Source organism: Oncorhynchus nerka, linkage group LG3, assembly GCF_034236695.1.
Source record: "Oncorhynchus nerka isolate Pitt River linkage group LG3, Oner_Uvic_2.0, whole genome shotgun sequence".
NCBI classification, from domain to species: domain Eukaryota; kingdom Metazoa; phylum Chordata; class Actinopteri; order Salmoniformes; family Salmonidae; genus Oncorhynchus; species Oncorhynchus nerka.
Window position 1 is genome coordinate 23,988,550 of NC_088398.1, and position 288,358 is coordinate 24,276,907.

At 43.9% G+C, this 288,358-nt stretch overlaps 2 protein-coding genes across 3 annotated transcripts in view; both read left to right on the forward strand.

Annotated features, from left to right (window-relative positions):
- Positions 1 to 9,468: 9,468 nt before the first annotated feature.
- Positions 9,469 to 213,939, forward strand: LOC115105343 (mannosyl-oligosaccharide 1,2-alpha-mannosidase IA-like). 2 transcript variants are annotated; one of them, XM_065010099.1, is made up of 12 exons: positions 9,469 to 11,115; positions 105,641 to 105,737; positions 134,597 to 134,712; positions 151,900 to 151,980; positions 190,479 to 190,572; positions 196,928 to 197,055; positions 197,590 to 197,683; positions 199,065 to 199,180; positions 200,429 to 200,648; positions 207,963 to 208,135; positions 210,430 to 210,545; positions 212,196 to 213,939. In XM_065010099.1, the coding sequence occupies exons 1-12, from the start codon at positions 10,546 to 10,548 to the stop codon at positions 212,338 to 212,340; spliced, it is 1,950 nt and encodes a 649-aa protein (XP_064866171.1). In that variant the 5' UTR covers positions 9,469 to 10,545; the 3' UTR covers positions 212,341 to 213,939. The 2 variants fall into 2 exon arrangements, with proteins under 2 accessions (XP_064866171.1, XP_029483149.2); XM_029627289.2 differs by having other exon boundaries at positions 9,472 to 11,115; positions 190,479 to 190,573; positions 196,932 to 197,055.
- A 71,454-nt stretch (positions 213,940 to 285,393) lies between these two features.
- Positions 285,394 to 288,358, forward strand: part of LOC115105360 (uncharacterized) — a 10,106-nt gene continuing 7,141 nt past the window's right edge. Inside the window, exon 1 of the mRNA XM_029627311.2 lies at positions 285,394 to 285,786. Coding sequence (XP_029483171.2) covers positions 285,738 to 285,786 — 49 coding nt within the window. The 5' untranslated portion in view covers positions 285,394 to 285,737. The remainder of the gene's footprint in view (positions 285,787 to 288,358) is intronic.

Below are 288,358 nucleotides of genomic sequence, written 5' to 3' on the forward strand. Positions count from 1 at the left end.
GAGAAGGCTGAGAGAAACCTGTGGGGGGCTGTTAGCCCCTGGTCGATAACCATCACTCAGCCAAAATGATCGCCTTGGTCAGTTGTGCATCCGAAATGAAGACCAGAAGCAAAGGAACAGGGCACTAAACTGACACCCTGCAACAAAGCAGTTAGCCATCTAATTTGCCTGAATATTCTGAAATAATAACTTTTTGTTTTCAGAATCATAAGCTTGAAATGGGAATGGTCTAATTTATTCAAATACATATGTTTTAGCTTTTTAAATGAACCAGAAAATCAACTGTTATTCCTGGTTGTTTATCAAAGTTAGCTGACTAACTAATTGATCCTGCTTTAATGCCCTTCTGGTTCCAACAATGACCGTAATTAAATTGGACTGGGGGTAGACGCCAATGTCAGGGATGGATTATTGATTGGCTGTGGATTACATTTACAAGCATGCAATTGTCACACATAAGCCACACATCTAAACAATGGGATTCAGAATCCCCCAACTGCCCCTGCTAAATAGATTTTGTGCCCGGAAGGTTCACCATCCCTTTGGAAAACTCAACGTTCTTAATTGAAATGGATTCCATTGAAAAAGAAGAGTTGGATAATCTGTTTATGGGAGAATGGACTGAGACTCATGTCAGTCGGTCGTTGTTCTGGGGTAGTTTTTCATATCCGTCTCGAAGGACCATGACAAAGAGAAGGGGGCAATAGACGCATGCTTTACCAGTTCTGGTCCGTAAGAAGTTAGTGATGTTCATTAGAAACCATGAGAGTTCAAGGATCACAGGAGGTAACGCCCCTTCAGTCATCACCAACGCACAGAAGACAGACTGCACCATTCGAGGGCAGCCACAACAGTCCCAGCACGCCACCCCCGAGGCAACCTTTGGGTGGAAATAGATGTGGGTGGAAATAGATGGGGGGGTGAACTATCTTTAAAAAACAGGACAGGGTAAATAAGATCTAAATAAACAGGATGGGGTAAATAAGATCTAAATAAACAGGACGGGGTAAATAAGATCTAAATAAACAGGACGGGGTAAATAAGATCTAAAACAGGACGGGGTAAATAAGATCTAAATAAACAGGACGGGGTAAATAAGATCTAAATAAACAGGACGGGGTAAATAAGATCTAAAACAGGACAGGGTAAATAAGATCTAAAACAGGACGGGGTAAATAAGATCTAAATAAACAGGACGGGGTAAATAAGATCTAAATAAACAGGATGGGGTAAATAAGATCTAAAACAGGATGGGGTAAATAAGATCTAAAACAGGACGGGGTAAATAAGATCTAAAACAGGACGGGGTAAATAAGATCTAAATAAACAGGACGGGGTAAATAAGATCTAAAACAGGACGGGGTAAATAAGATCTAAATAAACAGGATGGGGTAAATAAGATCTAAATAAACAGGACGGGGTAAATAAGATCTAAATAAACAGGACGGGGTAAATAAGATCTAAATAAACAGGACGGGGTAAATAAGATCTAAATAAACAGGGCGGGGTAAATAAGATCTAAATTAACAGGATGGGGTAAATAAGATCTAAATAAACAGGACGGGGTAAATAAGATCTAAATAAACAAGATGGGGTAAATAAGATCTAAATAAACAGGATGGGGTAAATAGAGTATAATTAAACAGGATGGGGTAAATAAGATCTAAATAAACAGGATGGGGTAAATAGAGTATAATTAAACAGGATGGGGTAAATAAGATCTAAATAAACAGGACGGGGTAAATAAGATCTAAATAAACAAGATGGGGTAAATAAGATCTAAATAAACAGGATGGGGTAAATAGAGTATAATTAAACAGGATGGGGTAAATAAGATCTAAATAAACAGGATGGGGTAAATAGAGTATAATTAAACAGGATGCCTTTGGATGTTCTTTGTATCTAATTGGCTGTTCGTGGAGAAAAAATTGGTCAATAGCATAGTTATTACCAGCGGTTAAAACAAATCAGGGATCGATCATGTTGCAATTTGGAAATTCCATCCCCCGATGTCAGAAGTCAATGCTACTAATCTGGCTCTCGAGGATCAAGGCACGGCAACTGCCAGGATGAAAAACAAACAACAATTGACAGTGAGCATTTTAGTGACTATTTACAAGTTATAGCAACATAGGAGTCTATTGAAATCTCCAGGGAAAAACACCCTTCCTTTTGATCTTACCAAATACAACATGATGAGCAAAGAAAATCGTTCCAGACATTTTTGTTTTCCTTCCGTTAATGAGACCTCGCAACCGTCGGCTCTTCTGTCGAAAGGCTCTGGGAGACATTAGCTACTCCACATCAAACTAGCTGAAGATAACTCTTCCTGACGCGTCAAATACAGCAACCTATAACATCGACACATCAACCCCTGGGTCACAACAAGCTACTCCGCTGTAAAGGGTTAAAAGAGCAGAATATTGACCAGCAGGAAATACAACGAGCCCCTAGTGTGTAAACCACTACCCCTGGACCAGATGAAAATAAAGGGCAGCCATTAATAAACTGGCTGCTGGTCCACTTCACCCTATCAGCCAGACATGCCTGCAATACAGACAGGCCTGCTACTACACAGCTCAGGACAGACGGCAGCACAACATGCTGGGAGGAACTATCTGGGCCTACCTATCATGATAGAGAACGTTCAACCCTATGGCGTTGCCTGCACTTGCTTCACAAAGGAGGGACAATACCTTTGTAAAAGGATTGTGTTTCTGGGATGCAATGTCAATGAGTGTATTTCTTACGGAATTACACAATGGAGATTGTGGCTATAACCCAAGTTGTGTTGTTTTTAACCCTGCATATTTGAGAGTGTAGAGGGAGCAGTAAAAAAGAGAAGGGGTCAATGTGATGTGATAGTCCAGTCACTCATAGTGACTTTTGTGAACTTTTTGAGTTTAGGAAACATTTGAAAAGTTCAATCAAGTTCCTACTTTTGGAACAAACTGAGGATGCTTGACTTAGTCTAATTTGATGTACCCTATATTTGTTTTTGACACTCCGAATTAAACCCAGATTGTGTTGACTGCCTTGCTAAAATTGAACTGGCATCCTGGCATAGAACTGCCAATTCACATTTGGAGTGTGAGATGGGTCATTCCACCGATTCTGTGCTTTTTTTGAGAAGTGTAACTTGAAGTGTAACTTTAAATTCACATGATAATAAAGAGCTCATGTTCAACTTCATAATTTTTTTTCCCATCAAGAGGTTAAATAAAAAAGGACTATAGTAAGTGCCGAATAAAATCCACTTAGAATTTTTGTTAAACAGAAAACCCAAACATATGGCAGCAGATCCACAAGGTCTGCCATGAGAGGTGACTGTATAGTTCCCTTAAGGAAAAGCACCTTTAGTAAATCCGCTTTCTCTGTGAGAGCTTCCCATGTCTGGAATACACTGCCATCAGACACACATAACTGCAACACATATCACACTTTCACAAAATGCATGAAGACCTGGCTAAAGGTCAATCAGATTTGTGAACATGGTCCCTAGCTGTGTGTTGCCGCTTTCCATGTTGTCTGTAGCTTGTGAGGTGTGGAAACACTTTGTTGCTTTTATTAATTTTGTCTTGCTGCTTTTTGTTCTATGTTGCTCTGTCTATATGCTATGTCTTGCTTGTCCTATGTTGCTCTGTCTAAATTCAAAAATAAATAAACTCTAATCTTAAATCAGCCCAAAATTCCCTTATGACAGGGAATCAAAATCAAATCAAATTGTATTGGTCACATACACATATTTAGCAGATGTTATTGCGGGTATTGAGAAATGCTTGAGTTTCTAGCTCCAACTGCAGTAATATCTAACAAGTAATACCTAACAATTTCACAACAATACACTCAATACACACACACACACACACATCTAAGTAAAGGAATGGAATTAAGAATATATAAATATTTGGACGAGGAATGTCAGCGTGGCACAGAATAAGAATAGAATACAGTATATACATATGAGATGGCTAATGCATATGAGATGGCTGATGGCTAATGCAAAATATGTAAACATTAAAGTGACTAGTGTTATATTATTAAAGTGGCCAGTGATTTCAAGTCCATGTATATTGTCACGACTTCCGCCGAAGTCTGTCCCTCTCCTTGTTGGGCGGCGGTCGACGTCACCAGCCTTCTAGCCATCGCCGATCCACTTTTCATTTTCCATTTGTTTCATCTTTGTTTTACGCACCTGGTTTCAAATCCCAAATTACATGTTCATTATTTAACCCTCTGTTTTCCCCATGGTTTTTGTGCGTTTGTTTTATGTATTTCGGTTCTATTGTGTGGGCTTGGTATTACTACATGTATTTGGTCATTTTGAGTAAAGTTACTTTTATTACACATCTCTGCTGACCTGTGCCTGACCCCTCAGCACCAGCTACACCCAGGCCTTTACATATATAGGGCAGCAACTTCTGTGTTAGTGGTGGCTTTTTAACAGTCTGATGGCCTTGAGATAGAAGCTGTTTTTCAGTCTCGGTCCCAGCTTTGATGCACCTGTACTGACCTCGCCTTCTGGATGATAGTGGGGTGAACAGGCAGTGGCTCAGGTGGTTGTTGTCCTTGATGATCTTTTTGGCCTTTTTTATTTGATTTTTTTACTTTTAGTTTATTTAGTAAATATTTTCTCAATTCTATTTATTGAACTGCATTGTTGGTTAAGGGCTTGTAAGTAAGCATTTGACGATAAGGGATACACCTGTTGTATTCCGCGCATGTGACAAATAAAACGTGATTTGATGTGTTGTGTGCAACAGGGAGGGGCAATTGAATGCAAGCCGAAAAGTTTAAACTCTTAAAACATTTCTTGCATGTCTATGGGTGACAGGGTTGACGTGTGATGCTCCTCCCACTCAGTTTTCCACCAGAAAATGGCCAAAAAGAATAGAACCAGCTCACCTGCTCTTACACTATGATCTGACTATTAGATGTTCAATGTTTCTTTTAAAAGGAATAGTTTCACCATTATTAAAACGGGAGTTCAGTTCACGTAACAGGGTTGACTTTAAAATGAGGGACAGACGTAAAGGAATCACGAATCACAAAGGAATAGACATGACTTTGTGAAAAGCAACGAAATAACCAGGGCTCTACAATTATGGTGAAAACTTGGAGACATTTTGGGAGTAAGTCGGTTAAAATATTCCTAGAATTCACAGAGGGTGCATGGCGGGACATTTAAAAAACAAACTTTAGAAAGTATTTTATTCATATTGAAAATCAGATGTATTGAATTATCCTTGTGGTCTATTTTTAAACATATAGACCATATAACAGGCTTTTAAAAATTAAATATTGGTGCACAATTTCTACTTAAAATATCGAAGGGACACAAAAGGCACTCATTTCGTGGAATGACCAAAATATGCATAAGGGGCCTAGACCCGAAGGCAGCGACTCATTTAGGCTCCATCAATCTGTTCATTCATAATGCCGCAGTTAAATCGCCGTGACTCATTTGCTTGTCAAACGGCTTGCCGTGAGGATCCACAATGCTCTCTAATATAGTGGGACAAGATAAATGTGCACCATTTGCATGAATACTTCTGTTTATTTCCTCTTGATCACCTTTTAATGTTGAGAGTAGGTGTCCTTCATGTGGAATAATACCGTAGGCTGTTGAAGTCATTTTTATTTCCCATCATTTCCAAACATAGCCGACGGGATGGAGTGAAAATAATTTTCAGAGTTTTATTTGTCATTCCTGCAATACCCCTCTGGGTGCTACTTTGGAACCAGTTAAGTTTTATTGTACTTTTGGACATAAAAACAAATAAACTTTTTGTAGGGCAGTCGGGGGCAGAGCAAGCACATTCTCTGAATGATACACATTGATGTGCAGTGAGGTTGCAAGGTCAGTGAGTCTAGAGGAAGCCAGGTCAACAAAGGGATGTCCAATGAGATGGCATTCATCAAGACAGGAAGAGGCAGGAAGAGACCACATTTCCAAAAGACATAGGCAAGAGCAGCCAGAAGATGGTGCTGTGCCCTATCCTAGTATCACAGAGCAGACCTTTTTAAAAATGAGATTCCCACTGGTTTGTTTGATTGAGAACTGACTGGCTAGCACATAAGGATATATAACCACTGCAGTTAAGAAGTAATACGGTTCATTCCATTTGCTTAATGGTCTGTTGGCAATAGCATTAGTGGTTTGCAATTGCATTTAGACATTTTTTCATTTCCATGGTCCATATACCTGCTGTAATGTATGGCTGGCTAATGGTTGTTTAGGTACTAAAAACAGTAAGCCATTCTCCTCAAAATAATGTTTTGAAATTCATTTGAGCACGCTAAACACACGCTGGACTTCAGCAGAGTTCCTAGCTTCTCAGTTATCTAATAGTCCAGCGTGTAGTAACCTGAATGAATAGGCCTGTAGACTAACATCTATTTGCTATTCGTTGTCCACTTAGGAAAATCCTGACTAACCGACCATTTTGTTTCAGCGTGTTGGGATTTGCACATGGTCATGAATTATCAACATATACAGTAGGCCTACAAACCCCTGACTTAAGACCTGTCCTTGGAACATCTGGACACACAACGGTTAGATGTCTGCGCAGCCACAGTCATGTTATGAATCGCACAATGTTGGAGAGATGAAGGACTTTCCGACTCTCTCACAACATCTGCATTAGGAGGTCAGTTTGTCCTACACCAACCATCTCCTTTAGTTCACCCTCTGTAGTTGTCCTGACGTGCAGCCCTGGCTGGCTCCTCTCACTCGTTAAGACTGTGCCGTCAGCACTACTATCTCTGTCTGTCCCCTGTGCAACAAGTCAAAATGGCCCTCTTTTACTCCCCACGGGATTGATTGGCGTCGTTGAGCTGCAAACATCAGACGTGCTCTATATCCATTAGTTCCAGTGTCAGGGTTCATTTTGCCCGGGTGCTTAAAAAAAGAAATCGCAGCGGCTGTGATATTATTAATCCAGAGAACGCTGGCACAGGCCAATACGTCTCCACGACAACACTGTTTGATGCATTAGAATGAACACAACACCGAGATGGACTTTTTCATTTGTGCCCCGCTTGAACAATGACTAAAACCTTGCATCACTGGTAAAGGAATGATGAACGTTTGAATACGAGATCAAGGCGTACGTCTTCTAGTCAAACAGAAGAATAGCCCGACTCTGGAGGATAGACATATTGATGGATCATTAAATAAGCCTCAATTGTAAAGTGATGTCCGCATGCCAAATCATAGATCTAAATGTAGAGGAACAGGAAGGTTAACAAGCAGAAGACTCTATTCTTTCTATATCATAAAGAGGTTTCTTTCCTGATGACGTTTATTTAATTGTAAAGACGTGGAAACGACGTTGATTCAACCACTGTGTGCCCAGTGGGTAATGATTATAGAGGACAATATAACTCCCCTCTAAAGTGAGGAATGTATGTCCAGTATGCATTTTCTGCGCACTAGTGATCCAATGTGGTCCTTATTGAGCCAATAACACTGGTTTCCATATGTGTCAAGGCTGTTTTCTGGATCACCAACATTCACTATGTTTGACGTGATATCCATGCAGCGAACCCATCCACTCAGAACTGTACTGTTTCAACGATGAGAGAGAAAGCAAAGCACAAAGAAATGTACTTCCAAGGACACACTGAATGATACATCTGCTTGCAATGAGAGAGCTGGGAGTGTGTTATGTATCTCGTTTATCCTCATGATAAACTAGCCTGCCGCTGACCTACAGATCTCCATGCCAAGTCAGCTGCAACTCGTACCATTAAGACACATTGGTAACATTTTACTTGACTCCCAGTGTCATAACATTTTAATAACCATGTCATATTGTCATAACAGCTGTCATAACTTGTCATAACCTGTCATAATATGGTCATAACACTGTCATGACCATTATATTTACACCTGTTGTGACATATTGTGTTAATTTACGGCTGGTTATGACACCTTATGAATGTCTGGCAACCCAAAGGTTGTGTGTTCGAATCTCATCACGGACAACTTTAGCATTTTGGTTCATTAGCAACTTTGCAACTACTTACTACTGTTTTTAATCTACTTTGCAACTACTTTGTGTGTTAGCTAACCCTTCCCCTAACCCTAACAACCCTTTAACTTAACTCCTTACCTTAACACTTAGAGCTAGCTCTCATTAGCGTTAGCCGCCTAGCTAACATGAGCAACAACAAATTGGAATTTGTAACATATCGTACGTTAGCAAATGTTGTACCATATTGTACCACAACCCACTTCGTAACATGTACGAATTGCAATTTGTAAAATATCATACAAATTGAAATGTGTAACATATCATACAAATTGAAATTTGTAACATATCATACGGAATGGATGAGGAGATTCACAAATTAATATATACCATACAAAATATAATATATCATACTAAATGGAGTGTCTCGGATTTACCTACAGAATAATACGAAATGCTCTGAGACCACGTTGCAAAGAAATACATGGGGTGATTTAACAGTTCATTCTCCTCTTTTGCTTTCCTCGCTGTATATTACAAGCAGCTAGTCTGATTGAATTACACCTACATTGGGATGTGTTGACAGTCAGACTCTGGGGTCAAATAGAGTGTGAGAATTACATAAACAACTGCTTAACACACAATTTAACCTTATCCAGAGCCCAATGCCACTTAACCAGATGCACCCAAGATTCTCCAAACCAAGCATTATTAGGCCCAGAGAGAGAGAGACTATAATATGTGTTTTTGTTCACCATGCATTATAGTTGTCCTGTAAACTCTCTGATGGTGCTCCCCACACCCTCCCCATCTTCCAGTTGGTTTGATAGTGCTGTGCATAGCTCTTTAGTTAAAGCTACCACCATGTTAATTGGGACCATTTATCTTATTTTGTCTCTGGACACCAGCATGTCTGCAATTTATCATCTGCTCTCCCCTCTCTTCTATGCAGAGGTACAACTTTCCAAACGTTTAGCATGTGATTTAGCATACTGTTTCTATGCAACAGAAGCAGTACAATTCTTCATTACACATCCCATGTTGAATCTGGTCAATGTTATTACCTTTCATATTAGATGTTGGCTTATAATGTCTATAGACGTAAACATCATTTTGGCAGTCTATTCATTATAAAGACTTTTGGCTACTTTGAGTTATTAATGCGTGGAGTGGTGACGGTGCAATGAATTATTATGTCCCTAAATAAAAAACAACTAAATGGCCAAAAAAATTTGTTAATATCTACAATCGTATTGATATATATGCCCCACTCAATTGGTAGGCTAAAATTAGATTATCCAATACTGCATTTTTGGGAATAGGACCCACAGCCCCTTTGGTTCATAATTGACTGCCCATAGAGCCCGATAAACCCCCTGCTGCTGGTCCTCCCTTCGACTGTGGATTCGTATGCCTTTGCGGTGTCTCCAGCAAGAGAGCCGACCAACCCACTCGGTTTAGCAACAGTATTCGTTTCACTCTAGCCTATATTTGATGTATTCTTTCTCCTCCTCTGCGCTGATGGCGAGCAAGCGGGCGAACACTGTACAACAAGGGTGCGCACGAGAAGACAAGCCATAGACGGCGGGTGGAAGACACGATGTGTTGATGGGATTGAACTGCAAGCGGCACTATTTCTCTTGGATGGTTGTCTTTTAGTCTCCATTCGACGGATTTTTGGAAGCTAAAACAAATTCGTGCGCGTATGCGACACCGTATTCGTTCACCTTCGCTGTGTGGGTTGTGTGCTGCGTATTCAGATATGATGAGAGACTGAAGAACGTGCCTATTTCTAACGGACGGTGGCGGCATGAATAAATATACACGTTCATACAGCAGCAGCATCCGCCTACCTTACAGGATACAAGACCAGATGCTTGGGTTTCTTCGGTTTTACACATCATTCTGTGACCTGCAACGGGGACCGCTATGAACGAACCTGCCGATAAAGACGCTCCACGCATGCTTTTACCATCCGGTGATGTTTTTGTTCAATGATGGGCACGCCTTGGAATAATGAAGATACGATCAACTTTACTTTGGCTTTGTGATGGGTGCATTTTAGGATCAATAGGCTACGTAAAGTAACGAAACGTCTGTCATTTTAGCGTAGATTCCGCCTATTCCGTTATTTTACATCCATAGATTTGAGTGCGGATTACGGAAACACAAGTGGCATTTATTAGAAACCTGTCGTTTTCTTTGTGAATGTGAGATATTGAACAATAGAAAACTTAAAATGCCTACGCTATGACTGTCATAACCTATACCCGCTAATGTAAGCCACACGTTATTGATCTCATTGCCAAACGTGATCGCAAAATTTGAAAGGTAAACTTGACCTATGCAGGTCCAATCGATTGCACGATAAGGAGAGTCGTGGCGATCAGTTTGTCACGGGGGGGAGGGGGGTGTTTCTCAGCCCCTCATATCAACTTTTACACATGAAACAAGACACACAGGGAAACTAACCAGCAGAGATAATGTTAGAGTGGAGTGTTGCACAACCATTGTAGCCTATAGACTACTGCTGAATAAGTTAAGGCAATCATAAAGAAAAACAATTTCAATGGTTTTCCGAAAGTTGCCCGGTGTGTCAGCATCGGGTATGGGTCTTCGCCTATCCCAGAAATTCGTCTTTCTACTTTTTCTCTCGGGCTTGGTAACTCTGTGTTTCGGGGCCTTATTCTTCTTACCTGACTCTGTCCGTTTGAAACGTATTTTTCTCTCAAAGACGGAGAGCCAACCAGTAACGGTAGGGTCTGAGAATGATGCGAGGGAGCATCTTAAGAAGGGAGCAAAGGACCCAGAACATCTCCGGGGCATCACCTCGGCCAAAGGGGAGACCAGCACAAAACTCAAAGCCTTGAGCCGCAAGCCCTCTGTCACCAATGAGGCTAAAACGGATAAGAAAGTCGCTGGCGGGGAAGCGTTGGAGGACATGACGCTGTCGAGGTCTAAAACGGACTCGGCTTCTAAGGATGAGAAAGTGACCTCGTCTTCTAACCAGGGTGCCAACACGGATACTTCTTTCGATTACAACAAGTTTAAAAAATGTCTGCTGAAGCCGCCCTTGGGGATCGAACATGGCAAGCCGAGCGACCCTCAGACCCTTCAGCGTCGGGAGAAAGTCAAGGAGGTAAGATGAAAAGCAGTCACAGTGTAATACAGTTATCTACACAACAGATGGGGGATCCCTGTCCTAAGCTGTCAAATCATTGCAGATCAATTGTCACAATGCGAAATGCCACTGCAATGTAATACAAGTAATCAACATGTGCAGTAATTATGCATCAAGCTGCCTAAGGGTTTTTTAATGTGGCCACTGGCCAGAAAGAGGGTTCACTTCCCAATAACATGGAAAAGATGTTCTGTACATGCTCTCTGTGGTCTTTGATGAGGTTTTAGGCTAGACATCTTAGTCACACCGATTGTTAGTGACTATGCAAAATGGAATGCGTCATTGTTAGTGCATAACAATGGTTATAGATATGAGGCATTGAGGGTAATGAATGTGATTTTATGGGCTATCTCACACACAAACACACAAACACACACACACACACACAGACAGCACTGTCTACACACCAACTGCTATTATGTTTGCCTAACCAACTTGCTCAGGACTACCTCCAGGGGTATGGCATCAGCCTGCTGTTCAGCTCAGTGAAGTTCAGTAATGCCTGAGAGTGAGAGCATATGTCTGTACTGTATCACACATCCTCACCGACTCAGGGCAGAGGAGACAGGGGAGAGGGCAGAGGAGACAGGGGAGAGAGCAGAGGAGACGGGGGAGAGAGCAGAGGAGACGGGGGAGAGAGCAGAGGAGACTGGAGAGAGCAGTGGAGACGGGGAGAGAGCAGAGGAGATGGGGGGGAGAGAGCAGATGAGACTGGGGAGAGAGCAGAGGAGACGGGGAGAGAGCAGAGGAGACGGGGAGAGAGCAGAGGAGACGGGGAGAGAGCAGAGGAGACGGGGGAGAGAGCAGAGGGGAGACTGGGGAGAGAGCAGAGGAGACGGGGGAGAGAGCAGAGGAGACTGGGGAGAGAGCAGAGGAGACTGGGGGGAGAGAGCAGAGGAGACGGGGAGAGAGCAGAGGAGACTGGGGAGAGAGCAGACGGGGGGAGACAGAGGAGACTGGGGAGAGAGCAGGGAGACTGGGGAGAGAGCAGGGAGACTGGGGGGAGAGAGCAGGGGAGACGGGGGGGAGAGAGCAGGGGAGACGGGGAGAGAGCAGGGGAGACTGGGGAGAGAGCAGGGGAGACTGGGGAGAGAGCAGGGGGGGAGACTGGGGAGAGAGCAGAGGAGACTGGGGAGAGAGCAGAGGAGACTGGGGAGAGAGCAGAGGAGACTGGGGAGAGAGCAGAGGAGACGGGGAGAGAGCAGAGGAGACGGGGAGAGAGCAGAGGAGACTGGGGAGAGAGCAGAGGAGACGGGGAGAGAGCAGAGGAGACGGGGAGAGAGCAGAGGAGACTGGGGAGAGAGCAGAGAAGACGGGGGGGAGAGCAGAGGAGACGGGGGGGAGAGAGCAGAGGGAGACTGGGGAGAGAGCAGAGGAGACGGGGGGAGAGAGCAGAGGAGACGGGGGAGAGAGCAGAGGAGACGGGGAGAGAGCAGAGGAGACGGGGGGGGCAGAGGAGCTGGGGAGAGCAGAGGAGACGGGGAGAGAGCAGAGGAGACGGGGGAGAGAGCAGAGGAGACGGGGGAGAGAGCAGGGAGACGGGGAGAGAGCAGGGGAGACGGGGGAGAGAGCAGGGAGACGGGGGAGAGAGCAGGGAGACGGGGAGAGAGCAGGGAGACTGGGGAGAGAGCAGAGGAGACGGGGAGAGAGCAGAGGAGACTGGGGAGAGAGCAGAGGAGACTGGGGAGAGAGCAGAGGAGACTGGGGGAGAGAGCAGAGGAGACGGGGGAGAGAGCAGGGAGACGGGGGAGAGAGCAGGGGAGACGGGGAGAGAGCAGGGGAGACGGGGAGAGAGCAGGGGAGACGGGGAGAGAGCAGGGGAGACGGGGAGAGAGCAGAGGAGACGGGGAGAGAGCAGAGGAGACTGGGGAGAGAGCAGAGGAGACTGGGGAGAGAGCAGAAGAGACAGGGGGAGAGAGCAGAGGAGACGGGGGAGAGCAGAGGAGACTGGGGGGGCAGAGAGACTGGGGAGAGCAGGAGACGGGGAGAGAGCAGGGAGACGGGGAGAGAGCAGAGGAGACTGGGGAGAGAGGGAGACGGGGAGAGAGCAGAGGAGACGGGGGGGAGAGGGGAGCAGAGGGGAGACTGGGGAGAGAGCAGGGGAGACTGGGGGAGGAGAGGAGCGGGGGAGAGAGGAGACTGGGGAGAGAGCAGAGGAGACTGGGGAGAGAGCAGAGGGGAGACTGGGGAGAGAGCAGAGGAGACTGGGGGAGAGAGGAGCAGAGGAGACTGGGGAGAGAGCAGAGGCAGGGGAGACGGGGGAGAGAGCAGAGGGGAGACGGGGAGAGAGCAGAGGAGACGGGGAGAGAGCAGAGGAGACGGGGGGAGAGAGCAGGGGGAGACGGGGGAGAGAGCAGGGGGAGACAGAGGAGACGGGGGGAGAGAGCAGAGGAGACTGGGGAGAGAGCAGAGGAGACTGGGGAGAGAGCAGAGGAGACTGGGGAGAGAGCAGAGGAGACTGGGGAGAGAGCAGGGGAGACGGGGGAGAGAGCTGGGGAGAGAGCAGAGGAGACGGGGGAGAGAGCAGAGGAGACTGGGGAGAGAGCAGAGGAGACTGGGAGAGAGCAGAGAGGAGACTGGGGGGAGAGAGCAGAGGAGACTGGGGAGAGAGCAGATGAGACAGGGGGGAGAGAGCAGAGGAGACGGGGGGAGAGGGGAGCAGAGCAGGGGAGACGGGGAGAGAGCACGGGGGGGAGACTGGGGAGAGAGCAGGGGAGACGGGGGGAGAGAGGGGAGCAGAGGGGAGACGGGGAGAGAGCAGAGGAGACTGGGGAGAGAGCAGAGGAGACTGGGGAGAGAGCAGGGGAGACTGGGGAGAGAGCAGAGGAGACTGGGGAGAGAGCAGAGGAGACTGGGGGGGAGAGAGCAGAGGAGACGGGGAGAGAGCAGAGGAGACGGGGGGGAGAGAGCAGGGGAGACTGGGGAGAGAGCAGACGGGGAGACAGGGAGGGGAGAGAGCAGGGGAGACTGGGGAGAGAGCAGAGGAGACTGGGGAGAGAGCAGAGGAGACTGGGAGAGAGCAGAGGAGACTGGGGGAGAGAGCAGAGGAGACTGGGGGGAGCAGAGACAGAGGAGACTGGGGAGAGAGCAGAGGAGACGGGGGGGAGACAGAGGAGGGGGAGAGAGCAGAGGAGACGGGGGGGAGAGAGCAGCAGGGAGACGGGGAGAGAGCAGGGGAGACGGGGAGAGAGCAGGGAGACGGGGAGAGAGCAGGGAGACTGGGGGGAGAGAGCAGAGGAGACTGGGGAGAGAGCAGAGGAGACAGGGGGGAGAGAGCAGAGGAGACTGGGGAGAGAGCAGAGGAGACGGGGGGGAGAGAGCAGAGGAGACTGGGGAGCAGAGCAGAGGAGGAGACGGGGAGAGAGCAGAGGAGACTGGGGGGAGAGAGCAGAGGAGACTGGGGGGAGAGAGCAGAGGAGACGGGGAGAGAGCAGAGGAGACTGGGGGGGAGAGAGCAGGGGAGACGGGGAGAGAGCAGGGGAGACGGGGGGGGAGAGAGCAGGGGAGACGGGGGAGAGAGCAGAGGAGACGGGGGAGAGAGCAGAGGAGACGGGGGAGAGAGCAGAGGAGACTGGGGAGAGAGCAGAGGAGACTGGGGAGAGAGCAGAGGAGACGGGGGAGAGAGCAGAGGAGAAGGGGGATAGTGTTGGGACAAACAGGCAGTGTCCAGTATGCATGGATGGCTTTGGGACATTGCATGTGACAGGGATGTGGCATGCTGTCATTTCCACTTACTCTGTTGTCACCCTCTCAATGTCCTCACATGCCTCTCTTCTATCTGGTGGTCGTGTTGTTAAGTGATCACCAACAGTCCCACACCATCATCACTAACGTTTTGTCCTAGTATTTAATCAGCGGGAAAGTCCACTCTAGTCTAGTGTGTGTTTCCGTTGCACTAACCTTGAAACAAGCACTGAATGAATCCCCCCCCCTCCCCCCAAAAAAAGAAATTTGTGTTTTAGAAAAGAATAAAAGTTAACAACTATCTGGCTGGTTCTAGTGGTTGGCTATCTACAGTATAGCATAGTGCAGGGATCCCCAATTATATTCAGCCATGGGCCAATTTTTCCTTGAGCTGGTGGTCGCTGGGCCGGAACACAGTTATAAATCATTTGTACACTGCAAATTGACCACAAGAATCCCAAACAGATATAGTATCTGACAAAACCTTGATTCCATTGGGATACGATCACATATGCCTCTCTATTTCTGCATGGGAATACTTGGGAACATATGTCCTAAATTAAAATCACTTTGAGCTTCTGGTGATTTTACGGTCTTTTATGTCTGACAGCGGGCCGCCTATTGGGGAACCCTGGAGTGGGATCTGTTCTTGCTGTTTCCAAGTGTTTACATGAGATTCCACAGTTTCAGCCCATTTGGCAGAGTTCCAGAACCATCGTCTCTATTCCTGGTGCTTCACATTCCCAATGCCAATCCCATGGGTGTATCCCAAAATGGCACCCTATTCCCTACACAGTGCACTACTTTTGACCAGAAACCTAATGGGCCCCGGTCAAAAGTAGTGTGCTGTGTAGGGAATAGGATGCCATTCCAGATGCAGACCATGCCTGTGGTTTGTCTGACTTCATAGTCATGGAGATTTAAGAATAAACACAAAAAACAACATCCATACCCTTCTTATTCCTGTATGATGAAGAATGAGCTGTAGCAAATGATCCCCACGAGCTATATTGTGTTGCTGTCTGACTGTGCTGTGGCGGACATTGCAACAGCAGGGCTATAAACACAAGATATTCCAGGGAAAATAACTTGCGAAGGCAGCGAGAAGATTGCCTTGCGATCTTATGATCAGCCCAAAGCAATGGCCCCGATGTTCCCGCTGAGCTCATGTCGTACCAAATGTGAATGGGCTTCAGTTTCTCAACAAATTGCCGAGGCGATAAGTGGCACCCCCCTGTGTGTGCCAACCGCCAAGACAAGGTGGCACAGGATGGCACAGGAGACAATGGCAGGTAAATGTTCGAGGGCTCTTTCCTGGCCAAAACGGACATGATGCCTCTAAACAAAGCCAATTGTTCAGGTGTTGTGTGTTTGCGTGCATGTTTCTGTTTGGACAGACAGCCCAGCAAGTCTCCCCTCCTTTGCTAGTCCTCATCAGGTGGAAATGGCCTCCATTTGGAAATTCCTCCCTCTGTATTCTTCTAACTATCTGATATTCTGCCTCATTGGGTTCCTGTATGGTTTTGGTGCTGCCTCATTGGGTTCCTGCATGGTTTGCTGCTGCCTCATTGGCTCTTGAAGAGCTGATATCAGGGTGGGGGCCATTGGCAGATTACCCCAAGTCTGTTCTAGTCATTGCTGAATCAACGGGAAGTTGACCTCTCTTCTCTTTTTAAATTGTTAATATCTTTCTTACTTTACCTTCAGACAAGGTTATTAGTCGGTGTAGAAAAGCCCAGTGTAGTGATGGTGCAGGGGGCTGGTGCAGGGGGCTGGTGCAGCGGTACATCAGAACAAACACAATCGCCAGAGCAAACAGAACATGTGACATGAATCGAGGAACACACGTCTTTTTCTCCCATTCGCGGGGCACACACACACACACACACACACACACACACACACACACACACACACACACACACACACACACACACACACACACACACACACACACACACACACACACACACACACACACACACACACACACACACACACACACACACACACACACAGAAGCCTCTTTTATATGTCTTATCGTAATGTCTGCACAACACACACACCAAACATCAAGCAGCTCCTTTAAAAATGTCTCCCTCCCAAAGATTTGCTCCTTGCTCTCTGTGTATTTTTCTAGAGCTGGATGTGTCGGCACAGGCAAATACAGGCAGGGGATGTGCGTATGCTGAACGTACGACTGCAATGTGAGGACACAGTGTATGTGTGTGTGTGGTTTGCCTCGGTAAGAGATATTTGTATGGGGACACTGTAACACAGTGAAGGGGATCAGCTTCACTGTTTGCTGTTCAGAGTACTGCAGCAATGGGACAGACACATTGCAGGCTTTCTGTGGCAGAGAGAGCCTCCCAATGTTGCGATAAGGCTACAGTTCCCCCAGGGCTCTCTCTCTGTGTGTGCGTGCGTATCTCTGCTTGCATGTGTTTTGACCATGTTGGTTGTCATTTGAATAAGATGTTCGGTAATTGCGTTCTGAAGGGTTGCCACAACTGTCATAACAAACTGAAAATCCAAACACCCGTCCAGCATTTAAGCTTCATCTGCTTTGTCAGACTTTTCGGAGACGACAAATCAGTTCTCCTTTTCAGAACGAAAACTCTTGAAAGTACTTTTGAGGGCATTCCTGAAATATTCCCACAACAGTTCGTTCTCTACCAGAGAAACCAGTGGAACATCATGGTGAACCACAGGAGAATTGTACACCACAAAACATATTGTTTTGTTGTCACTCACTTCCAACACTTATCAGTCACCCATCCCCTCAATTCCCCCCAAAGAAACACCGCCAGCCAACTTCTGAAAGTATGTTCACTGTCTTTCTTATGAAAACCCCCACGAGTTGTGAAAAGGAAATGGGCGACCGGCTGAATTAGAAGCTCCCGTTAAAAATAGACACTGTGTTCTGCTGCTGTCCTCTAACCAGCTGGGTGCGATGACCTCCCTCAACCTCCTGTTCCTGTCTCCAGCTAAGGGCCAGGTGCACGAGGGGACTTCACCCTGGGCTGGGAAATTACCGCATACAGAGCGGGGCCATGCCCCTGTTGGAATACTTTACAAATCCATCCTTTGTTGTTACCTTCCTTGTTTCCTTCTTGGTTTCCTTTCTTCTTTCCTTGAGGTAAGCACAGGTCTATAATGGATTGGATAGTTATAGCCTAAGCAATGTTACCATCCTATATTGCTTTCACCAATCCAACCAATTAGATTTGTGATGACTTCAAGGAAGGTTGGAAGGAAGGATGCTTTTTTTTCTTCTCCCTCCCTGCGGGTCTCTGTGGGGGGTGGAGGAGCGGGAAACGTTTGTGTTTCGTCGCTGGCTCGGTGGAAGAAGTGCAAATGTCAGACGCTGGTGTTTGTTATGTGAGCCCCATTGTTTTCTCCGGCCAGCGCATGTGGAGGAGTTTGCAGCTGAGCCCTTTGGGTATTGGGATGTTGCGCAAGTCGATAGCAGCTGAGTGTGATATTACAGACATGTCAATGCAATAACAACTCTGTTTGTGTAGGCCGATGCACAGACAAAGCGACCTTCCTGAGCCTGAAGCAGAGTACACTCATGGTGGTTGGATGAGGTGTAAGTCAGGTGATGCCCATCCCCACAGGAAAGGGCCCAGAGAAAACGAGTGAAGCGAGAGAACAGGAGGGGGGAAAGGAAGGATGGCATTGGAGAGGAGCTGTTAGCTTGCATCCTTCTTGCAATCAAGGCAGTCCCCCCTGTACAGAGGGCACTAGCTCCAGGGAAAGTCTCTGTAGAGGCGTGCTTTTCAAGAGGTATCTGAGTGTGTTTCCCTCTTAAATCAGAAGGCCTAAATTACCTTGCCTTTGTGTGTGTGTGTGTGTGTGTGTGTGTGTGTGTGTGTGTGTGTGTGTGTGTGTGTGTGTGTGTGTGTGTGTGTGTGTGTGTGTGTGTGTGTGTGTGTGTGATGGGAGCCAGGAGGGAAGCTTCCTCTCTGGAAGTAAAATATCATGTTACAGCACATCTTGTAGGCCTTAGTCTGGTAAAGCCGACCGTAGGCAACACAGGTCTGGTTTCAACGACGGACTCTGTTGGCATAGAGGAACTACGTCACTGCCTAGGTCACTGCTTTATCGGCTTGAATAAATACTACAGAGTAGCTAGCAAGATGGAGATCCCAGAGGTTCTTTTTAATGAGTGCATTTCACAAGTGGCTAAGTTTGCCTCAACTATCTTCACGGAACAATTTTTTCCCCCGTATCGAAGTTGCCAAAAGTGTCTGCAATTGAAACCAGACCCTAGTCACAGGTTTCTGCTTGGCCTCTCTTCCAGGGAAGGCACTTTGAGGCTGTCATCGGTGCCTCACTGTTTAAGGGAGAGAGGAGCCCACTACTTCATAAACACCAGTGAAGGAGGACCTATTTATTTCGCAACTTATTTTCTCTCAATTCAGGGAGAGGTTTGTGAGCTTTGAGTGTGTGTGTTGTGGTGTGCGTGTGTGTGTGTGTGTGTGCTTATGTGTAAGAGAGAGTCATTTAACTCGCATTGGAATTAAAAGGCCTGAGAGTCCAAAAGTCACATGTTGTGGTAGAAAAAAATGGGATTTGTTGACGTGGCTGACTTTCCACAGATGTGTTGCCAAATTACACAGAAACAGTTTTGTTTGTTGTACTTTTCACATGCACCCCTACGTGTTTACCGTTGCCTGTGTGTTGTGTCACTTTCCAGTGAAAGCAACCTGGTCTTACAGTTCACTCAGAGTGTTGGCCTTGTTTTTGGGGCCACAGGAGCACAGAGGGGTACACGGATTTTGGATTTTAAATGGCGTTGAATATTATATTTGAGCTTTTTTAGTCCTTTAGACTTCTATTTGAATTATTAGACTATTCCTTATTCCCATAGAATAACATTGTAATCGCTCTCTCTCTCCCTCTCTGATATCTGTCTCTCCCAGGCCTATGGCTCAGCTCTCGTCTCTCTTCAGGCAGAGACTCATCCATGTTGCACACTAAAGCAGAAAGGACTAAAGAGCACATCTCCCTCCCCTCTGTGTTATTAGCTGCACCCTGTTGCTGCTATCGCTGACATTATTACCATAGACGAGAGAAAGAGGGAGAGAGGGAGAGAGATGGGGAGGAAGTGAGACAAAGCAATGAGACAGAGAAAAGGGGAGAGAGAGAGAATTGACGTTTCCCTCTGTGTTGTCAAGGACAGGTTACTGTGTGAGAGGAAAGAGGGAGACAGACGGAGTCTTACAATACATGTGATTCTGCCTCTGTGTGCTCGTACAGTTCAGCTGTCATGCCACACTGCAACATGCTTTCTGACCGGTCAGTTCTCACACAGGTGCCAACGTGTATGTATGAGTGTGTGTGAACAATACCCAGGCCCCGTTTGACATCTCTACTAGGTGCCAAAGGAGACTGCTTTCTTTTTGTCTTCATCTTCTCCTCCCATTCCCTGTAAATGCCAGAAAGAGAAACGAAGAGAGAGAGAAAGTTGTCCAGTTTTAACCTGCGGCCCCATCCCCAGCTTTTATTCCTGTCTGATTGGTCAGAAACAGGATGTGTGTAAATCTGGCACATCTCTGAACAGCGCAGGTCAAAGAGGAGACACTAGAGAGGGCCAGGGTCGCCGGTCCCCATAACTCTCTCTCACTTCCTGCTTGTCCTCTTACCATGTCTCTCTCTTTGGGTCTTTAGCTCTGTGCTGCCCCAGATATATTTACAGGGACATACCTTGCCAGCTCTCTACAGTTTTTATATTGAACCTTTATTTTAGAGGTCGACTGATTATGATATTTCAACACCGATACCGATTATTGGAGGACCAAAAAAAAAAGGCCATACCGATTAGTCGGCCATTTTTTTAAAATGTATTTGTAATAATGACAATTACAACAATACTGAATGAACACTTATTTTAACTTAATATAATACATCAATAAAACCAATTTAGCCTCAAATAAATAATTAAACATGTTCAATTTGGTTTAAATAATGCAAAAACAAAGTGTTGGAGAAGAAAGAAAAAGTGCAATATGTACCATGTAAGAAAGCTAACATTTCAGTTCCTTGAACATGAGAACATATGAAAGCTGGTGGTTCCTTTTAACATGTGTTTTCAATATTCCCAGTTAAGAAGTTTTAGGTTGTAGTTATTACAGGAATTATAGGACTATTTCTCTCTATACCATTTGTATTTCATATAACTTTGACTATTGGATGTTCTTATAGGCACTTTAGTATTGCCAGTGTAACAGTATAGCTTCCGTCCCTACCTGGGCTCGAACCAGGAACACATCGACCAACAGCCACCCTTGAAGCATCGTTACCCATCGCTCCACAAAAGCCACGGCCCTTGCAGAGCAAGGGGAAGTATTTGGTCAATAACAAAAGTTTATCTCAATACTTTGTGAAATACCCTTTGTTGGCAATGACAGAGTACGGAGATAAGTATTTGGTCAATAACAAAAGTTTATTTTCCACCATAATTTGCAAATAAATTCATAAAAAATTCTACAATGTGATTTTCTGGATTTTTTTTCTTCTCATATTGTCTGTCATAGTTGAAGTGTACCTATGATGAAAATTACAGGCCTCTCATCTTTTTTAAGTGGGAGAACTTGCACAATTGGTGGCTGACTAAATACTTTTTTGCCTCACTGTATATGCAACGCAGGACACGCTAGATAAACTAGTAATATCATCAACCATTTGTAGTTAACTAGTGATTATGTTAAGATTGATTGTTTTTTATAAGATAAGTTTAATGCTAGCTAGCAACTTACCTTGGCTTCTTGCTGCCCTCGTGTAACAGGTAGTCAGCCTGCCACGCAGGCTCCTAGTGGAGTGCAATGTAAGGCAGGTGGTTAGAGCGTTGAACTAGTAACCGGAAGGTTGCAAAAACGAATCCCCGAGCTGACAAGGTAAAAATCTGCCGTTCTGCCCCTGAACAAGGCAGTTAACCCACCGTTCCTAGGCCGTCATTGAAAATAAGAATGTGTTCTTAACTGACTTGCCTAGTTAAATAAAGGTGTTAAAAAAAATGTTTAAACTGCCACAATCTGTGTCCAAAAATACAGATTACCAATTGTTATGAAAACTTGAAATCGGCCCTAATTAATCGGTCGACCTCTACTTTATTTAACTAGGCAAGTCAGTTAACAACAAATTCGTATTTACAATGACAGCTTACACCAGCCAAACCCGGATGACACTGGGCCAATTTTGCACCGCCCTATGGGACTCCCAATCACGGCCAGATGTGATACAGCCTGGATTTGAACCAGGGACTGTGGTGGCGCCTCTTGCAGTGCCTTAGACCGCTGTGCCACTCGGGAGCCCAGGGGTGCAGCGACAGTTCTGCAACTACAATGGACAAGGCTAAACTTCTGTACTCTGATATTTTCAATGGGTCTGCCATCTGTACTGTACGTTGTTACCGTAGTAACTCATATTCAAAAAATAATTCATCCATGCAGCTCAAGCATCTTTCCCAAGGACACACACAGATGCTTTCACGTCAGAATGGAAGCTGTATTGCTATTGAATACACCTATTCTCTGAGAAACAGGGTCTGTGAGGGAATCAGGTTATAGGGCCTCTATGGGGAAATACAGTATGCAGTGCCGTGGGGACAATACTAGCTTCTTAAAGCTACACTGCCTTCTGTCTCGATCTCCAATTCTACATTGTGTGACACAGTTCCATTAAAGAGGAACAAGGAAATGGATAACGCCAGTCCACCCGAGCGTTTCCGGTGCGATTTTCACCTCTGTCAACATTTGTTGGGAATTAGCCCTTTAACTTACTGGCCACTTAGAAGGCCGTTGTGGCCAGATGAGGTTATATTTGTTAATTATAATCACAATTAAGCTCTTAATCAAACAGAGGTAATGTTACTCTACTCATTAGGGACCGTGGCACAGATTCCCCTTTCTTCCATTGAGTTTGCATGATTGGCTCTGGAAAGGCAATTTCCAATTCTCTGCCTGCTGTGTCCGTCTAAAAAGAAAACAAACAAGAAATAAACACCCTCGATAAGTGACTAACAATTGTTTATGCTTGTGTGTGTGTGTGTGTGTTCGAGCCAGATTGCGGATCGTTAATTACACTCTTAAGTGTATGTGACAAGGGACTGAGCCTCGGTTCTCTAACTTCAATGGAAGGGAAGACTAACATTTTATTAGCTGGGGTTATTCACAGTGAGGTTTGCATCTTTCCAGGTTTGTGCTCCCGAGTGGCGCAGCGGTCTAAGGCACTCCGTCTCAGTGCTAGAGGCGTCACTACAGACACCCTGGTTCAAATCCAGGCTGTATCACAACTGGCCGTGATTGGAAGTTCCATGGCACAGCGCACAATTGGCCCATAGTCATCCGGGTTTGGCTGGTGTAGGCCGTCCTTGTAAATAAGAATTTGTTTTTAACTGACTTGCCTCGTTAAATAAAGGTTCAAAATGATACTCCTACAACTACAACGCCCCTCGGCAATGGCGGTGTCCTCTGGCTTGTTTATCTTGACTGGAGAGCGAAAATAAGAAGGTTCTGCCGTGAACAAACTGAGTGAGAAATGCAGCAGTGAATCACTTTTAATGAAAAAACAGTCTTTTCTTGCCTTGGAGGCTCAGTGGAGTCAGCGAAGCAGAGCAGTGGGGGTGATGTCTGGGAGTAACGGAGAACGACTACAGGGGCGGAGTAGGGCTCTGTGTGTAGCTTGTATGTTCAGTGCTGGAGTCTGGTTAACGGTTTTCGGAAAGAACCCCAAACCACAAGGCCTCAAGTGTTCATGCAGTTTCGGCAGAAGAGGCAAAGTACGTGGTTGGAAGACCGCTTGTTGTGAAGTGATGAGGAGATTATGAAACTGCTCAGAATTGCAGGGAAATTATTAAGCCATAGTGGCCAGTTTAGCAAAGGACCACTCTCGACAAAACAATTCCCCACACTCTCTGTCGTACCTCTCCAATCCGGGTTGCTCAATCCCCTTCCGTACTTCAGCATGACACATCACGATGCAAATGATTATGCAAGGTTTCATGGTGACTGTTGTGTCCTTGTGGTTTCATCACCTGTTGCCTGTTTCTGCTGCTGTGTTAAAGGAAGAAGCCTTGCTGAAAGGCCTTTGCATTGTAGTGTACGTCACTGACAAGACTGTACTAGAGAAATGTGACGTTTTAAATGAAATACGTTTGCTAATATGGGTGATTGTTAATAGGACAATTGATGTCTACAAACATCCAACTATTAGCAGTCGTTTAAAGGATAATTCATGCAGATTAATGTCATAAACAATTTGTACTGTTTATAATTTTTCGCATCAATTCAGGAAATGTATCGCGCTATGGATTTTTGTCCATGTCACCCAGCTCTAGTACATACTGTATGGGACTGTGGTTTGATCACATGTTCTAGGGTGAAACTCCTGGAGGTGAAGGAACAATCTTGAAGGGTATGTATGTACAGATTGTGGTTGTGTGTGAAACAGTTACAGCTCATGCCCCTACCCCTTTCTCTCTTGAAAAACCGCATCCCAACTTTTGAGCTCTCATATTCAGAACAAGACGGCAGGGTAGCCTAGTGTTTAGAACGTTGGACTCGTAACCAGAAGGTTGCAAGTTCAAATCCCCGAGCTGACAAGGTACAAATCTGTCGTTCTGCCCCTGAACAGGCAGTTAACCCACTGTTCCTAGGCCGTCATTGAAAATAAGAATTTGTTCTTAACTGACTTGCCTAGTAAAATAAAAAGACATTGAGCGTGCAAATGGTCTAGTTAGAGTTGCTTCTCTCCCCATCATGGAAAACTGCATCTATCTTCTAGAGCTCTTTTGGCCCGCTGTTTGAGTGGAACTCTGCTGACCTACAGCAAATCTCTCCCTGAAGATCTGACTCCAGACCAGACTGCAGGATGGCTCATCCATAGAAATAGAATGACTAGAATAGGAATCCCCATTTGAGTTCAACGTATGTTGTGGGTGAACAGGCAGACATATTGAGTGTACCAATATGCAGGAAGTACAGTAGGTAGTCGTCATAACTGGTTTTGTACTGACTCGGGCCCCGGGCCCACACTGCTGATTCACTGCTAGTCTAATGATGACGGTGCAGATTTAACATTCAATGATCTATAACGGACTTCACAGTCAAAAGCTTTTCTCCATCTGTAACTACAACCCGGATCCACGTTCACCACCTGTCATTTGCGATGCCAATTGACTGAGTATTGATACGGTGTCATGTCAGTATGGATCTCACGGCCTGCATACTATTATGGCTGACATTGTTTTCCAAATAGTTGGTCGTGACACGTTGGTGGTTCGATGGTTTGCCAGGTTTGTCTTGCGTCACGTCTAAAGACTGGGTTGTGGCAGTAGACGTAGCTTGGTTTATTTTGTTAGAGCTCAGGAACATCTGAAAGGCTTCAAGTGGGTCGCGGTGCCAAAAAGTTTCGCAAACTGCTGGTCTGAGATTTTAGGCTTGATGCCAAGCCATAGTTTACAAGCCTGCAGAGCCTCGAGGGTATGCCGGCTCAGAGAATATGCTAAGTAGGGAAACCAGTCGCCTGTGGACTGTCTTACATTCAAGTCTTATATGGTCCTTGGGCCCATCTAGCTTTGGCAGATGGAACAATTTGAAGTGTAGGCTACAGGCAAGTGAGAAGCACAATCGTACTGTAATACTATAGAGTCTGCTTGTTTTTGGCAGAAAATAAAGAGAAAAAGAGAGGGGGGGGGTGGAGTGATACTGTGGCAGGAACTTTGACCTTGTTTTCCCCCTCAGTTAAACGAGATGGATGGTCGCAATTAATTCGGTGGTGACCATTAGCCAACGAGCCGAGCACAGCACAATCAAGCTTAAAGTGCCAGAGAGAGAGAAAGAGGTGAGAGAGAATGATAAAGAGAAGGAGAGAGAGTAGAGAGCTGGCACTTGAGAGAGGGGGAAAGAGGAAGAACAGGGAGTGAGTAAAGAGAGAGACGAGGGAGAGAAAGAGGGAGAGAATTTTCACTTGCACACTCTCCCTCTCTCTCCGGATTGAGTCAGGGAGTCTTGGAGGCTGGGAATATACCAGAAGGCATTGGCTTCAATCACAGTGATTCTGTCTGTCTCAGTTGGGGTCAGAAGTGGCCCGGTCTGGAGCCGTTAAAGGCTGTTTCCCCTGGGGGAGTCTGAGGAATGCTTCCTTCACAGGGGGTCGGCTGAGGCTCTGCTGGCTGTTGAAGCAATGAGATTGCAGGTACTAGATCCAAAGCATTGCTATTTTCTCCAATGTCACGCCAGGTCACTTAGTGGTGATTCTGACATCCACACTGCCCTCGACCTTTCTGACTGTAAATGGTTGAGGTAGATTGCAGTGGGTGTGTGTGTGTGTGTGTGTGTGTGTGTGTGTGTGTGTGTGTGTGTGTGTGTGTGTGTGTGTGTGTGTGTGTGTGTGTGTGTGTGTGTGTATAGGAAAGTCTGGCATGACTGAGCTAGACTTATGGACAATATTGAAACAGCTGCTTTCCAGATACATAAAGAGCATTGCACGTGTGTGCAGTACATCTTCATAGTCTTAATACTCTCTGATACAGTTGAAATGGCATGCTGCTATCACATAAGACACAAGCTGTAATTAATGTCATTCCTATTCCATTAGACCCCAGAATCTCACTGTCAGACTCTCCCTCTTGCAGATGTAATTACATCAGACGAGGAGATCTTTTCAAAGGAACGGAAGACAGAGAAAAGGACAAAGGAGAATGATGCTAAAATAATCCGTGTTCGATTAGAAGTTCGATGAGGAAATGGACATTCTGGTCACTCTGAACATATGAAGGTGTTAGAAAGGAACAGTATCGTGACAAGTGGAGATTGATTGTGTGTGGCAGGAACGTTCTTTGTGTCAGTAGAATGGGAACTACAGCGTGTATTTCTTCTAAACCTATGGCCTCTCCATACCCCAACTAACGCACCCTTCCAACATACTGTCAGCCCTAAGTTTCTCGCTCCGAAGAGACTGTGTGTGTGTGTGTGTGTGTGTGTGTGTGTGTGTGTGTGTGTGTGTATGTGTGTGTGTGTGTGTGTGGCCAGCTCCCAATGGGTACACACAGAGCTGCCTGCTGCCTATAACTTTCCCTCCACTTTTTTGATTTGCTTTTGGTGTTTCTGTTTCTGTGCTCTACTCTGTGTTCCCAATGGGGTCTCAGGGCAGTTCATATGATGCTGTAGGTAAATCTGTGGCACTCCATTTAGTATGATATGCTACGTTACGTTAGGTTACATTCTAAAATGGGATAGTGGTCGAACATTAGAATAAATATTAGGCTGACATAACTTATCATGCTTCTTGGAGAAATGATAGTATTGCACGTCTTTATCTGAGACCAGGTTGCTTGTTGCACCGTACGAATAAATAAGAATTATGGGGAGAATTTACGTTGGCAGTTAGGGGAACTAACAACAAAAGTTAGGAGAACTAAAACGATGAAGGTTTGTTGAATTTACTTAGCAGGTTAGGTGAATTGGGTTAAGTTTAGAACAAGGTTTAGCTAAAATGCTACAGTTGTTCCCGACGGGACTCAAACATACAACCTTTGGATTGCTAGACTGTCTTGGATTACGCCCACCAATCCTCTCTGACCAACCTCTGTACTATAGTTCCTGTCTCAAGGAACTATACCATAATTAGGTATCATACGTCTTGGAGGTGCTCAGAGATACGTCAAGTATATTGCGTATGGCTCTGAAGCCAGGGTGGTGTTCTAAACTAAACTGAGAGTATTATTTAAAAGTTCCAAAGACACACCAGAGACTGAGTAAGATCAATGGTCATTTTAATGAGGTTTATCTCCCTCTTTCTCTTCTTCCCTCCTCTCTCAGTGTGTGGGCTCCTGTTTGTGCTTGAGTCTCTGTGTGGGAGCATTTGTCTATTAGCATCTGAAATATTTGAGTAAAAAAAGTATGGATTGGTACAGAAAGTTTGGCAATGGGGGATTTGTTGTGGAAGGGTGATACTGAGAGAAAATATGAGTCCATTTCATTTGAAAGCTTTCTATTTTCTTCGCTGTCGAGATTAGTACTATTTATTGTCCCGGCTAGCGGCGTATTGCATGGCTAGGTTTCAATAATTATGGTTAACAGTGTTATCATGTCACATTCTTGGCCGCAGCCGTGCATTTACTGTAATGCATTGTCTCGTTGCGCTGGTCCATTTCCAAAAAGAGTTCCGTCTTAAAAAGGGAGCCTGGGATGGGGAAACATATTTGCGCAACGCTTTGGTATTTACAGAGGCCTGCAGGTGTGTGGGGGGGGGGGGGGGGGGGGGGGGGTGTTTGTGTGTGGTGCTGCATTATTTTGCAACTCTGTCTCTCTAATAACCTGAGCACCGTTGGGTTTCCGAGTAAACGTCTAAACCTGAAATAGCACGGCCATCACACACTGCAGGGGTTATTTTTTGGAGGGAAAAATGCAAACACTAACGGACCATAAAACCCTCAACCAAGACAAACAAATTGCCATCGTTAAGCCTTGGGTGCCACGAAGATGTCACGATGACAAGATTATCAGTGTAGTTGTTGCCATGGTGAAGGATGGCTATGTCATGTCTGTGTGAAATGGTGTCTTTTAAGGAGTGTCATTATCCCCTAGGTTATCTCATCAGCTTGCTCAATCCCATCAGCTTCTCTGCTTCTACCTGACAGAATGTGCACAGTTTGTAATTGGCCAATTTTACAGAGCTGTCCAACTAAGTGACCCTCTTCTCAGAAACTTCTGAAGGGGAATAACTTGCAGCAACTTTGAAAAACGTCATCCAGCAATGTTTTGGTAGCTTGTACTTGGCTATAGCATCTATTTCCATAGAATAAGAGGATGTACAGTGGGGCAAAAAAGTATTTAGTCAGCCACCAATTGTGCACGTTCTTCCACTTAAAAAGATGAGAGAGGCCTGTCATTTTCATCATAGGTACACTTCAACTATGACAGACAAAATGAGGGGGAAAAATCCAGAAAATCACATTGTAGGATTATTAATGAATTTATTTGCAAATTATGGTGGAAAATAAGTATTTGGTCACCTACAAACAAGCAAGATTTCTGGCTCTCACAGACCTGTAACTTCTTCTTTAAGAGGCTCCTCTGTCCTCCACTCGTTACCTGTATTAATGGCACCTGTTTGAACTTGTTATCAGTATAAAAGACACCTGTCCACAACCTCAAACAGTCACACTCCAAACTCCACTATGGCCAAGACCAAAGAGCTGTCAAAGGACACCAGAAACAAAATTGTAGACCTGCACCAGTCTGGGAAGACTGAATCTGCAATAGGTAAGCAGCTTGGTTTGAAGAAATCAACTATTATAACTAAAGTATTAGGAAATGGAAGACATACAAGACCACTGATAATCTCCCTCGATCTGGGACTCCACGCAAGATCTCACCCCGTGGGGTCAAAATGATCACAAGAACGGTGAGCAAAAATCCCAGAACCACACGGGGGGACCTAGTGAATGACCTGCAGAGAGCTGGGACCAAAGTAACAAAGCCTACCATCAGTAACACACTACCCCGCCAGGGACTCAAATCCTGCAGTGCCAGACGTGTCCCCCTGCTTAAGCCAGTACATGTCCAGGCCCGTCTGAAGTTTGCTAGAGAGCATTTGGATGATCCAGAAGAAGATTGGGAGAATGTCATATGGTCAGATGAAACCAAAATATAACTTTTCGGTAAAAACTCAACACGTCGTGTTTGGAGGACAAAGAATGCTGAGTTGCATCCAAAGAACACCATACCTACTGTGAAGCATGGGGGTGGAAACATCATGCTTTGGGGCTGTTTTTCTGCAAAGGGACCAGGACGACTGATCCGTGTAAAGGAAAGAATGAATGGGGCCATGTATCGTGAGATTTTGAGTGAAAACCTCCTTCCATCAGCAAGGGCATTGAAGATGAAACGTGGCTGAATCTTTCAGCATGACAATGATCCCAAACACACCACCCAGGCAACGAAGGAGGGGCTTCGTAAGAAGCATTTCAAGGTCCTGGAGTGGCCTAGCCAGTCTCCAGATCTCAACCCCATAGAAAATCTTTGGAGGGAAATGAAAGTCTGTGTTGCCCAGCAACAGCCCCAAAATATCACTGCTCTAGAGGAGATCTGCATGGAGGAATGGGCCAAAGTACCAGCAACAGTGTGGGAAAACCTTGTGAAGACTTACAGAAAATATCTCAAAATAAAGTATCGAGATAAACTTTTGTTGTTGACCAAATACTTATTTTCCACCATAATTTGCAAATAAATTCATTAAAAATCCTACAATGTGATTTTCAAGATTTTTTTTCTCATTTTGTCTGTCATAGTTGAAGTGTACCTATGATGAAAATTACAGGCCTCTCTCATCTTTTTAAGTGGGAGAACTTGCACAATTGGTGGCTGACTAAATACCCCCCCCCCACTGTATACGGAGAATGCACACTTCAGACGGTGCTTGCATGTGTGTGTGTGTGTGTGTGTGTGTCCGTGCGTGTGTGCGTCAAATGTCTACACAGTATGTTCACCCAGAATGTACAGTACTGTGTGTACAGTCAGACGGGGTCTCATTCTCTCTGGAGGTTAAGAGATTCATCTTCCCTTCCCTGTGCCAGCGGCTCCTCTGACTTCATTTGCTCTGTGAACTCATGAATAATACATAGTGAGTGTGAGTAAAGCGGAGAGAGGTCTGGCTTTAGGCCATGTCTTCCTCACTTCCTCCATCCCTCCATCCTTGTGCATCTCCCCCATCCTTGTACATCTCTTCCTTTGTCCCTTTACTGCTAAATAGTTATTCCCCTCCCTCCTAGACTCCCTCCCTCCTAGACTCCCTCCCTCTGCTGGGAAGTGGTGGAAAAAGTACCCAACTATCATACTTGAGTAAAAGTAAATATACCTTAATTAATAGAAAATGACTCTAGTAAAAGTCACCCAGTAAAATAATACTTGAGTAAAAGTATACAAGTATTTTGGTTTAAAACCTAATCATTAAAAGTGCAAATACTTTCAAATTCCTTATATTAAGCAAACCAGATGGCACCATTTTTTAATATACCTTTTTATTTACGGAAAGCCACGGGCACACTCCGTCATTTCAGACATAATTTACAAACGAAGCAGGTGTGTTTAGTGAGTCCGCCAGATCAGAGGCAGTAGGGAGGAACAGGGATGTTCTCTTGATAAGTGCGTGAATTGGACTGTTTTCCTGTCCTGCTAAGCACTCCAAATGTAACGAGTACTTTTGGGTGTCCGGGAAGACGTATGGAGTAAAAAGTACAACATTCTCATGTAGTGAAGTAAAAGTAGTCAAAAATATAAATAGTAAAAGAAAGTATGGATACCCCAAAAAACGACATAAGTCGTACTTTAAAGTATTTTTACATAAGTACTTCACACCAGTGCCGCTGGGACAGCTTGCTGTTCAGACTACCTGAGTGGAGTGGATGTACCAGCTTCCCCAGAGCACTGACGGGACACTACTTTGCCTTTGAAGGAATGAGAGAGGGACGAGATTCTCTCTTCTTGCACTTCTGCCTTCTCACAGCACTACCTGATGAAACGCACGCACGCACACACCTAGAGGGACTCAATATAATCGTTGTGATAATCAATGCAGTGCACTCTCTCTCATAACCTCGTCTTTCTACCAAGTCCTGATGATGATGATGATGATGATGACACGGGCGATGATTATTCTCATGGCATAATGATGGCGGTTTCAGGCTGATGTTTCCCATGTAGAGGAGATGACCGGATAGCCTAGCTTAGTGTACGCCTCAGGGCCTAACCTCTGTATTTAGCATCAACTGTTTGTTTCACTCACTTTTTGTCTCTGGAAGGTCTTGTAAAGTTCAATGCGAGCATGTTCAGTGCATTTGAGGCCCTGATATTTTTTTTAAGGGACTTTGCGCTTGAGGGATGTGCCCTGTCCTGACACAATAGTAGTCTGTGGACTTGATGAATGGTTATTGAAACAGTAGCGGTTGTTCCCTACGGAGATGGTTTGAATTGGAGAGAACGTCTTCATCAGTAGAGAGGCAGGAGGGTCCAGTCGGAGGACCGGCTGTCGTAGAGCCCTGTTACTTTGGAAGGGGTCGAGCACGTCCTGTAAGGGTCACGCACCAGCGCCCAGCAGCCAATGGCACGGCGGTAAATCCGAAGGTTTCGGACAAGAGTACATCGGACGCATATTTCTCTTGGCTATGCCAACGTGTGCTGTCTCTAAGTTCCAGCTGATACCATTACGTCTATGAACATGACTGTGTTACGATGAAACCGTTACCCCGTTTCCCACCGTTAATGAGTTCCCGGTGTCCCTAGAGTGTCTTAAACCCTTGCTGTGTCAGTCTGTCCCCTGACTTTCAACCCCCTCTCTCCCTCTCCCCTTCTCTCTCACACTTCCCTCCCTCTCCCATTCTCTCTCACACTTCCCTCCCTCTCCCCTTCTCTCTCACACTTCCCTCCCTCTCCCCTTCTCTCTCACACTTCCCTCCCTCTCCCCTTCTCTCTCACACTTCCCTCCCTCTCCCCTTCTCTCTCACACTTCCCTCCCTCTCCCCTTCTCTCTCACACTTCCCTCCCTCACACCCTTCCCCTGACTCCCCCTCCGGGTTAGAGGATGCAGCAGAATCAGCCCTTTTTAGTCCACTTAACATTTGAACACGGTCCTTAATGCGCCATCCCCTCAGGGTACCTGCAGTCTACTGACTGCGTTAGCATAAACGGGGGGGGGGGAGGGGAGTAAACGCTCTAAACAGCAAGAACAGGCAGCCTTTTGAATCATCCTTAATGGGGTGAGGGGTGCTCAACTCTCATGTGGTTACAGGGTGATTTATTGTGCACCACACTCAGTTTATATACATATACTGCCTGGTGCATACATATAAAAGTACTCATAGGCAAGCAAGCACACACATGCACATTTTATATAGGCCTACTACACACACACACACACACACACACACACACACACACAAACGCACACTCTCCCCCACCACTCCACACACCTCATACCAAAGCTTTTGGAATACATTAAGCAGTGCATGGCTCCTGATTAAGGGGGAACAGTTTTCCCAGTCTTTCTCTCCCTTCGCCTCACCTCCAGGCACTGCTGTGGAATATGTGTAATTAGTAGTGTGGCGAGAGCGGATTTACATCCCGCTGTGTCCTCTCTCAGATCTCATCTCCTACTGTAATTTTCAATAGGTGTCGCTAGCTAATTTCCATAAGCTATAGAGACATCAATGAGCTTGGCTAGGCTATGAAGACTCAAACTAGCCCTGTGTGACAGATAAGAGTCTTAGCTACTCTTCAGCAAATTGCTGAAAGGAGGGTTTTTCAAAAGACCCAAAAAGAGCCAAACCTTGTTTTTCAGGGTTGTCTGTTTTGATGAGGTGTCACTCTCTATTTCCTGTGCTTCAAACAGGAAACAGGAAGCTGGCTCAGCTGTGTTTCTATAGAGCAGAGAGGTTATCATTATCAGGACTCAGCCCTGTGGCCTGTGGTTTCTCACTGTCATCCATCTGCAGGCCCCGGCTCAGGCGCATCAGGGTGAAAGTTCATATGGCGCCCAGCCACGCAAACATATAAGCGGAGCCACAGGAACCAGCACCACAACATCCTGGCAATCTGTGGCCTGACCCGACTGCCTTGTTATTGATGCCTCCTGTGGAGGGCTCCCTTTTGGCCCCTCTTGGCCCTTGGAAAATGTGCTCTCAGCTCCTCTCTTGATCCCACCCCTTCGACCGAGGCAACCAGGCTCTTTTATTGGGATGCCTCTGGAAGCTGGGAAGGAAAACAATAGAGATGTATGACTCCTGGCCCTGCTCAGCTCGCATTCTTGTTTCCTTTGCCTCCAGTATGAAGCCCCTTTCCCCTCTCCTCCTCGTCTCCTTTCTTCCAACCTCCTCTATGATGCTGTTGTTACAATCAACACTCTTGCTCTGTACTCTCGGAGAGCTGCGAAACACTCAAAACTCCAGGTCCATTATCCCCGACATTCCAATGAGCACCTTTGTTCACTAGCTGCCGCGAGTTGAAAGGCATGAAATGTACACCGTTCTGACTTCCCCCGAAACATTTAGAGCTAAAAGGGGAACGTTTGGGGGTTTATTGAAAGGGTGCATTTCAGAGCAGCCAACCTTTTTTCCTTCCCTCTTACAGCACAGCTGACCAAGAGTCTTGGTATTCTGAATGCCAGAAGTGAAGCATTTTTAAGTTGAAGCGCATGGGGCGGGGGGAAAGAGGGGGGCAAACAAATGCATCCAGCGGGAGGTGTGTGTCTGTCTGATGCCGCCCCCTTCAGAGGTGGTAGGAGTCATACTCTGGGGCTGAGCATGCTGGGAGGCTGACGGGCCTTATTCTCTCTGCCGCGCTCTGCCTCTTGTGTCTGAAACACAGTCTCCCCCCAGGGGCCCCCTTCAGATTATAGATAAATACAGCACACACACTGTGTGTGTGTGTGTGTGTGTGTGTTCATGTGTGTGTGTGTGTGTGTGTGTGTATATTTGTTTTAGTCTTTGTCCAATAGAGGAATTTGTACTCTCCTTACCTTCTTTGTCCTGTAGCCTTAATTTCCCCCAAAATGTACACCACTTCAGCAGAATATTGCAGGGAAAAAGCTGTTTCCTGAACGTCCCCACCAAATGATAAAGCAGGTCCGTCTGACGTCTAACCTTTCCATCCCCAATGTTTTTAAACTCTTCATCACTCTAGCACACCTCCCATCTGTTTTTCCCCATGTTTACTCTCCTTTATATTGGACCTCGGGAGTGTTCAAATGTGTACCTCTAGCAAGACCTGAGGAGGAACAAACAACGAGCAGGAAAAGCGCCCTGGGATCAATAAGGCAATTTAGGTTCGGGTCAGCTGCTGACACTCCGGTTATTTACTTGGAGGTGGTGGGGGTGGTGGGGTAGACATATTACCCTGGTTACCTAACTCCATCAGTACCTTTTGATCATGACGAACAGCCCCTGTGGTGTCCAACCACAGGCAGACATGCCCCCAGCCCAGTCCCCTGCCTCGGACCTGCACTGGGCCGCCAAATAGCATTTTATTTGCCTGCAGGCTGGAGGGAATGTTTGTGTGTAGCGTGCGGTGGGGAATGTTAGTATTTGGTGTTGTTGTAACATGTAGGTCTACTTATGTGCGCAAGGTCGTGGATGTGCCGAAGCAACAAAACAGAATAGCCTACAATAGAGGAACATCTTGAGATTTTGGGTTACCTATTGGTAGCATTTTACACCTTATACTCCTACTACATCGCTGTAAACATTAGACCCTCTGAGTGTCATTCTAGCTGACTGTGCCACCAATGCTGTTGCAGAAGTAAAACCCTCAGAAAGATAATGTTACTCATGTCATGATTCCCCAGAGGCAGGCATGGGAGCAGATATGGCCTGCAGGCAGGCGGCGGGGGGGTCACGCACGGCAAGGATTCACCCAGGGAAGCGGGACGTGGGTGGGACAGCTGTCCCGGGGCTGAGCTAATCCCTCTGATCCCTGCGTTGAGCTCAGCTTCCCACTGGAACTAAGGAGGGATGCTAACAGGGCTAGCCTAGCTTTAGAGAGCAGGACTCAAGACTAGCCTATAGGCTGAGGGAAGGGGATAGCTACAGTAGGGAAGCCTATAGCTTTGCTCGTTTGAGAATGAGGCTCTGAAAAAGAGTTAACAGGGCTAGCCTAGCTTTGGAGAACATAACTATATGTGTAAGCCTGAGGGAAGGAGATACATTCAGCTAGACTAAATGAAATAATGCGCCGAGTACAACAGGTGTTAGACTTTACCGTGAAATGCTTACTTACGAACCCTTAACCAACAATGCAGAGTTAAAAAGTAAGAAAAATGTACAAAATTTAAAAAAATTGAACTGGTAACACAATAAAATAACAACAGCGAGGCTATAAAACAGCGACAGGTACCGAGTCAATGTGCAGGGGTACGAGGTAGTTTAGGTACAGTAATTGAGGTAATAATATGTAACTATGTACATGCAGGTAGGGGTAAAAGTGACGAGGCAATTAAGATGGATAATTAACAGAGTAGCAGTAGTGTATGTGAAGACTGTGAAAGTGTGTGAGTGTGTGTGTGGTGTCAATGAGCATGTGTGTGTGAGCTTAAGTAGTATGTGTGTGTTGGAGTGTCAGTGTAGTATATGTGAGTGTGTAGAATCCAGTGAGTGTGCATGGAGCCAGTGCAAGAGACTCAGTGTAAAAACACATTTTAAAAAGCGTGTCAATGCAGATATTCCAGTAGCCATTTGATGAACTGTTTAGCAGTCTTCTGGCTTGGGGAGTAGAAGCTGTTCGCTTGCCGTGAGGTAACAGAGATACCAGTCTATGTCTTGGGTGGCTGGAGTCTTTGAGAGTTTTTAGGTCTTTACTTTGACACCACCTGCTATAGAGGTCCTGGATGGCAGGGAGCTCGGCCCCAGTGATGTACTGGACCATATGCACTAGAGGTCGACCGACTATGATTTTTCAACGCCGATATAAAAAAATCAAGGGAACACTTAAACACAATGTAACTCCACGTCAATCACACTTCTGTGAAATCAAACTGTCCACTTAGGATGCAACACTGATTGACAATACATTTCACATGCTGTTGTGCAAATGGAATAGACAACAGGTGGAGATTATAGACAATTAGCAAGACACACCCAGTAAAGGAGTGGTTCTGCAGGTGGTGACCACAGACCACTTCTCAGTTCCTATGCTTCCTGGCTGATGTTTTGGTCACTTTTGAATGCTGGCGGTGCTTTCACTCTAGTGGTAGCATGAGACGGAGTCTACAACCCACACAAGTGGCTCAGGTAGTGCAGCTCATCCAGGATGGCACATCAATGCGAGCTGTGGCAAGAAGGTTTTCTGTGTCTGTCAGCGTAGTGTCCAGAGCATGGAGGCGCTACCAGGAGACAGGCCAGTACATCAGGAGACGTGGAGGAGGCCGTAGGAGGGCAACAACCCAGCAGCAAGACCGCTACCTCCGCCTTTGTGCAAGGAGGAGCAGGAGGAGCACTGCCAGAGCCCTGCAAAATGACCTCCAGCAGGCCACAAATGTGCATGTGTCTGGTCAAACGGTCAGAAACAGACTCCATGAGGGTGGTATGAGGGCCCGACATCCACAGGTGGGGGTTGTGCTTACAGCCCAACACAGTGCAGGACGTTTGGCATTTGCCAGAGAACACCAAGATTGGCAAATTCGCCACTAGCGCCCTGTGCTCTTCACAGATGAAAGCAGGTTCACACTGAGCACATGTGACAGAGTCTGGAGACGCCATGGAGAACGTTCTGCTGCCTGCAACATCCTCCAGCATGAACCGTTTGGCGGTGGGTCAGTCATGGTGTGGGGTGGCATTTCTTTGGGGGGCCGCACAGCCCTCCATGTGCTCGCCAGAGGTAGCCTGACTGCCATTAGGTACCCGAGATGAGATCCTCAGACCCCTTGTGAGACCATATGCTGGTGCGGTTGGCCCTGGGTTCCTCCTAATGCAAGACAATGCTAGACCTCATGTGGCTGGAGTGTGTCAGCAGTTCCTGCAAGAGGAAGGCATTGATGCTATGGACTGGCCCGCCCGTTCCCCAGACCTGAATCCAATTGAGCACATCTGGGACATCATGTCTCGCTCCATCCACCAACGCCACGTTGCACCACAGACTGTCCAGGAGTTGGCAGATACTTTAGTCCAGGTCTGGGAGGAGATCCCTCAGGAGACCATTCACCACCTCATCAGGAGCATGCCCAGGCGTTGTAGGGAGGTCATACAGGCACATGGAGGCCACACATACTAATGACCCTCATTTTGACTTGTTATAAGGACATTACATCAAAGTTGGATCAGCCTGTAGTGTGGTTTTCCACTTTAATTTTGAGTGTGACTCCAAATCCAGACCTCCATGGGTTGATACATTTGATTTCCATTGATAATTTTTGTGTGATTTTGTTGTCAGCACATTCAACTATGTAAAGAAAAAAGTATTTAATAAGAATATTTCATTCATTCAGATCTATGATGTGTTATTTTAGTGTTCCCTTTATTTTTTTGAGCAGTGTATTTGTAATAATGACAATTACAACAATACTGAATGAACACATATTTTAACTTAATATAATACATCAATGAAATCAATTTAGTCTCAAATAAATAATGAAACGTGTTCAATTTGGTTTGAATAATGGAAAAACAAAATGTTGGAGAATAAAGTAAAAGTGCAATATGTGCCATGTAAAAAAGCTAACGTTTAAGTTCCTTGCTCAGAACATATGAAAGCTGGTGGTTCCTTTTAACATGAGTCTTCAATATTCCCAGGTAAGAAGTTTTAGGTTGTAGTTATTATAGGACTATTTCTCTCTATACCATTTGTATTTCATATACCTTTGACTATTGGATGTTCTAATAGGTACTTTAGTATTGCCAGCCTAATCTTGAGTTGATAGGCTTAAAGTCATAAACAACGCAATGCTTGAAGCACAGCGAAGAGCTGCTGGAAAATGCAGGAAAGTGCTTTTTGAATGAATGCTTACGAGCCAGCTGCTGCCTACCCCACTCAGTCAGACTGCTCTATCAAATCATAGACTTAATTATAATATAATAACACACAGAAATACGAGCCTTAGGTCATTAATATGGTCAAATCCGGAAACTCTCATTTCGGAAACAAAACGTTTATTCTTTCAGTGAAATACGGAACCGTTCCGTATTTATCTAACGGGTGGCATCCCTTGCAGGCTGATACAGTCTTTGTTAGGAAGAAATGGTCTTCACACAGTTCGCAACGAGCCAGGCGGCCCAAACTGCTGCATATACCCTGACTCTGCTTGCACAGAACGCAAGAGAAGTGACACAACTTCCCTAGTTAAAATAAATTCATGTTAGCAGGCAATATTAACTAATCGATTATATGCAACGCAGAACAAGCTAGATAAACTAGTAATATCATCAACCATGTGTAGTTAACTAGTGATTATGTTAAGATTGACGCAGTCTCCTCGTGGAGTGCAATGGCCATAATCGGTGTCCAAAAAGGCAGATTACAGATTGTTATGAAAACTTGAAATCGGCCATAATTAATTGGCCATTCCGATTAATCGGTCGACCTCTAGTATGCACTACCCTCTGTAGCACCTTACAGTCGGTTGCCAATCATTTGCCATACCAAGCATACCAGTCAAGATGCTCTCAATGGTTCAGCTGTAGACATTTTTGAGGATCTGAGGGCCAAATCTTTCCAGCCTCCTGAGGACTTCATGACTGTGTTCGTTTGTGTTTGGACCATGACAGCTCCCATCCAGAACAACCCATGGGAGAAATCAGGGTCAAGTATCCCGCTCAAGGGTGCATCGACAGATCTCCCACCCAGTCGACTCAGTGACCCAAACAAGCGACCTCTCGGCCACTGTCCCAATGCTCCCAACTGCCAGGCTACCTGCCGCCCCCAACCATCCAAGACCCCCTACAGTCCGCCCTGAAAACCTCCCCCTCCATCCCCTTCCCTTCACCACCCCCATTTCCATCCCCCCCAAGCCACCAACCCCGTCCAATCCAACCAAACAACTATGAAAAACAGACAAGAACAAAGGAAAACGACAACAAAACAACAATGTAAAACAAAAGACATCAAGGACAATAAGAAAACAGCAAGGCCAGCTGTATGTGTGGCACTATTTACGTGTGCTTGTGAGCACTTGTGTGGCATCAGCCTCAGCCAAACCATAATTTTACCCCACACTCAGCAACTTCACTCCCACTCATCTCCAGTTCCATATTCCAACCCTCAGTTTCCCTCATCCCATCCCACCGATCTCTGCTGGCCACCATCTTCAGATATCTATGGTGTTGAATGCTGAGCTGTAGTCAATGAACAGCATTCTCATGTAGGTGTTCCTTTTGTCCAAGTGAGAAAGGGCAGAGTGGAGTAGAATAGAGATTTGCATCATTTGTGGATCTATTGAGACGGTATGCGAATTGGTGTGGGTCGAGGGTTTCTGGGATGATGGTGTTGATGTAAGTCATGACCAGCCTTTCAAAGCATTTCATGGCTACAGATGGGAGTTTAGACAGGGACTATGGTAGTCTGCTTGAAACATGTAGGTATTACAGACTGGGTCAGAGAGAGTTTGAACATGTCAGTGAAGACACTTGCCAGCTGGTCAGGGCATGCTCTTGAGTACACATCCTGGTAATCCTTCTGAATGTTAACCTCTTTAAAGGTCTTACTCACGTCGGCTATGGAGAGCGTGATCACACAGTCGTCCGGGACAGCTGGTGCTCTCATGCATATTTCAGTGTTTCTGGTAGGCTCATGTTACTGGGGAGCCCGCGGCTGGGTTTCCCTTTGTAATCCGTGATAGTTTGCGAGCCCTGCCACATCTGACGAGCGTCAGAGACGGTGTATTATGATTAGAACTTGATCCTGTATTGACGCTTTGTCTGTTTGATGGTTCGTCGGAAGGTTTAGCGGGATTTCTTATAAGCATCCAGATTAGTGTCCTGCTCCTTGAAAGCATCAGCTCTAGTTTTTAGTTCAATGTGAATGTTGCCTGTAATCCATGGCTTCTGGTTGGGATGACATCATCAATGCACTTATTAATGATGCCGGTGACTGATGTGGTAAACTCCTCAATGCTATCGGATTGAATCACGGAATATATTCCAGTCTGTGCTAGCAAAACAGTCCTGTAGTTTATCATCTGCTTCATCAGACCACTTCCATATTGAGCGTGTCACTTGTACTTCCTGTTTGAGTTTTTGCTCATAAGCAGGAGTCAGGAGGATAGAGTTATCCTAAAGCTTTGTACACATCTCTGTGTGTGGAGTAAAGGTTTCAACTGTATTCTGAGTTAGCTTACCACCCTGAAGCTAGGCTAACAGGCTATTCTAGTTTTAGAGGGGGGATAGGACTAGCCTATAGTCTTAGGGAAGGTGGTACAGCTAGATTAGGACTGTAGTGAGGATGAAGCGCAAACTCAGTTAGCTTAGCTTCAGGGCGGGATGCTAACAGGGCTAGCAGGCACATCTATTACATTCAGGGCTGTCCCCGACCCCCCAAAAATCTTCGTCCGCCGAGAGTCGTCTGTTCTTTCAACCAATCGATTGGTCAAAATGTTAAAACGTATATTTGTCCATGTATAGACACATCCTATGTTTTTTTTTTTATCAATTCAACTATAGGCACTGAGCTTGTCTGATGCTTTAAGAGCACTGTTTTATTAAATAGTTAAGACACATAAATGACTAGAGGGAATCCCACTGCAATTGATTTGATTGTGCCGGGCCGGGCTCAGACTGGCATACGTGTAAAACAAATGACAGCGAGCGACTGTGTGACTAGCACCCGTTGTCTCTATCTCTCCTTCCTGCTGCAGCGACCACCACAGAATATCAACAGTGTTTATAGCGCTGGCCATGTTGCTGGAACATAATTACAGCCATTTCTGACTGAAAAGTTTTGTTACCGAAATCCCTCATTTGTTTCAGAAAAACATTCCCTATTCCCTTAACCCTTGCTCTCTTTACGTGACACATGTATGCATCGCCTGCACGTGACTAATTGGACCTGACATATAGCATATCATAATCACATTCATAAATTAGTAATAACAAACCCGGAACACCGGAACACATGTGACAGCAAGATGGATGTAGAGGTTGTGACAACAAAAATTAAACTGGTTGCTCAGGAGGTAAAGGGAAAATCAGATGTGTGGAATAAATTTGACTGGAGATCAAGAAAAAGAAAGGAGCAAGCTTTGCATACATATTATGTGTGCCAAACAGGTGCTGTTTGATGACAATATCATTTTAATAACCATTTGGAACAATGTAAACAACTCTAAATAAATTATAGGCGTACTAGAGAGTCTGTTGTAATTTTTTTTTTTTTTTTTTTGTAAAGACTTTATTACAGCAATGACTAAAAGCAGTTTCATTCATTCGTGAATGCAATTTCCGAAATGGAACGGTTTATTTTTGTTTAAGCTTATTATTCAGGGGCCTCTTTGTTATTTTTTAAAACTCAAATGCTTGATTGCATTTCAAATCATGAATGACTTGTATGCTGTGTGATGACATAAACTAATGAATGATAGATTGATACAGAAGCCTATGTATTGAAACACAGGCCTAAGTAAGTTCCGGTATTTATTTTATTTATTTAACTACGCAAGTCAGTTAAGAACAAATTCTTATTTTACAATGACGGCCAAACCCTCCCCTAACCCGGATGGCGCTGGGCCAATTGTGCGCCGCCCTGTGGGACTCCCGATCGCGGCCGGTTGTGATACAGCCCAGTATTGAACCAGGGTCTGTAGTGGCACCTCTAGCACTAATATTCAGTGCCTTAGACTGCTGTGCCACTCGGTATTAAGACTAAACAGGACGCGCTCTTAGGCCTACAGCTCGATGGTAGTTATACCAGGCTGCTATACTAAGTCTACTAGTGATAATTACATTATTACTTATTATTATAATGATGATCATAATAATACTAATAGTAATAATAACAATAAGGATATCAAGAAAAATTAGCGTTATTATTATGAATAGTTGATAGAGGAATTCTAAATTCCTTTATGCTTTAATTGCCAAAATCAATTAGCACTCATTTCTAATTCATTAATGAATTGTAAGTTCATTAATTATGCATGAAGTAGATCGAGACCAGTCTTAAAAGCCAGGTAAAGAGCGTTTATTACGAGAGAGTACTGAATGCTTACACACATTTCCACAGGTTATAAACTGAAAATGACGTCAGCGTTTTCCAAACGTTCCGTTTCACAAACAGAGGGCCCCTCTAACTCTCAAGCCTCCGCGTTATCAGCACGAAGTCAAGGCCAGTCAGCATAAATCAACATTCCCGACCATTTGGAGATGGCCCGTTCCCACCACCTGGAGATTTGTACAAATGAATGAACTAAGGAACAGACCTATATTGTTACTAACTCCTGACTACATTATATACAATTGGGAAAGGGAGCAAGAGGGAAAACTCACATGTACCGTACATTATAGCATTTGGACTAGTCAGTTTCTGATTGGAATGTATACATAATTAGTCATTTCAACCATATTTTCCTCTATCAATAGTGTAAACTACAGTAAATCAATTATTAGTAATACCAGAGAGGCTGTTGTGTAAAGCCTTTATTACAGCACTACAAAGGGTAGCCTAGTGGTTAGAGCGTTGGGCCAGTAACCGGAAGGTTGCAAGTTCAAATCCCTGAGCTGACAATGTACAAATCTGTCGTTCTGCCCCTGAACAGGCAGTTAACCCACTGTTCCTAGGCTGTCATTGAAAATAAGAATTTGTTCTTAACTGACTTCCCTAGTTAAATTGGTAAAATAAAAATAAATTTAAAAAATGCAGAATTTGTGAAATTGTTTATCCAACATGTTGTGATTTGCTGAGGCTTGGCACTCACAGAATCAGTAGGCTATTAAACAAACACTCAAACAGGCAACAGAAGCAGGATCTGTCTTATTTCTTTAGATATATTTGGATGATTTATAAAGCCAGGCACGTTCAACAGTTAGGCTATTGATTATAGACCTAATTAAGTTGGGGTTTTCTCTCTCACTTTTCTTAGGCAATTAAGGCAAGGGCTGTTTTCTCATCTCCTAACTCCTCTGCTGCCTCCGCCACACTGTTCTTAACACCAATTTGCTGGTTAACTTTGCTATTATGCAATTAGCAACATGGTCTAGGAAAAGGCGCCAATTCAACAGCACACTGATGTTTCAGAACCGCGGACAGCGACCACTATCAAACACGCATTTGTTATACAATCATATTATTTGTGTTAGTGTTGCTCCATTATCCTTAACCGTATACAATTTCAGTAGTACAGTAGTACGTCTTAGAGTGATGGACTGTGCCATCCCCACGGCCTCCACAATGGATTAGTCCAGTCAAACAGGCGCGAATCAGACAGGTGTCTTGTGCGCCATGAAACATTTTTTTTTTTTTGCTACTGCTCGACTAAAGAAATCTCGGTCGACCAACAGCATATCGACCAGTTAACTAAATGGGGTCATCCCTAATTCAATGGGATTGTCTAGTCTTGGTTCATTCTTTTCACTAGAGTAGTACGCTGTGGCTGACTGGTCGCGGGCTGGAAATGCCACAGAGGGCAACAATGACAAATTCCTAATGGATTAATCAAGCCATGCAGGAGTGAGAGTGGTGGTGAGCACTGGGCGTTTTTGGTTTGTGTTCTACCAAGGGATGACATTGCTGGGATGACATTTGGCTGTTGGCGGGGGGGGGGGGGGGGCTAAGTTTCTCATTCTCTGGATTTATTTTAATGAGGTAGCGCCCCACGATGTTTCTGTGGGGATATTGGAATCCTCCGAGGACACTTGAGTTCAGCAGGAGATTTATGTGCAGCTCATGAATTACTACAGCTGTGAATTAGTTCTTAGATAGTAACAGTTGTGAGAAATATTAGGTGTCTATAATTTCCCACCCCATCACATAGCTCGTTGTAACTCCTGAAGATCCAAGTTTGCCGAGTGCATCTACAATGCAAATTACGAACATCGGTGCAGGTTTTGAATGACCTTTCAGACCACAAAACTATGATGATATATTTTTAATTGAACTAATGCTTGCAACGCCCTGGACTATCCATAGAGGGCTACAGTAGTTTTGCTACTAATTCTACCCATGTACTCCGACTGGGGATGGGATTGTTCAGCAATCGCATCACGTCATAACACTCACGTTAAGTGGTCTGGCTGCCAGATGTCAGTTATTTCCACCAGATACCCAGAAAGCTTGACTGGTACCCGTAGGGGGATACGGAGTCTTTAATGTGGCTCAGATATGTAAGCTCATCCCTTAAGCTATAGTGAAGAGAAACACCAGGCATGCTAGTGGAAAGTAGACATGAGTGACGAGTCTAACGACTGTCTATGCATCTACAATGGAGACATAGGACTATATGGAGACTCCATCTGATTACATTGTGGCGCCACCCGGGCCGGGTGTGCTCCCCAAAATCTGACCCATCTCTTTCCCCAATTACCACAGTAGGCTGGTGGCCTATTTGCTTGTTGAGGCGCACGGGGATATCACGCTCCGCTAGACGAGGACGCCGGCGAGGCGAAGAAGCCTTGTGTAGGAAGAGCAGGGAACGAATGCTGATTCGCTTTGTGGCCGGATAGGTCTTAGTCTTAGCCAGGCTAGGTACTCAGTAATGCTACATTTCCACGGGTGTGTCCCAAATGGCACCCTATTCTCTACATAGCTTGCTACGGTTGACCAGGGCCCATAGGGTTCTAGTTGAAACTAGTACACCATGTAGGGAATAGGGTGCCATTTGGGACGCACTTCAAGTGTAATTAGGGTGTCTGATGATTAGCTCTGATTTATCGTTTCATCTTTCATAATGCAGGCTGTCCGTCTTTTGTTTTTCTTTTTTCCCGGGGCCTTGTTTTTCTTAGAGGATCATATCTCATTGCAAATGTGATTGCGTCTGTCTGTCAAATGGGATCACTTGAGTCATTTTTTAGTGTCTTTGTGTGAGCGCATAAGAGTGTACGTGTGTACATCCTTTGGTTAAGGTGTGTCAGTGGGCGCAGTGCACCCGGTGTATGTTAGGACTTTGTACCTGTACACAAATATATCTCGTTAGTATGATGTATGGGTTTGTGTGTGTGTGTGTATGCGGCGTGCATGCATGTGTGTGTGTGTATGAGCTCTCTGTCATTCCCCTTTCCACCCGTAGCGCAAATTATGCGTTAACAACATGTGTAAATGCATAATAAAGTTGACAGTCTATATCTATCTCAGAAAGAGGCATCCACATAGCAGAGAGAGAGAGAGAGAGATGCTGTAGTATGGGAATCGTTGCAATGGTATAAGACAGTGTCTCCCACCTAGAGAGATAAATAGAGAGAGGGAGAGGAGGGGATGATGGAGGTGGGGGCGGTTGAAGTCATATTTGGGAGAAAAGAGTAAACATGAGAGACTAGTGATCTGTGCTCTGAGAGAAGAGAAGGTAATAGCACCATGAGCCTTAGTCTGTCATCTGTAAAGCACTATCGCATTCTTTGTGCTTCGCTATAAAGACATTACTGGGTGGTATGGGGTATGAATGAATAAGTCTGCCATTTGTTTTGTCCAAGTCTGAGACAGAATCCTAACCCCCCCCCCCCCCCCTGCCCAGCGCCCCATAGATGAAGAACCCCAAAGAAAAACAAAGAGAGCCATTGTTTTTGGGCAGCTTGGGGGAACGATAGCGTACCCCTCAAAAAAAGCAATACAGCAATAGGGGAGGCCTCAAAGTCTCAAAGCAGAGCTGACACCCAATAGGGTGAATGACAACCTAGTTATTAGAGCAAAGGATTCTGGGATGGAGAAGGGAGGGGGTTACACACTTATGGACAGAGTCTTTTCATTGGAGAGAACAGTGTCACTCTTTGTTATTGTTGGGGGTCACAGATGCACACTGTGGATGAGGACCATTGTATTGGGCAGAGGGGGCAGGGGGATGGAGGGCACCATCACCACCACGGAGGGGCTGGGGACAGACTAGTGACAGGCAGGGAGGGCTTAGAGCTCTCCCCATGGTCTCACTGTGACAGACATGCCTGGGTGACATTACTGCTTCCTTGTTCCCTACCCTGCTGAGTGCCAGTTAAACAGGCCCTCCCTCTACCAGTCTCCTGGGTAGTATTCATTAGGCACCAAACGGACTGAAACAGGGAGGGACTACCTGGACTCGTCCAATACCAAAGGCTTACTTCTGTTGTCATTTGCAAAACCTTTTGCTATGGTGTGCTATATCTGTGTCTCATAGAAAGGCATCAGAGTATAGTCTGTTGATGGTCAGATGACGTGGATGCTACACTACAGGACTGTTTTGCTAGCACAGACTGGAATACAGTATGTTCTGGGATTCATCCAATGGCATTAAGGAATACACCACATCAGTCATCGGCTTCATCAATAAGTGCATCGATGACGTCGTCCCCACAGTGACCGTTAGTACATATCCCAACCAGAAGCCATGGATTACAGGCAACATCCGCATCGAGCTAGAGCTGCCGCTTTCAAGGAGCGGGAGACTAATATGGACGCTTATAAGAAATCCCGCTATGCTCTCAGACAAACCATCAAACAAGCAAAGTGTCAATACAGGATTAAGATAGAATTCTACTTCACCGGCTCTGACGCTCGTCGGATGTGGCAGGGCTTGAAAACTATTACGGAATACAAAGGGAAACCCAGACCCGAGCTGCCCAGCGACGCGAGCCTACCAGAAGAGCTAAATGCCTTTTATGCTCGCTTCGAGGGAAGTAACACTGACTCATGCACAAGTGCACCAGCTGTTCTGGATGACTGTGTGACAACGCTCTCGGTACCCGATGTGAACAAAACCTTTAAACAGGTCAACATTCACAAAGAGGCTGGTCCAGACGGATTACCAGGACGTATACTCAAAGCATGCGCGGACCAACTGTCAAGTGTCTTCACTGACATTTTCAACCTCTCCCTGACTGAGTCTGTAATACCTGCATGTTTCAAGCAGACCACCTAAAGCAGACTGCCTAAATGATTACCACCCTGTGGCACACACGTCGGTAGCCATGAAGTGCTTTGAAAGGCATGTCATGGCTCACATCAACAGCATTCTCCTGGACACCCTAGACCCACTCCATTTTGCATACTGCCCCAACAGATCCACAGTTGACGCAATCTCAATCGCACTCCACACCGCCCTTTCTCACCTGGACAAAAGGAACACCTACAGTTGAAGTTGGAAGTTTACATACACCTTAGCCAAATACACATACACCTTAGCCACATACACCTTAGCCAAATACACATACACCTTAGCCACATACACCTTAGCCAAATACTTTTAAACTCAGCTTTTTCATTTTCCCATGATGTCAAGCAGAGAGGCACTGAGATTGAAGGTAGGTCTTGAAATACATCCACAGGTACACCTACAATTGACACAAATTATGTCAAGTAGCCTATCAGAATCTTCTAAAGCCATTACATACTTTTCTGGTATTTTCCAAGCGGTTTAAAGGCACAGTCAAGTTAGTGTATGTAAACTTCTGACCCACTGGAATTGTGATACAGTGAATTATAAGTGAAATAATCTGTCTGTAAACAATTGTTGGAAAAATGACTTGTGTCATGCAGATAGTAGTTGTCCTAATCGACTTGCCAAAACAATAGTTTGTTAACAAGACATTTGTGGAGTGTTTGAAAAACGAGTTTTAATGACTCCAACCTAAGTATATGTAAACTTCCGACTTCAACTGTATGTGAAAATGCTGTTCATCGACTACAGCTCAGCATTTCACAAAATAGTGCCCACGAAGCTTATCACTAAGCTAAGGACTGGGACTAAACACCTCCCTCTGCATCTGGATCCTGGACTTCCTGACGGGCCGCCCCCAGGTGGTAAGAGTAGGCAACAATACGTCTGACATGCTGATCCTTAACACTGGGGCTCCTCAGGGGTGTGTACTTTGTCCCCTCCTATATTCCCTGTTTTCCCACAACTGCGTGGCCAAACACAACTCCAACACCATCATTAAGTTTGCTGACGACACAATAGTGGTAGGCCTGATCACCTACAACGATGAGACGGCCTATAGGGAGGTCTCCCTCAATGTAAGCAAGACAAAGGAGCTGATCGTGAACTACAAGAAAAGGCAGGCTGAACAGGCCCCCATTAACATCGACGGGGCTGTAGTGGAGCGGGTCGAGTTCTTTGGTGTCCACATCACCAATGATGGTCCAAACATACCAAGACAGTCGTGAAGAGGGCACAACAAAACCTTTTCCCCCTCAGGAGACTGAAAAGATTTGGCATGGGTCCCCAGACCCTCAAAAGGTTCTACAGCTGCACCATCGAGAGCATCCTGACCGGTTGCATCACCGCCTGGTATGGCAACTGCTCGGCATCTGACCGTAAGGCACTACAGAAGGTAGTGCGAACGGCCCAATACATCACTGGGGCCAAGCTTCCTGCCACCCAGGACCTATATAATAGGCGGTGTCAGAGGAAAACCCATAAAATTGTCCGAGACTCCAGTCACCCAAGTTATAGACTGTTTTCTCTGCTACCACACAGCAAGCGGTACCAGAGTGCCAAGTCTAGGACCAAAAGGCTCCTCAACAGCTTCTACCCCCAAGACATTAGACTGCTGAACTATTCAGAAAATTGCCACTGGACAATATACATTGACCCCCCCCCCCCCCCCTTGTACACTGCTGCTACTCGCTGTTTGTTTGTTACCTTGTTTGTCACTTCGCCCCCACCTACATGTACAGATTACCTCAACTAGCCTGCACCCCACGCACACTGACTCGGTACAGGTGCTCCCTGTATATAGCCTCGTTATTTTTTATTCTTATTGTGTTACTTTTTATTATTACTTTTATTTTAGCCTACTTGGAAAATCTTTTCTTCCTGAACGGCACTGTTGGTTAAGGGTTTGTAAGTAAGCATTTCACGGTAAAGTCTACACTGTTGGTTAAGGGTTTGTAAGTAAGCATTTCACGGTAAAGTCTACACTGTTGGTTAAGGGTTTGTAAGTAAGCATTTCACGGTAAAGTCTACACTGTAAGGGTTTGTAAGTAAGCATTTCACGGTAAAGTCTACACTTGTTTTATTCGGCGCAGGTGGCAAATAAAGTTTGATTTAATTTGGATTTGATTTGTTGACATGGGGCCCACTCTAGATGCAGCCTATTGAAAAACAGGATGTTGTGTGGCCGAGGATAAGGCATGCTGTTTGCCATTATGTACACCCACCAATTATCTCTCCATGCCACTGGCTGTCATGTATCACAGTTTCCCACGTCCTGTCTGTCTGAATCATCCGCTCATCGTGACTTCCAGTCACATCTCCCTTTGTCTAATCTAGGGATTGATGGAGTTTGTCTTAAAATGACACTTAACGACTGCCGCTCTTGGCTGGGTTATGAAGAACCCTTGTGTGTGAGTACACTTCTGAAAGAGGTCCACTGCATGCCGTGGATTCATCACAGTACCTGAGTATCTGAGTTCGCTCTCACACGCCACTGTCAGGCCATCTCGTTCCCAACCCCGATGAGATTGAACGGCCTCTCTGATTGGCGGGCGGTGATGATGTCGCTTGTCGTTCGTCTCCAATTCCAAGGAGACCTTCATCTGTAGCGTCCGTTTCCTCTAACCTCGATTCATTACCACAGAAAGCACTTCCCTGAATCTTCAACAAAGAGAAGGCCATTTTCTCTGATTGCCTCTCCCTCTCTCTCTGTGTCCTTGGTAACTGGAGCCTCAATAGAGCCTCAATGTCCTTGTGGGGACATTCAGTTCTTCAGCTTGGCACCAATGTAACATTGACTTCGAGTTTACAGTAAACCCAATGGTAATACTTTTCAGAGTTAAATAAAGTTGCAATGTGATTTTTGACCCGCTGACTGAGACATCAGGTCATGAGGATGTCCAGTAAGCTGGTACCAGACCGGTCTCTTTGAGAGTAGATGACGTTGGCCATGGTCAAAAGCAATCCTCTTGCCTGTAGGGGTTATCTCTGGGAATGTCAAGAGGGACGTTGGCAATAAAGTCGACAGCAACTAAGAAACATATTTTCGAACGATCAAAGGGGCGTTGGGTGCCGTACGGAATCAATTGTTGGACCGCAAATGGACACTGGCACGTTTGACACCCGTGGCCTAAACATTGGTGTTACAAGGGTGTTAGGATACACTTGCGGCTCCCTCCCTATTCTTTGCTTTAGGCTAATAGAAATATCTAATTTTGGTGGGTTTTCTGAAGCTTCAGGCATTTTTTGAAGTAATAGTTTAGATGTCTGTTTCATCTCCTCTTAGCAAAGCAGAACGTTTTTTTCCTAGCGCTCAGTCAAACTGCAGCTTCCCCTGTCTTGTTAACTCCTGATATCACATTGGACTATCCAGCAGCGGAGTAGGAGGAAGTAACCATAGTGTTGTGCTGTTTTTGGAGTTATCGGAGCCAATCAGAAAATACCATATCAACTTTTGCTTCTGTTACCAAGGATGAGAAGCAATCTAATACATTCACGCCTATTTCTGTTCCTATGAGATGTTTTCCAACTAATAACGACCAAAGCTACTATACTCTGTGGGGATCACTAACTCACACTCGTCACTAGACCTTGACACCTGCATCTCTCCAAACTCTTCCTTGGCTAAACTTCTTGACCTCACGTACCCTTTGTTACACCAGTGCTTAGCTTGACATTACAACGTGGTGTCGTGCCGAATGAAGGAGGGCCTTGTCATTGTCAGAGATGGTCACCAGGAAGTGTCTGTTAGTTCCCTTAGTTTAGGAGGTGGATGGTTGACTGACATCTTATTATGGGAACATATTTCATTCTGACAGGCCTCGTATTCAACAAAGAGAATGATAAGAGGAAATAGCTGCCTAGCCCAAAACACTCTGTATGTGACCCAAGTAACACTCCTTCATACTCCTTATCTTAAATGGGTTCGAGATAGAAGTTGCCTATAGTGGGCCTAGATCTAGGACCAGTTTTTCTAACCCTCCATTCTCATTTCAGAGAGGAAAAAGCTAAACATCACCCGCGATCAGTACTCAGGGAAAGACTGGATCTTAGATATATTATCGATCTCCTCTTTAAATAACATAAAGATACAGAGGATATACATGGAACATGAGCCGTCAAAGACTCACCAAGCCCATCCTTCTTTAAACCCCCCCATTTCAATCTGTATCACTCTGTACGTCTCACCCACTCCGACTCCGGGTCCAAATGATGAAACAGATGTTTTCCTTGCGGGTGTGCATGTGTATGTCTGTGTGAGAGTATTTGAGGTGCATTGCTGTCTTTATTTTACGAATAGAGCGATCTCTGGACTACTAGTATTTGAGGTGCATCGCTGTCTTTATTTTATGACTAGAGCGATCTCTGGACTACTAGTATTTGAGGTGCATTGCTGTCTTTATTTTACGAATAGAGCGATCTCTGGACTACTAGTATTTGAGGTGCATTGCTGTCTTTATTTTACGAATAGAGCGATCTCTGGACTACTAGTATTTGAGGTGCATTGCTGTCTTTATTTTACGAATAGAGCGATCTCTGGACTACTAGTATTTGAGGTGCATCGCTGTCTTTATTTTACGAATAGAGCGATCTCTGGACTACTAGTATTTGAGGTGCATCGCTGTCTTTATTTTACGAATAGAGCGATCTCTGGACTACTAGTATTTGAGGTGCATCGCTGTCTTTATTTTACGAATAGAGCGATCTCTGGACTACTAGTATTTGAGGTGCATAGCTGTCTTTATTTTACGAATAGAGCGATCTCTGGACTACTAGTATTTGAGGTGCATTTCTGTCTTTATTTTACGAATAGAGCGATCTCTGGACTACTAGTATTTGAGGTGCATCGCTGTCTTTATTTTACGAATAGAGCGATCTCTGGACTACTAGTATTTGAGGTGCATCGCTGTCTTTATTTTACGAATAGAGCGATCTCTGGACTACTAGTATTTGAGGTGCATTGCTGTCTTTATTTTACGAATAGAGCGATCTCTGGACTACTAGTATTTGAGGTGCATCGCTGTCTTTATTTTACGACTAGAGCGATCTCTGGACTACTAGTATTTGAGGTGCATAGCTGTCTTTATTTTACGAATAGCGCGATCTCTGGACTACTAGTATTTGAGGTGCATAGCTGTCTTTATTTTACGAATAGAGCGATCTCTGGACTACTAGTATTTGAGGTGCATAGCTGTCTTTATTTTACGAATAGAGCGATCTCTGGACTACTAGTATTTGAGGTGCATAGCTGTCTTTATTTTACGAATAGAGCGATCTCTGGACTACTAGTATTTGAGGTGCATAGCTGTCTTTATTTTACGAATAGAGCGATCTCTGGACTACTAAACCAGATGTGTAATCCAGATGCGGAACTTTTTGGCACAGGCACTGCTTTTTGTATCACACTGGAATTATAAAACTCATACAAAAACTAAATTACAGATTGTCGGGGCATCCGGTCCCTAGAGGAAATTCCACCCCTGGTTTAATCTCTGCATGTCTGTGTTTCAATATGTGTGAAATACATCCAGTCATGCAATTCAGTCACCGAGGCCTAATTTCACACACAGAACCAGTTCTATACATACCTAAATACAGTACATTCTAAACATGGAATGTTGAGAAATAAACAAAAGTAAGCACCATGTTTAGGTAAGAATCTTCTATCTGATTCTTACCATTGATGATGATATTTGATAGACTTGCAAGAAAATACGAATGTCCCTGTGCCATCAATGGTCCGGACTGGTGAAATCGCTGGGTATTATAATACTCTAAATTCTACTAAAGTTGCTATTTTCAATTGTGATATCATAATATTCAAATGTTAGTTTATTGTTATCAATAGAATGACTCATCACCTATATTTTCTGTTCTTTGAATGTTATAAAACCTCACAGGAAAGTTTTCAGGGAATCATAGTAAAAGGTTGTCAGAACCTCCCTGCAACCTAAATATAAATGATTAATGTTCCCAGAACAGGCAACATTTTCTCTTCTGCTCTCCGAACGTTTAAAAAAACGTTCATTTTTACTTGCCAGGAAAGTTATGGCTTCGTTCCCAGAACCGAAAGTAAACCAAAAACGTAAGTTCGCACAACATCCAAGGAACCAAATGTCCTAGCTGGGAATAAACCAGCTCTCCCCTAAAATTGACAATCTTATTTGGTTAACTTTCGTGGCAGTGTACACACACACATGAACACGAACAGGCACATATACACACACACACAAAAGACACAACACAATTTTGATATTTAAAATACGACTTATTTTGATTGCTGAAAAATAGACAATAACCTTACTATACCTACCATCCTTATCTCATTCTATCATATCTTACTATGCCAACATAGTAAATCAGAGATTCACAGGAACCACATCTCTGCAGCCAAGTCCAACACCTCTGGAATTACTTCCAGTTTCTCCCTCTCTTCGTTAGAAAAGAGCCACTGGTCGCCTGAGCTCACACGCTGCTCGTAGAACTCCTTCCTCACTGTCCTGTTAAACTCCACCTTGCACCTCATCTCTGTGTGTTTAGTCTGATTTTCTCATGCTCAGGCAGGTGCTGGTTGAGGTAGCGGAGTCCAGTGCTACTCACAAAGCAAGATCTCTGAGAAACTTGGGAGGATCTGACCTAAATTCACACATAGAACCAGTTCTATACGTACCTAAATACAGTACATTCTAAACATGGAATGTTGAGAAATAAACAAAAGTAAGCACCATGTTTAGGTAAGAATCTTCTATATGATTCTTAGCATTGATGATGATATTTGATAGACTTGCAAGGAAATACGTATGTCCCTGTGCCATCAATGGTCCGGACTGGTGAAATCGCTGGGTATTGAAGCTCCTTTTTCAAAAATGTATAATCTTGGATAGCAGAAGCAAGTCTAGTCTAGTCTAGCCTTGGGGTTTTTGCCATCAAAACAGAATTACAAATCAACATTGGTGCCAAACATCCAAATGTTATAACACTCTAAATTCTACTGAAGTTGTTCTTTTAGATTGTGATGTCATCATATTCAAATGGTATTTTATTCTTATCAATAGAATCACCATCACCATCACAATGAAACCTTCACATTCTAAATTCTAACATTACATCAACTTTACTTTGGTTGATGTTGTGCTTTAATGTTTTAGAATTGCCATGACAATGAAAACTAGTGAAATGAATGGATGTGATCTGCATATCACAACATATTGTATTTTTACTTAATTGTAGAAATATGAACAACTATACCAGTAACCCCCCTACACACACACACTCTCTCCCTTTCACTGTGGACCCAGGAGCTCCTCTAGCATTGTATCTTCAGACAGTGAGATCGCTCTATCGGTTTTGCATGGACGCCCCCCACCACAAAGCATGACAAATGAGGGCGGCCTCTCTCTCATTACCTGTACGGTAATCACTGTGCAGCTGACAAGAGAACAGCAGCTCTGGACTGTTATTGACATCATTTATGTCACGCCAGCCACTCTACATGCAAGTCCTTCCATCCTGTGCAGAGGAATGTCCTGCAGAAATGAATATCTTCCGTCTTACGGGCTCCTGACCAATGCTGCTATTTTGTGTGTTTATTTTTTACACTGATCTCAACTTTCTTTGGACATAATATTTACGCCATCATTTCCTATGTCCGAAAACAGTTTCTGGACAGCTTCGGTTTGAATGAAAATGTCTACTTTAACGAGTCGGCAGCTGTGGATGTACTGCTCACCTCGGACAAGGTCCTAATGCCCGGGCCTCGGAAGAGCAAGAGAGGCCAACAAGCGGACTCCCTGATGAGACTACGTCGATGACTAAATGGACCGCTTCTACCCTCCGTTCTATTGGCGGACAAGCTCCGTTCGAGACTATCAATGGGACCTGAAGAACTGTAATGTCCTATGTTTCTCTGTGTCTTGGCTGAACAAGGACACGGATAATATACTGTACATCTAAAGCTGGTTTTTCGAATCAACGTCAAGACCGAACGGCAGCTTCGAGTAATGTTAAGGCTGGTGTGGGAAATATCATTATACTTGGGTAAAGTATTTATTTTTAGAGAAATATCGGTACAAATGTTCAGAACCCTCGTAAGACATCATAGTAAAATGGAAGGATCTATTGCAAAAGTAAATAGCACAATGCCATTATACTGAGAAAGATGGATTCATCTGTGGACATCGGAGGCTTGGAGATCAGAGTGAATGGTGGATTGGCCGCTGTGGGTGAAAATCCGGCACTTGAAGAAAGAGGAAATGAGGAATATATGTATAATTATTTAACTACAGGTACCGTAGGTGTGAGTGAAATAGCTGTTAGTAGCAGCAGAAGTATGGTTGTCCATGAGTTTACTCCACTTAGGGTAGGGATGGTAGGGTAGGGGATAAATGTACATAAGGAGTATTAGAAAATGATGCAAACAATTGAACTGATATAACCTACAATCTATCTGCAATATTAAAGATGATCTACTCATGATAAACTGCAGACCATACTATTTACCAAGACAGTTTTCATCACATTTTTTTCATAGCTGTCTATTTACCACCACAAACCGTTACTGGCACTAACACCTCACTCATGGAGCTGTATAGGACCATAAGCAAAAAAGAAAATGCACATCAAGAGGCAGCGCTCTTAGTGGCCGATGATTTTAATGCAGCGAAACGGTTGTACTTCATTTGTACCAGCATGTCACCTGTGCAACTAGAGGCGAAAAAAAACTCTAGATCACCTTTTATTCCACACACAGAAATGCATACAAATCTCTCCCTTGTTGTTCATTTGGCCAATCTGACCATAACTCTATCCTCCTGATTCCTGCTTACAGGCGTAAACTCAAACAGGAAGTACCAGTGATGCTCTCAATACGGAAGTGGTCTGATGAAGTGGATGTTAAGCTACAGGACTGTTTCGCTAGCACAGACTGGAATATGTCCCGTGATTCAACCAATAAAATAGACGAGTTTACCAGTCACCGGATTCATTAATAAGTGCATTGACGATTTCGTCCCCACAGTATCGTACATATCCCAACCGGATTCCATGGATTACAGGTGGCATTCCCACCAAGCTAAAGGCTAGAGCTGCCACTTTAAAGGAGCGGGACACTAATTCGATTATGTGCATATTTATATCCAAAAATCTCAGTTTACATTGGCCCGTTACGTGCAGTAATGTTTTGATTCCAAAACATCGCAGAAATACTCATAATAAACAACGATAAAAGATACTAGTGTTATTCACATAATTAAAGATAGACTTCTCCACGCACGCAAACACACACACACACACACACACACACACACACACACACACTCTCTCTCTCTCTCGTGGATGCAGTCATACATCAAGATTGCCCGACACCAGGGTTGTTGTGAAGGTTGCCGTGTTGGCTGGGCCAGAAATACTCATGCATCATGGGGTTTGTGCTCAGCCCCAGCTCTCAAGGGGAGCCCCATGATAAAGTGAGATAAGAGCCCCACTGAGGAGCACTGTTCTGGGCTTGGCTACCGCTGCTGCTGCCTTGTCCTCCATGCTCCCCCCGCAGGCCTGTTTGTGTAGCTTCAATGACAGAGCTAACTTTGGCATGACTGAGCATGTCAGAAATGGAGCAGCCCCATTACAGAGCACTGAGTCAACACCATGGTGAATGGAGCAACTCTGGAGTGAACTGGGGGGCATTTAGCTTATACCATCAGTCTTATGCAGGACATTTTGACAAACTCTTATGGCACAATAGCCTGGTTAATGGACTGTTGCTTTGCCCCATTCAGGCTTTTCACAAACGGACAGTGTCAGAAATCTCTGAGCGTCACAGACAAACCATCAACAATAGTATTTGTTCAAACCTGTCTCTTTAAGCTATGGAACTGCGGAGGTTTCCACAGAGGTTTTGTGTGTGTGTTTGCGCGTGTCTGTGTGTGTGTAGATCGTCAGTCGTTGTCCTGAGGGGAGAGTGTGACTGAGTGTGTGTGTGTGTTTTTTGAGGGGACGGTGGCGGGTTTGGGGATTTCGGTGCCTCCTGGTGTTCAGACGTCTCGGTTGGAGGCTTGGCTTGTCACACTGATTAGTTATACAGGCAGATGAGGTTGGTTGGTGGGTTGCATAATTTGTCCCAGATGTAAAGCAGGCATGTGCGCGTGGGTGCGGTGGGTGTGTGGTTGTGTGTGTGCAGGGCTGAGCACTGATCTGGAAGCTTTTACTCTCTAAAATCCCCAGTGCTTCATTTTTTCCTGCTTTGTTCCCATCAGCTCTGCTGCTTTAAAAAAAAATGAATTTCCAATCTCAGATGGGAGGGTTGTCTGACAGTTAGGAGAGCTGGAATAATTCCTGGAGTTTCCTAAGTTGTTGAGACACTTCTTGGAGTCAGTTGTAGACGTTTCGTAGACATTGTTTTCTTCCCTAGGGTCACAACCCTAGAAATGTTTTCTAACTGTTGACTCTGCAGTGGCTTATCAGAGTCCTCTCTCCCTCTCTCTCTCTCTCTCTCTCTCTCTCTCTCTCTCCCTCCAGATGAAGATGCATTATCACTGTGAAAAATGAAAAGATGGCTTCAATTTTCAAGTCGCCGTGACTGCAAAAATCTGACTCTTTCATGTCCTCCTCTCGCTCTCTCCCTCTTTATGGCTTTTTTATCCTTCACTCTCCCTGATCTGGAGTTGATTGTGAATGCCAGGAGTGAAAGCCAGAGCAGGGGGAATGTCAATAGTCCATTAAATGCTGTTTGCTAGAGAGGAGACACAAATCACCGGTTTGTGTGTGTGTTTGCGGTAATATACAGACTTGGTCAAATCTTGGTGTTGGCCTACATTGAGTCTTTGTGTTGGCCTACATTGAGTCTTTGTGTTGGTCTACATTGAGTCTTTGTGTTGGCCTACATTGAGTCTTTGTGTTGGCCTACATTGAGTCTTTGTGTTGGCCTACATTGAGTCTTTATGTTGACCTACATTGAGTCTTTGTGTTGGTTACATTGAGTCTTTGTGTTGGCCTACATTGAGTCTTTGTTTTGGCCTACATTGAGTCTTTGTGTTGGCCTACATTGAGTCTTTGTGTTGGCCTACATTGAGTCTTTGTTGGTTACATTGAGTCTTTGTGTTGGCCTACATTGAGTCTTTGTGTTGGCCTACATTGAGTCTTTGTGTTGGCCTACATTGAGTCTTTGTGTTGGCCTACATTGAGTCTTTGTGTTGGCCTACATTGAGTCTTTGTGTTGGCCTACATTGAGTCTTTATGTTGGCCTACATTGAGTCTTTGTGTTGGCCTACATTGAGTCTTTGTGTTGGCCTACATTGTCTTTGTGTTGGCCTACATTGAGTCTTTGTGTTGGCCTACATTGAGTCTTTGTGTTGGCCTACATTGAGTCTTTGTGTTGGCCTACATTGAGTCTTTGTGTTGGCCTACATTGAGTCTTTGTGTTGGCCTACATTGAGTCTTTGTGTTGGCCTACATTGAGTCTTTATGTTGGCCTACATTGAGTCTTTGTGTTGGTTACATTGAGTCTTTGTGTTGGCCTACATTGAGTCTTTGTGTTGGCCTACATTGAGTCTTTGTGTTGGCCTACATTGAGTCTTTGTGTTGGCCTACATTGAGTCTTTGTTTTGGCCTACATTGAGTCTTTGTGTTGGCTTACATTGAGTCTTTGTGTTGGCCTACATTGAGTCTTTGTTGGTTACATTGAGTCTTTGTGTTGGCCTACATTGAGTCTTTGTGTTGGCCTACATTGAGTCTTTGTGTTGGCCTACATTGAGTCTTTGTGTTGGCCTACATTGAGTCTTTGTGTTGGCCTACATTGAGTCTTTGTGTTGGCCTACATTGAGTCTTTGTGTTGGCCTACATTGAGTCTTTGTGTTGGCCTACATTGAGTCTTTGTGTTGGCCTACATTGTCTTTGTGTTGGCCTACATTGAGTCTTTGTGTTGGCCTACATTGAGTCTTTGTGTTGGCCTACATTGAGTCTTTGTGTTGTCCTACATTGAGTCTTTGTGTTGGCCTACATTGAGTCTTTGTGTTGGCCTACATTGAGTCTTTGTTGGTTACATTGAGTCTTTGTGTTGGCCTACATTGAGTCTTTGTGTTGGCCTACATTGAGTCTTTGTGTTGGTTACATTGAGTCTTTGTGTTGGCCTACATTGAGTCTTTGTGTTGGCCTACATTGAGTCTTTGTGTTGGCCTACATTGTCTTTGTGTTGGCCTACATTGAGTCTTTGTGTTGGCCTACATTGAGTCTTTGTGTTGGCCTACATTGAGTCTTTGTGTTGGCCTACATTGAGTCTTTGTGTTGGCCTACATTGAGTCTTTATGTTGGCCTACATTGAGTCTTTGTGTTGGCCTACATTGAGTCTTTGTGTTGGCCTACATTGTCTTTGTGTTGGCCTACATTGAGTCTTTGTGTTGGCCTACATTGAGTCTTTGTGTTGGCCTACATTGAGTCTTTGTGTTGTCCTACATTGAGTCTTTGTGTTGGCCTACATTGAGTCTTTGTGTTGGCCTACATTGAGTCTTTGTTGGTTACATTGAGTCTTTGTGTTGGCCTACATTGAGTCTTTGTGTTGGCCTACATTGAGTCTTTGTGTTGGTTACATTGAGTCTTTGTGTTGGCCTACATTGAGTCTTTGTGTTGGCCTACATTGAGTCTTTGTGTTGGCCTACATTGAGTCTTTGTGTTGGCCTACATTGAGTCTTTGTGTTGGCCTACATTGAGTCTTTGTGTTGGCCTACATTGAGTCTTTATGTTGGCCTACATTGAGTCTTTGTGTTGGCCTACATTGAGTCTTTGTGTTGGCCTACATTGAGTCTTTGTGTTGGCCTACATTGAGTCTTTGTGTTGGCCTACATTGAGTCTTTGTGTTGGCCTACATTGAGTCTTTATGTTGGCCTACATTGAGTCTTTGTGTTGGTTACATTGAGTCTTTGTGTTGGCCTACATTGAGTCTTTGTTTTGGCCTACATTGAGTCTTTGTGTTGGCCTACATTGAGTCTTTGTGTTGGCCTACATTGAGTCTTTGTTGGTTACATTGAGTCTTTGTGTTGGCCTACATTGAGTCTTTGTGTTGGCCTACATTGAGTCTTTGTGTTGGCCTACATTGAGTCTTTGTGTTGGCCTACATTGAGTCTTTGTGTTGGCCTACATTGAGTCTTTGTGTTGGCCTACATTGAGTCTTTATGTTGGCCTACATTGAGTCTTTGTGTTGGCCTACATTGAGTCTTTGTGTTGGCCTACATTGTCTTTGTGTTGGCCTACATTGAGTCTTTGTGTTGGCCTACATTGAGTCTTTGTGTTGGCCTACATTGAGTCTTTGTGTTGGCCTACATTGAGTCTTTGTGTTGGCCTACATTGAGTCTTTGTGTTGGCCTACATTGAGTCTTTGTTGGTTACATTGAGTCTTTGTGTTGGCCTACATTGAGTCTTTGTGTTGGCCTACATTGAGTCTTTGTGTTGGTTACATTGAGTCTTTGTGTTGGCCTACATTGAGCCTTTGTGTTGGCCTACATTGAGTCTTTGTGTTGGCCTACATTGAGTCTTTGTGTTGGCCTACATTGAGTCTTTGTGTTGGCCTACATTGAGTCTTTGTGTTGGCCTACATTGAGTCTTTATGTTGGCCTACATTGAGTCTTTGTGTTGGCCTACATTGAGTCTTTGTGTTGGCCTACATTGAGTCTTTGTGTTGGCCTACATTGAGTCTTTGTGTTGGCCTACATTGAGTCTTTATGTTGGCCTACATTGAGTCTTTGTGTTGGCCTACATTGAGTCTTTGTGTTGGCCTACATTGAGTCTTTGTGTTGGCCTACATTGAGTCTTTGTGTTGGCCTACATTGAGTCTTTGTGTTGGCCTACATTGAGTCTTTGTGTTGGCCTACATTGAGTCGTGCGTGACCGAAACATGGTGATGGGCAGGAACACCCGCAGCCAAAACTAACTCGCACCCATACCGTAATTCTGTTCTCTAATTAATGATTCTTTCATTCATTAGTTCGTTTCATTGGATGGAACCTTAACCTTGCCTATCTGTTCCAAAATCCCAGATGTGATTCTATTCTGTAAAATTGAACGAGGGCCTTCGCATGAAAAGCCTACATTTATTTTTGAACGATGTTTCTGTTCATTTCTTGAATATTTCCTTTGCCCTCGAGGAAGTCCCATTTGCGTTGATATGGAAAAGTCCTTGCAAATATGTCTTTTATTTGACTCAATTTATCGCTGGAATATGTTTCCCAGCTACTAGCTCATCTGTGTTATCAGCTGTTTAGCACTTGGCTAACGTCCTTCCAGGTAGATGGATATGGGCACCAAGCAGGCCGCTCAACCTCCCTGTTCCCTGGCCTGAATCATCTCAACGGACTGTTTGTTGGTATGGCTGTCACTCAGATGTCTGAGGCAGAGCATGACAAAGTGGAGCCTACAGAAGATAAACTTCCCACCATCACGCTAAAACAAACAAACAGGAACTCTGGGAGTGGTGTCGAGGAAACAGACTGCATTGACTACGCTGGGCCGACCAAACAGTGTTAATCAGCATTTTGCACCCGCCTCATGTCTACAATCACACAGAACGGCAGGTCGTCAATTAAGACTGGCTGCAGCTGACAAACATTAGCCACCTACCGTCCCTCCTCCCCCTCTCCCTCTCTCTCCCCCTCTTATCCAACTAGTTTCGAAGATGACCTAGTGGTCCAATGGGTTGAGTGGGTTGAAGCAAACCTCCCACCGGCTTTGGTAAAGAGTGTTCCTCAAAGTCGCTCTGTAGAAGCAAACACGCAAATGCTAACTGTGCAGTAGATGATGCTACGAGTAAATGGTCTGTGTCCTCCTCTCACGGGTTCAAATTACAATTACTCTGCAGCCTTTTGGCTTCAGATGGGGGAATCTAGAATAGCGCTAACACTCATACCGTTCCCTTTTCTTGAAGTAATCAATGTTTTTAGTGTCAGGCAGTTGCTAGACAACTCTCATCGTTTCTCCTTCCTGTGTGCTGTGTCATTGTGGGTCCTGCCTCTGTCCTTGCCTCTGTCCACTTTTACAGATCCATTAATCATCACACCGAAAGGCATCATTAGCCTGTTAGTCCTGCTAGCCTCTTAACCCAGGGCCATAACTTAGGTCAAAGGTCAGTTACAACTGAAAAGGGCTGTCGTAACTCCCCATTACATTACCACACCACCACACCACATTTCAACTGTTTGCAGTGAAATACAGTACACTGCATGGATGAGAGAAACACTTCATAACGAGGATACATGGTTCTTCTTCCATTCCTTCTTCCATTCCAGCACGTTTGTCTTTGTGGATGAGGGTCACCAGTAAGTGAGGGCTCCGGTAGCCTGGGGGCCAGACACTGAACAAATGGTGAATGGGAAGAGAAATGGCTCTGTCAGTAGTGGTAACCACACCCCAGTTAATGCTCTCCCTCCAGGGATACAGGAGAGCTTTGTACCCATAACCTACGACATCTTGCCCTCTCTGTCCAACCACGGTGCGTTGAATGACAAACAGCAGGATGAGAGAGCGCAGGCAACAGACCACAGAGACTGTGTGTGTGTGTGTGTGTGTGTGTGTGTGTGTGTGTGTGTGTGTGTGTGTGTGTGTGTGTGTGTGTGTGTGTGTGTGTGTGTGTGTGCCTGTGTATGTGTGTGCATGCATTTACAGTAAATATGTGCTTTTATTTGTTTGTGTGTGTGTTTTATATGCGTATGTGTGGGCCTTTGGTCCCCCCCCACCCTCCACTAACTCCCCAGGGATAGAAGTCAGGACTTCTTGAATCATCCCGTTTGCTGTGGAATCGGAGACCAGCGAGCCGAGGCTGGTAATGTGATTCCCATGCGTGAGTCAGATAGTTTCTGACTGCCTGAGTCAAGTCCTGGGGCTGTACCGCGCTGTGTGTGTGTGCGTGTGTGTGCGTGTGTGCGTACGGTACTATACTCATCATCCACTAGCTCAGGGACAGGAAGGAACAGAGATCTCATTCAGCCCATAATTGGGTTGCGTGCGGGGTCACCTGACGTCTGCAGGGCCTGATGGCGGGGCTTGTGGGTAATGGAGTCTGCCTACTGGAAGAGGACTAGACGTCGCAGCATGGATGGAGTCTGCTGCGCAGCTGATTAGAGACAACATTACATTACAGTCTCAATGATATCTTCTCTTCTTGTTTTTTCTATTGGACATTACATTACAATACTGTTAGTTTGTACTGTCTGGTCTGTAGTATTGCTGGGAGTGTTATTGGATCCATTTGAAGGCTTTTGAGTGTGTGTGTGTGTGTGTGTCTGTCTGTCTGTGTAGTGCAGGTGTCTGTTTGTTATTGCTGATTGACACGTCATCAGTCACAGCAAACCTCTTTGGCAGGACATGTGTATCACCCCTAACCCTCTTCATGCTCCTATGATGTTCACTAGGAGATCCTGTTTTTCACACTGCCAGTGCTTCTGTCACAGAGCTGACATCTTCTCCTCAGAGCTCTCATGACTTTCTTAGCAGCCAGAGGAGCTGTGTTTGTGTGTTTGTGTGTGTGGGTGTGTGTGTGCGCGTGTGCGTGCTGGTGGGTGTTGAACATATTGACTGTGATATGGAGTGCAGACTGAGGTGTGAGCTAATCCCACATGACTCTCACAGGCTGAGTTAGTGATAGTCTCCTGACTGTCACATTAAAGCTTCCATCTGGGATTCGTCTCGCAGCAAATCGGTAGCCCCGCCATTTGTTTTGATATACAGCTGATGGATGGTAAAGTAAGTAAAGTATACAGCTGATGGATAGTAAAGTAAGTAAAGTATGCAGCTGATGGATAGTAAAGTATGTAGCTGATGGATAGTAAAGTAAGTAAAGTATACGGCTGATGGATAGTAAAGTAAGTAGCTGATGGATAGTAAAGTATACAGCTGATGTATAGTAAAGTAAGTAAAGTATACAGCTGATGGATAGAAAAGTAAGTAAAGTATGCAGCTGATGGATAGTAAAGTACGTAGCTGATGGATAGTAAAGTATACAGCTGATGTATAGTAAAGTAAATAAAGTATACAGCTGATGGATAGAAAAGTAAATAAAGTATGCAGCTGATGGATAGTAAAGTACGTAGCTGATGGATAGTAAAGTATACAGCTGATGTATAGTAAAGTAAATAAAGTATGCAGCTGATGGATAGTCAAGTAAGTAGCTGATGGATAGTAAAGTATACAGCTGATGTATAGTAAAGTAAGTAAAGTATACAGCAGATGGATAGAAAAGTAAGTAAAGTATGCAGCTGATGGATAGTAAAGTACGTAGCTGATGGATAGTAAAGTAACTAAAGCATACAGCTGATGGATAGTAAAGTAAGTAAAGTATGCATCTGATGGATAGTAAAGTAAGTAAAGTATACAGCTGATGGATAGTAAAGTAAGTAAAGTATACAGCTGATGGATAGTAAAGTAAGTAACGTATGCAGCTGGTGGATAGTAAAGTAAATAAAGTATGCAGCTGATGGATAGTAAAGTAAGTAAAGTATGCAGCTGATGGATAGTAAAGTAAGTAGCTGATGGATAGTAAAGTAAGTAAAGTATGCAGCTGATAGATAGTAAAGTAAGTAAAGTATGCAGCTGATGGATAGTAGTAAAGTAAGTAAAGTATGCAGCTGATGGATAGTAAAGTAAGTAAAGTATGCAGCTGATGAATAGTAAAGTACGTAGCTGATGGATAGTAAAGTAAGTAAAGTTTGCATCTGATGAAGAGTAAAGTAAGTAAAGTATGCAGCTGATAGATAGTAAAGTAAGTAAAGTATGCAGCTGATGGATAGTAGTAAAGTAAGTAAAGTATGCAGCTGATGGATAGTAAAGTAAGTAAAGTATGCAGCTGATGAATAGTCAAGTACGTAGCTGATGGATAGTAAAGTAAGTAAAGTTTGCAGCTGATGAAGAGTAAAGTAAGTAAAGTATGCAGATGATGGATAGTAAAGTAAGTATGCAGCTGATGTGTGGGGCTGTGAAAATGTAATGTCCAAGATCCCAGATTGTACTTTTTTAAGAGATAGTATTATCTGAAGGAGCTTCGTTCATTGTAGTTCCCCCCCCCATATCATGGCGCTGACTGCATGAAGCACACTTCATTTATTGCTAGATTTTAACTGAATATACCAGGCAGGTCAGCCATGCTACAAGTCAGTATGCGACGTCCATCCCTGTCTAAGTAGGTCTAGTTTTTGCTAGGACATTGTGGACGGGGATGGCAGACGAGCGTAAGCATCTGCCTCTGGTTCCCATCCCAAACCTTAACCCTTACCTTAACTATTCAGAGTGAATGCCTAACCTTAAGGTGCGTCAACTGAACCCTACCCTTAAAAATGTGGAGTTAATGGCTAAAGTTCATCTTAAACACTTTGAATTTGATATTTGGAACAACTTTTGAAATGTGACATTTGAGAAACATGGATGAACATCTAATTCTGACATGAGACTGTGAGAGCTAGTTGGAATATACAGGTCTATGACAGTGTCCCTCAGTGTCCCTCTATCACCAGAAAGCCTTCACCCTATCACCCATTGGTGTGCCTCTCTCTGTGTTTAGAACTTTGATGTTCCTCCCTTCACTATCATCCCCCCCCCTCCAAAGTAAGCCTGGTCTCTGAGACACATTATCATAGGCATCCGAATAATACACAGCTGCTTGGGAATTCTCATTGATTTATATCAGAGATCTTCAATCCACAGATTGACCACCCTCGTTCCTCCATCCTATAGAAATATAATATTTTGAGTGTGCCCATGAGTGTACGGTACTGACAAATGGCTGTAGTCTGAGGTTGCTTTGTCTATTCTAGTCATTCTATTTCTATGACCCACCTCACCATCTTCCTCAATAAACCATCGTGACCCTGGTAGTAGCTGGTTGTCCTTTTGGCTGATGGAGACCGTATTGGCTTAATGGCTCTGATGACGGGGCCTGGCATGGAATGGCTGGGCTGTGGATGTAGATGGACTGTATCGATAACTTTCTCTCCCATTCCTGCCTTGACTGTCCCTCTGCCCATGGTTTATTCCTCCCGAGAGGGTTGGGATGGAGGATAGAGGGGGCAAAGGTCACACCCCCACCCCCTCTCGCTTATACAGATGGTGACACACATATCATGCCGGTACATTCTATTAGGCAATGCCCTGGCTTTTTAGCTCAGTGGCAACAATGTACAAATCCTTAATGGTGTCGGATTTGGACTGTTTCAGCTTGTCGTGGTGCTAGGCCCAACAAACACGCTCATATGAAATGAAATGAGGATGACGACATTGTTTTTAACAACGTGTTGTAAAGTCTCAGTCGACTGGCTGAAAAACAGATTTGTTTCCAGCGCTGACAGAGAGAGACTTCATCTGAGTGGTATTGTTCTTAGACGGACATCCCTTCAAGAAATAGACCGTTTCCTTCTGACCACAATGTTCGATTGCCTTAAATTGTCTGTCTGTCTGACTGTCTGGGCTAAAAATAGTTTGTTTTGTTTTTGTCAACTTGTCGTTTTAGTTGCACAAAGCCCTTTCCTATGTGGTTCTTTAAACTGCTTCAGTGCTGGTTGAAGTCTGTTGTAATAGGCTCCTGTAATAGCCTGGGCCTGTATTCACAACCAGTCTTAGAATAGGATCAGGCCCCCCGCTGTCCATTCATTATAATCTAAAATGCAAAACCGATCCTAGATCAGGACTCCTACTGAGAAGCATAGCCCCTAACTATGCATTTATCTGAATCCCATGGTGTCCCTTGACTCTCTTCAGCCAGGTTATTGATGAAGGCAGGGTAAGTAGCTCAGTCCCTGGTGCGTTGGGCTTTAGGCCTTTGTTTTCCCATTTCATCTAAATCCTTAATGGGTTTATTGGATCAGGTAGGCCTTCGTTAAAAGTGGTCAGTAACTGATGATTTAGCCTAGATTTAACACAGCCTTATTTATATAGGCAGAGAGGGGCAGGGGTAGTGTAGCCTGATCCCAGATCAGTTTGTGCTATAGGGAAAATTACCTTAGGAGTTGGCTATACAGCACAAACAGATCTGGGACCAGGCTAGTGCTACAGCACTTATAGCAGATGTAGGAGTACAGTACTGCTTGCGTCAAGCTACTGTATAGAATGCAATTGAGTATCCTGTAATGACAATAATAGTTGACTGTACAGCGCAAACTGATCTGGGACCAGGCCTCATGCTACAGCGCTTTTGTATAGCAGACATAGGATGACAGTGCAGGAGTTCTTGAGTTATGCTACTCTATAGAGTACAGTACAGTTTGTCTTCTACATGTAGTCTTGTGTGATGAGATTGCGGCTCTGGCTGGGAGTGCACAGTGGGCTCTGTGAGGACGAGGCTGCAAGCCTGGAGGGCAGGTCCTGTGGCAGTGTCACTGGCGAACATGAAAGGCCTGTGGATGAGCGTGACGTCTCTCCCGCTTCTAAACCTAATAAAGCATTCTGCTCCCTGTAGTCCACAGCTGAGAGACAGCACACACACACACACACACACACACACACACACACACACACAATCTTGTAGGGGAAACAGAGCGTGAAGCAGTCTCCTCTGTGCCCTCCCAGACTGTATTGGGTTTGTTGGGACCATCTTCGTCTCCTATTTGCTGAAAGTCCTATTTGCTGAAAGTGCAAAGGTTGTGTCACCTTGGTTTCTGAGCGGGGAGGCGCGGGGGAAATGATGCGGGACAGGCTTTTCTTATTGGCTGACTGGTTTTAAAGTAACCATCCAATCTCCGAGAACAGAGGCCTATTACATGTTATTGCAAAGCATGATGTCACCTTGTGGCAGGGCTGGCTGGAGGAACGTGCTCTGACTGCTGGGAAGAGGTGTTTCAGCAGAAAGAAAGACAGAGGGAATTGTTCACCTCTGTCCTCTCGATACATGGTGGACTGTTAGTGTGACTGACCGGGCGCTCCAGAATGTGAAGTTTATAGAGTCATTTACCGTCGTCCACCACCACGTTCAGTCCAAGTAGTGTCTGTGTTTGATACAGGGTTATCAAAACACAAATCCACTCCAACCAGTGTTATTCAAACACTGTAGCGAAAGTAAACACGGGAAGAAATAGCTATTATTTCAGATAGAACGTTAGTAGCCTTGAGGCAGGGAACATTTGAAATGTAATTCACCAGAGCTTGACTGGCAGCACCCTTATCTGTCTTTCCCTCTACTAGTTCCCACTCTTCAAAAGAGAAACACTTTGTCGTCGTATTTGGACAGGCTTTCACCACCACCTTCACGCGCCCGTCTTGACAACCGCAAAACCCGCCCCTGGCGTAAATCACGTCCTCATTTCTGTTACAATTGCCTTTCATCACAAGCCTCCATCAAGAAGCCATAGTCAGACATCATCAAATGGATTAGCGCTACCGTAACATGAGAAGACTCAACACTCGACATGGAAATAGATCTTTTTCTCTCGAGTATGGAGTCTTTATTAGGCGACAACGTTTTTCATCATCAATGTATTAGCTAATGTTGGTCTGGCGTCAATAGCTCTTTGTAGCTGAGGTATGGAGGGCTCTAGTGGTGCAGCGGTCCTGTATGTAGTCCCTAGATGTCATTTAGGTAAATCATCTACTGTTGTGCTTTGTGTTTGGGCTGGTTTTAGTGCTTTGGTGTGTGTGTGCGTTCAAAGATGTGTGTTTGTGTACACTCTACCACAAAAGTGAGCCAAATGAGATTAAGCCAATTCTAGGGGAGAGCTGTCTTATTGTACCCACTCCCTCTCTCTCGTCATCTTAAATCATTTGCATTTAAGAGTCCCCTCTGAATAGCAAATAGGGCTTTCCGATTTAAATACGTTTTCACAGGGAAGTGGGTTGGAGAATTGTGATGGTCCACAGTGGGTTCAGTGGGTTCCTTTTCCTTTTGATGCATTAAGGAGCCTGCCAGAGAAATGGTATAGATTCTACTAATGAGTACAAGCCCAGGCATGTCCTTAATCTGTGTTCAGTTGTTCCGTTGCTTTTAAACATTCTGATCAGTGCCTCTTGGTCCTATTATGTCCGTTGAATTTCAATCTGAGTGGTGGGAGTATCTCTATGACATAACTAGCTGGTATGATCTACCAAACCGCAGAGGGTAGCTAGGCCCACAGTACCTAGTGGTCTCAGTCAGACACTTCTATCTTTGCTAGATCTTTCTCCATGTGTGTCTGTCTGTCTGTCTGTCTGTCTGTGGGTCTCTTTGACTCTTTCTCTCTCTCTCTCTCACGTGTGATGCGGCACTAGTAGAATGGAGGAGTGGAAACAAACATTAACAGCCAGGTCAAAGGAGAGGCTATGGCAGAGAGTTTAGCCTGCATATGTTGTGTGTGTGTGTGTGTGTGTGTGTGTGTGTGTGTGTGTGTGTGTGTGTGTGTGTGTGTGTGTGTGTTCTAGTGCAGGCACGTACAGAGAACCCATGTATGAAACTGAATAAGCTCAGGCTTTGGTATTGACAATATGTTGTGCAGGTCAGTGTTGACACTACAACACTGTGGGTTGTCTCTCCCGTATTTGCCTGGTGTCCTATTAAGGCTCTAGACATTACCATAAACACAAACCCTGGTATCAAATGGAACCAGACCTGGGTTCGATTTTCTATTTGCATTTGCTTTAGCCTGTCAGAGGGTGTGGTTTGCAGTTTTGCCACTATTCTATTGGTTCCATTGCATCAGGTAAGCTCAATCAAGCCACACTAAAGTATTTGAAAGAATTTCAAATAGTGTTTGAACCCAGGTCTGCCGGGAACCAGTGCACTAAGCAAGGCACAGGATCGTACTTTAAACAAACATGAGCGCGTAAGAGTTTTATTTCCAATCGCCTGACCTAATCAAGCTTGTGCTTTCTGATTAATCCACGTCGATATGATTCCACACCATGAGTGTTAGGTAATGACAAGGCCCTGACTCTGGTGCTGACTAATCAATGTTGTGTTTAATGAAAGATACATCAACACATTAACCATCCACATCAGTGTGTTTTATCAGTATGTTTCAGTGCGACAGATTAACCATCCACATCAGTGTGTTTTATCAGTATGTTTCAGTGCGACACATTAACCATCCACATCAGTGTGTTTCAGTGCAGTTCATGGGTTCTGATAAGGCTGTTGCCTCCAGGATTTGGGGAGAATTGGTTCAAACCATTTCACCAAACTCTGCGCCACAACAAGGCCCCATACAAAAAAAACACACAAAGAAAAAACAGAGCAGTCATGTGTACTATGAAAGGATTGCGGCCTCTCAGTGAGAGTAGTAGACAGGTGTACACGTCATTAGATCTGGCCATTCATTCACTCATTCATTCTCTCAATCCTGCCAATACCCAACACAAAGACACCTCTTTGGAATATCAGCTGTACAGTAGGAAGCAACAGCTGAACAACTCAACCCATACAGATAATTCTTTCTTCGTAATCCCAGGGGGTTACAGGGAGCTACACTATGCTTACTGCCTCCCTCAGTTTTTGCAGGCACAAATCCAGACTGCATGTTGTGCCGGAGTAAAACCTTGACACTTGACACACGGCGGCTGTAAACCCAAGCGGGGAATTATGGGGGCATTATCGAGGCATTGTTTTTTTTGAGTCACCGGCCTAAAAAAAAGCTTTTCTCCAGCTTTCACATGCTCATTTTAGCTTGAAGAGCTGCTCTGGTGGACTCTGCTAGTCTGTGTGAGGCTCAGACAAGATGGAGAAGTGTCGCCTTAATCCCTCAAAGCCCATCTGGTGTGTGTACTGTATGTATGTGTGTGAGAGTGTACACGATGTGTGTGTGTGTGTGTGTGTGTAGAGGGGGAGGGTGTGTGGGATATGAGTAGATGTCACACTGCCCTCATTCACAACTGCTGATGTTTAAATCCCCTAGTCATCACTCACTCACTCACTCACTCACTCACTCACTCACTCACTCACTCACTCACTCACTCACTCACTCACTCACTCACTCACCAACAGCACTGTTAGTGTTGTTATTGTTTTATTCTTCCCCACCTCCTCTGCATTAATAATCCAGCCCTACCATGTATTCCTGGGGCCTGGCGCTATTGTAATAAGCTCTGCCTTTATACATGTCCTCTTGACACCATTCTCTCTTTGTCCTCCCATCCTCTTCTCCTCTCTCCTGACACTCCACTTCTATTTGTTCCATGTTTTAACGGCACTCCTCTTCAGCCCCCACAGCCTCACTAAATTCGGATGTGTTGGTGCCTTCCAAAACTTTACCCGACTTGTGTGGTTGGCGCTGTCGCTCGGTGTTGTCATGACGGAGCCAAGGATGAGGGAGGAGTGATGAAGAGAGTTACGAGGGTGTCAGAAGGGAGTCACATTCAGGGTGGGTGGCTACTGATGTGCCCCACGCAGCTGCCAAACTCTCTCTGGTGCTCGGTGGAGAATGGCATCCCTGAGCTGGTGACCGTGATGGTGCACAAACAGTGTTCGTTGTGTACAGAGGCTATTTTTCTCACTGCGAAAAAAGGGAAGTCAATTGTTACGTTTCAATATTCAGTGTAGACTATCCTGTCCAGTCATGTTCCACGCATTTCCGGTTGTGTTTTGTGTTGCCTTTTTCTCTCTCCCTCTCATCCCCACCTCTTACTTTTTATTTCTCTCAGGCCTGTGTTTTTGTTGTTATTGCACACAGCTGTAGCCTGCTAACGCATTCAACATGACAACACAACTTACCCTAACTGACTGTCATTGGATAAGTGTTCTGTGTGTGTGTCGGTGTGTGTGTGTGTGTGTGTGTGTGTACCACTGATGCTGTTTTAGGCTACGTGTGTTTCTGCATGTCACTCTTTCTGCCTTTTGAAGCTAAATGAACGAACGAGGACCTCATCTTGGGAAAGAGCCCATCTCCACGACTGTCTTAGCAGTATTTATTCTCCTATCTATCGTGATGGCGTGAAAGATTACGGACCGCTGATTCATTTGAGTCAATCAGGGAACGAGGGAAGATTCCGGGTTAAATGGCAGTGAGCTAAGCATCTGGGATTATCCCTATTTATCCCTATGGGGTAATAAAGCAGTCTGGCGAGTGGCAATCCTCTTCCCATCCGTACCAGATTTCCGTCACGTTGTTTAGGGGCACTGTCCTCCATTGAGGGCTTTGGTAAACTGCAACTTGCCGGATAGGATCAGCTTTCCTTGTCTCAATCCTAACCTTAACCGTTAATGGGCAACATGCAAAAAACTGACCCCAGTTCAGCATCTAGGGGCAACTTCACCCTACTCCCATCTTGGCTGGTTCATCCCTGTGACCTAAAGACCTGGATTTTCAATGATGACGTACATCTGTCAGTAAATCCACAGCATCCAGTAACGTTATGGACTTCAGTGTTATTCCGAACAGTGTGCTGAGCAGTGAACGCTGGTGTCACTTTGAGCCTGTCCCCCAGCCTCCACTTTCTTCTCAGGTAATGTACCATCTCCACACACCTGAGGTGAAGTCCTGAGAAATCTTCTGAAGACTTGTGTCTGATGTGGTTGAGTTTTACCTTTAAGGGCTGGTGACAGGCTTTGGGTAGACGAATGGACTCTGCAGATGACTGGGTGTTGAGAGACTGACTTTTTCTATTTCTTTAATGAAACATTCTCATTTCATTTAAACCCCCCCCCCCCCCCCTTAAAATAAAACACCAAAATATATCTGGAAACATTGGTGGCTGCTCAAACACCCCCCCTTACTGGACCTCCTCCAGGAATCTCTCCAGCAGCCTAAGAGACGTTATTCCTGTTTGTTGTGCCAGGACTTCCGGGGTTTTCCACCCCTCCTCTCCCAGGAGTCGCAGGTCACCCAGCCTTAGTAAGCCCGCTGCCATCAATCGCCTCTGCAGGGTGGCCGACTGAACCGATCTCAAAGGGATGGCTGGGTTGTGGGAAAATAGGCTTCTCCCACACCCACAGCCCAGGCTCCACACCCCCTTCTCGTGTGGGCCTTAGCAGCTGCCAGGCCCTCAGCACTGCAGAGTAAAAATCAGAGAGACCTGCTGTACTCAGCCTCTCCAGCTTCATGAGGAACAGCTGCCGGTCCAACCCTAATCCGCCAGCTCTCCTCATCAGCACGCATGCTGGTTCCCTCCAGCCAACATCAGTATGGTACAGCAGTCTCTGCGCCACCTTTAGTCGGAACGCAGCCACCCTGCTACTCTCCAGTTCCACCAGGCCCTGTCCGCCTTGGTGGACGGTCATGTACAACACTGCCGCCCTCAGCCAGTGATGGCCCGACCAGAAAAAGTCCACCTGGTCCACCTGGTCCACATCCACCTTGAGACAGGAGCCACCTCCACTTGGCCAGTCTTGACACCACTGCCTGTGACAGCCTCTCCCAGTTCTTCCTGACCCAGCTCTCCGAGCCCAGGTACACCCCCAACATTTTAAGCCCTTCACAACCCCACTGCAAACCCCCTGGAAGCAGAGGAGGGGCCCTATATCCCTCCATGCCCCACATAACAGAGCTTTGCTCTTGCCCCAGTTTACTTTAGCTGATCGAAGCTCCCTCATCCACCTTCAGACTGGTCTCTAGTGCCTGCATATCCTGCCCATCCCTGACCATCACAGAATCTCTGGCGCAATTTATATTGAGCGAGCCTACCCGACGAGTTTCCATAAGAAGTGGGAGAAAAGCCAGCAAAGAAAGAGAAAAGACTCTGGCACTGGGGCTTTTTGAGCCAGAAAGAAACAATACATCTAAACAGTGTCTGAAGGTCGACCCTTACGCAATGTTGTGACCCACTTCCTCAACCTAAACCTGGATGAGAGGACACCATGCCCTTCCTTTTTCATAGCATGTTGCACTGATCTTACAAACTTTCTCAGATCAGAAAAAATGCCTCAAGATGAACTTTTTACCCCTTGGTCTCATTCAGGAAACTTGTCAGTTCCCTCAACGTAAACTTTGACCCCTCTGCTTGGCTGTCAGCTCCGGACCCATTGAAGAGGAGTCTGAAAAAAAAACTCATCATACTCTTCCTCAGACTCACTTTCCTCCTCATCTCCATCTCCTATCCTGACCACCTGCCTGTCTTCTCTGGTCAGCCCCCCCCCCCAAGCACCAGGAAAAGGTTCCATGGTGGCTTTGACCACACCAGCCTCTCCTCCCACCTCCTTTCTTCTCCCCCTTTTTCCTTTTCCGCTTGACACCATTCCTCCTCCCCCCTAGTCTCTTACACTTCCCCACTATACTCTCCTCATCCACTAGCATAACCTGACTAGACCCAGCCTCATCCTCACCACCCTCCATAGCATGACTAGGCCCAGCCTCATCTACACCACCATCCATATGTAACAGTATAACTTTAGACCGCCCCCTCGCCCATACCCGGGCGGGAACCAGGGGCCGCACACATCAACAACAGTCACCCACGAAGCATCGTTACCTATCGCTCCACAAAAGCCGCGGGGAACCACTACTTCAAGGTCTCAGAGCAAGTGACGTCACCGATTGAAACGCTATTTAGCGCGCACCACTGCTAACTAGCTAGCTATTTCACATCCGTTACACATAGCAAGGCCCAGCCTCATCTACACCACCATCCATAGCATGACAAGGCCCAGCCTCATCTACACTACCTTCTCTGGCATAACTAGACCCAGCCTCATCAACACCACCATCCATAGCATGACATGGCCCAGCCTCATCTACACCACCATCTCTGGCATAACTAGGCCCAGCCTCATCTACACCACCATCCCTGGCATGACTAGGCCAAGCCTCTGCTGTCTGCATCTCATTGCCCCCTGCACATTGACCTTGATTTCCCCCACCGGCGCTTGTGCCCTCACCTTGTCTACGGCCTTTATGTGGGCACACAAAGCTCTTAAATCCACACACTCAAAACACCGTAGAATATCTGTGCTGGTAAACCCTGCGTAGAGCTCCCCATGCCTCACTTTAAAATGAACACTTAGAGGAAACTCATTGGGATTCAGAAACATAAACACTTGGCTCCGGAATGATACAACGTGCTTAACGGCATCTGCCTGACAACCTGCTGACAGTACACGAAAACCGCTAGCAAACTTACCAAAACGACTCCGCTCTTTCCTGACCTTGTCGAAGGGGTAGAAAAAGGTGAAATTGACACCAACACACCCCGTACAAATATTCCACTAAGCAATGAGCCTCTACCAACCAAATGTGCTCTTTTCATGAACACAACCAGAGCTTTGTTCATTCTGGAAGCGGAATGTATAAATTCAGCTCCTACCTTGTTCACCGACCGCGAGCAGAACCTCCTCCACTTTAACTCCCTTCTCAGGAACAAATCTGAATCCATATGCCGTATTGACAGCGTCTCCTCCGCGCTAGGCTGAGAAACCATCGCGCACACCGCACCTTCCAAACCCCAGGAAATGAACTCTGTCCTCTTTCACCCTTTCTTTGAAAAACCTGTGGATACTGCTAAAACGAATAGTGCATTAACCCTCCACCATAGAAAATAATTGAAAGAAAAGACCAAGAACAAAAACTCCCAGCATGCACTGAGAGAGAGAGAGAGATAGGGAGAGAGGATTTTCTGGCATAGTAGTGTCAGACAGGCTGCTGGCTGTTCTCACTATTATTTGTCAGTGTGTGTGTCTTTAGATGTATTTAGTCAGAAAGTCATGCAATGCATGTAGACATCTTTAATGGAATCTGTTCTAACCCAAATCACCCAATTATATCAGCAAACTGTCACGCTTCTGGGGATGGAAAGCTACAGTGTGTGTGTGTGTGTGTGTGTGTGAGCGTTCCTGTGTGTGTGTGTGCACGTGCGTGCGTGCATGTGAGAGTGGATTGTTTGGGTCTGCAGTATTACCCAGTTGTGAAGCTGTCAGCACCATCTGGTGTGGGACATGCTGAGAACAGTTTCCTCATCGTTACCTAGTTATACCTGTTCTGTCAAAGAAACTAATCAATAGAACAAGAGCTAAATATGCCCTATTTCACACTTCACACCTTTTATTCCTGTGTTTCATCACATTGGCTTCTGTTAGACTCAAACATGTAGGAAAATATTTTTTCAGTTAGGTAATAGTGCTGAAAAGACTCAAATTTATTGATAATAGTGATTATTCAAATTGATTACTCCAAATTCTGGCTCCCGAATGCACTGGTTTTCCATCAGGGAAATATACTTTCCTACCCACAGACACGTACATGCACAGATACACCAAGTACCCACAATGCACACACACACACACACACACTCATAATTCCCACCTCTTTAAAATACCCTTTTTAATTGCTCTCATTATCTTCCTACCAATGTGGAATAATTTCAAAGAATCTCGTTAATGAGTCCCAATATCATCTGCAACAACAATGGGACTATTTTAACAGGATCATCTCTTTCTCTCTGCCTTCTCTCCTCTTCTCCTCCTCCTCCCTCTCTCTTCCTCAGATAAGACCTTATCGTTCTCTTTCTCCAATGGGCCTTAGCTATTGGCATCTGCGGCTCTGATCCGCGCGCCTCTACCTTTTGATCCTCTCCCCTCCTCCCCAAACGCTTTTCATCTTCCATGGGAGTTTGTACTGTACCTGGGGGTGTGGAACTTTGCACCTGCTCTTGTCGACTGTGTGCTGTTCGGAGAGTGGGGAGAAGATGGGGGTGAACAGCATTTACTGAACCAGCGGTGTAATCGGTCTCTCCCAGCCAGCCTCGGTTATCAGGGAGGGCGTAGACTACAATACCCCAGAGGAGTGCACATGGGAATGATAAGGGAGGGAGGGAGGGAGGTATATACCACAAAACACGAGAGAGAGAGAGAGAGAGAGAGAGAGAGGTGTTCTGTATCTCTCTGCTTGAGGAGAGCAGGAAATGGCTTGTTGTCCTTGGTGTTCCTCCTTCCCTGTTGCTTTACGGTTGACTGACAGAGGGGGAAATCATGCTGAAGACTGAGGTGTCTGGAGGTCGCAGGGGTTAAGAACCAAGGAGTGGCACTCGGTAATGGGAGAGATCTGTGTGTGCATTAATGGTGTTTTTGTGTGACTGTATGTTCATGAGTGTGTGTGTGTGTGTGGTGGGTGCATGTATGAAGGTGTGTATGTGTGGGTGTGTGTGTCTGCTCCTATGTGTGTCATGGGAGATGATCGAAAAGAGGGGAATGACGAGTTTGTATGGGCCGGGGGGGAAGAATCGATGCGATGATTGAATGACTGGTCTGTCATCTGTCAGCGCTGTTCCTGAGCCCAGTAATTACCTGGGTGGAATAGGCCATCCTTCCAGATCATATATCCCAGTCCCCTAAGGGAGTGACAGGGCCAGGGCCAGCAGAGTGTGTCTGCTGGGGCAGGAATGTGTGGTGGCTGACTGGCTGAGGCACACATCTGCCACTGTAGAGGCAGTAGCGTTTTTCCTGTCTCTCTCTCTTCCCCCATACACCATCCCTGCCCTAATCATCAACAGATAACCTCACATGAACATATGAGTCATTATTGAGAAGCCTTCTACTGAAGGTAGCTAGGAGAAACAAGCAGCTTTGGTCTGGTCGACAGTGTGGGTCTTTGAGAGCACAACATTTGTGTGAGTCTGTGTTGTTTATTTACATGTGTTTTTTTTAATTGAACCTTTATTTAACTAGACAAGTCAGTTAAGAACATATTCTTACTTACAATGATGGCCTCCCGGGGAACACTGGGTTAACTGCCTTGTTCAGGGCAGAACGACAGATTTTTACCTTGTCAGCTCGGGTGATTTGATCCTAGCAACCTTTCAGTTACTGGCCCAACGCTCTAACCACTAGGCTACCTGCCTCCCCTTTTTATGCAATGTATGTATGTATGTCCGTCCGTCCCCCAATTGTTGCATGTATGTAAAAAAAAAAAATGTAAAACTGAAAAGTGATGCATATGTATTCACCCCCTTTGCTATGAAGCCCTTAAATAAGATCTGGTGCAACTAAATACCTTTAGAAGTCACATGATTAATCAAATAAAGTCCACTTGTGTGCAATCTAAGTGTCACATGATCTGTCACATGATCTCAGTACATATACACCTGTTCTGAAAGGCCCCAGAGTCTGCAACACCACTAAGCAAGGGGCACCACCAAGCAAGCAGCGCCATGAAGACCAATGAGCTCTCCAACCAGGTCAGGGACAAAGTTGTGGAGAAGTACAGATCAGGGTTGGGTTATAAATAGATATCTGAAACTTTGAATATCCCACAGAGCACCATGAAATCCATTATTAAAAAATGGAAAGAATATGGCACCACAACAAACCTGCCAAGAGAGGGCCGCCCACCAAAACTCATGGACCAGGCAAGGAGGGCATTAATCAGAGAGGCAGAAAAGAGACCAAAGATAATCCTGAAGGAGCTGCAAAGTTCCACAGCGGAGATTGGAGTATCTGTCCATAGGACCACTTTAAGCTGTACACTCCAAAGAGCTGGGCTTTACGGAAGAGTGGCCAGAAAAAAGCCATTGCAAACACGTTTGGTGTTCGCCAAAAGGCTTGTGGGAGACTCCTCAAACATATGGAAGAAGGTACTCTGGTCAGATGAGACTAAAATTGAGCTTATTGGCCATCAAGGAAAACGCTATGTCTGGCACAAACACCCCTCATCACCCCGAGAACACCACCCATCCCCACAGTGAAGCATGGTGGTGGCAGCATCATGCTTTGGGGATGTTTTTCGTCGGCAGGGACTGGGAAACTGGTCAGAATTGAAGGAATGATGGATACCGCTAAATACAGGGAAATTCTCGAGGGAAACCTGTTTCAGTCTTTCAGAGATTTAAGACTGGGACGGAGGTTCACCTTCCAGCAGGACAATGACCCATACAGTAACCGTATATGTGCGTATAAATGAGTTGCCAGCGGTGAGATTGGCTGCTCGGATTTTCCAGCCTGACTACTGCAGGTCTCTGTTCCGTGTGAACAGTGTTCTGTTGCTGCTGCGAGGGTTTGGGAGGGATGTCACACAGGTTGCCAGAGCTTAGCATGAAGAAAGGAACAGCGTCAACAGCTCATTTCCCCTGTGTCTTCAACCCTCCTATACGTCCATGTATGTTAATATCTTGGTCAGGGAGGGAGGTGTGTGTGTGTGTGGGGGGGGCTGCGGAGGGTGTGGTGGTGTGTGAGATCGAAAGAGAAAGTGAGAGAGAGAGAGAGGGGGGAGAGAGAAAGAGAGAGAGATCATGTGCTTGTGTATGACACTGTGTTCATAATATTATCATACTTTTGTGTGTGTGTGCATGTGCACCTCTGTATGCATGATGTGTCACCCAGCCTCCTCTATTCTGTCTCTCTGATAGCTCTATGATCTCCATATTCACTGTGTGCAGTACAGTCAGCACAGGAAGAGATCAATGACCCTCACAATCACTTTGATCTTGATTGTGATCATCATAGGAGGAAAAAGCCTATCAAACACAGATTTGGAATCAGTATTGCACCACTCAACGGATTAGGGTGAAGTTGTACCTAGCAACAGGGCCTAGACACTGATCTTGGGTCAGTTTTTTATTTCCCCCACTAATGGGTATTGTTAGGATTGGGGCAGGGGATGCTGTTCCTAGATCTTTACTAGGGGGAACTTTACCCCAGAGCACTGTGAAGATGAAAAGATCTTAAATAAAGGATGAATACAAAAAATAAATCACAAAGGAAAAGCGATGTTCCTCATTTCATAACAGCCAGAAACACACACACACACACAACACACACACACACACACACACACACACACACACACACACACACACACACACACACACACACACACACACACACACGTTATGTTCTTCTATCCTCATGGGGACCTAAAATGTATTTCCATTCAGAATCCTATTTCCCCTTACCCTTACCATAACTCTAACCTTAACCTGTAACCCTAACCCAAACCCTAAACCCAACGCATAACCCTAAACCTAACCACTAACCCCTAACCCTAATTGTAACCCTAAACCTAACCACTAAGCCCTAAGCCCCCCCACACACACACAGAGATACCCACTGACATTGGATTACATGAAGCCACTCTGGCTTGAGAGAGACCAGATTGTGTCTGTGACGTAGGCTGCGATATACACTGCGCCACGGTCGCTAAACCCACAGAAAGTCAATTCACATTTACATCCATTACTGCCTGTTTATTCATAGGGCACTGTCACATAGGGCCTGAGTCACATGATAGATGGAGCTGGTGTACATTACAAAGACATGGACGCTGCAAAAGCAATAGGATCTATTAGCATTGGCTGGATCCCAAATGGCACCCTATTTAGTGTACTACGGTTGACCAGCGCCCTGTCAAAAGTAGTGCACTATATGGAATAGTTTGCCATTTGGTACGCATACTTTTTACAAAGCATGTGGCCTGGATAGGAGCCTACAATGCTAGCAGGAACTAGTCAAGTCAAGAATCTCAAGACGTTTTTGAATGGTCTGAGTGGTCTATAATTTTCACAATAGCCTCTATTTTCCCTCTGGCCTCTATGGTGTGATAGATATGAGTGACAGCTAGTGACCAGAAGAAACAGAGGAGGAGTCTGTGTCTGCGTGCTAGTTGTGTGTTAGATCCGTATCCTGCAGATTGTGTGTCTGCCTGCACGTGTATGTGTGTGTGTATGAACCTAATACCTTGGCATGTTAGATCTGTGTCGCTCATCGGGGGCATGTGTCCTTCACAAAGTGCTAGGCGTGTTACGGGCAGAATCAGGCATGCGTGGGCACATTGCCTAGATGACCATAGTGCTTATTGATTTGGCCTCCTTTGGCTGCGCCGACCCAGGCCGAGGAGGTTGGACGCTGGGCTGGGTTTCTAGGGAAGCCGGTGGTGGGCACTTGGTCCTGAAGCTCCTGTATTATTCATAGGGAGTAAACGAGGCGTTGGAGACAGAGGAGAGTTGGAGGAGAGGTAGAGGTGGAACAGAAGGGGAGGAGGAGAAGGCAGGGTTACCATCATGGGTGAGAGCAGTCAGTCGTTATATGGACTGTGGTGACTCGCACTGTTATCAGAGGGAGGTGTGTATGCACGCTCACATGAACATAAACAGTCATACATGTCTGGGGTCTGTACAGACACAGTATAGACCCCCTCCACCCCACATGCATGCACACAGCCCCCCAACACAACAAACACCCTTCCACCTGATCAAGCACAACTCACCCTCCCTTCCATTTATTGTTGTTTTTTTACGATCAGCGTTCCCCTTGCTTGTCACTTCACCCCCCCTCTGGCTATGCAAAGTGCCTTGCTGGCCCTCCTGTGATAGGGATCTGTTTAATGGCTGATGGCCTGTGTCTCAAATGGAAGCCTATTCCCATTATAGTGCACTACTTTTGACAGGGCCTGATAGGGTTCTGGTCAAAAGTAGGCCACTGATGTATATAGGGAATAGGGTGCCATTTGGAATGCTGCAATGATGTCTACACTCCTTCTGTCTTCCTCCTCCCCAGACAGTCGTTTAAAGCACTGTAAGTCATACTGGAGGCCAAGGAGGACCAGAGGTTAGGGGGCAGGCAGTCTAGAGCCCAGGGCCCCTGACCACCTCTAACTCGGTAAAGATTCATTGTGGTGACTGACTGGGCATCTGCTTTAACTCATATATCGGTCTGCAGAGACTGGAAATACGGTTTGTTTTCAAGCGCAGGGCTCTGTGTGTGTTTGTGTGGCCCCTTGTGTGCATTCTGAACCACCTCTTGCCTTGGCTATAGAAGTCATAGCAAATACCCATGACGAAGGTGTTTGTGTGTAAGGTGCATATGTGTGTTCGCCCTGCAGTCATTCTGTGTGGTGCTAGCCATCTATTTTTGCCTTGTATTTTTGTATTCCTTTATGCTGTGTATCCCACCTCCCAGCAATATGGGGTCTACAGATCCACTGCCCTACAGATCCACTACCCTATAGACCCACAGCCCTATAAATCCCACAGCCCTACAGATCCAGAGCCCTACAGATCCACAGCCCTATAAATCCACAGCCCTACAGAGCCACAGCCCTATATATCCACATTCCTACAGATCCACAGCCCTACAGAGCCACAGCCCTAGAGACTCGCAGCCCAATAGACCCGCAGCCCTACAGAGCCACAGCCCTATAGACCCACAGCCCTACAGATCCACAGCCCTATAGACCCACAGCCCTATAGACCCACAACCCTACATAGCCACAGCCCTACAGAGCCACAGCCCTATAGACCCACAGCCCTATAGACCCACAGCCCTACAGATCCACAGCCCTATAGACCCACAGCCCTATAGACCCACAACCCTACATAGCCACAGCCCTACAGAGCCACAGCCCTATAGACCCACAGCCCAATAGACCCGCAGCCCTACAGAGCCACAGCCCTATAGACCCACAGCCCTATAGACCCACAGCCCTACAGATCCACAGCCCTATAGACCCACAGCCCTATAGACCCACAACCCTACATAGCCACAGCCCTACAGAGCCACAGCCCTATAGAGCCACAGCCCTATAGACCCACAGCCCTACAGACCCACAGCCCTACAGATCCACAGCCCTATAGACCCACAGCTCTATAGACCCACAGCCCTACAGAGCCACATCCCTACAGATCCACAGCCCTACAGATCCACAGCCCTACAGATCCACAGCCCTACAGAGCCACAGCCCTACAGAGCCACAGCCCTACAGATCCACAGCCCTACAGAGCCACAGCCCTACAGATCCACAGCCCTACTCTATGGTTAGTGAAGGGACTTGCCTCTATACAATATTTCTCTCATTGGCTTTTGCGACAGTTCTCTGTGACTTAAAGTGCCTTAGGCAGAGTCAGTGTCACAGCATCACCCAGCCGCTCCTAAATTACCCATAGTGCCTCAGCATGTGACAGTTAGCCTTGCACCTTCCCTCCCGCCACACCCCCTTGCCTAAAAAGCAGTCCCAACGTCCCGCCATATAATTCCTCTGACATCTTTATCTCCCTCCCATTAAAGAGGTGTTAAATCATATGCCGCCATCTTGGGAGCCATCTTTTTATTATTTACGGACCCTGTTATACCCATCTGCTCAGGCAGGCCATCTTTTATTTGGAATTGATCGATTCCTCTATGGGAATGCTTACCAGAAAACTTTACCGGGGACGATACTTCTCTCCTATCCTGTTCTCTTTTCCCCCTGTACAGTCTCTCCTCTCCCCTTCTCTCCTATCCTGTTCTCTTTTCCCCCTGTACAGTCTCTCCTCTCCCCTTCTCTCCTATCCTGTTCTCTTTTCCCCCTGTACAGTCTCTCCTCTCCCCTTCTCTCCTATCCTGTTCTCTTTTCCCCCTGTACAGTCTCTCCTCTCCCCTTCTCTCCTATCCTGTTCTCTTTTCCCCCTGTACAGTCTCTCCTCTCCCCTTCTCTCCTATCCTGTTCTCTTTTCCCCCTGTACACAGTCTCTCCTCTCCCCTTCTCTCCTATCCTGTTCTCTTTTCCCCCTGTACAGTCTCTCCTCTCCCCTTCTCTCCTATCCTGTTCTCTTTTCCCCCTGTACAGTCTCTCCTCTCCCCTTCTCTCCTATCCTGTTCTCTTTTCCCCCTGTACAGTCTCTCCTCTCCCTTCTTTCCTATCCTGTTCTCTTTTCCCCCTGTACAGTCTCTCCCTCTCTCTATCCCTCTCCCCTTCTCTCCCTATCCTCCTATCCTCTCTTTTCCCCCTGTACAGTCTCTCCTCTCCCCTTCTCTCCTATCCTGTTCTCTTTTCCCCCTGTACAGTCTCTCCTCTCCCCTTCTCTCCTATCCTGTTCTCTTTTCCCCTGTACAGTCTCTCCTCTCCCCTTCTCTCCTATCCTGTTCTCTTTTCCCCCTGTACAGTCTCTCCCCTTCTCTCCTATCCTGTTCTCTCCTAGTCTCTCCTCTCCCCTTCTCTCCTATCCTGTTCTCTTTTCCCCCTGTACAGTCTCTCCTCTCCCCTTCTCTCCTATCCTGTTCTCTTTTCCCCCTGTACAGTCTCATCTCCCCTTCTCTCCTATCCTGTTCTCTTTTCCCCCTGTACAGTCTCTCCTCTCCCCTTCTCTCCTATCCTGTTCTCTTTTCCCCCTGTACAGTCTCTCCTCTCCCCTTCTCTCCTATCCTGTTCTCTTTTCCCCCTGTACAGTCTCTCCTCTCCTCTCCCCTTCTCTCCTATCCTGTTCTCTTTTCCCCCTGTACAGTCTCTCCTATCCCTCTTTTCCCCCCCTTCTCTCCTATCCTGTTCTCTTTTCCCCTGTACAGTCTCTCCTCTCCCCTTCTCTCCTATCCTGTTCTCTTTTCCCCCTGTACAGTCTCTCCTCTCTCCCCTTCTCTCCTATCCTGTTCTCTTTTCCCCCTGTACAGTCTCTCCTCTCCCCTTCTTTCCTATCCTGTTCTCTTCTTCCCTCCTGACTATCCAGCATTAAATGTGGCTGTAACTCAATTGTATTTGAGTCCCACTGGTGCTGAGGCGACCGTCATATCCACAACTGTAGGGAAATTAGCGCTGTAATCGTTAAATGGCGCAGGGCATTCATGGGGTGATGTGATTTAAGTTGGTGTCTGTGTGCATCTGTGTGTGTGTCTGCTAGTGTGGCTGTGTCTGTGTGGGTGTTGGTGTCTGATTTAAGTGTGTGTGTGTGTGTTTCTCTCTCTCTGTATGTGCCGCTATAACTCAGCATGTGTGAGACACGGGTTGTTCAAGAAGATTCCCGGCGCGCCGGCTGGTTCAATCAACGAATATCTATTAGATTGAGATGTTTCATCCTGACTTCCTCTAACTCGTACTGTAACAACCCATTTCTTACAGTACATCTATTTATCTAGCCATCTGTATTCTCTTCTCTCTCATTCTTTATGCCTTTCACTTTCATGAGCTCTACTCATCTTACCCTCCTCCCATCCATTCTTTTCTGTGAAGGATCTATATATTTGTTTCTCTCCTGTGACTTTCTCTCTTTCCTGCCGCACTTGGAGCATTTTTTGAAGCACTTTCTTCACACGTGTCTTGAGGTGAAATGAAAAGGCTGATGACGCCTGGCTAGTCTTTGTTCCTCATTTCCATTGCCTGCCTCCTGAAGAGGGCCTTGGCGTCGAGGCCTACTCTGACGTGCCTGATAGAAATGATTTGTTTGGGTCCTCCCGCCAGCGTCCTTCAGTTTGCTCTTTCCAATTGTCACAAGCGCGCGTACACACACACACACACACACACACACACACACACACACACACACACACACACACATTTTCTCTTTATCCTTCCCAGGAATCAAAGAAAATCGTTTTAGTGTCAGAGTCAGAAGGATGATGAACCGTGTGGACCGTGATTAACATTGGGAGGTCTGGGTTCATGTCAGATTCAAATGAAAAGCTGGCGGACACTAGAGAGAGATCTCTCTCCCTATGTTCCTCTCTCTTTCTCTCTCTCCTCGCTCGAAAACGCTTTTGTGCACAGAACAGGGGTGAGGCTAATGGGAAAAATGTATTATGAATCTAACTCATTTTTCCTCTTCAGTTTGCCAGCAGAGAGAGGGATAAAGGGGATGTCTTTGGCTGAAGGCGTGAGGGCGAGGCGACTGAAGAGGACCGTGTTCGCTGTCTTTTCTACGCTTGTCAATGTGTGTTTCACCGGGTCAAATCAACGCAAACTCAATCCACGAGCCCAGCCAATCAGGGCCTGATGTGAATACTGATGCGCCTTGATGCAATATTGCCCTGCAACTTAGATGAACAGAAAGAGACAGAAACAGAGAGAGAGATAATGAAAGAAAGAGGGAAAAGAAAGAAATTAGAGAGAAAAATCCCATATGAATCCCATAGTGGCTTTCAGGCCACAAAGCAGAGCTTCTGTCTTCTGTTGTTTCACTTCCAATCAACGTCCTGTCAGTCAGTCCTGTCTCTCAGGATCAATCTGATTGATGTTATTGGCTACAGCCATAATTCTCATAGATCAACATTGGGCGATTTGACAGGAGGAGGTAACATACTGTAATGGGAGAGATGACCTGGAGTAATGAAAATGGGTGAATGGTTTAGGAGGCACGTAAGCTTCCTTACTGTCATCACCTTTGAACTCTGGTACCACACCAACATCCATATCTTTTTACCACCACTGAGATCCTGGAATCTACTGCTGTCAGATATCCGTTTGTCGTCGCTGCCATCACTGTGCGTAATGATAGGTAGTCTGGCGCCCTCGAGCGCCAGAGAGGGAGAGCGGGAGCAGGCGCGGTCCCGCTGACCGTCGGGCTTTCATTACATGAAAAAAAAAGCAAATTGTTGTTAATTCACTGGGCAGTTGATGGTTACATGCCTGCTCACTTTTGTTCTGAGATTACCTTAGCTACGGCATAGACTTTTGTTCTGAGATTACCTTAGCTACGGCATAGACTTTTGTTCTGAGATTACCTTAGCTACGGCGTAGATGTTACTGCTATTTCAGATACAAACTCAGTAAAACAAGTCTTTAATATAAGGAAAATGCTACACATTTCAGCTGTTTAAAAGTATTGCTCTGCTATTACGATTTTTACTGTTGGCGCGTTGGCCTCAACGAGACAATTCTGTTTACACGGCCCTGCTTGGAGGAGGGCAACTGTCGGGGAAGTGCGTGCGAAACAGTTGCTCCCCTCCAAGCAGGGCCGTGTAAACAGAATTGTCTCGTTACAGTTAAAGAACTATTCTCATTGTTTACATTTGTATACCTCTCGCGAATCTCCTTCAACTCTCGTCACTGTAAAAACTCTCTTAATAAGAGTAGAAGTAGCTTATCTAAGACCAGGTCCTTCCTGTCTGTATAATCTTAGTCATTATGATCAACAAGGCAAAACTGATCCTAGATCAGCACTCCTACTCTGAGACTCTTTGTGAATACAGGCCCTGGTCTGAGCTTGGTTCACCCTGTGCCAGAACCATTGGCCACCTGTAGAGCCCATAGACAACAGATGGAGAGTTATGGGCTGGCCATGGCCTTAATACCTCTCTTTGGCTAAATGCACCTTAACCGGTCTGTAACAGTCTGTCTGCCAAAAAAAGACATCAAGTTGAGAGGACAGGAGGGAAGAGGATAGCAGAGAGGTAAGGACAGGGTTGAAGAGGAGCAAAGAGGGGAGGAGAGAGAACAGTCTATTGAAGTTGAGAGACGGGCATGAGGGACTAAAATAATGTGATGTTACAAAACTGCCATGGTGGATCGTGCATGTTATTCCCCATTTTTATTTCATTTTCTGTGTCTCTCCAGATCGGCCGTAATGGACATACTCTGAGAGGCATTATACAAACTGTGACTCTGCCGCTCTCTCCAACTCCCCCATCACATCACAATTTAGGAGTCCAGGAGTGGACAGATCCAAAAACAGCCCAGGCTTCCCAAGGAACTATTTATCGTCAGATAACTACTTTCTCGCCGCATTTAGTGTGTGGCGGTTCAGCCTGGCGGCCCGGACTACTCTGTTATGTTCGGTGGCTCTGAGCTTCACTGCTTCCCTGTTGCCTTCCAGTGTGTGGGAGTCAGAGACTGTCGCTATACAGGTGGAATTAAATGTGTTGGAAGGATAGAGCCGACACTTTTCCTTTTCACATTGACAAAGATTATTCACACACCTGCTGAGTTTTTTTATTTGACTGTTTATCCAAGGTTGTAATAGTGTTTGTCCAACCTCCAATCTAATGCCATGACAACAACCGCAGAGTGAGTGGGAGGTGGCATTCTTCCCGCGCGGAGGAGGAGCCGCCTTCAGGCCATAGAAATATTAAACAGGTCATTAGAGTGGCGTCTGTCTCAGCCATCTTCTCCATAACCAATTGCCCTAGTTGGCTTACAGTAACACCAACCAATGGTGCGACGAAACCCCAGCGGGATTGGCCCAACCGATGACAACTATCTGGTCAGGGTCAAAACGTTGATGAACAGATCTATATTTCTACAGATCGACTGTATGTATCGGCCACGAAAGACACATTTTGTGTGTGTGTGTGTGTGTAGTTTCTAAAGCTGCAAATCCCCACTGTGGTTATGATGTAGCAGCCAGGTCACCTTGGTTAATTGTTGTTGACTATTTTTTAATAAAGAGTATATGATTGAACTGCTCTCCAGAAATGACCTGCAGCCACCGCGCAGAGTGACGCTATCAGCACAGGACACACACACACACACATTCATAAATGTAGCAGCAGAGCTAAATGAGCTAGCGCTCCTTTAACCGAGAAACAAAAACAAAATCCCTAGAACTGGAGCAATATGCCAGCATATGGTCAGTTTCAACAGCCAATCACATGTCTTTCAGCTTGGTGTTTAAGAGTCCCTGGAATATTGAACCCCATAGATTTCCTCCATTTAGGTCTGCGGAATGGAGAGTGAACAGTATCCATCCGTCTCTTGATTTTAAGAAATGCCAGAACAGGCCGAGAAAGCTATTTTCCTCTCTTCGTGTTTCGAACTCCTGTAGAGTTCAACAATCAATATCTCCACAGCGACCATTCAAAATCATTTTTTTCGGGTCGTACATTGAAAACCACGCTATGGGTCATGAGTCCATTTTATTTGAGCCATTTTGCTATTTGTAGATGTCATAGGAATACGTGCAGAATGGGATTGTATATTGTAGTGACTGTTGTAGTGTGTGGCTACAAAGTCATATAAAGATATTTTTTTAGCACAGATGATTAATATGACTTACCTGGCTCTGCGTTTCCTTGATAAGAGACCTTGACTGAACAAAGACATCATCTATTATTAAAGCTCCTCCTGGAATGAGGCTTCGATTAGCAACCCAGGCCTTCTGAAGTGGCACAGTGGTCTAAGGTACTCTGCATCACACTGCTAGCTGTGCCACTAGAGATTCTGGGTCCGAGTCCAGGCTCTGTCGCAGCCGGCCGCGACCGGGAGACACACGTGGCGGCGCACAATTGGCCCAGCGTCGTCTGAGTTAGGGGAGGGTATGGCCGACAGGGATGTCCTTGTCCCATTGCGCACTAGCGACTCCTGTGGCGGGCTGGGTGCAGTGCGCGCTGAGAAAAAAAATGATGTATGTATACAGTAGACTGAATATATTCCCTCCTTTCTTTATAATTATATATTTTCTGATATGCAAATGTAATGTTTTCAAGAAAAATTTGACCAGGGAAATCAGGAAAAGAAATTGTGTTTTTTTCTGAGCTAGCTTTTCTTACATGAGATGAAGCTAGGACACTGTTTCCTTTGGAAATGCCATCAAGGGCCATCAGTAATAATGAGGTAAAACTGAGAGATGATGGCAGTGTTCACGACTTTCTGTCATTTCCCAGGATAAGTCACGCACCCACACGCACCCACACGCACCCACACGCACCCACGTGCTCTCTGTTGACTGTTGACTTTGCAGTGGCTTATCAGAGTCCTCTCTCTCTCTCTCTCTCTCTCTCTCTCTCTCTCTCTCTCTCTCTCTCTCTCTCTCTCTCTCTCTCTCTCGGGGGATAAAAGCAGTGGTTGGGCTGGTGACACCACAGAGTTCAAAGGGGCTGTCTTCGGGTTTGATGTACTGTGTGAGGGAGGGAGGTGTTTTGAAGCTAGCAGCCCCAGAGGGCTCTATACCCGACTGGTAGAATATGAGAGCCTGTTCAGAGGATGGCACTGTTAAAGTAATAAACCATTAGTCAAATATGCCTTTCAGAGCACATTGATTATAGTCTAAATGTCTGGGGAAAGCACACCAAGGCCTGGTACCAAGGCTGTCCTAATTCATATTGATTTAGGGATGTCAGCAATGGTGGACACATACCGTGTTGGTTGAGGAGCTAGACTGGCACAGCACAGGGTATAAACAGCCCACTGACTGATGCCAACTGTGTCTGGTAGAAGTCCTGATGGGCACACTTTCACCTCACCATGGGCTGGTCTGGTGATTGACAGATTGCTGAACCAATTCAGATCTGTCAACCGATTTGACTGGATTTTGATAGAAGGACCTATGTGGATTGCTCTAAAATGGAAAAGCGGTGTTTTGTCATACCCTTGACTTTCTCAGTCACTTGACTTTCTGTCAGACTGTGACGGCTGGTCAACATGATGAAACGATTAAATTCTGTCATTTGGTAAGTGGAATGGATGGTGTGGAATTGTTGAGGCAGTTTGGGGTAGTGATGTGCTATGTGATATTCAGACAGGTAAGGGAGGGTAGAAAGCTAGTTGCTCAGGCAAACCAACTGAGAGAAGGAGAGACAGAATGACAGACAGGCAAGGAGTTCCATTTTGATGACTTACTCATTTTAGAACCAGTTCACCTTGCATTACCTTGATTTGGGAAGGCAATTAACAGCATCCCGTTTCCTCACCCTCCACCCTCCCAGACATAAAACTGCTCTCCTTGCACTCTCTCTCTCTCTCTCTCTCTCTCTCTCTCTCTCTCTCTCTCCCTTAAAACAAGACCTCTGCATTCCACCTTTCTCTACAAAAAAATGTTTACCGTAAGTGGATAGAAACACCTGTGGATCCTCATGAAAAACACTCCTTTTGAAGTTCTGGGTTGTTGGTGGATTGAGCTCTAATAAGCGTGGCCTCTCACTGTCATTATCCACAGAACACGATGCCATGGGAACGTAAAGAGGAACCATATCCCCAGGCAACACACTCAAATTGGCAATTTCTTGCTCACAAATGACTTTCCGCTCCTCCGTGCGTGTCCTTCTATCACCACTTTTTTCCATCCCCTCCTCCTCTTCCCTCGCTCAAATAATACAAGTTTGGTATTGGTTTGTATTTATTTTCACGAGCACAACATTCTGGACCTCGTCCCCTTGATGTATGCTTTATTATTACGTTGCCGTAAGGGAGGGAGGTCTCAGAGCTGCAGTCAGGGCGATGAGGAGGGGAGGGGAGGGGAGACGAGAGGGTGGCGGCGGCCTTTTTGTGAACAGTGCTTTTTTCCCCCCCGAGAACTTCAGAGAGCTAGCACTTGACTTCCACCGGCATCCACCGCTTCAAAGTTCATCAACTTCTCTTACGCCACTTATCGATTGGGCCAGCTCGGTGATCCGGAGAAAAGGAAAAGAGAAGCGAAAGTCGGACTAGTTCACTTTAGCTTTGTGCATTTGTCAACCTTTGTGCATTTGTCAACTTGAACCATGATATACTGTATTCTGAAGTGTCTTACCTTACTCACTACTACCGCACTGTCTTTCTCCCTCGGCTTAGACAGAATCCAAAGGAAAGATGTTGTGTTGATGCCTCTGCATATTAAATCCAATAAATCAGCATGTGGATTTTGGGATTCCAATAGCATTTGTTTACGCAAATACAGTCATTTCAGGGAATTTACAGAAATTCTACCCTCACATATAGAATTTAGCCTCACTGGTCAACGGCCCCTTCCCTAGGGGTCCCCACTCACCAGTACACATACTGCTGATCCCTGATCTCCATGTCCCTTATCACTGTCCATGACCACCAAGTCCCCTTGCAGCTTTGTTGTGCCTTCAGGGCTCTGGAACTCCCTCCCTAGCCTTGCCCCCTTCTCTCCATCCCCATGCCCATTAGTGGTTGATGGTCTGCCCACTCTGTCCAGCAGCCTGGTGCCCATTGTGCAAGTTGACCCAGGGAACCAGGGCCCCTGTCCTGCCATCTCCCCAGCCTCCCCTGTGCCTGCTCTTTGCCCACTCTGACTGGCACTGCGAGGCAGCCAGTGCCGCCTCCATGCTCCTGCGGGCAGAACGTGGCGGGCTCGGCCCATACAGAACTCCACAGAGATAACTAAAGCATGCCAGAGGGCAAATATACCCCAATCACATCAAAGGGAAGATATAACAAACGCCTCAATTACCAGTTGGACTAAATATCATTACACCTAGTCATTGCCTTTAATACAAGGACTTATTACTGAATGATTATTGCTCTTAAAATAAGCATGGCTGTTGTATATATCAGACAGAGCTCCATTGTGCCTTTCTCTTTCTCTCCTCATTGCTCCCCTATGAGGTCTAATGGGGGCATTTAAGCAGACCGAAACCCGGGTCAGCACCATAACTAGGGCCCAGGACCCCAAACCAGCCATTTAAATAGGCTGTTTGTGGCTATTTTACTCTCCCGGCATGAATCTTTCATGGAGATTTAACGCCTGTAGACTCTGGAGGCCTCTTGGCACAGGCCTTGCACACTCTCCTAATGATCTGATTGGAAGCAAAGTGGGTAAAGTTCTCTGCTGGAGAGAGGTAGAGACGAGCAGACAGGCAGGCAAACACATGCACGCACACAGAGGCTGGCAAGCACTCACAGCACACATGCACACACACACACACACACAGGTACACTCACACAGGTACACAGAGGAGAGTCCCCTCATAGTCGATCTTGAATCCTCAAATTGCTCATTGGCCTGTTTTATCCTTTTTACATGGACAGGAACACAAGATGCAGTAATTTGATATAATCGAATAGATTCTCTACGACAGGTAGTGTTTATGTGTGTGTGTGTGTGTGTGTGTGTGTGTGTGTGTGTGTGTGTGTGTGTGTGTTAGAGAGAGAATACTCAGTGGAAGGACTGATTTAATGGTGTTTTAAAGTGATTTCATTTTTTTTTTAAATGTGCAGAAATGTTCCACCCTGTTTTTGATTAATAAGGCGAATGATAATATTTCAAAGTAAGTACTCTAGGAATTGGACGGCGAAAACCAAGGACCATGTACTTTTAATTAGTTGTGCTTGTAAGAGATGGCAAAATGTTTCCATGGCAAGAAAAATCTATTATGTTCCAAGTATGCAATTACTGTAAACATAGCATTACGGCCAAAGGAGAAAGGTTTTCAACATTCTGTATTGAATGTTCTCTATTGACACCATTTGACAAGGTAAATTATTTCCAAGCACGCTGTTCATTTCCCAGCATCCCTTTTGTCAGATGCAGAGCCATCTCAACCATTAGAATTTCAATACATTTACCCAAACAAACATTGCGTCACACTCTTTTTATTCCATTGAATATATAGCCGTATGACTCAAACAAATCGCTCCCTCTAATTGCCATTAGGGCTGTGTTCAGTTGTTCAGTAGTCAAGCCAAGTGGAACTAGCAGGCAGCCGTTATTTCTATTTGAACTAGCTACTTTATAGCTCTCTGTATATCCTGCTGTCCCTTGTCGTGGTGCCTCCTTTATTTTCGGCTTGTGATAACCGCCCGCAGGATTGTGCTGAGTTGGGCGGCTGAGTTAGACCCCTCCGGTGGCCTTCAGGGTCCTGCTACAGTAGGCGAGCCGAGGAAATGGCTCCTCACTGATGTAGGAGCCAGTAGTAGTTGGTGAGGGGAGTGGGGAGAAGGAGGGGAAAGTTAGGGTGTGAAGAGCTGTGGAGCTGACGCGGTGCATTCTCTGCCAAGAGGTCCCCATCGGCTCCCCCTTTTCCGCCCCCTCCAGGTGATGACACAGCACCTCGTTAAGGCCTCATGTCTGGAGCTGCCACGCCAGGGTGGAGGGGTTATTTATTACCTATGATCCTCCCTGCCCTTCTCAGATTAAAGAGACACTTACCCGCTCGTGGCACAAACATAACAATTGCATTACACAACGTGTCTGGAGGGAAGGCGGACAGCAGCGAGCTCTTGGAGGCGTGCTATATGAATATTTATGGGGTCCCCTTCTTACTGTATGTGGTGTGAAATTATCCTTTTTTTCTGAGGTTTTGTGGTCAACATTGAACGGTATAATACTACTTGGTTGGGGACTGTTTAAAGTATTTTTGCAGGCTCTGGATGGCCTGCAAAAAAAACTTTGCACAAATGCACATTGGTTGCGTTCACACAGGCATCCCAATTCTGATCTTTTTTCCACTAATTGGTCTTTTGACCAATCACATCAGATCATTTTCAGAGCTGATCTGATTAGTCAAAAGACCAATTAGCCTGTGTAAACGCAGCCATAGAGACACACGCACAGACACATGGGAGGGAAGGGATTTGCATAAACACCGACGTACACACACCTACTGTATTTAGGCTAGTATTATAACTGCATACATAGTACTGTATTTGAACAAAAGGTTATTCAGAGTTATTCTGCTTCAGTGTTTATTGAGATGAAATGTGGTGTGTGTGTGTGTGTGTGTGTGTGTGTGTGTGTGTGTGTGTGTGTGTGTGTGTGTGTATGCTGTATGTGTGTGCTTGCATGTGTCAGTAATAGCGTGCTACATATGTTTCAATGCGTTTCTTGGAGAAACAGACACATAAACAATACACACACACATTGCTAGCGGCAAGAGACCGCAGTAGTACCGTGTCCCTTCTGATCTCGCTATATGTAGCTGTCAGTAGGTGACAGACAAACAAGAGTTTCTATGGACAAACTTTGGTCTTTTTTATCCCTGTATCGTTTGCTTCTGTTCAAGAAACATTTTTCAACAGAATCGGCGGAATTAATACACCCCTGATCACACGTAAACACAATTCACTTTCATAGCAGCCACGTTGTATTCCTTCTCTCCTCTATGCACTCTCCCCCTCTCACCTTTTCCCTTCGTTTGTGGATTTCAATGCACAACACATAAGCTGTATGTGACCAGGCCAAAAAACCTTTCTAATCCAAGCCATGTCATAACCGCTAAACACAGCCTACGTCTTTGTCCCCATATGAGCTAAAGTAACGTCCTAGTCAACATAGCTAATAGAGCTAATATGTTAGTAAACCCGCTACAATCATGCAGTAACGTTACAGTGTACAGTCAGTAAGCAGTTACACCGGCGGGCCCCGGTGGCAATAAATTAATAAAACCAAAAGCTTACCTTGACTTGGAAGAGATCCAGTGTTGTGTTGGATAATCATAGCCAGCTAGCTAACATTGCATCCCTCTGTTTGAGCAGGGTGTTTTAGTAGGGTAAACTAGCTAACTGCATTTGCTAGCTAAGTAAGTGAAACTGAAAGTGAAAAGATTTGCTTCATTTTTGAAGAAATTAATTTGTTGAAAACTGTTCAACTATTGTCTTTCTCTCTCTTTGAGTCAACTACTCACCACATTTGTTGCACTGCAGTGCTAGCTAAGCTGTAGCTTATGCTTTCAGTACTATATTAATTATCTGATCCTTTGATTGGGTGGACAACATGTCAGTTCATGCTGCAAGAGCTCTGATAGGTTGGAGGACGTCCTCAGGAAGGTGTCATAATAACTGTGTAAGTCTATATAAGTTTTAATACATTTTTGGTGGCGTATAGTTCTCTCTCTGTCTCTCTGTCTCTGTGTTTCTGTGTCTCTGTGTCTCTGTCTGTCTGTCTAATCCACTGGAGGGCGTATTGCCCTGTGTGTGTTCAGTATGTGTGTGTGTGCTCAGTCTTCTACACTGTAGGGCCAGCTCTATAATTCTTAATGGTACTCTTTAGACCCAGTGGGACAGTTAGGCTCCCGAGAGCCCCGTGGAGATAGAGGTTAACACGCCATCTGTGCTGGGACCCAGAGGAGGCCCTTGGCTTACACCTCATTCAGTTTAAATACAATCCATCTCTTAGTAGAAGTGTAATGTTTCTATACATCATCTTGAATGCAGTTTCCTTGTCACTCACAATGTGTGGTAGGGGTTTGGAGGAAGGGATTTTCCAGCTCTTAGTCCGTCAAAGTAAGTTATTGGTGAGAGAGAACCAGAGAGAGAGAGGGACAAATAGTGTATGAGAGATCGAGACAAAGAGAGAGAGATAAAACCATGGTAGAACCAGTATCAACCAGATAGTAAGATACACAGACAGACAGAGAGAGACGGATACTGCTCAAGTCAGGGTAGCTTGGCATTGGAGTCTTCAGAGATGAGTCCCTCTCATTGTGCACGGCCTTGTCAGGATTTGAATACTGTCTGTTCAGCACTTGAGTGTGATTAAAGCAAGTGACTTCTAAATGGCTGCCTTGCACACGGAGCTGTGATGGGTTGCTGTGTGTGTGTGTGTGTGTGTGTGAAGAAACACAATGAATCTCCATATTTCACACTCTTTTGTTTAACTATTTCAAGCTTCCAATAATGCACATGCACTGTCCCCCCCCCCATTCTCGCATTTCCCTCCAAATGAGGATATATGGCTAGAAGCCCGACGTAGAAGATGGAAACATGTCAGAGTGGCGATTGATACGTCTGGGAATTTTTCTCATCTCTTTTTTGGGGGGGGGGGGGGAATAATGCAGCATTCCCCCTGGGAGCAGTGCGGGTCCAAATGAGATGGGATGGGATGGGAACTGTACCATTCTTACCAGGAGGGAGAGCGGATGATGGTTTGATCGACAGCTTTGTAGGAGATGGAGGATTAAGACGTTGGATAGATGATTGCCTGACTGATGCCGTCTTGTGTGCACCAGTGTAGAATAGGCTAGCACTTATTTTTTATTTATTTGACCTTTATTTAACCAGGCAAGTCAGTTAAGAACAAATTCTTATTTTCAATGACGGCCTGGGAACAGTGGGTTAACTGCCTGTTCAGGGACAGAACGACAGATTTGTACCTTGTCAGCTCGGGGGTTTGAACTTGCAACCTTCCGGTTACTAGTCCAACGTTCTAACCACTAGGCTACCCTGCCGCCCCAATTATTCCTTCCTTTATTCATCCCCTAAGAACCCACTTGTTATTTCTCGTGTTCATCTCATGTACATGTATCTAAAAATGACTTAGTTATCACATAGCAAGTGTTATTACGACATGTGTGAGGTGGAAATGTGTAACGGACAACCTTGATGCCTCCTCCAGCAACATGCTCCAACCGACTGAGCATTCTGGACTGTATGTACTTGTACATGGACTGCACAGGCTCAAGCGCTCAGACCGTGGCCATTCACAGACCATTGCTTTTCATATCAAACAAGTCTACCCTGTTGCTGGGCAGAATGGTTTGAGGAAGGTATGGGGTAGACAGGAGAGCAGTGCAGGTTGGCATTACACTATAATTTTCACCTCAGATATTGGGCTTGATGGTGAAGGCAAACCCCTCTTGAAGCATTAGACAATTGTAACTGCATGGAGGTGAGGTGGGAGCTATTTTAGCCCCCACAGTATGTATCCTTATTCTCTTCCATATGAAAAATGTCTTGTTCACTCTCTATTCTCTGTTATCAGGGATGTAAAAAATGGCGTCACTGTGCGTGTCCTTATTCGGCAATCAGCATGCTTATACCTTGGATTTCCCAGGAACATGATTTTTAAGGAATGCAGTGCCATTAAAGGGTTGATAACCTTCAAAAGTGTGATCTGGAAAGCTTTCTGTCAGTTTCCTATGCTATATTAATAATATTCCTGATTCCTGTCTTTCTGTCAGTTTCCTATGCTATATTAATAATATTCCTGATTCCTGTCTTTCTGTCAGTTTCCTATGCTATATTAATAATATTCCTGATTCCTATCTTTCTGTCAGTTTCCTATGCTATATTAATAATATTCCTGATTCCTGTCTTTCTGTCAGTTTCCTATGCTATATTAATAATATTCCTGATTCCTGTCTTTCTGTCAGTTTCCTATGCTATATTATAAATATTCCTGATTCCTGTCTCTCTGTCAGTTTCCTATGCTATATTAATAATATTCCTGATTCCTGTCTTTCTGTCAGTTTCCTATGCTATATTAATAATATTCCTGATTCCTGTCTCTCTGTCAGTTTCCTATGCTATATTAATAATATTCCTGATTCCTGTCTTTCTGTCAGTTTCCTATGCTATATTAATAATATTCCTGATTCCTGTCTTTCTGTCAGTTTCCTATGCTATATTAATAATATTCCTGATTCCTGTCTTTCTGTCAGTTTGCTATATTAATAATATTCCTGATTCCTATGCTATATTAATAATATTCCTGATTCCTGTCTTTCTGTCAGTTTCCTATGCTATATTAATAATATTCCTGATTCCTGTCTTTCTGTCAGTTTCCTATGCTATATTAATAATATTCCTGATTCCTGTCTTTCTGTCAGTTTCCTATGCTATATTAATAATATTCCTGATTCCTGTCTTTCTGTCAGTTTCCTATGCTATATTAATAATATTCCTGATTCCTGTCTTTCTGTCAGTTTCCTATGCTATATTAATAATATTCCTGATTCCTGTCTTTCTGTCAGTTTCCTATGCTATATTAATATTCCTATTCCTGATTCCAGTTTCCTATGCTATATTAATAATATTCTGATTCTGTCTTTCTGTCAGTTTCCTATGCTATATTAATAATATTCCTGATTCCTGTCTTTCTGTCAGTTTCCTATGCTATATTAATAATATTCCTGATTCCTGTCTCTCTGTCAGTTTCCTATGCTATATTAATAATATTCCTGATTCCTGTCTCTCTGTCAGTTTCCTATGCTATATTAATAATATTCCTGATTCCTGTCTTTCTGTCAGTTTCCTATGCTATATTAATAATATTCCTGATTCCTGTCTCTCTGTCAGTTTCCTATGCTATATTAATAATATTCCTGATTCCTGTCTTTCTGTCAGCAATAGCAGGTGTTTACACGAGTGTCAGTACCTTCTGCTCCCTAAAAAAGCTCCTCTTCCCTCACTGACTCCTGGATGGCTGTTAGTTCAGTTTTTCCCTCTTTAATCAGTCTATGCGTCTTCCCTCACTCCCGCCTTCCATCTTCTCTCTCTCACCTTACCGCTTTCACGCCGACGAATACTGCCGGATGTACCATACTGTACGTTTTCCTTCCTTTCCTACACTCTTACCCTCTGCCAAAGAAGTAGTTTTACTTAGCCATCCTGCTAATTGATTTAGCCCTCTCTCCATCGTTCCATACAGGCTAACTCTCTGTAGTTGGGTACTGAATGCCTGTCAAATGTTTTCCCTCTTTCAGTCTTTGCGATGCGGAGGGATTTATAATTCAAGAGTAGGCACTTTGAAGGGTCTCACATAACCATGGAGGTATCGATTAAATATCATTGTGACGAAGACCCTCACTGTGCTGGCTAAGCGGGAGATCTGCCATAGTTAGGCATCCGGAAAAGGCGACAAAGCGTTGCGGCTTGCCAGTCGAAGCCCGGGCTTTCTCTCTCTACCTCTTTTGGGTGGCAGACTGTACACATGTTGGTCCCTGCACAGCTTGCGATGCCATGTGTTTGATAACGTGTTTGTTATGCACCAGCTCAGTGATCCAATCCACGCTGGAAGCACCATTTGGGTTTCTAAGAATTACATTCAACGCAGTCGATACATTTCCAACGTGATGCACTGCTTCTCCAATCAAATATAAAAGCTCTCTTTAGTCCAAATATGCTTGATACAGTTTTCCTAATCTCTTTGTGTGTAATGGGATGTAAACTCAGCAAAAAAAGAAACGTCACTTTTTCAGGACCCTGTCTTTAAAAGAACATTTGTAAAAATCCAAATAACTTCACAGATCTTCATTGTAAAGGATTTAAACACTGTTTCCCATGCTTGTTCAATGAGCCATAAACAATTAATGAACATGCACCTGTGGAACGGTCGTTAAGACACTAACAGCTTACCAGAGGGCAGGCAATTAAGGTCACAGTTGTGAAAACTTAGGACACTAAAGAGGTCTTTCTACTGACTCTGAAAAACACCAAAAGAAAGATGCCCAGGGTCCCTGCTCATCTGTGTGAACGTGCCTTAGGCATGCTGCAAGGAGGCATGAGGACTGCAGATGTGGCCAGGGCAATAAATTGCAATGTCCGTACTGTGAAATGCCTAAGACAGAGCTACAGGGAGACAGGACGGACAGCTTATCGTCCTTGCAGCGGCAGACGACGTGTAACAACACCTGCAAAGGATCGATACATCCGAACATCACACCTGTGGGACAGGTACAGGATGGCAACAACAACTGCCCGAGTTACCCCAGGAACGCACAATCCCTCCATCAGTGCTCAAACTGTCCGCAATAGGCTGAGAGAGGCTGGACTGAGGGCTTGTAGGCCTGTTGTAAGGCAGGTCCTCACCAGACATCACCGGCAACAACGTCGCCTATGGGCACAAACCCACCATCGCTGGACCAGACAGAACTGGCAAAGTGCTCTTCACTGACGAGTCGCGGTTTTCTCTCACCAGGGATGATGGTCAGATTCCGCGTTTATCGTCGAAGGAATGAGCGTTACACCGAGGCCTGTACTCTGGAGCAGGATCGATTTGGAGGTATCAGGTCCGTCATGGTCTAGGGCGGTGTGTCACGGCATCATCGTACTGAGCTTGTTGTCATTGCAGGCAATCTCAACTCTGTGTGTTACAGGGAGGACATCCTCCTCCCTCATGTGGTACCCTTTGTGCTCATCCTGACATGACCCTCCAGCATGACAATGCCATTCTGCTCGTTCTGTGCGTGATTTCCTGCAAGACAGGAATGTCAGTGTTCTGCCATGGCGAGCGAATAGCCCGGATCTCAATCCCAATGAGCACGTCCGGTAGCTGTTGGATCGGAGGGCGAGGGCTAGGGCCATTACCCCCAGAAATGTCCGGGAACTTGCAGGTGCCTTGGTGGAAGAGTGGGTTAACATCTCACAGCAAGAACTGGCAAATATGGTGCAGTCCATGAGGAGGAGATGCACTGCAGTACTCAATGCAGCTGGTGGCCACACCAGACACTGACTGTTACTTTTGATTTTGACCATCCCCTTTGTTCCATTTCTGTTAGTCACATGTCTGTGGAACTTGTTCAGTTTATGTCTCAGTTGTTGAATCTTGTTATGTCCATACAAATATTTACACATGTTAAGTTTATCTAAAAATGAACGCAGTTGACAGTGAGAGGCCGTTTTTGTTTGTTTGTTGCTGAGTTGATGTGAGTGTTTTGAGTGAAGCATTAGGAATGAATACATTTGGATACATTATCCAAAATCGGATAATATATGGATGACTTTATATAGCAACATTCTACATTGGATCATCCAGTAAAAAAAAGTTTGCTGCTAAGCTGTGTGTTAAAACCCTGCTACAGGGGTACACAGGCTATGTTCAGAGCTGCTGTTGCGTGTCCGTTCTAACACAACAGACCTGGTCTATATTAATGACCACCAAGCTCCCAATCCACTCCATATAGTGCATGACATTTACAGCCTCTCTCAATACAAACGTTCAAGCTTGTTTTTCCGATAGCATTATTTTGTTCCGTGATGATGAATAATTCATAATAGGGATAAGGTGCACAAACACATATGCTCCACTTTTACCAATAATGTGTGGGTGCCCGTACCTTCACAGTTTTTGTTTGTCAAATAGGTGATTAATTAAGAAGGTGGCAAATCGAGAGCATGGGACTATACGTTTCTATCTACAACTGAGTTACTGACTTAACCTTGCTCTGTTCAATGTTCTCTACCTATAAATAGCTCTCTAAATACCCCCCAATTCATGTTGTTAAGTCTAAAAGAATACACCATTCAAACTAATGAGGGTTCGGAAATTTAAAGCCAATTATCTCAGAATCTTCCGTTTGCAGATGGCACCTTGTAGTCACAAGCTCTCGAAATGTTGTCTCTGCAGCCGCAACAGCACAGCAGACTGTTGATTGGCGCGTACTGGAACAAATTGAAGAGAAGGTGTATATAGTCTTTGGGACTGAGGCTGTCCTAATATGGACAATCATATCATTTTGCTTTAAGGACATTTTTCAGTGCCAGCCTTAGTTCAGGAACAACCATAGGGTTAAAGGTCCCGTTGTCACCTTCTCTTCATGTGCCCTGCTCCATTACAGAAGCCCGTTTTCCTCCCAGCATGCCAGTGCTGTCTGACAAGTGCTGAGTAAAGACAGGCCAGTGTGTCCCCTGCTGAGAAACCGTGCTGAGCTGATAGGCTGACGAGAACCAGCAGCCAGTTATTAATGGCTGCCCTTTATTTTCATCTGGTCCAGGGGTGGTGGTTTACACACTAGGGGCTCGTTGTATTTCCTGCTGGTCAATATTCTGCTCTTTTAACCCTTTACAGAGGAGAGGGTAGTTGTGACCTAGAGTATGGTATCCATTTTAGGCCACCCTCAGCCTCCAACCTCAACCCCTTTTTGTGTCAATCGTCAACCCTCCTTGAGGCTGAGGGTGTCCTAAAATGGACCCCATACCAGGCTTGGCATGTCCACGGTGTGTTTGTAGCTGCTTATATACCGCTGATTTTGATTAGAAAACCTAAAGTCTTTCAGCGCCTTTCGTCAAATGATCAGACAGTGAGTTTTCTCATTAATGTAAGGAAAACAAATGTCTCTGTAATGATTTTCTTTGCTCATCATGTTGTTGTATTTGCTACGATTAAAACCGGTGATACTGCATCTTTCCCAGGGGATTGTGATGAATCTGTTTGGTGGTAGCATATTCACTGAAGCGCTCTAAGCCATCTTGTTTTTCATGTCGAGTGTTGTCGTGCGAAAATCCTCGAGAGTCATGTTGGAAAGTGTTGACTTCCGACCTCAGGGAATGGAATTGGCAAATTGCATCCTGATAAATGTGTGATTCATTTTTATCACTGGCTGCTATTGAACTGCTTTGCCCAACAACCAGCCAATTAATGAGCCAAAGAGCAGTTACGACAGGCGCCGTATGTCTAGCGTATTTACCCCTGGCAACAGTCTGCCCCCATCCATTTGCTCTCCTAGAAAGGTTGCCTGGGTGGAAGCGTGCTAGGGCTGTAGTGGGTGCTATCGATTGTGTGTGTGTGTGTGTGTGTGTGTGTGGCTGCTGCTGCTGATGATCATGGCATGTGATCCTGGCGGTCTCTGACCCTGGTCATCTCACACCGCCCTACTGATCACAACATTGTCAGGGGAAATAATCATACAGGCCGGTGTCCTCCTCCTCCCCGCTGGTGTGGAACCATCAGTAATTATCTCCGTGTTGTATCTACAGTCTGTGTGGAGCATCACATCCAGCTGGCTGCTAGAGCCACTGGGGAACAGTGCGGAGTAAGACTCACGGAGGGGGCTTTGAGTGATGCCTGTACGTTCCAGTAAACAAGTGGAACGCTCTCTAATCTTGCTGCGTTAACTCAAAATATATTTGATACGAGGATTCAGCGCCCAACTACTTTTGAGGAATTATCTGAGTGAACACGTTATCTACTATTCTGTACATTTGACAATCTCTGTGTAGATTACTCTGCCACTGAACCTGAATATTACAATTGAAATGATATCAGAAAACACAGCATCTGGCAAGTTTGCATTATTCTGGGATATTTCCTGCTGCCGTTTCTCATTCTGTACAGATTGCATTCTGCAATCTCTACACACTCAGTTATTCTGTGCTTTAACTTCAGAGCTTCCCCAGTCCAGATAAGGCTAACACAGAGTCCAAACGTTTACAAAACCCCAGCATTTATGTCAAACTTTCTATCCCTGGGGAGTAGAGCCAGACTAGCATTTAGAAAAAGTCTATTTCAACTGAAACCCGAATCCTTTGCTCTGAGAGAAGTATTTTGGCTCGTCTTTCTGGCCCTGCCTGAAGAGTTATTGCCTTGCAAACAAATTTGCACCATCAATATCCTTGATTCTAATCTCCAAATCATGTCTCTAGCTAGTTCCTTACTTTCACTGGATGTGGTCCTGCATAAATTATTGGCGTTAATATTGGCATATCTCTAGGCGAGAAAGCTTCTTTTGAAACGATGCCCACTCAAATTGGCTGGCACGACTATTCCGCAAAGGCTCAACAATGACACTGAGTGTGCACCTGTGGTGACTGTCGCATCCCTGTGTGTGTATGTGGATGAGCAAGCGTTTGTGTACGTGTGTGTGTGAACCTGCATTAGGCCACCAAGCAGGATGTTGTTGTTTCTACCATTCACTCTGCTCTCATGGTCACTGAAAGCCCGACCTTCACTGATGCAAGCCGCGCTGACTCCATTACTGCTGTAACTCACCAGCCCAGTTGGCTCCAGCTCGGCTCTCAGCCTTTCTTCAACCTTGACCCCTTTTGTCACCAGTTGCTAGTGCTTTTCGATCTGAAGAATGTCTTCCCTCCCTGTTACGGAGGCTTTGGCTGTTATATGTGAGAACACTCTCTCATAGACTCATTTGTGCACCATATTTGAGAGAAATAAGCTTTTTGTGCACATGAAACATTTCTGAGATCTTTTATTTCAGCTCATGAAACATTTCTGAGATCTTTTATTTCAGCTCATGAAACATGGCACCGACGCTTTACATGTTGCGGTTTATATTTTGGGTCAGTATATGTTGCATGTGTGTCTTGGGCTTAGATGGATGACTGCTAGCCTGTTCTCAATTAACCTCTGGTGACTACCACAGACTCATTCAGTATTCACGGTGTAAATCACATCATATTACCACTCCGCCTCTGGAAAAAAAGACTGTTCCTGGTGTGTCAGTCAACCAAATCAAATTCTGACATGCTGGGGTGGTGTGGTGGTTAGCTCATTTCCTCAGTGGGAGATTTACAGGAAGTAGGATTTAAGCTTTTGTTTCAATATTTACATTTATAGCAGTGGGCTTAAGTGTCCCTTTTTGTGTTTTTAGGATCGATTCATATTCAGAAGATCATATGCTACTAATATTCTTATCCTCGTTGATAGTACACTATATTTCACTGCAGAACAAAAAAAGCTATGACACACGTCCAGGTGATTGTACTGGAGGTCTGCAACATAGTTTCCAGAAAGGCCAGTAAAAGCTCAGCCACAGCCACACAGGAGCACGAACTTGCATAGCCTTCACTCAACATCAAAACAAAATGTACGTATTAACAAATATACTCTCGAAGTCTATCGCCTCCGAGAGAAGAGAAAACAAACGCGAACATTGCCTGAAACATTGCCTCGCCTGCTGTCAGTATCTGCCTAGTCATGAATTTGTACATTAATTTGATGCATTGGCTCTTCCAGCCATCGTCATTCAATTGGGCTCCTGAGTGGCACAGCGGCCTAAGTCACTGCATCCTCAGTGCGAGAGGCATCACTTTAGTCCCTGGTTCGAATCCAGGCTGAATCACATCCGGCCGTGATTGGGAGTGCCATAGGGTGGCGCACAATTGGCCCAGCTTCGTCCAGGTTTGGCCTGGGTAGGCCGTCATTGTAAATAAGAATTTGTTCTTAACTGGCTTGCCTAGTTAAATAAATAAACAAATCCACATTTTTTTGTTCTGTAGATACCAATCTACCCTAAACCCCTTAATTTTACACTGCCTAAAATGCAGAAAACTTGGTTACTTTTGTTGTTGGCATAACACAATTAAATCACTTTGACCATATCGGTCAGTGGGAAAAAACATGAATATTTTTAATTTAGGAGATCTTGGAAGGTTTTTGGAAGGAGAATGGCGATCCACCTTGTTTTCAATTTGATTTAACAGGGTTAGTTGGGGGTATTGTCAATGGCATTGTTTACCTGTGTGTTTTATGTGTGATAATTGCATGCCTGTCTTAAATCCACAGCAAAACAATAATCCATCATTGACATTGCTGCAGGCCACCATTCCAGTTGAATTAAGGCTGTTGTTGTGAATCAGGTGGTTTGCCATCAGTTTAGTGACTGACCTGTGTTCTTAACCCTGTTTTTGTGTTTCAGATGATGAAGTTTGCCTGGGACAACTACAAGAGCTTCGCCTGGGGCAGGAACGAGCTACGGCCTCTGACCAGGAATGGCCACATTGGGAACATGTTTGGTGAGTGGTGTTTTGTGGCCCCAGGCTAAAAGGCCCCATAGGCCCCCACAGGTTACTAGGGAGCTGCTCGCGAAGGTCTTAGTCTTTGTCAAAAACAGTCATGTTACACACAAATGGTCTGCGGTCATGGACACACAATTGTCTGTGGGCCTTAGTCGACCTCTAGGTCAAAGAGTTTTCATTAATGCCAATCGCTCATAGATAAAGATGCTCTCAATGTGGAAGGTATTTTTTCGCTCGTCAACATTTTAGAGGCATGCAGGTTGCGGATCCCCTGGCTACCATTATTTCAGAATCTTTGTTGTGTTGCATATGGTTGTACTGTAGATGGAAAAGGCTATAGGCTTCCTGACTAGCAGTGCATGTTATGTGCATTTCCCACCTGTCGGTGTATATGAACCCCCCTGTCAGAATGGTTCTTTACCATCGGACTGTGACCTGCCCCAGCAGCCTTTACACCACGTTGTCATTGTGTGGGCATTAATCGGACATGGTACCAGAACATTCCTCAGGTATCTAATGACACGCATACACACAAACACACACACACATCTGAGCCACAGGATATCCGGTGATAAAGCCCTTAATAAAAGTGGGATCATCTTTTAATGAGGATTGGGTTGGTGGGCCTTTGTCTGACACGCCTGACTTCCTCCACATCCTGTTTACTGGGATTGTGGAGTATTGAGGCCATTATGGGAAACAATGCTCACCTTTCTCTCAGCGGTTCGATGGCATCTCTTCTCTGTCTCTCATCATGTAGTAGTAATACGATAATGTGTTTTCCCGAATAGAAAATACATGTAAATGTGAATTGTACTGTAGTATTCATGTAAATGCCATACATTATGCAAATAGGGTGATTACTCAGCCTTCTCTCTTCCCCATGTGTTGGAATGAAGAACTACAGAAGAGACCTTATCCAACCTCTGCATGATGTCTGGTTGCATTTCATAGCCCTGCAAATGTCAGATTTTAATTTGATCGGTCTGGAGAACTTTCCTGCAACACAGGACATTTAAAACGTGTAGTGTACTGGAGGTTTTGTTAGGCTTCTAAAGTTTGTCATTTCTGCTCGGAAAGTTTAGACTTGATTTTCCCTTACAACCCCTGCCAAAATGTTCATTAATCATAATCCACATAATCATTCACATTTCTTTTTGCTGCCCGATTATTTTCCACCAGGAGCAAACTGGCTCAACTTAAGATCTTACGTCTGTAAGTAACGTATGGGTTACCATTATGATCATTCTGGTAAGGAACCCGTATGGCAGCTGCCTGAAAGATCCTTTAAAGAAATATCTGTACATTCCAGCAGCTGTGTAGACCCTCTGTAACGTATGGGAAAATCTTACATCTTCTAAATAGTATTGACATTTCTGCTCTACCTAAGTACACAGTACCACTAAAGTACCATTACGTGGGGAAATGTAGAAATAACACAGACAGCTGCTCTTAGAGGTTAGAGGTCACCAAACTCCTACTGGTGTTTATCTTTTAATTGCTTCCTTTATCCGAGTAACGTAATTAGCCGCTGTGAAATAAGTATCCCCCTATACTGATCAGCTAGATATTTGCAGGGAAGATAGCTGTGGAAATCGGTAATCAGTACATTCGTCTCTCAAAATTGTCTCTATTCTTTCAAATCTCTGGGAAAAGAGATCGGCTTACTACTTCAACCCGATATCGCTAATCCCACAGCAAATGAACTTCCATTCCGTTGGAAATCTGACATGGTTTTCTCTCTCCACGCTCCGTTTGCTAATACCGAGGAGCATGTGGGGAGGGAAGAGAGGCGAGAGGTTGTGCTGTGGGTGACTGTCACACTGTGCTGGAGGAGTGCTACGTTGAAGGAAGCCAGGTGTGAAATTGGATGCTGTGTTCTTTTAATTTAATCCCATGAGTAAACAGAGACTGGGTGAGATTGGCTCCTCGGTTAGCCTACTTGTCACAAGCATGTTATAAATATGCTGAAAGTCACTGAAACATCCCTCCTGCTCTCTCTCTCACTCCAGACTCAGTCAAAGCCCCTGAACGAGAGGTAGAACCCATCTGCTGCTGCCTCTCTTCTCTCTCCTCATCCTCTTTCTCTGCAACCTCCTATTTTATTCTCTCTTTTCCTTCTCTCTTTGTGAGTTGTGGTTTAAGACGTCACGCTTTCCCCTCTTTGCCCACGAAAAGGTTGTAGTGCTGCTGGACAACGACACAGAGAGAATGCTGAAGCGTTCACATTATTTTCACGAGTAATGGCACAGTAGAACCCTAAAGTGCTGAAGGCTCTTGTGTTTATGTGTGGGAGTGAACTTCACGTGGGAGTTGACAGAACATTGAGTTGTTCTGACCAACTACACCTCATTTGCAACTTTTTAAAAGCATTTCATCATTATAATTCCACATTAACATTTTATTTGCAAGACCCACACATATTTGCTATGGCAGGAACCAGGTGAGAACAATTCATACCACTCACATTATTTGATTATGATTATTATACACTTGTAAGTACAATTTTATGTTGTTCCAATGCTCATTTTGAAAAATATAGGGAAGGATAAGTGGCAGCATAATCTCTAACTCCTAGTTGTATCATAGGTTGCTCTGATGTAAAAAACATATTTAAAAAAAAAAAAAAAAAAAGTAAAGTTGAATCATGAATGTGATATATCACATTGTTGAATGCTGAAACAATTGTCGTAGGTGGACAAGCTTAAAGCAGTGTTTACTTGGACCTTCTGATTAATCCTTAAGAGTCTATTGATTCTTCTGGGAAGGCTTGCCACTAGATGTTGGAACATTCCTGCGGGGACTTGCTTCCTTTCAGCCACAAGAGCATTAGTGATGTAGGGCACTGGTGTTGGGTGAATAGACCTGGCTCGCAGTTGGCATTCAAATTCATCCCAAAGGTGTTCAATGGGGTTGAGGTCAGGGCTCTGTGCAGGCCAGTCAAGTTCTTCCACACCTATCTCAACAAACTATTTCTGTATAGACCTACATTTGTGCACGGGGGCGTTGTCATGCTGAAACAGGAAAGGGCCTTCCCAAAAGCACAGAATCGTCTAGAATGTCATTGTATGCTGTAGCTTTAAGATTTCCCTTCACTGGAACTAAGGGGCCTAGCCCGAACCATGAAAAACAGCCCCAGACCATTATTCCTCCTCCACCAACCTTTACAGTTGGCACTATGAGGCAGGTAGCTTTCTCCAAGGCACCTGCCAAACTCAGATTTGTCTGTTGGGCTGCCAGATGGTGAAGCAGGATTCATCAGTCCAGAGAAAGCGTTTCCACTGCTCCAAAGTCCAATGGCGTCCTCCAGCCGACGCTTGGCATTGTGCATGGTGATCTTAGGCTTGTGTGCGGCCATGGAAACCCATTTCGTGAAGCTCCCGACAAAAGATTTTATACTCCTGAGAGCAATGGGTGTGGCTGAAATGGACAAATCCACACCTTTGAAGGGCTGCCCAGAGTCTTTTGTATGTATAGTGTATCTGTTGTTTTGCATGGGCTGCAACTCCATCCACCACATCTCTGCCTATATTGTCCTTCCGTGTCTGCGGTGGAAAGTGGAAGAGCTACAGCTCTATTTGTTAGACCAGGTCTCCTCACGAAAACGTCTGTAGCGGCCGGACGGTTTGGCCTACAAAACTAATATAACCCCTCTATGGAAAGGTAAGACCCTCACAAACACGATGGTGTTATCCATGGTATGGCCATCTAAACCCCCCGCCCCCCGTCCCCCAATGGCTTAGACATTTAGAGGTTAAACGACAGATTTCGCTTAGCATAGACAACAAAAAATGCAAGCAGATCTTATTCTAGATTGACAGCTGGCCATTTTAATTGGCTATCACTTTCAAGTCACGTTTCATTTGGTCTCTGAGCCTCAGATGGTTCTTTGTTAGTATTGTTCTATTTGACAGACATCTATTTACTCAGCTTTCTATTTACACAGACAAGGCTAATTGGACAACAAGTCTTCTAAATGTGTCATGGCCGGATGCTTAGAGAAATGAAATGAGTGCTGTTGATATGCCGAGTACAATCGAGGACGGATGTTAACATACTCAAACATGACACATTGAAACTGGATGTGTTATGTAATTGAAATCCCTGTGACAGCATGGAAGGTTGGTTTAATCTTTAATGTGGCATGAGAAATGTTGTTATTCATGTAATGCCTTTGACTGGTAAAGAAGAGACATAATGTGTCACACTGGCAGATTAGCTTGTGTGTGTTTTTTTGTGGTTTTACTGTCCTTGTGGGGACCAGAAGTCCTCACAAAGATCGTAAAGCAAGGAACATTCAGACAAGTGCGGGCATTTTGCTGGTCCCCACAAGGACAAAGGCTATTTTAGGTTTAGGGGTTAGGGTTACAATTAGGGTTAGGGTAGCCCTTTCCTGCAGTCGAATGACCAAAGTGCACTCTGTGGAATGTTATTCATATTTTTCATAATTTCATAATGAATCATTTTTCAAAAATGTACGCAGAAAATCCGGTGTTTCTATGTCAAACTGTTTTGTTATATTTTAGTCCTCTGTGATGTATATGATGTCAAAATGTAATAGATTTTAACAGGTGTCTTTTTTAAGCCCATAGCCATGTGTGTGAGGTGTATACTTTTGTTTCAAAGTAGATTTGTTTAAGACCACCGAGAAACACTCTGTGTGACCCTGATTTAGCCCAATGGCAGTAATATGTTGTTAGGGGATTGGGAAAGTAAGATTGTGAATGGGAATCAATTGTTTGTCCCCATAAGGATAATAAAATAAACTTGTGCGTGTGTGTTTAATGTATTCATTACAGCCACAATCACCCACCTATGTCGTTTGACATTTCTTAGGAGAAGTTACATTGTAATAATATATTACCAGCATGTGAAATTGTGCTTTTGCTCTAGTGGCTTGGAAAGACAGACTCAATATATTGAAGGCTTCCAAGGGTCACTTGGAAGTTCAGAACAGAGTATTGGTTCTTGTTGTGTATCATCTTGCACATGGACACTCCAGGGCCTCACCCACTCTCATACTGTCACTTTCTGTTCATATCTTCCACTCAGTTCTCTGCTTGATGTATTTTTTAAAATCTCACATACATCTTTCTCGCTCTCTTTCTTTCTCCTCTCTCTTTCTCTCTCTCTTTCTCCTCTCTCTCCCTCTCTCTCTCTCTAGCTCTGTTTCTTTCTCCTCTCCCTTTCTCTCTCTCTTTCTCCTCTCTCTCTCTCTCTCTAGCTCTCTTTCTTTCTCCTCTCTCTCTCTTTCTCTCAATTTCAATTCAATTATCTATCTCTCTCTCTTGCTCTCTCTTTCTTGCTCTCTCTTGCTCTCTCTTGCTCTCTTTCTTTCTCTCTCTCTCTCTCTCTCTCTCTCTCTCTCAATTTCAATTCAATTATCTCACTCTCTCTCTTGCTTTTTCTCTCTCTTGCTCTCCCTCTCTCTTGCTCTCTCTCTCTCTTGCTGTCTCTCTCGCTCTCTCGCTCTCTCTCTTGCTCTCTCTCTTGCTATCTTGCTCTCTCGCTCTCTTTTACTCTCTATTTCTCACTCGCTCACTCACTCTCTCAATTCAATTCGCTTTATTGTCATGACGTAACAATGTACATATTGCCAAAGCTTATTTTGGATATTTACAATATCAAAATAAATAAAATTGAGAATCTAAATTGTCAACGTGACAACAGTAACAACAATAACCAAGGGTCAAAATAACCATACATTCAACAATAACAATAAGCATACAGTAGAGGACATGTGCAGGTTGATTGGTCTGTCAGACACTGTCCCTCAACTTACGGCAGTCAGCAATGTAGTGCGCTGCCAACCCACAGCTCTCTGCGTCCTTCCCCAACAGGACGGGTAGCCTACTCTCATCAGAGAGGTCTTTGAAACCTTGAATAAGGGTTTCAAATTTGGGAAATGACACTCTATTTGTTTTAGATTTTTTACATTTTGTCAGGAAATGCAGCTCCGTCTCAGGTTCTGCTGTGGTGCAGTGGTTGCACAGCCTTTCCTCTACAGGGAGCCAGGTTTTCCTGTGTCTACCCTTCTCAATGGCAAGGCTGTACTCACACACACACACACACACACACACACACACACACACACACACACACACACACACACACACACACACACACACACACACACATACACATACACACATACACACACACACACACACACACACACACACACACACACACACACACACACACACACACACAGTGCGGTGATTATCTTAGGTCAGCTTGAAGTGCTCATTTAACTGGACAGGTAGTTAAGACTTCCCTGGCTGGCAGACAGAAGATTTCTGTAGTCCGAATCGGTGCTTGAGAGTTGTGCCTCAGCCAACACGCATCATTACAGGGGGATAACTGATGGACAGGAGAGGCGGCAAGGACATGTGCAGCAACTGTCACTGCCTTCTAAGAGAAGAAGTAGATCTCCTGGAGTATGGGATGATTGGAAGGCTTCGGGTGTATCATAGCATCCCAGGCTTGCGGCTAGGAAAAGACTTGTATATGTATAGATATGGAGAGAAACTTTCTGAGTCGGGAGGGTAACATAAAGTCATGCGGGGACACTTGTTAATATTTAGAGAATTGCCAGAGAAAACACTTAAGCATATTGAATCATTTTGAGAGTTTGGCTCGGGAGCTCTCGCTGGTGCCCTAGTTCTATGATAGAGAGTGTTTAGACTAAAAATAACCTTGTGACATTGTTCTTCGAGCATGCATATTATCTGTGAGGCTGATTCGAAAGCAAAGCATCAAACAGCAGGTGTTCCCTGTCTTTGATCAGAGCTAGATCTTGAGCTAGAGGAGGATGTAAAGAGGAGAACAGGAGGTGAAAGTACTGGATCAACTCTCAATCCCACACACACACACTGTACGTCTAATGGTATAGCAAAGCAAAGATTACCACCGCAAGAAACATAGCAAAGAACAGTGCAAACAAACACTAGCAAAAGGGGACCCTGAGTTTGGGAGACCCTGGTTCAGGCAGTACTATTATTTTCCTTCTAGTTTATTGAATACTGTTAAAAAGAAGAAAACTAGATCCATATTTTTTGGGGGAAGCACCAAGATTCCCGAGGTGCTGGAGTTTTTCTTCTTTTTTAATAGTATACTTTTAGCTCCATGTACCTAGTATCACATTAAGGTGTACGAGTTCACTCTTTCAAGTTGAGTGAACAAAGCCTTTAGCGTTCACTTGAATTCGCCCAGGCAGTGATTCCCTAAGACAGAAGGCGTTTGGATTTTTAAAGACGGAAGTCGTTTATAGCCTAATCTTGTTGTTGTCGTTACTGTTCTCCCTCTAGCTCCCCAAGACTCCTAATACCTTATCATTCAGCGTCCAAATCACTCAATCCAAATTTCAGAGGACAAGCTGATTGTTCATGTTGTTCAACCTCTACGGCTGCGGCAAACAAACAAGGCTACAAACCCTCCAATTTCAAAAGAAAGGTAACAATTCAGTACCACTCCATTGTGAACAACAATCAAGGCCTGGGCTCTTCGTTTCCTCGCTTTCGTCCTTGGCTGGGAAGCAGCAGCTAAAGAGGAGAGAATATTTTTCATGTCAACCCCGTCTGCCCATGATGTGTCCTTGGAAACTTTGGCCGTCACCCCCCCCCCCCCAAAGAGAGAATAATAAATGGAAGAAAGAAAACATGGGCCGACTTTTAAACACCCTTCGAGATCTCCGGCTGCTGTGAGGAATAGGATTAGGCGGCGAGCTCTAGGAACGGTCGGCTGATAGCTCTCTGTAAACTGCTCATAAACAGACCGTTGCTTCAGGCCAACACTGCCACATAAACCCACGAGTAAATCCTTCCTTTGTGTCTCTGCATACTGAGAAAAAAAAACGGTGATGGAAATGCTAACCAAGATTGTGTCCCAGTTTTCTAGATCGTCACATGTAGCCCTAATGTGTACAATAACTTGACGATGTCTTTCATACCAATAGGTGTCCACTCGACGAGTTTTGATGATGTACTTTTGTGTTTTCTGCACCATGACTCTTTCTTTTCTTTTTTTTTAAAAGGTACAGCTTCTTTTCTAGCCTCTGCCTATTCTGTCCCCTTACAACCCCAAGCTTTATTGTTGTGGATCGATCAGAAAATTATGCAAGTCATTCCTGTCTTTAAAACAAATAGTGACAGTATCACACTCTCTAATGCGAGGCGAACCACCCCCCCCAAGCTTTAATAGGGGCTTAAAGGGATGTTCATCCACGGTGAGCGATGTCATTACCACAGCTTTAGAATATGTGGGTCACTAACTTAATCTGGGTAGGCGGGACGCTTGCGTCTCACATGGCCAATAGCCAGGGAAATGCAGAGCGCCAAATTCAAATAGATTTCTATAAAAATCTAACTTTCATTAAATTACACATGCAAGATAGCAAATTAAAGCTACACTCGTTGTGAATCCAGCCAACATGTCAGATTTCAAAAAGTATTTTCGGCAAAAGCACAAGATGTTATTATCTGATGATAGCACAACAGTAAACAAAGAGAGTAGCATATTTCAACTCTGCAGGCGCGACACAAAACCCAGAAATAAAATATAAATCATGCCTTACCTTTGACGAGCTTCTTTTGTTGGAACTCCTATATGTCCTATAAACATCACAAATGGTCATTTTGTTCGATTAATTCCGTCGATATATATCCAAAATGTCAATTTATTTGGCGCGTTTGATCCAGAAAAACACTGCTTCCAACTTGCACAACGTTGCTACAAAATATCTCAAAAGTTACCTGTAAACTTTGCCAAAACATTTCAAACTACTTTTGTAATACAACTTTAGGTATTTCTAAACGCATATAATCAATCAAATTGAAGACGGGATGATCTGTGTTCAATACAGGAGCAAAACAAACTGACACTACTTTTCTGGTTATGCGCCTCTATCAAAAGGTACACATGAAGTGACGTTCGTTCTGAGATATGGTACTTCTTCATTACACAAAGGAAAAACCTCAACCAATTTCTACAAACTGGTGACATCCAGTGGAAGTGGTAGGAACTGCAGGAAAGTCGATTCGAATTCTGGATTCCCCATGAAAACATATTGAAAAGACAGTGACTTAAAAAAAGAAAAATCTGAATGGTTTGTCCTCTGGGTTTCGCCTGCTAAATAAGTTCTGTTATACTCACAGACATGATTCAAACAGTTTTAGAAACTTCAGTGTTTTCTATCCAATACTAATAATAATATGCATATATTAGGATCTGGGACAGAGTAGGAGGCAGTTCAGTTTGGGCACGCTATTTATCCAAAAGTGAAAATGCTGCCCCCTACCCCAAACAGGTTAAGCACACACTGTATCATACAGAACAAACCCAACGCAGCCAGATGCTGAGGAGGACATAGTGGTCATGACAGTAGGAGAAAAGAACATCACATTCACAGCATATATTTTCCCTGCGGAACACAATATTGTCCTCCAATAGTTGTTCTATGCTTAAACAATGGATGTCTTATGGCTAGTAATGGGATTGTCCACAGGCAGTGTTTTGGAGATTCTCTCTCCCCAACACAAAGAAACGGAACGCCCCACTCTCTCCTCGCTCCCTTCTGCAGGATGCTTTGCAATTTCCTCTTGCCCTTTATCTTATCGCTGTTGTGTCCTTTCTCAAAATATCCCCCCCCCCTCATTTCATCCCCCCTCGGTAGTCTCTACACCTCTGCCTCCTCTTTTCTTATTTTCTCTCCCCTCATGAGATGTAATTAAAGAGCACCAGCCTTCACAGAATGAGACACGGGCCTACCCCTCGGCCCCTACGTGTACCCCGGGAAGAGTAGCTGATGCTTTTGCAGTGGCTAATGGGGATCCTAATAAATACCAAATACCCCTTGACCTTTTGCGCACAGCACACCCAGGTACCATTTAAACCAGAGGCGTTTATTGAAAAAACCCACAAGACACTTCAATCGTGGTAAAAGCAGCATGGAGCACAGAGAAGGCCACGCGAAAGCACGATGGAAGCCGATCGATCCCTTCCATCTGATGGATAAGAATTTAGCTAGTCATGGTGAATTATTATGATGTGAGTAGGAGAAGAAAAAAAAACTATGAGACATAGAGTGGCCTAAGATTCTGAAGGCATCTTTAGAGAGTGCCAGTCTGTATAGATACTGTCACAGTGAATAAAACCATAGAGGAGTACAGACACACACTGGCGCCAAGTCGACCTTGAAGCCCCTTCAGTCGCGGTCCTCCCTTTTCTGTTATCCGGAGGACATTTTTATTAAAGGCGTTGAACTGGGATTCACCCTAACATTATTGCCATTCTATCCACCGCCCTCCCACGTGTACAGAGAGCACACAGTTCTTTCCCACTCTGCAATTATGTCCCAGAGTGCATCTGGTCTCAGGGGGAGTGTGCATTCGGTGAAGGTGCCAGTAGGGAGTGGTAAATGGTGGGAGGACCTTTTTCGTCAAGGTTAAATGAAGGGCTAGGCAAATGACGCCTCTACTCTGACAGTCAAATAATACATACAAATAATACATACAAGCAGAGTGAAGGGTCAACCCCACCCGTTCATCCCCGCTTACTTACCCTCATCCCTCAGGCACTGTTATGGGTGACAAACAGTGTGGAAGATATAATCTACTGTATATGTCCATAGCGACAAAGTCCCAGGTGACAAGTAACTTTACCAACCCCCTTCCCCTGTCACTACTCTCACCCTGGAGACCCAGTCCCAACCCTCCTTTCAATCACACGGATCTGATGTTTAACCAATAACGTTTCCATCGTTCTCTCCAGCAAGACACAAATCATCATAATTATAGGCTGTGAAGCATCTTTTTCATGCACTGTATTGTGTGTGCTGGGGGATGGGCATACACATACAGAATCATTCAAATGAAACGTGATGCATTTCCCACCGTTAAAACCTGTTAAGGATCGGACCCTTTTTTTCCATTTTCACCTAAAATGACAAAATGACCCAAATCTAACTCCTGTAGCTCAGGACCTGAAGCAAGGATATGCATATTCTTGATACCATTTGAAAGGAAACACTTTGAAGTTTGTGGAAATGTGAAATGAATGTAGGAGAATATAACACATTAGATCTGGTAAAAGATCATATAAAGAAATGCAAGAGAAGGGCCAATATATGACTTGGGAATCCAGGCGCAATTTAGATTGTGGCCAATAGATGGCAGCAGTGTATGGGCAACGTTTTAGACTGATCCAATGAACCATTGCATTTCTGTTAAAACATCAAGACTGCCCAAATGTGCCTAATTGGTTTATTAATACATTTTCAAGTTCATAATTGTGCACTCTCCTCAAACAATAGCAAGGTATTATTTCACTGTAATAGCTACTGTAAATTGGACAGTGCAGAATTGAAGCTTTCTGCCCTGGGAAATGTTCTTGTTACTTACAACCTCATGCTAATTACATTAGCCTATGTTAGATCAACCATCTCGTGGGCGACACACCGATCCTGTAGAGGTTATTAAACAAACACCAGTTATGAGATGCAGTAGATATATATAGCTCTCATTATTCTACCTACTGCATTTTCTAAAGGAACGTACAGTAGTTGTCTTCTTAGAGGCAGACATTCTACACAATGTTTTGAATGTTTTCTTTGCTAGGTCTCAGGGAATAGGAATACTTAGCTTGAGATTTCTATTCTAGCATATATGGAGAAGATTTTCCCCAAGAGACACATGTAAGAAGGGTTGTGTTATGATGAGCTTCTATTGGCTGTCATGGACAAAGTGTTCTTATTATATATGGTGCATTTGGAAAGTATTCAGACCCCAGTGAGCCAGCCTAGAGCTAGCAGAAAGAGCCAGCCAGTGAGGCAGCCTAGAGCTAGCAGAAAGAGGCAGCCAGTGAGGCAGCCTAGAGCTAGCAGAAAGAGCCAGCTAGTGAGGCAGCCTAGAGCTAGCAGAAGGAGCCAACCAGTGAGCCAGTCTAGAGCTAGCAGAAAGAGCCAGCCAGTGAGGCAGCCTAGAGCTAGTAGAACGAGCCAACCAGTGAGCCAGTCTAGAGCTAGCAGAAAGAGGCAGCCTAGAGCTAGCAGAAAGAGACAGCCAGTGAGGCAGCCTAGAGCTAGCAGAAAGAGCCATCCAGTGAGCCAGCCTAGAGCTAGCAGAAAGAGCCAGCCAGTGAGGCATCCTAGAGCTAGCAGAAAGAGCCAGCCAGTGAGGCAGCTTAGAGCTAGCAGAAAGAGCCAGCCAGTGAGGCAGCCTATAGCTAGCAGAAAGAGCCAACCAGTGAGGTAGCCTAGAGCTAGCAGAAAGAGCCAGCCAGTGAGGCAGCTTAGAGCTAGCAGAAAGAGACAGCCAGTGAGGCAGCCTAGAGCTAGCAGAAAGAGCCAGCCAGTGAGGCAGCTTAGAGCTAGCAGAAAGAGCCAGCCAGTGAGGCAGCCTAGAGCTAGCAGAAAGAGCCAGCCAGTGAGGCAGCCTAGAGCTAGCAGAAATAGGAATAGCGAATGAACCAAGTAAAAAAATATTTAAAAAACAACATGAACTGCTTCACAGTAGATGTGTAAATCAGCCAAGTGTGTTAGCAGATTGCGCTAGCTCAGGTATTCCCAAACTGGGGTACGTGCAATGCCATCAAGGGTACGCCAAATAAAAATGTGATTCGCATTTAAAAATACATATATAATAATTATTTATAAAAAATACAAATAAAAATGTCTTTGCATTTTCAAACAGTCCATTTATCTTTTCCAATGGGGCTATACATTTGGGTGAGTTTTTTTTTCCGTTTCACTGCCAAAAATTTTACTAAACCATCTAGTGTTCAGCGAAATAACAACACAATGTTAAATACAGGTAGCCTAGTCAAATAATTAACATCCAATCACATTAACCGTTACTCTCGCGGGAATTCCACTAACGGTCCGTATGTAGCCAAACGTAGCTGCTGATCATTCCGTTTGCTCGAAAATTGATAAATGGTTCGAAAAAGTAAGGCCATATAGAGACATACCAGCTTCACTGGTAGTACTGCTGCTACCAGCAGTACTACACCTGCACCTGTCGACAACACAAGTTGTTCTGCTACCAGGAGCACATCCAATGTTAGCATCAGTTATTCTACACTGACAGTTGTGAATCTGATGCAGCGGACGAACTACTGGCCCCTTACCCAGGAAAGCACCGAACAACAGACTGTGACGTTGGACCTTCAAAGAAGCGCAAATATGATGAGAACTACCTTGATTTGGGGTTCACTTATATTGGGAGTAGTGCCTTTCCTCAACCACAGTGTGTTATATTTACAAAAGTATTCACAACTCGATGAAACCTTCACTCTTGCACAGACATTTAAAAATAAAACATGCCAATTTGAAAAATAAGCCACAGGAGTTTTTTGAGCGAGAAATTAAAATGACTTTCGAGTAGTAAGACATGTATAAAAGCAACAGATACCATTAATAAGAAGGGGCTAGAAGCGTCGTATATGGTGAGCTACTGAGTGACTAGGACAGGCAAGACCCATACTATTGTGGAGGACTTAATTATTCCTGCTGTTGCGGACATGGCTGAGACAATTCTGGGGGAAAAGGCAAAAAAACTATACAGACAATTCTTTCATCAAACAACAACGACCCATCAGTGACATGGCAGGAGATGTTTTGAAACAATTACTGCTTCGCATACAAGCCAATTAATTTTATGCGTTACAGCTGGATGAGTCAACAGATGTGGCGGGCCTGGCACAGCTCCTGGTATATGTCCGGTTCGTTTATGGGGGGTCAAATAAGGAAGACATCCTCTTCTGGAAACCAGGACAACAGGAGAGGATATTTTTAAAGTACTGGACAGCTTCGTGACATCAAATGGACTTTGGTGGTCAAGATGTGTTGGTGTCTGTACTGATGGCGCAAATGTCATGACAGGGAGACGTAGTGGAGTGGTAATGCTCATGCAAGCAGTTGCTCCTGACGCCACTTGGGTACATCGCAGCATCCAACAAGAGGCTCTTGCTGCCAAGGGAATGCCTGACAGCTTGAAAGATGTTTTCGACACTACAGTGAAAATGGTTAACTTTGTTAAAGCAAGGCCCCTGAACTCTCGTGTATTTTCTGCACTATTCAATGATATGGGCATCAACCATGATATGTGCATCAACCATGCTTTTACAACATACAAAAGTGCGCTGGTTATCAAGGGGCAAAGTATTGACACATTTTTTAAAGTTCTCTTTACTGACCATCATTTTCACATGTTGAGGCTATGATTGAGAAGTTGGAGCTCTTCTCTGTCTGCATTAACAAGGACAACACACAGGTCTTTCCATCATTGTATGATTTTTTGTGTGCAAATGAACTCAAGCTTACGGACAATGTCAAATGTGACATAGAGAAGCACCTGAGTGAGTTGGGTGCGCAATTACGCAGGTACAGTACTTTCCCGAAACGCATGACGCAAACAACTGGATTCGTTATCCCTTTCATTCCACTTACTGATATCTGAACAAGAGAGCCTCATCGAAATTGCAACAAGCTGTTCTGTGAAAATTGAATTTATGCCAGATTTCTGGATTGGGCTTTGCTCGGAGTATCCTGCCTTGGCAAATCGAGCTGTTAAGACACTGATGCCCTTTGCAACCACGTACCTACTGTATGTGAGAGTTGATTCTCGTTCCTCACTAGCTGAAAACTACTGAAAACTAAGTACAGGCACAGACTGTGTGTGGAAAAAGACTGAGACTCCAATACAACCCAACATTGAGTTATGTGCATCATTCAAGCACACCCTTCTCATTGACATGTGGTTATTCACCATTTTTGATGAACAAATAAGGTTTTACAAATAAGATGGTTAAATAAAGAGCAAAATTATTGATTATTATTGTATTATTTTTGTGCCCTGGTCCTATAAGAGCTCTTTGTCACTTCCCACAAGCCGGGTTGTGACAAAAATTCACACTCATTCTTATGTTTAATAAATGTATCGTATAGTGTGTGTGTGGCAGGCTTACAATGATGGCAAAAAACAACATTTGAGAGTGCGCTGACCCTGGTGCTGGAGGGGGTACGCAGCTGGAGGTTGGATGTTTGAAGGGGCACAGGACTATAAAACGTTTGGGAACCACTGCGCTAGCTGATTGAGATTGCAGGGAGTATGTTGCGGCACTTCAAGGATTGACAGCGATCCAGTGGAAGCTCGTCTTCAGCTGACGATGCTCGCCATGGTCTCGCTATGTTGCCAGTCTCTACTGTGACAACTACACTGTTCTGGGGCATGCAAATATATCTTCTAGCTCCACTGTGAGGACATACAGTAGTTGATAGGACGGGGGGGGGGGGGGGGTTCATTTCTATTAAACCTCATCAGCACAGACTACCCCACACCCCATCCTTTGATTAAAACAAACAAATAAAACCCCACTGTACTGAACATGAGAGCATCACCAAGCCCCTCGCCATAGGGATTACACAGTCAAGATAATGGAAAACTGGTAGCAAAATGTACGACGAAGCAGGGGGATTAAAAGGGATTGTACTGTACTCTATCGTAAGAGAGAAATAATCAGGGTCAAAGGGGTTGACTTACCCGGGCCTACAACTTTCTATATTATTCTTATGTCTGTTATTCCCTTCCACGACTCATCCCGTCTACTGGCTCCGGACCCAGAGTTTATGTAAACCGGTCAGTCTTGTCCGAGTCGTCCGTGTCGTGCTGTACGGGTCGCGTCGAAGACACAGTGACCCAGATGATGACGTCCTCATGGCTATTTGAGTCGATGACATGCTCCGTGACATGGGCCGTGGGGTGTAGGTAATCGGCTTGGCGCTTTAATCACCAGCCGTCACTCCCTCAAGCCTCTAAGCTCACGGTCGCATTAAGGAACAGCTTTTTTGTTTCTTTCTCTTTTTGTTCTATTTATATCCCATCCTTGGCTTACTCGAGGCCACTGCGTGTCCCCGCAGCCATGCAGAGTGCAATGGAATACTCACAGAGTGTTTGTGTTTTCCCCATCATGCATCCACAAATCAGTCTGTTCTTGCCTCTACTTAGTCTACTATATAATCCATTTATATTCACAACCATGGCATACTGTATATAGTATCTCTCCTTATTCTCGGTGTAGACCTACTTTCTATGTGGAGGTTTGACTGGAACACTTTGTATGTATGTCTCCTTACTTGGTTTATGCTCTGTTCAATCCCCTGATGTACGATATAGGTTTTTGCCCATTGAAACAATACAATACAATGCAGCTTACAGTTCCTGTTCACAGCTAGCATTCACAGCATTTTCGAGCCTTCCCTACCCATTAACAGAGCAGAAGTGTTTTTTTGTTACTGTGGTGACCACCACACAGTTTTAACAGATAAGGGCCCTCACTGACTAGCAGGCCTAGCACACATTCTCTCTCCTTGAACCAATTATAATCCTTCTTCTTCACACTCCACCACCAGTGTGCCTGTGCATACAGGTTATTTATTGGTCGACCTGCTCAGGTATCCAAGGGATCCATTGGTAATTGGGCGGTAAAGGTGTGACTCGGGGGCCCCAGACGGAGCATGATTAGAGAGTGGATACTGCATCGTGGTTTTGTCTCTCCGTCCCCTGTGTGGAGAGGAAAGGGGGAATGAATAAATAAAAGGTGTAAAAGGAATGCTTTGTGTTGGTGTATCCTGCTGGAGGGGTCAGAGAAACTTTTCCAACCACTGTTACAGTCTGGGCCACACTTCAGAGAGAGGGGGGAAACTGGATAGCTGTGCCAGGAGCCCGTGGCATCCCTGAAACTACAAACAGAGAGAAGAGAGAACAGAGAGAGAGAGAGAGCAATGTTGGAGTTTAAGAAATTAATTGAGTTCTCAGAGTGAGTAAAGGAGAGTTTGGAAAGGTGGAGGGACAAAGTTTTGTTCTGGTGTTTAAAGGTTGTTGGATGAGTTAAGGATTTGAAGTTCAACAAATGTTAGAAAGCGATGACAGCTTTTTGACCTTTGCAATTTGCTGTGAATTTACAGGTGACTGCATGAAATGAAAGGTGAGTGCACCTGCTGAGTTTTTAAATTAACCAATTATTGGTGGATTGTTAATTCATTGCTATGTACAACGTGTGTAAATACTTTTCTCTCTTTACAAAATGTTTGGTTGGTTGGAAAATGCTCTATAACTGAATATTCTACAGATGTAAAGGGTTTCCCACTGTAATATCTCATATCACAACATACAGTACCAATTTAAAAAAGCTCTCTATAATCACACTAGATGATTATTTAATGGAATTTCCAAATCCACAGCCAGTCTATACTTTGGGGCAGTTTGTTTATAAAGTAAGATGGATCAACACACACACACACACACACACACACACACACACACACACACACACACACACACACACACACACACACACACACACACACACACACACACACACCACCCCCTCTGGGTAACCTCCTCGCCTACACTTGTGTGCACTAACGATGCTGAACGACTCTGCTTTCATTTCTCCAGAGGACGGGTCCTCTCCATCAGCAGGTTGGCCAGGTTATTCTAACCCATTTTAATTGGCCCAGGCAAACATTACTCAGGTGGCTGTGTGTGTGTCTGTCTCCACGCTTGTGTGTCGATGTGCATCAGTGTTCGGCGTGCCTGCGCGTGTTTGTCTCTCTGTGTGTGTATGTGTGTGTGTGTGTATGTGTGTGTGTGTGTGTGTGTGTGTGTGTGTGTGTGTGTGTGTGTGTGTGTGTGTGTGTGTGTGTGTGTGTGTGTGTGTGTGGCACAGCTGACAGGCCAGGCTGCTCTGTTTAATCTCCAGGGGAGATGGGGAGACCGGGGGAGATCTCTACTTCGGCTACACCTGCTTACTGCTGGAGCCGCAGCCTGCGGGCCTTAGAACCAATGCTAACTTCACTCTGCCCTCCGTATCTCCGTCTGGAAACAGGAAGACCTGTCAATTAGTTTACCGAGCTGCAGACTCTGAGTGCCTCCAATTTGTGGTGTAGGCTCTTTCTGCTACAGCTATTTACTATTGGTATCAATGTCGTTGAATTGTTGGCACCATAGGCCCATCCTGGTCTGAAATAACTGACCAATCATGGCACATTTGTCACCTCCAATCAGATGTTGTGGGTTGACAGTTATTATAGCATCAGATATATTCTTCTACCACACAGTGGCTGTGTGTCAATCCATCGTGGTGAGAGTGGGAGGGGGTGGATGGATGGACAGAGGGGTTCGATAGCACAGTATGCCGTCTGTAATCTCGTTGGAGATATTGTAACATCTGACAGGATGGGGGGGTGCGCTGTGCTTGTCTCACGGTCCCATAGTGGCAAATGAAATGATGTCAGTTTGACTGACTCATCTTGTATGTGCATGCTACACCATGATTGTAGCCTTTCTAATCATGTTTGGTTATTCTGTGTATCTGAATGTGTGTGTGTGTGGTGGGGGGGGGGGGGGGTTCTATGTGTGTGCCTGCGTGTGTGCATCTGTCTTCTGTTTGTGTGTGTGTTTTCAGGTGTGCAAAATAAAAATATAAATTGGAGGAGGATGTAAGTGAGAAAGCTGGCAGTCAGGAAACAGAGTTCTCTCTCTCTCTCTCTCCTGTTAAGCTCATTGGCTGGGTCTTGTATTTTGGCTACGGTGTCTGAAAAACATAGCAACAAATAGACGAGGCCAATCCTTTACAGGGTTTAGTCTACTTTATGTCATTAGGGTTTGTCTAGTTGTTCGTTCCCCCCAGGAACATTATGAAGACTAAATGAAGAGAGAGGGAATCACATGATTGGTTCTCTGTGTTGTGGTCTGGGTTCTGCTTCCTTGGTGGCTACTCTGGTGCTCAGATGATGATGAATAGGTACCCACTGTAACAACAGCCACCCAGGCAGACACTATGTTTGTTTAGGTGTGATATAGTGTAATGGATCTTGTCAGACCAGAGGTTTACTCTGTATTATGAGAGGTAATTCACTTCTGTAGATTGTCAACAGGTATTATTGCCTTGAAGCTTTCCGAAGTGCATTCCCACTTATGACATTTTTCTATGCTGATAAATGGTTTGAATCAGCATCCTGCTGGACGTTAGAGCAGGTCACCAGCCATTGTGTGTCTTCTCTGTGTGGCCCTACACCGACAGGCAGACACACACTGTCTCCCACTCTCTCCCTGCCTCGTCCTCTCCCAGCCCTCTGCTACAACCGGTTGGGACTCGACTGGACATCGGTGCTACATCACTGTCACACACACACACACACACACACACACACACACACACACACACACACACACACACACACACACACACACACACACACACACAGAGAGAGACACACATAGACACAAACACAGCTCCCCTCGGGCTGAGGATTAGATGATGTGCATCAGTAAACAGCTCCTATCACAGCAGCTTTGTCTCCATGGCAATCATGCAATCATGTTGTTATGTTTGATTCAAACAGAGGCTCTATAGCTGTTGCCTATATACTGCTGATCATCTCACAGTTTACTTACAGTGACCAGAGACTGTATGATGTTTACCATTAGGGAGGTTTGAGAGTTCATTGGATTCAGTGTGTCTAAGTGATCTAGGTTTGTGTGGGTTGAATGCTCTCTTGGGGAGGTTCCGTGAGATTGAAGTGGGTAGGAAACTATTTTGAAAGTACCAATATCCATTTCAAGTAATAGTGTGTTTTGTCAAAAGTAGCACTTTTTTTTACATTGTCACCAATCTCTCTGACTTATTCCTAGTAGACTGAAACGAAGTGTGGTGAGCCAGACATTTCCCTTACAGCCTGTGGTTGTTTTGGCCACATTAGGTGGTTTCAGCAGTAGTTGGAATATGTTTCTCCTGAGAGGGCCAAACTCACTGGGCTCCAGACAGCTACTCTGACTGGGAACTGTAGACAAAAAATAATTATTGTATTATTACATGAGCTGGTAAACCACCAAGAACACAAAGGTCTGACGATCCAGAAGAATGTCACGCTTGCGACAGACAGCACATGACATGAAAGGAAAGAAAACATTTTTGACAGAAATTCTTGAAAGACCAACTAAGGCTATAACATTGCAACAATTACCCCGTGACTTCAATCCTGAGAGGAAAAAGTATATTCGTGGTTTAACTACCGTCAGCTCGAATATGTCAAATTAATTTTGGCCACTCGTCCCTATTTGATTTGAATTGACTCGACTGTCAGGTGTTTGTCTGAGGCTAAACTGTGACGTTGACGTTCCATAGCGATAGTTAAATATCGGTTGAATAAAAATTTAATAAAATACTGCTGAAAACTCCACTCTGATCGATAGCCTTGGTATTTCTTACATCCCTCCTCCTCACCTTTCTCTTTGCTGTTAAGATCCCCCCCACCTCTCTCTCTTTCCTGGAACACATTCATAACACATTTTTACCTTCCCTGTCTTTTCTCCAATATGCTCTTATCCTTCTCTTCTCAACTTCACCAACCCCCTTACCCTCAGTGCCGTTCCATGCTACACAGACACCTCTTAAGTACAATCAAACAAATTCGATTCCTGAACACTGACATGTCACGGCTAAATCTGAACCCCAGATGCCACTCACTGGGACCTGATCGGTAAGCTACGAGGACACCTGCGTTGACGTCAACGAGGCTAGCGTTACCCTGGTGACAGCCACACTCGGTAATAAAAGAGTGGTGTAATTAATGTGATATTACCAGAGTCTCTATCTGTTAAAGTCACCTTGATATGTTACCGGGCTATTTCTCTCACGGTTTGTGGTGTACTTTTGAGAGCTCAATTGAACGAGACTGCAGAACAAATTAGCAGTGTCGATAATTTTTTTGGGGGTCTCTGGTTCTTCTTCTGTCGTCAATGGTAACTACTGATGGTCCTCGCTGAATGGTGGCCAATGTTCCATACAGTATTTATAGTACTTATGGGTTCTCCAACAATGCCTTCAACGATGTCCCTGAGAGGGCTAATGAAGTTATAGCCTATTGAATGCAATTTCATCGTTGGCAATTCAGAGAAGTGATCAAATCATCCATTTTGTTTCTGTAACTTGACCGAACAGAACAGTCTATTTATTGATTGGCCCTATAGGGTAAGAGGTTGCTCAGAGGGAATGTTGTTCTCGCATGCTGTTGGTCTCAATGGTTAACGCGATTTCAGGCTGATAGAATCTGTTGCCGTGTGTGTCCGTGTGGGGTTGTGTGTGTGTCTGTGGACGTGAGTGAGTGAGTTGATTGATTGATCATGTGTGTAGAGGCTCTCTAGTATAACCAACCTGACCCTGTTGCCTTGCCAGTGACAGCTTTGATAATTGAACATATGCACTTACTGTGCACTCTGTACACACAATACACAGTAACACACATACAATCTCTCCCGCTCATTTCCAACCTAGAATACATGCCGATGGACACACACGCACATGCTTGTACACACACACATACACACATTATGGAAAACACGCATACACACACAAATACACACACTTTCTCGCTCGCTCGCTCGCTCTCACTCACTCTCACTCACTCACTCACTCACTCACTCACTCACTCACTCACTCACTCACTCACTCACACACAAAATAAATGATATGAATGACTACTGTGATGAGCTCCTGTACAGGAGCTCCTGAGTTGCTAGGGGGAAGGAATTGGATCCAAATCATATTTGCTTAAATGAATGTTCAAGTAATTACAGTTGCATAGCAATTGCAATGTTTACTCTTTTGTTTTCGTATCAATTTGTAATATGGGAGCACATCAAACCAGTTTATTACAGGATCAGTTTATTTCAGCATTTCAAATGGTTATCTTCTAATTAATTGGTATGAATTTAAACACATTATATGTGATTACGTTTCAGTTTGGCGAACAACTGTTATTACAAAATCATTTCTACTGTCTCGTTTGTGTCTCCAGGCACTCACGTGTGGCAAACACAACACCGAGAATCAATAGATGGATGGATGGATGGCGTTGTTTTTGTGCTTGACTGTCACAAGGTTAGATTATAGGTACCTCGCTTTAAGCTTTGATGGTTAATGGTCGGTACTACCTGAATGTGATGAACAAAGCCACTCCCGTTTGTAAAATGGATTGATAAATACCCCTGTAACCCTACCTGCACCAAGTGCTCATACCCCCACCAAGGCACCTTGGGGTAGGACCCTTCCAGATGAAGTCCCTCTGATATAATTAAGGTCTATGTTTGGGCCACGCCATGGAACCCTGGGAGTAATGTGTGATGGATTGATCTGTTTCCGCTCTCATCTGAGTCCATCAATCATCTGTGCTTTGTTGCTGCTGTTTTCAATAGGAATTTTCCACACTCCACTGCTCCCTGACGTTCGCCGTCGCCGGGATTGGCAATGAGGGGTATTAGCTATCACTTTTTTTCTCTCTGTGTGCTCTGAAACATGATTTGTCATCAAATTGCAACAGTACAGTCAAGTGCTCACTAAGCATGGTGAGAGTCCTTCACAAACGGAAATGGAGAATATGCTTTTGAGAGTCTTCGTTTGCTGGCAATGGACTTAGCAACGAGATCTGCTTGAGACAGGAAAAAGTTAACTTTGTTTCACAGAGCTTTCACAGTGTCTGCAAGATGTCAGTGACATACATTACCTTCATAGCGTATGTGCAACTACTGAACAAAAATATAAGAGTTACAGTATATAAGGAAATCAGTCAATTTAAATAAATTCATTAAGCCCTAATCTATGGATTTCCCATGACTGGGCAGTGTCTCTAGCTGGAGGGTAGCAATACCCAAGTTATGCATGCTCATCTCAACTCTGAATCAATCTAGCTATAGCTGGACAGTAGCAGTGCCCTCTCAGTGTCAATGTAAGGTGAATCCCTGTCAGGGTCAACCCCGCTGAGGTGGGCTGAGATGTGTGTTAGATGGGAGGAGGACCAGCTGCGTGGTTGGTGGGTAGGGGTGTGTGGTAGATGGGAGGAGGACCAGCTGCGTGGTTGGTGGGTAGGTGTGTGTGGTAGATGGGAGGAGGACCAGCTGCGTGGTTGGTGGGTAGGGGTGTGTGGTAGATGGGAGCTGACTAGCTGTGTGGTTGGTGGGTAGGGGTGTGTGGTAGATGGGAGGTGACTAGCTGCGTGGCTGGTGGGTAAGGGTGTGTGGTAGATGGGAGGAGGACCAGCTGCGTGGTTGGTGGGTAGGGGTGTGTGGTAGATGGGAGCTGACTAGCTGTGTGGTTGGTGGGTAGGGGTGTGTGGTAGATGGGAGGTGACTAGCTGCGTGGCTGGTGGGTAAGGGTGTGTGGTAGATGGGAGGTGACTAGCTGCGTGGTTGGTGGTTAAGGGTGTGTGGTAGATGGGAGGTGACTAGCTGCGTGGTTGGTGGGTAGGGGTGTGTGGCTGATAGGAGTTGACTAGTTGCGTGGTTGGTGGGTAGGGGTGTGTGGCTGATAGGAGGTGACTAGTTGCGTGGTTGGTGGTTAAGGGTGTGTGGCTGATAGGAGGTGACTAGTTGCGTGGTTGGTGGGTAGGGGTGTGTGGCTGATAGGAGTTGACTAGTTGCGTGGTTGGTGGGTAGGGGTGTGTGGCTGATAGGAGGTGACTAGTTGCGTGGTTGGTGGTTAAGGGTGTGTGGCTGATAGGAGGTGACTAGCTGCGTGGTTGGTGGGTAGGGGTGTGTGGTAGATGGGAGGTGACTAGCTGCGTGGTTGCTGGGTAGGGATGTGTGGTAGATGGGAGGTGACTAGCTGCATGGTTGGTGGGTAGGGGTGTGTGGTAGATGGGAGGTGACTAGCTGCATGGTTGCTGGGTAGGGGTGTGTGGTAGATGGGAGGTGACTAGCTGCGTGGTTGCTGGGTAGGGATGCATGTATTAGATAGGAGGCAACTGGCCGTGGCAGGGGAGGGACAACACACTGAGAGCCCTGTCACTGAGCCCTGCAACCACTCATCAGACTTAAAGGAGCAAAGTGACTGTGTGAAGAATTATGACTGAGAAAAGCACTGCAGTCCTCCAAGGGATAAAATTGAGTAAATAGCCTGGTAACACTATCTATCTACTAACCGTGACCCTAGCTCTGACCCTAAACTTAACCCTAGCCATAACCTTAACCGTAACCTTAGAAAGCAATTGCATAGCAATGTATAGTTTGTTGATAGTACGACCATCTGAAGACCATCTAGAGATGGAACATCTGGACTATCCATATAAAGTGGGACCAACAGCCCTAATACGGTTGAAGTCAGAAGTTTACATACACCTTAGCCAAATACATTTAAACTCAGTTTTTCACAATTCCTGACATTTAATCCTAGTAAAAATTCCCTGTCTTAGGTCAGTTAGGATCACCACTTTATTTTAAGAATGTGAAATGTCAGAATAATAGTAGAGAGAATGATTTATTTCAGCTTTTCTTTCTTTCATCACATTCTAAGTGAGTCGGAAGTTTACATACAATCAATTAGTATTTGCCTTTAAATTGTTTAACTTGGGTCAAATGTTTCAGGTAGCCTTCCACAAGCTTCCCACAGTAAGTTGGGTGAATTATGGCCCATTCCTCCTGACAGAGCTGGCGTAACGGAGTCAGGTTTGTTAGCCTCCTTGCTCGCACACGCTTTTTCAGTTCTGCCCACAAATGTTCTATATGATTGAGGTCAGGGCTTTGTGATGGTCACTCCAATACCTTGACTTTGTTGTCCCTGCATTTTGCCACAACTTTGGAAGTATGCTTGGGGTCATTGTCCATTTGGAAGAAACATTTGCGACCAAGCTTTAACTTCCTGACTGATGTCTTGACATGTAGCTTCAATATATCCACAAAATTTTCCTCCCTCATGATGACATCTATTTTGTGAAGTGCACCAGTCCCTCCTGCAGCAAAGCACACCCACAACATGAAGCTGCCACCCCTGTGCTTCACGGTTGGGATGGTGTTCTTCGGCTTGGTGTTCTTCGGCCTCCTGTAACGCGAGTCGTCTTCCTCTGACAAGGAGTATGAAAGATCGGACCAATGTGCAGCATGGTAAGTGTTCGTCATTTTTAATGAAAAGTCACTGAACACGAAAATACAAAATAGCAAAGTGAAAGACAGAAACGAAAAACGAAACAGTTCTGTATGGAGGAAACACAGACACAGAAAACAATCACCCACAACTCAAGTGGGAAAAACAGGCTGCCTAAGTATGGTTCTCAATCAGAGACAACGATTGACAGCTGCCTCTGATTGAGAACCATACCAGGCCAAACACATAGAAAACCAAAACTAGAACAACACATAGAATGCCCACCACAACTCACGCCCCGACCAACATAAAATAGAAATAAAAACAAGGAACTAAGGTCAGGACGTGACACCTCCCCCCTTTTCCTCTAAACATAATGATGGTCATTATGGCCAAACAGTTCCATTTGGCCAAACAGGACATTTCTCCAAAAAGTATGATCTTTGTCCTCATGTACAGTTGCAAACCGTAGTCTGGCTTTTTTATGGCAGTTTTGGAGCAGTGGCTTCTTCTTTGCTGAGCGTTCCAAATGATGAACCAGACTTGAGGTCTATAATTTTTTTTCTGAGGTCTTGGCTGATTTCTTTTGATTTTTCCATGATGTCAGGCAAAGAGACACTGAGTTTGAAGGTAGGCCTTGAAATACATCCACAGATACACCTCCAATTGACTCAAATTATGTCAATTAGCCTATCATAATCTTCTAAAGCCATGACATCATTTTCTCAAGCTGTTTAAAAGGCACAGTCAACTTAGTGTATGCAAACTTCTGACCTACTGGAATTGTGATACAGAAAATTATAAGTGAAATCTGTCTGTAAACAATTGTTGGATAAATGACTTGTGTCATGCACGAGGTAGATGTCCTAACTGACTTGCCAAAACTATAGTTTGTTGACAAGAAATTTGTGAAGTGGTTGAAAAACTAGTTTTAATGACTCCAATCTAAGTGTGTGTAAACTTCCGACTTCAACTGTATATGACATAGGGCTGATAGTGTGTAACTTGACTGTACTGTATCAGCCGGCGAGGCCATGGGCATATGACGCCAATCACTCAGCCATGTCACCTACGAACCTTCATCCCTGCACCCTCCGCCCTCTCCACTGACCTTATCAGCTGACCTCAGTTGGCAATGTGGTAGAGTGAAAGGTCAACAATGTGAGAGGCTTTCTGGGTAATCTGAAAAGCACATACTGTAGGCTAATATTACATGCTATGATTATTTAGATTAGAAATACATCTGAGGCAGATATACAGTGCCTTGCAAAAGTATTTATCCCCCTTGGCATTTTTCCTATTTTGTTGCATTACAAACTGTAATTTAAATAGATTTTTATTTGGATTTCATGTAAATAGTCCAAATTGGTGAAGTGAAATGGAAAAAAATGATATGAAGTCCCTAAATAAGATCTGGTGCAACCAATTACCTTCAGAAGTCACATAATTAGTTAAATAAAGTCCACCTGTGTGCAATCTAAGTGTCACATGATCTGTCACATGATCTCAGTATATATACACCTGTTCTGAAAGGCCCCAGAGTCTACAACACCACTAAGCAAGGGGCACCACAAAGCAAGCACCGCCATGAAGACCAAGGAGCTCTCCAAACAGGTCAGGGACAAAGTTGTGGAGAAGTACAGATCAGGGTTGGGTTATAATTTTTTTTATCTGAAACTTTGAACATCCCACGGAGCACCATTAAATCCATGATTAAAAAATGGAAAGAATATGGCACCACAACAAACCTGCCAAGAGAGGGCCGCCCACCAGAACTCACTGACCAGGCAAGGAGGGCATTAATCAGAGAGGCAACAAAGAGACCAAAGATAATCCTGAAGGAGCTGCAAAGTTCCACAGCGGAGATTGGAGTATCTGTCCATAGGACCACTTTAAGCCGTACACTCCACAGAGCTGGGCTTTACGGAAGAGTGGCCAGAAAAAAGCTATTGGTTAAAGAAAAAAAAAAAGATTTTTTTTTTGGTGTTCGCCAAAAGACATTTGGGAGACTCCTCAAACATATGGAAGAAGGTACTCTGGTTAGATGAGACTAAAATTTAGCTTTTTGGCCATCAAGGAAAACACTATGTCTGGCGCAAACCCAACACCTCTCATCACCCCTAGAATACCATCCCCACAGTGAAGCATGGTGGTGGCAGCATCATGCTATGGGGATGTTTTTCACCGGCAGGGACTGGGAAACTGGTCAGAATTGAAGGAATGAAGGATGGAGCTCAATACAGGGAAATTCTTAAGGGAAACCTGTTTCAGTCTTCCAGAGATTTGAGACTGGGACGGAGGTTAATCTTCCACCAGGAAATGACCCTAAGCATACTGCTAAAGCAACACTGGAGTGGTTTAAGGGGAAACATTTAAATGTCTTGGAATGGCCTAGTCAAAGCCCAGACCTCAATCCAATTGAGAATCTGTGGTATGACTTAAAGATTGCTGTACATCTGCGGAACCCATCCAACTTGATGGTGCTGGATAAGTTTTGCCTTGAAGAATGGGCAAAAATCCTAGTGGCTAGATGTGCAAGCTTATAGAGACATACCCCAAGAGACTTGCAGCTGTAATTGCTGCAAAAGATGGCTGTACAAAGTATTAACTTTGGGGGGTGAATAGTTATGCACGCTCAAGCTGTCTGTTTTTTTGTTGTTTTATTTCTTGTTTGTATTTTGCATCTACAAAGTGGTTGGCATGTTGTGTAAATCAAATGATACAAACCTCCCAAAAATACATTTTAATTCCAGGTTGTAGAAAAGATTCCAAGGGGGGTGAATACTTTAGCAAGCCATTGTAATCGAGGGCAGAGGAAAGCTGAGTTGGAGTTTGCAGGGAGGAGGCTAGCGTGACGATAAGAGAGTTTGACGTCTGTCTCCGCCACCCAAACCACATCAGACAAGCCAAACCCTTGCCGTCTTAGCCGCCCACTGCGTTGCACAGTCTGGCCAAATTCAAATGACTCCGGTTAGAGAAACTATCAGCTAGAATCGCTCCCCTTTTTGCCTCCAGTGTTCTGTTGCCTCTGCTTCATGAATATGTTGTCGCCTCGGGATACAATTTTTTCATTTGCATATCTGACGAGCGACACAATAACTGCTTATAGGAATCGCGCCACTTTCATGTGCCAGGTTGCTGTGTTGCTGCGTTGTTGCGTCAGATAGACACAGTCTCTGTGTTGAGCTCTGTTTAGGGGTGAACATGAAGTTGCACATCATATTTTTAGCAGAATCGGTTACTGTACCTATAGTTCTGTTTTCAAGCCCTCCAGTGCATGTAATGGCTAGTCCTGCGCTATATGTTAGTTTCTACTGTTGTTATCACTCCATTCTCAGGCTTTCAGTTGGTGTGTCTCTCCTGCAACTATTTTGCTCAATAACACAATAAGGACACATATTCCTCTGTTCACAGCTCTTTCCATTACAGCCAGCCACGAACCGCATATTTCTTCATATGAGAAGAAAAAGACCCTCCAATCATGCTCTTAGGGGCTGTGGGATTGAATAAAAGCCTCTGAACATTGCTTATTAAGGTTGTGAGGGGAATTTAATAACCTCAAATGAAGTGCATCTAAAACCAGCCATTGGAGCATAGGGATCACAGTTCCTGTACTGAATACAATTAGGAATGCAGCAGGCTAGACTGTTACTGTTCATCTTGGAGGTAAATGCTTTTCATCCAGCCTACACAATGTCATACCAGAATTCCAGATTCAAAATGCAGACGTGATAGCTGTAGTTGGTGCCACTGTGGTTTGGTATTTCAGGGCATTTCTTAACTTTACTTTGCAGTCTTGGTACTTCTGTCTGCTTTATGTCTCTGAGCCTCAACTCTAGTCATTCTAATTTCTCCCAGAACAAGAATGCTGTATGATGTCTGGCACTGCAAGTCCCTATACCCCATGGTTCTGACTGTTCTGTGTCCTGTGTGTTTTGCAGGTGGTTTGAGGGGAGCCTCCATCGTGGATTCTCTGGACACGCTGTATATAATGGGATTAATGGACGAATACAATGACGCAAAGGAGTGGGTGGAGACCAGCCTGGACCTGAACTCGGTAAGATCAAACTCACTCATTGGATATTATCTCTGCCATTCAAGTTGGAGGACCAGTCGTCTACCACAAACACTCTCAGTAGGGGTCTTAGTGCTTCGAATGATTTTAGGCCATATATTTTCCCCTGATTGACCAAGTTTTCAATCCCTCGATTTTATTGGATAGTTACTCTGCCATTTATGTTGGAGTACCAATCAACTACCCCAACACTAGAAGTAGGCTGTCTGACTTGGCCCGTGTTAGGTTGACATACACTTAATAAAGTTCTCACCAGTGGTCTTACTGTGCCAGGTTGATTTTAAGTCGATTGTCCCCCGACGGACCCAAAGTCCTGTCCAGGGAGTGGGACAGTTTGCCAGAGTTATAAAGGATATTCCAGATGGAATAAAGGATGTCTTGTGTGGCCAACCCTGAACAACTGATCCATTCTAACCACGCTTTCTTACTGTGCCATGGGATTATTTTAACTCTCCCAGAACTCTGTGTGCTGTGGGATTGGATGAATAAAAGAGGGACAGACTAAGAGAGAATGTATGTGGAAGCATAGAGAGAGAGAGGAGCAAGAGAGAGGTCATGGCCTCCCCATTGTGTAATTCCATGATAATAGACTTCTTCTCGGGGTCGGGAACAGAGAGGTCTGCCAGTTTGGACATTATGTGGAAAGTGAGTGAGTGAGAGGGATGGTGCCAGCCAGCAAGGTAAGCGCCGCCAGGCTTTGTGTGCCCTGTTGCTAACGGACTAGTTTATAGGCCCTCCGTTCCACTCTGTTTCCACACTTTGTGTAAGTCCCCTATTGGGATAGTTAATTTTGTCCAAAGGCTATTTGGTTTAGTCACTAATCAAATATCGCCTCTCTGACATCTACTGGCTAAGAGATGTCTTTAATGTGTTACGGTGATACATTGTCTGAGGTCAGCATTTTCTATTGTTTTCTATTATTTTCTATTATTCATTGATCTGTCTATTCCCTATAGCACTTCGGCTTTGTCCCTCTTTGGGAATTATACTGAAATCTATTCGAACCTCCTGAGTGACGTGTTTGATGTGCTCTTAATAGTTGCTGTGAATTTAGATGAGCTAGGCTTAGATGAGCTAGGCTTAGATGAGCTAGGCTTAGATAGATGTTGACATGCAAAAGATGGTACACATGCATTATCATGTGTACAATTTTTGTACAGAACATTGACACAATTTTAGACACACAAAGCAAGCCATATCTCGCTCCTTTCTCACTCTCCCTTTATTCCTCTGTTGTTCTTTCACTCACACACGTGCTCACACATCCAGCTTTTCAGTCTCTCCCTCGCAGTTGGGCAGTATGAAGATGAGTAGCTCCTGGTCTTGGCAGAGAAAGCCAGGGCAAGAGACACTCAGTAATGGCAGCCCATGACAAACAGCAACCTTGTCAGCATCATGAAGACACCCAGGGAGGATTTACACTCCCGGCCACACTTTGTCACTGGGCTAGCGAGGTCAATCTGTCACCATTCACTTCTCCAACTCCTCTGATCAGTTGTCCCTGAGGGTCTCCTCGTCTGAGTGGACGGATATCTGTCCTGTGATGGACGCCAGGCCACTTTAGGTCAAAGTCACCATACTTTGGGAACTGGGTCAGGGATCTAATTGACATATAGGGATTGAGGTTTTGGCTGGAGACCCAAATTTGGCAATGACAATTGAGTAATGTTGTATTGCAGCTGGCTTCTTGGGCAGGCTTCACTTGCAAAATAGGCTCTGTCTCAGTTGTGGTAGTAAAGAAAGTCATTACAGCCATATTGACTGATAAAACATGTACCAATTGAAGAGAATAAGCCATTTTAATTAGGCGACCAGTTCAGGAGTGGGGTGTAATAAATTATCACTCAGAACATGACATCATAACCAGTCTAATAATGTTAAATGTACAGTAACATATACCAGTGTTTACAATAGAAAAAACAAATCATTAGGAATTATTAATCAGCAATTACCATGTGAATAGCTTCACAACCTTAAAGTTTTTTAAGGTGTACAGTTCAATAAAATGTCAAATGAATTTCAGAATTAATTAACAACAATAATTAACATATTGAAAAATAACTCATTAACCTGTTTATTTATTTTGTGTGTGTGTGTGTGTGTGTGTGTGTGGCCTATGAGTGGGAAAGGGGGGGTTGTTTCTTTAGTTTGATACGTTTATTGAAGTCTGGGGTGCTGGTTGACAGGGCAACTCGGAGGTCATGCTGGCTGTCCAGTTTGTTTCTGCTTTGAGTTTGTTTTCAGCACTGCCATCGCAGAGAAGCCACTTTCACACAGATAGGTAGTGCTGAACGGCAGCATGATTCTGGTTGCATGACAGGCGAGAGCTGGATATTCTCCCACTACGCTGCACCAGAACTGTGGCAGTGTCATTTCCGGGAAGCGCATGCTCAGTCCGTGATCAAATGACAGCTCCACCAGCTGATCCTCTTCGTTGCTTGGCAACGCCTTCCATCTCCACTTAAAAGGGGTCCGGTATCCAGTCGTCATGTCTCCTGTTCTCCTCCGGGAAGTAGTCACAAAACTTTCCCTGCAGCTTGACAAGATGCTGTCTAATGTTTTTTTTTCAGTGTGTCGCCGTGCGCTTTGTTGATCAGATTATGAATCTCTAAATCAGCATTAGGAAACATGTCAATACTCACGTTAGAAACATGATTTGCCCAAATGGTAAGCTTCATTTTGAAGGCATCCATTTCGACCCTCTGTACAAATCGATTGTGCCCCCTCCATTACATTGCCACATTGAGAGAATTCAGATGATCAAAAATATCCACCAGGTAGGCAACCTGTGCGAGCCATTCCTCACAATCGAAACATTTGGCCAGAGTTGACTTCTTTTCCGAAGGAAACGCAGCAATCTCCGCTCGGAGCTCATAAAAGCGACCCAACACTTTACCCCTGGAAAGCCAGCGGACATCTGCATTATAAAGCACCTGCTGGTACTCGCTCCTCATATCCCTACAGAAGACCTGGAAACACCTGCTGGTACTCGCTCCTCATATCCCTACAGAAGGCCTGGAAACACCTGCCGGTACTCGCTCCTCATATCCCTACAGAAGGCCTGGAAACACCTGCCGGTACTCGCTCCTCATATCCCTACAGAAGGCCTGGAAACACCTGCCGGTACTCGCTCCTCATATCCCTACAGAAGGCCTGGAAACACCTGCCGGTACTCACTCCTCATATCCCTACAGAAGGCCTGGAAACACCTGCTGGTACTCGCTCCTCATATCACTACAGAAGGCCTGGAAACACCTGCTGGTACTCACTCCTCATATCCCTACAGAAGGCCTAGAAACACCTGCTGGTACTCGCTCCTCATATCCCCACAGAAGGCCTGGAAACACCTGCTGGTACTCACTCCTCATATCCCTACAGAAGGCCTGGAAACACCTGCTGGTACTCGCTCCTCATATCCCTACAGAAGGCCTGGAAACACCTGCTGGTACTCGCTCCTCATATCCCTACAGAAGGCCTGGAAACACCTGCTGGTACTCGCTCCTCATATCCCCACAGAAGGCCTGGAAACACCTGCTGGTACTCGCTCCTCATATCCCCACAGAAGGCCTGGAAACACCTGCTTTTCGTGGAACTCTTTTTGATATAGTTGACACACTTGATTACATCCTGAAGAGTGGCGTGGAGCTCAGGCACCATGTCCTTCGCTGCCAATGCCTCCCTGTGTAGGAAGCAGTGGTTCCACGTCGCACTTTGTGCTCTCTCCAGGATCCGCTTTACTGCCCTGGAGTGCTTTCCCATCATGGCAGCTGCCCCATCAGCAGCAGTGGTCACACCGACACACCCATCCCAGGCCAGTCCCACGGAGCCCATATGCATGTCCATTGTGTTAAAGATAGCCCCTGCAGTGGAGGTGGTGGGCAAATCAGCACTTCCTCGAAGTTATTATCCCACACGTGTCTGACATAGACCATTAGAATCGCATGGTGAGCTACATCTGTAGATTCATCAAGCTGCTGTGCGTAATGGCCATTTGCACTGATGTGCTCTGATGTCTGGCACGTTATGTCCTCAGACATGTCCTGGATTCTCCTCATGGTGTCATTGAATAGGGGTGTGGTTTTAAGTTTGTTGGCGGCTGACTTTCCCAAGATTTCAGTTCACATATCCATCGCAGCAGGGAGTATGAGATCATCTGCGCTGGTGTGGGATTTTTGCACTTAGCAATGCGCTGAGCCACAAGGTATGACGCGAAGTGCCTTTTCTTCAATGAATCTTGTGAGGCCTCCAGATATTGACATTTTACTTTATTTTTTAAAGTCAGCTTAAAGTCAGCTGCACATTTTAAAAACTTGTCCATGATTTTACTCTGACAGCTAGCCTACGTGAGTTAAATGACAGCTAACTATCCACATGTGCAACGCCTGCAAAACTCAACTGCGTAGTTAGTCAATCAAGCTAGCTGTCAGAAGATGATCTGTATTATCTGATTGGACGTCTCATATTTAAAATAGTGTTGCAGAATAAAACATGTTATTGGATCAGTGTGTGTGTGTGTGTGTGTGTGTGTCAAGAAATCTGTCATTTCATTGGATCAGTGGGGGTAAAGTCAGTTGTGTAAAGTCAGCAACAATAAGCGATGCGACGGTATCCATTCAAAATAAAAAGTTTCAGTGTGGCGCTTACCTTTCAATATAATGTTTTAATTATTATTATTTGTATTATTGAATATATCTTTTTCAAGTCCCACTTATATCCAGCAACTTCGCACACAGCCGTAGAAGAGGAGTGGAACAACATTCCACAGGTCACGATCAACAGCCTGATCAACTCTATTATGTTGTGCTGCATGAGGCAAATTGGTGGTCACTCCAGATACTGACTGGTTTTCTGATCCAAGCCCCTACCTTTTTTTTAAAGGTATCTGTGACCAACATGATGCATATCTGTATTCCCAGTCATGTGAAATCCATAGATTAGAGCCTACTGAATTTATTTCAATTGACAGATTTCTTCATAAGAACTGTAACTCTGTAAAATCTTTTAAATTGCTGCATGTCGCTTTTGTATTTTTGTTCAGTGTATATGTTTTCAGATTGATCCACTAAAGAGCTTTGTGAGTGATCAGAAGCCATGTTGATTCTCTCCACAAAGTCGAGTGGAGAATAGAAGGCTACACTTAATGCTGTGGGAAATAGAGATGTATGAGAGCAGACTCAAAGTCAAGTGTATTTATCTTTGTGCTGCTGAGTGGATTAATTAAGTCAGTAGAATGTCTCTCTCCTCTGCTGCCGAAACTAAAACAAACTCCCCAAAATCCTGCTGCAAATCCTGACGAGTTCCCATGGAGACGGAATACTCTGATCATACACTTTCCTCCAGTGACTCATCCAATTAGAAAGACGAGAGCAACTTCAGAATGCCTCCATCTAATGTTAACTTTGCAAAATTCCACAGGCTGTTTATCCGTTTCAAGCCCGATGTAATAGTTGGAGATGTCAGTGTTGATTAGTGTTTTGGGGTTTGGTGGTCTCTGGCTGCCCGAGATAGGGATTTCGATCCTTCTCTTGTAACCCCATATTAGTTTTCAAGGGGTCGTTTTCTTCAGGTTTCGAGTCCCTTGGTTAGTCTAGCGAATGCTGTGGGTAAAAAGAGGGGATAAATGGTTTTTTCCTCTTGCAGGTCTCCAGTCTCAGTCTCTCATCAGGGTGGCTAATAGAAAGTGATTAATGAACTCTTACCGGTTGGCTTTTATCCCCTATTGACAGATCTATCCCCAATTACCCCTCCTTCGAGGCTCTCGCCTTCAATTGTCCCCTATTGCCTTTCTCAGCTCGCCGTTCCTCCATCGTAGTCATTCTAACATCTCTCGGATTCCGTCTCTCAGAGGAAAAGTCTCAGTGAGGTTTGTGATTGTGTTTCAAAGAGAACAGGCCACTGTGATCTATCCAGACAGAGCAGCTGTCTCTTGTGGCTTCAGCGCATCGTTTTTTTCTTCAGCGCATCGTTCTCTCTTAGATATTCTGAGGGCAAACTGGGTAACTGTGCAAGTGATCACAGACAAGCTATATCCTTATCCTCTTTGTGACATTTCAGTATGCGCATTCCTTCGTACGTCAATGGAATAGGCCTATAATCTACACTAATATTTCTAGGCCAATGACAGGTGAGTCTCTCCCTCAAGGTCTACCTAAAATAGGAAAGATTCCCTACCACCTACAACCTAACCATTATTAGCACGGTAATTAAAGTCGCACTAGAAAACACCAGTGCTCTTAACAAAGACCATCAAGTGACTGGATAATTAGCACATCCAGGCCCTGCAATTCCAGCAAGATGTCTGAATTGAGACTTCAGTGTTAAAGAGTCTCTCATGGGTGTCGTTTTGGAGAGGGCTGAGGGGAAGGAGCTTTGTTTATCTCTTGTGTAGCGTGTCGCTTTTCCCTGCCTGGAGGGAGCGCAGATGCTTGCATATCAAAGCAAAGTGTATGTAAACAGGCCAGAAGCACAGGGGCAAAACTGAGAGGCAAGAGAGGGGAGCCTTGCAATGTTCCCGCAGGCTGTTGTTACACTGAAAGGTCAAGAGAGTGATGTGTGATGTGAGAGAACACTTAATGTGCTCCCTGATTTGGCCAAGAGATTCATGTGTAACGGGACCAGGCAAAGCACTTCAGGGACCCATCCTGCTTGGTTGTTTGCACCAAACACACCAGGTTAGATGTGTTACTGTGTTTTTGCTCATGGTTCTTCTACAGTACCAGTGACATTTTGGACACACCTACTCATTCAAGGGTTCTTCTTTATTTTTACTATTTTCTACATTGTAGAATAATAGTGAAAACATCAACACTATAAAATAACACATATGGAATCATGTAGTAATCAAAAAAGTGTCAAAATAGCCACCCTTTGCATTGATGACAGCTTTGCATACTCTTGGCATTCTCTCAACCAGCTTCACCTGTAATGCGTTTCCAACAGTCTTGAAGGAGTTCCCACATATGCTGAGCACTTGTTGGCTGCTATTCCTTCACTTTGTGGTCCAACTCATCTCAAACCATCTCAATTTGGTTGAGATTGGGTGACTGTGGAGGCCAGGTCATCTGATGCAGTACTCCATCACTCTCCTTCTTGGTCAAATAGCCCTTACACAGCCTGGAGGTGTGTTGGGTCATTGTCCTGTTGAAAAACAAATGATAGTCCCACTATGCGCAATCCAGATGGGATGTCGTATCACTGCAGAATGCTGTGATAGCAATGCTGGTTAAGTGTGCCTTGAATTCTAAATAGATCACTGACAGTGTCACCAGCAAAGCACCACCAAGCCGTCACACCTCCTCCTCCATGCTTCACAGTGGAAACTACAGTACACATGTGGAGATCATCCATTCACATATTCTGTTGGAACCAAAAATCTCATATTTGGACTCATCAGAACAAAGGACAGATTTCCACCAGTCTAATGTCCATTGCTCGTGTTTCTTGGCCAAAGAAAGTATTTTCTTGTTATTGGTGCTTCAGTATGAGATGACTCAGTTTACCAGTGCACAATGGTTTCTTTGCAGCAATTTGACCATGAAGGCCTGATTCACGGAGTCTTCTCTGAACAGTTGATGTTGAGATGTGTCTGTTTCTTGAACTCTGTGAAGAATTTATTTGGGCTGCAATTTCTGAGGCTGGTAACTCTAATGAACTTATCCTCTGCAGCAGAGGTAACTCTGGGTATTCCATTCCTGTGGCAGTCCTCATGAGAGCCAGTTTCATCATAACGCTTGGTAGTTTTTGCGACTGTACTTCAAGAAACCTTTAAAGTTCTTGAAATTTTCCGTATTGACTGACCTTCATGTCTTAAAGTAATGATGCACTGTCGTTTCTCTTTGCTTATTTGAGCTGTTCTTGCCATAATATGGACTTGGTCTTTTACCAAATAGGGCTATCTTCTGTATCCAACCCTACCTTGTCACAACACAACTGATTGGCTCAAAGGCATTAATTAAGAAGGAAAGAAATTCCACAAATTAACTTTTAACACGGCACACCTGTTATTCGAAGTGCATTCCAGGTAACTACCTCATGAAGCTGGTTGAGAGAATGCCAATAGTGTGCAAAGCTGTCATCAAGGCAACGGTTGGCTACTTTGAAGAATCTCAAATATATTTTGATTTGTTTAACACTTTGTTGGTTACTACATGATTCCATGTGTGTTATTTCATAGTTTTGATGTCTTCACTATTATTCTACAATGTAGAAAATAGTTGAAAAATAAAGAAACCATTGAATGAGTAGGTGTGTCCAAACGTTTGACTGGTACAGTACATGTGTCTCTATTAAGACGGAAAGAGGATATCTATTATGAATTGAAACCCACAGTGCACCCTTCTTACTTGCGCTACTGTATATCCTACGGTAGATCCGTAATGTCCTCAGAGGTCAGCTTGCGGTCAAGAGAGGGTTAATCAAATCCAGTCACGCAGAAAAGATGGAAAGAACACGTTGTTATCTGACCAGAAAAGCAGACATTCATGTCTTCAAATGTAGTTGACAAATAGTTTGACTTTTGTTAGCAAATGCAGATGATGGAAGAAGAGTATATCTGTTCTATTCGCCCTCAGAGGAATATTGGTACCTCAGGCCAAAACTGTGCTGTAAAGTTGTATAATTGGCCTGAAACTTTAATCTGACAGTAGAGTGACCGTCAGCTGAGAGACCAGCGATTCACCTTCTCAGTCCCCCAGAGATGGGCCTGATTGATCACATACTGGCCTGAAACTTTAATCTGACAGTAGAGTGACCGTCAGCTGAGAGAGCAGCGATTCACCTTCTCAGTCCCCCAGAGATGGGCCTGATTGATCACATACTGGCCTGAAACTTTAATCTGACAGTAGAGTGACCGTCAGCTGAGAGAGCAGCGATTCACTTTCTCAGTCCCCCAGAGATTGACCTGATTGATCACATACCGATTGATATATTGTCGTGGCCTTATTGAACCCCTATTCACAAAAAAAACAAAACAATGCCTTAATTGTGAGAAATGACACGTTACTTCAATTAGAATTGCTTCGGTATGAGATGACTCAGTTTACCAGTGCACATTTGCATAATGCCTTTCTGGCAATCAGTAAGTGCCTAGATATGATAAACAGCTCATATGCAGATTCAATAATGTGTTGCTTATAAAGAAAGATGTGATCATGGTATGCTTTGGTAAACATTTTTTGCTTTTTATTCTAAACAATGCTGGGTTATAAATCAAAATGTTTCGCATACTGTACCCTACACTTACTCTGCCAGAACATGAATTGTTGCTCCAAAGACAAGTAGGTTGTATTCGTTCATCTGCGACTACCGGCTGTTCTAAACTGGAAGACCACCCTTGGGTACAAACCTGTTTTTCCTTCCTTGTTTATCAGTTGGTTTAAGTAGGTTGGCGTTTACTATCTGATTTCTGGAAGCTCACTGTGCAAACTTAGTAGACCTTGCAGCTGTCTAGGCTCAAGGAGCAGATCTGGATCAGGCTCTTGTTGTTTACCTCAGTAGGCCTGTTGGCTGACCTGATCTGGCCTCATGTCCACAGTAAACGTGGCTCCACAGGGCTCCAGTCATTAGGGCTGCTGAAACCAGAGGGCATGTATCATATGAGGGGCTGCTTGACTGAAGATGCCATGCCCCAGCCATGAGGTCAAGACATCCTGCTGACATCCTATCTCTGCTGGAGGAGAACAATGTGTGGGTGGTTTATTACAGATACTATATACTGTTATTTACTGTAACACCAGTGACGTTTGAATTCCGTCTCTAGCCTTAGCTCTTGACGTGGGTCGGCAGAGATTGGCACTGGCTCAATGCCATTAGGTTGATGATCAGAGATGAATTGTGATGGATGGCAAACAATGTTTTCCTTGTATGCTCTGCACAGATGTGTTTATAGGATTTGCAGATGAACATCAGATTAGAGAATGATAAGACAGAATGGTATTTTGGCCTTTCAGCCAGTATAGTGACAGTGCTCGGGAATCCATTTAGAGATTTGGATGAAAACATTGATCTGATGTGCCATTGGCACACACAGGAACAAGGACGTGTGTCATGCCTTGTGAGTAGGTGGCATGGAAGTCAGGTGCAGGGGAATCAAACTTGGTAGAAATGGTGTAGTTTAATAACGTAAAACAAAAACTCCAAAACCAAAGTACATAATAAAATAAATGTGGGTAGAAGAACCCGTCGCACACCAATCCATAAATCATGAGCATAACAATAAGCAATCTCTGACAAGGACATGAGGGGAAACAGAGGGTTAAATACACAACATGGAATGAATGGGATTGGAACCAGGTGAGTAGGAAGACAAGACAAAAAACTATGGAAAATGGATCAATGATGGCTAGAAGACCGGTGACGCCGACCGCCGAGCACCGCCCGAACAAGGAGAGGTATCGACTTCAGCAGAAGTCGTGACAACGTGGAGGAAAAATGGACTGAACAAGGAGGGAGAGATGGAATGAGAGAGAGAGGAGGAGGGTCCCATGAGTTAAATAAAGGTTAAATAAAAATAAATAAATGAGAGACCTGAATTATGAGAGCATTCTCCTTGCCTGTGAACTCCTGGAGACACATGTCTGCTGTCGTGTTCTTGTTTGTGTGTGTATTTGTGTCTGAGTGCCTTTGTGTGTACACTCAAAGAGAACAGCTTTGAGGTGCATTCACCAAACCTTTTTTTCTCAATAACTCCCCCCTCTTCAATGCCTTCTACTCCCCAGACAATGGGAGAGATGGGGGGATTGTGAGTGATAGTGTCACACCCTGACCATAGTTTGCTTTGTATGTTTCTATGTTTTGTTTGGTCAGGGTGTGATCTGAGTGGGCATTCTATGTTGTGTGTCTAGTTTGTCTGTTTCTGTGTTTGGCCTGATATGGTTCTCAATCAGAGGCAGGTGTTAGTCATTGTCTCTGATTGGGAACCATATTTAGGTAGCCTGTTTGGTGTTGGGGGTGATTGTTCCTGTCTCTGTGTTTGCACCAGATAGGGCTGTTTTGGTTTTTCACATTTCTTGGTTTTGTTAGTCTATTCATGTATAGTTTCTTTATTAAAGAACCATGAATAATAACCATGCTGCGTTTTGGTCCGCCTCTCCTTCGACACAAGAAAACCGTTACAGATAGAGGAGGACGAGGGGCTGTAATTCGAAGTTATCACCCTAGTGACATTCATTTATTATTAGTCAGTCTCTTATTTTGCCATAATGTATTCAGGGAAGATGTGGTACAAGACCGTGTCATGGGTGTGTATGTGTTAGGGAGAGAGAGATGGATGGATGCATTTTGGATAAGATATGGAATAGCCTATCACTATGGGATAGATTGTTTTCTGTACATTCCCTGATGAGTTCAGAAATCTGAACTTTCATAAAGTATGCAGCCAACCATTTCGCCTGTGTATTTCGAGAATATATTGGCCTATAAGACTTTAATGATTTGTGGTGACGCCTTCTATATTGCCCCCTCTTAAAAATGCATCATGGAGAGAATGGAACTCTTGTAGCAGAATGATTGTGTTGCATTGAAATCAAAGTACCTGATCTATCACATCTACTCCACCGCTAACAGTAAAAATGGCTGGCAGTATTTACATAAAAGATAAAACGCATCTAGACGAAACAGGAAGGTCGTGAACTCTTGACCTGTGTTGTTTTGATGACCAAAGAAAAGTTCAAAGTGTCCTCCCACCCGTAACAACCCAAGACCTTTTGGGTATGTTGTGTTTTTGTTGTGTCTCAGCTCCAGTTCAAAAAGCTGCCCTCCACTGATGCCTATGAGAATAATGCACTACTAGGAACATGGCCTACTAATAATAATGGACCACGTACTCTGTTTTGATCTCTGTTAACTCCGTTGGAGAAGCCTCTCTCAGCACTGTTTGTGATAATACAGTAAATGCGCAGATGTGCTTAAATGAAATGACGTTACCTCATGCTTTGATCAGACTCTGTCTTTAAACCAAAATCTATCTCAATGTCAACTAACAAATCAGCTGATCAGTAATGTAGCCTGCTAATCAAATCAACTGTATTTATCAAGCCCTTCTTACATCAGCTGATGTCACAAAGTGCCGTACAGAAACCCAGCCTAAAACCCCAAACGGCAAGCAATGCAGGTGTAGAAGCACGCTGGCTAGGAAAAACTGCATTATGAGAGCGCCGATCTTTGAATGTATGATGATGTCCCCACTGTCACAACATGTAAAGGCCCAACATTACTTGCTGTAAGTGTCCCTTTTAGTAGTGAGAAATTAGCGCGAGCGCTCCTTCCCCAGGTCGTGCTGTTTAGCATGCTCCAGAGGTTAGCAGTCATTAAAGCTCCGGTGTCTAGGACAGCCTAATTATGGACGTGATGCTAATCAAGCCCATAATTACTGTACATTTTCAAAAACAGCCCTGGATTTACATCCTGTTGGTGACAGGAAAGGAAGGAGTTCTGAGGAACTTCTGTTCACAGCAACGGTATTAGCAGAGTTACAGCTTCCAGGTTGTGGACGAAAGAGTACCTGAGTGACACCACCTAATTGGTCCCTTTCATAATCAATCCGTGCTAATTAGTGAAGTTGAGTTAAATCACAGCTCTGTTGGTTTAACACCAACTTTGATTTAGGCGTGATCTACTCCTCTATTTAAATGCTGGTTTATCTGTTCAGCTTCCCACGAAACTCAATCTATTTCCTTGGTTTCCGAGTGCAGATTTTGCCACAGGTTTGAATCCTAGAGTCTGGATGTGCAGTTTGTTGTGTACCCAATGGCTCTGATAGCCCCGGATTAGGATTAAATCATACCATTAATGTTATATTTGTGCCTGAGCAGTCCATTGCAGGCCTCAATAACAGTCTCATTTGCCCCTCTTGCACACTGAAAGCACAGCGGGATGTGCCAATCAGGCTTATGTCCCAGTCTAATCTTGGCAGAGAGAGTGATCAAAACCAGTGCCATGCTTTGTTGAATGCTCACCAACCGAAAAGCAAGCATCAAACAAAGACAACATTGTACACTGTACACTGAAGCAGAACATTAACAAGGCACAACAGCAATGTACCCCCCCCCCCCCCCCCCATAGATAATTTGATTCACTAGACTAACTTTTTTCATAACCTCCTTTCAGGCACGTTGGAACAGCTGTGCGATATATATATATATAGCACCATTTTTGGATGCCAATCTGGTAGCATTTACAACACACACACAGCCCCTAAATCCACATTGGATTACATGTTCTGTTGTGTAGCTTCATTATTGGTCAGCTGCTTTATGAAATAATCAAATTGCCCTCCGGAATGTGCAGTGAGGGGTAAAAGAGTCAGACCTGTACTTGCCCATATAAGACCATTTCCAAGACTAGGGCTGTTGCAGTGAGCGTTTTACACCGGCAGTCATGACCACAGTAAAATCCTATGTGACCGCTAAAGCATGGTAATCTCCTGTTATGCACACTGGGCATGCGTTGGTAGTACCCAAATCGCTAACGACCATTCGGGTCCTAATGGCCTGGTATTCGGGGCTCTATTGTCCCTCTAACCACTTTGACGTAAATGCAATCGAAAATCACATCATCAAAACAGTAACGTGCTCTTAAAACTCACCTCACTGTGATTGATCAATTTGAAGAAAGAAGTCCAACAACCGGTTGAAACTGAGTGGAAAACATGGTCGTTGTGGATGTTGTTTCAAAGCCTAACACAACAAAACGGACAGTGCTTTCTAAGGTGATGATTCATTCAAAACACAAGTATGCATATTATAGATTATACATACACATAGGCCTATTATGAGCCCAAACCCAAACGGAATGGAATTATGGAATTAAATGGAATTAAAATAATGATTTTTCCGTTATACAATATATAGCCTAACCATATTACGCTTGGAAGATAAACGTTTTAAAAAAACGATATCTTTAGTATATAATTGGTCTACCCTAAATTAAGCAAATCCAGAGTTAGCCTACAAATGTGTATTTGATTTTGAATAGCCAAGTAATAGGGCATTTTTTATATTAATAGGCTGACACATTACCTTTAGCTACAGGATATCTCACCACTGTGCGTTTCCATCTCCTCTCTCCTTCATTCCTTTCTCCAGGTGCAGAGAGGGTGGTTGTCAACAGTTTCATGAAATTTGTTTCGCGGTGGAGCATGTTACTATCAAATGTTCCCGAACAGATTTCACTTGGTTTCCCAGATTAAGCACTGGGTAGCTGCAGCAACAGGGTTGGAGAGCTCATGGCATACAGAGTTTGTGCTGATTATCACCTGTCACACCGAGAAATAACCAGAGTAGCCTACCCAACGTGAGTGAAACGAACCGCAGGAAAGTGGCCTCCATTCGCTATTCGAGTGAATACGGGCGACATGTATTTAAAAAAAAATCTTGCCCCTGTTCCTGCCTATTTGATAATGGGCCATTCTACATCTAAACTAATTCGACATATTAGTAAAGACAATGTTAAATTGAGAATAGTCCGATGGGTGAAAATATGATCACTTCATGGGAAAACAGCCTGAGACGATGTCAAATCGTTGGTAGCCTATAGTCGCATCATGCGTCCCGTATATCTTTTGACTTCTAAGGCATTTTAAGGTTTGTATCATTCACAAGAAAAGTTGCCAAATAACTCTAAATCTAGGTCCTGTTTCAAATAATCACTGTTACGCTCAACATAGCCACTTCAAATGCGTACTCACTTTGGAATGGGGAAAAATATCCGTTCTGTTTTATTCAACTAAGTTCAATTCTATTCTTCTTGGTATTAAATCATACAAAAGAATGGCACTGGACTTCTAAGCATATCTTGTCTACTAAATGAACAAGCCTACAGTCTATGGCATGGCACATAGCCAGCTAACATACAGTAAGCCAACTCATATTCTGTTCTTCTGAAATACATTTTCTTCATATCATAATGTTTCTTTAGACCTGCCTAAAATAAATCATGGATTTACTGTGAGGGTGTATCTTCAATTGACTTATTAGACTTTTTAAAATGTAGATATTATAAAGGTGTTTATGTTCATTAACGATCAATTACGGTGAAACCGGTAGGCTTTTGCATGACAATAACCGGCTGACAAAATGCAATGACACAGCCCTATCCCAGACTAATCGTTTATTTGAATAGTGCAACTCCTTCTATACAGTATGAATAGTACTGGAGGTGGTGGTGCTCTTACAATAGAGAGAGGATCATATGCAGAAAGGTTTTCTTCTGGGTGGCAGTAACAGAGGCAGTTAGAGCTGGCGTGTTAACTCTGACAGCCCTGTGTTGTCTTCTAATTAGACGCACTGCTGAGCAGAGTTTGGCGAGAGAGGCAGGGAATGAAAAACAACAGGCTCGCCTTTATTCCTTCCTTCCTTCACCTGATTTTATTTTCCACTCTGCACAGCACTGGAAAAGTGGAGCAATTAAATGTGCACACATTGCTTTTTATTTATTCGCGTGAAAAAGCCTTCTGGGGAGACTTTGGATTTATTAGTTGTTTATTGTTTCACCCATGATAATACTGTATGGGGTGTGATGCTGAGATTTAATCACATTGTTTTTCAGGTGAAGTGGTTACAGTGGATTTCGCGTTGAGCTTTCCCAAGGCGATCTGCTTTGTTTGCAGCGGAGCCTCAACGTGTGTGGTCTTGGACGTAGATGCAAGACCTAATAATTCCCTGTGATGCAAATGAACAATGTTATATTGGGAAATAAATGACTGGAAAACATCTGGCAGAACAAATAGCAAATTAAGCACAACAATGTATTTTAATTAAATGTTTTTGAAACGCTTATATAATATAAATTCGTTATCAATATGGACCCAATCAGCATCGAAGCCTCTGGAATAAACCACTCATACTAAATGAACTGTTATGAGACGTTTGAAGAGTGATTTACAAGGCTTGTGTTTGGTAGCATGAGTCAGATCAGTTGAACCGTAGTCACCATTACGGTCCCCTCATTGTACTTTATGGCTGTCCTTGCCAAAGTGCCAACATCACTGGTGACAAATTAAAAGTCTGTCCCTAATCACCACCATTTTAGGTCCATTATAGAACGGCCACTCATCTACGGGTTGGCAAGACGACTCCTCTGGGTCACCATGGCAGAGGATTGGCAGTTTGTCTTACAGAATGTCAGTGGTTAAACTGTCTTGAAAGAGACGTGGCCAACTTCTCAGTCGCACATTAGCCCAGCAGTCATTACCTAATAATGACATCGTGCAAGGCTGGAATTTAACAGCTGTGAAGAATGTCAAACTGTAGCACTCATCTCCTGAAACCTTTTTTTTTTTTTTAGTACATGACTTTTCTTTGTGAGTTTCTCATACAGTGTGTACAAATGTATGGTCGGAAAACGATAGAGTAAATCGCTCCAGGAGCTATAATAATAGATTTGACAGAGCACTAATTGCACTCTGAGATGGTATATTCTGACAGCTTAATCTTAACCCAGTTGCACCATCCTGATAGTTGTGTCGAAGCAGACATAACGGGAGATGGAAAAGTAAAGCCTAGCACCGTTTCGCCACTTTCAAATCCTGGAACTCACAACAAAGGGAATTGGAAAGGCCGCAAACGTGATGAGAAAACGCGAAAAAGAGTTAGGAGTGGAAAGTCATCAGTGAACTAGACGGTGTATATTTTCTAAGGCTGCCAGAGGAGAATCGATAGTCTGCCGCGGTTCTAAACATTAGACATGAGAGTGAGTCAAATGCAGCGAACATTATCGCACGCCTTTGACTCTCCCCTGGCTTTATTGAAATGTTCCCTTCTAGAGACTTTATTTAACGTATATAAATGGTTTCTTATAGGGCTGTTGGTGGGAAACAATACTAGTTCTAAGATGGGACAAGCCTACTCTCTAGCTAACTGCTACTGTATAACATTATGCATAACTCCACTGTTTCAATGGGCAACACGTTGGCCATTCACGTGTATCACTTTTATCACTGTGAAGAGATCTTCACATATGGATTTCGGACGTACTTCTATGGCTCAAGAGTGCAAACATCAAATTCTCGTTCATTATTATTGATCAATTAAAAAAATGTAGGTTTATTCATGATTCATTATTGATGATGTTTTTAACCGAAATATGAGTTATTTTGACTAATCATTTATGAGATTGGCCTGTGTCCTGAATGGAGCATTCCACCTCTGATGCAGCGTGATCTCTCTCTTACAGAACGGCGAGGCTTCTCTCTTCGAGGTGAATATCCGTTACGTCGGTGGGCTGCTCTCTGCGTACTACCTGACAGGAGAGGAGGTAAGATTCATTCATGTCTATTATACCCCTCGATTTCAGGAAGAACCGGTCTCTTCCTTTATTGAGATTTGGCCCTGCATTTTGAACGATGAAGGAGTTGTGTGGAAAAGTGTTGCAAAGTCATAAAACACTCACACACACACACAAACAGAAACAGGAAATCTCATCACATAGTCAGTGTGTAAAACATTTCTCAGCTCACATAACTCCCACATGCCCTTTTCCCGGAATGACCACATTACTGTCACCGACATACAGCGCAAGCACACATCTGCACTGACCCACATGTGACCCTCTGCATTACCAATCTATGACCAATGTACTATGAACAGAGTGGAGGTCAAGCGTGCTATATAAAATAACATCTGCCCAAGCATGGTACATGACATGATGCTCTAGGCTGTTCAGATGAAGTGGGGACAATCCATGCTGACGCCAAATTAAGGGTAAACATGTCCAATGACATAGGAGCGCTTGAGTCGGCTTAATGGACATTGATTTGGAGGCTGAGTGAGTCAGGGAGAGAAAGCACAACATTTCTCTACTGCAGAATATTTGTGAAATATGAATATACACTACAGGTCAAAAGTTTTAGAACACCTACTCATTCAAGGGTTTTTCTTATTTTTAAAAAACTATTTTCTAATTGTAGAATAATAGTGAAGTCATCAACACTATGAAATAACAGATATGGAATCATGTAGTAAGCAAAAAAGTGTTAAACAAATCAAAGTGTATTTTATATTTGAGATACTTCAAATAGCCACTCTTTGCCTTGATGACAGCTTTGCACACTCTTGGCATTCTCTCAACCAGCTTCTTGAGGTAATTACCTGGAATGCATTTCAATAAACCGGTGTACCCTGTTAAAAGTTTGTTTGTGGAATTTCTTTCTTTTTTAATGCGTTTGAGCCAATCATTTGTGTTGTGACAAGGTAGGGGGGTATACAGAAGATAGCCCTATTTGGTAAAAGACCAAGTCCATATTATGGCAAGACAGCTCAAATAAGCAAAGAGAAACGACAGTGCATCATTACTTTAAGATATGAAGGTCAGTCAATATGGAACATTTCAAGAACTTTGAAGATTTCTTCAAGTGCAGTCGCAAAAAACATCAAGGGCTATGATGAAACTGGCTCTCACGAGGACCGCCACAGGAATGGAAGACCCAGAGTTACCTCTGCTGCAGAGGATACGTTCATAAGAGTTAACGGCACCTCAGAAATTGCAGCCCAAATAAATGCTTCACAGAGTTCAAGTAACAGACACTTGTCAACATCAACTGTTCAGAGAAGACTGTGTGAATCAGGCCTTCATGGTCGAATTGCTGCAAAGAAACCACTACAAAAGGAATCCAATAAGAAAAAGAGACTTGCTTGGGCCAAGAAACACAGGCAATTGACATTAGACCGGTGGAAATTTGTCCTTTGGTCTGGAGTCCAAATTGGAGATTGTTGGTTCCAACTACCGTGTCTTTGTGAGATACGGTGTATTTCCCAATGTAAAGCATGGAGGAGGAGGTGTTATGGTGTGGGGGTGCTTTGCTGGTGACAATGTATGTGATTTATTTAGAATTCATGGAGCACTTAACCAGCATATCTACCACATCATTCTGCAGCGAGACACCATCCCATTTGGTTTGGGCTTAGTGGGACTATCATTTGTTTTTCAACTGGACAATGACCCAACACACCTCCAGGCTGTGTAAGGGCTATTTGACCAAGAAGTAGAGTGATGGAGTACTGCATCAGATGACCTGGCCTCCACAATCCCCTCAACCAAAATAAGATAGTTTGGGATGAGTCGGACCGCAGAGTAAAGGAAAAGCAGCCAACAAGTGCTCAGCACATGTGGAAACTCCTTCAAGACTGTTGGAAAAACATTTCAGGTGATGCTGGTTGAGAGAATGCCGAGTGTGCGAAGCTGTCATCAAGGCAAAACGTGGCTTTTGAAGAATCTCAAATACATTTGGATTTGTTTAACACTTTTTTGATTACTACATGATTCCATATGTGCTATTTCATAGTTTTGATGTCTTCACTATTATTCTACAATGTAGAAAATAGTACAAATGAAAAGAAACCCTTGAATGAGTAGGTGTTCTAAAACGTTTGACCAGTAGTGTATGTGGAAAAGAACAGTGTGTAAAATCAATATTGTCACATTATATCACCATACAGCCCACATAGCACTAAACTCAGTTTAGATTTGTGATGTGGATGCCTGTTGCTTGAGCTTCAATTCATTCACACACAACTGTCATCATTGTTTATACCCATTGCAATTATTAATGGTTATACTTCTTATAGTAAATTGCTCTTTCAAAGAGCATACAGTGGAAATGTTCATATTAATCAGAAGTTGGTAAACAAATTGTTTGCCTAGGAAGCTTTCCTCATAACTTCCCTCATTTCTCTCTCATGTTTGGAGTAGAGGAGGATAGAATCTGATTAGACATTGTGAAATGCACTTTAAATTCTTCTTGCGAAATGCAAATGCAATCAGATGAGTAAAATTGCTATAGGCAGCCCTTACATCCCTTTTCATAGTCTGTCACTCCTAAAGCTGCAATGGGGTTCACACTGGCATTTGTGTTTGTTTTCCGTGACATTTCTCAGTGCTGTAAGTACCAATTAGGACATACTGTACAGGGTAACTGCCAATCAGTGGAGGCTCCTCAGAGGAGGAAGGGGAGGACCATCCTCAGTGATTTTCAGATTTTTTTTTTTACAATTAAAAAGTTATCCTTTTTAGATAACTATACTAAATATAATCACATCACCAAATAATTGATTAAAACATACTATTTTGTAATGAAGGTCTACAGTAGCATATGATAGCACAATGGTGTAGCCAGAGGATGCTAGTGTCCATCCTCCTCTGGGTACAATAACTTCAATACAAAACCTAGGAGGTTCATGGTTCTCACCCCCTTCCATAGACTTACACAGTAATTATGATAACTTCCAGAGGACGTCCTTCAACCTATCAGAGCTCTTGCAGCAGGAATTGTCATGTTGTCCACCCAATCAATCAGAGAATGAATCTAGTACTGAAAGCATATGATACAGCCAGCTAGCACTGCAGTGCATAAAATGTGGTGAGTAGTTGACTCAAAAAGAGAGAAAGACAATAGTTGAACAGTTTTTAACAAATTCATTTCTTCCAAAATGAAGGAGAATATTTTCAGTTTCACTTACTTAGCTAGCAAATGCACCTAGCGAGTTTAGCCTACTCAAACACCCTGCTCAAACAGAAGGATGATATGTTAGCTAGCTGGCTATGACTATCCAACACAACACTGGATCTCTTCCAAGTCAAGGTAAGCTTTTGGTTTTATTAATTTATTGCCACCGGGGCCCGCCGGTGTAACTGCTTACTGACTGTACACTGTAACGTCACTGCATGATTGTAGCGTGTTTACTAACATATTAGCTCTATTAGCTATGTTGACTAGGACGTTACTTTAGCTAATATGGTGACAACGATGTAGGCTGCGTGTAGCTGTTATGATATGGTTTGGTTTGGAAAGGTTTTTTCGCCTGGTCACATATAGCTGATGTGTTTTGAATTGACGTCCACAAGTGACAAAGGGAAAAGTTGAGAGTTGGAGAGCCCATAGATGCGAAAAGGAATACAACCTGGCTTTTATGAAAGTGAACTGTGTTTACGTGTGATCAGGGGTGTATTCATTCCGCCGATTATGTTGAAAAAATTATCTTAAACGGAACAAAATGGGGATAAACATATCTGCATTTTCCCAATAGAAACTCTTGTTTGCAATTGTTGGACTAATGATTACACCCTATATCAGCTAGATGCAGGCAAGAGGGAGCAAGGCGGTATTGAATGTGTCACTGTCTGTCCATTTGTCACTGTCTGTCACTTCAAAGTTTTCTCTCTGCCTTTTGTGTGCGTACGTTGTAAACTTTTGTTCATAGGCCAGGTTGTAGCAACGTCATGATGGGTATATGTCACGTTCTGACCATAGTTCTGTTATTTTATTCTTTGTTGTAGTATGGTCAGGGAGTCAGTGAGTTGGGGTGGGCAGTCTATGTTTGTTTTTCTATGTTGGTTTTTGTGTTCGGCCTAGTATGGTTCTCAATCAGAGGCAGGTGTCGTTAGTTGTCTCTGATTGAGAATCATACTTAGGTTGCCTGGGTTTCACTTTTGGTTTGTGGGTGTTTGTTTCCGTGTGAGTGTTTTGGCCACACGGTACTGTTTCGGTTTTTGTAAATTCACGTTGTTATTTTCTGTTTAGTGTTCTGAGTTTGAATTAAACATCATCATGAACACTTACCACGCTGCGCTTTGGTCCGATCCTTACTCCTCCTCGGACGAAGAGGAGGAAATCCCTTACAGTATAAGGAACATTTGAGTATCATGTAATATCCTAAACCTATCGCTGTTACATTGAACTGGGTGAATGGAATATGAATGACAGTCATCTAATATGCTGTCATCTTTTTTATTTTATTTGAATTTTACCTAGAGAGGCATGTCAGTTAAGAACCAATTCTTATATTCAATGACAGCCTAGGAACAGTGGGTTAACTTCCTTGTTCAGGGGCAGATCGACAGATTTTTACTTTGTCAAATCGGTGGATTTCCATCTTGCAACCTTTCGGTTACTAGTCCAACGCTCTAACCACCACGTTACCTGCCCTAATATAAATAAGGACATGCTCATAAAAATGTTTTTGTCCTCACTCATCATAAACTGCACTGACCAGGAAACACCAACATATAGGGTTTTGGGCCACCATGAGCCAGAACAGCTTCTCAGTGCACCTTGGCATAGATTCTACAAGTACCCGGAACTTTATTGGAGGGATGTGACACCGTTCTTCCACAAGAAATGCTATACTTTGGTGTTTTGTTGATGGTGGTGCAAAGCACTGTCTCTCAGGCGCCACTCCAATCTCTCATAAGTATTCAATTGTGTTGAGACCTGGTGACTGAGACGTCCATGGCATATGGTTTACATCGTTTTCATGCTCATCAAACCATTCAGTGGCCACTCGTGCCCTGTGGATGGGGACATTGTCATCAATAGCCATGGTATCCAAAATAATGGGCAAAAATAAGGGCCTGCAAGGAATTTTTATACATGATGACACGTATTAACTCAGGAAACACACCTGTGTGTACGTACCTGCGTTCAATTGACTTTGTATCCCTCATTAACTCAAATGTTTCCTTTATTTTGGCAGTTACCACATCATACAGTTGAGTGAAGTACAGAAGTGTGTTTTCCCTCTCATTCCTCGCATGAGGTGGTGTAGTGCTACTGGGTTACGGTGTGCCATCCCATTCCACACTGCCCGGCCCACGACAACGGGTCTGCTGGAGCGAGATTTATCGTCTCCGTCTCCTACCGCCACCCCTCTTCTCCTGTTTTACCCTCCACACATGATGAGAGAGGCAAATTGAGAAGCCACCTTTTCCTGGAACCATTCTTGAGTTAGCAGGGAACGTAAATCACTTTAGACAGTTAACAGGGTGTGTGTGTGTGTGTGTGTGTGTGTGTGTGTGTGTGTGTGTGTGTGTGTGTGTGTGTGTGTGTGTGTGTGTGTGTGTGTGTGTGTGTGTGTGTGTGTGTGTGTGTGTGTGTGTGCGCGTCAGGTTTTCCGTTAGCTGGTAATAGCCTAAATGAAAAGCCGATAAGTAAAATTGGCGCTGGCATATTTAGCATATTCATTGATTGAAATAAGTCGATGTACTGTAGCACGAGAGATGCTGATGCAGCTCAAACAGCTGTTTGTTGCTACTGGAGTTAAAGACGTGCTTTAATAAACATAATCATTGCACAACAATTCTAAAGGCGATTGCGTGTAAAAAATAAAATTAAAATAAATAAAAACAATGGCCACGATTAAAGAGCTACTATTTTTATTTATCAACTGGTAAGTGAAGTGCGCTTCCCATTCACCATTTAAGTGCATAGGCAGCTAGGCAGGGTTCAGCACGTCACACACCACTTTGTAATGAGCTGGAGGCAGTATGCATTTTGAAAACATATACTTCATTGTTTGAAAAGGGAACATTTGACTATATATTATGAGGCATATCTTATCTTGCTTCCAAATAGCCTTGCCAAAATCCAACTAACCTAAACTAACTCACTTATTTTATAAAGACTTCCATATACTATTGAAACCAGTAGTCGTCGTCTCTCGTGTTTTATTGGTTTTCAAATCAACTTTCTTTTCATTGTCCAGCAGCCAAATGCACAATCCTAATCATATTAGCAACCCATGTTAGTTGTTGAATGTTTAGATCCTTCCCTCTTTTTCCTAACGGATATTTTCATCTCTGTCACATGAAACCGCTCACTATGGTGTTTTCCTGCTAATTGCATTATGGAAGGAACATTTGCGCATAGCGGCATTGCTCCACTTATAATTTGAAGAAAAATGTTTATCAACATTTTATGCTTAATTAACATTCTGATCTGTTGCATGTGCCTTATTGCCTTTTAATAATATAACTCAATCGCTGTTCTCAAAAAAATACTATTCAAGGCAGCGCGTAGTGGCTTAGAGTAGGCCGAGGCTATGTCAGATTGACTATATTTCTTCTCCTTTCTTTGCACAGGAAAATGTTGGCCTTTTGTAAACACATTTCATGCAATTCTCCTCCACTTTCTATGACTGGAGACATTTGTAGAATCTTTTGAATACGACACAAATGACAGGGTAGCCAACTCTCCTCACACTGACAAAAAGATCAATAAGAATATCCATAAGTTAGGCCTACGAACAGCGGAGACACAAATACAATATGACGTCCATCTAACCTGGAGGAGAAAATGGCCCCCCCCCCAAAAACAAAACATTGTCACTGCCCTAATGATAAAGACAGTCAATATGCACGCTCACCGGGGATATGGCCAATGTTCTCCGCCAGTGGGCTTAAACTAAAACTTTTTCCACAATTGTATTTTTTAAATATTGAGATATGCCTGGCGGTGTCTCTCTGCCTTTAACTGACAGTCTCAACTCAACAATCGTGGTATTTGCCGCGCACTCTTCCCAAATTCCAGGCCCTTTACAACTGTAGGCTATGCCATTTAAAAACAATCCACAGAGGCTAATGATCCTCTGTGGCCGAATCCTGCTTTCTGGTGTACTAGCCTATGTTGAATGATTTGATTGATTTCTGTATAGATAGGAGTAAGTGAATTAGGCTATATCATTTTGGTGTTCCGCCTATGTGTTCTAACATCCTCAAATTGCTCGTGGGAATTCGGTAAGAATGACGCGCGCCGTTCCATCCCAGTTGCATGTTCTGTTGAGATGAATTACCACATTTCCGTCGTTCTGAGAACCGCGGGTGGACATCCTAATCAGGTTATTCAACCAATGCATATGGGTCCAGTACATTTCTTATATGTCCAGTACATTTCTCATATGTCCAGTACATTTCTCATATGTCCAGTACATTTCTTATATGTCCAGTACATTTCTTATATGTCCAGTACATTTCTTATATGTCCAGTACATTAAAATGCTGCCGGTCAAGTCTCCGCTGCCACATTTTCCTAACGGAAACCCTGGTGTGTACATATTATGGGACAGCAGAACCAGTTTCACTGGAGGACATTCGGCAGCACCCGATGGTAAATGATGACTCCGTGTGGGATTGAGATGAGAAGAACACCTGCCCATTCATAATGCTGGTGGTATGATTGGGTCTGTTGCTGGCGCAGATAGAGACCCATGGGGGTCCTTGGCTTACAGTTTGACCACTGCCCCCAGGTTAAGTACCTTGCATAAAGGGATCTCTCTGGTCAGTGCTCTAACCGCAATGCTGAATCGTTGTTTTATGGTTTATGCTGTATTCTTCAAGCTCTTGTTTCACTCAGGTTGTTCTGTTAGTATACTGCTGTTAGTATACACTCTTAGGGGGAAAAAAAAGGCGCTATCTACAACCTTAACAGATCCTTCGGCTGTCGCCATAGGAGAAACCTTCGAATTACCCTTTTTTTGTTCCAGGTAGAACCCTTTTGGTTCGAGGTAGAACCCTTTTGTTCCAGGTAGAACCCTTTTGGTTCGAGGTAGAACCATTTTGGGTTCAGTCAACCTTGTGTGAAAATTGCAGTGGGCAGAGTGGAGGACAGACAGACAGGCAGGCAGAAGGAGAGGCAGTGTGGAGGACAGACAGACAGGCAGGCAGAAGGAGAGGCAGAGTGGAGGACAGACAGACAGGCAGGCAGAAGGAGAGGCAGTGTGGAGGACAGACAAACAGGCAGGCAGAAGGAGAGGCAGTGTGGAGGACAGACAGACAGGCAGGCAGGCAGAAGGAGAGGCAGTGGCAGCCATGAGAGGCAGTGTGGAGGGAAGTACATTCATTTGTTCAGGAGAGGGTGTGTGGGAGAGAGAGATGTTATACAGAGAGAAAGAGATGGAAAGAGAGAGCGAGAGGGAGACCGAGAGAGAGAGATGGAAAGGGAGAGAGTGAGAGGACAGAGGGGAAAGAGCATTCAAATACCCCTGAAGTAGACAGGTGCTGCTTAAGAGTCTTCTCCACCTCTCCTGGTTCACTGCCTTAGTGTCAGTTTCTTCCCGTGCCAGTCGGGGCTCCACGTCAGTGGTGTCACAGGAGAATAGGTCCCCCAGCCTCCAGTCCTGTGAGTGTCAATGAATTACCACAATTTCAGAAAGTGTGGGGGACGAAATTCGTCAGTAGCTAAAGCCTTATTTAGAATGTGTGTTATTTGGGTGACCTACTTTTGCTTCCACGCTGAACACACCATGCTGCACCACGCCGAAGACGCACACCATCACCACAGAGCTGAGAATTCCTCCGTGTTGAATTCGGTTTCTCGCCTCACAGACTGCCGTTTCGCTCTCCCTCTCGCTCTCAGCCATGCTCTCTCTCGTTTTCCCTCCCTCCGGTTTTACCCTCTCCACGGTATCTGTCTTACTCCCACTGCTATTCGTCTTCACTCTGCCCATCCAACCATCCACTCCATAGAACATATATCACCTTCCTGGAGCTGACCTGTGTGAGTGTGTGTGTGTGTGTGTGAGTGTGAGAGATATAGATATCCTCCAGGGGATTTTTCTTCAGGGAAAATTGGTGGAGGGAATTTAATTCATATCAACCACTGTGGTACAAGGAGTCCTCCTTCTATCCATCAGAATGTGGATACAAGGATCTGTCTACTCAGACCTGGGGTGAGAGCGAAGGATACACACTCATGTGAGCTGAGGATAGAGTGAGAGTTTTGACCTCAATCATACCTAGGGCTGGAAAGGGTCATAAACTCATAACCTCATAAACTCAACAGCTCATGGTCCTCCTCGAATCAGAAGGTTTTTTGACCCAACGGAGGAACGTAGTCAGAGAAATGCTGATGAATGTTTTGCCCGAGCAGTGTATGCAACTGGTTCACCTCTGATGCTCACAGGCAATGTGTATTGGAAGAGATATCTGAATGTTCTTTGCCCAGCATACACCCCTCCAACCAGACATGTTTTATCTACTCATTTGCTGGATGCAGAGTTCAACAGAGTTCAAGTGAAGGTCAAGCAAATCATAGCGAAAGCAGACTGTATTGCAATCATCTCTGATGGGTGATCGAATGTTTGTGGCCAAGGAACAATGAGCTACATCATCACCACCCCTCAACTAGTATTCTACAAGAGCACAGACACAAGGGACAACAGACACACTGGTCTCTACATTGCAGATGAGCTGAAGGCAGTCATTAATGACCTTGGACCACAGAAGGTATTTGCGCTGGTGAAAGACAATGCTGCGAACATGAAGGCTGCTTGGTCTAAAGTGGAAGAGTCCTACCCTCACATCACACCCATTGGCTGTGCTGCTCCTGCATTGAATCTGCTCTTCAAGGACATCATGGCACTGAAAACAATGGATACACTCTACAAGAGAGCCAAGGAAATGGTTAGTTATGTGAAGGGTCATCAAGTTATAGCAGCAATCTACCTCACCAAGCAAAGTGAGAAGAATAAGAGCACCACATTGAAGCTGCCCACCAACACCTGATGGGGTGGTGTTGTCATCATGTTTGACAGTCTCCTGGAGGGGAAGGAGTCTCTCCTAGAAATGGCCATATTACAGTCTGCCGATATGGACAGCCCCATCAACAGGATCCTCCTGGATGATGTATTTTGGGAGAGAGTGGTAAGCAGCCTGAAACTCCTGAAACCTATAGCAGTAGCCGTTGCACGGATTGAGGGAGACAATGCCATCCTGTCTGATGTTCAAACTCTGCTTGCAGATGTAGGAGAAGAAATGGAAGCCTGGAGAAGACATGAGAGGAAGACAACCAAAGATTTTGTTTCTAGACTCATTTTACAGATGTATGTTGATAACATTTTTGGGTGATGCGATGGATCATTGGGGATCATTCAATATTCCCTTTCTTTTGTTGTTCAGAGAAATCATCCCATGTTAAGAGTCAACTCATTTAATTAAAGTTAAATTCGCAACAATTATTATTATTTTTTCTGTTGGAAGGATTTAATCATTTGCAATTGTGTCTAGTTATGAGGTAAAAGGTTTATGTTTCTGTCTCCATATGATATGGTAAATATATCCAATGCAAAAAACATTAGTAGTATTATTAATTTGCATATATTTCCATTAATTCCCATATACGCCCGTTAATTCCAATATATTCCCGTTAATTCCCACGGAAAGTTTCCACCTCTGAATATTCCCCAAAATGTACAATTCTAATCATACAGCTTTATGTTATGTTTATGTTAGCTTGAAAGATATATCATTATGCAGTGACATGACTGTTTGGATAATGTAGTGTGTTGGGAGGGTCGAATACTGTATGATAATGTTTCTGTCATACAGTCTAGTACAATCATGGCTATCTTTTTTAAAACATTTATTTGTACTTTTTATTTAACCTTTTTTTTTTAAACTAGGCAAGTCAGTTAAGAACAAATTATTATTTACAATGAAGGCCTAGGAACAGTGGGTTAACTGCCTTGTTCAGGGGCAGAACGACAGATTTTTTACCTTGTCAGCTCAGGGATTCGATTTAGCAACCTTTTGGTTACTGGCCCAACACTCTAACCCACTAGGCTACCCTGCCGCCCCCTAGTACAGAGATATCGTCACCAGCCATGACTTGTGGGTGATTGTAGCAAGTAGTGTCCATGGCAACTTAACAACTGCTAGACTACAATTTATGTGTCAGATGGCTGGAGAGGTCAGACATAAATCATCATTTCATCTCGGCTGTTGTGTATTTGATGAGCACTGACCTGATTCCATCCGCACGTTCACACAGTATCTATAAACGTTTGTGTTTTTCCTCTGAATTTAAACTGGCATGTTAAATGTCCTTGACTCTGTCCCTGCCTCAACATCCCCAACCTGTTGTATTCAGAGAGTTAGCGGATCCGATGGGGGAATAAAACTCTACTGTGTCAACCCATATTTACTACGGTATTGACCCCCCCAAAAAAGAGAGCGAGATCTCCGACTCTTGCCAATGTAATCAATGAATCCTGCCGCTCTGCTCTGCCTCTCGCAACATGTCTTTGTAAATCCCAATCCATTTAGACAAAGCCCTCTAATTCACAATTCTCGGGTTACAAAGACTCTAACAGTGGAGGATGGCGTGTGTGTGTGTGTGCGTGTGTGTGTGCGTGTGTGTGTGCGTTTGTGCCTGTGTTTGTGTGTGTGTGTGCGTGTGTGTGTGTGTGTGTGCGTTTGTGCCTGTGTGTGTGTGTGTGTGTGTGTGTGTGTGTGTGTGTGTGTGTGTGTGTGTGTGTGTGTGTGTGTGTGTGTGTACATGTACAAATTCTTCTTTTTTTCGCTCAGCACCTTAAAAGTCTAAAAAGACATTTAATCTCCTGCAGATCAAGGTGGATCATCATAGTGACACTGTAACCTGCTGTGCTCTGTATCTGGGCTGTGGGCTTAGTAGTAGGAGAAAACTCTCGATTCCACTGCTCCAGACCTTCCTTCTACTGTGTGTATATTTATAAACATGTAATCCTATTTGTGGGACTTCTTACGAGCTACATCATTATATAGGAAGAAAGCATTGGACCAAGACGCGTACTGTGTAGTAGCATCACTACTTAATGCATTATGTATTTTATGTTCCCATATATTATTACAGCATGCATTTTATGTATGCTAAATCTTGTGTAGATTAATAGCTCAGATTTATACTATAAACCTCTTTCTGTTCCACTTCTACATTCCAGAATAATTCTGTCAATCATCAATACTGACGCATTGTTAGTGAAGAGCATAAAAGAAGTTGAGCTGCCATTGATGCTGAGAATGTAATTGGTCAATTTGATGTGAGAAGAAAGAGAATTCTAACAAAGAAGAACCTTGGGCCTTTTCTCTTTCTCATTTCCCTTTTTATATTTAACAGCCCCTATCATTTATTTGCCTCTATTCTCTTTATTTTTGGGACAACCTTTTTTCTCTCTTTCAATTAGTATTTTTTGCAGTTCTTAGTGGTCTCAAAAGCTTTTGCACTGCTCGGGGTTTAAGGACAGTGGGATTTAGCAGGGGCGGGGGTGTATTCATTAGGCACCAAATGGAGGAAGACGGATTGGATCAGGGAGGGACTTCCTGACATTGCCCAATAAAAAACACATTTTAGTTTTCCGTTGCAAAATGTTATGCCGCTTCTTGCTACAGTGTATCCTACTGAATACAACCCAGGCTTTGACCCATGCCCAAATTAACCCCAACCCAACCCCTATTGAGGAGAGAGTCTGATGAATCCCGGTTCCTTGTTTTTACAAGTCACAACATTGATGCCAGCAAACAAAATGGAATCTTTCAGATCATTAGGCCGCCTTTAATGATGCGGGGCTTTGAGGAATCCAGGCCTCTAGTTTCTTTTCTTCTGACTCTGCCTAGCCCACATAACAGCCTGGCATCCCATTTTCAAAGCATCATTAGTTTAATAGTCCCAACACACACACACGCACGCACGCACGCACGCACGCACGCACACACACACACACACACACACACACACACACACACACACACACACACACGAGCACACAGTGGCCATGTCCGAATACCCTTACTAGCATACTACATACTTAAACTGCATACTATGTTCACATCGCCGCAGTATACCACGGCCGCAACATGGTAGCATCGCATTTGCATTGCATTATTAATCAGCCTGACAATAACTCGTTTCCAATTTGATTCATTTCTCTATACTCTGAAAAGATTAGGAATGGAGTTATGCCTACTCAGGCTGGTTATAGGCATCACATTCCACCTATACCGTAGCCATATAGCATCTTTCCTATTAAGTAAAAAAAGGACCAAAGACAGAAACAGATGATTTGGTTCCTTTTGAACATATTTATTCGTGAAACCAAAGTGCTTGTAGCATGTGTCATGTCGATCAAATAGCCTACTACACACACCAGAGCTTTTGAAATGTTCAAATCAAAAAGCTATTGCACAGAGGAACGTGGACATTCGGGTGAATCGCAGATTCATAACCGCTAGTCAGCAACATGGTAAACTAAAACACTGATCATCGGGAACGAGATCAGAATGTCTGCCAACGCTTGATCCTAAAATAAGCCATAGGCTATGTTCAAATCAGAAGGCCTGATTAGCATGTAAATCAAAAATGCAGATACATCCTGAGTCCCCGGTGTAGACACATTCAGAAATGAATATATGGTTTCGTATTGAGTTTAAAAGCTCTGACGAAGGCCAAGAGAACAAAAAAAAAAACTTTTCAACGAGAAAACAGAAATAGAAAATACATTTTTTTTATCGCACAATCAAACGGCCTACTATTTAGGACGCAAGTATGGGTATTTGGACACGGCCACGATCTCTATCACTTTTTGAGCTGAGCGCACACAGGCCATCAAGCTGAAGTGAGCTACTGGCTAGTAGTGAGTCCACACCTGGATTGACCAGTCACGTCCCCTTTTTCCAGAGGAGCAGTAGTTTTTGGGCCAACTACAAATCATCCACTCTTTTTGTCAGTTAGCCTAGCCTCTGTCCTCCAGGCTGCTCATGTATTCCCTCCAATTAAAATACATTCAAGTGTTTAATGAAGAGAGGGGAACAAATCTCAAGAGGAAGAATTGTTCAGAGAAGTCCGTTTTAAACTTTACAGCAAATGATGGCGAGCTGGAATAGAAAGTGAATCTATTTTTCATGTTCAGTGCAACTTTAACAAGTGTTTGAGTGAGAGTAGAAAGAAGAAAACTCACGCAATGGAAAATATAGCATCTATAGCCTGTAGGCTACCCGGTACATTCTGAAGGCTACCCTGTACATTCTGAAGGCTACCCTGTACATTCTGAAGGCTACCCTGTACATTCTGTAGGCTACCCTGTAAATTCTGTAGGCTACCCTGTAAATTCTGTAGGCTACCCTGTAAATTCTGAAGGCTACCCTGTAAATGCTGTAGGCTACCCTGTAAATTCTGTAGGCTACCCTGTAAATTCTGAAGGCTACCCTGTAAATGCTGTAGGCTACCCTGTAAATTCTGTAGGCTACCCTGTATATTCTGTAGGCTCCCCTGTAAATTCTGTAGGCTACCCTGTAAATTCTGTACGCTACCCTGTATATTCTGTAGGCTACCCTGTATATTCTGTAGGCTACCCTGTATATTCTGTAGGCTACAGTGTATATTCTGTAGGCTACCTTGTAGGCTACCTTGTATATTCTGTATATTCTGTAGGCTACCACTGTATATTCTGTAGACTACCCTGTATATTCTGTAGGCTACCCTGTATATTCTGTAGGCTACCCTGTATATTCTGTAGGCTACCTTGTATATTCTGTAGACTACCTTGTATATTCTGTAGACTACCATGTATATTCTGTAGACTACCATGTATACTCTGTAGGCTACCCTGTATATTCTGTAGGCTACAATGTATATTCTGTAGACTACCTTGTATATTCTGTAGACTACCACGAATATTCTGTAGACTACCATGTGTACTCTGTAGGCTACCCTGTATATTCTGTAGGCTACCCTGTATATTCTGAATAGAAACAAATTTACAGCACTGTACAGTTTTACTACAACAATAAACCCTGTTCAAAGTACGGCCCCTTAGTTTTCATAATTAAGAAAAGGGATTGTAAAGTGTATTTTTATAGGCCACAGTATATAACAGTCTTTGCCGGTCAAAGGCCACAGCTTTAAACAGTGTATGGTATTGATCCTGGTCGCTTTGGCTGGTGATATATGTCTTCCAGGGAAAAGGTTTTCTCCGAAGTGGGGAGTGTGTGCTTGATTTGTGACTGAGGAGATTAAGATGCTAGGTCTCTCTCTCTCTCTCTCTCTCTCTCTCTCTCTCTCACAGACAGACACACCGTGGAACCCAGCTGAATGAATGAATTAAAGTCAGTCACTCTTTCTCCCACGTAGAGCTTCAGCCGCTCGATATGTCTGCTTCGTTTTCAGTCTGGGTGGGAAACTGCCTTGTCATAACTGGGCTGTGTGTCGTGGCGCACCTTCCCCATCATTCATCATTCCCAGAGCACTCATAACCCCTTGTCGTTGATCCCTTACATATACTGTACGTGCAGACTTTGAGAAACGTTAGAAGAGTAGAACGATGTAGAGCTGCCAGGGGTCTGGCCCTTTTTTTCGCAGTCGAAGACAGATAGAGGCAAAGGGGAAGTAAGTTTGATTGCGTCTTGTTTTCATCCTCACGACAGACATCACAATTCGTGCTGTCAAGAAGGCATTGTGAATTCAGACAAGGTTGGTCACATTGTCCTTAATTCCAAATAAGGTGTTATGGAATTGATTATGGTGGCTGTGTGTGTGTGTGTGTGTGTGTGTGTGTGTGTGTGTGTGTGTGTGTGTGTGTGTGTGTGTGTGTGTGTGTGTGTGTGTGTGTGTGTGTGTGTGCGTGTGTGTTTAGTCAAGGGGGGTATTTCTTTCTTATCTGATCTCCCTGTCCGTGAATAATCTTGTGGCTGGTTACCATAGTGAAATGCTGTGGAAGCCATTCTCTGACATTCATTTAGGATGTAATGAAGATGCAGCATAATTAAGCGCCATAAAAGCAACACATGAATTGCAAGACAGGTAGAATACCTGAGTGCAGTAATGAATTACCAGATGAATAATGAACAATGTTGCATGAAGCTTTCCAGCTCGGGGAATAGCAATCACTTATTATCTCACTCCTAACTCGCGGGAGATCTCGCATCGGTCCAATCGCTCAGGTATGTTATTGGATTACCCACTAGGGCTTCCACACCTGCATTTCTGTGTGTCACACCAACCTACCCTCAACACACACAGACAAACTCAGACACACACACACACACACACACACACACACACACACACACACACACACACACACACACACACACACACACACACACACACACAGGCGATGAAGCAGAGGCCAACTCTAATTGATCTGTTTTTTCTTATTTAGTGTAACGCAATTAGCTAATGGGCTGGCCTTTTAGCAGGCAGCAGGCAAGCAGTACGAGGAGAGATTTGAAAGCGGTCCCCCCGGACTTGATGATTCGGAAGGATGAACGACCACGAAGCAGAGGCGGGAAGCTTGGAAATAGAAAATAGCCCCGGCCAGACTTTAATGTATCATTACAATGCTGGCATGTCCCCTGTTTAGCTGTGTTTGTGTGTGTGTGTGTGTGTGTGTGTGTGTGTGTGTGTGTGCGCGCAGGTCTGCGTGCAGGCTTGCTTGTGTCTGCTTAACGACAGAGCCGTGGGGTAATGGAGCCTTGTCCTTCACTCAGCACTCCACAGTACAGAGTTTGAGATGTGCTGATGGTGATTATTAAATACTCTGACAGGAGCATCTGGACTTAAGCAGCCTGTGACCATGACCCACTTTCTCTCTCCCTTTTTCTTTTCCACAAATTGCCATTTCAGTTTTTTTCCTCCTCAGCTTTTTATCTCCCTCTCTCTCTCTCTCTCTCTCTCTCTCTCTCTCTCTCTCTCTCTCTCTCTCTCTCTCTCTGTCTGTTTGGTTTTGTTACTCTGCTCTTGTCCTCCCTAGCTAAATGCATGGGTTCCCTTGCTCTCCCGTCACTCCCTGGCCTCCCAGCTGGTTCTGCTATAAGCTTGACCAAGCTTATCCCACCAAGATGTCTGTGAGATAAAGGAGTCCGTTCACAGACGCTCTTCCTAGGGCAGCAAGGCTTCATGGTGTTAGGGGAGAGAGCACATTTAGGACCTGTGGACGCTCTCCGATCTATGTTTCCTACGGGCAAGGAGCTCCTACTAAACTATACACATTCTCTCCATCTCTCTCTCCCTCTCTTTCTCTCTCACTCTGGAAGCATTGAAAGATCATAGATAGCGTTGGAGAGGATGCAGTCTAATGAAAGTCCGGGTTCAGGTTGAAGTCTTCTAATCCCCAAGTTAAAGCCTTCTCCTTCTTTCCCCTCTCATCTCTTACACACTCTTCAGTTTCCCTCTCCACACGTGATACCTGGGGCAGGAGTAGGGACAATGTGGCAGAAGGAATTAACCAATGAAAACGTCTCTGAAGCTGTCGAATAAAGGCTCTAATTCGACTCTTTGGTGCTCCCATTATCCTGATTCCCACTCACAAACGTAGATGAGTTGTTTTAACTCTTCATGAATATGGATGCACATTTTTACTTCTCTCTGATCATCCATACTTGCAGAGTGGTCTAAATGACAAAATAAAGATTTTCTAACGTGATTTCTGTTGATTGACGGCTCACAACCTGTCAGTGGGTTTTGTAGATGCGCTGTGGGGAATTCGTCTGCTTGATGACGTTACCATCTCTAGGAGGGCTGCTAAATTATATTGTATGTAGCTCCCAGCCCGTGTGATTGACGCGCTTAAATCCCAGTCCATTATTGATTGTTTTTTCCTCATTTCTCTGTGAGTTTGTGGCAGCCAACACATTAACACCACGGGGGGTAGCCAAGCACAGCTGGAGGCCTGAGGTGTTGGAACCAAATGACTCTCTTGGAATAAATACATGCATTTCCAAGGTGATTTTCACCACAGTAAGTGAAGCCCTAATGGATACTAGCTTATTGTAAGGCTTTTCGCATGCTTTTTTTCCTCAAACACTGTAGAGTGCATGTCCCCTGAGGCTGATATTGATTTGTTTCATTGTCTGCGTAGCGTTCAGTATTGTACGTACTGTACGGGTTTATTCACGGGGCGTTTCTCCTTCTCCCTCAGTCCACAGAAAATCACTTGGAGCCGTGTCCCAAATGCCAACCTTATCCCTTGTATACTGTAGGTCTAAAGTAGTGCACTACGGGGAAAGTCTGCCGTTTGGGATGCATCCTTGGTCAAGGACGGGTAATATTTTCCTTCGATTCCCCTGGAGGCCCGGACAGGGAATGTATCATTGTAGTTTTGTTCGAAATAGGATTATTGCACAATGGTAGCCCCAAAAAGTGGATATTTTGTTTAATATGCTTGGAGACTTCGGCTAAAGCACGTAATTCCGGGCTGGTTCCAGGGTGGAGACGTGTGTGCAGTTCAGTAATACTCTGCAGAAAGCTAGCATGGATGGAGTTGGTCTTCTAGAAACTGGGCCAGCTGCCACCCTAACAGTAAGTTGTTTTATCATAGAATGACAGAAGCCAAGTGGTAGATGTCATATTTAGTGTGTACAAATGTGGTACAAATGAATGGCACTCCAAGGTGTGAGGGTGTGAGCGTGCGCTCTCTCTCTCTCTCTCTCTCTCTCTCTCTCTCTCTCTCTCTCTCTCGCTCTCTCTCTTAAGCTCAAAAGCACCCACATTCCCCACACGCAGAGTTCTAGGAATGTAAGAAATCAATCATTTGTGTCCCTATCTCTTTGTCACTGCCAGCCAACTCCTCTCTTACCCTCCTCCCTCACCCCGCTCTGGTTCCTCTTCCCTCAGACAGTGGCCCGGCGGACAGGGTGGGCATGATGCCCGTGATTTTGGGCTCCAGCTGGAGCGGGGCTGTTTAACATGGGGCAGACGGGCCGATCTATCACTCCATTAGAGACCGAGGGCTCTGCTGATTGGGCCTGCTCAGCCTTGATGCGCTGCCATCACGACCCCTCATCCCTCCCTCCCCCTCACCAAGGTGATGGATGACTTGCAGAGGTACTGACTAGCGGACACACACAGCCGTGTAGGCAACACACATGCGCACACATAGCACAGATGCACACATACACACATGGACAGATGGAAGCACAGACGCACACCCTCACACCCCTCACACACATAGACAGGCACACAATCACACTCACCCACAGACAATCACACAATTGCATACGAAAACACAAAGTGCCTTACACGCTCATCACAAAGTGCCTCACAGGCTTGGTCTGGCGTGTGCGAGCTAGGGATTTGGCAGATGTCAATCAAATAGTGTTTAAATGGCAAGGCTTTATTACCTGCGAGGTGGGTACATTTGTGAAGATTGTGAATAGGTTCATGGTCATTCTTGCAGTGACATTTACTTTAGCAAATAGCCTGAAGAACTCCCCATCACTGAGATGGTGGAGATGGGAAAATAATCCTTGATTCACACGATGGGATGCGAGCGATTTGAATGGCTTTTACGGATTCTTTCCACGACAGGCGTATTCGTTTTCTGGTTTCTGTGTTCAAGGTAATTACATTTACATTACATTTAAGTCATTTAGCAGACGCTCTTATCCAGAGCGACTTACAAATTGTGGGAATAGTCATTGTGATGGTACTCCACATTCCACATGATTATTACAGAAAACGCATATCTTTACTGCCAATTATCATAATGGCCTGTGTTATTCCCCATTGTATTTTTTACGTCCTAGAAATGGATGATTCAGTTCATGCTAATGGAAGGGTTAACATTTTAAGCCGAGGTGATCCCAGGGGTCAAAGCTCTCTGTTCTGAAGCACACTGTCTGACTACCTGTGTCCATGGCAACTTGGAAAGAGGGAGACAGAGAGAGGGAGGGAGAGAGAGAGGGAGAGAGATAGAGAGGGATTGGAGATGAAGGAAGAGAACTGTGGCATATTTTGTTTTTTATTTTTCCCACAATGCTTTGAACAAGACAACATCTGTCTAGCGCGTCTACCCACGATGCACTGGGACACGTCTCTGCCTTTGGCCACCTTTCCTCTCTCCTGTCGGTGACATTTAAAAGAAAATAGAAACTAACCAAAGTGGAAGTATGATTATTCTACCCCCAGCTCTTTCAGTTTGTGTTAGGTCTTGTTGGTTTGATATCCTTGAAATAATCTGTATTCTACACATTTGAAAGCGAGTTATTTAGACAGGGTTCTCCTGGGAATTCTTGAGCAATTACCAAGTGCTGGTATATTAACTCATCTGATATTCAGCAAGCTAGCAGGCTATATGATTTCCAATGGAGCTTCTCACAGGGCTAGCGCAGGTCGCTAACGCAAACATACGAAGGACTTGCCAACCAACCCAATAACCCAGTCTTCCTCTAAAGTGACCTTAGTGGTAGAGGTGTTCAGAGAGGAGGCAGGAGACAGAACTTACCATTAACCTCTGAAGTGGGTTTATTTACACGTGCCAAAGAACTTTGTACAAAACAAAGACAATGATGAACAGGCCATCTACACCTTTTTTCATTTAGCAGACGGCCTTACTGGGAGCGACTTACATACATTTTGATTATTTTTTGGTCCCCTGTGGGAATCAAACCCACAACCCTGCCGTTGCAAGCACCATACTCTACCAACTGAGCCACACGGGACACGTGGGACTATGCATGGATTTCAATCATGGTGTTCATGGCCTGCCACCTACCGCCAACAAGGACTGGTAGTTTTACACTGCGGCTCATTCTGCCCTTTCCGGACTAAACCAACCAGGTAGGGGTTTGTCAATGATCATCAAAGTAACATTTTATCACATTTCATCAACAAACAGTCTAAATAAATAAGTTACTATTGCAACATAGTTCCAATTAATCACTCAGCATATTCAGAAATAGTGATTTAAACACACTTCCTCTAGTCTCGGAACAGACCCCCCCCCCCCCCCCCTAACACAACAATAGAAGATGCTCCTGGAACGGTTAAATGATTCGACCCCCCCCCCGGAGAATGTGTTGTGTAGTATAGTATGTGTGTAGTGCAAATGTCTGATTATACGGCAAGCACAAATACAAGACACGGACAGACACCAGCTCGGTGCCAGGCTGTCATGGTAAAAGAGGTAGGGGAGGTTTGGGGGGCATCCGCGGGCACCATGCTTTGTTACCCTGTAATTACATTGGAGGCCTCTGGTGGAGAATGAGCGTTGTTTCCTCCCCAGGCCACTTACACGCTCATCAGCTCCACTAAGAGAATCCAATGCACCTCAGTTCTCTACGGCCAATTTCCCCATCAACCGCCATGCTCATTCTCCTCACTCTCCTCCGATCCCTCTCCCATCAACCTAACAGCTTTGGGAGGTAGAGAGGCCAATTGTGTATCAGAATGAACCCCATCACGACCTAAAATAAGGGACATGCTGCCCCTTTCCTTCAGTTTCGATACATCCTTCTGTCAGGTCACCCTTTCTCCTCCTTTCTCGCCCCAAATTGATTTTGTTTTCCTGGCAGCATAAGTACTCTTGACTGGAAAAATCACTCCACCCCTAATGATATCAATCAGAGCCAATCAGAGCCTTGTGTTTTGAAGGCATATGCTATAAGGAAGCCTTAATGAAACCCTTTTAGGGTAATCGTGTCTTCTCACTGTTCTGAGCGCGATGGCACTGATCGAGTTAACCTGTCTCCGTGTGTTAGCTCAGTGGGGGACTGGAGGACAGAGACTGCTGCATCAAAGCCGAGTGTTAGCTGAGACTCCATGGTGGCGGCGACTAAGCGTGATTGGGCACCATGCCACCACCGTCCACGGGGCTTCCTTTCCCTCTCAGCCAGGCTTGGCTCCTCGCCGGAGCCTCGCGGTCTGGTCCGTCTTCTGTGCTCTGGCGCTGGAGTGTGTGACGGACGCCCCGGGGGAAAAGCTCTTTCACGTCGGCCCAAGTCTCCCCCCTGCAGGCGTGTCGCTGCACAGCGGCCTGATTTTGACCCCGTAGTTTGCCCTTTCTTCCTGGGTAATTAAAGGTTAAAAGCACACGGGTAATTCCCAAGGTTTATCCCTTAGTTTTCAGTATGAGATGTACAGAAGTAAAGACGTCATTCTCGAGCACACCCACACACTGAGGGATGGCAGTTGCTTATTGAGTGTGAGTGCGTGTGTGCGCGGGCGTGCGTTCGTGCGCCCGAGCGTGTGTGTTCGTACGAGCCAGAGATAAAGTGGCTGGTGGAGTATTAAAGTTGTAAATGGAAAGTTATGTACCCAGGTACAGTGCTTGTCTGGTTGCAACACAACAAGGCCACTCTAATTGCTGCTCAACGTTGTTCTTGTGAAAGCAACATATTTTTTATTCCACTCCATTTACCTCAAGCGGCTAATCATTCTCTCTCTTTTTAATTTTTTAGTTTGAGGCACCAGCTAAGTCGATTTCTATCTGTGTGCTAATTGGAATCCTTGGATCAATGGTAGATTTGCCTTAGTACTAAGAGAACTGTGCTGAAATAGAGAGGAGAAAGGGAGTAGATAATATGAGAGGAGAGTAAGGGAGGACATGAGAGGGGACAGTAAGGAAGGACAGGAGAAGGGAGAGCAAGGAAGGACAGGAGAGTGGACAGTAAGGAAGGACAGGAGAAGGGAGAGAAGGAAGGACAGGAGAAGGGAGAGCAAGGAAGGACAGGAGAAGGGAGAGCAAGGAAGGACAGGAGAAGGGAGAGCAAGGAAGGACAGGAGAAGGGAGAGCAAGGAAGGACAGGAGAAGGGAGAGCAAGGAAGGACAGGAGAAGGGAGAGTAAGGAAGGACAGGAGAAGGGAGAGCAAGGAAGGACAGGAGAAGGGAGAGTAAGGAAGGACAGGAGAAGGGAGAGCAAGGAAGGACAGGAGAGGGGACAGTAATGAAGGACAGGAGAAGGGAGAGCAAGGAAGGACAAGAGAGGGGAGAGTAAGGAAGGACAAGAGAGGGGAGAGTAAGGAAGGACAGGAGAAGGGAGAGTAAGAAAGGACAGGAGAAGGGAGAGCAAGGAAGGACAAGAGAGGGGAGAGTAAGGAAGGACAAGAGAGGGGAGAGTAAGGAAGGACAGGAGAAGGGAGAGTAAGGAAGGACAAGAGAGGGGAGAGTAAGGAAGGACAAGAGAGGGGAGAGTAAGGAAGGACAAGAGAGGGGAGAGTAAGGAAGGACAGGAGAAGGGAGAGTAAGGAAGGACAGGAGAAGGGAGAATAAGGAAGGACAGGAGAAGGGAGAGTAAGGAAGGACAGGAGAAGGGAGAGTAAGGAAGGACACGAGAGGGGAGAGTAAGGAAGTACAAGAGAGGGGAGAGTAAGGATGGACAGGAGATATAGGAGAGTGCAAACTATAGTAAAGTGACATTCAGCTGCTGGGCAGGTAGACTCATTGTGGCACGTCTGTCACCACAGGCTGGGTACACAAGGGAGCTGCCAAACTATAGCCACACGCAACACAAATGCACACACAAGCAGATGGACTCCCCTCACAGATGCTTTCAGACACTTTGGCCCCTGCAGGACTTATTTATTGACAAATATTGGGTAAACATTGCTTTGGCTGGATTGATCGAATGCCAGTGTGGGAGGCATCTTGGCTCTGCGGTTGTCACCGTGGGCATGCTGTCCCAGCAGCGGGATGCAACTAATGCAAGGTGACCACAGCCTGTACCACGTGCAGGACAGGGGACAGCAGCCTTATTCAGGAAGGCAGAGGCAACAGTTCCAGGAATTGTCCTGACAAAGCTTGACTTCTTTCTGTGAATGACAGAACAACTGCTAATGCCACTCTGCCAGCCTGGTCATTCCCTCATGTTTGTTGTTAATGGAGGAAAAGTAGGGGACTTTCAAAGGGCAGTGTGATCATGAAGGCAAATGTGTTCTAGCCTTGTTTTGTGTGCGAGTATGTTACTATATGCGTGATCGTTAATCAAGTTATACTTTTCTGTCCTTGATTTTGATTTTGTCCTTGATAATGATTTTGTTTGAACAGGCCTACAACATACCCAGTTTGGTACATTCTGTACGGACGTTTAGCAAGATCACAATCTCATAATGCGTGGTGTGCTCTTGACACTTCAAACTACAACCCTAATACGTTCGTACACACCCCTCCCCTGTTACACCCTGAGGTTGTTTCAGTGTGTTCCTCTGCTGGAGAGTAGCCCATGTTTTCGTCTGACCTGTCAATGTGGGGCATATCGGTTGGAGAGCCTCCGATGCGACAGACAGCTGTCAGTCCAGTCCTACTGTGCCTCTTCTGAAGCGTCAGCTGTCAGGGTCAGAGAAGGCCTCAGAGAACGAACTGCCCCCCCGCTGCCCTAAACCCAGACACGACATAGAACACCTCTTTAGAACACATCACTAAGACCCTCCTTTTTATTAGCCTGCGCAGGCCTAGAACGTTAGCTTTGATGTTGCGAGCAATCATCTGCCCACCTGACTTTGGTTAGCTACTTCGTAGCTTCAGGCTAATGCCAGAGGGAGGCCAACTGATTAAGCAATCACACCAGCGGAGAAACACGCTGTTATGGTGTATATTTCATCTGCCAACGCTGACAAATGTGTTCTGTTTGAAAAGGAGATTGGTCTCACACATAGGAGTGGACGAGAGAGCTCAGAGAGACCGCCCTCTCCCTAAATGACGTGGGTGCCTTTGCTCTCTTGCACTCCCCTCTTCTCCCCTCCTGTGCGCCTCTTCATCTAAACGTTAGGCTAATAGTAACATTTAGTTAGCATCAAAAGGCCAGGCTCGGTGCAATACCCACGAGCAGTGACATTTGCATGGAGAGATGGGGATCCCTCAGTTGACCCAGGGCTTCACAGTGGGGTTCTGGCAGTATCAGGCGGCATTGCTCACCAGCATGTTAGTCACGCTGACGCTGCTTAGCGTCACACTATATTAGCTTCCATGTGCCAGTCCAATAGCGTGTTAGCTAGCTGGCATATGCTAACACCACTCTTCCACATGCCATGTTAGCTACCTTACGCTAACGTTAAAGCGAACACTACTCAACCCCACAATCCCACAGCCACTCCACAGAGATCTCAGAGGGGAAAAACACACACAGGCAGGAGAATAGTAGAAGCGAATGAATAAGTAAACCCTCTCTTTTCCATTCCCCTCCAGCCCTTCCCCTTTATATGACATATCTCCAAGTGTCACAGTGTGAATGAGCTGGAATTGTATTTGTCTACTTTGGCCAAGTTGTGTGCATTAATGTGAAACGATAGGGTTGTGGAGTTGCTCGGGCCTCCAGTCCAGTGGTAACCTTGGCGATATACCGTGTACTGAGGGGAGGAAGGGGGTCAGATATTTATTAAATAGTGTAGTGCAACTTCAAATTAATGCCAGGCATTGGCCAAGGGCTACTGACCACAGGTTGGCCAGCTCAAACCCCAGGTGTCAAAGTTACAATTCTGTGCTCTCAAGCAAGACACTGGTGGAGCATCGCCTCAGTAGTCACCCTGCAGTACTGTATAAATTGTAGAGCACATGAGCCTTATCCAAGTTGTTCAGTGTGTGTGTATACTTTACTTTGTTATTCATGTAACAACCGATGCTTACTACACCTAGCTATTATCCTTCAGGCAACAAATTCATTGTATTTTTTGGGGTAATTTTTTGTTCTCTACGCTGCATATTGACAGAAGGTATTCACCTATGGAAACGGTATGTATTGTTGATTTATCGTCTCCAGAGAGCTGGGAGTTATGTTGGTCTGTGTCGGCCTGGGTGACCGAGTGGCAGGATGGATGGTCTCCCCGTTGAGGAAGAAAACGGAGTGGAATCGCTGCGTTTTACCCAGCCGACATCGAAGACAGACGGCGTTAGCGCGGCCTGAGCAGAAACCATAGCAACAGTGTGTGCTCTGCAACCAGGAAACTAGTAAAGCCAATCGGAGGAGGGATGCATGTTTCTCACCTATGGCACTTTGTCTCTGAGGAACACTCACAGGAAATAATGGAGTGAGGAGGATCCCAGCCGGGAGGAGCATTCACTCCCTTAGATCATCGTGTGGAATATGTTCATTTGCGTCTGGAGGGTGAGGACTTCATACAGTGTGAAAGAACCGAGAGCTGTGGTAGTTCTAGGTCCTTGGCAACGTGACACTTCCTTGGCAACAACCATTAGTTAAATGGAGTTTGACTGACAAGAAAGGTTGAGGTTATCACTGATTGCTTCAAGGAAATGCTTCGAGATGTGTTTGTGCGTCCATCTGAAACTGAGACCGTTGTTTGATCGTTTTGAATTGTGAAGCGTTTGCAAGGGATGTGGATTTGATCGCCGTCGGCCCAGTCGTGTCTGTTATCTCGCATTACGTTCATGCGAAGAAGAGAGATCATTTGAGCTGTGAATGTGCTACGAATGTCACCATGACTCTAAATGAGATGTCACCCAAATGCTCTCCGGGTGTCTCTATTAGTAAAGTAGAATGTGGAGATAAAACACGAATAACCTCTGCAGACGGCAGACTGCTATTGGAGGAGAAAGGTCATTGTCTTTTCATCAGGCTCGACAAAACCAGTAGTGGTTTGCATAGCATAGTCATCGGATTCAGATATGGTGCACACGCCTTTAATGTAACCCTCGAAGCAGCAAGGTCACGGGGTCGGTCAAATGCAACGTGCTGATGCAGCACTGATAGGAAAAGGGAGCCGATTGCAGCGCGCCCGTGTCTCCAACCTGCAGCGAACCCGTTGTGTTTATATTTATGAGGCATTGAGTGCCTGTAACGTTTCACACCAGGTCTGGTATCTTTCGACTTCAGTTCCACACCGTGGGTAATAGAGTCATATATGACCCGTGTCTTCCCTTTCTTGTCTTTTTGTGGAATCACGTCTCCCATTAGCTGTCCACAGGTCTGGGCGCAGATGTTCTCCTGCCGCGTCTACGGCAGTTTACAGGAGCAGAACTCTCCGTCACCTCTTGTTCTTATTCTCTCCTCCCCATCTGTGCCTGTCCACACAATTCTCATGGCTGGGGGAGGACAACGGTTAATGGCTTGCTGCACCACGCGAGCAAACAGGTGCGCCGTTGTCTGAATTCCCTCCCACTCAGACCAAGGCATTGCAGCTCTTTATGTCTATGAAATCAAATCAGAGTTTATTTGTCGCGTTCACCGATCAGCAGATGTTACACCAGGTGCAGCTACATGCTTTTGTTGCAATAGCAAAATGCAGCTCTTGTCGTCTATGACGGTGTAATATGACAATACAACTGTAGCTTATGTTTTGTGTATGTCTTTATGGATCCGTTTCAGCTTTTAAAAAGTTATAGCGTAAACCACCAGCCTGTCACGTTCTGACCTTAATTTCCTTTGTTTTGTATTTATTTAGTATGGTCAGGGCGTGAGTTGGGTGGGTTGTCTATGTTTGTTTTTCTAGGTTTTGGGAATTTCTATGTTTCGGCCTAGTATGGTTCTCAATCAGAGGCAGGTGTCATTAGTTGTCTCTGATTGAGAATCATACTTAGATAGCCTGGGTTTCACTGTGTGTTTGTGGGTGATTATTTCTGTCTCTGTGTTTGCACCAGATAGGACTGTTTTGAGTTTCACATTTCTTGTTTGTTGTAGTCAGTTGTTCATGTGTATCTTAACGTATTAAAAAAGAACCATGGACACTTACATTACATTACATTTAAGTCATTTAGCAGACGCTCTTATCCAGAGCGCCTTACAAATTGGTGCGTTCACCTTAAGACATCCAGTGGAACAGCCACTTTACAATAGTGCATCTAAATCTTTTCACGCCGCATATTGGTCCTCTGATCCGTTTCGCCTCTCCTCTTCGGAAGAAGAGGAGGAAATTCATTACACAGCCAGATGAAACCTGATCATTGTCTGTCATTTCGGGTGGTAACAGATCGCAACTCCCGTTGAAGGAGTTGTTTATTGAGATTTTTCACTTTGCCATTTTTGGGGTGGAAATGAACGCCTTTTCAGGGGATTGAATGGTTGTTATCTGAGACGTGCAGCCCCATCAGTGTGTTAAGTTGCCTGAAAAAATGTATATGGGGAATGAGTGATTCCACCCAACAGTTAGAGGGTAGATTACATACAGTATTTGTCAGTCAAAACTGGCGCTAACGGCAACGACATAACACTTCAGTTGCATGAATGAATAAATCAAGAGATACATCACTTAGGATCAAGTGGATGACCACCACAGACTGGATACCCAGGTGTTACAGTGCGTTATTGTCCCCCCTGTCACACACTCTCATAGAGGACACTATACACACAAAGAAACGTCCTAGTTAATACTGTGATTTATCTTGGACAATCACGCATCGTCAGATCTTCTCATTACGACAAACCACCCCACCCCCCGACACACACACACACACACACACCGTCATAAGCGTGACAGTATCCTCCCCTGCCCCTTTGATGAGGCAGTGCTTTGAAGCCAGCACTACTGTAAATTAGCACCGTGGTACTTCTCTGGTTCTGTAGCAGCCTGTGTATAGTCCAGAGAGAACCCGCGGTTGACCTGCCTGTTCTTGGTCTCTTAGACAGGCCATGCTGCCTGTGTTCCCCCTCTCCTCTTCTGCTTTGTGTCCAGGAGCTCTACCCTCCCGCCACCGCCGCCACTCTGCTCTACTCAATCTCATTACGGAGCATACTCAATCCCCTGGTTCTTTTGTCTCTCCCTGGCTACACACGTTCAGCATGATCAACAGGTCTCGGTTTCCTTTCTTCCCTGTTTACAGTGTGCCCAAGTAGTCATGCAGAAGCCTTGAGAAATGCTGTTTGTGTACAGGTATTGTGTTTAAATACTAAAAGAGATTTTTCTGGCTTAGACTGTTATGGCTGTTTTGCCTATTTGCAAACTCTGAACATGACAGAAATCCAAAGAAATGTTGTTGTTAATTAATATATGTTTTTTGCAGATTTTTGTGCATTCTGTTCTTGTCATTGAGCTGTTGCTAACCTTGGAATAGAAAAGTATTTTTGGAAAGTTTTATGCAGGTCTAGTGCACCTTGCCTTAGTTCATTCTTATTCTTAACGAGACTCTCCAGATTTTCAGTGTCTCTCTGTGTCTCATCTCCTCGAGGAGGACACTTGTTAGCTTCAATCTCCGTCTGGCTCTGGAGCATGTTGACATGTACCCAGTGTCCCCTCCTTCCAGCCAGGGCTGTGGAGAAACTGTCACATCCTTAAAGAGAAATGAACCTGACATCCTCCAACCTCTGTGGACGCTCCACATCCCATCACCCCCGTGTGCCCCTGCCAATGCCACTGTAAACCCAGCGATTGGGGCCGAGCTAGACGACCCAGCCGGCGGATGGATGGAGCCCACCGCTGTATTCTTGATGGTTCGGAAGCCTGGGCGACCAGGGGTGCGGGATGGTCCGTCTGATGTAAGGAGGGCGCCGTGCTCACTGATACGGGTACATCGGGGGTTCCTAATATTGTTCGACGTTCGTTAGAAAGGTCGGTGGCTGGTGATAGAGCTTGTGATAGTGTTGTACGGGTAACTGTGATAACTGAATAGATATAACCTCCTGTCTGTGTAGGAGTAACACACTCTGTTTGGGTTCTCCAGGAACCTTCACGTGGATGCTAGGAGTTGATTCGATGTGGCTGCTGGCTCACTTCAGGGGAAATAACACATTTCTTTCCGGTGTAGTTGAGGTGTAGTAATAAAGTGTTTGTTTTTTATTTATTCCTGCAACCACCAAAACTATAATTTACACATATTCCTATATGGGAATTCAAACACATTTGACTGTCTATATTGGTGGGGAATGCAAGCAATGTATCAGTCAGCATTGTAACAAACACTCACTTTCAGAACTCCCTTCTCAAGACACAAGACATAAGGCAGTATACAGTGCCACTTGGTGGCTGAGGCTATAACTGAGCTGAATCTCCATCTACAGTACTATGTCTACTCTTAGTGATGATTGATCGTCTACGCGAGCTTCAATCAGCCGAAACGTCCAATCCCCCCTCCAGAGACTTAGGTTATTTAGCCTGGCATCTTTTCATAGGCACAGTATGCCTTCCATGGCTAGGTAATTCGACTATAGGGAACATAAAAAGCTCACTGTCGGCTTCCCCGGGAGAACGCTGGAGCCGAAACCTCTGTAATTGCATCATGGCGGCGTGAACAAGACAAGGCATGACAGCCACATTACACCCAGTCAACACACTGTGAAGTTCTTTAGATTACCTCCACTACGTTGGCTCAGAGTTGGGGAACCGTAGAACTTTGTGGTACCGTGGGATCATGTTCGTCAGGCACACCGATTCCGTTACCGAGAATAGCGTTGGGAGTCTGTCCGTCACCGAGAATAACATTACTGAGAATAACATGGGCAGATGAATGTCATTTACTATTAGTTATAATGTAAAGTGTTCCGAGGATTTTAGGGCAGACGATTGGCTTTCCCGCTTGTTTTGTTTTCCAACGGGGTTCAGTGTGGAATTCGTAACCATGTCCGTTCCCCCCCCCCCCCCCCAGAGAGGTCTTCATATCTTATTCATTTGATGACCTCATTTTAGCGCTCCCTCTCGGTCTCAGGCGATGCCACTCAGCATAAATTATACACATGGTGTTCTAGTTCCGACGACGTCACGGCGAATGGAGACGCTTCGTGCTGCTAGTCAGCAGTCGACTCTAGATGCATGCGTCTGTGTCACGGTGTCACCTGTGTCAGTTCAGACACCCATGTTCACGGCACACGTGTTAATCGATGCTACTGCCGAACGCATTCAAGTGACGAACACGTTGTTTTACCGCTCCACTGTCAGGCAAATAACTGTCAATATCTTGGCAGTTTACAACTGGACTTTTTAAAGCGCTTTTCATTTTGTATTAGTATCACACGGGAATAGAGTCAGTGGTGACACAGCCTTAAGCCATAATCAGTCCCTTGGTGTAGACTGCATGCGTTGGAAATAGAGGATTCCATTACAAGCTACGATAACCGCTTTAGAGAAACTAGCTTCACTTCAAAGCTAAGTATGATACGATCACGATTTGGAGACAAGCTTCACTTATCCAATCTTTCCCAGAGGCATTCAGCTGGAATTACCCAGCCAGTATATGTTCATATTATCAATACTGTAGGGCATTTATGGATGGGGTCCAACTCAAGTACCTGGCTCCAATGTATACAGCTTCATCTCTTACTGCATGAAACTTCAACCTCCTAACATTGAAGATCCAATGCAATTCCAAGGCCTGTATTCATGAGGCGACCTATAGTAGGAGTGCTGATCTAGGATCAGGTCCCTCCTGTCCCATGTAAATCCTATTCACCGTGACAAATAAGGCAAAAGATTGGCACTCCTGCTCTGAGACCACCCAGTTCCCTAACCTGCATACGCCTCCGCTTCCCCCCTGCGGTCGGCCGTGTTCAAATGACGAATGGAATCGATGTGCAGCAAATGTGTGTCTTGAAACTGGCAGAGACGGACGGGGTCTCTGTTTTATCGTTGGACGGTGGTGAAAAGAAGCAAGGATAAAAGTACGTGTTCTGTTTCCCTGGCTTTGTCATGGCGTATCAATCAAAGACACATTGGCGGAGATTTACTACGTGCGAATCAAAGTCAGCACCTATTAAAAAATATATATATATAATTTGAATGGAATTGAAGAATGAGGATAGGACAAAAAAAGTTACCGGCTAGTAAATAGAATAAGATCTAGCGATAAAGTGTGAATAAATACGTGTTCGTAGCTTTTGTTTCTGCCGTTCTTTGCACCTGATGCGAACACTTAGTAAATCGAGCTCATGGTCTGTGGCTTCTCTTCTAAAGACTCTGGTAGTATTTACAAGACTGTCAGACTCCCAGACTGTCCATAAGAATCAATGGTAAAACCATCAGATGCTAATAATGATGTAAACCGCTGGGATAGAGGCAAAAACCAGCCAGGGCAGACCACTGCTTATAAGAATCGACCGATTGTTCCAGTTAAATCCTACTGAGCAAATTAGATTCTTATCAGGGCAGCGCCGTAGTATTACAACCCAAATAGCAGCTGGCACCCAGCAGCAGGCTTTCAACCATGTGTGCTGTGCTTTGTGCCTTTCTCTCTTTCTCTCATTCCCACACACACACCTTGTAAGATGAGAGAAGGCTGCTGAGTGCACTGTGCTAACTCTGACCAGGATGTTGTCTGATGACTAATGTTGAGTTTCAAAGATGGGTAGCACATGCCAGTGTCTTTCCCACGGGCCATTTTCTGTCTAGCTAATCAAGCTACATGTCTCATAGCCCTGGTATTACATGCTACAATTCAGTGGTTCACCATGTACTGGCACTTCTTATACCCTGGCCTCAAGGGTCTTACTCGGCTGTGCAATTCCAACTAGCAGAGCTCAGATCATCCATTGTAAAAAAAGTTGTAGACACTCTTATCCAGAGTGATCGGGGTTAAGGGCTTTGCTCAAGGGCACATCAACAGATTTTTCCCCTAGTCTGCTCGGGGATTACGAACCAGCAACCTTTCGGTTACTGGTCCAACCCTCTTAACCGCTAGGCTACCTGACACCTTTACATTGTGGTGACGTGGGCAGTTTCGAAACATTAGACCACACAGAGGTCACACGCAAACAGTGTGTCTGATTCTGAACGCCCCTATAGAACTGCAGAGCAACCTCTGGGTATTGCATAAGGACAGAGAGAACATCATGACATAGCCAAACTCTAACCTTGGCAGCGGAGAACGGGCGCCTTACATAAAGATGTCACAGGGACAACCAGCCAGGCTCCGAACATTGTGTTTTCACCGGCTTTGTCTGGTCTACAGGTCCTCCTCTGACCTCAAGGACCTCCTCGATTAGGTCCCCGTTTTCAGGACACTGTGTGACACCGAGTGACACTGTGAGTGACGCGGACAGAGCAAATTGTCAACTCAGTCAAGGCCTTTCGGAACTGAGGCCCGGCAGCCCGGTGCACGCCAGAGAAAAACAACATATGGGGGTTATGCTGGTTTGGGCTGGGCGAGCGATCCGAGCGGACAGCTTCGGTCTCCTCAGCCTTTGTACAGCCTTTTAGAGTCAGCTGCTACCCTGAGCAAAAGCCTAACACAGATGGAGGAATGAGACAGGAGAGGAAACGTGGTTAAAAATAGGATATGTTTTCGTCCTGGTGGGGTATTGGTGGATTGTGAAAGGTCAGAGAGGGTGTTTTGGGCTCGGTTTTCATCGCGCACAGCTGGCGAACAGGGATAATTCATTCATCCACGCTCGTAAAAAGCACAGCTTTTTTTAAAGTGTTCACAAGGAGGTGCAAAATTTGAGTCGTTTAAAAAAAAAACGATAATGGACCAGTGTCATGGGGCTAGCTTGGCATTATCAGGCCTCGGATAAGGGTTTGTAGTCGTTCTCTGTCCTGTCATGCAACGGCATTGGAAATACATGTGTATATTTTGCGCAAATGGTCTGCATCGACAGACCAGTGTTTCCCAACTCCATCCACCCCCAACAGCACACATTTTTGTTGTAGCCCCGGATAAGCACACCTGATTCAACCTGTCAACTAATCATCAGACCCTCAATTAGTTGAACTAGGTGAGTTTGTCTGGGACTCCAATCGAAAGGTATCCTGTTGGGGGGTACTGGAGGACTGGAGTTGAGGAACACATGCATCAGGTAGGTGCAGAGAGTTTTCGTTGTTGTCCTGATGTATAGCCTCCAGTTGGCCTATATCCCAAAGAAACCGTTGTACAATAAGTTGCATGTGCATTATTGCCAATGTCAGTTCTTGTTACACCTGTATGCTACTTATCCAAGAATCTAGCCAATGGGGTGGGTAAAAAAAGACTTCGGGACAACAGCTAGAGCACAGGAGTGAAAACTGACTCCACCAAAAGAGCCACCCCCTCTCATTTTCACTTTCACACTTCAAGTGTTTCTTTGACTCACAATTGAGAAGTTTGAATGGTAACCGAGGATGCCATACATACAGAATTCTATCCTTCAGTCTGTCTCCACTGGTCCCTGACCGTGTTAAATCAGGGAGAGGTGACTGCGTCGCCGCCGCACGTCTCTTGTGCTTAAAAGAGAAAAGCCACTCAGTTTGCGGCTGTCGTGTGCAACATCCAAGGCATGATTCCAAACCGAAAGCGAAGTAGGCGAACCGTCTCCTGTTACAACGGATCGATGGTCCTCCATGCCGTGGCCTTGTCCATTCTTCCGATGGCTGGGTTAAGGATTGTGGACGAGCGCCGGGAGGTGCACGTGGGATGGTTGGGAAGTATGCGTAGAGTCTAACGTGCGCTGCATGTGAAGCAGCAGCACGTCTCCATAGGCACTTCTGTGATTTCGTACAATTTTTGTTACCCTTATTTTTTACCAGGTAAGTTGACTGAGAACACTTTCTCATTAACAGCAACAACCTGGGGAATAGTTACAGGGGAAAGGAGGGGGGTGAATGAGCCGAGGGAGAAGAAGGAGAGGAGGGCGTGAGTGAGATGCAGATTAGCTGGAGCTGTACTGAAGTCTTGCTCTGCACTATAGAAGGGGGAGGTAGATTTAGATAGATGTGAAAGGGGGCCTGCAACTTTGCATGTGCTCATCAGTAAAGCATACCACAGCTGCCCTCAAAAGGGCTCTTGCTGTAATTAATATATAAGGAATTTCTAAGTGTGTAAACAAGGCTTAATAACAGTGGGATATAATTGGAGTTTGTGCACTCGTGTGTGTGTGTGCGTGTGTGCGTGTGTGTGTGTGTGTGTGTGGGTGTGTGTGTGTGTGTGTGTGTGTGTGTAGGTTTTAAAAGGACTGTGGGCATGTGTTTACATGATGCCCATGAACTGCTAGGTTGGTTAAGTAAGGATGGGGGAGAGGGTCATTAGTAATCTCTTTGATAAGAGATGGAGCTGGCAGACCAGAGGGGCAATCTGCAGCTCCCGTCACACACACACACACACGAACACACACTCATCTTAGCCGTGGATCCTACAGTATGGATTAATGAGCTTCCTCTGTGTGTAAATCCACCCTGGGTCTCCCAGGCCCTCCCAGTATGCTGAGAGGGAATGGAATTATGGGAGTTCTGGAGGGCTAGTGGGCCAGCAAGGGACTGGGCCCCCAGCTGCTAGATGGAGCGATGAGCTTTTTTTTGTCTCTGTGTGGTGTCAATGGCCTGTGAATCTGAGTCATTTGAACTAGTATGGATTGTGCCGGAGTGTAACATGCAGATAACTATAGGTAATTGGATTGTAAAGATGACATTGTAGCAGCTGGCTGTAAATGGGCATTTGTCAAGGGCACGGGTAGCACCTGAACTTGTATGTGGGTGGGTAAATAGGTGGAAGGATTTGTTTGTGCGTGCACGCATGTTACCGATGACAATGAAGATTGTGTGCATGTGTGCATATATGCACACTACACATGAGAACAAACATGAGAACAAACATATATATCCACACACATAATGTGTCCAAATCAGTCATGTGCTAGTACATCTGTCTGTAGCCCACTCTGCCTCCTGGTCACAATAACAAAGACCCAGAAAGGGTGAATCAATGCCCAGACAGACCGTGTCCAGGCGCGTCCTTCATATGATGGAGATAACGAGCCTTCCTTGGCTCTCAGCTGCAGTCAGAGCTAGCAGTTAGAGTGGCGCAGTCAGGAGAGGCATTGTATCATTCACTTATTGTCGGACAAGGACACGGGCAACTCATATTGACATTATTGATGATCATAATTTAATGGCTGGTTACTCTGACATGCATTTATTAGTGCGTCCCAATTGGCAACCTATTTCCCAGAGCCCTGGTCAAAGGTAGGAAATAGGGTGCAATTTGGGTTGCAAGCCTATATGAACACTCAGCTCTACCCGCCGCCTCCTCTCCTTCTCACTTACTCTTTCTTTTAGCTGAGTTACCACGCGGTGAGACGGAGAGACTGCCAAAGAGCACTGTGACACTTTGTAAACACACACACACACACACACACACACTAGGCTTGGGCGGTATAGAGCCCCACGGTGGATGTGTCATAATCCTCGTAAAACCTAGCGGTCAAACAGGGAAGTGGTTCCATTCGTTTTTCCATCATTCGTTTTTCCCCATAGGAAATTTTAGACACACTACGAATAAGGGTTGTGTTTCATGTAGGCTTTACCCTGGGGTGACGTTTTGATAACTATGTAAATCTGTTTCGGACCAGGAGACTTTTATCAATATATTCACCTCTATTTACTCTGATTCGAAAATGCTAATTAGCATCAAAATAGACATCATGCAAGACCACAAATCTCAGGTATCAAATAATCAGGTATCGTGTCAATTTAAAATGTGCACAAGACAATTCACAGAATTGTCACTTTAAAGATATTTTGTGGTGGAATCAAACAATTGGAACCATTTCCCTGTTTGACTACTAGGTTTTATGGGTATTACGACTCATACCGTGGTACTCTATACCGTATACCGGGGCATCTTGATTTTTAATAAAACATTTTATTTAGCCAGTTTGTTTAGAAAGAGCAAATGGAGCAAACTGAAGTTTCGTTACGTGACGTCCACTGTTGAGCCGCACAAGAGAGGTGATCAAGTTACACTTGACATTCACTACTAATGTATGCCAGATAAATATCTTACAACTAGCTATACGTTAACCATCTTTGTGCCAAATACATTTTCTCCAGCTCAGGGCTCCAGCTATGCATTTGGTTGAACTTGCTAGCTATAGGTAGCTAGTTTGCAAGACCACGCTTCTTGGTTACAGCACAGAAAATCAACCCCCCCCCTGGATCAAGTGTTAGTAGCCTTTTGAGATAGTTGTATAACTTTATGAGCTGGGTTGTCTGTCCTTGCATTTAGTTTATGTTCGTTTACGCTTGTTAGTATTTAGCTAGCATCCGTTATGGGAATTCAATAGTACTTTGTTAGCATAATATATATATATAAACAGTACCAGTCAGAAGTTTGGACACACCTACTCATTCAAGGGTTTTTCTTTATTTTTTACTATTTTCTACATTGTAGAATAGTAGTGACGACATCAAAACTATGAAATAGCACGTATGGAATCATGGAGAAACCAAAAAAGTGTTATATATTTTAAATATATTTTATATTTAAGATTCTTCAAAGTAGCCACCCTTTGCCTTGATGACAGCTTTGCACACTCTTGGCATTCTCTCAACCAGCTTCACCTGAAATGCTTTTCCAACAGTCTTGAAGGATTTCTCACATATGCTGAGCACTGCTTTTCCTTCACTCTGCGGTCCAACTCATCCCAAACCATCTCAATTGGGTTGAGTCGGGTGATTGTGGAGGCCAGGTCATCTGATGCAGCACTCCATCACTCTCCTTCTTGGTCAAATAGCCCTTACACAGCCTGGAGGTATGTTGGGTCATTGTCCTGTTGAAAAACAATTGATAGTCCCACTATACAAAGCAGAGGGGATGGTGTATTGCTGCAGAATGCTGTAGTAGCCATGCTGGTTAAGTGTGCCTTGAATTCTAAATAAATCAAAGACAGTGTCACCAGCAAAGCGCCCCCACACCATCACACCTCCTCCTCCATGCTTCATGGTGGGAAATACACATGCAGAGATCATCCGTTCACCTTCTACTGCTTCGCACAAAGATAAGGCGGTTGGAATCCCAAAAATCTCAAGTTTGGACTCATCAGACCAAAGGACAGATTTCCACCTGCTTAATGGTGGAAATTGCTCGTGTTTCTTGGCCCAAGCAAGTCTCTTCTTCTCATTTGTGACCTTTAGTAGTGATTTCTTTGCAGCAATTTGACCATAAAGGCCTGATCCACACAGTCTCCCCCGAACAATAGCCCTCTCCCTCTTTTCTAGTTCTCTCTGTTAGCAGCCTTGCATCTCAATTCTAATACCAGCACTATGAGTCTCTCGCTATTTAACCCTCTCTCTTCTCTCTCTCTACTTCTCTCTCCTTCTAACTCTGTCTTCGCAGGTTATGCAGATCAATCTGACCTGTTAATCTTACTTTGAGACAGTACTTCACTCTCCCTTGGCCCTGCTTTCAAGAGGCAGGCAGCAGAGAAGAGTGTTGTTTTAATTGAACTGCTCTGGGTTACATCAATAAGATTGCTTTTATTCCTTCTCAGAGCAGCGTCGCCTGTCCGTTGTCCCTGGGTTTGTTATGTTCTACATAATTAGCTTTGTTGCGAGAGGCTGGGAAGCCATCTGGAAAGTATCGGGGCTGGAGCTACACTTTAATTCTACTCTCTGTGTTTGACTGTGCGCTACATGAAAGGGTTCTACATGAAACCTTTTTCCTCTGAAGAAGAGGAAGAGTTATTTGATGGCTCTTTGTCGGGTGAAAAGGTTCTGTACTTGGAAGCAAAAATATTTTTCTTACAGGGGCCAAGATGAATATATGCCTGTGTTGATGCCACGCAGGGGTGGTGTGCACCTCTGTGGGGTTGGGGCTGGTTTTTGCACAGGTGTGTGTATTTCTGTCTTTGTGTGTTTCTGTGAGTGTTTACTAAGTCTCCCTCCTTCCGTGTTGTTGTAGATGTTCAAGAGGAAAGTGATGGTGCTTGGGGAGAAGCTGCTACCGGCCTTCAACACACCAACGGGTATCCCACGTGGAGTCATCAACCTGGGCAGGTGAGCCTAGCTACCAGTCCCCATGACTCCCTAGCTACAGTATCCTATTATAAACACATACTGTATGAGACCTTACCAACACATTTAGCTGGATTACATTGCAATAAGGAGGTGGTGCCCATTTCATACTTCTGTTTCCATTTGAAATGTTTGAAATTTGCGGCCTCGTGTTGGAGCCACAAATTAAATAACGTGTTCAACCCTGATCTGTGCGATTTTATCGGGATCCCCATATGCAAGACCCCCCCAACCCTACATAGTTAAGAAACTGTACACTTTTATTACATTTTCTCACTATCTTATCATCTAAAAATACATCTCTCTGGCACCTCTGCCTGCCACCTGCTTCCAATTAACCCGCCTGTCTAAGCAGACAGTTGCTGGCAAATTTAATGAACTGATTCCAGAGCTAATTCCAGTTAGATGGGTAACATGGACCCTGAGTGCAGATGGGCAGGGAGGAACGATACACATGATAAATTACAGCGACATAGGGAAAGGAACTTACATGTACAGAAACTACACAAACGCACACACACAATGCATAGTGAACACACACACACACACACACACACACACACACACACACACACACACACACACACACACACACACACACACACACACACACACACCTACGCCCCAACAGCAAGGGATTTCATTATACAGTAGCTCAGAGAGAAACGCTGTTGCCCCATAATGTACAAGTACTAGATATTTAATGTCCTCAAACACCGAGGGAATTCAGTGTAACACAATTAATATGCTGCCAATGGGCTGACTTGAAAGTCTTTCGAAGTCCTCTGTTGTATATGTAGCATGTCCCATGTGGTCTTTCATACAGTATTTCGGGACTACTTATAGAATGTGCTCCCAAAAGGCCTCAACACATTGAAGAACCTCAAGGTAAATACTTTGTAGTTAGCGATGCGACCACATTCATACAAGGAGCACAATGAATAATGCATAGAGAAAGCGTTGAACACTTGTTTGCAAGTTACTGAATGCGAAAGCGGAGAATTATTTTTGCAAGTTTCCTAAAGTGTGCAATGTACCAATTTACAGTGCCACCAGAAAGTATTCACACCACTTGACTTTTTCCACATTTTGTTGTGTTACAGATTCCATTGAAATGGTTTGTCCCTGGCCTACACACAATACTCCATAATGTCAAAGTGGAAGCATAAATAACTTAAGGAGTTCAATTTGCTTAACAAGTCACATAACACGTTGCATGGACTCACTCTGTGTGCAATAATAGTGTTTAACATGATTTTTTAATTACTACCTCATCTCTGTACCAAACACATACAATTATCAGTGAGGTCCCTAAGTCTAGCAGTGGATTTCAAACATAAATTCAACCACAAAGACCAGGGATGTTGTTGTTTTTTCTTTCTTTTTTTTCACCTTTATTTAACCAGGTAGGCTAGTTGAGAACACCTTTATTTAACCAGGTAGGCTAGTTGAGAACACCTTTATTTAACCAGGTAGGTTAGTTGAGAACACATTTATTTAACCAGGTAGGCTAGTTGAGAACACCTTTATTTAACCAGGTAGGCTAGTTGAGAACACCTTTATTTAACCAGGTAGGCTAGTTGAGAACACCTTTATTTAACCAGGTAGGCTAGTTGAGAACAAGTTCTCATTTACAACTGCGACCTGGCCAAGATAAAGCATAGCAGTGTGAACAGACAACACAGAGTTACACATGGAGTAAACAATTAACAAGTCAATAACACAGTAGAAAAAAAGAGAGTCTATATACATTGTGTGCAAAAGGCATGAGGAGGTAGGCAAATAATTACAATTTTGCAGATTAACACTGGAGTGATAAATGATCAGATGGTCATGTACAGGTAGAGATATTGGTGTGCAAAAGAGCAGAAAAGTAAATGAATAAAAACAGTATGGGGATGAGGTAGTTAAAATTGGGTGGGCTATTTACCGATGGACTATGTACAGCTGCAGCGATCGGTTAGCTGCTCAGATAGCAGATGTTTGAAGTTGGTGAGGGAGATAAAAGTCTCCAACTTCAGCGATTTTTGCAATTCGTTCCAGTCACAGGCAGCAGAGAACTGGAACGAAAGGCGGCCAAATGAGGTGTTGGCTTTTCCTAATCGACGGGCCCTGATGTTACTTCAGCTAATGGTGGATTACCAAACTAATACGAAGCATATTCATCAGGACGACATCTCTCTTTGCTTCCATCCCTTTATAGTTTCTCTTTTTTTCTTTCCATCCTCCGCTAATACGTTCCGTTCCATTCATCCCTTTATCACTTTCTATTAATGTAGGATTAGGTCATGAACTATAATGTAATGTAATGACGTTCCATCTCACCTCCTCTGATCAGGTCAGGCAGAGTGTATTAGCACGTCGTTGAAGTCATAATTTAGACATAGACACACTGTTATTCTGAGACGGCTGCGCATATCATCCTCACAGTGCACTACTTTCATAGAGAAATAAGACATGGGTTGCATCCGAAACAGCACCCCATTCTCTATATAGTGTTCTACTCACTGTAGTGTGCTACTTTGACCAGAACCCTATGGGTCCTGGTCAAAATTATTGCACTATATAGGAACTAGGGTGTCATTTTCGTTTATTGGTGACCCTGGTTGACGCTCTTGTTTCAGTCTCTAAGATGAACTTAACGCTTTCCTCGACTCTGCAGAGGTAGACGGTGTTATTGATCTACAGAGGGCGGTAAGCCTCCCACTCTGTTCCCCAGACAAATGATGCGGTGCATCAGCTAGCATCTGGGTTGGTGCCCAAGGGGGACAAACAGATCCAGACCTGCTTAATCTTTATACTGCGCCCTAAATGGCACCCTATTCCCTATATAGTGTACTACTTTTGTTCAGGGCCCCCATGGCTTTGGTCAATAGTAGTGAACGATGTTTTCAATAAGGTGCCATTTGGGACGCACATTAGTCTCTGTACTTTCTTCAGCACCAAAACACACAATTCTGGAGAGTGATGAACAATTGTAATATCTGATTGGATATCTGTCTCCTCGGCTCAGTGCTTTCTGAAAGGCAAGAAAGAAACAAATAATGGGCTGTTGCTCTGGGATATAAAAGAAAACACATTTTGGAGATATTGTAGGTGTTGGTGCACTAGAACCATATAATGCATTGGCTACAAGACACTTAGTTGCCTCAAAGACAAACCAGGGAACTGCTGAAAGTGACACCACACTGAGGTGAAAATGTTTTTCATTACTGACACTGGTGTTGATTGTTTATCTGTACAATCTGCCTACATTTTGTATGGACAAAATGCAATTGTAGCATCACATCAAGATGCAATACTGTTTATTTGCCCATTATTAAAATGTTGCAGAACGTAATGATTTTTTTTAATGCTAGCATGGATTTATTGTCTTGAGTGTGAACCAGTGTGTAATGGTGTGTGTTGACTGTGGTCCTCTCTTGTCCCGGTATGGTTTCTGTCCCCAGTGTGTATAACAGTGTGTTGACTGTGGTCCTCTCTTGTCCCGGTATGGTTTCTGTTCCCAGTGTGTATAACAGTGTGTGTTGACTGTGGTCCTCTCTTGTCCCGGTATGGTTTCTGTTCCCAGTGTGTATAACAGTGTGTTGACTGTGGTCCTCACTTGACCCGGTATGGTTTCTGTTCCCAGTGTGTATAACAGTGTGTTGACTGTGGTCCTCACTTGTCCCGGTATGGTTTCTGTTCCCAGTGTGTATAACAGTGTGTGTTGACTGTGGTCCTCACTTGTCCCGGTATGGTTTCTGTTCCCAGTGTGTATAACAGTGTGTTGACTGTGGTCCTCTCTTGTCCCGGTATGGTTTCTGTTCCCAGTGTGTATAACAGTGTGTTGACTGTGGTCCTCACTTGGTCCGGTATGGTTTCTGTTCCCAGTGTGTATAACAGTGTGTTGACTGTGGTCCTCACTTGTCCCGGTATGGTTTCTGTTCCCAGTGTGTATAACAGTGTGTTGACTGTGGTCCCCACTTGTTCCGGTATGGTTTCTGTTCCCAGTGTGTATAACAGTGTGTTGACTGTGGTCCTCACTTGTCCCGGTATGGTTTCTGTTCCCAGTGTGTATAACTGTGTTGACTGTGGTCCTCACTTGTCCCGGTATGGTTTCTGTTCCCAGTGTGTATAACAGTGTGTGTTGGCTGTGGTCCTCTCTTGTCCCGGTATGGTTTCTGTTCCCAGTGTGTAATGGTGTGTGTTGACTGTGGTCCTCTCTTGTCCCGGTATGGTTTCTGTCCCCAGTGTGTATATCGGTGTGTGTTGACTGTGGTCCTCACTTGTCCCGGTATGGTTTCTGTTCCCAGTGTGTATAACAGTGTGTTGACTGTGGTCCTCACTTGTCCCGGTATGGTTTCTGTTCCCAGTGTGTATAACAGTGTGTTGACTGTGGTCCTCTCTTGTCCCGGTATGGTTTCTGTTCCCAGTGTGTATAACAGTGTGTGTTGGCTGTGGTCCTCTCTTGTCCCGGTATGGTTTCTGTTCCCAGTGTGTAATGGTGTGTGTTGACTGTGGTCCTCTCTTGTCCCGGTATGGTTTCTGTCCCCAGTGTGTATATCGGTGTGTGTTGACTGTGGTCCTCACTTGTCCCGGTATGGTTTCTGTTCCCAGTGTGTATAACAGTGTGTTGACTGTGGTCCTCACTTGTCCCGGTATGGTTTCTGTTCCCAGTGTGTATAACGGTGTGTGTTGACTGTGGTCCTCACTTGTCCCGGTATGGTTTCTGTTCCCAGTGTGTATAACGGTGTGTGTTGACTGTGGTCCTCACTTGTCCCGGTATGGTTTCTGTTCCCAGTGTGTATAACAGTGTGTTGACTGTGGTCCTCTCTTGTCCCGGTATGGTTTCTGTTCCCAGTGTGTATAACGGTGTTGACTGTGGTCCTCACTTGTCCCGGTATGGTTTCTGTTCCCAGTGTGTATAACTGTGTTGACTGTGTTCCTCACTTGTCCTGGTATGGTTTCTGTCCCCAGTGTGTATAACAGTGTGTTGACTGTGGTCCTCTCTTGTCCCGGTATGGTTTCTCTTCCCAGTGTGTATAACAGTGTGTTGACTGTGGTCCTCACTTGTCCCGGTATGGGTTCTGTTCCCAGTGTGTATAACTGTGTTGACTTTGGTCCTCTCTTGTCCCGGTATGGTTTCTGTTCCCAGTGTGTATAACAGTGTGTTGACTGTGGTCCTCACTTGTCCCGGTATGGTTTCTGTTCCCAGTATGTATAACAGTGTGTTGACTGTGGTCCTCTCTTGTCCCGGTATGGTTTCTGTTCCCAGTGTGTATAACAGTGTGTTGACTGTGGTCCTCACTTGTCCTGGTATGGTTTCTGTTCCCAGTGTGTATAACAGTGTGTTGACTGTGGTCCTCACTTGTCCTGGTATGGTTTCTGTTCCCAGTGTGTATAACAGTGTGTGTTGACTGTGGTCCTCACTTGTCCCGGTATGGTTTCTGTTCCCAGTGTGTATAACTGTGTTGACTGTGGTCCTCACTTGTCCCGGTATGGTTTCTGTTCCCAGTGTGCATAACAGTGTGTTGACTGTGGTCCTCTCTTGTCCCGGTATGGTTTCTGTCCCCAGTGTGTATAACAGTGTGTTGACTGTGGACCTCACTTGTCCCGGTATGGTTTCTGTTCCCAGTGTGTATAACAGTGTGTGTTGACTGTGGTCCTCACTTGTCCTGGTATGGTTTCTGTTCCCAGTGTGTATAACAGTGTGTTGACTGTGGACCTCACTTGTCCCGGTATGGTTTCTGTTCCCAGTGTGTATAACAGTGTGTGTTGACTGTGGTCCTCACTTGTCCCGGTATGGTTTCTGTTCCCAGTGTGTATAACTGTGTGTTGACTGTGGTCCTCACTTGTCCCGTTATGGTTTCTGCTCCCAGTGTGTATAACTGTGTTGACTGTGGTCCTCACTTGTTCCGGTATGGTTTCTGTTCCCAGTGTGTATAACAGTGTGTTGACTGTGGTCCTCACTTGTCCCGGTATGGTTTCTGTTCCCAGTGTGTATAACAGTGTGTTGACTGTGGTCCTCACTTGTTCCGGTATGGTTTCTGTTCCCAGTGTGTATAACAGTGTGTTGACTGTGGTCCTCACTTGGTCCGGTATGGTTTCTGTTCCCAGTGTGTATAACAGTGTGTTGACTGTGGTCCTCACTTGTCCCGGTATGGTTTCTGTTCCCAGTGTGTATAACAGTGTGTTGACTGTGGTCCTCACTTGTTCCGGTATGGTTTCTGTTCCCAGTGTGTATAACAGTGTGTTGACTGTGGTCCTCACTTGTTCCGGTATGGTTTCTGTTCCCAATGTGTATAACAGTGTGTGTTGACTGTGGTCCTCACTTGTCCCGGTATGGATTCTGTTGCAGTGGCACCAGTTGGAGCTGGGGCTGGGCGTCAGCCGGGAGCAGTATCCTGGCGGAGTTTGGAACCCTGCACCTGGAGTTTGTCCACCTATCAGAGCTCTCCAACAATGGCATCTACACAGAGAAGGTATGTACTACAGTACCCACAGTTCTGTGAGTGACTTGGGTCGCACAAATCCAGAAACTTAGTTAGAATCCAGTTAGAATCGTTCCACAGGAATTTCTCAAAAAACCTGGGAACTTTGGGGACGTTTTCTGCCATTTTGCGTGACTGTCTGCGACCGAATTTCAGATTTTACTCAGTAAAATATGTGAAACCGTTAACATTGTATGCTTATCAGTGCATGCTCTATGCCATTATCCATGTGTGTTTTTCTTTCTGCAGTCATTACTATTCTTAAGGACTTCACTTTCCGTTCATTTAATGGATATTTGTGAATGCTTTTAATGGGCATACTGAACATAATGGCAACTTTCCTTGGATGACTACGTTTCCTTTCTAATTTGTCTGTGAGTGTCAACTTCAGGGTACAAGGACATTTAAATCAATTCGAAGCACATGTGATGCCAAAGTTGAAATCCTCTCTACAGTTACTTTTAGTTTACAGAAAGATTTTTCGTTCAGAGCTAATGTGTTTTTTTTTACTGTGTGGGGTTGCAGGTTATGAATATCCGAAAGCTGTTGAACAAAATCGAGAAGCCTCACGGTCTCTATCCCAACTTCTTGAGTCCCGTCAGTGGCAACTGGGTCCAACGTGAGTACTGGTCTCCACCGAAGGAGATACACATTATTATATTATTATCATGGAACATAAGGGCACTGGCCAGCCACACTAGTAGACTAGAATGTCTACTAGACAGCCTGAGTGGCATTCTACTAGCCAAAGGTACAACATTTGTGCCATGCGAAATTTGGGAAGACAGCATTTCACACCACATTTCCTACTAGCCTGGTCTGAAAAGTGCAATCTGGCTAGCGGATTAGCTTAATTTACATCACCACACTTCACACACTGTGTCCACAGGAAAGCCTTTGCCACTATACAAGCACCTCCTTTGTAACTGTAGTACAGCAGTAAAGAAGGTCCTTGGTTAACCCTGTACAGGCAAACTAGACTTTTTAAAACTGTACAGGAATTCCGTATTATTACCCTGTAGTCGTCCGTGATCTGATCTTTCTACACACTCCTCCCGGCCTTGCAGGAGCTCTCCTATTTAAATCCTTTGGAGCCTCCTTGTCATCCATCCATCCCTTTTTCTTCCTGTCTTTCTTTCAGTAGCAACGTCAGTCTCAAGCAGTGCTGTAAATCGCCTCGCTCTGGGTTATTCAAATAATAATGAATCCAATTACGTCGGGGAATTGAATCTTTTCCGATTCGTCTGAAAGGCAGAGGAATGGGAGATGCCAAGACGGGCTCTGAAGATGTGGGTCTGGAAGTCCTAATCTGGCTGATTATGGGGATAATTGTTGTTGTGGGCGAATGGTTAATGAAGCAGGTAGATAAGGAGGAGAGGAAGGAGAGGGGGATGGGTGTTCAGTCCAGCCTGTGTTTTTGTCAGCATGGGCACATGGGGCACAGAGCAGAAAGCACAGATTCACACAGACCTCTCCTACAGTCTCTGGTGTTCTGTTGTCAAGGGCCAGCAGAACGCTGCGTGATAACCTTTCACAGTGTGTAGGAATGTGTGGTGGTGGAGGGTGGGCGTGCGTGCCTGCCTGCCTGCATGGATGTGTGTGTGTGTGGATGTGTGAGCGCACAAAAACGTCTCCAACGCTGTATCTTATCCAGAGTTGTTAAATTAGCATGAAATTGAGTGGGAGGAAAAATATATATATCTGAAGTTGTACTAACCAAGTATAATTTTTATTTAAATTAAAACCACAACTGCGTGGGTACATGGGTACGTGATAAAGCTAGCCGTAATGACAATGCTATTTTCTTTGCTAAGGCTACTCAGAGTATGAATCTACAAATCAGTCAGCCTGTCATACCCCACGTATAACCCGGATTCTATTTGACTCTATTTGATTGGTTGTTGGGTTTCGCCCGCCTGTGAGACTGCAGAGTAATGTTTGTGAAAAAGACCCCCCCCGTGTAGAGATAATGTCAGATGTCTCTCTTTTTTCTCTCCCAGATCATGTTTCCATTGGCGGCCTGGGGGATAGCTTCTACGAGTATCTGATCAAATCATATCTGATGTCAGACAAGACGGACGAGGAGGCTAAGAAGATGTACTACAGTGCTCTGGAGGTAGGAGAACTTCCATGTAGCGCACAGCGAGGGACCTACTGCTGTCGTCAGGGGGCCGCTCGGTCTCAGCAGGCAATATGGAAGGATATACGGATGGAGGGAACAAAGGAAAGGAGGACTGGGGTCTGTTATTGCTGTAGTTTTAGAATTCGGTATGCTTTTACAGTACATCATAACAAGTATCAGAAGCCTGTGATTCACAAACACACACACGACACATGCACACGCGTGCAAGTGTGCACACAAAGTCACAAACATACACGCAAACATGCACATGCGCTAACAGACGCATACATGCAAGCATGCACGTGCACACACACACCACACATACACACTCACAAACATGGCATGACACACACAACCTCCTCCACACACCTAATCCCTCAGCCATCAATTAGCACAATATCCTCTCCTTAAATACCATTGACACTCGTCTTTTAGGCTGATGAGAGAGAGAGAGAGAGAGAGAGAGAGAGAGAGAGAGAGAGAGAGAGAGAGAGAGAGAGAACTCTGTTTCCTGACTTTCAAAAGAAAGACAAACTCTGCAACAGGGGTGTTTCTCTCTCTGTTTCTCTCTTTCCATCCCTCTATCTCTCCTTTGTTTCCACCAGATTTCCACCTCTCTCTCTCTCTCTCTCCTGGAATCAGAATATAATGTGTTATAGGATGTATAAATAATTCCATACATAAATACCAATATGGACACGTTGTTCACATTGGCTATGTACATAGATAGTATGTCTACAGAACATGCATCCACAGAGCATTGTGGATAGAACACGCCAAACAACAACTTGGGTACACACAAATTGAAGCAGCTGACATCCCAGCACTGCCATGGCACCTGTGCTGTAGATAGAAATGTATTCCAGACCTTCCAATTGCTTCTCCAGTATCTCTTCTTAGATCAGATTTAAATTGAAAAACAATTGCGGTCTTTTTTTATTGACAGTGTTTCGCCATCTCAGTTTCAGAGTAACAGAAGCATTCAGAAACCACAGAGTTGAAATCATACGTATAGAATGACTAGAATAAAAAGCCTGGATTCTATTTCTAAGGTAGAAAGCTGTATTCTACTGTATGTATGTAGAATACCCCCAGGCTAGTATAAATGCTAACCATGTTTCCCCATCACAGTACCAGCAGGATTCAAAGCAACACCGAGTTGACAAAAATTATTCAGTATGCAGTCAATTAATATAGATTTACCTGTGTCTCACCCATTTATAAATGTCAATCATCCCCCAGGCTATCGAGGCTAACCTGGTGCAGAAGTCCCCTGGTGGGCTGACCTACATGGCGGAGTGGAGGGGGGGCATCCTGGACCACAAGATGGGCCACCTGGCCTGCTTCTCCGGGGGCATGGTGGTGATCGGCGCGGACGACGGAGCTCCAGAGAAGAGACAGCACTACCTGGACCTGGCTGCAGAGATTACACACACCTGCCATGAGAGCTACAGTAGATCTGGTGAGTAGGACTGGGAAGGCATTGAGTATAGGACATCTGTGTCAAGGCCAGGTATGAGATGAGTATCTAAGGATATTGGATATCCAATGGCTGGATGTTGCTCTGTGTATTCAGAGCAATTAGAGCATTTCCTGTTATTGTGCAGGACATTATCAAGTCAGTGAAATTACAATGCTGTTAGACTATCTTGTTAACCTCTCTGGCGTCCCACCTCGACAACAGCCAGTGAAATTGCAGGGCGCCAAATCCAAAACAACAGTAATCCCACAATTAAAGTTCCTCAAACATACAAGTATTATACGCCATTTTAAAATTAAACTTCTCGAAAATCCAACCACAGTGTCCGATTTCAAATAGGCTTTACGGCGAAAGCACACCAAACGATTATGTTAGGTCAGCGCCTAGTCACAGAAATCCATACAGCCATTTTCCAACCAAGGAGAGGCATCACAAAAGTCAGAAATAGCATTAAAATTGATCACTTACCTTTGATGATCTTCATCTGGTGGCACTCCCAGGTCTCCATGTTAGACAATAAATGTTTGTTTTGTTCGATAATGTCCCTCTTTATGACCAAAAATGTTGGTTTGCGCGTTTAGTCCAGTAATCCGAATGCACAAGGCGCGGGCACTAAGTCCAGACGAAAAGTTTTTTTAAAGTACAACAAAGGTTTGTAGAAACATGTCAAACGATGTTTAACCTTTTTGGGATAGGGGGCAGCATTTCACTTTTTGATGAATAGCGTGCCCAGAGTAAACTGTCTCCTATTCTGTCCCAGATGCTAATATATGCATATTATTATTAGTATTGGATAGAAAATACTCTGAACTCATCTGGCAGGCAAAAACCTGAGAAGAAATCCAAACAAGAAGTAAGAAATCTGAGGTTGGTCGATTTTCAACCCAGTCCCTATTGAATTCACAGTGAGATATGGATGAAGTTGCACTTCCTAGGGCTTCCACTCGATGTCAACCGTCTTTAGAAACTGGTTTGAGGATTCTACTATAAAAGGAGGGGCTCATGAGAGCTCCCGACAGAGTTTGCTCTCGTTCCAGTGCTTTTCTTCAGACAATGAAATTCTCTGATTGAAACCTTATTGATAAAGAATGATTCCATACATCGTTTTGCTTGTTTCTACGAACTGTAACGGAACATTTTGAGTTTTTGTCTGAATGAAGTGCTCGCGCCTCATTAAGATGGATTACTGGGCTGAACATGCTAACAACAAGTGGCTAAATGATGGACTTTATGGAACTTTATGGAACAAATCAGTCATTTATTGTCGAACATTGATTGCTGGGAGTGCCTTCTGATGAAGATCATCAAAGGTAAGTGAATATTTATAGTGTTTTTTCTAACTTCTGACTCCAAAATGGCGGATATTTCTTTGGCTGGATTGGGCTGAGCGCCGTTCTCAGATTATGCTTTTTCCGTAAAGTTTTTTAGAAATCCGACACAGCGGTTGCATTAAGGAGAAGTCTATCTTTAATTCTGTGAATAACACTTGTATCTTTTATCAATGTTTATTATGAGTATTTCTGCCAAATCACCGGATGTTTTGGAATCAAAACATTACTGCACGAAACGCGCCAATGTAATCTGAGATTTTTGGATATAAATATGCACATTATCGAACAAAACATACATGTATTGTGTAACATGATGTCCTATGAGTGTAATCTGATGACTCCTATCTTTGGCTGGGAAAATGGCTGTGTGTTTTTTGACTTGGCTATGACCTAACATAATCATATGTTGTGCTTTCGCTGTAAATAATTTTTTTAATCGGACACCATGGGTATATTAACAGGATGTTTATATTTCATTTGCTGTATTGGACTTGTTAATGTTACATATTTCAAAGAAATATTTTCGAATTTCGCACGCTGCCTTTTCAGCGGAATGTTGTCGTGGGGTCCCGCTAGCGGAACGCCTGCCCTAGAAAGGTTAAAAAAAGCATCTTTCAACACTTCAATGTGCACTCATGCTGTCCTACCAGACCTCCTTTGAAAGGAGTAATCATTTGAAGGCAGTCAGTGGTGATTCAGAATGGAGAGAAAGACCAAGATGTCTGTTATTTGTAAAATAAACAGAGAATGAGAGTCTCACAGAGACCACAGGCAAATGATTTGTAGCACAACTCAACCTGGAGAGGATGAAGATCAAACAAGACCAAGATCATCCAGGCTTGATGAAATTCCACACACACAGTTCATTTTATACTATTTTGGGGTTTATATGGTATATATATATTGTTAAAACTATTCATATTGTTAACTATTCTGGTCATGGTGTTCATATTTTTGAAGTTAAAATTACACTAAATGGAGTAAATATCCAACTTGCAAAGAGTTGGTTAAATTGAACTCTAATTGCCATTTTATTCTTTTCAAGTATCATTTTTTATCAACTCCTTTGCCATTTTTCAATTTTCTGTATTGTTTCAAATGAATAATCAACTCCAGCAGAGTACATTTCTCTTTCAGTTTACTTCCTTTGAGTTATAAGGGTATAAAGCCTTATTTAAATATTTATTGTGTCACATTATGGTTACTCATAATGGAGGTTACAGTACTGTGTCCCAATCAACTCCAGTTATCAACACTAACTGCAGGGAGCGTATCACTACCGAGGGTTAAGAAAACTCCCAGTAGAGTCAATTCAACCCAACATTTTTCAACTATCCTTTATTTACTGTGCACTGTCTGGATGGAGAATGAACTCGAAGGAAATCTAAAAGACTGAGAGAAAAAATATGAGTTGTGTTCACTTTTGGGAGAAAAAAACTTGCTTGAACTTGATTTCTCGTTCTCGGCCTTGAAACTTAACGGAAATATATTATTAGGGAATCAATTTTGAGTGTTTTCACCACAGGGTGAGCAGACCGGTTTCATCCTGAAAATGCAGCTGATGCGACTCATCGCATAACAGGTTTCTTGATATACTTAGAAGACTTTTGATCTCTCCACCCAAAAGGCACCTCCTCCTTTTTATGGCCATCCTCTGCTTTTTTCTTCATTTTTTCCCCTTCTCATTAGAGGGCTGCTCAATATTTCACTTCCGAGCCTCTTAGCTTCTGTTGGATTGGATGCCCTTGGAGTGAGAAAGGAGGTTAAAAGGGTCTCTCCTTCTGCTGCACCTCTCTGCTGTCTGGATCTGTGCCATCAACACAACAGGGCCGGCTGGCCCCCGTCTTCTAGCCAAATCAAATTTTAATTGTCCCATGCACCGAATACAACAGGTAGACCTTACAGTGAAATGCTTACTTACAAGCCCTGAACCAACAATTCAATTCAACAATTCAGAAAATCCCCCCCAAAAAGTAAATGATAAGAATAACAAATAATTAAAGCGCAGCAGTAAATAACAATAAAAGGCTATATACAGGGGGTACTGGTACAGAGTCAATGTGTCAATGTGCGGGGGCACCGGTGTCGAGGTAATTGTTGTAATTATGTACATGTAGGTAGAGTTATTAAAGTGGCTATGCATAGATAATAACAGAGAGTAGCAGCAGCATGAGGTGTGGGGGGGGGGGGGGGGGCAATGCAAATAGTAATTTGGGTAGCCATTTGATTAGCTGTTCAGGAGTCTTATGGCTTGGGAGTAGAATCTGTTTAGAAGCCTCTTGGAACTAGACTTGGTGCCCCGGTACCGCTTGCCGTGCGGCAGCAGAGAGAACAGTCTATGACTAGGGTGGCTGGAGTCTTTGACAATTTTTAGGGCCTTCCTCTGACACCATCTGGTGTAGAGGTCCTGGATGGCAGGAAGCTTGGCCCCAGTGATGTACTGTGCCGTACGCACTACCCTCTTTAGTGCCTTGCGGTCGGAGGCCGAGCAGTTTCCATACCAGGCAGGGATGCAACCAGTCAGGATGCTCTCGATGGTGCAACTATAGAACCTTTGATGATCTGAGGACCCATGCCAAATCTTTTCAAGTCTCCTGAAAGAATAGGTTTTGTTGTGCCCTCTTCACGACTGTCTTGGTGTGCTTGGTGACCATGTTAGTTTGATGGTGATGTGGACAGGTGGGAAAGGGAAGTGTGGAGTGTAATAGAGATTGCATCATCTGTGGATCTGTTGGTTCAGTATGCAAATTGGAGTGGGTCTAGGGTTTCTGGGATAATGGTGTTGATGTAAGCCATGACCAGCCTATCAAAGCATTTCATGGCTACAGACGGTAGTCATTTAGTCAGGTTACCTTAGTGTTCTTGGGCACAGGGACTATGGTGGTCTGCTAGAAACATGTTGGTATTACAGACTCAGACAGGGAGAGGTTGAAAATGTCAGTGAAGACACTTGCCAGTTGGTCAGCGCATGCTCGGAGTACACGTCCTGGTAATCCGTCTGGCCCAGCCACCCTGTGAATGTTGACCTGTTTAAAGGTCAAATCAAATCCAATCAAATCTTACTCACATCGGCTGCGGAGAGCGTGATCACACAGTCATCTGGAACAGCTGATGCTCTTATGCATGTTTCAGTGTTACTTGCCTCGAAGCGAGCATAGAAGTTATGTCGCTCGTCTGGTATGCTCATGTCACTGGGCAGCTCTCGGCTGTGCTTCCCTTTGTAGTCTGTAATAGTTTGCAAGCCCTGCCACATCCGACAAGCATCATAGCCGGTGTAGTATGATTCGATCTTAGTACTTTATTGACACTTTACCTGTTTGATGGTTCGTCAGAGGGCATAGTGGGATTTCTTTTAAAGCGGCAGCTCTAGCCTTTAGCTCAATGTGAATGTTCCCTGTAATCCATGGCTTCTGGTTGGGATGTGTACGTACAGTCACTGTGGGGACAAAGTCCTCGATGCACTTATTGATAAAGCCAATGACTGATGTGGTGTACTCCTCAATGCCATTGGAGGAATCCCGGAACATGTTCCAGTCTTTGCTAGCAAAACAGTCCTGTAGTTTAGTATCTGCTTCATCTGACCACTTTTTTTATAGACCAAGTCACTGGTGCTTCCTGCTTTAATTTTTGCTTGTAAGCAGGAATCAGGAGGATAGCGTTATGGTCAGATTTAACAAATGGAGGGTGAGGAAGAGCTTTGTACGAGTCTCTGTGTGTGGAGTAAAGGTGGTCTAGAATTTTTTTCCCTCTGGTTGCACATTTAACATGCTGATAGAAATTAGGTAAAGCTGATTTAAGTTTCCCTGCATTAAAGTCCCCTGCCACTAGGAGTGCCGCCTCTGGGGGAGCGTTTTCCTGTTTTCCTATGGCGGAATACAGCTCATTGAGTGTGGTTTTTGTGCCAGCCTCGGTCTGTGGTGGTATGTAGACAGCTTGGAAAACTACAGATGAAAACTCTTTAGGTAGATAGTGTGGTCTACAGCTTATAATGAGATACCTCAGAAGAGCAAAACCTCGAGACTGCTCCAGCTATTGTTTACAAATATGCATAGGCCCCCACCCGTGTCTTACCAGAGGCTGCTGTTCTGTCCTGCCGATAGAGTGTATAACCCACCAGCTGTATGTTCTTAATGTTGTTATTCAGCCACGGCTCGGTGAAACATAAAATATGACAGTTTTTAATGTCCCATTGGTAGGATATACGTGCTTTCAGTTCGTCCCATTTATTTTCCAGCGATTGAACGTTAGCTAGCAGAACGGAAGGCAAGGACAGATTAGGCACTCGTTGCCTGATCCTCACAAGGCAACCTGATCTCTTTCCGCGAAACCTACGTTTCCTTTTCCAGCGAATAACGGGATCTGGGCCTGGTCCGGTGTCTGTAGTATATCCCCCGTGTCTGACTCATTGAAGAAGAAATCCTCGTCCAATTTGAGGTGAGTAATCTGAGTTCTGATGTCCAGAAGCTCTTTTCAGTAGCAGCAACATATTGTACAAAACAAGTTACAAACAACACTTTTTTGTTTTGTTAATAGCACGGTTGGTTAAGAGCCGTTAAGACGGCAGCCCTACCCTCCGGCACAAACTTTACATCCCTATTATGGATTCAGACATGAGGGAAAATGTCTGAAGGTTTTCCGTCATTGGCTAGTGTGCCTCGCTGTTGGGGAGGAGAGGAAGGTTGATGTATAGAAACATAAAACAGTCAATAGTTCAAAAGGCAGATGGGCTCTCGGTCCTAAAAAAGAGTTGAGAAAGTTGGAGTCGGTCGTGTGTACTGAAATAGAAAGGAGATGATGTCAAGGAGTGAAATGCCACTGCTGCCATTGCTGCTCTCATTCCTCTCCTGCCAGATGGATGTAGTGACTGCAGTGAGTAAGTACAAAAATGGATGTACTTACTAAGGATTGGCCCTTTAACAGGCAGTGACCTTCATACAGCAGAACTATGTCCCCATTTGAACGCGATCCATTAACCTGTAAGAATGATTTTTTATTCTGTCCACTGTTCTGCGACTGTCCTGCAAAATCGTTCCCTTGTCCCACAGTTGGGCTTTTTACATGTGGTCACCCTAATTCCACCAGTGGAAGCTTTGCTACTGCAACATGTGACACCAGCATTTCGCATGTGAGGGGAATAACATTATTTCAACCCCACGTGTGAACTTGCAATTCCACATGTGAAATATAACAGCAATATCCGATATTCACATGCTGCAATTCACATGTGAGGTGAAACATGTTATTCTCCTCACGTGTGAACATGTGAACGCTACATTTAATGCATGTGAAAATATGGTTTCACATGTGAAATTTAAGCTCAACGTGTGTGTGATTTCACATGTGAAAATGCAAATTTGACGTGTTTTTTTTTGGAAGGGTTCTGCAAACGACCTGGCAAATAACCTACTACGGTTTGGGGGGAAAAAACACAATATGTGAAACATGCATCATGTGACATACGTAGTAATACACAATCATCCTGATTGAGATTCAAAATGTGAAATGTTGCCATGCCAATGGACTTGCCCTGAACTCTAAATGTAAAAGAAATTCCTACCCAGAATAGCAACCATTGGGCTACTGTAGATGGGAATCCTGTTCACATGCTGTCGCTATGGCCTTCCAGAGTGGCAGCCGGCTAACAGAGACAGAATGTGTAGACCATCTGGATTACAAGACCAACTGGGGAACAGGTCTTTATTGTAGAGCTCATTTTCCATGACTTTTTTAGAGCGTAATGTCGGAATCCTGATTCTGTGCCAGGGCTATAGTATTTATAGTGCGTTGCTAATTCACCCACAGCTATGTGCTTCGTTTTGATTTGTTTCAGGACCTCAGAAGACTGATTGAACAAACTATTAACTTAAAAATAAATTGACTCAAATAAAATTCCTCATCCCCCATGTTTTTGTTTTAAGTGCGTCATTTAATCTGTTCACTCTGTGTCTCTCTAATCTCCCTTCAGCTACGAAATTAGGGCCCGAGGCATTCCGATTCGACGGCGGGGCAGAAGCCACGGCGACCAGACTGAGTGACAGATACTACATCCTGCGGCCGGAGGTCATCGAGAGCTACATGTACATGTGGAGGTTGACCCATGACCCCAAGTACCGGGAGTGGGGCTGGGAGGCAGTGGAGGTGAGTCACACAGACGTTAACGTTGCACAGTCTTCACGATGCAGCCATAATGTCACTAAAGTAATGACTTATAACTCTGGTGCTTTATCGGCAAAATATCTTCTGGTTATATTTGTTACATTTTGATTAGCAATGAGTTTAAACTGAGTGGAGATCTGGCTCTTATCCTTAAAGTGTGTAAATGTGTAAAGAACAATAAAACCGTGATTCTAGAATGTGTTGTTGAAATATGATTAAAAACCTTATTAGAGACAATCATATTCCACATACAGATGGCGGATCTTAACTTGATCACTCTTGTGGCAGAGAATTTTCCTGCTGCATCAGGAAATTCAAATGAGTCCCTGAAAAATAGCAGTTATCTTTTCTCCATGTGGGGGCAGTCGAGTCACTTGGGATCAGGGCTTGCTATCAAAATAATTTTCTCTCTCACTCGCTTAAATGCTATGCCTAGGTCCTATTACTGCAACATTCAAATGTACAAAAATGTATCTGAAATGCAGCCATACGCATTAACTGACGTTTTATCGTTTTATATAGCTTAACACAAGATAAATACTGGTCTACACTAGGTTACGACCATACAAGTGTATCCTAAGGTCAAAATTGAGTTCAGTCGTGGCCTGAGGTGATCTAGCTGTTAGGGTCGCGCCTTCAGCGCTCACATATAGGCCTACCGTGTCGGCCTACCACGCCTTTCTCGCACAAATAACTCAATCCCCCGATTGACTTGATTCATTTACACATTTCAAATATTATTCCAGGGATATTTTACCCCTGATCTTGATAAGACATGACCATACCAGACACTTTAGGAGAACATAAATAGGAAACAAATAAAATAATAACAACAGGCTACATAGGCCATAGTAGATTTGCCATAAATGAATAAATGGTAAATGATTATAAACTTACTTTCTATTGCACGGAATGTTTGCCAAATAGATAAATCGCCCTTCTGCTCAAAAAGGACTAAGTTGTTCTGATGACAATACCAACCGTGTGTGTAGAATTTAGTCAATCACTGAATTGACCAACTGAGCTAATTGATCAGTTCAGTGATGACTAAATTCAACACACCTGGTCTTCCATGGAGGGCCTAGTTTGAGTTTTTTCCTTTCAATTAAGCCCTCGACAAGCAGGTGTGGGGAGTTCCTTACTAATTAGTGACCTTAATTCATCAATCAAGTACAAGTGAGGAGCGAAAACCCACAGACACTCGGCACTCCGTGGAATGAGTTTAACACCTGTGCTGTAACCCCTGCCGGAATGAATCCTGTAAACACGTGGAATGAATGCGTCAAAAAAAAATACATTCGTCCATGAGTCAAAGGGTAGTGGGCCGGATTCGAAGCCATGCCGACTCTGGCATATGTGTGCCGGGGTTAGTGGCTGTAACCGTTGAACCACATAGGCACTGAGAAAACCAACCATTTATTATACCTGTTGCGTTCCTTCGACTTATAATAAAACAATAGTTTTTTTTAAAAATCTAGTTTTCCTCCTGCGACGAAAGGGTTCAAATTGAGATCTGACATCTGTACTGGTCTCTGTCCATGCGTATTCTCTCGAGGAACTAATGTACAGTACATATAATTGAACATGATCACGGTCCTTCGATGCTATGTCTAACAAGGCAGTGTGAGGGCAGAACTAGCCAGGCTGATTAGCATATTACTGCCCCTTGACAACAGCAGACTAATGCACCATAATTAACACAGACCCCTGTTCTTACTGTTGCATCTGCACGAGAAGAAGCAAAGTGTGGAGTTTGACAACCCTTTGTGCCCCATAATTAATGCATGTGTCAGTCTGATCACACAGGATGAATGCTATATCTATCATCCCAACCCCCCGTTTGCAATGGCTAAGGGGTTTGCGAGCCACGCTATTAGCTCTGCCCCCAATCACCACCTCAACCCCAAGCTCTTGTTCTCACTCGTGCTACTGGATGCCGTGGAATATTGTATAAGGTGCCCCAGGACAAGACCTTAATATAAGTAGGCTTTATTTTTGGTGTACTGTGAGGCAAAAGAGTGTGTTTGAGGACATGGTACCAGGTTGACGCATCTGTCTCTGGCTCTCCATAACCAACCTTATGTTCCCTTATCAGCGTTGCGCTACTCCAGTACTTGAGCGCTGCAGTCCTACTACTGGAAGTTTGATTTGATAGGAATTGCCGTCATTAGGTCGATAGGTAGGGAGATGCTGTCTGTGCCCATTGGCTAACTGCTGGTATGGTACATGTCCATTTTGACATGAACATCCCTCCTCCTTTCTATTCTTCCCCCCAGGCTCTGGAGCAACACTGCAGAGTCGAAGCTGGTTTCTCTGGGATCCGAGACGTGTACGCCCAGACAGTCAGCCACGATAACATGCAACAAAGCTTTTTCCTCTCCGAGACACTCAAGTAAGTCTAACACGGCCAGTCAACCCCCCCCCCCCCCCCCCTACTGAGAATATACCAGCAAACACTTAGCTTTTTTTTTGTTTTGTAAACAGCTACAGAGCTTCTTCCACTAAGTGTAAGTGGCATTTACAGTTTCTGAGAAGTAGTAAGAAGTAAATGGCAATTGCAGTTTAAATCCCTCTAGAGTTGATCGAATTAGCATAATACAAAAATCCCCATCAAAAATCCGTTCGTTTTAAGCTCCAGATATCTTTTTTCACCGGCTGCTTCTCAATCCACCGCATCCACCGATGTCGCCCTTCCGCGTCTGCGGTGAAAGGTGGCAGAGCCAGAGCGGGGTTTGTCAGACCACGAGACATCCCGAGAAATCTGCCTCCTCACCAAAACGTCTGCGGTAGTTTGACCCCTCTATGGGAAGATACGTGTTGGTTGTTTTGCTCTAGGACGACCACAAGCCTCACAAGAAAATGAAATCATTCCTGACCTTCCTTATATCTCTCAGATATAGGATAGACTGTTCAGAATAAACTTCTTTTCGATTGTTGGGGGAAATATCTGTTTGTTTATCCATGTGCGAAGCTGTTATTCAATGCATTTCGATGGGCTAATAGCAGTAAGGCTAAATTCAATGTTTCGTCAAATAATAGTTTTATTTTTATACCTTAAAGGATCCTAAAACTTCATATCAAATAGATAAATGATCCTTGGTATGACCATCTTAAAACAATTCCATACGTTAGCTTGGAACTCCCATCCCCCTGGCTTAGACTCCCTGGCTTAGACTCTAAAGCATGAAGAAATGTTTTCTCGTTAGCTTTGGTATTCACTTTCCACCCTATTTACTGGTCTGTCTGTCTGTCTGTCTGTCTGTCTGTCTGTCTGTCTGTCTGTCTGTCTGTCTGTCTGTCTGTCTGTCTGTCTGTCGCGGGAACACTCACATTAGTCCAACATATTCACACAATATGTTGAGTGCACTCGAGCACAGTATCTTCATCTCAACATTTACAGATAAACCTTATCGTGAAAGGAATAGAAATTGAGGAATTCCCATTTAGATTCAGCTGAAAGACTCCATCTCGCCCCCTCTCAGATTCTGTTTGTGATGGGCTGGTTAAGTGATGTGGACAATCCACATAGTGATGTTGCTTCAGACCGTGAGGGACGTGTGAGTGTCGTCTGGGCCCCCTTAGATAAAGAACCCTTAAAAAACGTTGGTGGGAAAATGGAGAAAGCTGTGTTTTATACTAAATCTTTTCAGGAGAGATAAGATGAGTTATAATTGTTTTCTTTTATTAAAAAAATGGGGGGGGCGATCTCCAGACAGGCTTTAAATTAAGCACACGCTTCACCTTGCTGTTGTTCATCATTTATTGTATGCGTCAATAATTCAATTATTTCATTCAATAGTCGTGAGACATTACAAAAGAGACTTGTTTTACGAAAGCAAAGAATGTCATGTCGTCACATCAGTAGTTCATCTATCACTGCCCAACCATGATTAAAACATGCTTTATTGGCTCATACAATAGCATTATAGCCATGATGCATTTGTTTAGATACCCGTAGTCTAGGAGAAAACTAGCCGGCGTGCGAATCCTTTATTCTAGCCGTTCGTTTCCCCCAGACACTGACTCTGTTTGTCCCTCTCAGGTATCTATACCTGCTCTTCTCTGACGATGACCTACTGCCTCTGGAGGACTGGGTGTTCAACACGGAGGCTCACCCCCTGCCCGTCGTCCGCAAGAGCTGCCTACAGGGGGAGGGAGGGACACACGACAAGACAACCTCGGAGTAGCAACCTACTGTACAACCACTGCACAACTCACCTGCATACAGACACAGAGTAACACGTATTCTTACATCACATGCATACAACACACACACTTTAGACCCACACACAGACCCACACAGGACAGCATTACACACAGGTAACAACAACACAACAAAATGCAGGGCCCACGTCCCTTGGGCCCTGTCACAGACTCTCAATTCCTTTCCAGTAAAGGATCTTGTCGTATACGCTGTGATTGTATATCCTTGAGCCGGGCCGGGACTACTTCCTGCCGGCGTTACTTTCTGTGGACAATCAGGACGAACATGATTTTCATGAAAAGAGCACCTTTTTTTCTTTCCTTCTTTCCTCTGTGAGGAATCCAAGAGTATCTTGCAGACCCAAATGTAATGGGAAGAGTGCTGTATTATGGGCCATATTGAGAGAGAGAGAGAGAGAACCACTGAGCTTTTGCTTTGATTCCGTTTTTACACCGCAATCAATTAATGATTTCACCTGATCTTGTCATTGCTTTTTTTTGCGGGGCTTTTTTTCTCTGTCTCTTTGACCAAAGTTGTTTGTCCTTTTGTTCACCCCCTCACAATTCCCTTAACACATCCTTTTTGTGGTGAGGTTTGACCAATAGTAAGGTGACAGACGAATAGGGAGGGATGAAAGGTGTTGAATATTAAATGTATAGACAATTGTGAAATGTAATACTCAAAACCCACCTTGAAAAGGATTGTTTATTCAGAGTTTCCTTGCAGAAACAGGTTAAATGAATAATAACAGACATGGGGAAAAATTGAAAACGGAAGAGGTTGTTGGAGTGTCTTACATGTCCAGGGACCATTTTTATAAATTGTTTGTCTTTATCATTTGTTTCGAGTACAATACTGGTGACATATTTTCATCGGGGCAAGTCTGCGTTGAATCCTCCTTACCGCCTTTCAGAGCGTAGCTTCACATTGTGTGAGTCCTGTGACTTTAACACAACTGTCAGTCCTGTTATTGTAACACAGGTGTCGGTCCTGTGACTGTAACACTGTAACACGAGTGTCAGTCCTGTGACTCCAACACAAGTGACAGTCCTGCTACTGTAACACAAGCACTCACAACCACCCCAGAGGCAAGATCACCACAGCTAGTCTCAGTCGCTTAGTATGACTGGGCTCAAATATGCTTGCCAAAGTTATCAGCCCTCATCGAGAGCTCCAGCTCTCTCAAATCCGCAGTGGGGAAAGTTAGACTTGAGGCTAAGGGTTTCCTAAAAATGTCTTTCGTAGAGGGGAATGTGAATGGCGCTTTCCTATTTCATCCTTATTCGTATCATTACTGCTGTCCAATGCAGAGAGAATGTGCTGTACATACCTGGATGAGTGTAAGGGTCCCCTGTATTAGCTTATCTTCAGTTTCCTTTGTGATTTATTTGACTTAATTATGTCATTATTTTCATTGCTTTTTCATTTGCTTCCCTCAGGTGTTTCTGAAAAAAGAGGAAAAAACGCTTGACTTTAATTATAGTTCTGGTTGATATGAATTATTGTTATTACTTATCTTATCATTGTTGAATATTTTCAAATACTGATAAAAGACCTGTGCAACTTTGTACATTTAAAGGAACTTCATTTGCTTTGTCTGGATTCTTTTGTTGTCGTCTGTCCCTAATATTACTGCTTATGGTGTTTACTGTATGTTAAATCTATGTTTGACCTCACCTTCCAACACACTGACTGAGTGTATTTCCTGAACACACTGTCAACTTAACCTATTGATATGGAAGACTTCACGTATGAAACCGTATCACGTATCTGTACCACCAATGCTGCAATTGGCAAAGCTCTGCTTTCCGTTGCTTTGTGCTCCAGGTCTACCAATATAACGTCTCCTATACCTTAGCACCCAAGGCTGTCAACATCAATATCAGACAAGATCATTCTCCATGACATCAAGGTTACAAATATGTACATGGCTCTTAGCTCTTGTTCACATTGTCGTTCAGGGCCCACATTCACAAAACCTTCTTAAGAAGCTTTTTCATTTTTTTTGCGTAAGAAGTGGTTTGTGAATCTGGGCCCAGGTACACAAAACACTGCAGGGGAATGGGTGTTTGGTTGAGTGAAGTCAGTGGGTGTTTGGTTAAATGAAGCCAGAAGGTATAGTGTGAAAGAGTGATCAGAACATAGAAGGGCACGCCAGCTAAGCCTTCAAACAGTCTGTACATTGAGTACAACTCTTGTGAAGGTAGTTCTTTGCATAACATCTAACATCTTTATGCCATCTATGTCTCAAAGACTCAACAACTTATTCAATATCATAAATGCATAGTTTTACGCAGTGTTGGGGAGTAGTGAACTACATGCAGTTCAACTAGTAATTTGACTACATTTTGCAGTGGCTTAGTGGTAGTTGAACAAATTTCAAATCTAGGTAGTGTTTTTAGTAGTTCACTTTTTCACAATGTAGCGGTATAGCTAACTTCTAGAACTACACACTACTTTTTTGGCAAAAAAAACAAATATGGGTGAAATAGGAAATAATTCCCTTTCTTTTTTGGCATTAGACCTGGAAAATCTTCACTTGAAAAATGAAGATTTTGTTTAATAGTCTAAATTACACCTTCTGTTAACATATAACCCCAAAGTGATTAGTTCTTGCCATTTGTTGTCTATGACATTTCTGACTTAAATAGGATCATTTTCACAAAATAGTTGGATGTAAATGAACTCTTTCAAAGTAACTTTGAGTAAACTGCATATTCTTCAGGGTAGCTTTAATGTAGCTTCATTTCTTGGTAGCTTGGTAAACTATATTTTCAGAATAGCTTCCCCAACACTGGTTTTGTGCTGCTTGGATTCATTGCTAGTATATCACTCTGCGTTTTAATGGAATTTTTCCTCATTGATTTTCATGAGAGGAGATGAGGTGCTCACTGAGTGAAGAAATTTGATTAATTGTTGGCACAGGGGAAGTTCATTACAGATTTAATTGATGGGGGGGAACTCTCCAAGATAGGTAAGGTTCCAGCAATTAGGAATCAAAAACGAATCATGTGGGTTTAGTCATCTCACCAATGGAACACAGGAGGGACAATTTAATTTCATTCTGCTCCAAAAAGTATACCTTCACATGTAACCAGAAGGGCTCATCCAAATCAAGTTATTAGAATTGTATTATATTTTGTCAACAGAGCAAATGTACTTGTTTAGGTAATGGTTTAAGTCAAGCAGACAAAAAAAAAACAGACAATAGTATTTTCTAAGAAATGCCTGTAATTCTCCCCCTTTCTTACCTTTACACAATATTTTTGGAGTCAAACGGAGACAAAGACATGCTGACATACTAAGAGATGCCTTAGCTTTAAGGTCTGAGAAAGATAGAAGCTGAGAGCAAGGGAGCATGGTGTGCATCCACGAGCAGCCCTGTTCGGTGTTGGGAGCTAAGGATGGGGGTATTACTGTACATTTGAATGCACCTGGGACTGATACTGATAATCCGTCCTGTCTTCCCCCCCGTAATAATTCCAGTGAAACAGAGCAGAGGAGACGGTGGGGGCCAGTCACCGCTGCTTAGTGAGCGGCCATTGTTATCTTCCTCTCACAGCTTGGTCTCGGCGGCCCCACACGGCTCACGTACGGCCCCCATAGCTCTATGTGCATGTACTGCCATCAATATGGCCGACCTTGCAGAGGAAGGCGTGGACCTGGTGTGTGTGTGGACAACAAAGGGGAATGGCAGGGGATTTAAATGATCGTATGTGTGCACTGTAAAGAAGAGGGGGGGGGGGGTGTGTTGTACTAGCATATGCCTGCTCACTTCCATGTGTCTCTTCCGATGACCAGGGAGGCAGCAAGACAGACTATAATTCAAGGCTGTTTCCTTATTCAACCTCCCTCTTCAAGGGAGGGAAATTAAGATCAAGATTTGACTTCATGCTCAATGGCTTTTACCCCCGCCCTCTCTCTCTCCCTGTGTCTTGTCTGTGCTCACTTTCATGGTTTGTTAGGTGGTTATTTTCTCTCAGGGTTTTGAAGAGTAAAAAAAGAGAAACAATTTAAAGATTTTCAGGATAATACTTCAACAACAAAAATAAGAAACTGCCCAAATCTAATCTTGGGAAAGGACGGGTTTGTTTTAGTTTTTGACAGCTCTTTGCGGTGAAAGGCCAATTTCCCAAAGGCAGACTCCAAAGGCAGACAATTCCGTGTCATTGTTCAATAGAAAAAGATGGAAGAGACAGAGCAGGCCTGAATATGACAGACCAAAGGTCAAACAATGGAAGTAAAAACATTAGGCATTTCCCCAAGCATTATCAAATTCTAATGAACCTCTTTCCTGTCCGATTCAATTAGTCTCCATCCTCGCTCAATTATATTCTTCCGTTCTTGTGTTTCCCTCAGTTGGAGATATAAGCAGTTAAATGACTGCTTTTGCTACAGGACGACGAAAATGGAGCACACCATTTATAGTATAGCACCTGTTGGTGCGTTGGATACAAGCGTTGCTCTACTCTAACTCTGCTTTATTTGGGTGGGGAAACCTGATGCTTGCTGTTGCTTGGAAGACAGGGCTACATTCAGTGAGAATGATACTGATTTGAATGCATTGCCAAGAGAATGAAATACATACCTCTAGGAGATAATTACACTTTATTTGATGAATTTAAAGGTTTCATGATTAGATTACGTTGCTTATGAAAACGGATGTTTTTGTCCAATTTCATGATTATCAAATCTTAATGTCAAGATTGTATGATGTTAGGAAATGATCTTATTTTTCCAGGGCATACAGGCATTCTCACATTGCTGTTCAACATTATCATAATAGAATGGAATTTTCCATGATGTCTTCCAAGTCACCCAGCTTGTGAGAGGAGACAAGGATTCGTTTTTTCCCCAACTGTGTGCATGTGAAAGGGGATAGCTAATCAGTTGCTCAACTGAATGCATTCAACTGAAGTGTGTCTTCTGGATTTAACCTAAATCAGAGAGGTGTGGGGGGCTGCCTTAATCGGCATCCACATCATCGGCACCAGGGGAGCAGTTGTTGTTGGGGGTTAACTGCCATAGTCAAGGGCAGAACAGCAGATTAATCCACCATGCCGGCTCGGGATTCGAACCGGCGACCTTTCAGTTACTGGCCCAACGATTCTGCATGTGTCTGTGTGTGTTGGGCAGATTCCCCCAGACAACGGGGTGCTGATTGGTCTTTCAGAAAACTGCATCGCCAGCACTTCTCAAGGCCCAATAGTCCTGGTTCACCCAGCTACCAACACCTTGTTAGGGAGAGGGAGCAATCACAGCTGCTAACACAGACATCCACAATAGCACTGGGACCTCATGTTCATTAGAGCACAGTGTAGCAAAATATTTTACAACGGAAACAGAAGTAAACCTTTCTTATTGGACAATTCCAGATAGTACCTGCTCGTTTCGGGAACGTTTCCTTCTGCTTTATTACTAGTGAACACAACCCTCATGAACACTGAGTTCAACAGAAGAAGACGTCCAGTAAAGGAATCTGTTCAAAAGTCTATTCGGTGAACTATTGTATGATTCCTACTGTAGTTTGCAGGATTGCATGGTAATTCAAGGTCACACGGTTCAGGGTTAAAATGACAGAGAAGACAATGTGGGCGAAACAACAATGGCGAATTATTCTGCCTCAGTAAACGTCAATGATTGTTTATGCTGTTTTTGGAGCTGGTGATTTGCGGTCTGTCAGCCGTTGCCAGAGTGAAGCAGGCTCTTATGCCAATTAATGTTGCTTTTTTTTCTCTCTCCTGAGGCTTTGAATAATCAGAGAGCCTATTTCAGAATGTCTGTCCTGATTAATCTAACGCAAATTTTCTACCAAGTTCATTGTAAATTTATATCCAGTTGTCACTCACACTGCTTTATACTATGCATATCGCCCTCTCTGTGACATTACAGTGGCCGCAGTTTGGAGAGATTTTAGACATTAAAAAACGAGCCCTATTTTCTCAGCAGGTGGTGTTCTGACAATGGTTTGAGGGCTCTCTATCTCTCTCTCTCTCTCTCTCTCTCTCTCTCTCTCTCTCTCTCTCTCTCTCTCTCTCTCTCCCTCTATCTCTCTCTCTCTCTCTCTCTCTCTCTCTCTATAGATATGATGTATTTTCATACAGGGGATAGTTTTGTCTTGTTATTCTGCAGGTACTTTTGAATGGGCTTCATACCATTGTTTTGTTTTAACAGCAGTATACTAAAATAAACATGGGTGTGAGTTTTGACTAGTTTATTACAAGCCATAACACTCGCTTCCGGGTTGGAGCGAGCGGTCGCATCCGCACTCGGTCCGCAGGTAGTATTACATTTCATTACATTTCATTATAGTACAACGGTTTGATTTGTCTAATCTTAGCAATTTCTTCTTAGCTAGCTACATAGCCGTCTTTGTATCAAAGATAATTGCGTAATTATCGTATTTCGTCGTCCTAACGTAATCTACACTGCTATCTGCCCAGCAGCTAGCCAGCTAGCTAACGTCCACCGTCTACCGATTAGCAGCACAACTAGTACACTCAACTGAACGACTTGATTAGTGTAGTGTTAGCTAGCTACATAGTTGTCTTTGCTGTCTTCGTATCCAAGATAATTGTGTAGTTTAGAGTGTGTAGTTTTAGAGTGATTATCTTAATTTACCAAGGTTAGCTAGCCAGCTATTTGTCGTCCTTAACGTAGGAGACACTGCTAGCTAGCCATCAGCTAGCCAACGTCTACCGAACAGAACTTCCGCACTCAACAACCCGGTCGCATTTCGCTTCGCTCCACAGGTAGTATCACATTTTAATTTCATTTCATTACAGTACAACGGCTTGATTTGTTTGATCGTAGCTAGCTACATAGCTAGCTACATAGCCGTCTTTGTATCAAAGATAATTGTGTAGTCTAGAGCGATTTCCTAGGTTAGCTAGCCAGCTATTGTCGTTCTTTTAACGCAACGTAACGTAATCAACACTGCTAGCTAGCCAGCTAGCCCCGAATAGCAGCACAGTAGAAACTATTACACTCAACGGAACGACTTGATTAGTGTAGTGTCAACAACGCAGCCACTGCCAGCTAGCCTACATAGTCAACAACGCAGCCACTGCCAGCTAGCCTACTTCAGCAGTACTGTATCATTTTAATCATTTTAGTCAATAAGATTCTTGCTACGTAAGCTTAACTTTCTGAACACTCGAGACGTGTAGTCCACTTGTCATTCCAATCTCCTTTGCATTAGCGTAGCCTCTTCTGTAGCCTGTCAACTATGTGTCTGTCTATCCCTGTTCTCTCCTATCTGCACAGACCATACAAACGCTCCACACCCGCGTGGCGCGGCCACCTAATCTGGTGGTCCCAGCGCGCACGACCCACGTGGAGTTCCAGGTCTCCGGTAGCCTCTGGAACTGCCGATCTGCGGCCAACAAGGCAGAGTTCATCTCAGCCTATGCCTCCCTCCAGTCCCTCGACTTCTTGGCACTGACGGAAACATGGATCACCACAGGCAACACTGCTACTCCTACTGCTCTCTCTTCGTCCGCCCACGTGTTCTCGCACACCCCCGAGAGCTTCTGGTCAGCGGGGTGGTGGCACCGGGATCCTCATCTCTCCCAAGTGGTCATTCTCTCTTTCTCCCCTTACCCATCTGTCTATCGCCTCCTTTGAATTCCATGCTGTCACAGTTACCAGCCCTTTCAAGCTTAACATCCTTATCATTTATCGCCCTCCAGGTTCCCTCGGAGAGTTCATCAATGAGCTTGACGCCTTGAAAAGCTCCTTTCCTGAGGACGGCTCACCTCTCACAGTTCTGGGCGACATTAACCTCCCCACGTCTACCTTTGACTCATTCCTCTCTGCCTCCTTCTTTCCACTCCTCTCCTCTTTTGACCTCACCCTCTCACCTTCCCCCCCTACTCACAAGGCAGGCAATACGCTCGTCCTCATCTTTACTAGATGCTGTTCTTCCACTAACCTCATTGCAACTCCCCTCCAAGTCTCCGACCACTACCTTGTATCCTTTTCCCTCTCGCTCTCATCCAACACTTCCCACACTGCCCCTACTCGGATGGTATCGCGCCGTCCCAACCTTCGCTCTCTCTCCCCCGCTACTCTCTCCTCTTCCATCCTATCATCTCTTCCCTCTGCTCAAACCTTCTCCAACCTATCTCCTGATTCTGCCTCCTCAACCCTCCTCTCCTCCCTTTCTGCATCATTTGACTCTCTATGTCCCCTATCCTCCAGGCCGGCTCGGTCCTCCCCTCCCGCTCCGTGGCTCGACGACTCATTGCGAGCTCACAGAACAGGGCTCCGGGCAGCCGAGCGGAAATGGAGGAAAACTCGCCTCCCTGCGGACCTGGCATCCTTTCACTCCCTCCTCTCTACATTTTCCTCTTCTCTCTCTGCTGCTAAAGCCACTTTCTACCACTCTAAATTCCAAGCATCTGCCTCTAACCCTAGGAAGCTCTTTGCCACCTTCTCCTCCCTCCTGAATCCTCCTCCCCCTCCCCCTCCTCCCTCTCTGCAGATGACTTCGTCAACCATTTTGAAAAGAAGGTCGACGACATCTGATCCTCGTTTGCTAAGTCAAACGACACCGCTGGTTCTGCTCACACTGCCCTACCCTGTGCTCTGACCTCTTTCTCCCCTCTCTCTCCAGATGAAATCTCGCGTCTTGTGACGGCCGGCCGCCCAACAACCTGCCCGCTTGACCCTATCCCCTCCTCTCTTCTCCAGACCATTTCCGGAGACCTTCTCCCTTACCTCACCTCGCTCATCAACTCATCCCTGACCGCTGGCTACGTCCCTTCCGTCTTCAAGAGAGCGAGAGTTGCACCCCTTCTGAAAAAACCTACACTCGATCCCTCCGATGTCAACAACTACAGACCAGTATCCCTTCTTTCTTTTCTCTCCAAAACTCTTGAACGTGCCGTCCTTGGCCAGCTCTCCCGCTATCTCTCTCAGAATGACCTTCTTGATCCAAATCAGTCAGGTTTCAAGACTAGTCATTCAACTGAGACTGCTCTTCTCTGTATCACGGAGGCGCTCCGCACTGCTAAAGCTAACTCTCTCTCCTCTGCTCTCATCCTTCTAGACCTATCGGCTGCCTTCGATACTGTGAACCATCAGATCCTCCTCTCCACCCTCTCCGAGTTGGGCATCTCCGGCGCGGCCCACACTTGGATTGCGTCCTACCTGACAGGTCGCTCCTACCAGGTGGCGTGGCGAGAATCCGTCTCCACACCACGTGCTCTCACCACTGGTGTCCCCCAGGGCTCTGTTCTAGGCCCTCTCCTATTCTCGCTATACACCAAGTCACTTGGCTCTGTCATAACCTCACATGGTCTCTCCTATCATTGCTATGCAGACGACACACAATTAATCTTCTCCTTTCCACCTTCTGATGACCAGGTGGCGAATCGCATCTCTGCATGTCTGGCAGACATATCAGTGTGGATGACGGATCACCACCTCAAGCTGAACCTCGGCAAGACGGAGCTGCTCTTCCTCCCGGGAAGGACTGCCCGTTCCATGATCTCGCCATCACGGTTGACAACTCCATTGTGTCCTCCTCCCAGAGCGCTAAGAACCTTGGCGTGATCCTGGACAACACCCTGTCGTTCTCAACTAACATCAAGGCGGTGGCCCGTTCCTGTAGGTTCATGCTCTACAACATCCGCAGAGTACGACCCTGCCTCACACAGGAAGCGGCGCAGGTCCTAATCCAGGCACTTGTCATCTCCCGTCTGGATTACTGCAACTCGATGTTGGCTGGGCTCCCTGCCTGTGCCATTAAACCCCTACAACTCATCCAGAACGCCGCAGCCCGTCTGGTGTTCAACCTTCCCAAGTTCTCTCACGTCACCCCGCTCCTCCGCTCTCTCCACTGGCTTCCAGTTGAAGCTCGCATCCGTTACAAGACCATGGTGCTTGCCTACGGAGCTGTGAGGGGAACGGCACCTCAGTACCTCCAGGCTCTGATCAGGCCCTACACCCAAACAAGGGCACTGCGTTCATCCACCTCTGGTCTGCTCGCCTCCCTACCACTGAGGAAGTACAGATCCCGCTCAGCCCAGTCAAAACTGTTTGCTGCTCTGGCCCCCCAATGGTGGAACAAACTCCCTCACGACGCCAGGACAGCGGAGTCAATCACCACCTTCCGGAGACACCTGAAACCCCACCTCTTTAAGGAATACCTAGGATAGGATAAAGTAATCCCTCTCACCCCCCCCTTAAAAGATTTAGATGCACTATTGTAAAGTGGCTGTTCCACTGGATGTCATAAGGTGAATGCACCAATTTGTAAGTCGCTCTGGATAAGAGCGTCTGCTAAATGACTTAAATGTAAATGTAAGGGAAACCCGCCTTGTGCTTTTAACACATCTCAATTATGTGTGTTCTGATGGGAAGGTGCTAAAGCTTTTTGGAAGCCAGATAGACTGACAACGCTAATAGAATACAAATATGTTTGCAGGATAATTGTTTAAACTCAAATGTGTTTTTGTTTGTGAAGATTGAAATGAAACTCATTGCTCTGAGATTCGGTTGTGTTTCACAGGATAATAGGCAGGCTATGTTTGATTTAAAGGTTGTCGCAATCCATTAGTGCAATTCTAATGATTCAACCAGGGTCGAAGAGCATTGAGTACCACATCCTTGAGAATAATAACACTCACCCATGGTTTTACATGAACATTTGCAGGGTTAGTTTGAATTGTGTGCTGGCATTATGCCTAGACTCTAAATAGTTACATGGACCTCTTCAACTGAGGAGCAGCAGTAATCAATGTACAGATGCTGAGCCCTGAGTGGAGCTCTGGAGAAATCGTATCATCTTTTATAACTCTCAAACTATCGACTGGGATCATTTTGACCCAACAGGCATATTGTAGATTTCATAGCCCAAAGGTGGTTTCTTAAATTCTTTCAATTTTTCATGACTTTTTCAATCAACTTGTTCCTAATGCATGGGGGGGGTCTGTATCAGTGACTTTGACCAGGTAGACAGATCATCTATAGAGATATGTGACTCACCACCTGGATTCGGTCTTATGTAGCAAAATGTGAAATGTATTTTTTTTTAAATGTTAAGTAGAGAAAGTAAAGACTCAGAGCTACAAAGTGATATATCGTATGCGGCATTTTTGAGGAACAATGGGAAAGTCATTCTGCTTTGAAAATTGATACACTTGTAAATTCACTTTTGAGAAAATGGCCTTTGAATGTTTTGGTACCTACTGGTGAGCTTTCCTTTGTCTACACCCATTCAGCATTGTTCACACCCTCTTAAACCAGCCCAACCCATCTCTTTAAGGATTCACATGAGGTCATGTGCTAAACAGTGAGTAGTGAAGTAAAGATTAAAACTAAAAGTGATAGTAGCCTACAATAAGGAAACATTACAGGTAAACAGAAAGTGTCCAGAAGTAAAGATGCCTTGATAGAAAATGACTGAAGTAAAAGTCAAAGTCACCCAGTAAAATATTACTTGAGTAAAAGTCTAAAAGTATTTGATACTTAAGTATCAAGAGTAAATGGAATTTCTAAAATGTACTTAAGTATGAAAAGTAAAAGTATAAATTATTTCAAATTCCTTAAACCAGACGGACCAATTTGTAATTTTTTTGTGTTTAGTGAGTCTGTGAGGTATGTCACAAAATCATGTTACGACCACACATTTCAATATTCATTTTATATATAAATATTTTGCTAAATCTTGCTAAGTGGATGGGTCTCTACAGAAGTGTACAGCCAAACTGTTACTTGTACAGTAGCAATATCAGAAATAGATATGGTCAATTTAAATAAAATAATATACAGTATGTACACGAACAATATGAATAACGATATCAGTGATAGATGAGGTAGTTATATGCATACAATCAGGGGTAAAGTAGCTGAGCAGCAGGATAAATAATAAATAGTAGCAGCAACGTATGGCGTGTGTGTTAGGAGAGAGTCATGTGAATAGAGGCACTGCAAATAGTGCTGATGACTGGTCCTTCCAAACCACACATGAACAAGGGAATCTATATTCGGGAAGTCTGTTTCTGTCCTGTCCTTGACTTTGGTGCAGGGCATGTGATGTCTATAGCCTCTTCGTCACAAAACTCCCTGACCTTGTTATGTCAAGTCCTGGTGCTGTTTGTACAGGCATACGATCTATGGGATGAAGGTTGTCAGCATTGCGCAGCAGGTGGATCCTGGTCCCGACTGAGTCCGAACACTCCTTTGCGACAACAACACCTGGTTCCAAAGCATCGAAGCCGTAAAACAGGAAATAATACAAAAACATCTGAAGACATTACAACCTTGGACAACATCAATTCACCTCCCAAGTTTAGGATAAGAAGAATAACCTCATACAATGCAATGAAAAAAATATTCACCTGAAGTGCTGTGGTACTGCTAGATCTATGGCAGGCATTAGCCGGAGAATACAGAGATTGTGGTGATATAACTCCCTGCTATCAACCAATCAGTCCAGGATCAAAACAACCTACGCACAAAATATTCATTCAATGGGAAGTGTTATATAAATACCTGAATTCGTATAATACCCTCCAATATTCAATATGTGCAACTTGCTTTGGTATTTTGGTTACTATAACATTTGTTTTGAAGTGACTGAGGATTTAGAAGCATCCTGCCATAGGCCCTACCATTCCAATTGTTTCACTGGCAGCGATGCTAATGCTAATTGTCGCTCAGGGTCAATTAATAACTTTTTGTCAATAAAGGTAAGTATGTACACTACCGTTCAAAAGTTTGCTTTCACTTAGAAATGTCCTTGTTTTTGAAAGAAAAGCAACTTTTTTATCCATTAAAATAACATCAAATTGATCAGAAATAGAGTGTAGACATTGTTAATGTTGTAAATGACTATTGTAGCTGGAACCGGCTGATTTTTTAATGGAATATCTAGAGGCCCAATATCAGTAACCATCACTCCTGTGTTCCAATGGCACGTTGTGTTAGCTAATCCAAGTTTATAATTTTAAAAGGCTAATTGATCATTAGAAAACCCTTTTGCAATTATGTTAGCACAGCTGAAAACTGTTGTTCTGATTAAAGAAGCAATAAAACTGGCCTTCTTTAGACAGGTTGAGTATCGGGAGCATCAGCATTTGTGAGTTCGATTACAGGCTCAAAATGGCAAGAAACAAATAACTTTCTTCTGAAACTCGTCAGACTATTCCTGTTCTGAGAAATGAAGGCTATTCCATGCGAGAAATTGCCAAGAAACTGAAGATCTCGTACAACACTGTGTACTGCACCCTTCACAGAACAGCGCAAACTGGCTCTAACCAGCATTGGTAGAGGAGTGGCCCTGGTGCACAACTGAGCAAGAGGACAAGTACATTAGAGTGTCTAGTTTGGTAGTTTGAGGGTTAAACGTTTCCCCACAAAATGTAAAAGATTTCTACAGAAATATAAATGCCAATATTGGTCTAGAGTTGACACCTTTTGTTTTGAGTTACCTCCAAAGGGGTGCAGTTTGTTTCTGTAGTGAAGTTACACTTCAATACCCACAGTCATCTAGAAATCAGTTGTGCAGTACCTAAAAAGACATTCATACAACATTAGACACATGGGAGGCCATTGCACTGCATGTTCAATGGTTTTCATTCTGGATCTGTAGTTGTACATCTGTTGCCCAGTTCCCTGTGACAAAATTCAGCCACCATGCACTGAATCTCAACCCAAACAGTCAGTGAACTCCCATTCAAACACAAACTCCTACTGCGACCATAACAATATCAGTTCTGCATCCCAACCTTTTTGACCAACCAGACAACTCCGGAGATGGGATATATAGAGTTAGTTGTGGACATTGGGCCCGACGCCAGCCCTTCAGAGGCTCCAAGCTGTCCCATGCCCGGGACTCCCCTGCTCTCCGGTGGCAATTTGATGAAAGAAACATTTGCTTGATTCATGTCTAGCTTCTTTTCCAAGGACCTCTTCCCCCCGGTGTTTCACCAATGGCCCTCCACCTGCTTCCGTTACCGTCCAATAGCATCCACCTGAGAGCAGTTTTTATTAGGTAGTTGTTAATTTGGCATCTACAGGTGTAATAGTTATTTTTGCACTTGTGTGCTGATTCACACCTGGAGGAAAAACCTTCAGAATGGCTTGATTTAGTGTTTAGTGAACAAAGGGTGGACCAGAACATTTTATAGTCCGAATACAGGAGCCCTATTGACTGCTGATTGTGTTGAAAGGGAGAACCTCTCTGGCTCTGTCACCCACCTGAGGGCATCAGTCAGAGGTTTTTCTTCTACGGTGTTCATATTAGGACAGAGTCACAACTTCCATGGACGTGGCGTCCTTATATGGACACCGTACTACACAGAGAATGAATTCTGCACTAGACAACTTGATGATGGATCAGGTGAACGGAGTGCTATCATGTCTACTTTCCTGTTTATCCTAAATATGATTTGAATTCAAAATCAAAATAGGTACGATTCACAAAGGGATTCCCAGTATATTGTGATGATACGCTTGCAGTTGACTTTCAGTGTGGCGTTATCAAGCCCATCTGTAGCAATATGCTGAAGTAACGTTCTGATTATTGTTCTATTATGATCGGTGGTGTTATAACATCAAGACAGATTAATTGTTATTGTGCTTTGTTCATTTGTATAAGTGATACCACTGATTAATTAAAGCTAGACGATGACTGGGGCATTCTTGCTGCTCTATGATTTGCCACTCTCCTTCATTATTATTAAAGTCCATAATACATATCGTATCATGCAAAGCCAAAGAGCCGGCATTATTGCTTTTTAATGTTACTTTAATCACTCTTGCATATCGCAATGGCCAAAGTGTGATGAGGACTATCCTTCTTCAGACCTGAATCAACAGCTGTGATTTGATGTTTATCCATCATTTCCGTGTTATCGTTATCGTTGATTTCTAGAGGGCTAACTGTACACAGCAGATTGCAATGCAGATGGTGAAGTCACGGGTACGAAACGAAGTCAGATCACATTTGTACCTTGGAACGTTTTCCTTGATTTTTTTTAGCTTCAAGTGGCTTCAAAACAATCTTCTGGTGCTAGTGCAGTTGCGTGCACGTTTGCGTGTAAGTCTCGGGGAGTTTGTAGATCATTTGCAGCTCTGGGAGTTTGTTGCGGAAGTGGGTGGAGAAGCCCGGCGCGGTTTGAAAAACAAGAGTGTGCTAATCGAAAGAGCCAGGTAGTGCTTTGAAAGCAGTATATTCCTGATGAAGGGGAATAATAATAGGAAAACTCTTCTGTGCGAAAGCAGACGGTAATTATGGGCTGCCACTGTTGATTGACAGCCGGGCTCTTTCAATCGCCACACTTTGGAGTGATTGAAACACTCAGTTCATTAAGAAAAAGGGCCTCGATTAAGCTAATTGTAATTGAGAGGCAGCTGGGTACCGTTCCAAACAATGTCTTATTGCGCAAATAACTTTTACACCCCTTCAACAGCTTTTTCTCTTGTGCTCCTTCCTGATATATATTTTTTCATTATCAATCTGTCTAACTCGGGAGGCAAGGGCAGCCCAAATAACAAAATGATGTATTATTCATGATAAGACATGCAAATCAATTTTCTGACAGACTATTTGGTAGGCTAACACTATTTGGATACTCCATCTGTAGATGCTCTACAGACTATCAGTAACATTTCAACTAACTGTGTACTAACCCTAACCCTTCCCCCTTATCCTAAAGTTAAACTTAGCACTTACCCTAACCCTAATCCTAACCCTTATTCTAAACCTAACCCTAATCCTAACCCTTATTCTAAACCTAACCCTAATCCTAACCCTTATTCTAAACCTAACCCTAATCCTAACCCTTATTCTAAACCTAACCCTAACTGTAACCTTAGCAAGCAGTTGCTTATCAACGGATAGTTTGTTGACAGTAATGACCATCTGTGGAGCATCTACAGATTGAAAATCCAGACTATGCAAACTGACTAGATCTTTTTTATTGTGCGAATAATTAATGAGCGGAGGGATGTTAATCTTGTGAAATGTTGTCCCACAGCTTTCTAGGTAAAGCGTTTGATTCCAAATTAGAAGTACATATTTGATCCCCTATTAGACTTGTATATTGTTGAATGACAATATTATATTTTCTTCCTTTGTTTGACCTCAGTAAGACTTGTGCTCTGCGGTTGCTCCTGAGTATAGTAACAGCAACGTCTGATGTTGGACTCACAAATTCAATTAGCATAGAAAACCACATCCTCTAATAGTGGTGAAGCACGTTGTGCTGCATGACACCTGCTAATCACAGTAATGATAAACTTGTATGACTAATTTGCATCTAAATATATGTTGTCTCTATGGTGGATGTACTGAAGCTGATGTCTCTATGGTGGTTGTACTAAAACTAATGTCTCTATGGTGGTTGTAATGAAGCTGGTGTCTCTATGGTGGTTGTACTAAAACTAATGTCTCTATGGTGGTTGTAATGAAGCTAATGTCTCTATGGTGGTTGTAATGAAGCTGGTGTCTCTATGGTGATTGTACTAAAACTAATGTCTCTATGGTGGTTGTACTGAAGCTGATGTCTCTAAGGTGGTTGTACTAAAACGAATGTCTCTATGGTGGTTGTACAGAAGCTGATGTCTCTATGGTGGTTGTACTAAAACTAAGGTCTCTATGGTGGTTGTACTAAAACTAAGGTCTCTATGGTAGTTGTACTAAAACTAATGTCTCTATGGTGGTTGTAATGAAGCTAATGTCTCTATGGTGGTTGTACTAAAACTAATGTCTCTATGGTGGTTGTACTAAAACTAATGTCTCTATGGTGGTTGTACTGAAGCTAATGTCTCTATGGTGGTTGTACTAAAACTAATGTCTCTATGGTGGTTGTACTAAAACTAAGGTCTCTATGGTGGTTGTACTAAAACTAATGTCTCTATGGTGGTTGTAATGAAGCTAATGTCTCTATGGTGGTTGTAATGAAGCTGGTGTCTCTATGGTGGTTGTACTAAAACTAAGGTCTCTATGGTGGTTGTACTAAAACTAATGTCTCTATGGAGATTGTACTAAAACTAATCTCTCTATGGTGGCTGTACTGAAGCTAATGTTTCTATGGTGGTTGTACTGAAGCTGGTGTCTATGGTGGTTGTACTGAAGCTAATGTTTCTATGGTGGTTGTACTGAAGCTGGTGTCTCTATGGTGGTTGTACTGAAGCTAATGTCTCTATGTTGGTTGTACTGAAGCTGGTGTCTCTATGGTGGTTGTACTGAAGCTAATGTCTCTATGTTGGTTGTACTGAAGCTGATGTCTCTATGGTGTTTATAATGAAGCTGATGTCTCTATGGTGGTTGTACTGAAGCTAATGTCTCTATGGCGGTTGTACTGAAGCTGATGTTTTGATGTCTCTATAGTGGTTGTACTGAAGGTACATGTAATGTCTCTATGGTGGTTGTACTGAACAGGGCTCCGGGCAGCCGAGCGGAAATGGAGGAAAACTCGCCTCCCTGCGGACCTGGCATCCTTTCACTCCCTCCTCTCTACATTTTCCTCTTCTCTCTCTGCTGCTAAAGCCACTTTCTACCACTCTAAATTCCAAGCATCTGCCTCTAACCCTAGGAAGCTCTTTGCCACCTTCTCCTCCCTCCTGAATCCTCCACCCCCTCCCTCCCCCCCTCCCTCCTCCCTCTCTGCAGATGACTTCGTCAACCATTTTGAAAAGAAGGTCGACGACATCCGATCCTCGTTTGCTAAGTCAAACGACACCGCTGGTTCTGCTCACACTGCCCTACCCTGTGCTCTGACCTCTTTCTCCCCTCTCTCTCCAGATGAAATCTCGCGTCTTGTGACGGCCGGCCGCCCAACAACCTGCCCGCTTGACCCTATCCCCTCCTCTCTTCTCCAGACCATTTCCGGAGACCTTCTCCCTTACCTCACCTCGCTCATCAACTCATCCCTGACCGCTGGCTACGTCCCTTCCGTCTTCAAGAGAGCGAGAGTTGCACCCCTTCTGAAAAAACCTACACTCGATCCCTCCGATGTCAACAACTACAGACCAGTATCCCTTCTTTCTTTTCTCTCCAAAACTCTTGAATGTGCCGTCCTTGGCCAGCTCTCCCGCTATCTCTCTCAGAATGACCTTCTTGATCCATATCAGTCAGGTTTCAAGACTAGTCATTCAACTGAGACTGCTCTTCTCTGTATCACGGAGGCGCTCCGCACTGCTAAAGCTAACTCTCTCTCCTCTGCTCTCATCCTTCTAGACCTATCGGCTGCCTTCGATACTGTGAACCATCAGATCCTCCTCTCCACCCTCTCCGAGTTGGGCATCTCCGGCGCGGCCCACGCTTGGATTGCGTCCTACCTGACAGGTCGCTCCTACCAGGTGGCGTGGCGAGAATCCGTCTCCACACCACGTGCTCTCACCACCGGTGTCCCCCAGGGCTCTGTTCTAGGCCCTCTCCTATTCTCGCTATACACCAAGTCACTTGGCTCTGTCATAACCTCACATGGTCTCTCCTATCATTGCTATGCAGACGACACACAATTAATCTTCTCCTTTCCCCTTCTGATGACCAGGTGGTGAATCGCATCTCTGCATGTCTGGCAGACATATCAGTGTGGATGACGGATCACCACCTCAAGCTGAACCTCGGCAAGACGGAGCTGCTCTTCCTCCCGGGAAGGACTGCCCGTTCCATGATCTCGCCATCACGGTTGACAACTCCATTGTGTCCTCCTCCCAGAGCGCTAAGAACCTTGGCGTGATCCTGGACAACACCCTGTCGTTCTCAACTAACATCAAGGCGGTGGCCCGTTCCTGTAGGTTCATGCTCTACAACATCCGCAGAGTACGACCCTGCCTCACACAGGAAGCGGCGCAGGTCCTAATCCAGGCACTTGTCATCTCCCGTCTGGATTACTGCAACTCGCTGCTGGCTGGGCTCCCTGCCTGTGCCATTAAACCCCTACAACTCATCCAGAACGCCGCAGCCCGTCTGGTGTTCAACCTTCCCAAGTTCTCTCACGTCACCCCGCTCCTCCGCTCTCTCCACTGGCTTCCAGTTGAAGCTCGCATCCGTTACAAGACCATGGTGCTTGCCTACGGAGCTGTGAGGGGAACGGCACCTCAGTACCTCCAGGCTCTGATCAGGCCCTACACCCAAACAAGGGCACTGCGTTCATCCACCTCTGGCCTGCTCGCCTCCCTACCACTGAGGAAGTACAGTTCCCGCTCAGCCCAGTCAAAACTGTTCGCCGCTCTGGCCCCCCAATGGTGGAACAAACTCCCTCACGACGCCAGGACAGCGGAGTCAATCACCACCTTCCGGAGACACCTGAAACCCCACCTCTTTAAGGAATACCTAGGATAGGATAAAGTAATCCCCCCCTTAAAAGATTTAGATGCACTACTGTTCCACTGGATGTCATAAGGTGAATGCACCAATTTGTAAGTCGCTCTGGATAAGAGCGTCTGCTAAATGACTTAAATGTAAATGTAAATGTAATGTACTGAAGCTGATGTTTTGATGTCTCTACAGTGGTTGTACTGAAGCTACATGTCATGTCTCTATGGTGGTTGTACTGAAGCTAATGTCTCTGTGGTGGTTGTACTGAAGCTGATGTCTCTATGGTGGTTGTACTAAAACTAATGTCTCTATGGTGGTTGTACTGAAGCTAATGTCTCTATGGTGGTTGTACTGAAGCTGATGTCTCTATGGTGGTTGTACTAAAACTAATGTCTCTATGGTGGTTGTACTGAAGCTAATGTCTCTATGGTGGTTGTACTGAAGCTGATGTCTCTGGTGGTTGTACTAAAATGAATGTCTCTATGGTGGTTGTACTGAAACTAATGTCTCTATGGTGGTTGTACAAGCTAATGTATCTATGGTGGTTGTACTAAAACTAATGTCTCAATGGTGGTTGTACTGAAGCTGATGTCTCAATGGTGGTTGTACTAAAACTAATGTCTCAATGGTGGTTGTACTGAAGCTGATGTCTCAATGGTGGCTGTACTGAAGCTAATGTTTCTATGGTGGTTGTACTGAAGCTGATGTCTCTATGGTGGTTGTACTGAAGCTGATGTCTCAATGGTGGCTGTACTAAAGCTGATGTATCAATGGTGGCTGTACTGAAGCTGATGTCTCTATGGTGGTTGTACTGAAGCTAATGTCTCAATGGTGGTTGTACTGAAGCTGATGTCTCTATGGTGGTTGTACTGAAGCTAATGTTTCTATGGTGGTTGTACTGAAGCTAATGTTTCTATGGTGGTTGTACTAAAACTAATGTCTCTATGGTGGTTGTACTAAAACTAATGTCTCTATGGTGGTTGTACTAAAACTAATGTCTCTATGGTGGTTGTACTGAAGCTAATGTCTCTATGGTGGTTGTACTGAAGCTGATGTCTCTGGTGGTTGTACTAAAATGAATGTCTCTATGGTGGTTGTACTGAAACTAATGTCTCTATGGTGGTTGTACAAGCTAATGTATCTATGGTGGCTGTACTGAAGCTGATGTCTCTATGGTGGTTGTACTGAAGCTGATGTCTCTATGGTGGTTGTACTAAAACTAATGTCTCTATGGTGGTTGTACTGAAGCTGATGTCTCTATGGTGGTTGTACTAAAACTAATGTCTCTATGGTGGTTGTACTGAAGCTAATGTCTCTATGGTGGTTGTACTGAAGCTGATGTCTCTGGTGGTTGTACTAAAATGAATGTCTCTATGGTGGTTGTACTGAAGCTGATGTCTCAATGGTGGCTGTACTGAAGCTAATGTTTCTATGGTGGTTGTACTGAAGCTGATGTCTCTATGGTGGTTGTACTGAAGCTGATGTCTCTATGGTGGTTATAATGAAGCTGATGTCTCTATGGTGGTTATAATGAAGCTGATGTCTCTATGGTGGTTATAATGAAGCTGATGTCTCTATGGTGGTTGTACTAAACCTTGTGATTACATGTTGTTCCACAGCTGGAGTGCTTCATCTCATCTGATGAATTGTAAAGGAATGTATAGTGCTACATATTTTACAAGGTTAAGTAAACTATAATGACAGCTAGCGTTGCATACTTGTAATAAAATCATACGGAGTATTTCGATGTCCTTTTCCCTTTATAGTGCACTACTTTTGACCCGGTATATCAATAAAAGGATTCCATTTTGCACGTAGATCTAGTTAATGGCCGTGCTTTCTGGGGGCAAACATGGAAATGTAATTGTTTAGAAGTTCCATGTGAAAGAATGACTCTTTACAGTTTATTCATGGCACTTTTAAAAGCATATGCAAGCCATACATCATAAGGTTAAGAGGGGTAATTATCCCTGTTTTTTCAAGCTTGTTAGAACAAACAACAAAGGCACGACATGCCTGAACGACACTCGATTCCATGTTTTTATTAGATATTAGACATTTTTCATAATTAGGAATCACAAAAACAAAAATAATTGTGACGACTTGCAGCCCACATTCAAATTTCTGCTGTTAATTGCCTGTGAAGTCATTTCCATAAATAATGTGGCACCGTTGATTGAGGAGGGCCCTATCTGTCACACAGGACTAATCAAATGAGCACAGTGTCTTTGAGTAATTGCACCCAGGGGCCAAAATAAGGACAGACGTGTGCTGAATTCAATGCTTCATCGAACAAGTATCTTAGGGCCAACAGAACAGGTAGCTCACATGCATATTATTTTATTGAAACAGATATTCAAAACAGAAAATGAAGATGAAATATTATATCCTGAAATCTCAAATTTGCAACAATAAAGTGAAGGTACACAGTGGGGCAAAAAAGTATTTAGTCAACCACCAATTGTGCATGTTCTCCCACTTAAAAAGATGAGAGAGGCCTGTAATTTTCATCATAGGTACACTTCAACTATGACAGACAAAATGAGAAAAAAAAACAGAAAATCACATTGTAGGATTTTTAATGAATTTATATGCAAATTATGGTGGAAAATAAGTATTTGGTCAATAATCAAATCAAATCAAATGTATTTATATAGCCCTTCGTACATCAGCTGATATCTCAAAGTGCTGTACAGAAACCCAGCCTAAAACCCCAAACAGCAAGCAATGCAGGTGTAGAAGTAACTTGTAGAAGCAAGTTTATCTCAATACTTTGTTATATACCCTTTGTTGGCAATGACAAATGTCAAACGTCCACTGTAATTTATTTCCCAAAGTCTCAAAGTTCCATAGGCCACATTTGGCAAATTCTGGCTTTGCAGTAGCTGGCTAAAAAGCACTTGGGTGAGTTGGAATGGACAGTTACGAAGACATTGAGCAAAGTCAATTAAGCAATGATGTGCCCAATTGGAGCTCTGACCACATTGTATCCTATTGTTTTCTGCTTCAGCTCTCACACTGTGTCTTGCATTTTCATATTTGAAGCACAATGGGATCAGAGACACATTGGTATGCTTTTCCAGCCAAGGATGTCTTTGCGGTACTAATATCCTGATATTGCATTGTGTTTAGGATGACTTAGGGCAACACTGCTCCTAGAGTGCCGCAGGCACTTCATGTTTTTCATTTAACCAACCTGGAAGACAAGGTGTGTTGAATGTTGGCAATCACTGAACTGATCAATTAGCTCAGTTGGTTATGTGTGGTGCCTAGTTGGGACAAACTCTTGCAGCACCTGCAGCACTCCAGGAACAGGGTTGCCTACCCCTGACCTATTTTATAAATGGACTGCACAGGCCTTTGATTAGGCATGTTGGAGACTCCCCAAACATATGAAAGAAGGTACTCTGGTCAGTTGAGACTATAATTGAGCTTTTTGGCCATCAAAGAAAACGCTGTCTGGCGTAAATCCAACACCTCTCATCACCCCGAGAACAACATCCCCACAGTGAAGCATGGTGGTGGCAGCATCATGCTGTGGGGATGTTTTTCATCGGCAGGGACTGGGAAACTGGTCAGAATTGAAGGAATGATGGATTCTCTAAATACAGGGAAATTCTTGAGGGAAACCTGTTTCAGTCTTCCAGAGATTTGAGACTGGGACGGAGGTTAATCTTCCAGCAGCAGGACAATGACAGTAAGCATACTGCTAAAGTAACCCTGGGGTGGTTTAAGGGGAAACATTTAAATATCTTGGAATGGCCTAGTCAATGCCCAGACCTCAATCCAATTGAGCACCTGTGGTATGACTTAAAGATTGCTGTACACCAGGGGAACCCATCCAACTTCAAGGAGCTGAAGCAGTTTTTCCTTGAAGAATGGGCAAAAACCACAGGGGCTAGATGTGCCAAGCTTATAGACACATACCCCAAGAGACTTGCAGCTGTAATTGCTGCAAAAGGTGGCTCTACAAAGTATTGACATTGGGGGGGTGAACAGTAATGCACGCTCAAGTTTTCAGATTTTTTTCTTATTTCTTGTTTTTTTACATTTTGTATTTATTCTGCATCTTCAAAGTGGTAGGCATGTTGTGTAAATCAAATTATGCAACCCTCCCAAAATCCATTTTAATTCCAGGTTGTAAGGCAACAAAATAGGAAAAATGCCAAGGGGGGTGAATACTTTCGCAAGCCACCGTAGTACTGACTTAATGTTACATTTTTTTATTCTGTTTGGTTCTTTGTGAGAAATACCTATAGTGCTGTTTTGCAAACCTTGTATGCCTAATCCACATGGGGTTTTATGAAAGTTTCCATACTTTGGAGACTTGTGCATAGTTTTTAAAGCCCAATTCTGGATGCATCCTCATGGAGAAGCACTGTGCCCACATTTTTCAATATTTGGTACAATTCACCAGCTGCAGTCGTAGCTTGGCAGTTTCTTGTTGTTGAAAAAGTAGCACATCTGATGTCTGTGAAAATAATATCCCATTGTGCTCGAGGAGGCAATCCAGCTTCTCTCCTATACCCTGGAGAGATCATAATGACCATAATAAAAGACATAGCTCTAAGGTCTTTTAGCAGCATCTCCATCGAGGAAGCAGCACAGGCCTGGACTACTGCTTTCCAACTGTTTTCCAGTTAGTGCAGCAGTCAAAGGAGAAAATATTGTCTTTCTATCAGATTAACAAGAACATGCAAACAGCAGAGTCACTGGAGAAGCCAGGACTTTCCAATGTCTTAGAAACAAAAGGGATAAACTTGACGGAACACAAACAGCCAGATAAACCATCTCGCACTTCATGTTTTTGATGCAACCAACCTGGAAGATGAGGTGTGTTGAATGTAGGCAATCACTGAACTGATCAATTAGCTCAGTTGGTTATGGGTGGTGCCTAGTTGGAACAAAATCCTGCAGCACCTGCAGCACTCCAGGAACAGGGTTGCCTTCCCCTGACCTATTGTATAAATGAACCGCACAGGTCTTTGATGAGCGTTACGGAGACATTGTTTCAGCTCAATAGACAGATTGGCAGAGTGCTGTGATAAGGAAAGTCTGGTTGTTCAAATAATGGATTTGTTTTTTTGTTCTGAGAGACTGTGTACAAACTGTAAAGTTTTGAGCACAGACACAAACACACACTCAAATCCCAGATGTATTAATCCCATAATAGTATTACATTCAGCCTTCATTAACCCACATAAGTGTGTTCCTTGCTGATGATTACTTATGAGTAGTGATTATTGTACATTTTAACGTCTATTCCACATGCGTTCAATGTAATTTAATTGATATTACGTGGAAACAATGTTGATTCAACCAGTGTGTGCCCAGAGGGGAGTCTGATAGAATATACCTAATCAAACAAGGAGAACGCAAGCACTTTGGCCAAGTTCTAGAGTACTGTCTGTGTTAAATTTGTCAAGTTTATCCCTTTTGTTTCTAAGACATTGGAAAGTCCTGGCTTCTCCAGTGACTCTGCTGTTTGCATGTTCTTATTCATCTGACAGAAAGACAATATTTTCTCCTTTGACTGCTGCACTAACTGGAAAACAGTTGGAAAGCAGTAGTCCAGGCCTGTGCTGCTTCCTCGATGGAGATGCTGCTAAAAGACCTTAGAGCTATGTCTTTTATTATGGTCATTATGATCTCTCCAGGGTATAGGAGAGAAGCTGGATTGCCTCCTCGAGCACAATGGGATATTATTTTCACAGACATCAGATGTGCTACTTTTTCAACAACAAGAAACTGCCAAGCTACGACTGCAGCCGGTGAATTGTACCAAATATTGAAAAATGTGGGCACAGTGCTTCTCCATGAGGATGCATCCAGAATTGGGCTTTAAAAACTATGCACAAGTTTCCAAAGTATGGAAACTTTGATAAAACCCCATGTGGATTAGGCATACAAGGTTCGCAAAACAGCACTATAGGTATTTCTCACAAAGAGCCAAACAGAATCAAAAATTGTAACATTAAGTCAGTACTACGGTGGCTTGCGAAAGTATTCACCCCCCTTGGCATTTTTCCTATTTTGTTGCCTTACAACCTGGAATTAAAATGGATTTTGGGAGGGTTGCATAATTTGATTTACACAACATGCCTACCACTTTGAAGATGCAGAATAAATACAAAATGTAAAAAAAAAACAAGAAATAAGACAAAAAAATCTGAAAACTTGAGCGTGCATTACTGTTCACCCCCCCCCCCCCAATGTCAATACTTTGTAGAGCCACCTTTTGCAGCAATTACAGCTGCAAGTCTCTTGGGGTGTGTCTCTATAAGCTTGGCACATCTAGCCACTGTGGTTTTTGCCCATTCTTCAAGGCAAAACTGCTTCAGCTCCTTCAAGTTGGATGGGTTCCGCTGGTGTACAGCAATCTTTAAGTCATACCACAGATTTTCAATTGGATTGAGGTATGGGCATTGACTAGGCCATTCCAAGACATTTAAATGTTTCCCCTTAAACCAGTCCAGTGTTGCTTTAGCAGTATGCTTAGGGTCATTTCCTGGTGGAAGATTAACCTCTGTCCCAGTCTCAAATCTCTGGAAGACTGAAACAGGTTTCCCTCAAGAATTTCCCTGTATTTAGCGCCATCCATCATTCCTTCAATTCTGACCAGTTTCCCAGTCCCTGCCGATGAAAAACATTCCCACAGCATGATGCTGCCACCACCATGCTTCACTGTGCGGATGGTGTTCTCGGGGTGATGAGAGGTGTTGGATTTACGCCAGACAGCATTTTCCTTGATGGCCAAAAAGCTAAATTTTAGTCTCAACTGACCAGAGTACCTTCTTCCATATGTTTGGGGAGTCTCCCAAATGCCTTTAGCGAACACCAAATGTGTTTGCTTATTTTAATGGCAAAAAACAATGGCTTTTTTTCTGGCCACTCTTCTGTAAAGCCCAGCTCTGTGGAACTTAAGGTTTAAAGTGGTCCTATGAACAGATACTCCTATCTCTAATGTGGAGCTTTGCAGCTCCTTCAGGGTGATCTTTGGTCTCTTTGTTGCCTCTCTGATTAATGCCCTACTTGCCTGGTCCGTGAGTTTTGGTTGGCGGCCCTCTCTTGACAAGTTTGTTGTGGTGCCATATTCTTTCCATTTTTTAATAATGGATTTAATGTTGCTCCGTGGGATATTCAAAGTTTCAGATATTTATTTATAACCCAACCCTGATCTGTACTTCTCCACAACTTTGTCCCTGACCTGTTTGGAGAGCTCCTTGGTCTTCATGGTGCTGCTTGCTTGGTGGGGCCTTTTGCTTAATGATGTTGCAGACTCTGGGGCCTTTCAGAACAGGTGTATATATACTGAGATCATGTGACAGATCATGTGACACTTAGATTGCACACAGGTGGACTTTATTTAACTAATTATGTGACTTCTGAAGGTAATTGGTCGCATCAAATCTTATTTAAGGGCTTCATAACAAATGGGATGAATACATATGCACCTTTCCGTTAATCATTTTTGATCATTTTTGAAACAAGTCATTTTTTTCATTTAAAACTTCACCAATTTAGACTATTTAGTGTAGGTCCATTACATGAAATCCAAATAAAAATCTATTTACATTACATGTTGTAATGCACCAAAATAGGAAAAACGTCAAGGGGGATGAATTATTTTGCAAGGCACTGTACATTTTTATCTCAACATTGGAATCTCATATTGATGGGGTCATGAATGTTCTGAATTAAAGTTGTCTGAACCTATAACTGAAATGACAATCCATCTCAACAAAGTTATGGAACTGCCAGGCACACATAGAATATAAATGAAAAAATAAGGAGGATGTATGTTGTGGTGACCTGACTGTATAGTCAATTGTGGTTCTAATTAGGATTGTGGGGGCCATCTTGTCCTACCTAATTGAACCTTACAAATATTTTACATGGTTGGCACATTTAAAAAACATATGTATAGGGGCTATGTCAGAGTCCAACGCTAATGCTGTGGAGTACATGGCTGTTGACATATGTTTTATGAAAATGCATGACTACATAGTGAAACATGCAGTTAGCAACTATTAAAAGTTGAAAAAAAATGCCTGATGTATTGGCTATCAGACCTCTATGGTTGTTTTACTATATGTCTGTGTTGTGCTGGGGATGGTTGTTTGGGTAGGTAATGCTTTGTTCTCTGAGGGGCTCCAGCTGCAGACATGCCAGCAATCTAACCACAACAGGTCGTTCATCACCTTTGGGCTGACTGTTGGGATAAGGCACTGCTCCTATAGAAGGGAAAGCAGGCGACACCACCATTACATCACTGTGGGGAGAGAAGAACTGGAGTCAAGTGGACCAGGCATTTGTTGTTTCTCTGTTGCTCCAAGCCTCTCTCCTCACGTCTCTCACCCTCTCTCTTCTCATTTTCCTTCACTCTCTTTTTTTGTTTCTCCCTCACTTTCTCTCTCATTTCCATTCCCTGTTCCCCTCTTCTCTCACTTGATCTTTCTCCCACAATCAATTTATCTCCACTCCAACCTCTCTCGATTTCTCTCTTCCGCCCACTCTTTGCATTTCTTAGCCCCCTATCAGTATGTTGTGTTGGCTCATGTTCTCTCTGCCAACTCTCGTATCCATATAAGATTTCTAGGCTACGCTGTCTGCTTTTCCCAGGGCTGTCTTTCCTGTGAAAGGAGTGGAGGGCACGGCTGTCAGGGCTGCTTCTCCTCTGATTTATTCACAAGTCAAGGCTCGGGGGTTTCACTTGTAACACGTGTGCGAGAGGGCCTTGAAGATCAGCTGCGTGCAGGCCATTAAAACGCAATAGACGTCTCCGCTAGCGTAATTAGCAGTGCAGCTTGTCATAACAGATGGATGGTGAGCATCTGTTGGAAACCAGGTTCCTACTATTTCATCTACCTCTTCCTAGTCTGTTGCTTAATGATTGTTTGCTTTACAACATCAGCACCCTCCAGAGGCAGGCCTACAAAGGTCACTCAAACAGGTTGACACTTGGACAGGCCTGGTGGAGCCGACTCAAACTACGTATGCTGTTCTACTATGAGCTATTGGTACGTGATGAGGCTTGCATTTACTATTACTGGGTGGCATTCAAAGAGAAGCAGAGAGGATTTCCACAATCAAGCATTCTGATAACAGAAGGCATGTAATAATGATAATTTCTCAATAATGTTCCATTGTCTTTATTTCAGGGAAGGGAAATGTATCTTTAAACAGAGAAAAAGTACAAATTAGTTCATGAAAGGAGAAGTATCAATAGAAGCAGTTGTCTAACCTCTACATGCCCTCCCTCCCTTTCTCATTAAGCATCCAATCAGCCATTTATTCCAGGACCAGGAGTACAATGCTTTACTAATCAGTTTTACAGCAGGTGGTTCCCGCGTGTGTTTGGTTGAGGGCTTGGTATATTAGTGTGTGTATGTGTGTGGTTGCCGGCTTGGCGCAATTTAGGAGACAGAACTGAGGCAACAGGCAGAACACACTGGATTCCAAGAACAATACACATTGTGCACAGATGCTTTAGAGTTCTTTATTGCCTTATCACATTCTCTTTCTATCATTAGAGGAACATTCAGCAGACACTGAGTTGCACAATATGCCAAGACAAATGATGAATGACTAAAGGGATATATTGAAATAATGCAGAGTCTATTTCACATTTCAATCATACCAGTACAATTTGAGCCCATTGAACAATTATGACATGGTTCAATGTTATTTTGTGTAACCAGAGTTGATATACATTTTTCCCTCCCAAAATGTGTGCCGTTGCTTTCAAATTAGAACACGAGTTTCAAATCAGTTGCTTTTCCATAACAACATTTTGTTGCTCATTCACTTCCTTTCATAGTCCAGCATCAGCAACAAGCTCATGAAGACGGAACGTTTATGAAACGGATTTGATTTGACAAAGTTCATCCATCTACTTGGTTAATTAATATAGCAGCCCGTCTCGCTTTGTTTCCTAGTAACTCCTGTCTCACCAGGTGTATGACAGGAATGCAGATATAGTGAAGTTGCCAGAGAGTGAAAGGGAAACAGTAGATGAGCTGCCACCACTAATTACACCGCTCCTGTCACCAGGTATTCACAGTGCTCTTCAGCATTTAAAGGAAACACATTCGGTGGCAACATCTCGAAGCCTCCTTTCACTTAAGACCGATATAAAGATTGTATGATGGTGTGATACAGTCAATCAGATGATATTCCGACATCAATTTAGCTAGCTAAGCCAATTGCCCAAGACTTAATTATGTATTTTCAATATGGAAATATGATATGCTCTCCTAGCCTGGCAGTATTGCGGCAGTATTCATGGTGGTGGATGTCAACAGGAGGTCTGCAGTTCCTGACGACTACATTAGTGCCACCGCAGTTCAATCCTGGTGTCTCATGCAGGTGTTGCAATGAAACAGCCACACAGACAGCCCCTGTGATACTCCAAGAGAAAGAGGGTGTGGCTGATCACTGACAGCAGGGACCCTCCCACTCACCACAGAAAGAAAGACAGACAGACAGACAGACAGACAGACAGAATAAACAAAATCAGACATACACCAAAAGATTCAAGCCAAGATGATGAGGTGACATCTGCAAACATCAATTAGGATGATTCACTGTGCAGCATACTCATAACCAGAGAGAGAGAGAGTAGTGACAGCCAATCCTGCTGTACAGTTACTAAATGTGTGAGACCAGACCCACTCACTTGTCCTACAGCCTGACGACTCAGGCTTAATCCTGTTCATAAAGACGGGCCACACGGTTGCTCTCTTCTTTCCATTACCCATAAACCTCTCAATCTTCCCAGACTGCCTGCTTGCCGCAGATAAAGAGGAAGCCAAATATAATTTACCCTGGTTTTATGAGCTTTCCCTGAGTTTCGTCTTGGAGTAAGCAAAACCCTCTCTCTCTCTCTCTCTCTCATGCTCTTCGTCCCCCTTTCTCCTGTCTTTTGATTATCTCCGGCAGAGAGGGTCTACGGTGTATAAAATAAACACATCTCTTCTCAATCTGAGTATCCACGGTAATGAGCATTGGCTGGGAGAGAGACTTTTTAATAGAAAACAATCTTATGTTTCCTTTGTTTTCATTCAGAATGGCTCTTATGTCTCTGGGGAAACTGTCAGAGGTAGGTAAGTCCACAAGTGAGTTAAACTACAGGCTTTTGGAGTTGATATTGGAAAACAATCTGATTATCTCTCTCTTTAGACCACTGATCACGGATTGATGCCTTTGTCTGTTCATAGGAGGGCGCGTTAAGTGGGAAGTGAGTCAGGAGGGAAACTGCTTTGTTTCTGGATGATATTCAGTCATTAACAGACCACAACTGTAAAATGTGATCATATCATCCTCTTTGATTCAGCAGTCTGAATGGGGGGGGGGTTACATCCAAAACACGCTGTGCGGGATGCCGGGTGAAATTAGTTCTAACGAGGGTACACAATTTACTCTATAATCACAGCTACATTTAAAGCAAAGTTTTTGTTAAATCTGATACTTCCTTGAATAGTGCACCCAAATGTGTTTATGTGTGTACAAACTGCCAGCAAATAATCACTTAGTTATGCTGTCATAATGCTTAATTAGGCTATTGCTTTAAGAAACTTAATAAAGATACTGCCAGCCCTTTGTCATTCTATTTCTGTTGATCCGCCACAACAGATAAGCTCCCAGCAAGAACAGGTTCCATGTGGTCAGTGGTCATCTGTTAGACCAGGGTCCCATGTGGTCCTTAGCTCACCCCGCTGGGTGACAATGCCATTTGTTGCACCATGCCTGTGCATGCGCCATCTGGGGATTTAATGAACCCAGCACCCCATGAATGATGCCAACCGATGGAGCAGCCCACACACCCCATCCACAGGGCCCCCCAACCCACACTATAACTCAGCAAATACAACTAGTCAGGGTGATATGCTCACACATGCCCGTGCACACACACACACACACACACACACACACACACACACACACACACACACACACACACACACACACACACTTTAATACTCAGCCTCTCATCAACTTTGGCTACAGTGATGTAAAAGTCCAGTGATACATAAATAATTGCTTAAAAAACTATCACGAAAACTCAGAAAAACTGACTGACACTTGGTCAACAGTTCAATCTTCGCTTAATATCTGTAATTATCAGGTCACGGTGCCACAGTCTTCATTAAACCCCAAACACTTTCAAACTCTTCATCTACAACCTTTATAGTTAAATCTATTTTGTTTTCCGAGAACCAAATATCAAACAAGGGCATGTTGTGGGAATTTCCTGTATTACTAAGTGAAAGGAGAGTTTATAAACCACACACAAGTCATAGTTATACTTTAAACTTCATATTTTAATAATATGAGCTTCACCATAGCCCTGTGACTGTCAGATCAATTCAGTGTCTATAAATGAATTCTGAGAGTGTCAACATAATGGCAACTGAGATCTTTTATAGCAAAGATCCACCCCTCTCAACTCACAATGAACAACCACAGGTCTTAGGAAAACTGTACAACGTAAGACTTTTACTTGAGAGAGAAGTATCCCATAGCCAGACAGCATTAGTTATAAATTATTGTTCAGTTTGCTCTCTTAGACGAGGTTCTACTTCTCGTTCTTGGTACTTCCTATTACCAAAACATTACCTCAGCCAATGGCATATATCAATTGTCAATTCTAGATACAGTGGGCAAAAAAGTATTTAGTCAGCCACCAATTGTGCAAGTTCTCCCACTTAAAAAGATGAGAGAGGCCTGTAATTTTCATCATTGGTACACTTCAACTATGACAGACAAAATGAGAAAAAAATCCAGAAAATCACATTGTAGGACTCTTTATGAATTTATTTGCAAATTATGGTGGAAAATAAGTATTTGGTCAATAACAAAAGTTTATCTCAATACTTTGTTATATACCTTTTGTTGGCAATGACAGAGGTCTAACGTTTTCTGTAAGTCTTCACAAGGTTTTCACACACTGTAGCTGGTATTTCGGCCCATTCCTCCATGATGTTTCCACCCCCATGCTTCACAGTAGGTATGGTGTTCTTTGGATGCAACTCAGCATTCTTTGTCCTCCAAACACGACGTGTTGAGTTTTTACCAAAAAGTTGTTATATTTTGGTTTGATCTGACCATATGACATTCTCCCAATCTTCTTCTGGATCATCCAAATGCTCTCTAGCAAACTTCAGACGGGCTGGACATGTACTGGCAACCTGTTAGAGCTACTAGTTCCCCTTTGGGAACTCACCCCACCCCCCCTGAGCTGTAATGTGGCGCAGGGAACGCAAGAAATAATCCTAAAAATATTTAACCTCCACAGAATCGCTTGAAAAATGGCTCAAATGAAAGATAAAGAAGTTATTTATCTACCCAGCAAGTCAGATTTCTAAAATGTTTTACGGCGAAAACATAGCACATATTTATGTCCAACCACCACTGCATACATACCTCATTAGCTTAGCCAAGTAGGAAAAAATATGCAATCAACAAACGCAGGATTAAAAGAAAAATAATTTCACTAACCTTTTGAAATCTTCATCAGATGACAGTAATATAACATGTTACACAGTACATTCATTTTTTTTTCAATAATATGCAATATATATCCATAAATCTCTGTTTACAATTATGCATCGTTCAAAAAATGCTACTGCAATGTCAGGAGAAATAAATAGCTCCGGCAGATAACGTCAGCTAACAAGGAATACACATCATAAACTTTGACTAAATATGCATGTTTTACATATGTATGGCAAGATAAACTTCTTCTAAATGCAATTGCTATGTTACAATTATTTTTAACGTTACATTTGGCGTTTACTAGGCTATAATAGAGAGTCGGCGCTCTCATTTAGCATACTGACTCCTCTATCATGGAGTCGACAGAAACCCAAAATGAAGACGTAAATATTCCCTTACCATGGCTGTTCTTGCTTCAGAAGACGTGGAAGGGTTAATACTCACCAAGTTAGCGTTCAGTTTTCAAGTCTGTGTCTTTCCGTTCTCAAACTAGACACTTTTCGGTCGAAATGTATGCAAATTTCAAGTGGATGCGCACCAAAACGCGAAAGTATACATTATATTTCGAGTAAACTTGTCAAACTATGTTTATAATTAAGCCTTAGCATGTTATAAAGGTCTACAGCAATCGTGAGGGCGAACAGATAAGCACACGTTGTTCAGTCCGTCCTGAGAGAAAGAGAGAGAAATTTCCCAGCTCCCATTGGTGAAACTTTTTTTTTGCGTCACCGGGACGTTTGGGCACGCTGAACGTCTCGTGATCGCGCGATTCTCACAGTTACACGCCTCATCGAAAGCAGGCTTCACGCTGAAGACGTAGAAACTGTTTCCATGGTTATAGCTGTTTGGGAAGTGTGTATACGATGACGTCAAAGTGATGGCAACTTTTCCCATTACAAGAGAGACTTTGGGAGAATGCATGCCCTGAGACTTCTGCTTTAGCTAGAGACAAAATTTAAACGGTTTTATAAGCTTTAGAGTGTTTCCTATTCGATAACAATTTTTATATGCATATATTAGCAACTTTTGACAAAAATTTATCATGGTGTATATGGGTGCCGAATTCCTCCAGAAGGGGCAGCATTCAGGCCTGGCCCTAGGGACACGTCTGGCACTGCAGGATTTGAGTCCCTGGCGGCGTAGTATGTTACTGATGGTATGCTTTGTTACTTTGGTCCCAGCTCTCTGCAGGTCATTCACTAGGTCCCCCCCCCCCCGTGTGGTTCTGGGATTTTTGCTCACCATTCTTGTGATCATTTTGCGTGGAGCCCCAGATCGAGGGAGATTATCAGTGGTCTTGTATGTCTTCCATTTCCTAATAATTGCTTCCACAGTTGATTTCTTCAAACCAAGCTGCTTACCTATTGCAGATTCAGGCTTCCCAGCCTGGTGCAGGTCTACAATTTTGTTTCTGGTGTCCTTTGACAGCTCTTTGGTCTTGGCCATAGTGGAGTTTGGAGTGTGACTGTTTGAGGTTGTGGACAGGTGTCTTTTATACTGATAACAAGTTCAAACAGGTGCCATTAATGCAGGTAACGAGTGGAAGACAGAGGAGCCTCTTAAAGAAGAAGTTACAGGTCTGTGAGAGCCAGAAATCTTGCTGGTTTGTAGGTGACCAAATACTTATTTTCCACCATAATTTGCAAATAAATTCATTAATAATCCTACAATGTGATTTTCTGGATTTTTTCCCTCATTTTGTCTGTCATAGTTGAAGTGTATCTATGATGAAAATTACAGGCCTCTCTCATCTTTTTAAGTGGGAGAACTTGCACAATTGGTGGCTGACTAAATACTTTTTTGCCCCACTGTACTCCCATCTCAAATACAACACCCCCTGGACAAGCTCACGGAGAGGAGTGAGCCTTTAGGTCATATACCATGAAAGACAAGTTTCGACATCAGAGGGGACATACAGTGGTTCTAGACACTGCCATACTCCTCCCCCCAATGGGAAAAGTAGGGAGTGACTGGTGTACAGACATTGTGGAGCCCTTCACATGGTTTAACAGATACCCTAAAATATGAAGACAATCCTGACCTCTCCCCTTTCTAGGCCCCAAGTGACTTTCCCACATAAGCATATTTATGAAAGTAGATAAAACATATTATTATTATTTACAACAGATATCAGATACTTCTGATGTTTATTTTATGGAGCGCTTGTGTGGAACACTAAGGGTTGTGCACTGTGCCTTTTGGCTGTTTATCGAAGCTGAGCTTTGTCCTGAGTTTTCATCAGTGCGGGGGAAAGGATAAATTTAGTGCTTTTCATGGAGGTGTCCTGCTGTGCTTTGAGTGGTGTCATCTTGACTTAGCACCACAGAACTGAACCTTAATCAAAAGGCTTGATGGTGGCTTGAACCGGTCTGTGATGTGGACTTTAAAGTGGCACTCTCCCACGGGCCTGAGTGGGACTCTCTCAAAGCCCTCTGATACTTCTCTCCAAGTCCCCAAAGCCAGCAGGGAGCCTGGGCATTGGGCACCTACTGGGCACGTTGGCAAGGGAAGAGACAGTAAGGTCCTCCATTGCCCTCCTTATCTAAGGATTTCGTCTTATTGATCGTTGGGCGTGGTACTCCTCAATGTCTTGACAAACGTCTCTGCATGTTTCGGTATTGGGCACAAGACTGCACCAGCCTTCATAGCTTTCAATGCCTTCATAGCCTTCATAGCCTTCATAGCCTTCATAGCCTTCATAGCCTTCATAGCCTTCATAGCTTTCATAGCCTTCATAGCCTTCATAGCCTTCATAGCCTTCATAGCTTTCATAGCCTTCATAGCCTTCATAGCCTTCATAGCCTTCATAGCCTTCATAGCCTTCATAGCCTTCATAGCCTTCATAGCCTTCATAGCCTTCATAGCCTTCATAGCTTTCATTGCCATTATACATGTATTACTAGCAAACACACACTTTCATAAGACATGGTCATGATGTGCTCTCCCTAATAAACCGCAGCGAGTACGAACATAACATACTGTTCGGATAGTAATTAGCCACAGGACAATACTATAACAAGAGCGCACTAATTCTCAAAACAAAATATAAATATAAGCCTCCTTCATAAACAAATGCCAATTCCAGAACTTCTTCAAAAACCCAATCAAATGTCACACAGAAGGAGGCTTCAACAAGCCTTTAATCAGATTAAAGCCACCTGCTGTTTACTTATTCCTTTTAATATTGCAGACACCACTGGTTCTCTGACCCCAATATTTGTTCCTTATCTGACGTTCGGAAAGCTAAATCAACACCAGCTTGTAGTACTGTAAGTCTCTCAAAAGCGTGACAACAGGATGTGGCCTTTGTGGAATAAAAGCAACCCGAGCAAGCCACGGTAAGCCACGGTAAGGTGAGCAGAGCAACCTTGTCATGCCACCAAGTCCTTTAAGGACAAAAAGCAATTAGCATTTTTAAAAAGGTAAATAGCATTAAAATGAACAAGCAATACCGTTTTTGAAACACGCGCTGCCAAGGGGGGAACTAAATGGCACCTTCCTCAGGGAGCCTTTGTAGCGGAGCGAACGGAACCTTCTTTTGTTGTTGTTTGTTTCAGACAGTTTTTCCTCTAAAGAAAAGAAACTCTCTCACTTGGGCCCTGGGAAACTGAGAGAGGACGGGAATTAAAAATTGCACAGTGCCACGGTATAGCCAATGGGAAGTAAGTAATGATTTCTTCTTCGTGTTCAATCCACAATTTTCTGGCACCCAGATGAAAGTTATTTTGCTGACTACTCGTCTAGTCCCCTTATCCACCATGGTGACTTCTTCAACACAACGTGATTTATTTGATTTGGGATGGGGGCGATTGTTTGTTGATTTGGTTTCTATTTTGTCGCCTAATTGCTGTTCCTTTGATTATGTTGGAACACCTTCCCATAATGCTCATTGTGCCCTGTGGTCCCAAATACCTACTGAAGGACTTCATCTGTGTCTGCTGCCTCTACATAAGGCTTCTACCAGGCTGCCACCCACTAGCCTGACGCTCCCATCTCTCTACTCATACTGTGTGCACTTAAGTAGACCCTGAAGCGCTGTATCCAAGCCCTAGTCTAAGGACGCCTACTCTGAATGAGTTACCGTCCAACTGACAAGAAGTAATTGACTTCTGGTCTGATTGAGCCATCAAGTCAACATGTATCTGTTTACATGAGCTCAACAGTAAAAACAACTTTAGATTAGGAATATTATGGTCAATCATGTTGAAGTGGTGTTTCAAATTAGATCGTTGTGTAACAGACCGCAGATCAGTATCTGAAATTGGAAAGTGTTTAATGTCCTTTCCTTTCACTCGAATTCATTGGGTTAGAAAAAAAACAAAATGAATCATGAATCATTCACAACTGGGTAGGTATCAAGTTTATCACATTTCAATTGAATAAACTCAAGCACACATTCAACTAATTCTAATTGAACCAGCACCCATCATTAGAGAGGGTAGATGAATGATCTGTTAGGAAACGTATAGTCCACTCCACCCACCCAACCACCCAACCACACACATAAAACCCATTACTTAATCCAGTGGGTTTTATTAACTATAATTATCAGTGTCTCTGCTGTTCTCTTCACTGTTCTCATAGGCTTTCTTAGTCTGGGGCATACCACTGTATCTACATGGGGTATTTCCCTTTTGGGTCAAACCATTAGAGTACAAAACATCTTCAAAGGCCTTGGGTCTTACTCCCACAAGCATTTATCTCATGTGGTGGGAGCTGTTGAGGGTCAGATTGTACGGGATGTTTTCGAGTTAATTACGCAGAACGAGAAAATAAAACCCTTCAGGCTTGCTGGGACAAACAGATCTTATCATCAAATGGATAGGATGCATTTAGTTTATTGCTCAGGGGTCCAAACTTGAAGGATTCCTTGCCTATGCATTGACATTGGCGTTGCTTTCCACTACAAGCCAATGTTTTGGAATGGCAGAAAGAGGGAGACATAATTGTCTGGAGTGTCAACAATTTTGTGTCAGCGCTAGTGTTTGAATTTCACATTCAATATAGTCAGGTCCATAATTATTGGCACCCTTGATAAAGATGGCCAAAAAATACTGTGTAATACTGTAGTCAAAATACAATGCAATACAAATACTGCGCTATATTGCTGTAAGGGTTTTCCTGTGGTGAAGGAGAAGCGGACCAAAATGCACCGTGGTGGTTATTCATGTTCTTTAATAAAGGAACTAGACATGAAATAACTAACAAAACAATAAATGTATGAAAACCTAACCAGTCCTATCTGGTGCAAACACAGAGACAGGAACAATCACCCACAAACACACAGTGAAACCCAGGCTACCTAAGTATGATTCTCAATCAGAGACAACTAATGACACCTGCCTCTGATTGAGAACCATACTAGGCCGAAACATAGAAATACCCAAAACCTAGAAAAACAAACATAGACTGCCCACCCAACTCACACCCTGACCATACTAAATAAATACAAAACAAAGGAAATAAAGGTCAGAACGTGACAATTGCAGTCAAAAAAATGCGAAATTATATTATTTTATAGTAATACAATCAATCAGAGGAAGAGATTTTGTTTAACAAGTAATACAAAAATTGAGCATTTTTCTTAAATGTTTTATGAGATTGTGAAACACGTTGGGAGGGATTCCTTCATACAGACTGTTCCTCCTCACAGAATCTTTCCAGATCCTTGATATCCTTCATCTTCTGTTATGGACTGCCCTCTTCAATTCAACCACAGGTTTTCAATGGGGTTCAAATCCGGAGACTAAGTGTTGACAAAATGTTGATTTTGTGATCAATCAAATGTATTTGTGGATTTTGATTAGTGCTTGGGGTCGTGGTTTTTCTGGTTAGATCCCACTTCCAGCCAGTTGTTTGGCTATAATGTCATGTGGAACCAAAATAGCCCCATAACATCAAAAATACACCACCACCACCATAATTTACCGTAGGTATGAGGTACTTTTCTGAATATTATACTTCGATTTTTCAACACAAAACCCACCAGTGATCTATTTTCATGTCATCTGAACATAGTCCGAAAATGCTAACATAAGTGTTTCTTAGCAATTACTTTTCTAAGATCAAAGTGTGGATTGCAGTCACTTCTTGTTTCACAACACTTTTTGGGAATAAAATGTTAGACATACAGTTGAAGTCGGAAGTTTACATACACTTAGTCATTAAAACTCGTTTTTCAACCACTACACAAATTTCTTGTTAACAAACTTTAGTTTTGGCAAGTCGGTTAGGACATCTATATTGTGCATGACACAAATAATTTTTCCAACAACTCAGAAAAGAATTGTAGACCTCCACAAGTCTGGTTCATCCTTGGGAGCAATTTCCAAACACCTGAAGGTACCACATTCACCTGTACAAACAATAGTATGCAAGTATAAACACCATGGGACCACGTAGCCGTCACACTGCTCAGGAAGGAGATGCGTTGTGTCTCCTAGAGATGAACATACTTTGGTGCGAAAAGTGCAAATCAATATCAGAACAACAGCAAAGGTCCCTGTGAAGATGCTGGAGGAAACAGGTACAAAAGTATCAATATTCTCAGTAAAAACGAGTCCTATGTCGACATAACCTGAAAGGCCACTCAGCAAGGAAGAAAAACCGCCATAAAAAGCCAGACTGCACATGGGGACAAAGACCGTACTTTTTGGAGAAATGTCCTCCGGTCTGATGAAACAAAAATAGAACTGTTTGGCCATAATGACCATTGTTATGTTTGGAGGAAAAAGGGCGAGGCTTGCAAGCCGAAGAACACCATCCCAACCGTGAAGCACGGGGGTGGCAGCTTCATGTTGTGGGGGTGCTTTGCTGCAGGAGGGACTGATGCACTTCACATGATCATCATGAGGCAGGAAAAGTATGTGGATATATTGAAGCAACATCTCAAGACATCAGTCAGGATGTTAAAGCTTGGTCGCAAATGGGTCTTCCAAATGGACAATGACCCCAAGCGTACTTCCAAAGTTGTGGCAAAATGGCTTGAGGACAACAAAGTCAAGGTATTGGAGTGGCCATCACGAAGCCCTGACCTCAATCCCATAGAAAATGTGTGGTTCGAACTGAAAAAGCGTGTGTGAGCAAGGAGGACTACCAACCTGACTCAGTTACACCAGCTCTGTCAGGAGGAATGGGCCATAATTCACCCAACCTATCGTGGGAAGCTTGTGGAAGGCTACCTGAAACATTTGACCCAAGTTAAACTATTTAAAGGCAATGCTACCAAATACTAATCGAATGTATGTAAACTTCTGACCCACTGGGAATGTGATGAAAGAAATAAAAGCTGAAATAAATAATTCTCTCTACTATTATTCTGACATTTCACGTTCTTAAAATAAAGTGGTGATCCTAACTGACCTAAGACAGGGAATTTTTACTAGGATTAAATGTCAGGAATGTGAAAAACTGAGTTTAAATGTATTTGGCATGTATTCGAACTTCTGACTTCAACCGTATTTCCTGTAGCCCTTTCCTGCAGTCAATGACCAAAAAGCGCCCTCATTGGCCTCATGGGTGGAACGTTATTAATGTTTTTCAGAATTTCGTAATCAATCAAGGTCTTTTTGGTGTTTCTATGTCAAATAGTTTTGTTATATTTTAGTCTCCTGTGATGTAAATAGTGCAAACTCAAAATTTCATACAATTTTGCTCACGCTGCAGACGGCTATATCGGTCTGTTAATACAGGACTATTAAAGGCCCAGTGCACTACTTTTGTGATTTTTATTTTTATTTAAAAAAAAAAATATATATATATATGTATATATAGATCTTTTTTTCAGGATGTGCTGCCGCACCCTCAGCACCACCACTATGATTACGTGAAAATCTTAGCATCTATGTCTCCATGTTGGAAAAGGTCAGGCATGTCAGTTGCCCAGCTCCCCCTATGGAGAGATCCCATTGAAAAACGTTGCTGGCTATTCTGGCAATTGGCAATTGCATATCCAACAGTCTATTCCAAAGTTTTTAAATGGCCAAGGACAACAAGTATGCACTTGGAAACATGTCTATTTACCCAGTTTTTGTGTAGAGAAGATTTGACTGAGAGGTCAGAAGATGTTAGTAGAAGAGGTGAAGAGAGAAGATGATAACATCTTTATCAATCTCAACTCAGTCTTCAGATAATATCGAAAAGTGCTTGTAGTAAATGCAGACCATGACCTCATGTTACAGTAATCCTGTCTACAAGGTGAACACGAATCCCTCCATATTATGGATATATGAGAGAAGTTTAAGATTCTAGGCAATGTTTGTTTTCGGGGGAAACAGCGCGGAATTGAATTAGGAGAGACAGCGGTGAAATGAGTGCAGGATGGTCTCTCGATTCCACCAATCAAATAAACAACAAAAGGGGGACAGACCGCAGGGAAATCTTTTGGGGGAAAGTTGTGTCCCTGAAACTCTGTGAGAGGAACAAAGAGAGAGAACAGGAGAGAGAGAGAAGAAAGTGAGAGATGGAGAGAGAGAGAAAGAAAGAGAGTGAAACAAGGGGTGTGAGTTAGGAAGACAGAGAGACATTCACTGAGAGAGCGAGAGAGAACGAGGACACAACAAGCTGCTCGACTGAGTTTGAGACCGTGCCAGGATGTCCTAGAGGACCACGGCTCTAATTGCTTTTGTTATTGATGCACCAGCAGGTGTCAGCAAAGCAAATGCTAAGGAGGAGACACGGCACCTCCCTCATGAGCTGCATTATTCATAGAGAGCATCATCATTTGTCCTCCCATGCCATACATACTTAGAATTCCGCTTGACGAGGAACTTGATCCTCTCTCTGGACACATAGTGTGATAACAGCACACACATAGGTAAACATGACCCCAACACACTTATAAGACCCCCCCCCCCCAACACACTTGCCCTCCATGAAAATGTACTATCTACTATCTACTACATTCTATACTTCAATATCCTCCCTGATCTTCCATGCCTGTACATCAATGTCCCTCTCTTTACCTCGATGGTCTTATTCTCCAGTTCCCACTTCTTCACCCAATAAGGTATACTGTACTCGTATAGCATCTGAGCATGAAGGTATACAGGAGTGCTGGTTTACACTGAACTCAGTTCTAGGGAGAATGACCTGTTACTCACAGAGGAGCAGTCTCAGAGTAGTCAGAGTGCTGATCTAGGATCAGGTCCACTCTGTCCGTATAATCCTATTCATTAGGATATAAAAGGGGACATCTTATCCCATATAAGTGCTGTTACTCTGAACCTCTTTGTGAATACGGGGCCAACGTGGGTATAAAGGAGTGCTGGTGTACATTGAGCTCATGTAGTTGTAGGTAAGCTAAGTAGGTAAGTCTGGAGGAAGTTTTTCTTGCAGGATAATTGGGTCTTGTTAAGAATTCTTTATGCGCCTCTCTCTCCGCCTGTTTGCAGCCGTTGGAATGCTCCCTGGTCCTGGCGGAGTCGTAAAGAGCGCTACGAGATGGGCTCCTCTGAGCAGCCCACTTCAATCCACTTAATGTCCTAGAGAGGCTGGAGTAGGCCGCCCTCTGACCAGGGCTCTGGCGCATTAGTGGAAAAATGTCCACTCCACTGAGCCTGGTGAATCCACAGCTACCGTCCGTCAATGGGACTGTCACTGTGGTCACCATGAGTTGCCAGGCTAGTTTAAATGGTAAAGGCAGCCAGGAGCGGAGGGTGCGGAGGGGTGGTCTGAGACATGTATCGCAAGAATACCAAGTGTAATAGATCTGCGTTGGAGAGCTATTGAATGACTGGTTATGGGCCTTTAGTATTATTCATATTATTACATTATTACAGATTCCCTATCATACATACAGACGCGAGGGAGGACAGAAAGACAGACAAAGTCTCAGACAGATTGGCAGCCGTCCCCTGTGTAATGTCACTACTATTTACATCTTCCCAGGGCTCCCGCTGTTTCCGGTCAAGTGTTGTCTGTCTTGTGCCTGTGAGCAATCTGTCTTTTTTTCTCGTTCTTTATCTCTCTCTCTCTCTCCTCTCTCTCTCTCTCTCTCTCTCTCTCTCTCTCTCTTTCTCTCTCTAACACTCTCTCTCTCTCTATTTCTCTCTCTCTCTCTAACCCTCCCTCTCTTTCTCTTTCTCTGTCTCTTTTTCAGTCTCTGCATCGCTCTCTCTCTCTCTCATGAGCTCTTCAAAACACATTTGGAGGGAACCACCAAGATCTGAATGGAACTGATTTAAAAGGACAATTCCACCCAAAAATGATCTTTTGGTATTTGTTTCATTAGTCCATTGTTTATATAGTCCCAAAATGTTTTGCATGTCAGCAATCAAGAAATATAACTTTTAAAATATAGAAATACAGCCGGAATGATGCATTTGACATCATATGATGCAAAACGCAGTATCGTATGATGCAAAATGTATTTTGTATTTTGAAATAAATATCTGCTGAAAGTGTTGTTGAATCCAATAGGCTGCTTATGCACTAGCTAGCCTAGCATGCTGATGAAAAAGGCAGTTGAATAAAAAAACAGTATTTTGATCTTCTCAATTTCTTGGCCTGGATAATGGGATAATTAGGAGTACAGCGACACCTTCCATCCATGGACTGAGATACGTTTTCAAGCCATACCCCTCGTCCGTCACCGTGGGCCTATTCCGACTTGAAGGCAGGTCCTGAACTTCAAGTTGAGTTTTGGCTATTTGTAATGTCAACACTGCATCCTTTCTTGACCTTTACCAGGAAATGTGATGACAGTGACCATGATAACGTGGTGTGAGTTCGCAAGAGCCCTCTTCAATCAGAAGCGGCAACTGCCGCTTGTGCCTGCACAAGTTTGGGCCTGCGTGTGTATGAGTGTCTGTACGGGTGTTACATTTTCCAAGGCCACACAAATATAACTCCCTAATCAGAATGTCACAGTCATTATTTTTCATTTCTTTCAGTTTACAGAAATCAATTTGCTAAAGGTCACACCAGACAGCCTAAAACTCTGGTGTTTCATTTTCATAATGTGTTTGTTCGTTCGTTCATTCCCCCCCCCACTCCCAGTCTCCCACTCTATCTCCCACCCCTGTCTGTCTACATGGGAGCTTTTTTAATTTTTTTTTTCAAATTCATGGGTGTTTTCTCCTATTTTGTTCTAATAGCTGGTTGTGAGATGATTCACTGTTGAAACCATTGCACCAGATAGAGTTTATGCTAAATACTGAAGGAATTACTAATTAATGATATGGTGTACCATGAACAAAACCAAAAAGATACAAGTAAGATATGAGTAAGTAAGGGTTTTATGGTAGTGAAAACTTACAAGGCATGAAGAAGGGTCACTAGGGCACAGGCATGTCTGCTATTGTTGCCTGATCTCTTAAAGGAAAAATCCACTCAAAAACAATATATACAGCATAAATATATTTTTTATTAGTGAGCAGTCAAGTTTTCAAGATATTGGACTTTCAAGAAACAAAGTGTCACTTGCCACATCATCACGATGATGCGTTTTCCATCATATGATGCATTTTCCATTTTGGAACTGCATCAACAGTGAGCTAATAAAAAAATACCAAAATATGATTTTTGAGTGGAGTTTCTGACATGTCTTCAACATACAGTAGGTACTGTTTGAGATGCACTTTGGCTCGAGTAAGGGCTCGAACACACCAATAGTAACGGCTCGAACACACCAATAGTGTTTGCCTGCAGAGAGAAGAGTGCAACCCGATTTTACATGTAAGACTTACCGAAAATGTCAGCAGTCAGACATCAACAGCGCGCTGAACGATTGACGTCAACCCACTGGGTTTGGTGGTGGTCCAAAGCAATGTCTCTTAGAACCTCGTTACTTTACTGAGACATGAACCTGCCTTATCCAATCAATTGATCAACGGCTCGACTTCAATCTGTGAAGCTGAAGCATTACAGAATCCGCAACAGAAATGTAAAGGTAATTTCCGACTGAGCTAAGATATGCAGCTAAAGCGGGAACATTGCCTTTAAATTGTCTTTCATTTTCACAAGTTCATTGCCTTTAGATTTCACGGAAGTTCGGCTTCACAGCAGCTCAACTTCCGCAATGCGGATTGAATAGAGCCCCAAATCAATCTTTATTAAGTTAGGACTTCACAGATCATGCATTTTAAGTCCGACACAAGGGAAACGTTCTTTTGGATCTCACTTTGGCTGACTGAACTCTCCAATATCAAGGCTCACTGAGAGAATTTAGTACAAAAAATGAACTATTGTGAGGCGGTGTCGGGTTTTCAAGTCATCACCTTTGACACAGACAGTTGAAGGCACAGTTTCAACCAGAACTCACTCTTTTAAGACAAGCCAGACTATCAGATTTGTTCCGATTGCAAACTGCAGTCCTGTGTTTCATGGTTTGATCTCTTGCTCGCTGAAATGGTGGCTATGCTTTTCATAATCTTTAAAACACTCTTTCTGTTTTCAAGATTACGAATGCCACTTCGGTTTGTATTGACTATTGAAAGCTCTAGGGTCACTCTCACTGTTATGCGCAGTCATATTTCTGTGACCTCCTTGACTGAAACTATTGTCAGAAAAATTCCCATTTGATTCAATATTTACTACAAGTATGGCGGCTAGTACGAAAAGCAAGATAAAGATCTGGCATGTATTCATTATGGGGAGGCTGTGCAGTGCACTGTGTGCGGGTGAAGTTTGTATGACTTATTAAACCTTGGTGGAAAGATGCGTTTGCGCTATAAGCACACAACCCAAACACTGGCAGTGAATTTATCACGCTTTACCTTCTTATTCATTCATAAAAGAATACCTCTACAAGATAATGTTTAGGCTTAGCTTTGATAGCTTGCATAATGCAGATAGCTTGCAAAATGTCCTCATGTTGAAGGAAAGAGTGACAAGGATAAGAGAGGAGCGTTTCGACGTTCAGAAGTTGGAGCAGATCTTCTTGTCAAGCCAACGTTTGAATGAATATGGCTGGATTTTGGATGTGGATATACAGATGAGAATGAACGTGGGGGATTTATGAACACTGAAGACTCGTGTGTTTTCAGTCCAGTTCATTTTCAAGGAGTCACGGTTCAATTCCTTTAGCAGTTTAAAAACAGTATGACAGCAGCTTTAGTCTCAGCAGGACGTTTACAGTGTTTTCTGAAATGACTGAAATGAGACAGAACGCAAAATGAAGCTTTGTGGTTTTTAGATGTTAAAATGTGGTTAAACAGTTTCCTAAATCATACCTTTAGTGTTGTAATGCCTTATTTCAAGTATTTTAATTCAGAGTTCAAAAGGAGACATCAGATTTACAACATCTTTAATAATCATAAGCCTTATCCCTGTGCTCTCCCTGTTAATTAGCCAATTAATAGCATGGATGGTAAAACTTGTAGGTTTGAATCCAATATCCTTTCTATTGCACCTGCCAAGATTGCGGGAAATGTTATGTTAAGCCAAAAAAACATTTGCTGTGATATTACCTCATTGATGAAAATGACCTTAGAACTGTCGAGTATTTCTCTGTGCATTTCTGGCAGAGGTTTGATATTTATTTTCTGAAAATGCTTCTCTTTTTAGTCTATTGTCTGCCACATTCCAGTATGCACTGAGTGTTCAAAACATTATGAGCACCTGCTATTTTGTTGACACAGACTGACCAGGTGAATCCAGGGGAAAGCTATGATCCACTATTGAAGGGGAGAAGATGAAGGGGAGGAGACGGGTTAAAGAAGGATTTCTAAGCCTTGAGACAATTGAGACGTGGATTGTGTGTGTGTGCAAATCAAATCAAATCAAATCAAATTGTATTAGTCACCTGTGCCGAATACCTTACAGTGAAATGCTTACTTACGAGCCCCTAACCAACAGTGCAGTTTCCCAAAAAAATACGGATAAGAATAAGAGATAAAAGTAACAAGTAATTAAAGAGTAGCAGTAAAAAAGAACAATATATACAGGGATATATATATAGTGTTCTTGGGCACAGGCACTATGGTGGTCTGCTTGAAACATGTTGGTATTACAGACTCGGACAGGGAGAGGTTGAAAATGTCAGTGAAGAAACTTGTTGGTCAGCGCATGCTCGGGGTACACGTCCTGGTAATCTGTCTGGCCCTATGGCCTTGTGAATGTTAACCTATCTAAAGGTCTTACTCACATTGGCTGCGGAGAGCGTGATCACACAGTAGTCCGGAACAGCTGGTCTATAACGGTTTGCAAGCCCTTCCACATCTGATGAGCATCAGTACGACTCGATCTTAGTCCTGTATTGACGCTTTGCTTGTTTGATGGTTCATCGGAGGGCATAGCGGGATTTCTTATAAGCTTCCGGGTTAAGAGTCCTGCTCCTTGAAAGCAGCAGCTCTAGCCTTTAGCTCAGTGTGGAAGCTGCCTGTAATCCATGGCTTCTGGTTGGGGTATGTACGTACGGTCACTGTGGGGATGACGTCATCTATGTAGTTATTGATGAAGCCAATGACAGATGTGATGCCATTGGAGGAATCCCGGAACATATTCCAGTCTTTGCTTGCAAAACAGTCCTGTAGTTTAGTATCTGCTTCATCTGACCACCTTTTTATTGATCTAGTCTACCTGCTTTAATTTTTGTTTGTAAGCAGGAATCAGGAGGATGGAATTATGGTCAGATTTGCCAAATGGAGGGTGAGGGAGAGCTTTGTATGCGTCTCTGTGTGTGGAGTAAAGGTGGTCCAGAGTTCTTTTCCCACTGGTTGCACATTAACACGCTGATAGAAATTTGGTCAAACTGATTTAAGTTTCCCTGCAGTTTCCCTACAAAGTCCCTGGCTACTAAGAGCGCTGCCTTTGGGTCAGCGTTTTCTTGTTTGCTTATGGCGGAATTACAGCTCATTCAATGCTGTCTTAGTGCCAACCTCTGACTGAGGTGGTATGTAAACAGCTGCAAAGAATACAGATGAGAACTCTCTTGGTTATTAGTGTGGTCTACAGCTTATAATGATATACTCAACCTCAGGTGAGCAATAGCTCTACACTTCCTTAGATATCATGCACCAGCTGTTATTTACAAAAATACATAGTCCGCCGCCCCTTGTCTTACCAGACGCCGCTGTTCTATCCTGCCGGTACATCGTATAACCAGCCAGCTGTATGTTGATATTGTTATAGTTCAGCCACGACTCCATGAAACATAAGATGTTACAGTTTTTAATGTCTAATGGTAGTTTAATCTTCCGTGTAACTCGTTGATTTTATTGTCCAAAGATTGCATGTTTGCTAGCAGAATTGAGGGAAGTTTTATTAGATCGCCTCCGAATCCTCAGAAGGTAGCCTGCTCTCCGGCCTCTCTTTCACCCACTCTCTTTCTCTGCCTACTCTTTCTCCAGCCGCTGAATGGGAAAGACAAAATATTTAAGTGTCTTTGAACAGGGTATGGTAGTAGCTGCCAGGCACATTAGTTTGAGTGTGTCAACAACTGCAATGCTGCTTTCCCGTGTGTACCAAGAATGGTCCACCAGCCAAAGAACATCTAGCCAACTTGAAACAACTATGGGATGCATTGGAGTCCAAATGGGCCAGCATCCCTGTGGAACGCTTTCGACACCTAGAGTCCATGCCCCAACGAATTGAGATTGTTCTGAGGGCAAAAAGGGGTGCAACTCAATACTAGGAAGGTCTTCCTGATGTTTTGTACATGCAGTGATTTGACTAGAAAGTTTTAATGCAACTTTTTGGTTACTGAAGGTATTTTCAAGTATACCGCTCTCTCACTCTTTCTCTCACTCTTTCTCTCTCCCCTTCTCATGCTCTTCTAAGTGTCCCACACTCACTGGAGCCCAGCTCTCATTTATCAAAGTGGAAGAAGAATATCAGGGATGTGTGTCACCCAAAGCCTGAATTGGAGTTGGACCAATTTGATGCGGCCGAGCCCAAGCTGAGGACTTAGAGCTGCAGAGTTCTGCAAACCCCAAGCCAGAAAAAAACTAACTTGTATGAAGTTGATTAAATGTTTATAACCATCTTGCTGCCTACTCATTTCCTCTACATGAACGATAAGGGTTGGATTATTATCCCACATGACAATAACGAGCTCTGGAAAAACAATCAATAAATGTGTCTGTCCCAAGAGATCATTTACCTAAGGATCACAGTCTGTTGTAGGGGTTTTACTGTGAAATATTATTTTGGTAATCATCACAATTATGGTTTATCTCAAATAAACAGGTACCTATACATAATAGTTTTGTATTTTGATGAATTTAGGGATTTCTGCAATGTCTTACATATCTTACAGTGAAACAGTGAACAGTGAAAATCAGGTTTTTCATCAAATTGGATGATATTTGGATGAAACCAGTTCAAAGTAGGGTGACACAAGAGATGTAAAATGACTGTAGTTGGTACATTGATCAAGTTTGATCATAAAGTTACTGGTCCCCTCCCCCTTGTCAAACACTTGGATTCAGGAGGCAGTTATTACTAAGGATGTAATTCTGGCTTTATGCAACGTCACATAAAGCTGGAAATGTAATGCACCAATGGCAGCGTCTTTTCATCTTGACTGATCACATTTGCGCTTATGCCTTGCTTTGGCTTTATTTACAAACCGTAAATTAGTCCTACAGAAGATATCGGTAACCTTTCATCTGTGGTGTGACTGTTAGCTAGCAAGCTACTAACCAGCATGCCGGCTAGAGCACACTGTGTTGTGACTGGATGCCAGAGTGTAGATTTAACGTTGCACTATTTTCTGAGGAATGAAGACATCTGACATTTCATTCAGGGTGGACAGGCTGCACCGAAAGTTACGATCATGTCATGCGTATGCAGTGCACATTTCAAGCGAAGTCGCTTTATATATATTGGGAAGCACATTCGCTTCGCCTTACCAGGAAGCTAATCCCGAAGATGGATGCTGTACCATCACTGACAGCGGATCTTGCAAGCGGTGACCATAATGTAAGTATCAGAGTTTGATGAGTCTGACACGGTAGCCAACATTTTGGGGGATCGGGGGAAGGGGGGGTAACTTCAGATGATACAGCAGTGGCTGTGGCTGTTTTGACTTGCGAACGGGATATTTTCTGTAACACCCCTATATGTTTTTTGTTCTTCCATCCATCCTACATTGAGTTTTTATTTATTTATTTTATTTCACCTTTATTTAACCAGGTAAGCAAGTTGAGAACAAGTTCTCATTTACAATTGCGACCTGGCCAAGATAAAGCAAAGCAGTTCGACACATACAACGACACAGAGTTACACATGGAGTAAAACAAACATACAGTCAATAATACAGTAACAAAAAAAAAAAAAAAAAAAAAACAAGTCTATATACAATGTGAGCAAATTAGGTGAGAAGGGAGGTAAAGGCAAAAAAAGGCCATGGTGGCAAAGTAAATACAATATAGCAAGTAAAACACTGGAATGGTAGTATTGCAATGGAAGAATGTGCAAAGTAGAAATAAAAATAATCGGGTGCAAAGGAGCAAAATAAATAAATAAATTAAATACAGTTGGGAAAGAGGTAGTTGTTTGGGCTAAATTATAGGTGGGCTATGTACAGGTGCAGTAATCTGTAAGATGCTCTGACAGTTGGTGCTTAAAGCTAGTGAGGGAGATAAGTGTTTCCAATTTAAGAGATTTTTGTAGTTCGTTCCAGTCATTGGCAGCAGAGAACTGGAAGGAGAGGCGGCCAAAGAAAGAATTGGTTTTGCGGGTGACTAGAGAGATATACCTGCTGGAGCGTGTGCTACAGGTGGGAGATGCTATGGTGACCAGCGAGCTGAGATAAGGGGGGACTTTACCTAGCAGGGTCTTGTAGATGACATGGAGCCAGTGGGTTTGGCGACGAGTATGAAGCGAGGGCCAGCCAACGAGAGCGTACAGGTCACAATGGTGGGTAGTATATGGGGCTTTGGTGACAAAACGGATAGCACTGTGATAGACTGCATCCAATTTGTTGAGTAGGGTATTGGAGGCTATTTTGTAAATGACATCGCCAAAGTCGAGGATTGGTAGGATGGTCAATTTTACAAGGGTATGTTTGGCAGCATGAGTGAAGGATGCTTTGTTGCGAAATAGGAAGCCAATTCTAGATTTAACTTTGGATTGAGATGTTTGATATGGGTCTGGAAGGAGAGTTTACAGTCTAACCAGACACCTAAGTATTTGTAGTTGTCCACGTATTCTAAGTCAGAGCCGTCCAGAGTAGTGATGTTGGACAGGCGGGTAGGTGCAGGTAGCGATCGGTTGAAGAGCATGCATTTAGTTTTACTTGTATTTAAGAGCAATTGGAGGCCACGGAAGGAGAGTTGTATGGCATTGAAGCTTGCCTGGAGGGTTGTTAACACAGTGTCCAAAGAAGGGCCGGAAGTATACAGAATGGTGTCGTCTGCGTAGAGGTGGATCAGAGACTCACCAGCAGCAAGAGCGACCTCATTGATGTATACAGAGAAGAGAGTCGGTCCAAGAATTGAACCCTGTGGCACCCCATAGAGACTGCCAGAGGTCCGGACAGCAGACCCTCCGATTTGACACACTGAACTCTATCAGAGAAGTAGTTGGTGAACCAGGCGAGGCAATCATTTGAGAAACCAAGGCTGTCGAGTCTGCCGATGAGGATGTGGTGGTTGACAGAGTCGAAAGCCTTGGCCAGATCAATGAATACGGCTGCACAGTAATGTTTCTTATCGATGGCGGTTAAGATATCGTTTAGGACCTTGAGCGTGGCTGAGGTGCACCCATGACCAGCTCTGAAACCAGATTGCATAGCAGAGAAGGTATGGTGAGATTCGAAATGGTCGGTAATCTGTTTGTTGACTTGGCTTTCAAGACCTTAGAAAGGCATGGTAGGATAGATATAGGTCTGTAGCAGTTTGGGTCAAGAGTGTCCCCCTTTGAAGAGGGGGATGACCGCAGCTGCTTTCCAATCTTTGGGAATCTCAGATGACACGAAAGAGAGGTTGAACAGGCTAGTAATAGGGGTGGCAACAATTTCGGCAGATAATTTTAGAAAGAAAGGGTCCAGATTGTCTAGCCCGGCTGATTTGTAGGGGTCCAGATTTTTCAGCTCTTTCAGAACTTCAGCTGAATGGATTTGGGAGAAGGAGAAATGGGGAAGGCTTGGGCGAGTTGCTGTTGGGGGTGCAGTGCTGTTGACCGGGGTAGGAGTTGCCAGGTGGAAAGCATGGCCAGCCGTAGAAAATGCTTATTGAAATTCTCAATTATGGTGGATTTATCAGTGGTGACAGTGTTTCCTATCTTCAGTGCAGTGGGCAGCTGGGAGGAGGTGTTCTTATTCTCCATGGACTTTACAGTGTCCCAGAACTTTTTAGAGTTAGTGTTGCAGGAAGCAAATTTCTGCTTGAAAAAGCTAGCCTTGGCTTTTCTAACTGCCTGTGTATAACGGTTTCTAGCTTCCCTGAACAGCTGCATATCACGGGGGCTGTTCGATGCTAATGCAGAACGCCATAGGATGTTTTTGTGTTGGTTAAGGGCAGTCAGGTCTGGGGAGAACCAAGGGCTATATCTGTTCCTGGTTCTAATTTTCTTGAATGGGGCATGTTTATTTAAGATTGTTAGGAAGGCATTTTTAAAAATATCCAGGCATCCTCTACTGACGGGATGAGATCAATATCCTTCCAGGACACCCCGGCCAGGTCGATTAGAAAGGCCTGCTCGCTGAAGTGTTTCAGGAGCGTTTTACAGTGATGAGTGGAGGTCGTTTGACCGCTGACCCATTACGGATGCAGGCAATGAGGCAGTGATCGCTGAGATCTTGGTTGAAGACAGCAGAGGTGTATTTAGAGGGGAAGTTGGTTAGGATGATATCTATGAGGGTGCCCGTGTTTAAGGCTTTGGGGGTACCTGGTAGGTTCATTGATAATTTGTGTGAGATTGATGGCATCAAGTTTACATTGTAGGATGGCTGGGGTGTTAAGCATGTTCCAGTTTAGGTCGCCTAGCAGCACGAGCTCTGAAGATAGATGGGGGCAATCAGTTCACATATGGTGTCCAGAGCACAGCTGGGAGCAGAGGGTGGTCTATAGCAGGCGGCAACGGTGAGAGACTTGTTTTTAGAGAGGTGGATTTTTAAAAGTAGAAGTTCAAATTGTTTGGGTACAGACCTGGATAGTAGGACAGAACTCTGCAGGCTATCTTTGTAGATTGCAACACCGCCCCCTTTGGCAGTTCTATCTTGTCTGAAAATGTTGTAGTTTGGAATTAAAATTTCTGAATTTTTGGTGGTCTTCCTAAGCCAGGATTCAGACACAGCTAGAACATCCGGGTTGGCAGAGTGTGCTAAAGCAGTGAAAAGAACAAACTTAGGGAGGAGGCTTCTAATGTTAACATGCATGAAACCAAGGCTATTACGGTTACAGAAGTCATCAAAAGAGAGCGCCTGGGGAATAGGAGTGGAGCTAGGCACTGCAGGGCCTGGATTCACCTCTACATCGCCAGAGGAACATAGGAGGAGAAGAATAAGGGTACGGCTAAAAGCAATAAGAATTGGTCGTCTAGAACGTCTGGAACAGAGAGTAAAAGGAGGTTTCTGGGGCGATAAAATAGCATCAAGGTATAATGTACAGACAAAGGTATGGTAGGATGAGTACAGTGGAGGTAAACCTAGGTATTGAGTGATGAAGAGAGAGATATTGTCTCTAGAAACATCATTGAAACCAGGAGATGTCATTGCATGTGTGGGTGGTGGAACTAATAAGTTGGATAAGGTATAGTGAGCAGGACTAGAGGCTCTACAGTGAAATAAGCCAATAAACACTAACCAGAACAGCAATGGACAAGACATATTGACATTAAGGAGAGGCATCCTTAGTCGAGTGATCAAAAGGGTCCAGGGAGTGGAGAGGTTGGTTTGGGGGTCACGGCGATTTAGACAGCTAGCCAGGACATCGGTAGCAAGCTAGCATAGGATGGAGGTCTGTTGTTAGCCACCTCTTGCGTTCCGTCAGTAGATTAGTGGGGTTCCGTGTTGTAGAGGGGATTAGTCCAAATCACACAACAACAAAAAAATAAAAACAATAGATATAGTTATAGAGGCCCAAGAAGAAACATGTTAATAATAAAAATAAATAAATTGTCCGATTGTCTATTCTGAGAGCATCCGGTAAGACAGCTAACGGTTAGCAGGCCGCAGATGGGCATTCAGGTAACGTCGCGACGGAGGAGCCAGCCGGATCTCCTTCGGGTAGATAACGCCGGCAGTCCAGTTGTGAAGGCCCGGAGGGGCTCCGTGTAGGCAGTAAAACGGGTCCGGATAGGTGACTGCAGCCCAGGAGTGATTGACGGAGCTCAGAGTGGTTGACGGAGCTCGCTAGCTCCGGAGTAATTGATGTTTGCTCCGGAATCGACGAAAGCAGATAGACACACGGATAGCAGCCAGCTAGCTGTGAGATCCGGGAGTGAATGTCCAGAGAGCAGTTGAAATCCAGGGACATGGAGAGAAAAAAATCGGTCCGGTATGTTCCGGGGAGGAGCGCTGCGCCGCACAAAACTGGCGATAGATTTTCGAGTTAAAGGATAGCTGATGACCACAAACCGTGGTTAGCTGAATACGAACGAGTTGCCAGTAAAGAAGCTAACTAGCTTCTGATTAGCTTCTGGCTAGCTCCTGGCTAGCTTCTGGCTAGCTTCTTGGAGTTTCTGGCTAGCTTCTGGCTAGCTTCTTGGAGGATTGCAGATTTGATTGCAGATTTGAGGTAAATAATACGTATTTATACATATCAATTGGTGAGGCAGGTTGCAGGAGAGTGTATTGAAGATGAGTTGATGGAAAATAAAAATAAAATGTATGTGAAAAAAAAGTTGTAAATATATATATATACACGACAAGACGAGGACAAAAGACGTCTGAACTGCTATGCCATCTCGGACGAAAGTTTGAAAACTGCCAGCACACAGGAACGTTGTCCACATAAGGAGTGGCGGTGTGTATAGTGTTTCAAATGTAACCCGTGGGATTATCATTTCACTCTCCATCTCCTTTTGTCCTTCTACTACCATCGGGCAGTAATGCCTATCTGCACATTCTAAAATGTCTATCTGCACAGCTTCCCAGGCAACCACTGTAGCAGGAATGCTGTGATACAAAATCAGCTTTCCCACCGTCAAGGACGAGGGGTTCTGCTGTGAAGCCTGTGAAAACATATACGAGTTATAGTCGTTCATTTAAAATCTACTGTACATCAGTTGAGCATTTCAGGCAGACAAACATTTCCAAATACAAACATTCAAAAGTTTCACAAAAAAGCGCACAACCAAATATTGCATATTTCAAATTGTCCAGTACATCTGCTTTATGCTGTTTTCATCTACATCCTGTAGCCCATTGTTTACCTTGTTACCTGGCAACGACCACAAGTGCATTTCAGAGCTGTCAATCAATGGCGAGATCATGAAGATAAGCTCTCCGCCCACTCAGCCTGTTCTTTCAGTGTTTTAATGTTGCACAAATATTATGGGTGACGTTTTGGTCATTCAAAGGCTTGAGAAATAGGATGACTGTGGTGGGACCTTTAATAATACACAGAAGGTCACCGATGTTGAGGAAATAGATAATGACTATGCCTATGATTGTGAACATAGTAAGAAAGGTATAGGAACAGGGCTGGCCAGAAGGACAAATTATTTTTGCAACTTGTGACCACCATACTGGAGAGTTTTGGAAGCTGAACACGATTCAAAAACCCAAAAAAGTGAAGAAAAAAACAAGAATAAATCCAAGGAAAGACCACAGAGCATTATCTCCACCCAGGCTCTTCATTCCCCGTCCAGCAATAAAACACGAAGCACTGAGTAGGGCCAATGGGTCCGGTTCACTTGTTATGACGATTCTGGCTTTCAAAACCGGTGCAGAGATTTTAGGATCAGAGATATTAATAAAATCATTATTTTACTGGAGGCTTTCGGACGGACAAGAACATTGTTTACAGTCAGTTGCTAGCTAAAGGTTATTTCTTTCCTTCACCCCTTTCTCTCCGTGAATTAAACAAAACAGAACAGAGAAAGAGAGGGAAGGAGAGAGAGATAGAGGGGGAGGGGAGGAGAGAAAGGTAAATGGAGCAGAAAAAGACAGCTGAGAGGACGGACAGAGAGAGGAAGAGGGAGAGAGAGTATAAGAATGATGAGCGTTCATGATGAGCTCACCTTTCACTTTTTCTTAATACCAAGATCATACTGCCTTGATAGATTCATACACAATATGGTCGCATAGTTTTCAAACCCAGAGGCACATCATAGTGATACTTCCGACAACGTGTTGAGAAGTGGACTTGACAGACTCGACAGACCAGTTCTGGGGTTTGGCAAGTCAATGGGAGAAGTGAAAAGTACCCTTAGTTGTTAATTGTCTCGAATTCTAAAGGCAAAACCTAGATTTGTGCCAATGTCTAAACGTGTCTTTACTACAATCAATCAAATCAATCAAAATGTATTCATAAAGCCCATTTTAATTCAGCAGTTGTTACAAAGAGCTTATACAGAAACCCAGCCTAAAACTCCAAAGAGCAAGCAATGCAGATGTAGAAGCACGGTGGCTAGGAAAAACTCCCTAGTAAGGCTAGAACCTAGGAAAGAACCTAGAGAAGAACCAGGCTCTGAGGGGTGGCCAGTCCTCTTCTGGCTGTGCCAGGTGGAGATTATAAGAGTACATGGCCATTAAGGACAGTTCGTTCTTCAAGATGTTCAAATGTTCATAGATGACCAGCAGGGTTAAATAATAGGTCCTCTGGGACGAGAGAGAGATGGGAGTATTAGAGGGAGAATACCTAAGATCACACAGGATACCAGATAAGACAGGGGAATTGCACCAAATATGACAGACTGGGCCTAGCCTCCCGGCACATAGACTATTGCACCATAGATGCTGGAGACTGAGACGGCGGGTTGGTGGAAACCGTGGCCCTGTCCAAAGTTACCCCCGGACAACCAGGCAGGATAAAACCCAACCCACCATACCAAAGTACAGCCCCCACACCACCAAAGGGATATCAACAGACCACTAACTTACAACCCTGAGACAAGGCTAAGTATAGCCCACAAAGATCTCCCCTGCCACACAAGCTCAAGGACAGCACAAGCACACTCAGGTCGAGTATAGCAAAAGAAGCCTGGCACGACGTGAAAGTGACAAACCGAAGGAGTCCTTTTCATTTGATGGCCTGCACATGCGCTTTTCAGTGTGACACGGCCGTTTGATGGCCAGGTCTAGATGGGATACCGCTTTTGTCCAATTGAACGTAAAAAAATAATATTTGTGGTGCATTTTCGCTAACCCTAACCTAAACCTAATTCTCCTAACCTTCTACATTAATTGAAGGTCGAGAGCCGTGTGTCCCCCGAAACACAACCCAACCAAGCCGTGCTGCTTCTTGACACAATGCTCACTTAACCCGGAAGGCAGCCGCACCAACGTGTCAGAGGAAACACTGTACACCTGGCGACCGTGTCAGCGTGCACTGCGCCCGGCCCGCCACAGGAGTCACTAGTGCACTATGGGACAAGGACATCCCTGCCGGCCCAACCCTCCTCTAACTCAGACAACACTGGGCCAATTGTGCACCGCCCCATGGGTCTCCCGGTCACAGCCGGCTGCGACAGAGCCTGGACTCTAACCCAGAATCTCTAATGGCACAGCTACCACTGCGATGCAGTGCCTTAGACCACTGCGCCACTCGGGAGGCCCATGACAACTGAGAGATTTCCCTTCCGAGTTCCAGCAAAGAGATAAACCACTAGAGTTGGATGTGGACTTGTCTGGTAAACTGAGATGTTCTCCCTGCTGTTAGATAGCTGCTCTCGAGTCAGATGAGTCATTAGAACTGGCATCCTAGATGAGGTCTGCTTATACTGCGCATCACTCTCACATCATTTACACATTCATTCCACCTATTTTGTATCCCCTGTGTTTGTTGAAAGGATTAGATTTTCTAATTGGAATTTCCCATTGGATTTATCAAAGAGATCATTTCCACTGGGAAGGTAAGAGATGGAAGTTAACATAATGAACACACAGAATAAAGTTGTCAGTTGGGGTGTACTTATTGCCAATGGCATTGTTGGCCTTAACTGCTGTAATCTACATAACAAAGCCATTCACTTTTGTACTGTATATTGAGATTTCTTGCCTTCAAGTTTAACTTCATCTACACACTCAAAGTTGTCAGAGGTCTAATAGACGGAAAGATATACACTGTGTGTACAAAACATTAGGAACACCTTCCTAATATTGAATTGCACCCCATTTTGCTCTCAAAACAGCCTCAATTCGTCAGGGCATGGACTGTACAAGGTGTCGAAAGCGTTCCACAGGGATGCTGGCCCATGTTGACTCCAATGCATCCTACAGTGTCAAATTGACTGGATGTCCTTTGGGTGGTGGATGTTTCTTGATACACACAGGAAACTGTTTAGTGTGAAAAACGCATCAGCGTTGCACTTCTTGACACACTCAAACCGGTGCACCTGGCACCTACTACCATACCCAGTTCAAAGGCACTTAAACATTCACCATCCGAATGGCACACATACACAGTCTACGTCGCAATTGTCTCAAGGCTTAAAAGTCCTTCTTTAATAACCTGTCTCCCCTTTATCAACACTGAAGTGGATTTAACAAGTGACATCAATAAGGGATTATACTGTAAGATTCACCTGGTCAGTCTATGTCATGGAAAGAGCAGGTGTTCCTAATGTTTTATACACTCGGTGTATAATGTACTAACTGATGAAAAGGCAATTGAGAAGTGAAGAAGCTCTGAGATAACAAAATTCCCAAATTCATCCCTAAATTAACATACTTTTGGGACACATCCTCCAGTAAATAAAAGCAATTGCACTTGAGTTAGCCACCTGGCACTTTCATCGACACAGCCTTAGGACCCTACAGCTACTCTTAAGCTATGCCTGCTCTCCTCTTCAGTTGTGTTGTTGTGGTTGGGTGACAACCGGGTTTGTTTATGCTAGGGGGACAGCAAGTCCCCAGTAGCCCAGCTTTCAAACACTGTGCTGGGTTTGACATCACTGGAGGCCTCCCTGTTAACAGATCACTGACTCTGTAATTTCAAATTACTCCACCACCACTTTATTTTGCAAAACACATGCCCCAAGCCTGCCTGCCTTCGTGTGTAGGTGACTGTGTGTAGGTGACTGTGTGTGTGTGTGTGTGTGTGTGTGTGTGTGTGTGTGTGTGTGTGTGTGTGTGTGTGTGTGTGTGTGTGTGTGTGTGTGTGTGTGTGTGTGTGTGTGTGTGTGTGTGTGTGTGTGTGTGTGTGTGTGTGTGTGTGCATCTCTCTCTTGCTCTCGTTCTCTATCCCTCTCCCTCTCCCACAGAAAGAAGTATGGAGTGGAACATATCAAATGGCTGTTGAGGTTTAAATATGGTGGGAAAAAGCAGGCAGATGGTGCTCTAATTAGGTGTCAGTTGTCTGTACTGTAATAACCCTGACCAAAAGGAACAGGGTGAAAGGTGAAAGCAAAGCGCTGTTCAAGTGATTTCATTGTGTGTATGTATTTTAGGGAACTGACATTTAAATCCAGTTCTCCTTTTTTTGGAAAGTACCAGAGGAGTTAATAACGGCATGAGAGGGCTTAGCTATACCTTTGCAGTTACCATGTGGAAACTGTTAAGGATGGCTTCCCAGACACCGATTAAGCCCAGTCCAAGACTAAATGGCATTCTCAGTGGAGATTCTCCATTGAAAGAGCATTTAGTCCAGGATTAGGCTTAATCTCTGACTGGGAAATAGGCACTTATAGTTTTAAAGAGCATTTGATAGGCTTTCATTTTTATGAGTGTGTATTGGTGTGCCTGGGAGGTTTGGCTATGCATCTTTGAAAGGTTGAAACATTTATTTGGACATCATAGGCAATGTTTAAAACATTGAAATTGTGTATCTGGCCGATACTGAGATTTATGTCCCTATAGATGTTTTTGGAGCAAAGCATTTCATATTTCAGATCATGTCTGAGATATATGTTTCAGTGCGATCCCCTGGTTTCCCATCACGTCCTGAAACTGAAAGAGTTCAGTAGCATTACAAGATACATTTGAAGTCGGAAGTTTACATACACCTAAGCCAAATACATTTAAACTCAGTTTTTCACAATTCCTGACATTTAATCCTAGTAAAAAATCCCTGTCTTAGGTCAGTTAGGATCACACTTTATTTTAAGAATGTGAAATGTTAGAATAATAGTAGAGAGAATGATTAATTTCAGCCTTTATTTCTTTCATCACATTCCCAGTGGGTCAGAAGTTTATATACACTCAATTAGAATTTGGTAGCATTGCCTTTAAATCCTTTAACTTGGGTCAAACGTTTCGGGTAGCCTTCTACAAGTTTCCCAGAATAAGTTGGGTGAATTTTGGCCCATTCCTCCTGACAGAGCTGGTGTAACTGAGTCAGGTTTGTAGGCCACCTTGCTCGCACATGCTTTTTCAGTTCTACCCACAACTTTTCTATGGGATTGAGGTCAGGGCATTGTGATGGCCACTCCAATACCTTGACTTTGTTGTCCTTAAGCCATTTTGCCACAACTTTGGAAGTACGCTTGGGGTCATTGTCCATTTGGAAGACCCATTTGCGACCAAGCTTTAACTTTCTGACTGATGTCTTGAGATGTTGCTTCAATATATCCACATAATTTTCCTCCCTCATGATGCCATCTATTTTGTGAAGTGCACCAGTCCGTCCTGCAGCAAAGCACCCCCACAGCATTATGCTTTATGATGGTGTTCTTTGGCTTTCAAGCCTCCCCTTTTTCCTCCAAACATAACAATGGTCATTATGGCCAAACAGTTCTATTTTTGTTTCATCAGAGAGGCCTTTCAGGTTATGTCAAAATAGAACTCGTTTTACTGGGAATATTGATGCTTTTGTACCTGTTTCCTCCAGCATCTTCACAAGGTCCTTTGCTGTTGTTCTGGGATTGATTTGCACTTTTCGCACCAAAGTATGTTCATCTCTAGGAGACAGAATGCGTCTCCTTCCTGAGTGGTATGATGGCTGCGTGGTCCCATGGTGTTTATACTTGCGTACTATTGTTTGTACAGATGAACATGGTACCTTCAGGCATTTGGAAATTGCTCACAAGGATGAACCAGACTTGTGGATGTCTACAATTTTTTTTCTGAGGTCTTGGTTGATTTCTTTTGATTTTCCCATGATGTCAAGCAAAGAAGCACTGAGTCTGAAGGTACGCCTTGAAATACAATTCAATTCAATTCAAGGGCTTTATTGGCATGGGAAACATGTGTTAACATTGCCAAAGCAAGTGAGGTAGACAACATACAAAGTGAATATATAAAGTGAAAAACAACTAAAATTAACAGTAAACATTACACATACAGAAGTTTCAAAACAGTAAAGACATTACAAATGTCATATTATATATATATATATATACAATGTACAAATAGTTAAAGGACACAAGATAAAATGAATAAGCATAAATATGGGTTGTATTTACAATGGTGTTTGTTCTTCACTGGTTGCCCTTTTCTCGTGGCAACAGGTCACAAATATTGCTGCTGTGATGGCACACTGTGGAATTTCACCCAAAAGATATGGGAGTTTTTCAAAATTGGATTTGTTTTCGAATTCTTTGTGGATCTGTGTAATCTGGGGGAAATATGTCTCTCTAATATGGTCATACATTGGGCAGGAGGTTAGGAAGTGCAGCTCAGTTTCCACCTCATTTTGTGGGCAGTGAGCACATAGCCTGTCTTCTCTTGAGAGCCATGTCTGCCTACGGCGGCCTTTCTCAATAGCAAGGCTATGCTCACTGAGTCTGTACATAGTCAAAGCTTTCCTTAATTTTGGGTCAGTCACAGTGGTCAGGTATTCTGCCGCTGTGTACTCTCTGTGTAGGGCCAAATAGCATTCTAGTTTGCTCTGTTTTTTTGTTAATTCTTTCCAATGTGTTAAGTAATTATCTTTTTGTTTTCTCATGATTTGGTTGGGTTTAATTGTGCTGTTGTCCTGTTGTCTGTGAAATACATCCACAGGTAGACCTCCAATTGACTCAAATGATGCTTCTAAAGCCATGACATCATTTTCTGGAATTTTCCAGCCTGTTTAAAGGCACAGTCAACTTAGTGTATGTAAACTTCTGACCCACTGGAATTGTGATACAGTGAATTATAAGTGAAATAATCTGAGAGTAAACAATTGTTGGAAAAATGACTTGTGTCACGCACAAAGTTGATATCTTAACCGACTTGCCAAAACTATAGTTTGTTAACCAGAAATTTGAGAAATTAGTTTTAATGACTCCTACCTAAGTGTATGTAAACTTCCGACTTCAACTGTATATAAGGGACAGATCGAAATGGGGAGGGTTGTGTTGTTTTTTTATTGGGGAAGGGGAAGGTAGGGAGTTTTTTCCCTCCTTTACATTCACTCTTTTGCAGCTTTTACTATATCATTTCTTCCTTCCAAGCCAAATGTCCTCATCTGCTTTTCCACGAGTCAACTTTTGTTATAAACTGGGTGGTTTGAGCCCTGAATGCTGATTGGCTGACAGCTGTGGTATGTCAGACCACATACCATGGATATGACAAAACATTTATTTTACTGCTCTAATTACATTGGTAACCAGTTTGTAATAGCAATAAGGCACCTCAGGGGTTTGTGGTATATGGCCAATATACCATGGCTAAGGGCTGTGTCCAGGCACTCCGCGTTGCGTTGTGTGTAGGAACAGTCCTAAGCTGTTCCTAAGGCTGTGTAGATGAAAGTGCCAGGTGGCTAACTCAAGTGCAATTGCTTTTATTTACGGGAGGCAGTGTCCCAAAAGTATGTTAATTTAGGGATGAATTTGGAAATGTTGTTATCTCAGAGCTTCTTCACTTCTCAATTGCCTTTTCATCAGTTAGTACATTGTACACTGAGTGTACAAAACATTAGGAACACCTGCTCTTTCCATGACATAGACTGACCAGGTCAATGCTACAGTATGATCCCCTCGGGCCTTATTGCTTAACTATACCACAGATCAATCTAGTCTACCTGTCTAACTGTCTATCTGCTCAAAAAGCTTTTGATCTTGTTCAGGGACAATACAATTATCCTACCTAGATTATCCTACAACACCATAACGCAATGAATAATTGCATTAGTGTTTTTTAAGTGAGTACGAAATTCTAAAATAGGCTGCAGTGAACGTGTAATTTGAATAAAAGTGTAAAAGCCCTATGATTTGAATGTTTCATTCCATTTGGATCGGTTGTGGGTCTACTCTCAACAGTTTATAAGGTCTAGAAAGGCACAGTAGCAGGCCAGACTGGCTGCATTTTTACTTCTGACACCGAGATGAACTGTCTGTTGCAGATCATTATTCTCCCAAGTCGTTCTTTAATAATGTGGACGCGTACGCTCCCGGCAGGCCCAGATATTCAGGAAAGCTTAACTTGAGCTCTGCCTCCCCTCCAAACGGAGTGCCTGTTCCTTGCACACCTAGAACCTAATGCTTCGATAAAGCCTAAATATTTATTATTTCACTTTTAAAATGTATTCTCTTGTATATCTGGCATAAACACAACCCAATCCTTGAATCTGATTAGGCTCCTTCAAAAATCTCCTGTAGGCATGTGCACGTTCATCCAAAATGTAACTCCAGAGTCCTCAAAATGTCTTGACATTAACCAGGTTTCCATCTAACCTTTTTATGCAAGTGAAGTAGATGTCGGATACTCATCTGGAGGTTTAGGATTTTTTTGTCTGTATCTCTTTGTAATTGTATACGTAGTTCTGTAAAAAAAAAAAAAAATGCCACCACAAAGGAAATAAGTCCCTGACTTTATTGTGCAATCCTGGTCACTTTTTAAAAATCTTTGTATTGTGTACATGTCACAGGTTACTAGGAGTGGTGGGTAGGAGTCAGGCGCAGAGAGCAGAGGGTTTGGTGATTTGTGATATTTATTCTCCAGCACAAAACGATCACGCCAAATTACAGGGCGCATAACACTGACCGGCCCAAACACAGGACAAACGGTCCGGAGAAAACAACAACGAGAACACATCCACAGCCCACAGAGAACAAAAATAATCCCGCACAAATTTAAGAGGGCCTAACAGGCTTAAATAGACAAAAATCAAGAAACACAAAAAGGAACAGGTGCAACTAATAAGACTAAACGAACAGAAAAGGAAAAAGGGATCGGTGGAGGCTAGTAGACCGGCGATGACGACCGCCGAGCACCGCCTGAACAGGCAGGGGAGCCACCTTCGGTGGGAGTCGTGGCAGTACAGTGGCGATTTTAGCATTCAAATCTTTGTGGGGCAACAATAAATGATGTGGGATACATGCCAGCAAAGACACACAACACTAAACAATACATTAATTGCACCATAAAGGTGGCAAACGGTGCCCAGAAACTACATAAAGTCCCAACAGCAGTCCCAAAACCTTAATACTGCTACACCTGGCTATCAGCGGAGCCTTGTCTGGCAGCGAAACAGATCATTCAGCCTTATTTACTGCCTTTAAAAAATATATAGCTGACATGGCTGACTTGCTTAAACAAATGTGGTTTCTACTGACAATTGAGATGTACAAATTATGGCATAAAGAGGACGACAATAGGATAAGAGGCAATCCGTAATTTCGATTGACATTCATTAATAAGAGAGCTAGGATGGACGTAGTCAATATAACTATTTGTTCAGCGGTTTTGAAATGTACAGCGACAGAATTCAGAACATGGGCCGTTCTTACAGTGTTCTCCCTGTACACCAAGTCAGAATGGTAGGATAAATAAAGGGGGCATACAAGCAGACAATTGAAAGCTCTTACAATATTTAATGATTACATTTCTCAAAAACAGGTTATAGGCTACATGTGCACCACCTAGTCAGAACAGTAGGTGAAAGTAGACCAAATTATTAGGGTGATGCACACAGGCTACCAACAGCTTACTACACAACATGCACTAAGTATTACTTTATTAGCTACGATATACATATCTCCCTGGAATATTACATAATTTATGCAGCAGCATGCAAGACGTTTTTGGACTCACCTTGTTGTGTTGTGCTCACTGGAACAGGAAGTGGTGCGGCGGTCCTTCGTGGGCAAATTTTGTCATGAAGTCTGCCATTCTCTGGATTTATGGTGCTTTCAAGACAACTGGGAACTCAAAGAGAGAAAAAAAGGTTGAATCATGATGAAGTCAGTGATCTTCAGGTTGTAGCTCTTTCTAGCGGCCTGAGAATCCGAGTTGGATGAAAGTTCAACACTTATTTTCCCAGTCGTGGCTTATTTTTCACAAGTTCCCAGTTGAACAGATTTTGCAGTTCCGAGTTAACAATTATTTTGAGTGCGGCACAAATCATGCTTAATTGACACCACGGCCAATTTGGAATGTTTTATCATTTTAAACTAGGAAAAGAGACCCTTAATCTTAGACACACAGCCACTCCACTGAATAGCAGGTGAATGATTACATTTGCAATGCTTGCAGTTAGCCACGGATTCTTTCCAAACCACTCATTGTTGAATTTGCGATTTCCAACTTGTTGTGTAATCTTTATGTCCAAGATGTCTAAGATTTTTCAAGTATGATGTTGACATAATCAGTCCGCTCAAAGTTAGTCTAGATATAACGTGTAGATATAACGCCCTCTTGGATGGGCACTGTCGTGGAAATTTCCTCTATTTACCTAATCATGGGAGCAAACCACACACACACGTCAGAGTTAGTTATAAAAGTCCCCTTACAATGCAACTGAGTTCCTTTTAATAGGAAAAACACACATAGTCAGACAGCATAGACATAATTCATTGTTCAGCTTTGTCTCCTTTCCCAACCCCAGAACAATAAACCAAATCCTCCATATCAACAGGCATATATCAAATTGTCATTTATATACAACCCACTCTAAATACAAACTCCTGGACAAACTCACGGAGAGGAGGATGAGGCTATAGGTTAAGATAGAAACAACATTAGAGGGAGCATAGAATGATTCCAGACACTGCCACCCTTCTTTCCCCACTAGAAAAAGGTAGGGAGTAAAAGATATGTTTACACATGATGACACTTTGACCTCTCCCCTCTCAGCGGCCCATGCAACTTAGTTTTGACATAGAACAGATAACTGCAACCTCACCACAGAATTACACAAAAATACCATTCTGATGAGAAGTAACTTACACACATTTGATGAATATTAAACATCTTACAAATGTTACCAACAAATTCTGATCCTTCCACGACAGCACTTCTAATGTAACTCTATGGCAGCACCCAAGGGCCTAGAATTTTAGAGCTCTACCCTTAGACTTGGTGGTGACGTAGTGTCCCCATGAGTGACAGAACACTGAGCCAATCACGAAGCAACACTCCGTACTTTCGGCTGACTTACCCCAACACCACAGAAAGCACTAAGCTAGGCTGAAACACCTGCATTTTGGAGCTGCCTTACTCAAGAAAACAAACAAAAAGAGACCACCTGCCCTGAATGACAAGTCGCCACTGATTGTGTATATATGTATTGTTTTTACTGACAAATAAAATCAGCCAATAAATCAATACAAACTGTGTCTCTTTCCATTGATGAATGTGAAGAGACATCTGTTACACAAAAGGTTTTAAGACTTGGAGATTGTCAAGCATTCGATAGCAGCAGCCTACATAAAAAAAAAAACATTTTAGTAATTTAGCAAACGCTCTTATCCAGAGCGATTTACTGTTCGTGCATTCATCTCAAGTGAGGGGGGTGAGGATGTGATGCAAGGGCGGGTGCTGTGGGATTATTTAAGATACTCTTTCAAGAGGTAAGGTTTCAGATGGTGAGAGGGCCAAGAGACCAGAGGTGGCAGAATGCAAACCATGACATGGAGGTGCCCGAAGTCGGTATTGTCACTATCGTCGTCAAGGAAATGACCAGACCAAGGTGCAGAGTGGTAAGTGTACATTCTTTTATTTTAAATGTCGCCAACAAAACAATAAACAACAAAACAAACGTGACGCTCTGTAAGGCTATACATGCCACTAACAAAGACAACAACCCACAAATGAGAAAAGGAAAAAAGGCTACCTAAGTATGATTCCCAATCAGAGACAACGATAGACAGCTGTCCCTGATTGAGAATCATACCCGGCCAAAAACAAAGAACCAGAAAGCATAGACTTTCCCACCCGAGTCACACTCTGACCAAACAAACACAGAGAATAAAGGGATCTCTACAGTCAGGGCGTGACAGGTATGCTTTATTTATTGGCTGTGTGGTGCATTGGCACAGAAAGCTGTTGATGAAAAATGTGTTGCATATATTTTATATCATTATAAATATTGCATCAAAATGTTGAAAATCTGATTTCCCCCTAGCTGATCATTGTCTACAGCCTGCTCTGATCGTAGTGTAATATGAGTCAGGCAGGGAGAGTGAGCTCGTCCATGGAGGGGGTCAAACCCTCAACATTCTGGCCCGTAGCCCTGCGTGGCATCGTCTGTACCACAAAAGCATGTTGAAGTGGCATTATAAACACAGGGTCACTACAGTTGTTGTTATTTGTGGTCGGTAACATTATTTTGAGTTTATTCTATGAGGGGTTTATTCTATTTATTTTACGGTACAAAGGGAGGGTCAGGTGCATTTCTTTAAATGACCAGCAAAAAATGGTGAACTGTCCCTAATTAAAATATCCCACAGCAAAAAAGTGTAATGTCCTCTGGTACAGGCCTTGTCTGACGCTTTGTGGAATGGCCCCGCTGTAGGAGAGCGGCACTGCACACTAACGCTGACAGTATGGTCCTGTATGCTGCTGCTGACTTGTAAGAAGAGCACAAAAATGCCAACATTGTGAATTCAGAGTCATCTCAGAGAATCCAATAATCAGAATAAATGGACTCTAGGTTTGAAGGACACAGTCATTCAGTGTTTTTTTTCTCTCACTCCTCTTATTCCCCACGGTGGTGCTTGGATGTGTAGAATGTGTGTGGGTACTCACGTGGCCCAAGGCCAGATCTTTAGTATCTAATATATGTCTTTTGATTGTTAATGTTTCATGCCCAAAGGGTCTCTTTCACTCTTTTATAAATGAAGCGGCCTGTCTTTTATCTGTGCATGGAAAGTCCAACATGGCTGCCACACTATCCCTCACTTTAGTAACACCGACCATGGCTTTGAAGCTTCAAAATTCGCCATTTTTGTGTTGATTTGCACATCTCGGATGATGTGATCATTCTCCATGTGAATCATTTCCTCATCATTCTGTAGATACACTTGCTTCCAACTTGCTCTAATTTGGCCGACCTGCGAGAAGATGTCTAGAGCAGCATCTCAGCGTTGTATATGGCTGCTGTTTGTGGGCTCTGGCGCCTGGCTGGGTATGCTACTGCTCCTGGCAGAATGAAATATTGATTGTAAAGCTAGTCTGCCTGGCCTTATTCATATTGATGTGGGGATCAGGGATAAGAATGTGGTTGTATTGAATTATTCATTTCCTGGAATAATGCAGGTTAAGTACTTGGATAAAGCTACAACAGCAAAAGCGCCATCAAGGATTTGAGCGTAAGAAAGTCTGGTTGCTTAACTCTCATTAGTCATACTACAGTATTTTTCCCCCACCTTACAACAAAGCAAGACTGTTGGTGTAACGAACAGTTTCCAGTTGTTTGCGAAGTTACACATCTTGGTCGTCCACAAATTAAAATGATGGAGGCAAAATTGATTGGTTTTGATAATGCCACACCATTAGCCCAGCTACGTGCCACATACTTTAATGATAAAATCAAATGTCTTTGCCTGGAGACAAATAGTACGTTATTGTCTCGTTATAATAATTTCTCATTCATGTCGGAAAAAGGCACCTCTTTTGAGAGGGTTATTTTGAGGCCATTAGTGAATAAATTGACACTGATGAACAATCTGACTCCTTCCATACTTGTGTTACTGTGATATAAGACATGGCTCACATTTTCTTCTCGTCCCTCGCCCCAATCAAATAATAGTTTTTCATTGTCACGTTGGCCCATTGTGCCACACACATGACAGTTTATGACTGTGTCGAGAACAAATTCTTCGAGGAAATTTAGGAGGCAGTAATACGGTTTGTAATAGATTGTAAATTAGATTCCTGTGAATTCAGGTTGAAATGTGGCCCCTGTTGTGCATGTTGACCTCTCTGCCTTCTTGCATGGCTGCCTGTTTGTCTGCCTGCCTGCCTACCTGTTTGCCTGCCTGCCTGCCTGCCTGCCTGCCTGCCTGCCTGCCTGCCTGCCTGCCTGCCCTCATGTTCATGTGTCTGTCTGACTGTCAATGTCTCTGTGTACACTCTCTCAGTCCACCAGTCTCTGTGGAGCTGCCTTCTGCCCTTCTCTCTGTCTCTCTCTGCCTGAGAGGGATCTGTCAGAGTTGCTCAGGGTACCTGTGAGCTTTCATTAGATTGAGTGGAGGCTTGTCGTGGCCCCCCTCCCGAGCCTCAAAATACCACAGAGACCTTTTCCAGGGAGGCGGTGGGTGATCACTTCTCCCATTCCCGCAGCAAGCTCGATCTCAGACCTGTTTCCAATGGATACAGCCCTGCAGGGAACTAGGGCCTATCGACCGCTGCCGTCAGCAGCCAGTAATTAGCTCCTTTCCCCCCGCAGAGGTAGAACACCTTGGTTCCATGCTCTACACACATTCTAAGACGTATCATTTCAATGGGGCCGCATTCTATTTTGTGTTTCTATTTCTCCCTTCTGAATCCATTTGTGGTCTGCTCGTAATGTATTAATCTATATGTGAAGGACGGCTGCGATCAGCATTCAGTAATCTCTGCTTTCTACCCAGAAAGACATGTGGGATAGTTACACACAAAGTCAGAGACGTACAGACAATCCTTGGCTATGTATGTCAGTTGATGTAGGCGAGACATCTTCTAGCGTGATGAGACGCAGCAATGTAAGGTGATGTATGCTTGAAGACCCCCCTTGTCTCACAGAATCCATGTTAGAAAGTCCCTCAGTTGACAGGAAAAAATATCTAATATGGCCGCAGTCCCGGCTCCCTCTGTTCCTTCTTGCACTGAGACCCCTAGATGATTGGTCCTAAAGGGGACAGTGTTATCTCAGACCAACGTACGTTTCCAAGGCCAGGTACTGACTCATTCCACTACTTCTGTAGACCAGCTAGCTGCAGGTGAAAGGTGAGAGTCATGTTTGACTGGCTGTGATGGCAAACAGGCAGGAAGAATCAGTGTTGATGATGCTCCTGAAGCACAAGGCTCGGTCTGCTCTCACTCTCTCTCTCTCTCTTCACTCAGTCTGTGTCCAACTTCAAAGCTGTTTTCTCTCAAGGGTGCCTTGGCTGTGAATTGATTTGGTGACAAGGAGAAAGGAGATAGATTCTCGTATCGAATCCACTCGAGCACATTGTTACAGCAGAGTAGGAATTGGAAACAGCCAGGGATCACAGGAGCGTATGGATTTCTCGGATGACATGCTGATCAAAAAAACTTGGTCGACAGGATGAACTTTGGGCTTCAAAGGGAGTCAGACGACTTTGAGTAGAAGTTGAGGTCAGCATAGTAACACACTGTCCAATATACTGTAGTTACACAGAACATCCCCCTTTCAGTTCATTTGTTCTCTTTTTAATGAATAGTCTCATCTTGTGATTGATTTCTTTGTTACTAGGTCCAATAAATGGAGTCAGTAAAATGGGCAGATGTCTCATCTCATGCCTCATGAAAAGTTCAGAACGAACAGACGGACAATTAAAGTTCCCCAAAAATAATCACATTTTCACAAGTCCTGAGGAAAAGGAATACTGGAAAGAACATTAGGGCCTCTCTGCATTGTTAAACAGAGTAGCCCACACTGCAGTACCTTAAAATTGCTCTGGATTTTGAGCTTGATGTTGCTGGGTTGCCAGATCATTTTGTTGCCAGGTTGAGGTGGCTGTTCCATTATCTTTCTGTTAGAACACAGCGTCTTGTAAGTTGGCCAACTCCTCTATCAGCCTGTGGCCAGCTGTCATATTCAGGTGGCAGTGGCTCTGCCACAGTAGTCAAACAGCAGTTAATTAAACTTGGTAATTGGATCGAAGCGCTATCAGCATGTTTGTGTATATTTTACGAGTTTATAGACCATACAAAAAAAAGTAAACCATTGAAAATGTAGCTCATGTAGAATATTTTTTATTAACTTCCATATGTCTGACCAGTGAGGATAGCAAAGAATCATAAAGTGGAGCCAATTTGAAAGAGAACATCATGATGCCTATTGCAATTATGAGCGACAAGTGATTTGTGCTTGGAGCCCATCGATGATTCATTTGCTGAGCTGAATCTGTTCTTTCACAAAAGCAATTATTGAATTTTTGCACAGTTAACTCTGCAGCTGAAGCAAGGACACTCTTCAGAAAGTTTCAATCCCTCTGTTTGCTTTAAGGCCATCTGTTTTGCTATGATTGATCAGTACATTTGTGGCCATAACAGTTTTAGTTTTATTATGTTTTTATTACCAAGATGCACACAGTGTACTGTGGGACTGCATGGCTGGACTGGCAGCAGTACGGCTATGATTATGAGTCATTATAACAATTCAATTGACGCCAAACTGTTTTCTTTTTCACACTCATTTTCTGAATGCCAAATAAAGGCAGCAGAAGCACTGTTGCACCATGGGACCTTTCATCCATTTTGTACGGTGTAATTTTCCCTGATCCTCTTTGTCTACCTTTGGCTTTTCTCATTTGCAAGGGTGAGATGCGAGCGTGAGTAGTGGGAGGTAAAACAAGTTAATTGTGGAGAGACTAATGAATTTATCATGTAATGATGAGAGGACTGCCAGCAGTGTATGAAAAGCGTCGGCTAGGGAGCAGATGAGGCCATGGTTTTTAATCTCTCCAAGGCCTTCCTTGTTTACTTTTTTATCATTTGCTTTTGAAGAGAATGGAGGAAGAGGTGCGTGGACTCACATAATGAAATATAAAACCCTGCATTTTATTGTATCTATGTGTGCACTTCTCCCCTGAGAATATGGTGACAACTCTGAGACACTTCTCAAAGATAAACTTAATCTCATATCAAGGTTCTCGGCAAACAGCCTTGGATCAAAAGTTCTAAATAAGAAACTGGTCGGATTTATAAATACAATAAACCTCAATAACTTTTTGATAGAACAATTTATTGGGTACACACTACACTACACTAAGGTATTTCTAGAACCTAATGGTTATTTGGCTGTCCCTGTAAGGGAACCCTTTGAAGAACCCTTTTTGGTTCCAGTTAGAACCCTGTTGGGTTCCATGAAGAACCCTTTCCACGGAGGGTTCTAAATGGAACCCAAAATGTTTCTATCTGAAACCAAAAAAGGGTTCTACCTGGTTCTACGGAAGGCCGATGGTTCGAGACTCTGATATGTTTTATAATCCAAGGGGCTGGGAAGAGAATGGTCGTGGAAAGGCAAAAGATCATAACAAGGTCAGAGTCCAGGAGGTACAGAGTGGCAGGCAGGTTCAAGGTCAGGGCAGGCAGTATGGTCAGGCAGGAGGGTTCAAAGTCAAGGCGGGCAAGGGTCAAAACCGGGAGGACTAGCAAAAGAGAGATAAGAAAAAGCAGGAACATGGAAAACCACGCTGGTTGACTTGACAAGACAAACCCAGGGACTAATGGGGGAAAACGGGTGGTGGGTGGAGACAATCACAAAGACAGGTGAAACAGATCAGGGCGTGACACTTCCTCCTGTTGCAAACTGCTGGGCAACTCTTCACACCAGTGTAGACAATAGATAATAGACACATCATTCAGTGTGTATTATACCCTCTGGGTTGAGAATCAAAATGCTTGATGGTCCATGTTATTACCCTATTAAAACAAAGTCTATGTGATATGGTTGGGGATAGCAGGGACAATGTATAGACTCCTATGGGCAACAATATGGGTTCCATTATAAAATTAGATTTCCATAATTATCCTACAAAGATCCATTGAAGCAATATTTCTTGGAGTCTCCTTCATTCATTCCGAAGGAATAATTCATGTTCTGTACACACCTTGGTTGTGCAGAGAAAGGTGTGCCATTGAATAACTAGCTATGTAACATACCATTGTTTGAAAACCATTAAACACAGCAATAGAACACTGGTGAAACTGAAAACAGGTTAAACAGTTTATTCTCATGTGGCGGTGCGATGTGTTGACAGATTGCACATTCTATCTCCTTTGTAATGATGCAGGATAAATTGTCAGATAAAACCTGAAAGACAAGAACAGGAGAGAGAGAAATAGAAAGAGAAAGAAAAATAGAAAGAGAGAGAGAGAGGGAGGGAGGGAGAGAGAGAGAGAGGACAGCCAACACAGTAGCCGAAACTTTGTGGGAGGGAGGTTGAGCATAGGGAGACAAAAACAGGAACAAAGTTGATAAGACGGTTCCAAAGTTCACCTGCAGCTCACCTGGGGATGGGTGCTCCTTTCCCTAAACTGGTCAGAGATGGTTCAGGTCGTGGATAGGATATCCTATGAATCCCAGATCTGCTCTCCGATACCCGGAGGATTGGGACTTGGTCTCTCCTTGTGTCTTCATTGATTTTTTTGACCTGGACCATTACTGTTTTTTTTTTTGTTGTTGACTGGAGTCGTATTTACTACACATCACATGGTGGGTTCTGCCTGAAGAAATCAGGACAAAGGAGTACAGACTGTGAGAACGGGATTTTAATCTCACTCTTCTGACTCCTAAAGCCCAATGGATCTGAGGCCTAGGAAGGTCGTGGTGCTTCTCCTGTACTGCTATGGTGAGTTTAACGGAGCACCACTGATCTCCTGTTTGATTTGGATGAGCGCACTCTATGTAGATATAAACCTAGGATTTATCCCAAGTGCCAGCCTATTTCCTAAATAGTGCACTGGTGCTCTGGACAAAAGCACTGCGCCATATAGAGAATAGGGGGCCCATTTGGGACGCATCATGACAGTCATTGTTTTAATATGAGGTCGTGATGAATTAGATGATGTGAGTCTCTTGAGATTTCCCCACAGTTCTAATCAAGATCCTGGTGGACAAAGAGTAGTGAACCCTATGTGGAGTAAATTATAGCGATCAATGGAAAATGGATCCCCAGGGCAAGTTAATTTGAGTGGTCTATTATATCGACTACATTATTATAGGGCATATCAAAATGCTGATGTGGAAGGGAGTCGAGGCTGTGTATAATTTTCTGGTGAATTGCGTAACCTGTACTCTGCACGAGACATGACCAGATGCACTGTGACGTAAGTGGTTCTACATACGTAACTGACATAAAAAAAGGAAAGGTTAATTAAGTATAAATTCTTCCTAGTGTATCTATATTGAAAATCCCACCTCTTATGTAGTTGGATGGAAATTATCCAACCGTTATGTAATTGGATGGAAATTATCCAACCGTTATGTAGTTGGATGGAAATTATCCAACCGTTATGTAGTTGGATGGAAATTATCCAACCGTTATGTAGTTGGATGGAAATTATCCAACCGTTATGTAGTTGGATGGAAATTATGTAGTTGGATGGAAATTATCCAAACGTTATGTAGTTGGATGGAAATTATCCAAACGGTATGTAGTTGGATGGAAATTATCCAACCGTTATGTAATTGGATGGAAATTATGCAAACGTTATGTAATTGGATGGAAATTATCCAACCGTTATGTAGTTGGATGGAAATTATCCAACCGTTATGTAGTTGGATGGAAATTATCCAACCGTTATGTAGTTGGATGGAAATTATCCAACCGTTATGTAGTTGGATGGAAATTATCCAACTGTTATGTAGTTGGATGGAAATTATCCAACCGGTATGTAGTTGGATGGAAATGATCCAACCATTATGTAGTTGGATGGAAATGATCCAAACGTTATGTAGTAGGATGGAAATGATCCAACCGTTATGTAGTTGGATGGAAATGATCCAACTATTATGTAGTTGGATGGAAATGATCCAACCGTTATGTAGTTGGATGGAAATGATCCAACCATTATGTAGTTGGATGGAAATTATCCAAACGTTATGTAGTTGGATGGAAATTATCCAAACGTTATGTAGTTGGATGGAAATTATCCAAACGTTATGTAGAAATGATGTTGAGCATAATAATAAACTGCCTTTATCAATCTGACTCCAACATTATGTAAATAAATGCGACAGGCCCTGTACGTCTCTAGAGGATCTAGTCAAGGTAGCGAGCCTTGCATCACCTCTCAGAATGACTATAATGAACATGTCTAACTTGAACCGTTATTCAATTATTAAGAGACTAGATACGAATAGCTAATCCTGGCGTCCAATGTACTAGCATCAGGGATGTCAAGGTGGTACTCAGGCATATGGTATGGGTATTGTGTATATAACAACTGCCAATAGACCTGCTAAATTATAAGAGTAGAGTCAATCAAAGAATTACTCTGTAGAAGGAGGAACGCATTTACTCAATTCAACTAGTAGAATGTCCCGGTCATGAAATAATTAACACTCAAACAATTGCAGTGTACGTGACATACATACATTACAGACTAATCAGTGTAAATGAGACTTAACGTGGTTACACTTGCCTTCAATTCATATGAACACATTTACTGTCCTTTAACCAAATTCAAGCATGAACACACACTCAAGCTGAATGAACATTTCTTTGCACTTGGCTAGTAAAAACAAAAGACAGAAAAACACACCCAGATTCTAATCTAATCAACTCAATTTAGAATAGAGCAGAGCGCCACTGTGTCGCTCCCTCTTTGAACTATCAGCCCTCCGATTAACAGAATGACTCATTTTCCCTGTAACAATAAATCCATAGCACTTACAGCACGTTGAAACATATCAAAATCCATGGCTCTTTATGAACTCTTGAAACAATTCAAACATGATAGTTTTAAAACTCCCAACAACATTCATTTAGTCTATTTCACGTTTTCATCTGTCTTCACACCTCCAATGGTCTCTGTACTCGCAGGGTTCTGTGGGAACGTCCCTGCACAGAGAAGTCCACATATAAGGTGTGTTTAAACCCCGTGGTAGCCCCACAAATGGTCAGCCATCCAAACTTATGTCATAAATCATGATTCATGTCATCACGCTGGGCCTCAGCGCCTGCAAGTCGCTCGTCGCAATTATCACCTTCTATTATTCTTCCACTACAGTTTCTATCTTATTATAGAGTCCCGATAAGACTGGCACAAACCTCTTGAGGAATTAAGGCTGTCCTATAATGGACACTGTATTTTTTTTATTAAACATCCCTTTGTGGATGGGCCCTACAGACCCAAACTGTGGCTTTTGTTTCATCCTATTCTCACTCAAATCAAACAATTGGCTTGCTTCCACATGTT

Bases quoted from the DNA above. Each gene is read 5' to 3' on its own strand.
- LOC115105343 (XM_065010099.1), top strand. From the start codon at position 10,546: ATGGTTTTCCGAAAGTTGCCCGGTGTGTCAGCATCGGGTATGGGTCTT. The intron at 11,116-105,640 runs GTAAGATGAAAA...TTTGTGTTTCAG, and splicing joins GTCGGGAGAAAGTCAAGGAG to ATGATGAAGTTTGCCTGGGA. The intron at 134,713-151,899 runs GTAAGATCAAAC...TCTCTCTTACAG, and splicing joins CCAGCCTGGACCTGAACTCG to AACGGCGAGGCTTCTCTCTT.